Here is a 280000-nt window from a genome sequence, read left to right as displayed (position 1 = left end):
TAAATGACAGTAAAACACTTCCTGCTGTTTAAAGCCCAGCAGGGCCTCAGCGGACGTGTAACACCCTCCGGATTTAAAACACGTGCACGGTTACTGATGACATCAGCAGAAGCGCAGCAGGGCCCGAGCTGTGTGCAAACTGCAGGAGCAGAGACATGAAGGTGTGCTGGGTAATGACAGGCTGCAAGGCTGCCATTACTCTGTAATAACTGGCCTGTGAAGCTCCTCTAAGACCCCAGACTGAGATAATGTTAGGCCTGTGCAGTGCAGATGCTGTAATGAGGAATCCTCCTCCTCACTGCAGTCACCCCCTCTCCACTCCTGCCCACACCTCCCTCGCTCACTCTCGGTATTGTTCCCCCACGCAAGATTAAGACAGACGCAGATGTGAAGATATACAGATGTTAGAAAACCAGACATGAGACACAGAAAGAGGTGGAGCCAGGTCGATAAGGGAAACGGGCTCAGATTTGGGCCTAATGACCTTTAACACCACCCTGTCCAGACTGGAGCTTTGATTCTGATCATGTCCTCATTGGTTAAACCAGACCCAGGCTTCACCTTTGACCTTTGAGCCTGAAAATGAGCTGCTGTGCTGCCTCAGGCGGGGTTCAGTTTGCTCAGACCTCAAAGGCGTAGATCTGTGAGTCGGCGTCTAGGAGGCCGTTTCCTCTCCTACGCAGCGCTCTTGTGAAACAGATGTGCCACAGCCAGGCGGGTTCGCACATTTGATCATTAACTGTCAGACTCGATGGGCGTTCCGGCGGGCGGAGCGATGCTCCTGAAGCGTTTCCCTCTTTAGCCTCGGCTGTTTCCATGCAAACTGCCCACTAAAGCCAAACACTCACACAGGTTATGAGTCACATGGTGTGCATGTTCAACAGCTCACTGAGCTCAGCACGCGCTCGCCAGCACGCGCTCGCCAGCACGCCTCACACGACCAGCACCACCTGCACCAACCTCCTGGTTCGAAGGATCAATGCAAAGGTTTGGAGCAGGGTTTGGGTTAGGAAAGGGTTACACAACGCAGTGCCTTCTGAAGTGGTGTGTGTCCGTGTGTGTGTGTGTGCCTGTGTGTGCGTGCATGTGGTAATCTGCAGGTCAGAGCAGAGGGAGGTGAGGAGGGATTAGCCTGATCAGATGCGTCTGTCTGGTCAGGATTACGCCGTCTGTCTGCGGGTGTTTCTGTGCAGGACCGAGTCTCCGTGTGGACACTTTTCCAAAGGAGCCATGACAGGTTCAGAACTGAGACCGGTTTCATAAAGTCCAACTGAGCACAGACTCAGGCGGGCGTTTGAATTCACCTCGCTGAGGTCAGAGGTGTTCTCTGTCTGGCTGTAAGCCCGAGGGTTAGAGGGTTAGAGTGAAGCAAACAGCGTGGGCTGCATCATCAACAAACCACTGCTGTGATTTCTGCCTTACAACACGTACAGCTTTGTTTATGATCTAAGAGGGTTCAAATGATTTTAGCGTGGTGAGTGCAAACTAACAGCCTGGATCATTCGACTGCCTCTGCGGCAGTGAAATGTCATTTAAAGGAAAAGAATAAGAGCAAAAGGCAGGCTGAGAGGCAGCGAGGAGCTCATGGAGCTCAAGTGAAACTCGAGTGAAACTCCGAACGACTCGCCTCACTTCCTGCGCAGAAAACTAAAATGTGACGAGGACCAAACGACACGTTCATGCTGCACGATCTCTAATCCGGTTCTCCCAAACCTGCTGCATGGCAAATACATACAGCAGGTAAACCAGCAGGTGGCACTACAGCTATTATTCAATCCAAGACATTTTTCTCAATGAAAGCGGCTCCAGTGCACTGAGACACACCGAGGCACTGAGGGTCGCTGCGCTGTGGACATCCAGGCTGCAGTTCCTCTAACGTCCATCGGAGGCTCCAGCCTGTGAGTCAGTGAGGGACACAAGTTTGAGTTATCTGATAAATCCTGAGCTGAGGCCGACTAGTGAGGTCTTTGTCAGACACAATTCTTTTCTCAGGCTTAAAAATAATGAAGTGGGCGGAGCTCCGGGCCTACAGGTGATGACAGAGTGATTAATGAAAACTCCAAAGCTGACCAGCAAACAGGTGAAACAAAGAAAACCAATCGTATCGCCCGCTCTAACACTTTTAGGGTGTTTGGGTTTTTACCTGTAGACTAACTTCCTGTTAGCGATTAGTGGTAGCACAGGTTGGAGGTCATTTCCTCTCCCGGTGAGCGCCGAGGCTGATTTAGTGTAAAACTGGTTATGTAACAAAACGGCAGTCTGTCGCAGAGGCTTTACAGCCACACACAGACACACACACAGCGATATAATCACCTCTAATTCAGCAGGCTGGCTCGGTGCTGCCTGTGTGCAGGCTGACCGCGGCTGCACTGGGAGCACTGGGCAGAGTGGGGGTGCTGGGATAAAGCCGGGGGGTTGGGGTGGGGGGGGCATCGATTTGATTCGGTCTGTGAGCTCACGCCTTGTTTTCAGACTCGCAGCTCCTCATCAGCGAGCAAAAACAACCAAACCCAGGTTTTTTGGTCTCTGAGACTCTTTAAAAACGATTCACCAAATAAACAAAGACCACAATGAAGTTAAGAAACGAACGATGACGTAAATATAAAAACAATAAGACGTGATCAATATTTGGCTGTTTGAGGCTCATTTCAACTTATTAACCTAAAGTCATTTTAAATCTGCTTATACTTATTATGCCAAACATTACATACAATAATACATACAATACAGCTATGTTCTTGTCATTTGATATTTTAATGATTTTAATGCTCATTTTTAATATAAAGTACCATAAAAATAATTGACATGCAGTAACTAGTCGATTTATCATTAAGGCTGCCACAAACGATTATTTTGATAGTCGACTAATCAGATCATCATCCATTGGACGTATAATGAACAGCTTATTGCACCAGCAGCATCTGCTCTTATATAACTATCATTAGCTTACAGCTTTAAGTGTTTAAGGTCTGTGCTAACTAAAAATAAAGACAAGATGATCGTTTATTAAATTTAAATGAAATTTGCAGATTGTTTCGGTGAAGTTTAATAAACTTCTTGCTATCTAAAATATAACAGGACACCGGAGTAAATTCTCGAGCATCTCACACTTCTGATAATCAGCTGTCTGCTTGATGTTTATTCAGCTGTGTAAAAACTATAACTTTAATCTCAGCCAAACCGATTTACTCAGGAACAAATAAAATACTAAAAAAAGCCAAACAATAACATTTTCAAGTTATCTAAGTGACTCATATATCATGTTTAACCTGAGTAGCGGCGGTGGGTTTGAAAACGATTTGCCGGGAGTCCGGTGTTCTCACGGCTCTAGTGACCTAGCCCCCGGCTAGCTATCGAGCTAGTGGGTAACAGACGTCTCCGAAAACGCCGGAGCGCTTTTGAAAATATGTGGTGTCCTGATAAACTGAGCCGATATTTGAGGTTTACACAGCTACATTCTCGCCTGAAAATATGTTAAACGTTTATTTTGTGACCCAGAAAGAATAATAAGAGTAACATTAAAACTAACTAGCTGCCGCCATTGTTGGAAACTGAGCTGGGCTGCGCTATGAATTCTGGGACACAGCTGCTTCTTCTTCTTCTTCTTCTACTTCTTCTTCGGGTTTAACGGCAGCTGGCATCCTTGTACATGCAGTGCTGCCATCTTCTGTTTCAGTCCGTTATTACACTCTTAAATCCTGCTACTTATTCCTGCGTCTTTTGGGATCGTACAAAGTTTCAAACGACGCGTCGACTATTAAATCAGTCGTCGACGATTTTGATAGTCGACTAATCGTGGCAGCCCTATTTATCATAGTTGGAATTAAATAATAATAATGATAATAAATAAGCACTAAAAGTTTGTTCTTGAGCTTATTTGATTTTTTAAATGCGATTTATTTTGTCCGCTTCGGTGCTCTGTAGACGGCCTCAGACACAGGCTGTTCCCTTTGCTGTGCCTGGATCTTTGCCCACAGGATGAATCTAATAAACGCTCTGTGATGTTTTCCGGCAGCTGGAACAAATCGATTGAAGCTCGATTCATGTAAAGTGCAGATTCTCGGGTCCTGCGGGACTCCCTGGAGCCTCCGCTCAACATTTATTCATCAAATTAAAGTCAATACTTGTAAAAATGAAACGTGCCAGATGCAGAAAACACTCAATAATGAGGAGGTGACGGACGGCGGTGAGAAGAGGAGGAGGACGCGGTTTCTTTAAAGGCGTTTAACGGCAGCCGAGCTTAGATCTGTGCAGATCCCCGCTAAGACGCTCTCCGGGCAGACCCGGCGTCGCTGACCTGCTTGGCAGCTCGTCTGGAGGAAGATTTGGGGACTAATGACTAAAAAGGAGAGCTCATGAATATACAGCTGTCCTTCAGCGCCGCCACGGCCCCAAAATAACTCGGAGAATTTGGGAATGTGGAGCACTTCAATCACTTAATTCCACTCAGTGAAAGGAGGAATTAGCTTTTTGTCGTCTCCCCCGTGAGGCTCTCAGACGAGCCGAGGACGACGGCCTCAGCAGCTCTCAGAGTGGCTGCTTTTTAAACACCAGCAGCAGAAGAAAAGACGCCTGCTGTCACTCCCATGAATTCAAGTCATGTTTTATTCACAATCGGTCCAAAAAATGATGTTTACATGTTGTAATGTCTGCAGGTTTGGCAGCAGAGTGATGCAGACGATGATGTACATCAGCTGCATTAGTGAGTCAGTGCAGGCGTGTGGCTAACGTTAGCGGTGTTTCCTGATTTTAAAGTTGATTAAGAGTAATGCGTCGATGCAACTTGATGAAAACACAGATTATTGTCTATGATGAAAAGAATCCTGTTTCAGTCGAGGGAACCAGAGCGGCACCGATCCGGTGTCTCACAGATGTTTCAGCCAATCACAGGAAGTGAAACGCCAGCATTAACCTGTAACTGAACTACGCTGTGGACACGTGACTGCTCACTGCACCATCTTGTGGTGCAAAGTGGTATCACACCAAAGTACAGCACGGCCCTTTGTCCACACTTCGGCTGACATCACTGCGGCACAATGCAGACATTTTCCTTTCTGCTCACTTTGGAAGGTTTTTAACTATTTTTAAAGACACATATTTAAAATAAGCAGCCCTAACGACGCCAGCGTTCTCATTTAGCCTGTCATTAGCAACCTGCCAAACTTTGCTGAGACCTGTGAGAGCCTCAGAGGTCACGAGTGGGGTTCTCGCAGACGCACGCTTCCTGCTGGAGAATATTTACAGCTCGTCTCAGGCTTTGAGTTCATTTTAATGATTAAAATCACAGATTTATCATTTTCTTTCAGTTTGTTCATCATTTCCAGGAAGCGCGTCGTAACACTGGTATTGAAACGTGCGGTACAAATAGAGCTGGGCGATATGAGATTTTTTCATATCACGATATGTTTTTTTCATTTCAGGCGATAACAATATCTATCACGATATAAGCCAAATAACTATATTTGTAAGATTTAAATGTGCTGTTGCTCACAAGTAAAATGTGAAATAATCAGCAGCTTGTTTTTATTTAAATATTTATTTCCCATAATAAGTTCAACAGGGTAGATGTACTTAAGGAACATGAGACTTTTTCAGATAAATAAAGGCAAATATTGCAAACTACACAAAAGGCAGCCGCTAAAGCGTTTAAGTTTCAAAATAGAACAAACGAAACAGACTAAATTGTCAATTCCACTTAGAAACAAAATATTAATTCTAAAAATAAATCTTAGTTTGTTTTACAGAAGAACAGACAAAACTGACTAACTTTTGTCAGTATCAAATAAACTGAGAACTAAAAGGAAATTCTCAATCTCTCCTTGTTGTATAGCTGAGCTTTTCAAACAGTTTTAACAGTTACTTTAGTCTGACAAAAGCCGAATGACGAATTAGCGCTTCCAGTCAGAGACTGAGGCTACGTCCACACGTACACGGGTATTTTTGAAAACGGAGATTTTCCGTTTTCGTTTTAAAAAATAATCCCGTCCACACATAAAGGCAGAAATGAAGGAAAACGCTGCTATGAACATGCCAAAGCAGCAGGTGGCGCTAGATTCCTAACCGTGCAGAAATGTTGGCCAATCAGAAGTCTAGAAGCCTCAGTGGGAAAAAGTAAGCAAAGCTGGGGCATAGAAGCAGAACCGAGTCGTATGTGTGGAGGGACAGTAACTGTGTGTATATGTAAGCATTTAAACACTGCAGAGAGTAGAATTAACAGTATTGTAGAAATTCATTTCACCGAAACAATAACGTGGCGCACAGTGTGACGCATGCACCAGTTTATTGTATTTCCAGACTTGCTTTCGGCACAATTTACAGTGCACGCTACTCTGTTTTTTTGTCAGACTTGAAATAGCCGAAATACCTTCACACTACGGAGCTTCTCTGGCTCTTCCGTTCGACAATCTCTCCGGCATTGGAACCATCATCTGTTTTCTCTTCGGTCACGCTCGGTTGATTTCTCTAGTCGGCACACTCATTTCCTCCATTACGCGCTGGCTGCTTCCCAAACAAACACACGTGCGGCTTGGCACTTGTGCTGTACGTAACAAGTCACGCGACGTGACACTGCGGCTGTGATTGGTTCGGCTCTGCGCTACTTAATTTAGATTGGCTGACCTTTTTTTTTTTTTTTTTTAAGAGGACAAGAGTGGCGAGGTCTATCGCGATAGCTTAATTTCTCTATCGAGTAAAAGTTATATCGCGATACATATCGTTATCGTTCTATCGCCCAGCTCTAGGTACAAACAAACTTTATTATCACTGTTATTATCTGTTTGTGTCTGAGCTGGAAAATCGTTTTACTGCACGTCTGACGTGTTCTTCATTCCCTGATCAAAAATCTACAGATTTCAAGTCTGAATATTTTCCAACAACACTTTCCAACTTTAGAAGCTGTTACACAGATACGACAATAACAGCTCCACGGTTAATTATTCTCTCAGCTCTCACTCACGTGTCTTATCTGCAGTCCGGTGTTGGGATGTCAGCCTCAGATGTAACGATCAGTGATGATGATGATGATGCTGCTGCTCTGGTTTCACTTCAGAAACAGGACTTTAAAGCTTCTAACTCACAAACTTTTTCCCATCACACCCTCTTCTCTCAAAGTATTGTTCTAATTTTCACTCTCCACATTCCTCACAGCAGCAGCAGCTCCATCAGTTCAGTGAATCAACAGTAAATCATCCAGACTGGGAGGAGGTCTTCCTCCTCCTCCTCCTGTTCTTTCAGCACATTATTTTCCCATGAATACTGCTGAATAATGTTCTTTAATTTAAACCTCAGTGGCCGCCCCGGCACACTACATAACTCACATTTTCTGCAGGACAGTGAGAGCTGCTGCACCTCCTAAACTTCCCTGAGAGGTGGAGATGCTTCAGCCTGATGGAGCTGCAGTGAAACCAGACCTACAGGTTGTTTTACTCCGATTAAACCTGCTTCTGTTCACGATGATTCATTAAACCACAATCGGTGACCACCCATGTGTGGAACATGAGAGCAGCTAGTTTTGTAGTTTTTGGCTCTGAAATCTCATTTGTTACACGAAAATCTAAGAAACCACTCGTTCCATCGCATTTTGTCGCACCGCGCCAAACTCCTTTTAAAAATATGGCACTTTAATGTTTCTTTGCTTGCTAAGCACAGCACACAAGGTAAATAATATTAAAGAAATGCCGTTTTAGAAATCGGGAACAGCGCTTTAATTCGGCTGGTTCAGTTCCAGCCCACACTTACATTTCATAACCAAACAGATCTCTTTAAAAGTCCCAGCCTGTTGTTCCCGGTGATGAAGAGCAGCAAGGATCCACGGATGGAGTTGGGATCGATGACATAAAGATGAGGACCGGTGTGTACGCGGTGTGTGAGTGACCCCGACACACGGAGTCGGGATCAAACCCGAAACGTGCGCAGAAGCAGCGTAGCAGTGCGGCGGAAAACCCGCAGTTTTTAACCGGAGTCCGGCGCGCCGCCGGGGCTACATTACATCACTTCTAGCAAACTTCACGGGAGAACAATGAGGGCGAAGCAGCTTCGGCGGGCCGGGCTGACCCGGGCACAGCCTCCAGCTGCCAGCACGGACTCCGGCCGGACGGGGAGCCCGGCAGCGCCAGCGGGTCCCGGTTGTGCCCGGTACCGACAGCCTGGTGACACTGCTGCGTTTCGAGGCTCGAGCTGAACACGCAGGCGAGAAAGCGGAAACACGGAGGCATGAAAGGAGCTCACCTGTGGCCGGAGCAGCGAGGCAGAGCCCGGGGGAAGGCGGCCGGCGTGTCCGGGGAAGGAGCGGCGGCGGAGGTTATTGTGTTTGAAGCGGCAGGACGGAGGGGGAGGGGTTACTACCTGCAGCATGGGGCGCGAGCACCAGCGCGTGCGCCGGTGCGATGGTGTGTGAGCACGTGAGCGCGTGCGTGCGTATGAGACGGAGGCTTCCGAGGACTGCTGCTGCTCCTCAGGGTGATTCAAGTAAAAGTCAAGCAAAGGTCCTTTACTGAACCGGGAAAAACACCGGAACTAAGCTCCGTTGGTCACGCTCATGTGTGTTACACCTGCAGTAAAACACGTCACAAAGTGTGCACGCTCAGCCGCTGAGCCAGCATTACCTGTATATAAAAGATGGACATTTTTGCTGCCAAGACAGAAGAGCCCTGTTAGGACGAGAGGGTGGAGTTACAGACACTGATAGGTCTGTGGTACGGTGACCTCACAGCAGCCATGTTATTGGTCACACAGGCTGTATCCCAATTCAGGGTCTGCAGCCTTAAAGGCCGCATTTTAAGGCCGATTACGTCACCGCGACGCAACAAAGGCTGTCCCAATCCAAAGGCTGCTCGAAATGCGGCCCTCAAATGCGTCCTTCATCTCCCTGAATTTTAAGGACGTGGTGGTGTAGACTTCGTGGCCCAACATATCCCAGAATGCATAGCGCGGCGGTGGGTGTGGATAATTTTGCCGAAAAAAAACGGCGGATGAGGGGCGCCTGAAGAGTACACTTTAAGTACTGAATATGATGTCACTTATTGATGTGCAAATGTTTAATAACGAAGAACATTAAAACATTACTGTTGGTCACATGTCGGCAAAGTTATGTGACATTAGTGACGTTTGTACTAACTTGGTTTTAAAGCCTTTACTTTAAAATATACGTCGTTCAATAGCTGAGCTTCATCTTACAGAGAATGATCAAAGCTCATGTAGAAACAAACACATGAACAAAAGATTTTCTCCTTCATTTCTGTCAAACACAGCTGTATGACACGTTTCCAGCTGTTAGTATCATGGTTGCTAGGCAACCTGGGCAGTGCAACGGAGGCTAGACCGTCCCATTTCACAAGCCTCGCACTTCCGGCCTTAGCGGTCTTTAAGTACGCGGCCCTTGAGGATTGTTGAGGCTGCGTACTTTAAGGCTGCAGACCCTGAATTGGGATACAGCCATTATGTCATTAAAAAGGCTCCATCAGCACAAACACAAAGCTAGCAGCTACAGCTGTCTGTGTCACCATCCACTTGTCAGTCACAGAGGCCACGCCTCTAATAGTCATTTGTCTCTGCCTCCTGAAACGAACCCCTGATAAACTGTTAGTCTCCGTTCTCCACTATGTAAAACTGTGTCATCTGCATATAGAGGTACTCTCCTTCTCTACGTTCCTCTTCGACTTCCTCTTATCGCGTAACAAAACTTTAATATAGCTGTAATTAAGGTGGAAATGATCATTTGTGTATCAGGCTGTAAACATTTCTCATGTGAAGTTTTAACATGAGTCTATGGGGGCTGACTCATGCTGGAGCCTCTGCTGGACACTAGAGGAACTGCAGCTTTTGGGACTAGAGCACTGATGCTTTAAAGTTATCGTTTCGCCCCCCAAACGTCCTCGAGTGTGTATATCTAACATTTTTTCTCCCTCACTCTCACTAAGTAACATGCAAGCAGCTTGTATAATGACGTTTGTTCTGAAGTATGCTTTTACAGTAAATCTCTGGTACCACCCGTTTCTTTGATCCAACATGTAAGAGCGGCTAAGGGACATTTGTTGTGTTTTTAAAAAATGATGAATGTTTTTGTGCTAAATGTGTCCTAACACTGGACCCTTTAGGGTATATTTAAAGTAAACACATGGATTTACTGTGAGATTAGGTGAATTCAGTATGATCACATTTAAATAAAGTCATGAGCTTATCAGCACAGTTGTATCTGAAAACAAGTGACTAATCTGGGAGTGTGATGGTGAAAATAAAGACCTGCAAGCTGACTGTGCAGCACGCAGCAGTGCTGAAGTCATCAGTGTGTGTGTGTGTGTGTGTGTGTGTGTGTGTGTGTGTGTGTGTGTGTGTGTGTGTGTGAGGCTCTATCGACGAGGTTATTGATCACATTCGGAGCACAGGAGGACACTTTGGGCTCAGCTCTGACTGCAGGAGCTGCACAGGGCTCATGATGCGCACGTTTAAACCATCATTCATGGTTTTAATAAGTAAAAGTCCTTTCTGTTCCTTGAGTCGGCACACACACTGACATGGACAGATGAAGAAAACGTGGGGCCCGGGCACAGCCATAGCAACCCCCCCACACATACACACACCCCACCTATCTGTGAGAATACAGAGTTAAGACCTTCACTGGAAAGGGCATAAAACAACTTGTTCTTATTTTTGTCCATTTTTAGTGAAGTTAAAAATCTTCGGTTTCTAATGAATTTGGAGAAACGGAAAAAAGAAAGACCCAGAAAACACATTAAAATGCTGCCCCCTGGTGGTGAAAAAGCAGAGGGTTCTTACCAAACTGCAGCTGGAGATGATTTTAATGACACATTTACTGCTGTAGCTTTGTCTATAACAATCCAGCATCATAGATATTCAGTGATGTCAAACATAAGGCCCGGGGCCCAGAACTGGTCCTGCACAGACCCCTATGTGGCCCACTGGGCAGTTTTGGAAAATATGAAGCATGGCACAGATTTTGGGCTTGTAACTGAGAGCTCCACCGTGGCTGTTCACACTTCATGACCAAAGTAATGAAGGAGCAGAAAAATCAGTCAAATAAATGAGAGAAAAATCCTGTTTTTGATTTTCGACTGTGCGTTGCTCACCGTGGCCCACATCTCAACAGATTTAGATTTTTTTATTTGCTAAATATGATAACACAGCAAATAGATTAAAACTGGATTTTCCACAGTTTGTGATATTTTCAGCCTGACTTTTATACTGAAAGGGTCACTCCCAGACCTCATACAGCTGCTCACATGGAAACAAATGAAACCGCAGCAAAACAAAATTAATTTATGGTTTTTATGTCACAGAGAAAATTGAAGCTGAGTGACTTTATGAGTGGAAACAGCTGCAGTCCAGAAACAACAGCAGCAGCACTCGATGAACCCCAGGGAACACCGGCCCAGAGAAACGATGCTCATAGAACACAGTCATTAAAGAATCGTTTAATATCAGAACGTAAAGACTTGTTTCTCCTTGCAGAGGATCTGCTGCAGCCACGGTAAAAACAGGAGGAGGGCCGAGCAGTAAGTCCACGCTGTTTAATGAAATAACAGGAGCAGCTCGGCTCATGTTTGGGTGGAGAACACGTCTGAACCGCAGTGCAGCCTCAAACATTCCTCTGCTGGGAGGAATCCGCCTGGCTCTCGTTAAACTGGGCTGAACCGGAGCGCAGCAGCAGACGCTTCACGCTCACTCGCTCGTTTGTTTGCTTCTGACTTTTTAATTAAAAGCAGACGATGTCAGTGTGAACGTGCCAAAAGACTCTCCGCTGCCTCTCTTTCTTTCTTCTGCAGTTTCTATTCTTTAAAGTATTAAAGAGACTCTCGGGAAAGTGGAAGCACCTTAAAGCTGCAGTCTTTTTGATGGCCAGCAGGGGGCGATCTCTGAGCTCGCTCAACTCTTTAATCTCGATTCACGTCTGACTGAATCAAGTTAGGAGGAGGGTGGTTTTCCACCCAGAGGGAGGCAGAGTGAGCGGTACAGAGGTCAAAGGTCACAGCACACAGACAACAGTGGTTAGAGGGAGTGTGTGGTTAAAGTGGACAGACGCCATGTTTTTACTGTCAAATGTGAGAGCTGGGCCTTTAAACCGCGAACATGTAAAATCTGTGAATCTTCTAACGCAGCTGTTCACAGGAGTAATTAACAGCTCTCACCAATCAGATCGCTGCATTCAGCAACAAGAGTGCTCAGAATGCATCCTGGTACTTAATCACTGGCACTTTTCTGAACCAGCCTTTCTGACAAACAACCTCAACATAAACCGACTAAATCAGATCAGACACAGGCTGTGTCAGCCGATGTTTTACTTCAGAGGTGCAAAGCATGACGACTGTGAGCTCAGGACTCACAGTTTAAATCACAGCGTGGGGGAACAGCCAGGCTGATCTCAGATCTGAGTCTAACTGCACTGACGGGATATTTCCACTGGTGGAAACTGTCCAGCCTGTTTCTGAAGCTCCTGCTGAGATGTTCCACTGCTGAGTGACGCTTATCGCCACCAGCTGTGTTTATCCACGCCAAAAAAAGGCACAGTGTCCTCCGAGGGCTGCCACATCAGTCTAAAGTTATCTTCTCGTTCCTGTGTTTCACTGTCCTGCTACAGGCGGTAACAAGTGTCAGTGACCAGGTTTCAGCTCATTTACACACAGCGTGTTCATCAGAGAGCGCTGGCACAGATTTATACTGTTTCTGTTTGAGCCTGAGAGCTTCAGCAACAACGTCAAAGAAAAGATGAGAACAAAGGATGGAAATCTGAAAACAGAGCACACACGATGGGGTCCAACATGGGACAGGGCTGTAAAGTTTTATTGGTTTAACAGCCTGAAGTGTGTGCCTACAGGGCTGGAAAAGCTGCAGTTCCTCTAACATCCAGCAGAGGCAGCAGTGAGCCAGTGGTCATAGACTCCCATGTTAAAACTTTCCAGCAGAAATAAACATGTTTACAGCCTGATACACAAACTGTTTGATCCCTGTAGATACTTTCACCTGTATTTTATTTTACTCAAGTTTTTAAATTGGATTAAGGCTTAAAGTTTGCAATGTTATGGGGCGTGGCCACTATGACTGACAGGTAGATGGTGACACAAGCTGTATCCAAATTCAGAGGCTGCGTCCTCCTCAGGACCCGGCCTTCGCGTTCTACGTGGGCCGGGTCCTTTGAAGACTGAGAAGGCCGGAAGCGTGAGGCTGTGAAATGGGACAGTCTAGCCTTCAGATCTGCGTCAGCGCTGTCTCTGTGGAGTTTAATAAACTCGGCCGTCTGCTCCGTGCTATCTAAAATATAACAGGACACTGGAGTAAACTCTCGACCGTCTCACACTTCTGATGATCAATCAGCTGTCTGTTTGACGTTTATTCAGCTGTGTGAAAACTAGAACTTTAATCTCAGCCAAACCGATTTACTCAGGAACAAATCAAACACTGAAAAGTTATCCAAGTGACTTATATATCATGGTGTCTGACAACGATGTGCCGGGAGTTCGCTGTTCTCGCCCCGGTCAGCTATTGAGCTGGTGGGTAACAGACGTCTCTGAAAACGTCGGAGCGCTTTTGCAAATATGTGATGTCTTGACAAACCGAGCAGATATTTGAGGTTTACACAGCTACATTCTCGCCTGAAAATGTCTTAAAACTTTATTTTGTGACCCAGAAAGAATAATAAGAGTAATATTAAAACTAAGTAGCTGCCGCCATTGTTGGAAACAGGAATTGAGTTGCGCTATGAATTCTGGGATATGGTGGGCCACGAGGAATACAACCGACCCATCCTTCAAGTCTGGGGAAAAGGAGGACACATTTGTCGGCTGCATGTGGAGGCGTCTATGAATTTGAACAGCCTTCGCCGCGTTGCTGTGATGTAATCGGCCTACAAATGTGGCCTCAGGAGGACGCAGCCTTTAAAAACACACACACAGACCTATCAGAGGTTTGTTCCTATGCAGTTTGGGTGTTTTGACCTTCACTTGGCTTTTCCTCGAATGACCCTGACGAGAAGCCAGCTACACAAACTGTTTCGGCCTCTACAGATAATTTCTTGCTTCACGGGAGGACACAGGAAGGAGCCATTCTGCTTTTGACGTTTTACAGTGTCTCAGCTTTTTGGGAAAACGCAGTTGTGAGTTCAGCCACCTGTTCACTCATTTCAGAGTTTAATATTCATGCAAACACCACTTTATATTCACCAGAAAATAAGCTCATTTTTTCATGCATCACTGCTGCAAAAATCTCCACTGCCTGCAGAATGAGACGTCTAATGTGACGTTCTGCAGTTCACAAACAAGCCAGTTTGTTTATTTCCTGTGGTTTCCTCATGCCGGCGTGCTACTGTTGGACCGCGGGCGCCATCCAACGTGTTTTCAAACACTGTGAGTCACTTCCATCGCCTCACACACTGCAATCTGACAACAACCATCCCTCCCCGAATCTGAGATGATGAACAAAGCGCTCGCTGAAGTGAGAAAGATTCCAGCATAAAGAGTCTGCGCACGCACACAGACACACACACACACACACGCACACACACACACACACGCACACACACACAGCAGCTGCTTGTGTTTACTGGGCCACAGAACAGCTTCAGCAATCACAGTCACTCCAACACTTGTCTCTGCAGGAGAAGTCAGGACTGCTCTTTGCTAGCAAACTTCTGCAGCGTAGCTGGGGTTGGTACGGTGGCCCTGAGAGGTCAAATACACTACAGCCTAACAACACAACACAATGCAAATAGAAAAGAAGCCCACAGAAGTTTTAAAAAGTCAGGAAACAAAACAGAAACAAAGGAAGTGTTTTTGGGAGGCAGAAAAGTGACAGAACAGCTAACAGTGAACAGTATATAAGTTATGATATGAAAACACACATTACTGCATCCTTTCCTCCCTCACAGCACCAGTGAAAGCCACTGGTTCATCACAGACACACTTAAAGGAAGCATGGGATGCTTCTTTTAAGTGTCTCCTGGGTTCAAATCCCAGCAGTGCCTTACCTCCCTACCAATGCCATTACATTTCATTAATGAGTGCTGATGGCGGGAAGCATTGGGCGTTATGCTTTCTCTCCTTCGTTTCCAAGAAGAGGACACAATGAAGATTTAGACATGCCCAAGACATCAATATTGGGTGAACAACCCTCAGAAGCTCCACTAGCGGTTTAATGCCTGGGACCCTCCAGCATTTGTTCTAGAACTGAAGAAGCTTCTCGGATCGGGTGCAAAGAAGTTTTTAAAGCTCTCAAGAGTACCGTGAGGTGGATAACTGAGGACATACAAAGACTTTCCTAACTGCATGATGGATGCAGATGTGACACCACGCTGCTATCACCTTGTTGCAGATGCATCCATCATGCAGTTGATGCAGATGGTTTCAAATGGAGAGCCCAAAGGCACTGCTTGGACTTGAACCCAGAGCTCCTGTTGACCAGCTCAGCCACAGCGCCTCCTTGAGGCTTCAGGGCTCCTTCTGAAGGTGGGTGGAGGTGCTGTGGTTCTGTCGGTGGCTATCAGGGTCAGCATTGAATCACAGTCTGAACCACTGCTAGAACTTTTCACAGACTTTATGGAAACCTCCAGCTTCACCCAGGTGCTGCACGATGATGGAACATGTCTGAAAGCCAACCACAGCAGGAGGCGCTGTGGCTTAGCTGGTCAAAGCACCTGTCTAGTAAACAGGAGATCCTGGGTTCAAGTCCCAGCAGTGCCTTGCAATTCTTGGTACCATTACATTAAAGTTTGCTGAAGGTGCTGTGGTTCAAGTTTTTCCTGTTTCATTTGTAAGAAGAGGAGAGGTTAGACATCAGTGCAAAGGCACTGCTGGGATTTGAACCCTAGCAGGTGTTTTAACCAGCTAAGCAAAACTCTCTAAATATAAAGAAGAGGAGAGGGGGAAGGCAGTGAGAGAAAAGGAGAGGCGAGAGTCGGGATTCGTTTCCTTCTCTTAGCTGATCTGAAAATGCTTTCATAACATTCATAAATGCTGCAATACAACAACAGGCATGACTGAAACTGAACACGAGCTGGTCCCGTTAACCAAGCTCATAAGGCATCATCTGGATTAAAAGCAGATGTTCTTCCAGATTATGTTATGGAGCAGCAAACACACTGCTGACAAACTTTTAGATGATGTCGGTCACACTTCCTCTGCTAAAGAAGGTAATAAAGGAAGCACTGAAGCGCCTTTCCTTAGAATTTGGGGAGTTCAAACAGCTGCAGATGCTTCAGGATCAAGTCACTCACTCAGGAACTTTGCTAAGAAAAACTCGCCTACACTCTGTAAGCAGACATCATCCCACGAGGAGTTCGGAGTGATGGCTACAGCTCCCTCAGGTGTCGCCACCGTCGTATCGTAAAACACACGGGATAAGTTTCCAACTTTGGAAGTTCTCACAACCTCACCTGGAAAACTACACCCATGTATTTTCTGCCACCTTCACTGCACCTTTTATTGTCCTTTTATTTCAATTTGATTATTTTTAAATGACTTTCTCACTTTATTAGAAAGTGGTGAAGAGTTAAAACTATACTCGCTGAAGCTGTAGAAGAACAATAATCCATGATCAGTAAACTGCAGTTTGATTCATTATTGCACGATACACACAGGTGAGTCAATAAAGTTTCACATAAAAACAGCACCAGTCAAACCTGCTAAACATTAACCTGCCTGTCATGTGACACCACGCTGCTATCACCTTGTTTTCATTTCACTATGACTACTTCCTGCATGACCTCAGCCTCCACTGCTCTGCATCGCTACTGTTTACTCTCACAATCATACGATGGTGACACGCACACACAGCCAGGGGCAACTGTGGTCATCGAGTACTTTGTGTTGACAGACTGTTAGTCGCCTGTTTGCTCTCAGGTGTTTCTGCCACACACTGACACCTGTAGCAGCGATCTCTCACAGTTAGACAGCGGTGAGCCGACCTGCAGCAGGAAGCTGAAGCCAAAGTGATGATTGAACCGACGAAAAGTTGCAGAAATTTGAAGGCCAGAAGCATGCCATTAATATGAACTGCATGATTAAAGCAGTGCGATTCTTAGAAATGATGCACTTGGACCCAACATATATTCAGAATTTGCTGCTAGAGAATTTGTTCTTACGAACCAATCATCATCAGGCTAGTTCTCAGGGAAGGAAAGACCGAAGTGATTTGGATATCCATAAAGTCGTCTCACGTTTCAAATGGATTCTTCTATAAATATATTGTTCCTCAAAGTGGTTAAAACAGTGATGCAAAATAATACTAAAGTGATGGACGACACTCCTGCAAATTCATAAAAGAAACGGGTATTTAACCTGTGGTGGGGTTCTCAGCTTGGGGATGGTCCCGAGAGTCACTGCTCAACCCTGTCATGTGAGCTGTTAAGACTGATTCTTTTGAAGAGCTGAAATGTCTTTGAGACCCTAACAATGCAGTGAGATGATCCTTTGTGCCAGACGGATTACCGTAAAGGCTCCATTCAGTTTAAAAAACGTGCAGCTGATTATTACATTTTCAGCAACACAAACTAGTCGAACACCATTTGGAGGAACTTTGCTGCTCCTCTCAGTGCTGAGAGGATTATCAGTAACGAGCCACAATGTTGGACAAACTGTGTAATTACACCATTTCTAAATGATCCCAGGCGTACTCTTCTCACCATGACACTCTGATTACACCTGATGGTCTGTCACCCTGTAAACCGAAGAACTACAGCTACATAAACCTGACTGTAGTTTGGCTGTAAACCCTGTTCAGAGTTTTTGCGGTGGTTAGGGGGCGTGGGGGGGACAGATGTGTTAGCAGATAGTGAGCCAAAGCATGCAAAACACCAAAGGAGCTCAGGACTAAGCTGGAGTTCCACAGTGAAGCTTTAAAGTAAAATCAGGTGAAATTTGAATGGAGTTTGGTGTGATCAGGGTGTCTCATTCAGTCTCTCACCTTAACACAGCAGCATTCAGATGCTCTCCTCCTGCTTCTCGGCTGGGTCTCCTTCCTCGCACCTCCTCAGGGAGACAAACAGGAGCGATGGTCGCAGCTCTTCACCTCCTCCTTTGTCTCCCTCCACGCTCAGCAGCCGTCTCCCAGGTGACTCAGCCAGAGAATGACATCATCCCTGTCAGCACACACACCTGTTTCCTCAAAAGCACCACCTCCCTCTGCCTCCACACACCTCCTCCCCCTGCACCCATGCACTTCCTGGATCTCTTAAAGGGACAGCATCCCTCTGGAGCAACAGGTGAGCCTCCCTGCTGCAGTAACATCCGGCTGCGCTGGAGTCATCAGTCACACATATTGATCTGTGATATTGATATTCTGTGTCTGCTGAAGGCCTCCTCTCCTCTGTGTTTGCTCTGATGCAGCGCTGATGTCAGAGGACGACCGCAGAAGAAGAAACTCAAGCTACTTTTAAATCATGATTAGACAAGGTGTGCCACCTGCTGGTGCAGAAGTCTGGGGACTTGAATCAGATTTCAAACAACTCTGGATTAAAACATGACTTTAAAAACATCATTTTAAGATTGGTAGCTCATTTCCACTCTGTAACAACAGCTGGAAAATCTGTCAGATGATGGTGAGAGTCATTAGCCACACAAGGAGAAATCCTGGAACAGTGTGACTCATCCAGGAGGTCACAGAAGAACCAGGAACAGTATCTAAAGCCCCGCAGGCCTCACTCGGCTCAGTTCAGGTCAGAGGTCATGAGTCAACAATAAGCAAGAGGCGGGGCAAAAATGGCCTCTGTGGGAAAGTCCGAGGAAAAAAACCACTGCTGACCAACTAAACCACAAAGGCTCGTCTCACAAACATCTGGATGATCCCCGAGAGTTCTGGGAAATATTCTGAGGACTGATGAGACAGAAGCTGAACTTTCTGGAAGGTTTGAGTCACATCTGCGTCAGACTAACAGCGTTTCAAGATCCCAGCAGCAGGCAGACGCGGTGGTGGAGGTGTGATGGTCTGGGCTGCTCTGCTGTGACTGAGGGAGCCACGAGTTCTGCTCTCTACCAGAAAACCCTGAAGGAGGATGTCCGCCTATCCCTTGGAGTTCTGAAGCTCAAGAGCACTCAGGCAGCAGGACAATGATGCAAACACAGCAGCAAGTCCACCTCTGATTGGCTCAGGAAGAGTAAACTAAGGTTTTGGAGCGTCGAGTCAAAGTCTGTTCTTAAATCGCTGAGGTGCTTCAGCGTGACCTCAAACAGCCGTTCGTGCTGGAAAACCCTCCAATGTGTCTGAATCCAAACAGTCCTGTGAACAAGGGCGGAGCTAAACTTCCTCCACAGCACTGTTAGAGAAAAGTGGCCATCGTGGCCATATCTGTAACACGCCGCTGTGCCTTGTGCAGCAATAGTGGAGATGAGCTTTGAACAGGTCTTGGTGATCTCCAGTGAGGGAGGAACTCTGGTACTGGTCCTGAACTGGTCTGAGAGTCGGAGGGCAAAGTTTCCAGTTTCTGTCGAATCAACAACTACAGGGAGTAAATTTAGAAACCAGTCAACGTTCTTCATTTACCAGTGTGTGTGTGTGTGTTTCACTGCTGTTTGTCTCGTCTCTGACGTGCAGATGCTGTTGGCTTATCCTCGTCTTCCTCTTGCTGCGCCCACGGGTGGTGACGTCAACATTTGAGAAGAAGAATAAAAATGGATGTGATGAAAAGATGAAGTGGCTCAGCCTGCTGTGGTGAGGTGTTTCTGCTGAGCGTTGCAGATGTCACAGCTAATCCTGGAGCATCAGGACAGCTGTCAGGATGCTCTCGCTGAAGTGTGGCTGCGCAGACGGCAGCTCCTCTAAACCACACTGAGAGTAAGGCTACGTTCACACTGCAGGCCAAAGCGCATCAAATCTGACTTCTTTGACCCTCTGTGACCCATATCCGATCATGATATGACAGTTTCAACAGCACAAATCCGATCTGGGTCACTTTCGTATGTGGTCCTGAATCCGATACATATCCGATGTTTTAGAAAGCGACTGCTGTTTGATGGTCATGTCGCATTAAATCCGTCTTTTACGTCACTGACACAAGACGGACGGCAATTATCAGCGCCAGAGAATACAAATGAGAAAGCATGGCGGCGGAAACTGGAGACGGAGCGAGTCAATGGACAGAAACTGAGGTCAGATTTTATTTGTAGTGTGAACAACCAGACAAAAAAAATCGGCATTAAGACCTGCAGTGAGAGGAAACCAAGGAGCAATAACAAAGCAAAGCAAACCTGTTTCAGTTTTACACCATCAGAGCAATGACACCTGGACATGTGTACAGTTTTAGAGTTAATGTTAGGAGGAGATGGAGGCAGATGATTCGCTGGAGACCCCTAAAGGAAGCACCCAAAGTGTGCCAACCCTGACCCAGCAGCCAAACTACAAAAACACCAACATCACAAGAACCAGGACCAGGACGGATCAGATAGACGGACATACAGAGGTTAAATATCAGAGAGAAACCTTTCGTTGTTTCGTGTCTTTCACATAGAAAAAACTGCAACTGAACCAAAATGTGTCGCCATAAACCATGTGACAGCATTCAGTCTGCTCATTGGTCAGATATGTGTAAGGGTGGGGGTAACAAAAGTAATTACAGGAAGAAGGTGCTGCACTCTGGCCCAGTGGATAACACAGAGAGTTTACGTTCATCTTACAGCTAGCTGCTAGCTACCCAGCTAGGTAACCTGCTGCATCCCAGAATGCAACACATACCTGGCTTTGTGGAGGTGTTTAGCTCAAACCTGGCACCTGCCAGCCTGCTCAGCTCTGTGGGGTTCATGAGGACTGAGACCGGTATCACCTGAGTGTGATTCCACCAGACTAAACAGGTGAGAAAGCGTCCTCTGGCTTTCAGTCTCAGGTGGAATTGTTGGGCTGGCTCTGCCGTGGGCGGAGTCTTCTATCTCTGAATGGAGTAAACAAGTTCCTGGCATTTTAAGGCAGGATGGATTTCAGATCGTCCTCGCCAATAGGGTGGTAATCAGGTCCTCTTTGTTACCTGTGGTCCTGTACCCCAGTTTGTCTTTCATCTCTTGTTAATTGGAGAGTGTCCCTGACAGTTGGTGTGGCAGCCCATCATCGCAGTGTTGGCTGTTCGAGTTGGACCAATGCATCCAAAGCAGCCAAATATCCTGGATTCCCCACAGCTTTTTTTGACTTTCCATAATTAATCTATCAAATCTGGCCATTTTTGTCTGAGTCTTTCCAAACCCCGATCATTTCTGAACCTTTTTTTATCATATTGGTCTGCTGATTCTACTCGTGTAGGTTTTACATCCCGGTGACCACGGAAAATACCAAAGATCTGCTGTTCTTTCTCTCTGTCTCTCACATGGGAAGAAGAAACCAATTACTGAAATATGCAAATGTAGGAAGCAGGTAATTATGATTTTCTCGCTAATTTTATATTTGTGATCAAACACTGGCAAGAAGCAAGAAACACAGACGTGAAACCTGATCACATGACCCATCTAACACACCCCCTTTAACCAGATCGCATCACTGTGAGTCAAAAGTGAGAAATCTGGGATATAAACCAGAAAGATGCACAATAACAAAAACAACCCCAAAGAGACGAGGAAGCTGAGTGTGTGCCACTCCTCCTCCTCCTCCTCCTCCCAGCAGGCTTCTCTGTGATGAGACTCTACAGCAGGAACTAAAACCAGCAGAAAAACAATTACATCATAGTGTAATGATGTAACACACACACACACACACACACACACACACACACACACACACACACACACACACACACACACACACACACTCATCTAACAACAGCTTATTTCTGCCCCGTCTCCCATAGCGACCAGACTGCTTTCTGTCGCCACGGTGATAGAGCTGTAGCTCAGGACCACGGCTGATGGAAACCAGGGGCGGAGCGGGGGGGTGGCTTACGGGGCTTAAGCCCGGGTTGTTTTGTCAGAAGCCCGGGGTATTTTGGAGTGTAATTTTTTCATAGTTAGATGCCTGGCTGACAACTGTATAAAACAAAAAGTACACACAATATTCGAAGCACATAGTGCACACTGTGGGAATTTACGACTGTGCGTGAATCCCCCCCTGATATTGGTATGATCCAAGCTCAGGCACTAAGCGACTGAGCGAGGGGGCGGGGCAGCTGCTACCCGTCAGTGCGCTGTTGGAGAGACGGAGCTAGCCATACTAAGGAGAGCTTAAGTTTGACCAGGTACCAAAGCAAATCATTCGTACTGTACAAATAATGTAAATATGACGGTGCATCACGAAAGATTGATATCAAACTGATCACTTGACCAATATTATTTTACTTGCTCTTCAAGTGAATCAACAAATGGCAAAATGAAAAGCCGAACAAATGCTATTTTTTTTAGAGATTCTTAGCTTACGTGTGTTTATTTCATATTTTCAGTTCTTACCCTCCCCGACTAAATCGGTTTCAGTTATGTACTGAAACATAAGAATGGACATTCGAGGCTTCTTTCAAAGAAAAAAACTCAGGTAAATGTTATTTTATATATTATGCTTTGTATGTTGTTCAGTATATTTCTATGCAAAACAAGAGGGATTTCAGTACACAGCAGGATATTCACATTTGTAACCAGATATTTACACTTTAGGGAGAAAACATAAAACATTTTTACTGTACAACATCAATTTAGAGTAAATTTTTGTTTTAGATAAATATTGAAATATATTTTGAATTAGTTAAATGTCAGAATAAAGAGAGACAGAGCTGTCTATTTTTTATCACTTTCATCAAATTTAGGAGTACATGTACACTAAGTTTATTGTTAATTAATAAGAAAACTCCAGACGATTCCATTCTGAGCTGAAGAAGCTTCTGATAGGTTAGTAGAGTCCATGTGAGTAAATTGGTGGCACAGCTGTGGATGCATATAAGGCAAAACACAGAGCCTGTTTCTGTGACATGGGAAAATCCAGAGATGTCAACCAAAACACCAGGAAAAGAACTGTGGAGCTCCATAAATGTGGCTCAAGTTTGAATACAATTTGGTGCCATTTGCAATTAAGAAATACAGATAGTTTCTCTCTTTACTCTTAAAGTTAACAAATATGTTTTTATATTTATCAATCTAAAAAAATAAACATTTAGTCTGATTTGATGTTACAATTAAAAAAGTGTTTTTATCTGAAGAGTAAATATCTGGTTTCAACTGTATATTTGATGATTGTCAGCACAAAGAGGGAGAGAGAGGAGAACGAGGACAGAACAGATGAACAAGAGCAGGTGAGACACACATGTTAGTCAAATGGTTGTTTACCAAAAGTATCATCGTATCATAGGTCCTCATGTATCTCGTACCTAGTGTTTCTTTTTAGGTTTGTTATTTTTCAAATTCTGTATTTATTAAGTTCTGCAGGCTTGTTTGCACAACAAGGATAAATAATTATATAAACTTTTCTCAATCTAAATAGTGGACTTTGGTAGAATTAAAAAATAAGTGTAGTGCAGGTCTATGATGATTTTTAGTGCTGCTATCATCTAGTTCTGATTCTGGTTCTGTCTTGGTTAAGTCCCAAGTAGTCCTGATTTTGAACTGTTGTAGTCCTGTTTTAATTCTGGATCAGTTCTGGGTCTGGTTGAATTGGGGTTTAGTCCTCGTGTCTTGATACAGCCCTGACCTTGTTCTGCCTTGCTGCTTAATTAAAAAACTAGTTTAAGGTGTCCTGCACATGTGATATATATTTTTCCCTATATGAAGTCATTCTTTTTTGAACAGAGCCTATTAATCTTTCAGTCATTTCTACACCACCCCCCCCCCCCAAAAAAAAAAAAAAAAATCCCACATGCATACTACTCTTTGGGCTAAGCCCCGGGTGTTTCAAATGTCTGGCTCCGCCTCTGATGGAAACAAGAGATTGTGGAGACTACATATACAGAGAGGCTACCGACAGAAACACCATCACCTTCAGGAGGTCAGAGGTCACACAGAAGTTACAGAATGAGCCCATTTTGAAATTATATTTCTAAAAACACAGGTAACAGATGTGATGCTGTTTCTGAAACGTCAACGAGCTGACATCAGCTAAAACTGACCGATAACGTGACACTTAGTCTAGAGCAGCTTTGTAACTAATAATGCTATAACAACACACACACACGCACGCACGCACGCACGCACGCACGCACGCGCGCGCACGCGCGCGCGCACACTCCACCACCACTAACGGTAACAGAGGTTGACAGCAGCTAACAGCTGATAAGAGAAGCTAATAGAGACTAACAGAGAAAAAATGTCACGGTCGATAGCAGGGCCTCAAACACAGTTTATTTACAACACCAGCGCAGAATATATACAGTGAGGGGAAAATCCAGGGTTCCAAAGGTCCAAGAGGAAGCTCTCTCACACTCGTTCTCGTCTTCACGCCCAAACTCACACACGTTCGCACAGCAGGAAGGTCCCGAAGGAAAACTATCACACAGGAGAGGGAAATTACTCACAAGTCACAAAACAGTCTAAGGAGCTCTAAGGAGCTTGGAAAGAAAAGCATCTGGACTTCTTTAAAGAAGTCCAGATGCTTTTCTTTCCAAGCTCCTTAGCCTACAGTGACCTGGATGACTGAGAACCTTCACAGACAAGTCACAAAACACTTAAGCAAAGATTCACAGGAGCTGAGAGGATCACTAACGTGTCTCACACAATCATCCATCCAGCGACGAGAGGATCTGCATCCCAGCCTCAAATAGCAAATAGGGGACAGGTAATGACAGCTAATCATGAGTGGGAGTGTGGGCCAAGAGGAGCGTGTCGGCTGGGCAGACACGGGGACCACGATACAAAATCAGCAGCACTAAAGACAGCATATCCTCAACGGCTCACCTCAGCTCAACAATTTCTTTTATCTGTACTGCATCCTGTCTCCTAAATGGCATATAACCGCTCTGGGATTTTCGATTACTATTATTGTCATTTTATATTATTGTTTTGTTTACTTTTATCCTGTTGCTAAACTAATAAAGAATTTGAATTGAATTGAATCAGTATGCCTGTCATCGATCATAAGTGAGCTGACTCACTGACTTGTATCAGACTCCTTTCACAGAGTTTTACAGCTGAGGTAAACAGAGGCCTGACATATTTCCACATTTAGAGTAAAACTCTGGGGGTGAGGTGGGAATCCAGATCTGTCTTGGCTGACTAAAACGTACTTGTCCTATAGCACCTGAGGATTGTGCTCCTGATCTGGAAGGGGTAAGAAAACTTGACTGCAATCTCCAATGTACTGACATCTAGTGGTGAAATTTTACACACTGTAACCTTAAATACACAGCACAGATGAAGGTGGTGAGTTGCAAAAAAGGACAGCTCCGCCCCCTTTGGAGGAAGCAAAGGTAGTCTGGACACGTCTCCATCAAAGAGGAAAGAAAAAAAATGAAGAGAGAGTAAAAGAAAAAAGGTGAAGAAACCCCAAGCCTGCCATGTCCAAACAGGTAGAACAGAAAGCCTAGAAAAATTCAATTTTGGATAGAAATTGATTTCATGGATAACATGATATGTTATACATGTGTCATAGCGCCTCAGTTTTTACTAATTCCACACTGTCTTCTACTCTTCAATCTGGCTATAGAGCCACTCATTCTGGTATGATGGCGCCTGTGTTCGGCCTTGCCGCTGCTGGCTGCAGTTTCCCTCGCTCTGCTACACTGCTGTTTCTGACTGCCCTGCTCTCCTTTTTCATCTCTGATGTATTGCCTGCCTTAGTCTGTGATCGTCTGACACTACTCTCTATTCGCTCCTCTATGGTGGACCTGGATATCTCTTCTTCCCACAATGGCTTCATCCCCCCCTCTGTTGCCAGTGTCTGGATTTTTGACAGCACCCTTTTGGATCCACGCAAATCACAGAGGAGGAGAGGTGAAAGAGCAGGTGTCCAGCTGAAATTTAGACTGCTCTTCAGACGAGGATTAGCGGGTAAGCGACGTCGAGGATTTCTGGTCACCTGTGCTCAGACTGCTTGTTCGGAGGAGAATTTGTCTTCCCTGTCCCTGCTGGATTTTGCAAGGCCTGGACTTACGAGATCGTGTTACCTTAGGAGTGGTCATCCAGGCTTTCCGGTTATATACTATGATCGTCACGGATCGAACTCGCAGATTCTACGTCCCCTAAAACGGGTCAGTGTCAGTATTTGTTTGACTTATTCCAGGTTGAGCATGGTGCTTCTCAATGCCTGATCTATGACAAATAAAAGGTTCTTGTTGGACGACTTTCCGTGTCATGGCACAGTGAGTTGACGCGTTTGGTGGCTGCTCCCCACAATCTGGATAGAAAAACACCGAAACTCGCTAACAGACAATTCAGCTGAGCAAGGCGAATGCAGTTGGTGAGGAATAAGGCAAAGGGAACTCAAAATGCCAAGGGGACAGGACAAAGCCACTTCCTCCCCAAAAACAAATGCTAACAACGCAACAGGACAAGCTAACATGAGCTCCGATATCATAGCTAGTGACTCGGCTGGTGAGCTACTAAAAGCTATCGAATCATTGAAATCAGAAATGAAACAAGATAACGAAAGGCTGACAAAAGACATCAATCCAACATGAATATAAACTAAAATGGAACTCAAATAAGATCAAATATTTAGGTGTCTATCTAACCAGTGAATTAAGCACATTATACGAGGCAAATTATGTAAAGAGTAGCAATGCAATTCAAAAACATTTGAGTAAATGGGCTCCACTTGTCATGGACCTCAGCTCAAGAATAGAGGTAATAAAAATGAATGTGCTTCCCCGACTACTGTACCTATTCACTTAATTGCCAGCAGTGTTGGGACTAACGCATTATTAAGTAACGCGTTACAGTAACTACGTTATTATTGTGGTAACGAGCACAGTAACTAGTTATTATGCCAAAACCGGGAACGCGTTACTCGCTACTGGGATTTAGATAGGCTCGTTATTCGTTACTTCGTGTGGTGGCTATCACGGAGCTTCCACAGATTCAGTAACATTAGCAAGTGGTGGAGGCCAGCAGGTGGATGAAGGAAAAGGGAGGCAAGAGGAGAGCCCCGAAGCAGCCGCCAGTCCGAGTGTCAGGTGAACTGAACTTCAGGTAAGAAGTTATGACCTGCAGTCCATCTGGGTCAGATATAAACCAAGTTTAGGTGGAGTTTATTTTCGTTATGCTGACTTTTTCGTACTGCGTGCTAGCTAGCATGACGGAGTTTCTATACAGCTGGGTGGTGCTATGAAGTTACTGATGTTGAACTTTATTTTGTTCATAAGGTTAATTATTAGAGTTGCCAACTGTCCTGTAAAAAAATGGAATCGTCTCGTATTCAGAGAAAATATTGCGCGTTTCGTGTTGAGGTGAAAAGGAACAGTTTGTCCCGGACTTCAGCTACAATGAAAAAGACACAAAGCTGGAGTTACTCTGTGTTTACGCTGCACAGCTGCCTCTTCTTCTCTCATTCTCCCCCCTCCCTCTCCTGTTTCTACTTCAATCATGAAACTGATCAATGATCAGCTGATCGGCTTTTCTCTCTTGTTTATTTATCGTCCACTTTGCGCCGAAAGAGGAAACCAGCGGATGTCGCGCTAAACAACAGCAGCACGTTTAAGCTTGATCAGCTGTTGTTAGAATTGATTTAATATTAATTTCTAGTATCAGCTGATGTTTGCTGGAGCCACAGCTGTAAAGCTGCTGGTCATGATGTCGGTTTGGATATGTGGTGAGAGGGAAACATGAAGATGAAACCAGGAGACGTCCTTACTGAATCATCAGAGCTGTGATGGAGAAACAGGTTTACCTTTTAGGTCACATGGATGAGTTGAAGTTATGAACTGTTTCTGAGAGACAAATAACACCAGGATCCTTTTCTAAGCAGCTGACAGCTGGTAACTGTGCAGGGGCGGGTCTAGCAAAGTTTTGCCAGGGGTCCATGTAGGGCATTAACGAGGAGAGCACAAAGAAATACTTTCTTATTCTCATTTAAAATGTCTCGCTTTTAAAAAAATAATTATCTGAATCTTAAAACAAACGATTGATAGATTGATACATATATACCATCAGAACAGTGTACATCACTGTCACAACAGTGTTTGTTTTCATTCAAAGGCTTTATGATTTTTCCTATAATGGCGGGCCGGTCTCTAGTCAAAATGCCCGGGCTGATTTTCTGTCCCAGTCCAGCCCTGTATGCAGCTCATCTGCAGTCTGGTGTTACCTACATCTTCCTATTCAGAAGGCAGAATTTGCGAGTTCTGAGTACAATCGAAAGCACCACGACTGCAGTTTTTGTGTTGGATGTAAAAAGCAGGCTAGGATAGAATCAGGCGTGGGATTTCTCTCGTGGAAATGTGCACATTATCTTTTCCTTTCTATTGGTAGGTGGCACAGTGCACCTGTGGCAAGTAAGCAAGCTAGAAGACTGGCAAAGTTATGGAAGCAACACATTCACAAGAGAATTCTGAGTAAAACCAAAGTTACTTTCCCTAGTAACTAGTTACTCTGAAAGTAACGAGTAACTTGAAGTAACTGAGTTACTTTTGATAGAAGTAACTAGTAATGTAACTAAGTTACTAATTTAAAGTAACTTACCCAACACTGATTGCCAGTCCATAGACCAGATGTACAATTTGGCAGATGGGATAAATTAGTTAGTAGATTTATTTGGAAAGGGACAAAGCCAAGAGTAAGATTTAAAATACTCCAACTAAGAAAAGAAAGAGGAGGACTCGCCCTCCCGAACTTCAAGGAATACTTCTATGCAGCCCAGCTGAGATATATTGTTTACTGGTGCTCACCGGACTGCACCTCAAAATGGAGGCATATGGAGATAAATTACTGTTCATCATATCATCCACAAGCAAGATTGGGAGAAGAAACTATACAGTCTACGCACGCAAATCCTATTATTGAATTCACTTTTAAACTCTGGTGGATTATAGCGACGAAATATAGAATCATAGAAGACTGTAAACTGCTGATTCGGCCTGTATATTCACAAAAAAGGGTACTCCTTCTTCAGTCGGCCGCAGACCTTTGGTCATGGAGGAGGTCTGGCTGTGGTGCACTGAAATTGGTTTCACTGTTATTCATTAATGGTTGAAAATTTTTCATCATTTGAACTACAGCTGGTTAAAATTGGAATCAAAGATCTGTGTTACTGTGCTGTAGTGTATCGTCCTCCTGGACCCAACAGTCCATTTTTAAAGGAGTTCAGTGACTTTTTATCTTCCATCTTGAAGCTGTGCAGATTATTAATAATTGGGGATTTTTACATACACATTGATGATGACTCTGACCTCTTTGCCAGAGGTTTTCTTAGTATCATGGACTCTTTTCATTTCACACAGCATGTGTCTTTCTCTGTGTCTTCCTCTAAGTTCAGATCCTTCGTCACCTCTCTCACCTATGGGGTGCCACAGGGCTCTGTCTTGGGACTGTTACTGTTTCTGTTGTGCGTACTCCCTCTTCTGCAACTTCTTAGCTCTTTTACAGATATTTTGTATTATTGTTACGCAGATAATATTCAGCTATATATCTCTTTTAGGCCACCTGATGTTTCTAAGCTTCAGATCTTGCAGTCCTGCTTAGATTCTGTTAGGGATTGGCTGGCTGATAATTATCTTCAACTAAATGCTGATAAAACGGAAGTCATTGTCTTTGCTCCTGAGAAATTTGCTCCACTCGTGGTTAAAAATCTAGGCCCTCTTGCTTCTTATATTAAACCCTCCATTAGGATCCTTGGTTTTACATTTGACCCAGCTCTGACGCTGGACACACACGTTACATCTTTGGTTCGCTCTTGTTTTTACCATTTAAGAAATATTGCTAAGCTGAGTCCCATTATGTCATGCGCCGAATTGGAAATGATTATTCATGCTTTTGTTTCATCTCGCTTAGACTATTGTACAGTGAGTGCAGAATTATTAGGCAAATGAGTATTTTGTCCACATCATCCTCTTCATGCATGTTGTCTTACTCCAAGCTGTATAGGCTCGAAAGCCTACTACCAATTAAGCATATTAGGTGATGTGCATCTCTGTAATGAGAAGGGGTGTGGTCTAATGACATCAACACCCTATATCAGGTGTGCATAATTATTAGGCAACGTCCTTTCCTTTGGCAAAATGGGTCAAAAGAAGGACTTGACAGGCTCAGAAAAGTAAAAAATAGTGAGATATCTTGCAGAGGGATGCAGCAGTCTCAAAATTGCAAAGCTTCTGAAGCGTGATCATCGAACAATCAAGCGTTTCATTCAAGATAGCCAACAGGGTCACAAGAAGCGTGTGGAAAAACCAAGGCGCAAAATAACTGCCCATGAACTGAGAAAAGTCAAGCGTGCAGCTGCCAAGATGCCACTTGCCACCAGTTTGGCCATATTTCAGAGCTGCAACATCACTGGAGTGCCCAAAAGCACAAGGTGTGCAATACTCAGAGACATGGCCAAGGTAAGAAAGGCTGAAAGACGACCACCACTGAACAAGACACACAAGCTGAAACGTCAAGACTGGGCCAAGAAATATCTCAAGACTGGTTTTTCTAAGGTTTTATGGACTGATGAAATGAGAGTGAGTCTTGATGGGCCAGATGGATGGGCCCGTGGCTGGATTGGTAAAGGGCAGAGAGCTCCAGTCCCACTCAGACGCCAGCAAGGTGGAGGTGGAGTACTGGTTTGGGCTGGTATCATCAAAGATGAGCTTGTGGGGCCTTTTCGGGTTGAGGATGGAGTCAAGCTCAACTCCCAGTCCTACTGCCAGTTTCTGGAAGACACCTTCTTCAAGCAGTGGTACAGGAAGAAGTCTGCATTCTTCAAGAAAAACAGGATTTTCATGCAGGACAATGCTCCATCACACGCGTCCAAGTACTCCACAGCGTGGCTGGCAAGAAAGGGTATAAAAGAAGAAAAACTAATGACATGGCCTCCTTGTTCACCTGATCTGAACCCCATTGAGAACCTGTGGTCCATCATCAAATGTGAGATTTACAAGGAGGGAAAACAGTACACCTCTCTGAACAGTGTCTGGGAGGCTGTGGTTGCTGCTGCACGCAATGTTGATGGTGAACAGATCAAAACACTGACAGAATCCATGGATGGCAGGCTTTTGAGTGTCCTTGCAAAGAAAGGTGGCTATATTGGTCGCTGATTTGTTGTTGTTTTGTTTTTGAATGTCAGAAATGTATATTTGTGAATGTGGAGATGTTATATTGGTTTCACTGGTAAAAATAAATAATTGAAATGGGTATATATTTGTTTTTTGTTAAGTTGCCTAATAATTATGCACAGTAATAGTCACCTGCACACACAGATATCCCCCTAAAATAGCTAAAACTAAAAACAAACTAAAAACTACTTCCAAAAACATTCAGCTTTGATATTAATGAGTGTTTTGGGTTCATTGAGAACATGGTTGTTGTTCAATAATAACATTATTCCTCAAAAATACAACTTGCCTAATAATTCTGCACTCCCTGTAATTCCTTGTTTACTTGCTTAAGTAATGCCTCCCTGGAACGACTGCAGGGTGTTCAGAATGCTGCTGCTAGGCTTCTGACAAAGCATCACAAATACTCCCATGTCACGCCCCTGCTGATTCAGCTGCATTGGCTCCCTGTCAAGTTCAGGGTCCATTTTAAGATTATAATCATGACTTATAGGGCCCTCACTAAATCGGCTCCAAGCGGTTCAAAATGCTGCAGCAAGGCTTTTAACCCACAGCAATAAATTTTCCCATATCACTCCTATACTAAAATCCTTGCATTGGCTTCCGATTGGGTATAGATATAAGTTTAAAATCCTCACCTTTACGTTTATGTCTCTACAAGGTGAGGCCCCCATCTATATCTCGGAGCTTCTCAAACCCTATTCTCCAAAGCGAACTCTTAGATCCACTGATAGTGGTCGTCTATCTATTCCACGGACTCGTCTGAAAACAAAGAGGGATCACGCTTTTCAAACCCTGGCTCCAATACTGTGGAACGGTTTACCCTCCTCACTACGCACCATCGACACGGTGGCCTCTTTTAAAAAACAGCTTAAAACTCATCTGTTTAGACAGGCATTTGGGTAATATGTTGTCTTATTTTATATTTATATTGTACTATTGCTTGTTTGATATGCTTTTATATTTCCTCTAATATTGTTCGTTTGACATGTCTTTATGTGAAGCACTTTGTAACAGCGTTTTTGTCTTAAAAAGTGCTATATAAATAAATTTTACTTACTTACTACTTACCCTGCACGGTGTAGCTCCAACTTAAATCAGTGATCTTCTTCCTTATCGCCCCAGCAGGTCCCTGAGGTCTTGTGACCAGGGCTTGCTGGTTGTCCAGCATACCAGGTTAAAAACAAAAGGTGACAGAGCGTCAGCGGCTCCCAGACTCTGGAACTCACTCCCTTTGAGTTTGAGATCTGTGGACTCAGTCATGTCTTTTAAAAAGCAGTTAAAAACGTATCTAGTAAAGCGCTATACAAATGCAGGCCATTTACCATTTACAGGCCATCTGTTTAAACTTGCTTTTGGTTGATTTTGTTTTTTAGAGGTTGTATGTCCGTTTCTGCTTCTGTGAAGCACTTTGTGATTTTTATCTTGAAAGGTGCTATATAAATAAAATTTTACTTACTTACTTGCCATCGCACTCCGCAGCTGCGGGGAGATACTGGGATGTGGAGGAAAGCTATATATAGTTATTGTAGCTGACAGAGTGACATTACCTGCAGGGTCACAGCTCCTCACACCTGAGAAGGACAGATGTTCATGAGGATCTCCATCAACATCTGATTTAACATATTTTTCCCTTTTTTAAATTCTTGACTCGATTGGGAATATTTTGTTTTATTTTGCTGTAGTCGATAAAAGATCAACTCAAACACCTGTTATATTATTGATACATTATGATAATTAAGAACTCTGTTTATGTCCTAAATGTATCCAGATATATAAGAAAACCAAATCTGAGCCAACAGTTTAGAGCTATTTCCCACAGTGACACACACACACACACACACACACACACACACACACACACACACACACACACACACACACACACACACACACACACAGAGCGTGTGAAAACATTCCTGGGAACGGAGCGTCTGTACGTAACCTTTATTCAGTTGCTAATTTTACACAACAATGCAACAATACTCACACACCCATTAGTGATGCAGAGAGGTTCACACTCTCAGAGCTGTTTCTGCTCAGCAGCTGCTCAGACTTCTGGTGTCGTCACGTTCACACACTTTAACCTGCTGAAAATGAACTCTGAGCAGAGAAGACTGACAAAACTGGATCAAAGTTGCAGGCTAGCATTAATATTCATTGAAAAAAAATCTTCCTCCAAATATAACAAGGAATCTTTTCTTATGGACTCAAACAAGTTTTGCTGAAAAACTGAATATGGAACAAGCAAAGCTTAATACTAAACAATATATATAATTTATATAAACGTATATATAACTTAATATTGCACACATGCAAAATCAAAATTCCAATTAAATAACACATCAGTGGAATTCATTTCTTAAATAAAAATATATATTTGCAGCCTTCTGAATTAAATTTTATCATTTTATCATTTATCAAATTTTCATCATATTCTCCCACCTGTCCAGAAAGCTCCTGTTTTCTGCCTTTCTTTTTGCCATTTTGGGATAGGTAGCATGGCAGTATTTGCATGGTTGCTATGACTATGGTCAACAGAGGAGAGGGTGCTAATGGGTCCTGTCATGACTGACGTGCCAAAACACCAATAGAGCATTCTGGGAATTGTAGTATTAGCAGTACATTCACTGTATAATACTGGCAGGCCAGCTCTAATAGTAATTTTGTATGACTTCGCGGGCCAAATGTAATTAGGCTGCGGGCCAAATTTGGCCCGCGGGCCAGAGTTTGACACCTATGATATAGGAGATGATGGTCTTCTTAGTCACAGAGAAGTAGGAACCAGGAAACATGAAGAAGCAGAGCATGCAGGAAGAGGAAACCTTTTGTGATTGGTGAGTCTCCACTGTGTGAGCACAGGGTCGCTCAGACTAAGTCAGATCCTAAATGCTCAGCCCGAGTCTTTAGATGTAGTGAAATGGTTCCAGTCCCTCAGTTCACTTCATTATTCCCATCTGTTACTGGGTTGAGCTTTACTTTGACACATGTACCACAGCTCATCTTTGACATTCTGATTTAATATTCTTGTTTTTGCCATTATTTTTTTCATGATATTTTTTATATGTATTGAGTAGAGCTACTAGGGTGTCCTTTGCTGTGTAGACACACCCATCCAGCAGGAGGCGCTTTGACTTAATTTACAAACAGGAGATCCTTGAATCAAATCCCAGATTTGGATATAATGAAGATTTAGACATGACCAAGACATCAATATTGGGTGAACAACCCTCAGAAGCTCCACTAGCGGTTTAATGCCTGGGACCCTCCAGCATTTGTTCTAGAACTGAAGAAGCTTCTCGGATCGGGTGCAAAGAAGTTTTTAAAGCTCTCAAGAGTACCGTGAGGTGGATAACTGAGGACATACAAAGACTTTGAAAGATTTCCCAACTCCAAGATTAAGAATGCAATTAACACTGTGAAGAAGATGGTTTCAAATGGTAACAGGAAGGCACTGCTGGGATTTGAACCCAGGATCTCCTGTTTACTAGACAGGCGCTTTGACCAGCTGAGCCACAGCGCCTCCTGCTGACAGGCAAACCGGTAATACCTGGTATTACCTGGTACTGCAGAAGGAGACGAGTTCAACTTTTTTTTACTTTTGTGCACTATAAATGTAAGATATGGTCAAATAGTCCAACAAGTAACTTCCTGTTCCTCACTTCGTCAATGACCTCAGTGGAAACATCATAAGGTGAAGGAGAAGCTTTTGAGACTGATTCAACAGGGTGAGTCTGAACACTGTGAAGAAGATGGTTTCAAATAGTAACAGGAAGGCACTACTGGGATTTGAACCCAGGATCTCCTGTTTACTAGACAGGCACTTTGACCAGCTAAGCCACAGCGCCTCCTGCTGTCAGGCAATCCGGTAATACCTGGTATTACCTGGTACTGCAGAAGGAGACGAGTTCACTTTTTTAACTTTTGTGCACTATCAATGTAGGATATGGTCAAATAGTCCAACAAGTAACTTCCTGTCCCTCACTTCTTCAATGACCTCGGTGGAAACATCATAAGGTGAAGGAGAAGCTTTTGAGACTGATTCAACAGGGTGAGTCTGAACAAGTCCTCAAAACAACTCTATTTCCCTTGGCAAGGGTGGATTCCCGCACTTTACTGTCAAAGCTTTGTTTGTTTCGTAAAGCACTCTTTTGAATGTGCTCAATGGCTAACTGGTAGCTTTCTGCAAGACTCTCTCAGCTCTCCAGATCTAATTTCTGTTCACGTAGCCAATCGGAAAGAGACATCTGCAGCAGGGGGCATGGCCCAGCTACATCAGTTTGACAGAAATCTGCTGGTATTGCAGAGGCTCCAATAGCCAAACATTGTACTCGTGCAGACGATGGTACTGCTGCCTCCTCCTCCTCAAGAGTTGAGGAATACTCATGTCTCTTGCATACTGCCTTTACTGCCTCGGTTGGAAAATCTGGCTCTTTGTTGCGGCGCAAGAGCTGTGCAGTAAAGCCTTCAATGGCATTTTCCTCATCATTAGAACTCTGATCAGATATATCACAGGCATGCAGATACGGACGTCTCAACAGCCCATCTGCATCTTGGTTGTCCTTCCCAGCACTATACTCAATGTCAAAATCAAAACTGGAAAGTACGGCCAACCAGCAATGCCCTACTGCGTCCAACTTTGCAGATGTTAAAACGTATGTGAGTGGATTATTGTCTGTCATCACTGTACATTTTACTCCATAGATACAGCGGAAAACGTTCTGGGTGACAGCCCACTTCACAGACAGGAAGTCAAGCTTGTGTGCAGGGTACCTTTGCTCGGACTTGGAGAGACCCCTACTGGCACAGGCAATGACTTGCTCTCCTGTTCTTGATATAGGGCTGCACCGAGAACATGGACGCTTGCATCGGTGTGCACAATATAATGTTCTTTGGATCTGCAAACCCAAGAACAGGAGCTGTTGTGAGCTTGAGAATCAATGTCTTAAAAGTATCTTCAGCGGTTGGGGTCCATTTTTCGTGAAAAAGGCTTTTTGAGATCCGCACTGGTAGAAACCTTGTGGTTTCTGCCAGACAGACTGGATTTTCTCTTCAGTGGGAGGCAACCAGCACTTAAGTGATTAAGGGGTATTGCAAGCTTGGAATAGTCTTTTATAAACCTCCTGTAATATCCAGTGAACCCAAGGAAAGACTTAAGCTACTTGATGTTATCTGGTCTTGGCCAGGTAGTGAGGGCAGCTGGATCTGTTTTGAGCCCTTCTGATGATACAACATGGCTGAGATATTGGACAGATGTCCTGAAGAACTGACATTTCTCTGGCGACAGCTTTAAAGTAAATTCTTTCATCCTATGGAGGACCTTCAGCGATCATTCCTCATGGTTCTCAAGTGTAGCTGAGAAAGGAGTGACATCATCAAGAAAAACCGAGACCTGACTCAAATTCCTGCTGCCTATACACTTTTCCATAACATAAGAGGAAAGTAGAACACCTCCTTATGCTGTTTTTAATAGAGAACTCTTCGGCATTTATTTTAACACAACACCTAACAGTCTTACCTTCTCTTATCAGTAACTCGAATGATTTGCAGAATCTTGACAGTACTTTTGGGACGAAAGCTCAATATAACCCTGCCTCACCCAGTTTCTATACTGGTCCATTTATGTCTGTTGTCACAGTTGCGCAGTTTCATGTTTTAGTAGACTTTCAGTTTTGATGTTTTTCATCTGCATGTGGTGCACAGCTGCTGGGGTGTCCTTTGCTAAATCTTTAGTGCCTCCAAACTTCAGATTCAACAGATTACTTCCTTTTATTTTGACATTGAGGAAAAGTTGCCTACACAGAATTTCTTATTTTGAAATAGCTCAACAGGCACTGCTGGGATTTGAACCCAGGATCTCCTGTTTACAAGACAGGTGCTTTGACCGGCTAAGCTACAGTGCCTCCTTCAGGGAAGGGAAAAACCAAGTAACCTCTGCAGACACAGTTTTGAATCGGTTTGTCACATTTTTCCCCACCAGCTGTTGGACAGTAGCCAGAGGCACACAGCTCAAGGCGCTGTGGCTTAGCTGGCCAAAGCGCCTGTCTCGTAAACAGGAGATCCTGGGTTCAAATCCCAGCAGTGCCTTACCTCCCTACCAATGCCATTACATTTCATTAATGAGTGCTGATGGCGGGAAGCATTGGGCGTTATGCTTTCTCTCCTTCGTTTCCAAGAAGAGGACACAATGAAGATTTAGACATGCCCAAGACATCAATATTGGGTGAACAACCCTCAGAAGCTCCACTAGCGGTTTAATGCCTGGGACCCTCCAGCATTTGTTCTAGAACTGAAGAAGCTTCTCGGATCGGGTGCAAAGAAGTTTTTAAAGCTCTCAAGAGTACCGTGAGGTGGATAACTGAGGACATACAAAGACTTTGAAAGATTTCCCAACTCCAAGATTAAGAATGCAATTAACACTGTGAAGAAGATGGTTTCAAATGGTAACAGGAAGGTACTGCTGGGATTTGAACCCAGGATCTCCTGTTTACTAGACAGGCGCTTTGACCAGCTGAGCCACAGCGCCTCCTGCTGACAGGCAAACCGGTAATACCTGGTATTACCTGGTACTGCAGAAGGAGACGAGTTCAACTTTTTTTTACTTTTGTGCACTATAAATGTAAGATATGGTCAAATAGTCCAACAAGTAACTTCCTGTTCCTCACTTCGTCAATGACCTCAGTGGAAACATCATAAGGTGAAGGAGAAGCTTTTGAGACTGATTCAACAGGGTGAGTCTGAACACTGTGAAGAAGATGGTTTCAAATGGTAACAGGAAGGTACTGCTGGGATTTGAACCCAGGATCTCCTGTTTACTAGACAGGCGCTTTGACCAGCTGAGCCACAGCGCCTCCTGCTGACAGGCAAACCGGTAATACCTGGTATTACCTGGTACTGCAGAAGGAGACGAGTTCAACTTTTTTTTACTTTTGTGCACTATAAATGTAAGATATGGTCAAATAGTCCAACAAGTAACTTCCTGTCCCTCGCTTCTTCAATGACCTCGGTGGAAACATCATAAGGTGAAGGAGAAGCTTTTGAGACTGATTCAACAGGGTGAGTCTGAACAAGTCCTCAAAACAACTCTATTTCCCTTGGCAAGGGTGGATTCCCGCACTTTACTGTCAAAGCTTTGTTTGTTTCGTAAAGCACTCTTTTGAATGTGCTCAATGGCTAACTGGTAGCTTTCTGCAAGACTCTCTCAGCTCTCCAGATCTAATTTCTGTTCACGTAGCCAATCGGAAAGAGACATCTGCAGCAGGGGGCATGGCCCAGCTACATCAGTTTGACAGAAATCTGCTGGTATTGCAGAGGCTCCAATAGCCAAACATTGTACTCGTGCAGACGATGGTACTGCTGCCTCCTCCTCCTCAAGAGTTGAGGAATACTCATGTCTCTTGCATACTGCCTTTACTGCCTCGGTTGGAAAATCTGGCTCTTTGTTGCGGCGCAAGAGCTGTGCAGTAAAGCCTTCAATGGCATTTTCCTCATCATTAGAACTCTGATCAGATATATCACAGGCATGCAGATACGGACGTCTCAACAGCCCATCTGCATCTTGGTTGTCCTTCCCAGCACTATACTCAATGTCAAAATCAAAACTGGAAAGTACGGCCAACCAGCAATGCCCTACTGCGTCCAACTTTGCAGATGTTAAAACGTATGTGAGTGGATTATTGTCTGTCATCACTGTACATTTTACTCCATAGATACAGCGGAAAACGTTCTGGGTGACAGCCCACTTCACAGACAGGAAGTCAAGCTTGTGTGCAGGGTACCTTTGCTCGGACTTGGAGAGACCCCTACTGGCACAGGCAATGACTTGCTCTCCTGTTCTTGATATAGGGCTGCACCGAGAACATGGACGCTTGCATCGGTGTGCACAATATAATGTTCTTTGGATCTGCAAACCCAAGAACAGGAGCTGTTGTGAGCTTGAGAATCAATGTCTTAAAAGTATCTTCAGCGGTTGGGGTCCATTTTTCGTGAAAAAGGCTTTTTGAGATCCGCACTGGTAGAAACCTTGTGGTTTCTGCCAGACAGACTGGATTTTCTCTTCAGTGGGAGGCAACCAGCACTTAAGTGATTAAGGGGTATTGCAAGCTTGGAATAGTCTTTTATAAACCTCCTGTAATATCCAGTGAACCCAAGGAAAGACTTAAGCTACTTGATGTTATCTGGTCTTGGCCAGGTAGTGAGGGCAGCTGGATCTGTTTTGAGCCCTTCTGATGATACAACATGGCTGAGATATTGGACAGATGTCCTGAAGAACTGACATTTCTCTGGCGACAGCTTTAAAGTAAATTCTTTCATCCTATGGAGGACCTTCAGCGATCATTCCTCATGGTTCTCAAGTGTAGCTGAGAAAGGAGTGACATCATCAAGAAAAACCGAGACCTGACTCAAATTCCTGCTGCCTATACACTTTTCCATAACATAAAAGGAAAGTAGAACACCTCCTTATGCTGTTTTTAATAGAGAACTCTTCGGCATTTATTTTAACACAACACCTAACAGTCTTACCTTCTCTTATCAGTAACTCGAATGATTTGCAGAATCTTGACAGTACTTTTGGGACGAAAGCTCAATATAACCCTGCCTCACCCAGTTTCTATACTGGTCCATTTATGTCTGTTGTCACAGTTGCGCAGTTTCATGTTTTAGTAGACTTTCAGTTTTGATGTTTTTCATCTGCATGTGGTGCACAGCTGCTGGGGTGTCCTTTGCTAAATCTTTAGTGCCTCCAAACTTCAGATTCAACAGATTACTTCCTTTTATTTTGACATTGAGGAAAAGTTGCCTACACAGAATTTCTTATTTTGAAATAGCTCAACAGGCACTGCTGGGATTTGAACCCAGGATCTCCTGTTTACAAGACAGGTGCTTTGACCGGCTAAGCTACAGTGCCTCCTTCAGGGAAGGGAAAAACCAAGTAACCTCTGCAGACACAGTTTTGAATCGGTTTGTCACATTTTTCCCCACCAGCTGTTGGACAGTAGCCAGAGGCACACAGCTCAAGGCGCTGTGGCTTAGCTGGCCAAAGCGCCTGTCTCGTAAACAGGAGATCCTGGGTTCAAATCCCAGCAGTGCCTTACCTCCCTACCAATGCCATTACATTTCATTAATGAGTGCTGATGGCGGGAAGCATTGGGCGTTATGCTTTCTCGCCTTCGTTTCCAAGAAGAGGACACAATGAAGATTTAGACATGCCCAAGACATCAATATTGGGTGAACAACCCTCAGAAGCTCCACTAGCGGTTTAATGCCTGGGACCCTCCAGCATTTGTTCTAGAACTGAAGAAGCTTCTCGGATCGGGTGCAAAGAAGTTTTTAAAGCTCTCAAGAGTACCGTGAGGTGGATAACTGAGGACATACAAAGACTTTGAAAGATTTCCCAACTCCAAGATTAAGAATGCAATTAACACTGTGAAGAAGATGGTTTCAAATGGTAACAGGAAGGCACTGCTGGGATTTGAACCCAGGATCTCCTGTTTACTAGACAGGCGCTTTGACCAGCTGAGCCACAGCGCCTCCTGCTGACAGGCAAACCGGTAATACCTGGTATTACCTGGTACTGCAGAAGGAGACGAGTTCAACTTTTTTTTACTTTTGTGCACTATAAATGTAAGATATGGTCAAATAGTCCAACAAGTAACTTCCTGTTCCTCACTTCGTCAATGACCTCAGTGGAAACATCACAAGGTGAAGGAGAAGCTTTTGAGACTGATTCAACAGGGTGAGTCTGAACACTGTGAAGAAGATGGTTTCAAATAGTAACAGGAAGGCACTACTGGGATTTGAACCCAGGATCTCCTGTTTACTAGACAGGCACTTTGACCAGCTAAGCCACAGCGCCTCCTGCTGTCAGGCAATCCGGTAATACCTGGTATTACCTGGTACTGCAGAAGGAGACGAGTTCACTTTTTTAACTTTTGTGCACTATCAATGTAGGATATGGTCAAATAGTCCAACAAGTAACTTCCTGTCCCTCACTTCTTCAATGACCTCGGTGGAAACATCATAAGGTGAAGGAGAAGCTTTTGAGACTGATTCAACAGGGTGAGTCTGAACAAGTCCTCAAAACAACTCTATTTCCCTTGGCAAGGGTGGATTCCCGCACTTTACTGTCAAAGCTTTGTTTGTTTCGTAAAGCACTCTTTTGAATGTGCTCAATGGCTAACTGGTAGCTTTCTGCAAGACTCTCTCAGCTCTCCAGATCTAATTTCTGTTCACGTAGCCAATCGGAAAGAGACATCTGCAGCAGGGGGCATGGCCCAGCTACATCAGTTTGACAGAAATCTGCTGGTATTGCAGAGGCTCCAATAGCCAAACATTGTACTCGTGCAGACGATGGTACTGCTGCCTCCTCCTCCTCAAGAGTTGAGGAATACTCATGTCTCTTGCATACTGCCTTTACTGCCTCGGTTGGAAAATCTGGCTCTTTGTTGCGGCGCAAGAGCTGTGCAGTAAAGCCTTCAATGGCATTTTCCTCATCATTAGAACTCTGATCAGATATATCACAGGCATGCAGATACGGACGTCTCAACAGCCCATCTGCATCTTGGTTGTCCTTCCCAGCACTATACTCAATGTCAAAATCAAAACTGGAAAGTACGGCCAACCAGCAATGCCCTACTGCGTCCAACTTTGCAGATGTTAAAACGTATGTGAGTGGATTATTGTCTGTCATCACTGTACATTTTACTCCATAGATACAGCGGAAAATGTTCTGGGTGACAGCCCACTTCACAGACAGGAAGTCAAGCTTGTGTGCAGGGTACCTTTGCTCGGACTTGGAGAGACCCCTACTGGCACAGGCAATGACTTGCTCTCCTGTTCTTGATATAGGGCTGCACCGAGAACATGGACGCTTGCATCGGTGTGCACAATATAATGTTCTTTGGATCTGCAAACCCAAGAACAGGAGCTGTTGTGAGCTTGAGAATCAATGTCTTAAAAGTATCTTCAGCGGTTGGGGTCCATTTTTCGTGAAAAAGGCTTTTTGAGATCCGCACTGGTAGAAACCTTGTGGTTTCTGCCAGACAGACTGGATTTTCTCTTCAGTGGGAGGCAACCAGCACTTAAGTGATTAAGGGGTATTGCAAGCTTGGAATAGTCTTTTATAAACCTCCTGTAATATCCAGTGAACCCAAGGAAAGACTTAAGCTACTTGATGTTATCTGGTCTTGGCCAGGTAGTGAGGGCAGCTGGATCTGTTTTGAGCCCTTCTGATGATACAACATGGCTGAGATATTGGACAGATGTCCTGAAGAACTGACATTTCTCTGGCGACAGCTTTAAAGTAAATTCTTTCATCCTATGGAGGACCTTCAGCGATCATTCCTCATGGTTCTCAAGTGTAGCTGAGAAAGGAGTGACATCATCAAGAAAAACCGAGACCTGACTCAAATTCCTGCTGCCTATACACTTTTCCATAACATAAGAGGAAAGTAGAACACCTCCTTATGCTGTTTTTAATAGAGAACTCTTCGGCATTTATTTTAACACAACACCTAACAGTCTTACCTTCTCTTATCAGTAACTCGAATGATTTGCAGAATCTTGACAGTACTTTTGGGACGAAAGCTCAATATAACCCTGCCTCACCCAGTTTCTATACTGGTCCATTTATGTCTGTTGTCACAGTTGCGCAGTTTCATGTTTTAGTAGACTTTCAGTTTTGATGTTTTTCATCTGCATGTGGTGCACAGCTGCTGGGGTGTCCTTTGCTAAATCTTTAGTGCCTCCAAACTTCAGATTCAACAGATTACTTCCTTTTATTTTGACATTGAGGAAAAGTTGCCTACACAGAATTTCTTATTTTGAAATAGCTCAACAGGCACTGCTGGGATTTGAACCCAGGATCTCCTGTTTACAAGACAGGTGCTTTGACCGGCTAAGCTACAGTGCCTCCTTCAGGGAAGGGAAAAACCAAGTAACCTCTGCAGACACAGTTTTGAATCGGTTTGTCACATTTTCCCCCACCAGCTGTTGGACAGTAGCCAGAGGCACACAGCTCAAGGCGCTGTGGCTTAGCTGGCCAAAGCGCCTGTCTCGTAAACAGGAGATCCTGGGTTCAAATCCCAGCAGTGCCTTACCTCCCTACCAATGCCATTACATTTCATTAATGAGTGCTGATGGTGGGAAGCATTGGGCGTTATGCTTTCTCTCCTTCGTTTCCAAGAAGAGGACACAATGAAGATTTAGACATGCCCAAGACATCAATATTGGGTGAACAACCCTCAGAAGCTCCACTAGCGGTTTAATGCCTGGGACCCTCCAGCATTTGTTCTAGAACTGAAGAAGCTTCTCGGATCGGGTGCAAAGAAGTTTTTAAAGCTCTCAAGAGTACCGTGAGGTGGATAACTGAGGACATACAAAGACTTTGAAAGATTTCCCAACTCCAAGATTAAGAATGCAATTAACACTGTGAAGAAGATGGTTTCAAATGGTAACAGGAAGGTACTGCTGGGATTTGAACCCAGGATCTCCTGTTTACTAGACAGGCGCTTTGACCAGCTGAGCCACAGCGCCTCCTGCTGACAGGCAAACCGGTAATACCTGGTATTACCTGGTACTGCAGAAGGAGACGAGTTCAACTTTTTTTTTACTTTTGTGCACTATAAATGTAAGATATGGTCAAATAGTCCAACAAGTAACTTCCTGTTCCTCACTTCGTCAATGACCTCAGTGGAAACATCATAAGGTGAAGGAGAAGCTTTTGAGACTGATTCAACAGGGTGAGTCTGAACACTGTGAAGAAGATGGTTTCAAATAGTAACAGGAAGGCACTACTGGGATTTGAAGCCAGGATCTCCTGTTTACTAGACAGGCACTTTGACCAGCTAAGCCACAGCGCCTCCTGCTGTCAGGCAATCCGGTAATACCTGGTATTACCTGGTACTGCAGAAGGAGACGAGTTCACTTTTTTAACTTTTGTGCACTATCAATGTAGGATATGGTCAAATAGTCCAACAAGTAACTTCCTGTCCCTCACTTCTTCAATGACCTCGGTGGAAACATCATAAGGTGAAGGAGAAGCTTTTGAGACTGATTCAACAGGGTGAGTCTGAACAAGTCCTCAAAACAACTCTATTTCCCTTGGCAAGGGTGGATTCCCGCACTTTACTGTCAAAGCTTTGTTTGTTTCGTAAAGCACTCTTTTGAATGTGCTCAATGGCTAACTGGTAGCTTTCTGCAAGACTCTCTCAGCTCTCCAGATCTAATTTCTGTTCACGTAGCCAATCGGAAAGAGACATCTGCAGCAGGGGGCATGGCCCAGCTACATCAGTTTGACAGAAATCTGCTGGTATTGCAGAGGCTCCAATAGCCAAACATTGTACTCGTGCAGACGATGGTACTGCTGCCTCCTCCTCCTCAAGAGTTGAGGAATACTCATGTCTCTTGCATACTGCCTTTACTGCCTCGGTTGGAAAATCTGGCTCTTTGTTGCGGCGCAAGAGCTGTGCAGTAAAGCCTTCAATGGCATTTTCCTCATCATTAGAACTCTGATCAGATATATCACAGGCATGCAGATACGGACGTCTCAACAGCCCATCTGCATCTTGGTTGTCCTTCCCAGCACTATACTCAATGTCAAAATCAAAACTGGAAAGTACGGCCAACCAGCAATGCCCTACTGCGTCCAACTTTGCAGATGTTAAAACGTATGTGAGTGGATTATTGTCTGTCATCACTGTACATTTTACTCCATAGATACAGCGGAAAACGTTCTGGGTGACAGCCCACTTCACAGACAGGAAGTCAAGCTTGTGTGCAGGGTACCTTTGCTCGGACTTGGAGAGACCCCTACTGGCACAGGCAATGACTTGCTCTCCTGTTCTTGATATAGGGCTGCACCGAGAACATGGACGCTTGCATCGGTGTGCACAATATAATGTTCTTTGGATCTGCAAACCCAAGAACAGGAGCTGTTGTGAGCTTGAGAATCAATGTCTTAAAAGTATCTTCAGCGGTTGGGGTCCATTTTTCGTGAAAAAGGCTTTTTGAGATCCGCACTGGTAGAAACCTTGTGGTTTCTGCCAGACAGACTGGATTTTCTCTTCAGTGGGAGGCAACCAGCACTTAAGTGATTAAGGGGTATTGCAAGCTTGGAATAGTCTTTTATAAACCTCCTGTAATATCCAGTGAACCCAAGGAAAGACTTAAGCTACTTGACGTTATCTGGTCTTGGCCAGGTAGTGAGGGCAGCTGGATCTGTTTTGAGCCCTTCTGATGATACAACATGGCTGAGATATTGGACAGATGTCCTGAAGAACTGACATTTCTCTGGCGACAGCTTTAAAGTAAATTCTTTCATCCTATGGAGGACCTTCAGCGATCATTCCTCATGGTTCTCAAGTGTAGCTGAGAAAGGAGTGACATCATCAAGAAAAACCGAGACCTGACTCAAATTCCTGCTGCCTATACACTTTTCCATAACATAAAAGGAAAGTAGAACACCTCCTTATGCTGTTTTTAATAGAGAACTCTTCGGCATTTATTTTAACACAACACCTAACAGTCTTACCTTCTCTTATCAGTAACTCGAATGATTTGCAGAATCTTGACAGTACTTTTGGGACGAAAGCTCAATATAACCCTGCCTCACCCAGTTTCTATACTGGTCCATTTATGTCTGTTGTCACAGTTGCGCAGTTTCATGTTTTAGTAGACTTTCAGTTTTGATGTTTTTCATCTGCATGTGGTGCACAGCTGCTGGGGTGTCCTTTGCTAAATCTTTAGTGCCTCCAAACTTCAGATTCAACAGATTACTTCCTTTTATTTTGACATTGAGGAAAAGTTGCCTACACAGAATTTCTTATTTTGAAATAGCTCAACAGGCACTGCTGGGATTTGAACCCAGGATCTCCTGTTTACAAGACAGGTGCTTTGACCGGCTAAGCTACAGTGCCTCCTTCAGGGAAGGGAAAAACCAAGTAACCTCTGCAGACACAGTTTTGAATCGGTTTGTCACATTTTTCCCCACCAGCTGTTGGACAGTAGCCAGAGGCACACAGCTCAAGGCGCTGTGGCTTAGCTGGCCAAAGCGCCTGTCTCGTAAACAGGAGATCCTGGGTTCAAATCCCAGCAGTGCCTTACCTCCCTACCAATGCCATTACATTTCATTAATGAGTGCTGATGGCGGGAAGCATTGGGCGTTATGCTTTCTCGCCTTCGTTTCCAAGAAGAGGACACAATGAAGATTTAGACATGCCCAAGACATCAATATTGGGTGAACAACCCTCAGAAGCTCCACTAGCGGTTTAATGCCTGGGACCCTCCAGCATTTGTTCTAGAACTGAAGAAGCTTCTCGGATCGGGTGCAAAGAAGTTTTTAAAGCTCTCAAGAGTACCGTGAGGTGGATAACTGAGGACATACAAAGACTTTGAAAGATTTCCCAACTCCAAGATTAAGAATGCAATTAACACTGTGAAGAAGATGGTTTCAAATGGTAACAGGAAGGCACTGCTGGGATTTGAACCCAGGATCTCCTGTTTACTAGACAGGCGCTTTGACCAGCTGAGCCACAGCGCCTCCTGCTGACAGGCAAACCGGTAATACCTGGTATTACCTGGTACTGCAGAAGGAGACGAGTTCAACTTTTTTTTACTTTTGTGCACTATAAATGTAAGATATGGTCAAATAGTCCAACAAGTAACTTCCTGTTCCTCACTTCGTCAATGACCTCAGTGGAAACATCATAAGGTGAAGGAGAAGCTTTTGAGACTGATTCAACAGGGTGAGTCTGAACACTGTGAAGAAGATGGTTTCAAATGGTAACAGGAAGGCACTGCTGGGATTTGAACCCAGGATCTCCTGTTTACTAGACAGGCGCTTTGACCAGCTGAGCCACAGCGCCTCCTGCTGACAGGCAAACCGGTAATACCTGGTATTACCTGGTACTGCAGAAGGAGACGAGTTCAACTTTTTTTTACTTTTGTGCACTATAAATGTAAGATATGGTCAAATAGTCCAACAAGTAACTTCCTGTTCCTCACTTCGTCAATGACCTCAGTGGAAACATCATAAGGTGAAGGAGAAGCTTTTGAGACTGATTCAACAGGGTGAGTCTGAACACTGTGAAGAAGATGGTTTCAAATGGTAACAGGAAGGCACTGCTGGGATTTGAACCCAGGATCTCCTGTTTACTAGACAGGCGCTTTGACCAGCTAAGCCACAGCGCCTCCTGCTGACAGGCAAACCGGTAATACCTGGTATTACCTGGTACTGCAGAAGGAGACGAGTTCAACTTTTTTTTACTTTTGTGCACTATAAATGTAAGATATGGTCAAATAGTCCAACAAGTAACTTCCTGTTCCTCACTTCGTCAATGACCTCAGTGGAAACATCATAAGGTGAAGGAGAAGCTTTTGAGACTGATTCAACAGGGTGAGTCTGAACAAGTCCTCAAAACAACTCTATTTCCCTTGGCAAGGGTGGATTCCCGCACTTTACTGTCAAAGCTTTGTTTGTTTCGTAAAGCACTCTTTTGAATGTGCTCAATGGCTAACTGGTAGCTTTCTGCAAGACTCTCTCAGCTCTCCAGATCTAATTTCTGTTCACGTAGCCAATCGGAAAGAGACATCTGCAGCAGGGGGCATGGCCCAGCTACATCAGTTTGACAGAAATCTGCTGGTATTGCAGAGGCTCCAATAGCCAAACATTGTACTCGTGCAGACGATGGTACTGCTGCCTCCTCCTCCTCAAGAGTTGAGGAATACTCATGTCTCTTGCATACTGCCTTTACTGCCTCGGTTGGAAAATCTGGCTCTTTGTTGCGGCGCAAGAGCTGTGCAGTAAAGCCTTCAATGGCATTTTCCTCATCATTAGAACTCTGATCAGATATATCACAGGCATGCAGATACGGACGTCTCAACAGCCCATCTGCATCTTGGTTGTCCTTCCCAGCACTATACTCAATGTCAAAATCAAAACTGGAAAGTACGGCCAACCAGCAATGCCCTACTGCGTCCAACTTTGCAGATGTTAAAACGTATGTGAGTGGATTATTGTCTGTCATCACTGTACATTTTACTCCATAGATACAGCGGAAAACGTTCTGGGTGACAGCCCACTTCACAGACAGGAAGTCAAGCTTGTGTGCAGGGTACCTTTGCTCGGACTTGGAGAGACCCCTACTGGCACAGGCAATGACTTGCTCTCCTGTTCTTGATATAGGGCTGCACCGAGAACATGGACGCTTGCATCGGTGTGCACAATATAATGTTCTTTGGATCTGCAAACCCAAGAACAGGAGCTGTTGTGAGCTTGAGAATCAATGTCTTAAAAGTATCTTCAGCGGTTGGGGTCCATTTTTCGTGAAAAAGGCTTTTTGAGATCCGCACTGGTAGAAACCTTGTGGTTTCTGCCAGACAGACTGGATTTTCTCTTCAGTGGGAGGCAACCAGCACTTAAGTGATTAAGGGGTATTGCAAGCTTGGAATAGTCTTTTATAAACCTCCTGTAATATCCAGTGAACCCAAGGAAAGACTTAAGCTACTTGATGTTATCTGGTCTTGGCCAGGTAGTGAGGGCAGCTGGATCTGTTTTGAGCCCTTCTGATGATACAACATGGCTGAGATATTGGACAGATGTCCTGAAGAACTGACATTTCTCTGGCGACAGCTTTAAAGTAAATTCTTTCATCCTATGGAGGACCTTCAGCGATCATTCCTCATGGTTCTCAAGTGTAGCTGAGAAAGGAGTGACATCATCAAGAAAAACCGAGACCTGACTCAAATTCCTGCTGCCTATACACTTTTCCATAACATAAAAGGAAAGTAGAACACCTCCTTATGCTGTTTTTAATAGAGAACTCTTCGGCATTTATTTTAACACAACACCTAACAGTCTTACCTTCTCTTATCAGTAACTCGAATGATTTGCAGAATCTTGACAGTACTTTTGGGACGAAAGCTCAATATAACCCTGCCTCACCCAGTTTCTATACTGGTCCATTTATGTCTGTTGTCACAGTTGCGCAGTTTCATGTTTTAGTAGACTTTCAGTTTTGATGTTTTTCATCTGCATGTGGTGCACAGCTGCTGGGGTGTCCTTTGCTAAATCTTTAGTGCCTCCAAACTTCAGATTCAACAGATTACTTCCTTTTATTTTGACATTGAGGAAAAGTTGCCTACACAGAATTTCTTATTTTGAAATAGCTCAACAGGCACTGCTGGGATTTGAACCCAGGATCTCCTGTTTACAAGACAGGTGCTTTGACCGGCTAAGCTACAGTGCCTCCTTCAGGGAAGGGAAAAACCAAGTAACCTCTGCAGACACAGTTTTGAATCGGTTTGTCACATTTTTCCCCACCAGCTGTTGGACAGTAGCCAGAGGCACACAGCTCAAGGCGCTGTGGCTTAGCTGGCCAAAGCGCCTGTCTCGTAAACAGGAGATCCTGGGTTCAAATCCCAGCAGTGCCTTACCTCCCTACCAATGCCATTACATTTCATTAATGAGTGCTGATGGCGGGAAGCATTGGGCGTTATGCTTTCTCGCCTTCGTTTCCAAGAAGAGGACACAATGAAGATTTAGACATGCCCAAGACATCAATATTGGGTGAACAACCCTCAGAAGCTCCACTAGCGGTTTAATGCCTGGGACCCTCCAGCATTTGTTCTAGAACTGAAGAAGCTTCTCGGATCGGGTGCAAAGAAGTTTTTAAAGCTCTCAAGAGTACCGTGAGGTGGATAACTGAGGACATACAAAGACTTTGAAAGATTTCCCAACTCCAAGATTAAGAATGCAATTAACACTGTGAAGAAGATGGTTTCAAATGGTAACAGGAAGGCACTGCTGGGATTTGAACCCAGGATCTCCTGTTTACTAGACAGGCGCTTTGACCAGCTGAGCCACAGCGCCTCCTGCTGACAGGCAAACCGGTAATACCTGGTATTACCTGGTACTGCAGAAGGAGACGAGTTCAACTTTTTTTTACTTTTGTGCACTATAAATGTAAGATATGGTCAAATAGTCCAACAAGTAACTTCCTGTTCCTCACTTCGTCAATGACCTCAGTGGAAACATCATAAGGTGAAGGAGAAGCTTTTGAGACTGATTCAACAGGGTGAGTCTGAACAAGTCCTCAAAACAACTCTATTTCCCTTGGCAAGGGTGGATTCCCGCACTTTACTGTCAAAGCTTTGTTTGTTTCGTAAAGCACTCTTTTGAATGTGCTCAATGGCTAACTGGTAGCTTTCTGCAAGACTCTCTCAGCTCTCCAGATCTAATTTCTGTTCACGTAGCCAATCGGAAAGAGACATCTGCAGCAGGGGGCATGGCCCAGCTACATCAGTTTGACAGAAATCTGCTGGTATTGCAGAGGCTCCAATAGCCAAACATTGTACTCGTGCAGACGATGGTACTGCTGCCTCCTCCTCCTCAAGAGTTGAGGAATACTCATGTCTCTTGCATACTGCCTTTACTGCCTCGGTTGGAAAATCTGGCTCTTTGTTGCGGCGCAAGAGCTGTGCAGTAAAGCCTTCAATGGCATTTTCCTCATCATTAGAACTCTGATCAGATATATCACAGGCATGCAGATACGGACGTCTCAACAGCCCATCTGCATCTTGGTTGTCCTTCCCAGCACTATACTCAATGTCAAAATCAAAACTGGAAAGTACGGCCAACCAGCAATGCCCTACTGCGTCCAACTTTGCAGATGTTAAAACGTATGTGAGTGGATTATTGTCTGTCATCACTGTACATTTTACTCCATAGATACAGCGGAAAACGTTCTGGGTGACAGCCCACTTCACAGACAGGAAGTCAAGCTTGTGTGCAGGGTACCTTTGCTCGGACTTGGAGAGACCCCTACTGGCACAGGCAATGACTTGCTCTCCTGTTCTTGATATAGGGCTGCACCGAGAACATGGACGCTTGCATCGGTGTGCACAATATAATGTTCTTTGGATCTGCAAACCCAAGAACAGGAGCTGTTGTGAGCTTGAGAATCAATGTCTTAAAAGTATCTTCAGCGGTTGGGGTCCATTTTTCGTGAAAAAGGCTTTTTGAGATCCGCACTGGTAGAAACCTTGTGGTTTCTGCCAGACAGACTGGATTTTCTCTTCAGTGGGAGGCAACCAGCACTTAAGTGATTAAGGGGTATTGCAAGCTTGGAATAGTCTTTTATAAACCTCCTGTAATATCCAGTGAACCCAAGGAAAGACTTAAGCTACTTGATGTTAGCTGGTCTTGGCCAGGTAGTGAGGGCAGCTGGATCTGTTTTGAGCCCTTCTGATGATACAACATGGCTGAGATATTGGACAGATGTCCTGAAGAACTGACATTTCTCTGGCGACAGCTTTAAAGTAAATTCTTTCATCCTATGGAGGACCTTCAGCGATCATTCCTCATGGTTCTCAAGTGTAGCTGAGAAAGGAGTGACATCATCAAGAAAAACCGAGACCTGACTCAAATTCCTGCTGCCTATACACTTTTCCATAACATAAGAGGAAAGTAGAACACCTCCTTATGCTGTTTTTAATAGAGAACTCTTCGGCATTTATTTTAACACAACACCTAACAGTCTTACCTTCTCTTATCAGTAACTCGAATGATTTGCAGAATCTTGACAGTACTTTTGGGACGAAAGCTCAATATAACCCTGCCTCACCCAGTTTCTATACTGGTCCATTTATGTCTGTTGTCACAGTTGCGCAGTTTCATGTTTTAGTAGACTTTCAGTTTTGATGTTTTTCATCTGCATGTGGTGCACAGCTGCTGGGGTGTCCTTTGCTAAATCTTTAGTGCCTCCAAACTTCAGATTCAACAGATTACTTCCTTTTATTTTGACATTGAGGAAAAGTTGCCTACACAGAATTTCTTATTTTGAAATAGCTCAACAGGCACTGCTGGGATTTGAACCCAGGATCTCCTGTTTACAAGACAGGTGCTTTGACCGGCTAAGCTACAGTGCCTCCTTCAGGGAAGGGAAAAACCAAGTAACCTCTGCAGACACAGTTTTGAATCGGTTTGTCACATTTTTCCCCACCAGCTGTTGGACAGTAGCCAGAGGCACACAGCTCAAGGCGCTGTGGCTTAGCTGGCCAAAGCGCCTGTCTCGTAAACAGGAGATCCTGGGTTCAAATCCCAGCAGTGCCTTACCTCCCTACCAATGCCATTACATTTCATTAATGAGTGCTGATGGCGGGAAGCATTGGGCGTTATGCTTTCTCGCCTTCGTTTCCAAGAAGAGGACACAATGAAGATTTAGACATGCCCAAGACATCAATATTGGGTGAACAACCCTCAGAAGCTCCACTAGCGGTTTAATGCCTGGGACCCTCCAGCATTTGTTCTAGAACTGAAGAAGCTTCTCGGATCGGGTGCAAAGAAGTTTTTAAAGCTCTCAAGAGTACCGTGAGGTGGATAACTGAGGACATACAAAGACTTTGAAAGATTTCCCAACTCCAAGATTAAGAATGCAATTAACACTGTGAAGAAGATGGTTTCAAATGGTAACAGGAAGGCACTGCTGGGATTTGAACCCAGGATCTCCTGTTTACTAGACAGGCACTTTGACCAGCTAAGCCACAGCGCCTCCTGCTGTCAGGCAATCCGGTAATACCTGGTATTACCTGGTACTGCAGAAGGAGACGAGTTCACTTTTTTAACTTTTGTGCACTATCAATGTAGGATATGGTCAAATAGTCCAACAAGTAACTTCCTGTCCCTCACTTCTTCAATGACCTCGGTGGAAACATCATAAGGTGAAGGAGAAGCTTTTGAGACTGATTCAACAGGGTGAGTCTGAACAAGTCCTCAAAACAACTCTATTTCCCTTGGCAAGGGTGGATTCCCGCACTTTACTGTCAAAGCTTTGTTTGTTTCGTAAAGCACTCTTTTGAATGTGCTCAATGGCTAACTGGTAGCTTTCTGCAAGACTCTCTCAGCTCTCCAGATCTAATTTCTGTTCACGTAGCCAATCGGAAAGAGACATCTGCAGCAGGGGGCATGGCCCAGCTACATCAGTTTGACAGAAATCTGCTGGTATTGCAGAGGCTCCAATAGCCAAACATTGTACTCGTGCAGACGATGGTACTGCTGCCTCCTCCTCCTCAAGAGTTGAGGAATACTCATGTCTCTTGCATACTGCCTTTACTGCCTCGGTTGGAAAATCTGGCTCTTTGTTGCGGCGCAAGAGCTGTGCAGTAAAGCCTTCAATGGCATTTTCCTCATCATTAGAACTCTGATCAGATATATCACAGGCATGCAGATACGGACGTCTCAACAGCCCATCTGCATCTTGGTTGTCCTTCCCAGCACTATACTCAATGTCAAAATCAAAACTGGAAAGTACGGCCAACCAGCAATGCCCTACTGCGTCCAACTTTGCAGATGTTAAAACGTATGTGAGTGGATTATTGTCTGTCATCACTGTACATTTTACTCCATAGATACAGCGGAAAATGTTCTGGGTGACAGCCCACTTCACAGACAGGAAGTCAAGCTTGTGTGCAGGGTACCTTTGCTCGGACTTGGAGAGACCCCTACTGGCACAGGCAATGACTTGCTCTCCTGTTCTTGATATAGGGCTGCACCGAGAACATGGACGCTTGCATCGGTGTGCACAATATAATGTTCTTTGGATCTGCAAACCCAAGAACAGGAGCTGTTGTGAGCTTGAGAATCAATGTCTTAAAAGTATCTTCAGCGGTTGGGGTCCATTTTTCGTGAAAAAGGCTTTTTGAGATCCGCACTGGTAGAAACCTTGTGGTTTCTGCCAGACAGACTGGATTTTCTCTTCAGTGGGAGGCAACCAGCACTTAAGTGATTAAGGGGTATTGCAAGCTTGGAATAGTCTTTTATAAACCTCCTGTAATATCCAGTGAACCCAAGGAAAGACTTAAGCTACTTGATGTTATCTGGTCTTGGCCAGGTAGTGAGGGCAGCTGGATCTGTTTTGAGCCCTTCTGATGATACAACATGGCTGAGATATTGGACAGATGTCCTGAAGAACTGACATTTCTCTGGCGACAGCTTTAAAGTAAATTCTTTCATCCTATGGAGGACCTTCAGCGATCATTCCTCATGGTTCTCAAGTGTAGCTGAGAAAGGAGTGACATCATCAAGAAAAACCGAGACCTGACTCAAATTCCTGCTGCCTATACACTTTTCCATAACATAAGAGGAAAGTAGAACACCTCCTTATGCTGTTTTTAATAGAGAACTCTTCGGCATTTATTTTAACACAACACCTAACAGTCTTACCTTCTCTTATCAGTAACTCGAATGATTTGCAGAATCTTGACAGTACTTTTGGGACGAAAGCTCAATATAACCCTGCCTCACCCAGTTTCTATACTGGTCCATTTATGTCTGTTGTCACAGTTGCGCAGTTTCATGTTTTAGTAGACTTTCAGTTTTGATGTTTTTCATCTGCATGTGGTGCACAGCTGCTGGGGTGTCCTTTGCTAAATCTTTAGTGCCTCCAAACTTCAGATTCAACAGATTACTTCCTTTTATTTTGACATTGAGGAAAAGTTGCCTACACAGAATTTCTTATTTTGAAATAGCTCAACAGGCACTGCTGGGATTTGAACCCAGGATCTCCTGTTTACAAGACAGGTGCTTTGACCGGCTAAGCTACAGTGCCTCCTTCAGGGAAGGGAAAAACCAAGTAACCTCTGCAGACACAGTTTTGAATCGGTTTGTCACATTTTCCCCCACCAGCTGTTGGACAGTAGCCAGAGGCACACAGCTCAAGGCGCTGTGGCTTAGCTGGCCAAAGCGCCTGTCTCGTAAACAGGAGATCCTGGGTTCAAATCCCAGCAGTGCCTTACCTCCCTACCAATGCCATTACATTTCATTAATGAGTGCTGATGGTGGGAAGCATTGGGCGTTATGCTTTCTCTCCTTCGTTTCCAAGAAGAGGACACAATGAAGATTTAGACATGCCCAAGACATCAATATTGGGTGAACAACCCTCAGAAGCTCCACTAGCGGTTTAATGCCTGGGACCCTCCAGCATTTGTTCTAGAACTGAAGAAGCTTCTCGGATCGGGTGCAAAGAAGTTTTTAAAGCTCTCAAGAGTACCGTGAGGTGGATAACTGAGGACATACAAAGACTTTGAAAGATTTCCCAACTCCAAGATTAAGAATGCAATTAACACTGTGAAGAAGATGGTTTCAAATGGTAACAGGAAGGTACTGCTGGGATTTGAACCCAGGATCTCCTGTTTACTAGACAGGCACTTTGACCAGCTAAGCCACAGCGCCTCCTGCTGTCAGGCAATCCGGTAATACCTGGTATTACCTGGTACTGCAGAAGGAGACGAGTTCACTTTTTTAACTTTTGTGCACTATCAATGTAGGATATGGTCAAATAGTCCAACAAGTAACTTCCTGTCCCTCACTTCTTCAATGACCTCGGTGGAAACATCATAAGGTGAAGGAGAAGCTTTTGAGACTGATTCAACAGGGTGAGTCTGAACAAGTCCTCAAAACAACTCTATTTCCCTTGGCAAGGGTGGATTCCCGCACTTTACTGTCAAAGCTTTGTTTGTTTCGTAAAGCACTCTTTTGAATGTGCTCAATGGCTAACTGGTAGCTTTCTGCAAGACTCTCTCAGCTCTCCAGATCTAATTTCTGTTCACGTAGCCAATCGGAAAGAGACATCTGCAGCAGGGGGCATGGCCCAGCTACATCAGTTTGACAGAAATCTGCTGGTATTGCAGAGGCTCCAATAGCCAAACATTGTACTCGTGCAGACGATGGTACTGCTGCCTCCTCCTCCTCAAGAGTTGAGGAATACTCATGTCTCTTGCATACTGCCTTTACTGCCTCGGTTGGAAAATCTGGCTCTTTGTTGCGGCGCAAGAGCTGTGCAGTAAAGCCTTCAATGGCATTTTCCTCATCATTAGAACTCTGATCAGATATATCACAGGCATGCAGATACGGACGTCTCAACAGCCCATCTGCATCTTGGTTGTCCTTCCCAGCACTATACTCAATGTCAAAATCAAAACTGGAAAGTACGGCCAACCAGCAATGCCCTACTGCGTCCAACTTTGCAGATGTTAAAACGTATGTGAGTGGATTATTGTCTGTCATCACTGTACATTTTACTCCATAGATACAGCGGAAAATGTTCTGGGTGACAGCCCACTTCACAGACAGGAAGTCAAGCTTGTGTGCAGGGTACCTTTGCTCGGACTTGGAGAGACCCCTACTGGCACAGGCAATGACTTGCTCTCCTGTTCTTGATATAGGGCTGCACCGAGAACATGGACGCTTGCATCGGTGTGCACAATATAATGTTCTTTGGATCTGCAAACCCAAGAACAGGAGCTGTTGTGAGCTTGAGAATCAATGTCTTAAAAGTATCTTCAGCGGTTGGGGTCCATTTTTCGTGAAAAAGGCTTTTTGAGATCCGCACTGGTAGAAACCTTGTGGTTTCTGCCAGACAGACTGGATTTTCTCTTCAGTGGGAGGCAACCAGCACTTAAGTGATTAAGGGGTATTGCAAGCTTGGAATAGTCTTTTATAAACCTCCTGTAATATCCAGTGAACCCAAGGAAAGACTTAAGCTACTTGATGTTATCTGGTCTTGGCCAGGTAGTGAGGGCAGCTGGATCTGTTTTGAGCCCTTCTGATGATACAACATGGCTGAGATATTGGACAGATGTCCTGAAGAACTGACATTTCTCTGGCGACAGCTTTAAAGTAAATTCTTTCATCCTATGGAGGACCTTCAGCGATCATTCCTCATGGTTCTCAAGTGTAGCTGAGAAAGGAGTGACATCATCAAGAAAAACCGAGACCTGACTCAAATTCCTGCTGCCTATACACTTTTCCATAACATAAGAGGAAAGTAGAACACCTCCTTATGCTGTTTTTAATAGAGAACTCTTCGGCATTTATTTTAACACAACACCTAACAGTCTTACCTTCTCTTATCAGTAACTCGAATGATTTGCAGAATCTTGACAGTACTTTTGGGACGAAAGCTCAATATAACCCTGCCTCACCCAGTTTCTATACTGGTCCATTTATGTCTGTTGTCACAGTTGCGCAGTTTCATGTTTTAGTAGACTTTCAGTTTTGATGTTTTTCATCTGCATGTGGTGCACAGCTGCTGGGGTGTCCTTTGCTAAATCTTTAGTGCCTCCAAACTTCAGATTCAACAGATTACTTCCTTTTATTTTGACATTGAGGAAAAGTTGCCTACACAGAATTTCTTATTTTGAAATAGCTCAACAGGCACTGCTGGGATTTGAACCCAGGATCTCCTGTTTACAAGACAGGTGCTTTGACCGGCTAAGCTACAGTGCCTCCTTCAGGGAAGGGAAAAACCAAGTAACCTCTGCAGACACAGTTTTGAATCGGTTTGTCACATTTTCCCCCACCAGCTGTTGGACAGTAGCCAGAGGCACACAGCTCAAGGCGCTGTGGCTTAGCTGGCCAAAGCGCCTGTCTCGTAAACAGGAGATCCTGGGTTCAAATCCCAGCAGTGCCTTACCTCCCTACCAATGCCATTACATTTCATTAATGAGTGCTGATGGTGGGAAGCATTGGGCGTTATGCTTTCTCTCCTTCGTTTCCAAGAAGAGGACACAATGAAGATTTAGACATGCCCAAGACATCAATATTGGGTGAACAACCCTCAGAAGCTCCACTAGCGGTTTAATGCCTGGGACCCTCCAGCATTTGTTCTAGAACTGAAGAAGCTTCTCGGATCGGGTGCAAAGAAGTTTTTAAAGCTCTCAAGAGTACCGTGAGGTGGATAACTGAGGACATACAAAGACTTTGAAAGATTTCCCAACTCCAAGATTAAGAATGCAATTAACACTGTGAAGAAGATGGTTTCAAATGGTAACAGGAAGGCACTGCTGGGATTTGAACCCAGGATCTCCTGTTTACTAGACAGGCACTTTGACCAGCTAAGCCACAGCGCCTCCTGCTGTCAGGCAATCCGGTAATACCTGGTATTACCTGGTACTGCAGAAGGAGACGAGTTCACTTTTTTAACTTTTGTGCACTATCAATGTAGGATATGGTCAAATAGTCCAACAAGTAACTTCCTGTCCCTCACTTCTTCAATGACCTCGGTGGAAACATCATAAGGTGAAGGAGAAGCTTTTGAGACTGATTCAACAGGGTGAGTCTGAACAAGTCCTCAAAACAACTCTATTTCCCTTGGCAAGGGTGGATTCCCGCACTTTACTGTCAAAGCTTTGTTTGTTTCGTAAAGCACTCTTTTGAATGTGCTCAATGGCTAACTGGTAGCTTTCTGCAAGACTCTCTCAGCTCTCCAGATCTAATTTCTGTTCACGTAGCCAATCGGAAAGAGACATCTGCAGCAGGGGGCATGGCCCAGCTACATCAGTTTGACAGAAATCTGCTGGTATTGCAGAGGCTCCAATAGCCAAACATTGTACTCGTGCAGACGATGGTACTGCTGCCTCCTCCTCCTCAAGAGTTGAGGAATACTCATGTCTCTTGCATACTGCCTTTACTGCCTCGGTTGGAAAATCTGGCTCTTTGTTGCGGCGCAAGAGCTGTGCAGTAAAGCCTTCAATGGCATTTTCCTCATCATTAGAACTCTGATCAGATATATCACAGGCATGCAGATACGGACGTCTCAACAGCCCATCTGCATCTTGGTTGTCCTTCCCAGCACTATACTCAATGTCAAAATCAAAACTGGAAAGTACGGCCAACCAGCAATGCCCTACTGCGTCCAACTTTGCAGATGTTAAAACGTATGTGAGTGGATTATTGTCTGTCATCACTGTACATTTTACTCCATAGATACAGCGGAAAATGTTCTGGGTGACAGCCCACTTCACAGACAGGAAGTCAAGCTTGTGTGCAGGGTACCTTTGCTCGGACTTGGAGAGACCCCTACTGGCACAGGCAATGACTTGCTCTCCTGTTCTTGATATAGGGCTGCACCGAGAACATGGGCGCTTGCATCGGTGTGCACAATATAATGTTCTTTGGATCTGCAAACCCAAGAACAGGAGCTGTTGTGAGCTTGAGAATCAATGTCTTAAAAGTATCTTCAGCGGTTGGGGTCCATTTTTCGTGAAAAAGGCTTTTTGAGATCCGCACTGGTAGAAACCTTGTGGTTTCTGCCAGACAGACTGGATTTTCTCTTCAGTGGGAGGCAACCAGCACTTAAGTGATTAAGGGGTATTGCAAGCTTGGAATAGTCTTTTATAAACCTCCTGTAATATCCAGTGAACCCAAGGAAAGACTTAAGCTACTTGATGTTATCTGGTCTTGGCCAGGTAGTGAGGGCAGCTGGATCTGTTTTGAGCCCTTCTGATGATACAACATGGCTGAGATATTGGACAGATGTCCTGAAGAACTGACATTTCTCTGGCGACAGCTTTAAAGTAAATTCTTTCATCCTATGGAGGACCTTCAGCGATCATTCCTCATGGTTCTCAAGTGTAGCTGAGAAAGGAGTGACATCATCAAGAAAAACCGAGACCTGACTCAAATTCCTGCTGCCTATACACTTTTCCATAACATAAAAGGAAAGTAGAACACCTCCTTATGCTGTTTTTAATAGAGAACTCTTCGGCATTTATTTTAACACAACACCTAACAGTCTTACCTTCTCTTATCAGTAACTCGAATGATTTGCAGAATCTTGACAGTACTTTTGGGACGAAAGCTCAATATAACCCTGCCTCACCCAGTTTCTATACTGGTCCATTTATGTCTGTTGTCACAGTTGCGCAGTTTCATGTTTTAGTAGACTTTCAGTTTTGATGTTTTTCATCTGCATGTGGTGCACAGCTGCTGGGGTGTCCTTTGCTAAATCTTTAGTGCCTCCAAACTTCAGATTCAACAGATTACTTCCTTTTATTTTGACATTGAGGAAAAGTTGCCTACACAGAATTTCTTATTTTGAAATAGCTCAACAGGCACTGCTGGGATTTGAACCCAGGATCTCCTGTTTACAAGACAGGTGCTTTGACCGGCTAAGCTACAGTGCCTCCTTCAGGGAAGGGAAAAACCAAGTAACCTCTGCAGACACAGTTTTGAATCGGTTTGTCACATTTTTCCCCACCAGCTGTTGGACAGTAGCCAGAGGCACACAGCTCAAGGCGCTGTGGCTTAGCTGGCCAAAGCGCCTGTCTCGTAAACAGGAGATCCTGGGTTCAAATCCCAGCAGTGCCTTACCTCCCTACCAATGCCATTACATTTCATTAATGAGTGCTGATGGCGGGAAGCATTGGGCGTTATGCTTTCTCGCCTTCGTTTCCAAGAAGAGGACACAATGAAGATTTAGACATGACCAAGACATCAATATTGGGTGAACAACCCTCAGAAGCTCCACTAGCGGTTTAATGCCTGGGACCCTCCAGCATTTGTTCTAGAACTGAAGAAGCTTCTCGGATCGGGTGCAAAGAAGTTTTTAAAGCTCTCAAGAGTACCGTGAGGTGGATAACTGAGGACATACAAAGACTTTGAAAGATTTCCCAACTCCAAGATTAAGAATGCAATTAACACTGTGAAGAAGATGGTTTCAAATGGTAACAGGAAGGCACTGCTGGGATTTGAACCCAGGATCTCCTGTTTACTAGACAGGCGCTTTGACCAGCTGAGCCACAGCGCCTCCTGCTGACAGGCAAACCGGTAATACCTGGTATTACCTGGTACTGCAGAAGGAGACGAGTTCAACTTTTTTTTTACTTTTGTGCACTATAAATGTAAGATATGGTCAAATAGTCCAACAAGTAACTTCCTGTTCCTCACTTCGTCAATGACCTCAGTGGAAACATCATAAGGTGAAGGAGAAGCTTTTGAGACTGATTCAACAGGGTGAGTCTGAACACTGTGAAGAAGATGGTTTCAAATAGTAACAGGAAGGCACTACTGGGATTTGAACCCAGGATCTCCTGTTTACTAGACAGGCACTTTGACCAGCTAAGCCACAGCGCCTCCTGCTGTCAGGCAATCCGGTAATACCTGGTATTACCTGGTACTGCAGAAGGAGACGAGTTCACTTTTTTAACTTTTGTGCACTATCAATGTAGGATATGGTCAAATAGTCCAACAAGTAACTTCCTGTCCCTCACTTCTTCAATGACCTCGGTGGAAACATCATAAGGTGAAGGAGAAGCTTTTGAGACTGATTCAACAGGGTGAGTCTGAACAAGTCCTCAAAACAACTCTATTTCCCTTGGCAAGGGTGGATTCCCGCACTTTACTGTCAAAGCTTTGTTTGTTTCGTAAAGCACTCTTTTGAATGTGCTCAATGGCTAACTGGTAGCTTTCTGCAAGACTCTCTCAGCTCTCCAGATCTAATTTCTGTTCACGTAGCCAATCGGAAAGAGACATCTGCAGCAGGGGGCATGGCCCAGCTACATCAGTTTGACAGAAATCTGCTGGTATTGCAGAGGCTCCAATAGCCAAACATTGTACTCGTGCAGACGATGGTACTGCTGCCTCCTCCTCCTCAAGAGTTGAGGAATACTCATGTCTCTTGCATACTGCCTTTACTGCCTCGGTTGGAAAATCTGGCTCTTTGTTGCGGCGCAAGAGCTGTGCAGTAAAGCCTTCAATGGCATTTTCCTCATCATTAGAACTCTGATCAGATATATCACAGGCATGCAGATACGGACGTCTCAACAGCCCATCTGCATCTTGGTTGTCCTTCCCAGCACTATACTCAATGTCAAAATCAAAACTGGAAAGTACGGCCAACCAGCAATGCCCTACTGCGTCCAACTTTGCAGATGTTAAAACGTATGTGAGTGGATTATTGTCTGTCATCACTGTACATTTTACTCCATAGATACAGCGGAAAACGTTCTGGGTGACAGCCCACTTCACAGACAGGAAGTCAAGCTTGTGTGCAGGGTACCTTTGCTCGGACTTGGAGAGACCCCTACTGGCACAGGCAATGACTTGCTCTCCTGTTCTTGATATAGGGCTGCACCGAGAACATGGACGCTTGCATCGGTGTGCACAATATAATGTTCTTTGGATCTGCAAACCCAAGAACAGGAGCTGTTGTGAGCTTGAGAATCAATGTCTTAAAAGTATCTTCAGCGGTTGGGGTCCATTTTTCGTGAAAAAGGCTTTTTGAGATCCGCACTGGTAGAAACCTTGTGGTTTCTGCCAGACAGACTGGATTTTCTCTTCAGTGGGAGGCAACCAGCACTTAAGTGATTAAGGGGTATTGCAAGCTTGGAATAGTCTTTTATAAACCTCCTGTAATATCCAGTGAACCCAAGGAAAGACTTAAGCTACTTGATGTTATCTGGTCTTGGCCAGGTAGTGAGGGCAGCTGGATCTGTTTTGAGCCCTTCTGATGATACAACATGGCTGAGATATTGGACAGATGTCCTGAAGAACTGACATTTCTCTGGCGACAGCTTTAAAGTAAATTCTTTCATCCTATGGAGGACCTTCAGCGATCATTCCTCATGGTTCTCAAGTGTAGCTGAGAAAGGAGTGACATCATCAAGAAAAACCGAGACCTGACTCAAATTCCTGCTGCCTATACACTTTTCCATAACATAAGAGGAAAGTAGAACACCTCCTTATGCTGTTTTTAATAGAGAACTCTTCGGCATTTATTTTAACACAACACCTAACAGTCTTACCTTCTCTTATCAGTAACTCGAATGATTTGCAGAATCTTGACAGTACTTTTGGGACGAAAGCTCAATATAACCCTGCCTCACCCAGTTTCTATACTGGTCCATTTATGTCTGTTGTCACAGTTGCGCAGTTTCATGTTTTAGTAGACTTTCAGTTTTGATGTTTTTCATCTGCATGTGGTGCACAGCTGCTGGGGTGTCCTTTGCTAAATCTTTAGTGCCTCCAAACTTCAGATTCAACAGATTACTTCCTTTTATTTTGACATTGAGGAAAAGTTGCCTACACAGAATTTCTTATTTTGAAATAGCTCAACAGGCACTGCTGGGATTTGAACCCAGGATCTCCTGTTTACAAGACAGGTGCTTTGACCGGCTAAGCTACAGTGCCTCCTTCAGGGAAGGGAAAAACCAAGTAACCTCTGCAGACACAGTTTTGAATCGGTTTGTCACATTTTTCCCCACCAGCTGTTGGACAGTAGCCAGAGGCACACAGCTCAAGGCGCTGTGGCTTAGCTGGCCAAAGCGCCTGTCTCGTAAACAGGAGATCCTGGGTTCAAATCCCAGCAGTGCCTTACCTCCCTACCAATGCCGTTACATTTCATTAATGAGTGCTGATGGTGGGAAGCATTGGGCGTTATGCTTTCTCGCCTTCGTTTCCAAGAAGAGGACACAATGAAGATTTAGACATGCCCAAGACATCAATATTGGGTGAACAACCCTCAGAAGCTCCACTAGCGGTTTAATGCCTGGGACCCTCCAGCATTTGTTCTAGAACTGAAGAAGCTTCTCGGATCGGGTGCAAAGAAGTTTTTAAAGCTCTCAAGAGTACCGTGAGGTGGATAACTGAGGACATACAAAGACTTTGAAAGATTTCCCAACTCCAAGATTAAGAATGCAATTAACAATGTGAAGAAGATGGTTTCAAATGGTAACAGGAAGGTACTGCTGGGATTTGAACCCAGGATCTCCTGTTTACTAGACAGGCGCTTTGACCAGCTGAGCCACAGCGCCTCCGGCTGACAGGCAAACCGGTAATACCTGGTATTACCTGGTACTGCAGAAGGAGACGAGTTCAACTTTTTTTTTACTTTTGTGCACTATAAATGTAAGATATGGTCAAATAGTCCAACAAGTAACTTCCTGTCCCTCACTTCGTCAATGACCTCAGTGGAAACATCATAAGGTGAAGGAGAAGCTTTTGAGACTGATTCAACAGGGTGAGTCTGAACAAGTCCTCAAAACAACTCTATTTCCCTTGGCAAGGGTGGATTCCCGCACTTTACTGTCAAAGCTTTGTTTGTTTCGTAAAGCACTCTTTTGAATGTGCTCAATGGCTAACTGGTAGCTTTCTGCAAGACTCTCTCAGCTCTCCAGATCTAATTTCTGTTCACGTAGCCAATCGGAAAGAGACATCTGCAGCAGGGGGCATGGCCCAGCTACATCAGTTTGACAGAAATCTGCTGGTATTGCAGAGGCTCCAATAGCCAAACATTGTACTCGTGCAGACGATGGTACTGCTGCCTCCTCCTCCTCAAGAGTTGAGGAATACTCATGTCTCTTGCATACTGCCTTTACTGCCTCGGTTGGAAAATCTGGCTCTTTGTTGCGGCGCAAGAGCTGTGCAGTAAAGCCTTCAATGGCATTTTCCTCATCATTAGAACTCTGATCAGATATATCACAGGCATGCAGATACGGACGTCTCAACAGCCCATCTGCATCTTGGTTGTCCTTCCCAGCACTATACTCAATGTCAAAATCAAAACTGGAAAGTACGGCCAACCAGCAATGCCCTACTGCGTCCAACTTTGCAGATGTTAAAACGTATGTGAGTGGATTATTGTCTGTCATCACTGTACATTTTACTCCATAGATACAGCGGAAAACGTTCTGGGTGACAGCCCACTTCACAGACAGGAAGTCAAGCTTGTGTGCAGGGTACCTTTGCTCGGACTTGGAGAGACCCCTACTGGCACAGGCAATGACTTGCTCTCCTGTTCTTGATATAGGGCTGCACCGAGAACATGGACGCTTGCATCGGTGTGCACAATATAATGTTCTTTGGATCTGCAAACCCAAGAACAGGAGCTGTTGTGAGCTTGAGAATCAATGTCTTAAAAGTATCTTCAGCGGTTGGGGTCCATTTTTCGTGAAAAAGGCTTTTTGAGATCCGCACTGGTAGAAACCTTGTGGTTTCTGCCAGACAGACTGGATTTTCTCTTCAGTGGGAGGCAACCAGCACTTAAGTGATTAAGGGGTATTGCAAGCTTGGAATAGTCTTTTATAAACCTCCTGTAATATCCAGTGAACCCAAGGAAAGACTTAAGCTACTTGATGTTATCTGGTCTTGGCCAGGTAGTGAGGGCAGCTGGATCTGTTTTGAGCCCTTCTGATGATACAACATGGCTGAGATATTGGACAGATGTCCTGAAGAACTGACATTTCTCTGGCGACAGCTTTAAAGTAAATTCTTTCATCCTATGGAGGACCTTCAGCGATCATTCCTCATGGTTCTCAAGTGTAGCTGAGAAAGGAGTGACATCATCAAGAAAAACCGAGACCTGACTCAAATTCCTGCTGCCTATACACTTTTCCATAACATAAAAGGAAAGTAGAACACCTCCTTATGCTGTTTTTAATAGAGAACTCTTCGGCATTTATTTTAACACAACACCTAACAGTCTTACCTTCTCTTATCAGTAACTCGAATGATTTGCAGAATCTTGACAGTACTTTTGGGACGAAAGCTCAATATAACCCTGCCTCACCCAGTTTCTATACTGGTCCATTTATGTCTGTTGTCACAGTTGCGCAGTTTCATGTTTTAGTAGACTTTCAGTTTTGATGTTTTTCATCTGCATGTGGTGCACAGCTGCTGGGGTGTCCTTTGCTAAATCTTTAGTGCCTCCAAACTTCAGATTCAACAGATTACTTCCTTTTATTTTGACATTGAGGAAAAGTTGCCTACACAGAATTTCTTATTTTGAAATAGCTCAACAGGCACTGCTGGGATTTGAACCCAGGATCTCCTGTTTACAAGACAGGTGCTTTGACCGGCTAAGCTACAGTGCCTCCTTCAGGGAAGGGAAAAACCAAGTAACCTCTGCAGACACAGTTTTGAATCGGTTTGTCACATTTTTCCCCACCAGCTGTTGGACAGTAGCCAGAGGCACACAGCTCAAGGCGCTGTGGCTTAGCTGGCCAAAGCGCCTGTCTCGTAAACAGGAGATCCTGGGTTCAAATCCCAGCAGTGCCTTACCTCCCTACCAATGCCATTACATTTCATTAATGAGTGCTGATGGCGGGAAGCATTGGGCGTTATGCTTTCTCTCCTTCGTTTCCAAGAAGAGGACACAATGAAGATTTAGACATGCCCAAGACGTCAATATTGGGTGAACAACCCTCAGAAGCTCCACTAGCGGTTTAATGCCTGGGACCCTCCAGCATTTGTTCTAGAACTGAAGAAGCTTCTCGGATCGGGTGCAAAGAAGTTTTTAAAGCTCTCAAGAGTACTGTGAGGTGGATAACTGAGGACATACAAAGACTTTGAAAGATTTCCCAACTCCAAGATTAAGAATGCAATTAACACTGTGAAGAAGATGGTTTCAAATGGTAACAGGAAGGTACTGCTGGGATTTGAACCCAGGATCTCCTGTTTACTAGACAGGCGCTTTGACCAGCTGAGCCACAGCGCCTCCTGCTGACAGGCAAACCGGTAATACCTGGTATTACCTGGTACTGCAGAAGGAGACGAGTTCAACTTTTTTTTACTTTTGTGCACTATAAATGTAAGATATGGTCAAATAGTCCAACAAGTAACTTCCTGTTCCTCACTTCGTCAATGACCTCAGTGGAAACATCATAAGGTGAAGGAGAAGCTTTTGAGACTGATTCAACAGGGTGAGTCTGAACACTGTGAAGAAGATGGTTTCAAATAGTAACAGGAAGGCACTACTGGGATTTGAACCCAGGATCTCCTGTTTACTAGACAGGCACTTTGACCAGCTAAGCCACAGCGCCTCCTGCTGTCAGGCAATCCGGTAATACCTGGTATTACCTGGTACTGCAGAAGGAGACGAGTTCACTTTTTTAACTTTTGTGCACTATCAATGTAGGATATGGTCAAATAGTCCAACAAGTAACTTCCTGTCCCTCACTTCTTCAATGACCTCGGTGGAAACATCATAAGGTGAAGGAGAAGCTTTTGAGACTGATTCAACAGGGTGAGTCTGAACAAGTCCTCAAAACAACTCTATTTCCCTTGGCAAGGGTGGATTCCCGCACTTTACTGTCAAAGCTTTGTTTGTTTCGTAAAGCACTCTTTTGAATGTGCTCAATGGCTAACTGGTAGCTTTCTGCAAGACTCTCTCAGCTCTCCAGATCTAATTTCTGTTCACGTAGCCAATCGGAAAGAGACATCTGCAGCAGGGGGCATGGCCCAGCTACATCAGTTTGACAGAAATCTGCTGGTATTGCAGAGGCTCCAATAGCCAAACATTGTACTCGTGCAGACGATGGTACTGCTGCCTCCTCCTCCTCAAGAGTTGAGGAATACTCATGTCTCTTGCATACTGCCTTTACTGCCTCGGTTGGAAAATCTGGCTCTTTGTTGCGGCGCAAGAGCTGTGCAGTAAAGCCTTCAATGGCATTTTCCTCATCATTAGAACTCTGATCAGATATATCACAGGCATGCAGATACGGACGTCTCAACAGCCCATCTGCATCTTGGTTGTCCTTCCCAGCACTATACTCAATGTCAAAATCAAAACTGGAAAGTACGGCCAACCAGCAATGCCCTACTGCGTCCAACTTTGCAGATGTTAAAACGTATGTGAGTGGATTATTGTCTGTCATCACTGTACATTTTACTCCATAGATACGGCGGAAAACGTTCTGGGTGACAGCCCACTTCACAGACAGGAAGTCAAGCTTGTGTGCAGGGTACCTTTGCTCGGACTTGGAGAGACCCCTACTGGCACAGGCAATGACTTGCTCTCCTGTTCTTGATATAGGGCTGCACCGAGAACATGGACGCTTGCATCGGTGTGCACAATATAATGTTCTTTGGATCTGCAAACCCAAGAACAGGAGCTGTTGTGAGCTTGAGAATCAATGTCTTAAAAGTATCTTCAGCGGTTGGGGTCCATTTTTCGTGAAAAAGGCTTTTTGAGATCCGCACTGGTAGAAACCTTGTGGTTTCTGCCAGACAGACTGGATTTTCTCTTCAGTGGGAGGCAACCAGCACTTAAGTGATTAAGGGGTATTGCAAGCTTGGAATAGTCTTTTATAAACCTCCTGTAATATCCAGTGAACCCAAGGAAAGACTTAAGCTACTTGATGTTATCTGGTCTTGGCCAGGTAGTGAGGGCAGCTGGATCTGTTTTGAGCCCTTCTGATGATACAACATGGCTGAGATATTGGACAGATGTCCTGAAGAACTGACATTTCTCTGGCGACAGCTTTAAAGTAAATTCTTTCATCCTATGGAGGACCTTCAGCGATCATTCCTCATGGTTCTCAAGTGTAGCTGAGAAAGGAGTGACATCATCAAGAAAAACCGAGACCTGACTCAAATTCCTGCTGCCTATACACTTTTCCATAACATAAAAGGAAAGTAGAACACCTCCTTATGCTGTTTTTAATAGAGAACTCTTCGGCATTTATTTTAACACAACACCTAACAGTCTTACCTTCTCTTATCAGTAACTCGAATGATTTGCAGAATCTTGACAGTACTTTTGGGACGAAAGCTCAATATAACCCTGCCTCACCCAGTTTCTATACTGGTCCATTTATGTCTGTTGTCACAGTTGCGCAGTTTCATGTTTTAGTAGACTTTCAGTTTTGATGTTTTTCATCTGCATGTGGTGCACAGCTGCTGGGGTGTCCTTTGCTAAATCTTTAGTGCCTCCAAACTTCAGATTCAACAGATTACTTCCTTTTATTTTGACATTGAGGAAAAGTTGCCTACACAGAATTTCTTATTTTGAAATAGCTCAACAGGCACTGCTGGGATTTGAACCCAGGATCTCCTGTTTACTAGACAGGCACTTTGACCAGCTAAGCCACAGCGCCTCCTGCTGTCAGGCAATCCGGTAATACCTGGTATTACCTGGTACTGCAGAAGGAGACGAGTTCACTTTTTTAACTTTTGTGCACTATCAATGTAGGATATGGTCAAATAGTCCAACAAGTAACTTCCTGTCCCTCACTTCTTCAATGACCTCGGTGGAAACATCATAAGGTGAAGGAGAAGCTTTTGAGACTGATTCAACAGGGTGAGTCTGAACAAGTCCTCAAAACAACTCTATTTCCCTTGGCAAGGGTGGATTCCCGCACTTTACTGTCAAAGCTTTGTTTGTTTCGTAAAGCACTCTTTTGAATGTGCTCAATGGCTAACTGGTAGCTTTCTGCAAGACTCTCTCAGCTCTCCAGATCTAATTTCTGTTCACGTAGCCAATCGGAAAGAGACATCTGCAGCAGGGGGCATGGCCCAGCTACATCAGTTTGACAGAAATCTGCTGGTATTGCAGAGGCTCCAATAGCCAAACATTGTACTCGTGCAGACGATGGTACTGCTGCCTCCTCCTCCTCAAGAGTTGAGGAATACTCATGTCTCTTGCATACTGCCTTTACTGCCTCGGTTGGAAAATCTGGCTCTTTGTTGCGGCGCAAGAGCTGTGCAGTAAAGCCTTCAATGGCATTTTCCTCATCATTAGAACTCTGATCAGATATATCACAGGCATGCAGATACGGACGTCTCAACAGCCCATCTGCATCTTGGTTGTCCTTCCCAGCACTATACTCAATGTCAAAATCAAAACTGGAAAGTACGGCCAACCAGCAATGCCCTACTGCGTCCAACTTTGCAGATGTTAAAACGTATGTGAGTGGATTATTGTCTGTCATCACTGTACATTTTACTCCATAGATACAGCGGAAAACGTTCTGGGTGACAGCCCACTTCACAGACAGGAAGTCAAGCTTGTGTGCAGGGTACCTTTGCTCGGACTTGGAGAGACCCCTACTGGCACAGGCAATGACTTGCTCTCCTGTTCTTGATATAGGGCTGCACCGAGAACATGGACGCTTGCATCGGTGTGCACAATATAATGTTCTTTGGATCTGCAAACCCAAGAACAGGAGCTGTTGTGAGCTTGAGAATCAATGTCTTAAAAGTATCTTCAGCGGTTGGGGTCCATTTTTCGTGAAAAAGGCTTTTTGAGATCCGCACTGGTAGAAACCTTGTGGTTTCTGCCAGACAGACTGGATTTTCTCTTCAGTGGGAGGCAACCAGCACTTAAGTGATTAAGGGGTATTGCAAGCTTGGAACAGTCTTTTATAAACCTCCTGTAATATCCAGTGAACCCAAGGAAAGACTTAAGCTACTTGATGTTAGCTGGTCTTGGCCAGGTAGTGAGGGCAGCTGGATCTGTTTTGAGCCCTTCTGATGATACAACATGGCTGAGATATTGGACAGATGTCCTGAAGAACTGACATTTCTCTGGCGACAGCTTTAAAGTAAATTCTTTCATCCTATGGAGGACCTTCAGCGATCATTCCTCATGGTTCTCAAGTGTAGCTGAGAAAGGAGTGACATCATCAAGAAAAACCGAGACCTGACTCAAATTCCTGCTGCCTATACACTTTTCCATAACATAAAAGGAAAGTAGAACACCTCCTTATGCTGTTTTTAATAGAGAACTCTTCGGCATTTATTTTAACACAACACCTAACAGTCTTACCTTCTCTTATCAGTAACTCGAATGATTTGCAGAATCTTGACAGTACTTTTGGGACGAAAGCTCAATATAACCCTGCCTCACCCAGTTTCTATACTGGTCCATTTATGTCTGTTGTCACAGTTGCGCAGTTTCATGTTTTAGTAGACTTTCAGTTTTGATGTTTTTCATCTGCATGTGGTGCACAGCTGCTGGGGTGTCCTTTGCTAAATCTTTAGTGCCTCCAAACTTCAGATTCAACAGATTACTTCCTTTTATTTTGACATTGAGGAAAAGTTGCCTACACAGAATTTCTTATTTTGAAATAGCTCAACAGGCACTGCTGGGATTTGAACCCAGGATCTCCTGTTTACTAGACAGGCACTTTGACCAGCTAAGCCACAGCGCCTCCTGCTGTCAGGCAATCCGGTAATACCTGGTATTACCTGGTACTGCAGAAGGAGACGAGTTCACTTTTTTAACTTTTGTGCACTATCAATGTAGGATATGGTCAAATAGTCCAACAAGTAACTTCCTGTCCCTCACTTCTTCAATGACCTCGGTGGAAACATCATAAGGTGAAGGAGAAGCTTTTGAGACTGATTCAACAGGGTGAGTCTGAACAAGTCCTCAAAACAACTCTATTTCCCTTGGCAAGGGTGGATTCCCGCACTTTACTGTCAAAGCTTTGTTTGTTTCGTAAAGCACTCTTTTGAATGTGCTCAATGGCTAACTGGTAGCTTTCTGCAAGACTCTCTCAGCTCTCCAGATCTAATTTCTGTTCACGTAGCCAATCGGAAAGAGACATCTGCAGCAGGGGGCATGGCCCAGCTACATCAGTTTGACAGAAATCTGCTGGTATTGCAGAGGCTCCAATAGCCAAACATTGTACTCGTGCAGACGATGGTACTGCTGCCTCCTCCTCCTCAAGAGTTGAGGAATACTCATGTCTCTTGCATACTGCCTTTACTGCCTCGGTTGGAAAATCTGGCTCTTTGTTGCGGCGCAAGAGCTGTGCAGTAAAGCCTTCAATGGCATTTTCCTCATCATTAGAACTCTGATCAGATATATCACAGGCATGCAGATACGGACGTCTCAACAGCCCATCTGCATCTTGGTTGTCCTTCCCAGCACTATACTCAATGTCAAAATCAAAACTGGAAAGTACGGCCAACCAGCAATGCCCTACTGCGTCCAACTTTGCAGATGTTAAAACGTATGTGAGTGGATTATTGTCTGTCATCACTGTACATTTTACTCCATAGATACAGCGGAAAACGTTCTGGGTGACAGCCCACTTCACAGACAGGAAGTCAAGCTTGTGTGCAGGGTACCTTTGCTCGGACTTGGAGAGACCCCTACTGGCACATGCAATGACTTGCTCTCCTGTTCTTGATATAGGGCTGCACCGAGAACATGGGCGCTTGCATCGGTGTGCACAATATAATGTTCTTTGGATCTGCAAACCCAAGAACAGGAGCTGTTGTGAGCTTGAGAATCAATGTCTTAAAAGTATCTTCAGCGGTTGGGGTCCATTTTTCGTGAAAAAGGCTTTTTGAGATCCGCACTGGTAGAAACCTTGTGGTTTCTGCCAGACAGACTGGATTTTCTCTTCAGTGGGAGGCAACCAGCACTTAAGTGATTAAGGGGTATTGCAAGCTTGGAATAGTCTTTTATAAACCTCCTGTAATATCCAGTGAACCCAAGGAAAGACTTAAGCTACTTGATGTTAGCTGGTCTTGGCCAGGTAGTGAGGGCAGCTGGATCTGTTTTGAGCCCTTCTGATGATACAACATGGCTGAGATATTGGACAGATGTCCTGAAGAACTGACATTTCTCTGGCGACAGCTTTAAAGTAAATTCTTTCATCCTATGGAGGACCTTCAGCGATCATTCCTCATGGTTCTCAAGTGTAGCTGAGAAAGGAGTGACATCATCAAGAAAAACCGAGACCTGACTCAAATTCCTGCTGCCTATACACTTTTCCATAACATAAGAGGAAAGTAGAACACCTCCTTATGCTGTTTTTAATAGAGAACTCTTCGGCATTTATTTTAACACAACACCTAACAGTCTTACCTTCTCTTATCAGTAACTCGAATGATTTGCAGAATCTTGACAGTACTTTTGGGACGAAAGCTCAATATAACCCTGCCTCACCCAGTTTCTATACTGGTCCATTTATGTCTGTTGTCACAGTTGCGCAGTTTCATGTTTTAGTAGACTTTCAGTTTTGATGTTTTTCATCTGCATGTGGTGCACAGCTGCTGGGGTGTCCTTTGCTAAATCTTTAGTGCCTCCAAACTTCAGATTCAACAGATTACTTCCTTTTATTTTGACATTGAGGAAAAGTTGCCTACACAGAATTTCTTATTTTGAAATAGCTCAACAGGCACTGCTGGGATTTGAACCCAGGATCTCCTGTTTACAAGACAGGTGCTTTGACCGGCTAAGCTACAGTGCCTCCTTCAGGGAAGGGAAAAACCAAGTAACCTCTGCAGACACAGTTTTGAATCGGTTTGTCACATTTTTCCCCACCAGCTGTTGGACAGTAGCCAGAGGCACACAGCTCAAGGCGCTGTGGCTTAGCTGGCCAAAGCGCCTGTCTCGTAAACAGGAGATCCTGGGTTCAAATCCCAGCAGTGCCTTACCTCCCTACCAATGCCATTACATTTCATTAATGAGTGCTGATGGCGGGAAGCATTGGGCGTTATGCTTTCTCGCCTTCGTTTCCAAGAAGAGGACACAATGAAGATTTAGACATGCCCAAGACATCAATATTGGGTGAACAACCCTCAGAAGCTCCACTAGCGGTTTAATGCCTGGGACCCTCCAGCATTTGTTCTAGAACTGAAGAAGCTTCTCGGATCGGGTGCAAAGAAGTTTTTAAAGCTCTCAAGAGTACCGTGAGGTGGATAACTGAGGACATACAAAGACTTTGAAAGATTTCCCAACTCCAAGATTAAGAATGCAATTAACACTGTGAAGAAGATGGTTTCAAATGGTAACAGGAAGGCACTGCTGGGATTTGAACCCAGGATCTCCTGTTTACTAGACAGGCACTTTGACCAGCTAAGCCACAGCGCCTCCTGCTGTCAGGCAATCCGGTAATACCTGGTATTACCTGGTACTGCAGAAGGAGACGAGTTCACTTTTTTAACTTTTGTGCACTATCAATGTAGGATATGGTCAAATAGTCCAACAAGTAACTTCCTGTCCCTCACTTCTTCAATGACCTCGGTGGAAACATCATAAGGTGAAGGAGAAGCTTTTGAGACTGATTCAACAGGGTGAGTCTGAACAAGTCCTCAAAACAACTCTATTTCCCTTGGCAAGGGTGGATTCCCGCACTTTACTGTCAAAGCTTTGTTTGTTTCGTAAAGCACTCTTTTGAATGTGCTCAATGGCTAACTGGTAGCTTTCTGCAAGACTCTCTCAGCTCTCCAGATCTAATTTCTGTTCACGTAGCCAATCGGAAAGAGACATCTGCAGCAGGGGGCATGGCCCAGCTACATCAGTTTGACAGAAATCTGCTGGTATTGCAGAGGCTCCAATAGCCAAACATTGTACTCGTGCAGACGATGGTACTGCTGCCTCCTCCTCCTCAAGAGTTGAGGAATACTCATGTCTCTTGCATACTGCCTTTACTGCCTCGGTTGGAAAATCTGGCTCTTTGTTGCGGCGCAAGAGCTGTGCAGTAAAGCCTTCAATGGCATTTTCCTCATCATTAGAACTCTGATCAGATATATCACAGGCATGCAGATACGGACGTCTCAACAGCCCATCTGCATCTTGGTTGTCCTTCCCAGCACTATACTCAATGTCAAAATCAAAACTGGAAAGTACGGCCAACCAGCAATGCCCTACTGCGTCCAACTTTGCAGATGTTAAAACGTATGTGAGTGGATTATTGTCTGTCATCACTGTACATTTTACTCCATAGATACAGCGGAAAATGTTCTGGGTGACAGCCCACTTCACAGACAGGAAGTCAAGCTTGTGTGCAGGGTACCTTTGCTCGGACTTGGAGAGACCCCTACTGGCACAGGCAATGACTTGCTCTCCTGTTCTTGATATAGGGCTGCACCGAGAACATGGACGCTTGCATCGGTGTGCACAATATAATGTTCTTTGGATCTGCAAACCCAAGAACAGGAGCTGTTGTGAGCTTGAGAATCAATGTCTTAAAAGTATCTTCAGCGGTTGGGGTCCATTTTTCGTGAAAAAGGCTTTTTGAGATCCGCACTGGTAGAAACCTTGTGGTTTCTGCCAGACAGACTGGATTTTCTCTTCAGTGGGAGGCAACCAGCACTTAAGTGATTAAGGGGTATTGCAAGCTTGGAATAGTCTTTTATAAACCTCCTGTAATATCCAGTGAACCCAAGGAAAGACTTAAGCTACTTGATGTTATCTGGTCTTGGCCAGGTAGTGAGGGCAGCTGGATCTGTTTTGAGCCCTTCTGATGATACAACATGGCTGAGATATTGGACAGATGTCCTGAAGAACTGACATTTCTCTGGCGACAGCTTTAAAGTAAATTCTTTCATCCTATGGAGGACCTTCAGCGATCATTCCTCATGGTTCTCAAGTGTAGCTGAGAAAGGAGTGACATCATCAAGAAAAACCGAGACCTGACTCAAATTCCTGCTGCCTATACACTTTTCCATAACATAAGAGGAAAGTAGAACACCTCCTTATGCTGTTTTTAATAGAGAACTCTTCGGCATTTATTTTAACACAACACCTAACAGTCTTACCTTCTCTTATCAGTAACTCGAATGATTTGCAGAATCTTGACAGTACTTTTGGGACGAAAGCTCAATATAACCCTGCCTCACCCAGTTTCTATACTGGTCCATTTATGTCTGTTGTCACAGTTGCGCAGTTTCATGTTTTAGTAGACTTTCAGTTTTGATGTTTTTCATCTGCATGTGGTGCACAGCTGCTGGGGTGTCCTTTGCTAAATCTTTAGTGCCTCCAAACTTCAGATTCAACAGATTACTTCCTTTTATTTTGACATTGAGGAAAAGTTGCCTACACAGAATTTCTTATTTTGAAATAGCTCAACAGGCACTGCTGGGATTTGAACCCAGGATCTCCTGTTTACAAGACAGGTGCTTTGACCGGCTAAGCTACAGTGCCTCCTTCAGGGAAGGGAAAAACCAAGTAACCTCTGCAGACACAGTTTTGAATCGGTTTGTCACATTTTCCCCCACCAGCTGTTGGACAGTAGCCAGAGGCACACAGCTCAAGGCGCTGTGGCTTAGCTGGCCAAAGCGCCTGTCTCGTAAACAGGAGATCCTGGGTTCAAATCCCAGCAGTGCCTTACCTCCCTACCAATGCCATTACATTTCATTAATGAGTGCTGATGGTGGGAAGCATTGGGCGTTATGCTTTCTCTCCTTCGTTTCCAAGAAGAGGACACAATGAAGATTTAGACATGCCCAAGACATCAATATTGGGTGAACAACCCTCAGAAGCTCCACTAGCGGTTTAATGCCTGGGACCCTCCAGCATTTGTTCTAGAACTGAAGAAGCTTCTCGGATCGGGTGCAAAGAAGTTTTTAAAGCTCTCAAGAGTACCGTGAGGTGGATAACTGAGGACATACAAAGACTTTGAAAGATTTCCCAACTCCAAGATTAAGAATGCAATTAACACTGTGAAGAAGATGGTTTCAAATGGTAACAGGAAGGTACTGCTGGGATTTGAACCCAGGATCTCCTGTTTACTAGACAGGCACTTTGACCAGCTAAGCCACAGCGCCTCCTGCTGTCAGGCAATCCGGTAATACCTGGTATTACCTGGTACTGCAGAAGGAGACGAGTTCACTTTTTTAACTTTTGTGCACTATCAATGTAGGATATGGTCAAATAGTCCAACAAGTAACTTCCTGTCCCTCACTTCTTCAATGACCTCGGTGGAAACATCATAAGGTGAAGGAGAAGCTTTTGAGACTGATTCAACAGGGTGAGTCTGAACAAGTCCTCAAAACAACTCTATTTCCCTTGGCAAGGGTGGATTCCCGCACTTTACTGTCAAAGCTTTGTTTGTTTCGTAAAGCACTCTTTTGAATGTGCTCAATGGCTAACTGGTAGCTTTCTGCAAGACTCTCTCAGCTCTCCAGATCTAATTTCTGTTCACGTAGCCAATCGGAAAGAGACATCTGCAGCAGGGGGCATGGCCCAGCTACATCAGTTTGACAGAAATCTGCTGGTATTGCAGAGGCTCCAATAGCCAAACATTGTACTCGTGCAGACGATGGTACTGCTGCCTCCTCCTCCTCAAGAGTTGAGGAATACTCATGTCTCTTGCATACTGCCTTTACTGCCTCGGTTGGAAAATCTGGCTCTTTGTTGCGGCGCAAGAGCTGTGCAGTAAAGCCTTCAATGGCATTTTCCTCATCATTAGAACTCTGATCAGATATATCACAGGCATGCAGATACGGACGTCTCAACAGCCCATCTGCATCTTGGTTGTCCTTCCCAGCACTATACTCAATGTCAAAATCAAAACTGGAAAGTACGGCCAACCAGCAATGCCCTACTGCGTCCAACTTTGCAGATGTTAAAACGTATGTGAGTGGATTATTGTCTGTCATCACTGTACATTTTACTCCATAGATACAGCGGAAAATGTTCTGGGTGACAGCCCACTTCACAGACAGGAAGTCAAGCTTGTGTGCAGGGTACCTTTGCTCGGACTTGGAGAGACCCCTACTGGCACAGGCAATGACTTGCTCTCCTGTTCTTGATATAGGGCTGCACCGAGAACATGGACGCTTGCATCGGTGTGCACAATATAATGTTCTTTGGATCTGCAAACCCAAGAACAGGAGCTGTTGTGAGCTTGAGAATCAATGTCTTAAAAGTATCTTCAGCGGTTGGGGTCCATTTTTCGTGAAAAAGGCTTTTTGAGATCCGCACTGGTAGAAACCTTGTGGTTTCTGCCAGACAGACTGGATTTTCTCTTCAGTGGGAGGCAACCAGCACTTAAGTGATTAAGGGGTATTGCAAGCTTGGAATAGTCTTTTATAAACCTCCTGTAATATCCAGTGAACCCAAGGAAAGACTTAAGCTACTTGATGTTATCTGGTCTTGGCCAGGTAGTGAGGGCAGCTGGATCTGTTTTGAGCCCTTCTGATGATACAACATGGCTGAGATATTGGACAGATGTCCTGAAGAACTGACATTTCTCTGGCGACAGCTTTAAAGTAAATTCTTTCATCCTATGGAGGACCTTCAGCGATCATTCCTCATGGTTCTCAAGTGTAGCTGAGAAAGGAGTGACATCATCAAGAAAAACCGAGACCTGACTCAAATTCCTGCTGCCTATACACTTTTCCATAACATAAGAGGAAAGTAGAACACCTCCTTATGCTGTTTTTAATAGAGAACTCTTCGGCATTTATTTTAACACAACACCTAACAGTCTTACCTTCTCTTATCAGTAACTCGAATGATTTGCAGAATCTTGACAGTACTTTTGGGACGAAAGCTCAATATAACCCTGCCTCACCCAGTTTCTATACTGGTCCATTTATGTCTGTTGTCACAGTTGCGCAGTTTCATGTTTTAGTAGACTTTCAGTTTTGATGTTTTTCATCTGCATGTGGTGCACAGCTGCTGGGGTGTCCTTTGCTAAATCTTTAGTGCCTCCAAACTTCAGATTCAACAGATTACTTCCTTTTATTTTGACATTGAGGAAAAGTTGCCTACACAGAATTTCTTATTTTGAAATAGCTCAACAGGCACTGCTGGGATTTGAACCCAGGATCTCCTGTTTACAAGACAGGTGCTTTGACCGGCTAAGCTACAGTGCCTCCTTCAGGGAAGGGAAAAACCAAGTAACCTCTGCAGACACAGTTTTGAATCGGTTTGTCACATTTTCCCCCACCAGCTGTTGGACAGTAGCCAGAGGCACACAGCTCAAGGCGCTGTGGCTTAGCTGGCCAAAGCGCCTGTCTCGTAAACAGGAGATCCTGGGTTCAAATCCCAGCAGTGCCTTACCTCCCTACCAATGCCATTACATTTCATTAATGAGTGCTGATGGTGGGAAGCATTGGGCGTTATGCTTTCTCTCCTTCGTTTCCAAGAAGAGGACACAATGAAGATTTAGACATGCCCAAGACATCAATATTGGGTGAACAACCCTCAGAAGCTCCACTAGCGGTTTAATGCCTGGGACCCTCCAGCATTTGTTCTAGAACTGAAGAAGCTTCTCGGATCGGGTGCAAAGAAGTTTTTAAAGCTCTCAAGAGTACCGTGAGGTGGATAACTGAGGACATACAAAGACTTTGAAAGATTTCCCAACTCCAAGATTAAGAATGCAATTAACACTGTGAAGAAGATGGTTTCAAATGGTAACAGGAAGGCACTGCTGGGATTTGAACCCAGGATCTCCTGTTTACTAGACAGGCACTTTGACCAGCTAAGCCACAGCGCCTCCTGCTGTCAGGCAATCCGGTAATACCTGGTATTACCTGGTACTGCAGAAGGAGACGAGTTCACTTTTTTAACTTTTGTGCACTATCAATGTAGGATATGGTCAAATAGTCCAACAAGTAACTTCCTGTCCCTCACTTCTTCAATGACCTCGGTGGAAACATCATAAGGTGAAGGAGAAGCTTTTGAGACTGATTCAACAGGGTGAGTCTGAACAAGTCCTCAAAACAACTCTATTTCCCTTGGCAAGGGTGGATTCCCGCACTTTACTGTCAAAGCTTTGTTTGTTTCGTAAAGCACTCTTTTGAATGTGCTCAATGGCTAACTGGTAGCTTTCTGCAAGACTCTCTCAGCTCTCCAGATCTAATTTCTGTTCACGTAGCCAATCGGAAAGAGACATCTGCAGCAGGGGGCATGGCCCAGCTACATCAGTTTGACAGAAATCTGCTGGTATTGCAGAGGCTCCAATAGCCAAACATTGTACTCGTGCAGACGATGGTACTGCTGCCTCCTCCTCCTCAAGAGTTGAGGAATACTCATGTCTCTTGCATACTGCCTTTACTGCCTCGGTTGGAAAATCTGGCTCTTTGTTGCGGCGCAAGAGCTGTGCAGTAAAGCCTTCAATGGCATTTTCCTCATCATTAGAACTCTGATCAGATATATCACAGGCATGCAGATACGGACGTCTCAACAGCCCATCTGCATCTTGGTTGTCCTTCCCAGCACTATACTCAATGTCAAAATCAAAACTGGAAAGTACGGCCAACCAGCAATGCCCTACTGCGTCCAACTTTGCAGATGTTAAAACGTATGTGAGTGGATTATTGTCTGTCATCACTGTACATTTTACTCCATAGATACAGCGGAAAATGTTCTGGGTGACAGCCCACTTCACAGACAGGAAGTCAAGCTTGTGTGCAGGGTACCTTTGCTCGGACTTGGAGAGACCCCTACTGGCACAGGCAATGACTTGCTCTCCTGTTCTTGATATAGGGCTGCACCGAGAACATGGGCGCTTGCATCGGTGTGCACAATATAATGTTCTTTGGATCTGCAAACCCAAGAACAGGAGCTGTTGTGAGCTTGAGAATCAATGTCTTAAAAGTATCTTCAGCGGTTGGGGTCCATTTTTCGTGAAAAAGGCTTTTTGAGATCCGCACTGGTAGAAACCTTGTGGTTTCTGCCAGACAGACTGGATTTTCTCTTCAGTGGGAGGCAACCAGCACTTAAGTGATTAAGGGGTATTGCAAGCTTGGAATAGTCTTTTATAAACCTCCTGTAATATCCAGTGAACCCAAGGAAAGACTTAAGCTACTTGATGTTATCTGGTCTTGGCCAGGTAGTGAGGGCAGCTGGATCTGTTTTGAGCCCTTCTGATGATACAACATGGCTGAGATATTGGACAGATGTCCTGAAGAACTGACATTTCTCTGGCGACAGCTTTAAAGTAAATTCTTTCATCCTATGGAGGACCTTCAGCGATCATTCCTCATGGTTCTCAAGTGTAGCTGAGAAAGGAGTGACATCATCAAGAAAAACCGAGACCTGACTCAAATTCCTGCTGCCTATACACTTTTCCATAACATAAAAGGAAAGTAGAACACCTCCTTATGCTGTTTTTAATAGAGAACTCTTCGGCATTTATTTTAACACAACACCTAACAGTCTTACCTTCTCTTATCAGTAACTCGAATGATTTGCAGAATCTTGACAGTACTTTTGGGACGAAAGCTCAATATAACCCTGCCTCACCCAGTTTCTATACTGGTCCATTTATGTCTGTTGTCACAGTTGCGCAGTTTCATGTTTTAGTAGACTTTCAGTTTTGATGTTTTTCATCTGCATGTGGTGCACAGCTGCTGGGGTGTCCTTTGCTAAATCTTTAGTGCCTCCAAACTTCAGATTCAACAGATTACTTCCTTTTATTTTGACATTGAGGAAAAGTTGCCTACACAGAATTTCTTATTTTGAAATAGCTCAACAGGCACTGCTGGGATTTGAACCCAGGATCTCCTGTTTACAAGACAGGTGCTTTGACCGGCTAAGCTACAGTGCCTCCTTCAGGGAAGGGAAAAACCAAGTAACCTCTGCAGACACAGTTTTGAATCGGTTTGTCACATTTTTCCCCACCAGCTGTTGGACAGTAGCCAGAGGCACACAGCTCAAGGCGCTGTGGCTTAGCTGGCCAAAGCGCCTGTCTCGTAAACAGGAGATCCTGGGTTCAAATCCCAGCAGTGCCTTACCTCCCTACCAATGCCGTTACATTTCATTAATGAGTGCTGATGGTGGGAAGCATTGGGCGTTATGCTTTCTCGCCTTCGTTTCCAAGAAGAGGACACAATGAAGATTTAGACATGCCCAAGACATCAATATTGGGTGAACAACCCTCAGAAGCTCCACTAGCGGTTTAATGCCTGGGACCCTCCAGCATTTGTTCTAGAACTGAAGAAGCTTCTCGGATCGGGTGCAAAGAAGTTTTTAAAGCTCTCAAGAGTACCGTGAGGTGGATAACTGAGGACATACAAAGACTTTGAAAGATTTCCCAACTCCAAGATTAAGAATGCAATTAACAATGTGAAGAAGATGGTTTCAAATGGTAACAGGAAGGTACTGCTGGGATTTGAACCCAGGATCTCCTGTTTACTAGACAGGCGCTTTGACCAGCTGAGCCACAGCGCCTCCGGCTGACAGGCAAACCGGTAATACCTGGTATTACCTGGTACTGCAGAAGGAGACGAGTTCAACTTTTTTTTTACTTTTGTGCACTATAAATGTAAGATATGGTCAAATAGTCCAACAAGTAACTTCCTGTCCCTCACTTCGTCAATGACCTCAGTGGAAACATCATAAGGTGAAGGAGAAGCTTTTGAGACTGATTCAACAGGGTGAGTCTGAACAAGTCCTCAAAACAACTCTATTTCCCTTGGCAAGGGTGGATTCCCGCACTTTACTGTCAAAGCTTTGTTTGTTTCGTAAAGCACTCTTTTGAATGTGCTCAATGGCTAACTGGTAGCTTTCTGCAAGACTCTCTCAGCTCTCCAGATCTAATTTCTGTTCACGTAGCCAATCGGAAAGAGACATCTGCAGCAGGGGGCATGGCCCAGCTACATCAGTTTGACAGAAATCTGCTGGTATTGCAGAGGCTCCAATAGCCAAACATTGTACTCGTGCAGACGATGGTACTGCTGCCTCCTCCTCCTCAAGAGTTGAGGAATACTCATGTCTCTTGCATACTGCCTTTACTGCCTCGGTTGGAAAATCTGGCTCTTTGTTGCGGCGCAAGAGCTGTGCAGTAAAGCCTTCAATGGCATTTTCCTCATCATTAGAACTCTGATCAGATATATCACAGGCATGCAGATACGGACGTCTCAACAGCCCATCTGCATCTTGGTTGTCCTTCCCAGCACTATACTCAATGTCAAAATCAAAACTGGAAAGTACGGCCAACCAGCAATGCCCTACTGCGTCCAACTTTGCAGATGTTAAAACGTATGTGAGTGGATTATTGTCTGTCATCACTGTACATTTTACTCCATAGATACAGCGGAAAACGTTCTGGGTGACAGCCCACTTCACAGACAGGAAGTCAAGCTTGTGTGCAGGGTACCTTTGCTCGGACTTGGAGAGACCCCTACTGGCACAGGCAATGACTTGCTCTCCTGTTCTTGATATAGGGCTGCACCGAGAACATGGACGCTTGCATCGGTGTGCACAATATAATGTTCTTTGGATCTGCAAACCCAAGAACAGGAGCTGTTGTGAGCTTGAGAATCAATGTCTTAAAAGTATCTTCAGCGGTTGGGGTCCATTTTTCGTGAAAAAGGCTTTTTGAGATCCGCACTGGTAGAAACCTTGTGGTTTCTGCCAGACAGACTGGATTTTCTCTTCAGTGGGAGGCAACCAGCACTTAAGTGATTAAGGGGTATTGCAAGCTTGGAATAGTCTTTTATAAACCTCCTGTAATATCCAGTGAACCCAAGGAAAGACTTAAGCTACTTGATGTTATCTGGTCTTGGCCAGGTAGTGAGGGCAGCTGGATCTGTTTTGAGCCCTTCTGATGATACAACATGGCTGAGATATTGGACAGATGTCCTGAAGAACTGACATTTCTCTGGCGACAGCTTTAAAGTAAATTCTTTCATCCTATGGAGGACCTTCAGCGATCATTCCTCATGGTTCTCAAGTGTAGCTGAGAAAGGAGTGACATCATCAAGAAAAACCGAGACCTGACTCAAATTCCTGCTGCCTATACACTTTTCCATAACATAAAAGGAAAGTAGAACACCTCCTTATGCTGTTTTTAATAGAGAACTCTTCGGCATTTATTTTAACACAACACCTAACAGTCTTACCTTCTCTTATCAGTAACTCGAATGATTTGCAGAATCTTGACAGTACTTTTGGGACGAAAGCTCAATATAACCCTGCCTCACCCAGTTTCTATACTGGTCCATTTATGTCTGTTGTCACAGTTGCGCAGTTTCATGTTTTAGTAGACTTTCAGTTTTGATGTTTTTCATCTGCATGTGGTGCACAGCTGCTGGGGTGTCCTTTGCTAAATCTTTAGTGCCTCCAAACTTCAGATTCAACAGATTACTTCCTTTTATTTTGACATTGAGGAAAAGTTGCCTACACAGAATTTCTTATTTTGAAATAGCTCAACAGGCACTGCTGGGATTTGAACCCAGGATCTCCTGTTTACAAGACAGGTGCTTTGACCGGCTAAGCTACAGTGCCTCCTTCAGGGAAGGGAAAAACCAAGTAACCTCTGCAGACACAGTTTTGAATCGGTTTGTCACATTTTTCCCCACCAGCTGTTGGACAGTAGCCAGAGGCACACAGCTCAAGGCGCTGTGGCTTAGCTGGCCAAAGCGCCTGTCTCGTAAACAGGAGATCCTGGGTTCAAATCCCAGCAGTGCCTTACCTCCCTACCAATGCCATTACATTTCATTAATGAGTGCTGATGGCGGGAAGCATTGGGCGTTATGCTTTCTCTCCTTCGTTTCCAAGAAGAGGACACAATGAAGATTTAGACATGCCCAAGACGTCAATATTGGGTGAACAACCCTCAGAAGCTCCACTAGCGGTTTAATGCCTGGGACCCTCCAGCATTTGTTCTAGAACTGAAGAAGCTTCTCGGATCGGGTGCAAAGAAGTTTTTAAAGCTCTCAAGAGTACCGTGAGGTGGATAACTGAGGACATACAAAGACTTTGAAAGATTTCCCAACTCCAAGATTAAGAATGCAATTAACACTGTGAAGAAGATGGTTTCAAATGGTAACAGGAAGGTACTGCTGGGATTTGAACCCAGGATCTCCTGTTTACTAGACAGGCGCTTTGACCAGCTGAGCCACAGCGCCTCCTGCTGACAGGCAAACCGGTAATACCTGGTATTACCTGGTACTGCAGAAGGAGACGAGTTCAACTTTTTTTTACTTTTGTGCACTATAAATGTAAGATATGGTCAAATAGTCCAACAAGTAACTTCCTGTTCCTCACTTCGTCAATGACCTCAGTGGAAACATCATAAGGTGAAGGAGAAGCTTTTGAGACTGATTCAACAGGGTGAGTCTGAACACTGTGAAGAAGATGGTTTCAAATAGTAACAGGAAGGCACTACTGGGATTTGAACCCAGGATCTCCTGTTTACTAGACAGGCACTTTGACCAGCTAAGCCACAGCGCCTCCTGCTGTCAGGCAATCCGGTAATACCTGGTATTACCTGGTACTGCAGAAGGAGACGAGTTCACTTTTTTAACTTTTGTGCACTATCAATGTAGGATATGGTCAAATAGTCCAACAAGTAACTTCCTGTCCCTCACTTCTTCAATGACCTCGGTGGAAACATCATAAGGTGAAGGAGAAGCTTTTGAGACTGATTCAACAGGGTGAGTCTGAACAAGTCCTCAAAACAACTCTATTTCCCTTGGCAAGGGTGGATTCCCGCACTTTACTGTCAAAGCTTTGTTTGTTTCGTAAAGCACTCTTTTGAATGTGCTCAATGGCTAACTGGTAGCTTTCTGCAAGACTCTCTCAGCTCTCCAGATCTAATTTCTGTTCACGTAGCCAATCGGAAAGAGACATCTGCAGCAGGGGGCATGGCCCAGCTACATCAGTTTGACAGAAATCTGCTGGTATTGCAGAGGCTCCAATAGCCAAACATTGTACTCGTGCAGACGATGGTACTGCTGCCTCCTCCTCCTCAAGAGTTGAGGAATACTCATGTCTCTTGCATACTGCCTTTACTGCCTCGGTTGGAAAATCTGGCTCTTTGTTGCGGCGCAAGAGCTGTGCAGTAAAGCCTTCAATGGCATTTTCCTCATCATTAGAACTCTGATCAGATATATCACAGGCATGCAGATACGGACGTCTCAACAGCCCATCTGCATCTTGGTTGTCCTTCCCAGCACTATACTCAATGTCAAAATCAAAACTGGAAAGTACGGCCAACCAGCAATGCCCTACTGCGTCCAACTTTGCAGATGTTAAAACGTATGTGAGTGGATTATTGTCTGTCATCACTGTACATTTTACTCCATAGATACGGCGGAAAACGTTCTGGGTGACAGCCCACTTCACAGACAGGAAGTCAAGCTTGTGTGCAGGGTACCTTTGCTCGGACTTGGAGAGACCCCTACTGGCACAGGCAATGACTTGCTCTCCTGTTCTTGATATAGGGCTGCACCGAGAACATGGACGCTTGCATCGGTGTGCACAATATAATGTTCTTTGGATCTGCAAACCCAAGAACAGGAGCTGTTGTGAGCTTGAGAATCAATGTCTTAAAAGTATCTTCAGCGGTTGGGGTCCATTTTTCGTGAAAAAGGCTTTTTGAGATCCGCACTGGTAGAAACCTTGTGGTTTCTGCCAGACAGACTGGATTTTCTCTTCAGTGGGAGGCAACCAGCACTTAAGTGATTAAGGGGTATTGCAAGCTTGGAATAGTCTTTTATAAACCTCCTGTAATATCCAGTGAACCCAAGGAAAGACTTAAGCTACTTGATGTTATCTGGTCTTGGCCAGGTAGTGAGGGCAGCTGGATCTGTTTTGAGCCCTTCTGATGATACAACATGGCTGAGATATTGGACAGATGTCCTGAAGAACTGACATTTCTCTGGCGACAGCTTTAAAGTAAATTCTTTCATCCTATGGAGGACCTTCAGCGATCATTCCTCATGGTTCTCAAGTGTAGCTGAGAAAGGAGTGACATCATCAAGAAAAACCGAGACCTGACTCAAATTCCTGCTGCCTATACACTTTTCCATAACATAAAAGGAAAGTAGAACACCTCCTTATGCTGTTTTTAATAGAGAACTCTTCGGCATTTATTTTAACACAACACCTAACAGTCTTACCTTCTCTTATCAGTAACTCGAATGATTTGCAGAATCTTGACAGTACTTTTGGGACGAAAGCTCAATATAACCCTGCCTCACCCAGTTTCTATACTGGTCCATTTATGTCTGTTGTCACAGTTGCGCAGTTTCATGTTTTAGTAGACTTTCAGTTTTGATGTTTTTCATCTGCATGTGGTGCACAGCTGCTGGGGTGTCCTTTGCTAAATCTTTAGTGCCTCCAAACTTCAGATTCAACAGATTACTTCCTTTTATTTTGACATTGAGGAAAAGTTGCCTACACAGAATTTCTTATTTTGAAATAGCTCAACAGGCACTGCTGGGATTTGAACCCAGGATCTCCTGTTTACTAGACAGGCACTTTGACCAGCTAAGCCACAGCGCCTCCTGCTGTCAGGCAATCCGGTAATACCTGGTATTACCTGGTACTGCAGAAGGAGACGAGTTCACTTTTTTAACTTTTGTGCACTATCAATGTAGGATATGGTCAAATAGTCCAACAAGTAACTTCCTGTCCCTCACTTCTTCAATGACCTCGGTGGAAACATCATAAGGTGAAGGAGAAGCTTTTGAGACTGATTCAACAGGGTGAGTCTGAACAAGTCCTCAAAACAACTCTATTTCCCTTGGCAAGGGTGGATTCCCGCACTTTACTGTCAAAGCTTTGTTTGTTTCGTAAAGCACTCTTTTGAATGTGCTCAATGGCTAACTGGTAGCTTTCTGCAAGACTCTCTCAGCTCTCCAGATCTAATTTCTGTTCACGTAGCCAATCGGAAAGAGACATCTGCAGCAGGGGGCATGGCCCAGCTACATCAGTTTGACAGAAATCTGCTGGTATTGCAGAGGCTCCAATAGCCAAACATTGTACTCGTGCAGACGATGGTACTGCTGCCTCCTCCTCCTCAAGAGTTGAGGAATACTCATGTCTCTTGCATACTGCCTTTACTGCCTCGGTTGGAAAATCTGGCTCTTTGTTGCGGCGCAAGAGCTGTGCAGTAAAGCCTTCAATGGCATTTTCCTCATCATTAGAACTCTGATCAGATATATCACAGGCATGCAGATACGGACGTCTCAACAGCCCATCTGCATCTTGGTTGTCCTTCCCAGCACTATACTCAATGTCAAAATCAAAACTGGAAAGTACGGCCAACCAGCAATGCCCTACTGCGTCCAACTTTGCAGATGTTAAAACGTATGTGAGTGGATTATTGTCTGTCATCACTGTACATTTTACTCCATAGATACAGCGGAAAACGTTCTGGGTGACAGCCCACTTCACAGACAGGAAGTCAAGCTTGTGTGCAGGGTACCTTTGCTCGGACTTGGAGAGACCCCTACTGGCACAGGCAATGACTTGCTCTCCTGTTCTTGATATAGGGCTGCACCGAGAACATGGACGCTTGCATCGGTGTGCACAATATAATGTTCTTTGGATCTGCAAACCCAAGAACAGGAGCTGTTGTGAGCTTGAGAATCAATGTCTTAAAAGTATCTTCAGCGGTTGGGGTCCATTTTTCGTGAAAAAGGCTTTTTGAGATCCGCACTGGTAGAAACCTTGTGGTTTCTGCCAGACAGACTGGATTTTCTCTTCAGTGGGAGGCAACCAGCACTTAAGTGATTAAGGGGTATTGCAAGCTTGGAACAGTCTTTTATAAACCTCCTGTAATATCCAGTGAACCCAAGGAAAGACTTAAGCTACTTGATGTTAGCTGGTCTTGGCCAGGTAGTGAGGGCAGCTGGATCTGTTTTGAGCCCTTCTGATGATACAACATGGCTGAGATATTGGACAGATGTCCTGAAGAACTGACATTTCTCTGGCGACAGCTTTAAAGTAAATTCTTTCATCCTATGGAGGACCTTCAGCGATCATTCCTCATGGTTCTCAAGTGTAGCTGAGAAAGGAGTGACATCATCAAGAAAAACCGAGACCTGACTCAAATTCCTGCTGCCTATACACTTTTCCATAACATAAAAGGAAAGTAGAACACCTCCTTATGCTGTTTTTAATAGAGAACTCTTCGGCATTTATTTTAACACAACACCTAACAGTCTTACCTTCTCTTATCAGTAACTCGAATGATTTGCAGAATCTTGACAGTACTTTTGGGACGAAAGCTCAATATAACCCTGCCTCACCCAGTTTCTATACTGGTCCATTTATGTCTGTTGTCACAGTTGCGCAGTTTCATGTTTTAGTAGACTTTCAGTTTTGATGTTTTTCATCTGCATGTGGTGCACAGCTGCTGGGGTGTCCTTTGCTAAATCTTTAGTGCCTCCAAACTTCAGATTCAACAGATTACTTCCTTTTATTTTGACATTGAGGAAAAGTTGCCTACACAGAATTTCTTATTTTGAAATAGCTCAACAGGCACTGCTGGGATTTGAACCCAGGATCTCCTGTTTACTAGACAGGCACTTTGACCAGCTAAGCCACAGCGCCTCCTGCTGTCAGGCAATCCGGTAATACCTGGTATTACCTGGTACTGCAGAAGGAGACGAGTTCACTTTTTTAACTTTTGTGCACTATCAATGTAGGATATGGTCAAATAGTCCAACAAGTAACTTCCTGTCCCTCACTTCTTCAATGACCTCGGTGGAAACATCATAAGGTGAAGGAGAAGCTTTTGAGACTGATTCAACAGGGTGAGTCTGAACAAGTCCTCAAAACAACTCTATTTCCCTTGGCAAGGGTGGATTCCCGCACTTTACTGTCAAAGCTTTGTTTGTTTCGTAAAGCACTCTTTTGAATGTGCTCAATGGCTAACTGGTAGCTTTCTGCAAGACTCTCTCAGCTCTCCAGATCTAATTTCTGTTCACGTAGCCAATCGGAAAGAGACATCTGCAGCAGGGGGCATGGCCCAGCTACATCAGTTTGACAGAAATCTGCTGGTATTGCAGAGGCTCCAATAGCCAAACATTGTACTCGTGCAGACGATGGTACTGCTGCCTCCTCCTCCTCAAGAGTTGAGGAATACTCATGTCTCTTGCATACTGCCTTTACTGCCTCGGTTGGAAAATCTGGCTCTTTGTTGCGGCGCAAGAGCTGTGCAGTAAAGCCTTCAATGGCATTTTCCTCATCATTAGAACTCTGATCAGATATATCACAGGCATGCAGATACGGACGTCTCAACAGCCCATCTGCATCTTGGTTGTCCTTCCCAGCACTATACTCAATGTCAAAATCAAAACTGGAAAGTACGGCCAACCAGCAATGCCCTACTGCGTCCAACTTTGCAGATGTTAAAACGTATGTGAGTGGATTATTGTCTGTCATCACTGTACATTTTACTCCATAGATACAGCGGAAAACGTTCTGGGTGACAGCCCACTTCACAGACAGGAAGTCAAGCTTGTGTGCAGGGTACCTTTGCTCGGACTTGGAGAGACCCCTACTGGCACATGCAATGACTTGCTCTCCTGTTCTTGATATAGGGCTGCACCGAGAACATGGGCGCTTGCATCGGTGTGCACAATATAATGTTCTTTGGATCTGCAAACCCAAGAACAGGAGCTGTTGTGAGCTTGAGAATCAATGTCTTAAAAGTATCTTCAGCGGTTGGGGTCCATTTTTCGTGAAAAAGGCTTTTTGAGATCCGCACTGGTAGAAACCTTGTGGTTTCTGCCAGACAGACTGGATTTTCTCTTCAGTGGGAGGCAACCAGCACTTAAGTGATTAAGGGGTATTGCAAGCTTGGAATAGTCTTTTATAAACCTCCTGTAATATCCAGTGAACCCAAGGAAAGACTTAAGCTACTTGATGTTAGCTGGTCTTGGCCAGGTAGTGAGGGCAGCTGGATCTGTTTTGAGCCCTTCTGATGATACAACATGGCTGAGATATTGGACAGATGTCCTGAAGAACTGACATTTCTCTGGCGACAGCTTTAAAGTAAATTCTTTCATCCTATGGAGGACCTTCAGCGATCATTCCTCATGGTTCTCAAGTGTAGCTGAGAAAGGAGTGACATCATCAAGAAAAACCGAGACCTGACTCAAATTCCTGCTGCCTATACACTTTTCCATAACATAAGAGGAAAGTAGAACACCTCCTTATGCTGTTTTTAATAGAGAACTCTTCGGCATTTATTTTAACACAACACCTAACAGTCTTACCTTCTCTTATCAGTAACTCGAATGATTTGCAGAATCTTGACAGTACTTTTGGGACGAAAGCTCAATATAACCCTGCCTCACCCAGTTTCTATACTGGTCCATTTATGTCTGTTGTCACAGTTGCGCAGTTTCATGTTTTAGTAGACTTTCAGTTTTGATGTTTTTCATCTGCATGTGGTGCACAGCTGCTGGGGTGTCCTTTGCTAAATCTTTAGTGCCTCCAAACTTCAGATTCAACAGATTACTTCCTTTTATTTTGACATTGAGGAAAAGTTGCCTACACAGAATTTCTTATTTTGAAATAGCTCAACAGGCACTGCTGGGATTTGAACCCAGGATCTCCTGTTTACAAGACAGGTGCTTTGACCGGCTAAGCTACAGTGCCTCCTTCAGGGAAGGGAAAAACCAAGTAACCTCTGCAGACACAGTTTTGAATCGGTTTGTCACATTTTTCCCCACCAGCTGTTGGACAGTAGCCAGAGGCACACAGCTCAAGGCGCTGTGGCTTAGCTGGCCAAAGCGCCTGTCTCGTAAACAGGAGATCCTGGGTTCAAATCCCAGCAGTGCCTTACCTCCCTACCAATGCCATTACATTTCATTAATGAGTGCTGATGGCGGGAAGCATTGGGCGTTATGCTTTCTCGCCTTTGTTTCCAAGAAGAGGACACAATGAAGATTTAGACATGCCCAAGACATCAATATTGGGTGAACAACCCTCAGAAGCTCCACTAGCGGTTTAATGCCTGGGACCCTCCAGCATTTGTTCTAGAACTGAAGAAGCTTCTCGGATCGGGTGCAAAGAAGTTTTTAAAGCTCTCAAGAGTACCGTGAGGTGGATAACTGAGGACATACAAAGACTTTGAAAGATTTCCCAACTCCAAGATTAAGAATGCAATTAACACTGTGAAGAAGATGGTTTCAAATGGTAACAGGAAGGCACTGCTGGGATTTGAACCCAGGATCTCCTGTTTACTAGACAGGCACTTTGACCAGCTGAGCCACAGCGCCTCCTGCTGACAGGAGGCGCGGTAATACCTGGTATTACCTGGTACTGCAGAAGGAGACGAGTTCACTTTTTTAACTTTTGTGCACTATCAATGTAGGATATGGTCAAATAGTCCAACAAGTAACTTCCTGTCCCTCACTTCTTCAATGACCTCGGTGGAAACATCATAAGGTGAAGGAGAAGCTTTTGAGACTGATTCAACAGGGTGAGTCTGAACAAGTCCTCAAAACAACTCTATTTCCCTTGGCAAGGGTGGATTCCCGCACTTTACTGTCAAAGCTTTGTTTGTTTCGTAAAGCACTCTTTTGAATGTGCTCAATGGCTAACTGGTAGCTTTCTGCAAGACTCTCTCAGCTCTCCAGATCTAATTTCTGTTCACGTAGCCAATCGGAAAGAGACATCTGCAGCAGGGGGCATGGCCCAGCTACATCAGTTTGACAGAAATCTGCTGGTATTGCAGAGGCTCCAATAGCCAAACATTGTACTCGTGCAGACGATGGTACTGCTGCCTCCTCCTCCTCAAGAGTTGAGGAATACTCATGTCTCTTGCATACTGCCTTTACTGCCTCGGTTGGAAAATCTGGCTCTTTGTTGCGGCGCAAGAGCTGTGCAGTAAAGCCTTCAATGGCATTTTCCTCATCATTAGAACTCTGATCAGATATATCACAGGCATGCAGATACGGACGTCTCAACAGCCCATCTGCATCTTGGTTGTCCTTCCCAGCACTATACTCAATGTCAAAATCAAAACTGGAAAGTACGGCCAACCAGCAATGCCCTACTGCGTCCAACTTTGCAGATGTTAAAACGTATGTGAGTGGATTATTGTCTGTCATCACTGTACATTTTACTCCATAGATACAGCGGAAAACGTTCTGGGTGACAGCCCACTTCACAGACAGGAAGTCAAGCTTGTGTGCAGGGTACCTTTGCTCGGACTTGGAGAGACCCCTACTGGCACAGGCAATGACTTGCTCTCCTGTTCTTGATATAGGGCTGCACCGAGAACATGGACGCTTGCATCGGTGTGCACAATATAATGTTCTTTGGATCTGCAAACCCAAGAACAGGAGCTGTTGTGAGCTTGAGAATCAATGTCTTAAAAGTATCTTCAGCGGTTGGGGTCCATTTTTCGTGAAAAAGGCTTTTTGAGATCCGCACTGGTAGAAACCTTGTGGTTTCTGCCAGACAGACTGGATTTTCTCTTCAGTGGGAGGCAACCAGCACTTAAGTGATTAAGGGGTATTGCAAGCTTGGAATAGTCTTTTATAAACCTCCTGTAATATCCAGTGAACCCAAGGAAAGACTTAAGCTACTTGACGTTAGCTGGTCTTGGCCAGGTAGTGAGGGCAGCTGGATCTGTTTTGAGCCCTTCTGATGATACAACATGGCTGAGATATTGGACAGATGTCCTGAAGAACTGACATTTCTCTGGCGACAGCTTTAAAGTAAATTCTTTCATCCTATGGAGGACCTTCAGCGATCATTCCTCATGGTTCTCAAGTGTAGCTGAGAAAGGAGTGACATCATCAAGAAAAACCGAGACCTGACTCAAATTCCTGCTGCCTATACACTTTTCCATAACATAAAAGGAAAGTAGAACACCTCCTTATGCTGTTTTTAATAGAGAACTCTTCGGCATTTATTTTAACACAACACCTAACAGTCTTACCTTCTCTTATCAGTAACTCGAATGATTTGCAGAATCTTGACAGTACTTTTGGGACGAAAGCTCAATATAACCCTGCCTCACCCAGTTTCTATACTGGTCCATTTATGTCTGTTGTCACAGTTGCGCAGTTTCATGTTTTAGTAGACTTTCAGTTTTGATGTTTTTCATCTGCATGTGGTGCACAGCTGCTGGGGTGTCCTTTGCTAAATCTTTAGTGCCTCCAAACTTCAGATTCAACAGATTACTTCCTTTTATTTTGACATTGAGGAAAAGTTGCCTACACAGAATTTCTTATTTTGAAATAGCTCAACAGGCACTGCTGGGATTTGAACCCAGGATCTCCTGTTTACTAGACAGGCACTTTGACCAGCTAAGCCACAGCGCCTCCTGCTGTCAGGCAATCCGGTAATACCTGGTATTACCTGGTACTGCAGAAGGAGACGAGTTCACTTTTTTAACTTTTGTGCACTATCAATGTAGGATATGGTCAAATAGTCCAACAAGTAACTTCCTGTCCCTCACTTCTTCAATGACCTCGGTGGAAACATCATAAGGTGAAGGAGAAGCTTTTGAGACTGATTCAACAGGGTGAGTCTGAACAAGTCCTCAAAACAACTCTATTTCCCTTGGCAAGGGTGGATTCCCGCACTTTACTGTCAAAGCTTTGTTTGTTTCGTAAAGCACTCTTTTGAATGTGCTCAATGGCTAACTGGTAGCTTTCTGCAAGACTCTCTCAGCTCTCCAGATCTAATTTCTGTTCACGTAGCCAATCGGAAAGAGACATCTGCAGCAGGGGGCATGGCCCAGCTACATCAGTTTGACAGAAATCTGCTGGTATTGCAGAGGCTCCAATAGCCAAACATTGTACTCGTGCAGACGATGGTACTGCTGCCTCCTCCTCCTCAAGAGTTGAGGAATACTCATGTCTCTTGCATACTGCCTTTACTGCCTCGGTTGGAAAATCTGGCTCTTTGTTGCGGCGCAAGAGCTGTGCAGTAAAGCCTTCAATGGCATTTTCCTCATCATTAGAACTCTGATCAGATATATCACAGGCATGCAGATACGGACGTCTCAACAGCCCATCTGCATCTTGGTTGTCCTTCCCAGCACTATACTCAATGTCAAAATCAAAACTGGAAAGTACGGCCAACCAGCAATGCCCTACTGCGTCCAACTTTGCAGATGTTAAAACGTATGTGAGTGGATTATTGTCTGTCATCACTGTACATTTTACTCCATAGATACAGCGGAAAACGTTCTGGGTGACAGCCCACTTCACAGACAGGAAGTCAAGCTTGTGTGCAGGGTACCTTTGCTCGGACTTGGAGAGACCCCTACTGGCACAGGCAATGACTTGCTCTCCTGTTCTTGATATAGGGCTGCACCGAGAACATGGACGCTTGCATCGGTGTGCACAATATAATGTTCTTTGGATCTGCAAACCCAAGAACAGGAGCTGTTGTGAGCTTGAGAATCAATGTCTTAAAAGTATCTTCAGCGGTTGGGGTCCATTTTTCGTGAAAAAGGCTTTTTGAGATCCGCACTGGTAGAAACCTTGTGGTTTCTGCCAGACAGACTGGATTTTCTCTTCAGTGGGAGGCAACCAGCACTTAAGTGATTAAGGGGTATTGCAAGCTTGGAATAGTCTTTTATAAACCTCCTGTAATATCCAGTGAACCCAAGGAAAGACTTAAGCTACTTGATGTTATCTGGTCTTGGCCAGGTAGTGAGGGCAGCTGGATCTGTTTTGAGCCCTTCTGATGATACAACATGGCTGAGATATTGGACAGATGTCCTGAAGAACTGACATTTCTCTGGCGACAGCTTTAAAGTAAATTCTTTCATCCTATGGAGGACCTTCAGCGATCATTCCTCATGGTTCTCAAGTGTAGCTGAGAAAGGAGTGACATCATCAAGAAAAACCGAGACCTGACTCAAATTCCTGCTGCCTATACACTTTTCCATAACATAAGAGGAAAGTAGAACACCTCCTTATGCTGTTTTTAATAGAGAACTCTTCGGCATTTATTTTAACACAACACCTAACAGTCTTACCTTCTCTTATCAGTAACTCGAATGATTTGCAGAATCTTGACAGTACTTTTGGGACGAAAGCTCAATATAACCCTGCCTCACCCAGTTTCTATACTGGTCCATTTATGTCTGTTGTCACAGTTGCGCAGTTTCATGTTTTAGTAGACTTTCAGTTTTGATGTTTTTCATCTGCATGTGGTGCACAGCTGCTGGGGTGTCCTTTGCTAAATCTTTAGTGCCTCCAAACTTCAGATTCAACAGATTACTTCCTTTTATTTTGACATTGAGGAAAAGTTGCCTACACAGAATTTCTTATTTTGAAATAGCTCAACAGGCACTGCTGGGATTTGAACCCAGGATCTCCTGTTTACAAGACAGGTGCTTTGACCGGCTAAGCTACAGTGCCTCCTTCAGGGAAGGGAAAAACCAAGTAACCTCTGCAGACACAGTTTTGAATCGGTTTGTCACATTTTTCCCCACCAGCTGTTGGACAGTAGCCAGAGGCACACAGCTCAAGGCGCTGTGGCTTAGCTGGCCAAAGCGCCTGTCTCGTAAACAGGAGATCCTGGGTTCAAATCCCAGCAGTGCCTTACCTCCCTACCAATGCCATTACATTTCATTAATGAGTGCTGATGGCGGGAAGCATTGGGCGTTATGCTTTCTCGCCTTCGTTTCCAAGAAGAGGACACAATGAAGATTTAGACATGCCCAAGACATCAATATTGGGTGAACAACCCTCAGAAGCTCCACTAGCGGTTTAATGCCTGGGACCCTCCAGCATTTGTTCTAGAACTGAAGAAGCTTCTCGGATCGGGTGCAAAGAAGCTTTTAAAGCTCTCAAGAGTACCGTGAGGTGGATAACTGAGGACATACAAAGACTTTGAAAGATTTCCCAACTCCAAGATTAAGAATGCAATTAACACTGTGAAGAAGCTGGTTTCAAATGGTAACAGGAAGGCACTGCTGGGATTTGAACCCAGGATCTCCTGTTTACTAGACAGGCGCTTTGACCAGCTGAGCCACAGCGCCTCCTGCTGACAGGCAAACCGGTAATACCTGGTATTACCTGGTACTGCAGAAGGAGACGAGTTCAACTTTTTTTTACTTTTGTGCACTATAAATGTAAGATATGGTCAAATAGTCCAACAAGTAACTTCCTGTTCCTCACTTCGTCAATGACCTCAGTGGAAACATCATAAGGTGAAGGAGAAGCTTTTGAGACTGATTCAACAGGGTGAGTCTGAACACTGTGAAGAAGATGGTTTCAAATGGTAACAGGAAGGCACTGCTGGGATTTGAACCCAGGATCTCCTGTTTACTAGACAGGCGCTTTGACCAGCTGAGCCACAGCGCCTCCTGCTGACAGGCAAACCGGTAATACCTGGTATTACCTGGTACTGCAGAAGGAGACGAGTTCACTTTTTTAACTTTTGTGCACTATCAATGTAGGATATGGTCAAATAGTCCAACAAGTAACTTCCTGTTCCTCACTTCTTCAATGACCTCGGTGGAAACATCATAAGGTGAAGGAGAAGCTTTTGAGACTGATTCAACAGGGTGAGTCTGAACAAGTCCTCAAAACAACTCTATTTCCCTTGGCAAGGGTGGATTCCCGCACTTTACTGTCAAAGCTTTGTTTGTTTCGTAAAGCACTCTTTTGAATGTGCTCAATGGCTAACTGGTAGCTTTCTGCAAGACTCTCTCAGCTCTCCAGATCTAATTTCTGTTCACGTAGCCAATCGGAAAGAGACATCTGCAGCAGGGGGCATGGCCCAGCTACATCAGTTTGACAGAAATCTGCTGGTATTGCAGAGGCTCCAATAGCCAAACATTGTACTCGTGCAGACGATGGTACTGCTGCCTCCTCCTCCTCAAGAGTTGAGGAATACTCATGTCTCTTGCATACTGCCTTTACTGCCTCGGTTGGAAAATCTGGCTCTTTGTTGCGGCGCAAGAGCTGTGCAGTAAAGCCTTCAATGGCATTTTCCTCATCATTAGAACTCTGATCAGATATATCACAGGCATGCAGATACGGACGTCTCAACAGCCCATCTGCATCTTGGTTGTCCTTCCCAGCACTATACTCAATGTCAAAATCAAAACTGGAAAGTACGGCCAACCAGCAATGCCCTACTGCGTCCAACTTTGCAGATGTTAAAACGTATGTGAGTGGATTATTGTCTGTCATCACTGTACATTTTACTCCATAGATACAGCGGAAAACGTTCTGGGTGACAGCCCACTTCACAGACAGGAAGTCAAGCTTGTGTGCAGGGTACCTTTGCTCGGACTTGGAGAGACCCCTACTGGCACAGGCAATGACTCTTAACTTGCTCTCCTGTTCTTGATATAGGGCTGCACCGAGAACATGGACGCTTGCATCGGTGTGCACAATATAATGTTCTTTGGATCTGCAAACCCAAGAACAGGAGCTGTTGTGAGCTTGAGAATCAATGTCTTAAAAGTATCTTCAGCGGTTGGGGTCCATTTTTCGTGAAAAAGGCTTTTTGAGATCCGCACTGGTAGAAACCTTGTGGTTTCTGCCAGACTGGATTTTCTCTTCAGTGGGAGGCAACCAGCACTTAAGTGATTAAGGGGTATTGCAAGCTTGGAATAGTCTTTTATAAACCTCCTGTAATATCCAGTGAACCCAAGGAAAGACTTAAGCTACTTGATGTTATCTGGTCTTGGCCAGGTAGTGAGGGCAGCTGGATCTGTTTTGAGCCCTTCTGATGATACAACATGGCTGAGATATTGGACAGATGTCCTGAAGAACTGACATTTCTCTGGCGACAGCTTTAAAGTAAATTCTTTCATCCTATGGAGGACCTTCAGCGATCATTCCTCATGGTTCTCAAGTGTAGCTGAGAAAGGAGTGACATCATCAAGAAAAACCGAGACCTGACTCAAATTCCTGCTGCCTATACACTTTTCCATAACATAAGAGGAAAGTAGAACACCTCCTTATGCTGTTTTTAATAGAGAACTCTTCGGCATTTATTTTAACACAACACCTAACAGTCTTACCTTCTCTTATCAGTAACTCGAATGATTTGCAGAATCTTGACAGTACTTTTGGGACGAAAGCTCAATATAACCCTGCCTCACCCAGTTTCTATACTGGTCCATTTATGTCTGTTGTCACAGTTGCGCAGTTTCATGTTTTAGTAGACTTTCAGTTTTGATGTTTTTCATCTGCATGTGGTGCACAGCTGCTGGGGTGTCCTTTGCTAAATCTTTAGTGCCTCCAAACTTCAGATTCAACAGATTACTTCCTTTTATTTTGACATTGAGGAAAAGTTGCCTACACAGAATTTCTTATTTTGAAATAGCTCAACAGGCACTGCTGGGATTTGAACCCAGGATCTCCTGTTTACAAGACAGGTGCTTTGACCGGCTAAGCTACAGTGCCTCCTTCAGGGAAGGGAAAAACCAAGTAACCTCTGCAGACACAGTTTTGAATCGGTTTGTCACATTTTTCCCCACCAGCTGTTGGACAGTAGCCAGAGGCACACAGCTCAAGGCGCTGTGGCTTAGCTGGCCAAAGCGCCTGTCTCGTAAACAGGAGATCCTGGGTTCAAATCCCAGCAGTGCCTTACCTCCCTACCAATGCCATTACATTTCATTAATGAGTGCTGATGGCGGGAAGCATTGGGCGTTATGCTTTCTCGCCTTCGTTTCCAAGAAGAGGACACAATGAAGATTTAGACATGCCCAAGACATCAATATTGGGTGAACAACCCTCAGAAGCTCCACTAGCGGTTTAATGCCTGGGACCCTCCAGCATTTGTTCTAGAACTGAAGAAGCTTCTCGGATCGGGTGCAAAGAAGCTTTTAAAGCTCTCAAGAGTACCGTGAGGTGGATAACTGAGGACATACAAAGACTTTGAAAGATTTCCCAACTCCAAGATTAAGAATGCAATTAACACTGTGAAGAAGATGGTTTCAAATGGTAACAGGAAGGCACTGCTGGGATTTGAACCCAGGATCTCCTGTTTACTAGACAGGCGCTTTGACCAGCTGAGCCACAGCGCCTCCTGCTGACAGGCAAACCGGTAATACCTGGTATTACCTGGTACTGCAGAAGGAGACGAGTTCAACTTTTTTTTACTTTTGTGCACTATAAATGTAAGATATGGTCAAATAGTCCAACAAGTAACTTCCTGTTCCTCACTTCGTCAATGACCTCAGTGGAAACATCATAAGGTGAAGGAGAAGCTTTTGAGACTGATTCAACAGGGTGAGTCTGAACACTGTGAAGAAGATGGTTTCAAATGGTAACAGGAAGGCACTGCTGGGATTTGAACCCAGGATCTCCTGTTTACTAGACAGGCGCTTTGACCAGCTGAGCCACAGCGCCTCCTGCTGACAGGCAAACCGGTAATACCTGGTATTACCTGGTACTGCAGAAGGAGACGAGTTCACTTTTTTAACTTTTGTGCACTATCAATGTAGGATATGGTCAAATAGTCCAACAAGTAACTTCCTGTTCCTCACTTCTTCAATGACCTCGGTGGAAACATCATAAGGTGAAGGAGAAGCTTTTGAGACTGATTCAACAGGGTGAGTCTGAACAAGTCCTCAAAACAACTCTATTTCCCTTGGCAAGGGTGGATTCCCGCACTTTACTGTCAAAGCTTTGTTTGTTTCGTAAAGCACTCTTTTGAATGTGCTCAATGGCTAACTGGTAGCTTTCTGCAAGACTCTCTCAGCTCTCCAGATCTAATTTCTGTTCACGTAGCCAATCGGAAAGAGACATCTGCAGCAGGGGGCATGGCCCAGCTACATCAGTTTGACAGAAATCTGCTGGTATTGCAGAGGCTCCAATAGCCAAACATTGTACTCGTGCAGACGATGGTACTGCTGCCTCCTCCTCCTCAAGAGTTGAGGAATACTCATGTCTCTTGCATACTGCCTTTACTGCCTCGGTTGGAAAATCTGGCTCTTTGTTGCGGCGCAAGAGCTGTGCAGTAAAGCCTTCAATGGCATTTTCCTCATCATTAGAACTCTGATCAGATATATCACAGGCATGCAGATACGGACGTCTCAACAGCCCATCTGCATCTTGGTTGTCCTTCCCAGCACTATACTCAATGTCAAAATCAAAACTGGAAAGTACGGCCAACCAGCAATGCCCTACTGCGTCCAACTTTGCAGATGTTAAAACGTATGTGAGTGGATTATTGTCTGTCATCACTGTACATTTTACTCCATAGATACAGCGGAAAACGTTCTGGGTGACAGCCCACTTCACAGACAGGAAGTCAAGCTTGTGTGCAGGGTACCTTTGCTCGGACTTGGAGAGACCCCTACTGGCACAGGCAATGACTCTTAACTTGCTCTCCTGTTCTTGATATAGGGCTGCACCGAGAACATGGACGCTTGCATCGGTGTGCACAATATAATGTTCTTTGGATCTGCAAACCCAAGAACAGGAGCTGTTGTGAGCTTGAGAATCAATGTCTTAAAAGTATCTTCAGCGGTTGGGGTCCATTTTTCGTGAAAAAGGCTTTTTGAGATCCGCACTGGTAGAAACCTTGTGGTTTCTGCCAGACTGGATTTTCTCTTCAGTGGGAGGCAACCAGCACTTAAGTGATTAAGGGGTATTGCAAGCTTGGAATAGTCTTTTATAAACCTCCTGTAATATCCAGTGAACCCAAGGAAAGACTTAAGCTACTTGATGTTATCTGGTCTTGGCCAGGTAGTGAGGGCAGCTGGATCTGTTTTGAGCCCTTCTGATGATACAACATGGCTGAGATATTGGACAGATGTCCTGAAGAACTGACATTTCTCTGGCGACAGCTTTAAAGTAAATTCTTTCATCCTATGGAGGACCTTCAGCGATCATTCCTCATGGTTCTCAAGTGTAGCTGAGAAAGGAGTGACATCATCAAGAAAAACCGAGACCTGACTCAAATTCCTGCTGCCTATACACTTTTCCATAACATAAGAGGAAAGTAGAACACCTCCTTATGCTGTTTTTAATAGAGAACTCTTCGGCATTTATTTTAACACAACACCTAACAGTCTTACCTTCTCTTATCAGTAACTCGAATGATTTGCAGAATCTTGACAGTACTTTTGGGACGAAAGCTCAATATAACCCTGCCTCACCCAGTTTCTATACTGGTCCATTTATGTCTGTTGTCACAGTTGCGCAGTTTCATGTTTTAGTAGACTTTCAGTTTTGATGTTTTTCATCTGCATGTGGTGCACAGCTGCTGGGGTGTCCTTTGCTAAATCTTTAGTGCCTCCAAACTTCAGATTCAACAGATTACTTCCTTTTATTTTGACATTGAGGAAAAGTTGCCTACACAGAATTTCTTATTTTGAAATAGCTCAACAGGCACTGCTGGGATTTGAACCCAGGATCTCCTGTTTACAAGACAGGTGCTTTGACCGGCTAAGCTACAGTGCCTCCTTCAGGGAAGGGAAAAACCAAGTAACCTCTGCAGACACAGTTTTGAATCGGTTTGTCACATTTTTCCCCACCAGCTGTTGGACAGTAGCCAGAGGCACACAGCTCAAGGCGCTGTGGCTTAGCTGGCCAAAGCGCCTGTCTCGTAAACAGGAGATCCTGGGTTCAAATCCCAGCAGTGCCTTACCTCCCTACCAATGCCATTACATTTCATTAATGAGTGCTGATGGCGGGAAGCATTGGGCGTTATGCTTTCTCTCCTTCGTTTCCAAGAAGAGGACACAATGAAGATTTAGACATGCCCAAGACATCAATATTGGGTGAACAACCCTCAGAAGCTCCACTAGCGGTTTAATGCCTGGGACCCTCCAGCATTTGTTCTAGAACTGAAGAAGCTTCTCGGATCGGGTGCAAAGAAGTTTTTAAAGCTCTCAAGAGTACCGTGAGGTGGATAACTGAGGACATACAAAGACTTTGAAAGATTTCCCAACTCCAAGATTAAGAATGCAATTAACACTGTGAAGAAGATGGTTTCAAATGGTAACAGGAAGGCACTGCTGGGATTTGAACCCAGGATCTCCTGTTTACTAGACAGGCGCTTTGACCAGCTGAGCCACAGCGCCTCCTGCTGACAGGCAAACCGGTAATACCTGGTATTACCTGGTACTGCAGAAGGAGACGAGTTAAATTTTTTTTTACTTTTGTGCACTATAAATGTAAGATATGGTCAAATAGTCCAACAAGTAACTTCCTGTTCCTCACTTCGTCAATGACCTCAGTGGAAACATCATAAGGTGAAGGAGAAGCTTTTGAGACTGATTCAACAGGGTGAGTCTGAACACTGTGAAGAAGATGGTTTCAAATGGTAACAGGAAGGCACTGCTGGGATTTGAACCCAGGATCTCCTGTTTACTAGACAGGCGCTTTGACCAGCTGAGCCACAGCGCCTCCTGCTGACAGGCAAACCGGTAATACCTGGTATTACCTGGTACTGCAGAAGGAGACGAGTTCACTTTTTTAACTTTTGTGCACTATCAATGTAGGATATGGTCAAATAGTCCAACAAGTAACTTCCTGTTCCTCACTTCTTCAATGACCTCGGTGGAAACATCATAAGGTGAAGGAGAAGCTTTTGAGACTGATTCAACAGGGTGAGTCTGAACAAGTCCTCAAAACAACTCTATTTCCCTTGGCAAGGGTGGATTCCCGCACTTTACTGTCAAAGCTTTGTTTGTTTCGTAAAGCACTCTTTTGAATGTGCTCAATGGCTAACTGGTAGCTTTCTGCAAGACTCTCTCAGCTCTCCAGATCTAATTTCTGTTCACGTAGCCAATCGGAAAGAGACATCTGCAGCAGGGGGCATGGCCCAGCTACATCAGTTTGACAGAAATCTGCTGGTATTGCAGAGGCTCCAATAGCCAAACATTGTACTCGTGCAGACGATGGTACTGCTGCCTCCTCCTCCTCAAGAGTTGAGGAATACTCATGTCTCTTGCATACTGCCTTTACTGCCTCGGTTGGAAAATCTGGCTCTTTGTTGCGGCGCAAGAGCTGTGCAGTAAAGCCTTCAATGGCATTTTCCTCATCATTAGAACTCTGATCAGATATATCACAGGCATGCAGATACGGACGTCTCAACAGCCCATCTGCATCTTGGTTGTCCTTCCCAGCACTATACTCAATGTCAAAATCAAAACTGGAAAGTACGGCCAACCAGCAATGCCCTACTGCGTCCAACTTTGCAGATGTTAAAACGTATGTGAGTGGATTATTGTCTGTCATCACTGTACATTTTACTCCATAGATACAGCGGAAAACGTTCTGGGTGACAGCCCACTTCACAGACAGGAAGTCAAGCTTGTGTGCAGGGTACCTTTGCTCGGACTTGGAGAGACCCCTACTGGCACAGGCAATGACTCTTAACTTGCTCTCCTGTTCTTGATATAGGGCTGCACCGAGAACATGGACGCTTGCATCGGTGTGCACAATATAATGTTCTTTGGATCTGCAAACCCAAGAACAGGAGCTGTTGTGAGCTTGAGAATCAATGTCTTAAAAGTATCTTCAGCGGTTGGGGTCCATTTTTCGTGAAAAAGGCTTTTTGAGATCCGCACTGGTAGAAACCTTGTGGTTTCTGCCAGACTGGATTTTCTCTTCAGTGGGAGGCAACCAGCACTTAAGTGATTAAGGGGTATTGCAAGCTTGGAATAGTCTTTTATAAACCTCCTGTAATATCCAGTGAACCCAAGGAAAGACTTAAGCTACTTGATGTTATCTGGTCTTGGCCAGGTAGTGAGGGCAGCTGGATCTGTTTTGAGCCCTTCTGATGATACAACATGGCTGAGATATTGGACAGATGTCCTGAAGAACTGACATTTCTCTGGCGACAGCTTTAAAGTAAATTCTTTCATCCTATGGAGGACCTTCAGCGATCATTCCTCATGGTTCTCAAGTGTAGCTGAGAAAGGAGTGACATCATCAAGAAAAACCGAGACCTGACTCAAATTCCTGCTGCCTATACACTTTTCCATAACATAAGAGGAAAGTAGAACACCTCCTTATGCTGTTTTTAATAGAGAACTCTTCGGCATTTATTTTAACACAACACCTAACAGTCTTACCTTCTCTTATCAGTAACTCGAATGATTTGCAGAATCTTGACAGTACTTTTGGGACGAAAGCTCAATATAACCCTGCCTCACCCAGTTTCTATACTGGTCCATTTATGTCTGTTGTCACAGTTGCGCAGTTTCATGTTTTAGTAGACTTTCAGTTTTGATGTTTTTCATCTGCATGTGGTGCACAGCTGCTGGGGTGTCCTTTGCTAAATCTTTAGTGCCTCCAAACTTCAGATTCAACAGATTACTTCCTTTTATTTTGACATTGAGGAAAAGTTGCCTACACAGAATTTCTTATTTTGAAATAGCTCAACAGGCACTGCTGGGATTTGAACCCAGGATCTCCTGTTTACAAGACAGGTGCTTTGACCGGCTAAGCTACAGTGCCTCCTTCAGGGAAGGGAAAAACCAAGTAACCTCTGCAGACACAGTTTTGAATCGGTTTGTCACATTTTTCCCCACCAGCTGTTGGACAGTAGCCAGAGGCACACAGCTCAAGGCGCTGTGGCTTAGCTGGCCAAAGCGCCTGTCTCGTAAACAGGAGATCCTGGGTTCAAATCCCAGCAGTGCCTTACCTCCCTACCAATGCCATTACATTTCATTAATGAGTGCTGATGGCGGGAAGCATTGGGCGTTATGCTTTCTCTCCTTCGTTTCCAAGAAGAGGACACAATGAAGATTTAGACATGCCCAAGACATCAATATTGGGTGAACAACCCTCAGAAGCTCCACTAGCGGTTTAATGCCTGGGACCCTCCAGCATTTGTTCTAGAACTGAAGAAGCTTCTCGGATCGGGTGCAAAGAAGTTTTTAAAGCTCTCAAGAGTACCGTGAGGTGGATAACTGAGGACATACAAAGACTTTGAAAGATTTCCCAACTCCAAGATTAAGAATGCAATTAACACTGTGAAGAAGATGGTTTCAAATGGTAACAGGAAGGCACTGCTGGGATTTGAACCCAGGATCTCCTGTTTACTAGACAGGCGCTTTGACCAGCTGAGCCACAGCGCCTCCTGCTGACAGGCAAACCGGTAATACCTGGTATTACCTGGTACTGCAGAAGGAGACGAGTTAAATTTTTGGGCACTATGAATGTTGGCATTCAGAAAATATTGCTTGAAAATTAATGCGGATTCTTAGCTTACCTTCTGGTTTCTCACCAAACCCTTTAAATACTGTCAGAACCATGTAACTTGATTCTTATTTGTGTAATTATTAAAATAAGTAACTGTGACCCTCGTGTTTTACCTTCTTACAGGCTGTTTCATCTTTCTGATAAACTCTTAATTTAAAGCCAAACAGAGATGACAAAGCTTTTTATTCTCTCGCTTTACATTTGCAGGATAATAAATAACATCCAGGGTCAAATTTCAGTGAATAAATCTTAATTTTGGGGACTTTGCTAAACATGACAGTTTGTTCAGGTTGCAGATTCTCATCGCTGCACACAAACACGTTTTTAAAAGGTTCCTTTTTACACTTAGAGCCTAGCATGAAGCTTCTCAAGATCCTCGGCGGCAGACGGCCGTATCCTGCTCTCAGCCCGACCAGGACCGCTCTCGCGTCGCTTTTAAACCAGGTGTCCGTTTTACTCGAAGCACTCCAGGATTGGCTCGTGTCCCGTTTCCTTGAGGAAGCGCAGCAGGTCGTCCGGTCTGAGCCCCATGGTGGCAGCGTTGGTCATCGGGTGGAAGTAGACCATCTCGTGGCCTCCTTCCACCAGGTCCCGGTCCAAGACGAACTTCACGCTGCGATCCTGATCGAAGAGCAGAGCAAGAGCCGTCGCACATCCCTGACCCACCTGAAGGAGAGGAGAGGAGGAGTCTAAAGCTGTGACCTGTGAATCCAGCTCAATAATTGGCCCTCCCAGTTTTGATCCTTCCTACCTTCAGCTTTTCCAACATGGCTGCCTCATCTGCGAAGCGCAGATTTCCACTCCCGACACCAAGCTTCTTGGCGAGGTCATTAAGGTTCACCTGCAGATGGAACGAGAGGAAGTGAGGTGTTAGTCTTTAGTTTTTAAGTCAGAGGTCATGTGGAGGAGCTGACCTGGCGGTCATGGCGGGCCGACACCAGCCAAAGCCCCTTCTTCTTCTTGTCTTTCAAGAACAGGTTCTTGGTGACGGCGCCATTCACGCCCTGCAGGTGAGGCATCATCTCCTCCACCGTGAACACCTGCAGGAGGAGGAGAGTGGGTGAGAGCGGGCTCTTTGTGGAAGCTTTGTGGAAGCTGTATTACTAACATCAAAGCCTCTTGCAACTCTTCCTGGTTTCCTACATTAATAAAGCTGTCTGACTGTAATGCCATCCATGCCTGCAGGACTAAACCAAACTCTGTGGTCTGGCGCCCTCTGCAGGTCACAGCAGGTCCTGCAGCACAAACGTGTCAGAGCAGTTTATGAAAGCTGCAGCAGACAGGAAGTACATAAATATATGCACATAAGTCAGGCATTCAAAGTCATATCTGCTTTTTCACGGCGCGCTCGATTCTGAGCGGAGCTCTAAAGCGCCCGTCCCAACGGATCCCGTTCAAAAACACTGCGCATTTCAGGATAAACAGATTCTGCGCAAACACAGCTGACTGCGCCTAAACTTCATCACGTAATTTTAACGTGAATTCGTGTGCTCGTGAATTCAGCACACACACGGCAAGCAAAGCGGCTCTTCTTTACTTCAGCTGACAACTTTGTTACTCCCCCACGTGTCAGTGAAACTGAAAGAGCGAGAAACTGAGGAGGAAACGCGCACTTCCACAACCGTGAGCGCGCATCAGGAGCCTATCATGGTCACGCGTGGCGCCGAATAAAAGTGCGAGTCTCTCCGATTGTGGAAATGTCTCCGAGCATATTTTCACGTATTTATATGATCTAGAGTCAGACGGGGATGTTGAAAATGCCAGAAGCGCTAATGGGATTCGGTGTAGTCGGGCTGTCCGGTTTACCGGCGGGTGCTCCACGCATCTCGTCTGGATGTGTAAAGTCTGCAGATGTTTCTCCAGCTGTGCGCGCAGGTCCTCCGACATCTTCACGTGAGACAGCAGCTCAAACGGACACAGGTGGACCCGGCAGGTAGCCGCTGAGGAGCAGCTCTTCTTCTTCTGCAGCTAATTTCCTGCAGCTGGCCGCTCGCTTCCTGTCACAGTGCCACCGTGTGACTGAGGAACAGAGCCAGCTACTCAAACTGAGCACGGGGTGCCCGCTCATAGTGCAGGTTGTAATGGGGAAGGATCTGCGTGCAGCTCGAACTCTTTTAGAAAATGAAAATTATAAAACTGTTCGATTTGGGTCAAAGTAGCACCGACGGGTCAGAGAGACAATCACAGCGCCTCCGAGCGTCAACACAATTCCATTTAACCCGAAAATCTGAGTGCTGAGATTAAAATCCTACATGCACAAATACGCACACAGACTCACACACAGATGCACACAGTTTCAGAGGTGATGAAGTACAAATACTTTGTTACATGAGTACTTAAGCGGACTTTTCAGTAGCCGTACTTTGTTTTTTACTCCTCACATTTTAAGTTCCGCGTCTCGACTTTATCATCCTTTCAGTTTAAGTCAGACTCGTTACTTCAGCTTTTTGCATAAGAAACATCCACATCAGGGATGGATGTGAATGATACAGAGGTATCAGAGGCCAAGGACGTAAGCTCGGCGAGCTCAATCGGTGGAGCATGAGATTCTTAATCTCAAGGGCGTGGGTTTGAGCCCCACGTTGGGCGTTGACCTTTATTTACGAAATTTCCCACATGTGGGATTATGAGGAGTTTAAAATAAAAAACATGCAGGGAGCAGGAGCACATGACGTTTCAGAGGGCAGGACAATGAACACGAGACCCTGATGGTCAGAGGTGACCACACATCTGAACTTCCAGCAGCTCTGAGGGGTCCAGCTTTAGTGTTCCTGACTTTGAACCCTGAACGCTTCACCTGTGTCTCCTCCGTTAGCTTCTCCGTCAGCTCCTCCTGCTGTTTCCTGCGTCAGCAGCTGCTGGAGCAGAAGTCCTGATCTCCACATCACTTCCACCAGATGTTTCTTTACACACCGATGAAATATGTGACACACACACTCACGCTGCTCATCCACCCATCAGTGCAAAGTGTGTTTATGTTCACAGGAGGCGCACGACAGGAGGCGCACGCTTCATCATTCAGCTTACGGTGACGTGTTTCCAAGGTTCATTCATCAACTCACAGTTCAAATCAAACATAAATGTGACCACACATGAGGAGAAGGAGGACCATGGAGCGGCCCCACCTGAAATCCTCGCCTTTCACCTGAGCTGCAGATCCACGGTTTATGTTTAACTTGACTGAAGGCCTGTAGGAGGCGCCGTGGCTTAGCTGGATAAAGCGTCCCAGCAGCGTCCCCTCTGACGTGGTCGTGTTCTTCCAACTCCAGCCTCTGCATGTCCTCCTTCACACATTCATGAACCTCCTGTGAGGCCGTCCAGGTGTTTAAACTGTCCCACCTGGATGTGAGCATGCTGCTGCACAGCTGCTGCACAGCTGCTGCACAGCTGCTGCACAGCTGCTGCACAGCTGCTGCACAGCTTCATGAGCTCTGTTCATTAAGAATGAAAGGCAGTTTGTGTGTTTTGTGTGAGGCGTCATAAGGGGACGCACACTCGGAGGCTCACTTCCTAGAATCACTGCTCAGGTGTGAGCTTGACTCTTATTATTACGTATTGATGAGGCTTTTCCTGATGATGTCGACAGGTGTTTGATCCCCTCACTGTTTCCCCCTCTCCCTCCCTCTGTCTCGTCTTCCTTTTCCTGCTCAGTGTTAGTCCACATGTTTGCTCCTGGACTCTAACATCCACCCTACTGAGAGTGCGCACTCAGTGTCCTACATTCATCTCAGCTTCCATCAGTTTAACTGTTGATTAAATGGATGCACACACACACACACACACACACACACACACACACACACACACACACACACACACACACACACACACACACACACACACACACAGAGTTGATTGAAATCATTCTTCCATGGGTCGATGCTGCTCAGTGTGTCAAACCACGAAAACATAAAACCTAAAACATCTCGCTCTGATTTTTTCTACAAAGCAGCTTTTAGTGACACAAACACACACACACACACACACACACACACACACACACACACACACACACACACACACACACACACACACACGCACGCACAGACAGACTGAAAGCCTGTTGCACAATAACATGATTAATGACCAAGTCTAACTCACGACACGTAAACACTGAAGAGTCCACGTTGCTGGCCTGACAGCGCTGCATGTGCTGCTGCTGTTTCTGGGGAAGAAACTAAAAAGTGCAACGCCAACAGAGTGCGCTCGGAGCTGCAAAGGAAGACGAGACAGGGGGAGGCAAGAGGGGGAAACGGTGGGAACTGGGAAGAAAGGCCAGCAGATCAAACACCCGTCGACATCATCTGACCTCTACAGCAGCCTCACAGCATACAGCACAGGCTACCTGACCTGGTGAGCTGAGCTAGCAGCCCATCATTAGAAGTCTTCTTATTCAATGCAAAGCTGCTCTTCAAAGGTGCAAACACCACCAGCTGCTCCATCACCCTGGACGGGTGGAGCTGCTTCAGCTGCAGTGCTGCGGCTGGTTAAACAGCAGAGGCTGTGTTTGAATCTCAGCAGGGCCTGCTTCAGGAGAAACTCCACAGGGTTAAAGTGCAGTTTTTACACTTGTTTCAGTTTCAGTCAGAAATTAATTAACTACAGCGCTGAAAATCAGAAGGTAAATGTCTTTATGACTGTAAATGTGCTGAGTATGAGCTGATGTAAACCTTTACATCAGCTCATACTCACAGTTCTTATGAAGGAGGAAATTATCTACGGAGACCAAACAGTGTCTGTACACATGGGACTGACTCACCGCTGCCTCTGCTGGACAGTAGTGGAACTGTACATTTCACAGTAATGTACGTTACTGTGAGCTGATGCTGTCTGAGGTCATTTTCTGTCCTTTTATAGACGTTTCACAGCCGTATGTCGCACATTGCATCCCTTTGAAGTCGTTCTGTTCCTTTGTAATAGTTCATTATATCTTTGTGCTCATCTATCTGCACTTCAGGGTGGTTTTGCATCCTTGTGCAGGAATTTCACACTCCTATAGAGTCATGCTGCATCCTTTTTGTCATTTTAAGTCTCTTTGCAGCCCTTTTCTAATCCTTCTGCACCTCTTTGATGTTGTTGTCCATCCCTTTGTACTCATAAAGAAACCTTTTTAGTCATTTTGAGCCCCTCTGTAGGCATTAAGCATCACTTGGTGGATATTTTGCACCTTTTTAAAAAGCTTTCTGCTTGAGTCATTTCTCATTGCTTTGCAGTCATCTTCACTCCCACCACACACTGTGCTTTTCTTTTAGCCATTTAGTGTCCCTGTGGTTTGTGAGATTTGTCATCATTTAGCCCCACTTTGTGTCTTTGTGTTTTTTAATAATCGTGCTGTGATTTGACACCTTCTCTTTCGGTTCTTGATTGTAACTCAGTGCCAGTCAAAGTGAAAGTAAGGACGAGGTCATGACCCTGAACTCATGTGCTGTCATCTGTCTTGCACTTTTGTGTTCTTTGGGCCAGAAATGTGCTCTAATGTGCCGCTTGGTCTTAAACACCAACATCCTGCACTCATGTTTGTTAGTTTGAGGTGTGAAACTTGTCTTCAGGAGACGTATCGAAGCTCCGGCTGAGAAACATCTGCTCCTTTCCGCAGTTCATCCTGCAGCACGTGCCGTCCTTTCAAGAACCTCCAACAGTCGCTCACGTCTTCGCTGACCTCACTGAGGAAGCAGTCAGCGCTCATTCACAGCCAAACCTCGCGGCTGCTGCCAGCGGTTCCAGCTGTGAACCTCTGCCCTCTTCCTGGTTTTCTAGTGTTTTGCATATTTGTCACACTTACATGTTCAGATCATTAAACTAAATTTAATATTGGACAAAACTCCCTTTTAACAGGTTTTGATGCAACCATTTACAAAATCTGTGGCTGCGTGGAAGCAGGAAGTTGGAAGTGCAGGACTCTGGAGACGGATTATTGTTGGACAACACAAACTCAGAAGGCGATGCAAAACAAAGGCACAGCCAGAAGTTTGAAGCAGGACGCAAAAGACACAGAGAACACGGCGTGAGGAGGATACGGCAACAACACGACAACGACCAAAGGAAAAGTTCAATACCTGTGTGAGGTGAACGAACCAAACCGAGGCGGACGAACAAGTGAATAAACGTGGAGACGAGACAGGTAACAGACAGAGGTGGGACAGGCACAGGCAGGGATCACACAAGAAAACTCAATAATGCAAAAGCCCAAAGATACCTGAAATATAAACAGACTGCAGAGAAAACTGTCGTAGGAAACCAGGGACCAGGTTCATGTTCAGCAGTGAGGCAGGAAACATAAAGGGAAACAATATCAGCAACAGCTGAGACCACCACTCAGAACAAAACTTTAAATGTTAGACACAAATAGAAAAAACAGGAAACACTGGGATTTAAAGCCAGCCATCAGGGTCAAAGGTTACAGTTTATTTACAAAAGGGTGAACCACAGTGCAGTATATGTGTACAGAGAGAAGGGGTCCGGGGGGAAGAGGTAATCCACACACTCTCCTCTTTAGCCACTCTCGTCCTGATCTCCATTCACGCAGCCACACACAGGAATCACAGGGAAGGGTCCGTCAACAGGTCCGGGAAACTCTATGCACAGAACACAGGTTAGTCTAACAGGCGAAGACAGCTGAGAGCACGAACACGGGAGGGTCAGCGTTCCAGAGACGATAACCAGCTCCGCCCAGGGAGAGAGGAGAAAGGAGGAGAGAGAAACATAAAGAAAACCTTTAGCCATCACGAGCCAGCCGGAGAGGACGGGGACCATGACAGTGTTTTAGTTGTTTCACAGAGCGCACGGAGCAGGAAGTGACACAGGAAGTGATCAGCTGATTTCTCACTAACACTCCTCCTGACTCTGTTTGCACGTGCTCCAAATTTTAGAAACAGCTGACTGAGAACAACCGTTTATTCTGCCACGCGTTGGATGTCTTGTGAAAACTTGCTAACACTTTATAACACAACTGAGAGCTGTAATTACGTTCAGTTTCATCTACATACAGGAAAAAACAATAATGTGAGGAGAGCTGGAGAAGGTTCGTGTCCTGCAGGGTTAAATAAGACACGCCGTCTTATTTAACCCTGCAGGCGGAGGACACCGGAAACAGGACAGGGGGAAGCTTCACCTCCAATACTGAGCAGGAAGCAGCAACTGATCGTTCCTGCACGACCGAGCCTGAGTCTTTATGCTTCCATTACTATGTGAAAATGGACCAAACCAGCTGTTATCCACAGACACTCCACTTTCATCTTTAGATTGAAAAAAGACACCTGAACCGTTCCTTTGGATGGATTTAAGCGCCGTCCGCTTCCAGAGAACGGAGACAGAGTAATATTCAGACAAAAATACAACAAGAAGGAAGAACAAGCTGCAGCCTGGGCTCAGACACAGGTGAACCTGACGAGGACATCCACAGAAAAGGAGACGCTCAGAAGCAGGAAGTAAAACCATGACCAGACAAATGGAAAAGGAAGTTTGACAGGAAGTGGATAAAACACAAATGAGTAAACAGAAAGACAGAAGAAAATAAGAGTAAAATCTGACGGTGACAGGAAATCTCTCCACTCTGATGAAACCAGCCTGACCTCTGCTGTCCTCTCATTGTGTCTCCAGTCCTCGCTAAGCTGCAGCAGGCCAGCAGATAATCAGCGTAATGACTTTTCATCAGAGCGCTGACCTGAAGACCCACATTTCCCCCCGCGGGGGAGGCATTCCTCCCTCGTTATAAGTACGAGTACCTGCGATCAGCCTCGTCTGCAGATCGTCAGCTGGTTCTGAGCGTCTCCCTGACACGATGTGAACGTCTGTGGAGCTTTCTGTGTTGGCAGCTGCCTGGAGAAACGTGGAAGTGCGTGGACGCTGAAGCAGAAGATCTCCTCTCGGCTCTGGGCGTTCGAAGCTTAGAGCTCAGCTCGTCCAGCTTCTTCGTGCTTCCAGGTACAGAGAGGTCAGTCTCAGGTGTTCTGCATGTTCACAGCGCACATGGACATTTTTCTGCTTGTTTGGCACTTGTGTGCTGGCTTTGTGCATCTTTGTTTGACACTGTCAGAAACAAAAGCAGAGAAAACTGAAGTGATTCAATGATCACTGTTAAGTTCGTCCAGCTGACGTTCTCGTCCACCTGATCCTGCTGTGAGGTTAACACTGAACACGGGAACGAGGACAGATTTGTTTCCATGTTGCAAAAGGTCATTTCTGATGTTTCTAATTGTTTTAGCTGTTTTATCTTTGTTTGTATTGAAAGACTGTAGTGATTTACAAACAGGTTATAGAGAAATCAAAGACATTACCTTCCTGTGAGTATCTTGTGTTATCGCACCTACATTATAAAACCATCTATAGAACCATTATCTTACATTTGTTGCCATATATACTGTTCTGATACATTATTGGCCAGCTCAGTCTCAAAGCAGACGTTGTTAATGTCAGTGACACTTTTAGAATAAAGGATTGTAAAAGCCACTTAACCAGAAACTGACCGTAGCTTCTACGTTGTGACAGGATGTTTGTGGCTCAGGATGACTTGATGAGAGATGCATTTGACAAACGTCCATAAAACACTGAATAATTACAGGAAGGATGTTTTTATAGGTTTAACTCACTCAAATGCAACATTTGAATGAACAGTTGAAAACAGCTGGAAACTGAGTTTTAGGTGCTTTGTAAAAATAATTCAAATATAATGAATTGTTCAGGTTTTGCTGACATTTAGCTTCGAAGTGTCTGTGCACGAAAAACGAGTAATGTGAAAGTCTGCAGAGCCTTTAAAGGTGTGATGAGTTTGGAGGAAGATAAAACCTTTAAATGTTTCCAGTAAGCTGTGTTGGAGCTGCTTTGGTGGTCTGTGTGAGGTCAGACGCTCTCAGGTTGACTTTCGCCTCCCACACAGTTTCTTTTCATTCTTCTCTTCACGGTCTGAGGTTAGAGTCCAGCCTCTGATTAACACTAATGTGCTGCTCCAGAGGAAGAAAGCCTTTCACCTCTCAGACCGTTTCTTTGAATATGCATTACATTTCATTTCAAATGTTTTTCTCCACGCGTCCTTATCACCTTGGTTACTGTTGCTATACGACTGCCAAGCTTCCCATCGTCAGACATGCTCACTGTGATGTGTTGGTGTCAGTGTTGAACAACGTGGACATTAAAGCTGACAGCCCAGAGTGTGACGCCGTGTTTCACATACACTGGATATACTGACACCAGTGACACCAGTAACACAGGAGCGAAGGCTGGGGTTTTACAGACCTACAGACTGCACATTATCTTTGGACCTCTGTGTTTCCCACAGTGACCGAATATAAGTAACGAAGGTCCAGATGTCTTTGTTGGTGTGCAGCAGCATCGTCCTGCATGGCGTCCTGTCCGCGGGCGCAGAACCAGACTGTCTGTTTTCTGTCAGTTGTTAACGCTTCATTTTATTCTGATATAACTGACGAACGGATCAAAAGTCCACCGACATCATCACAAACCTCATTCTGATGAAAACTGAAGATCAGACTTGGAAACTTGTGGCTGAGCAGCGACAGCAGCAGGTCCGTGGTTTGATCCCGGCTCCTCAGGTCTGCACACTGAACCCTAAAAACAGAGCAGCCATGCTGTCCTTAAACAGCTCGAGCTAGCAGAGAGAGGCCACGCCCCTAATATTTAAAATATGAACACAGTAGCTGTGTCCCTTTGGAGGACCCGGCCTTTGCGGTCTACGTGGGCCGGGTTTCTTCGAAGACCGAGAAGGCCGGAAGTGTGAGGTTGTGAAATGTGACGGTCTGGCTTTCAGATTAGCGTCGCTGTCTCGGTGGAGTTTAATAAACTCGGCCGTCTGCTCCTTGCTATCTAAAATATAACAGGACACTGGAGTAAACTCTTGACCGTCTCACACTTCTGTTTAATCAGTTTTCTGTTTGATGTTTATTCAGCTGTGTGAAAATCCCGGAGGAACCCACCCGATGGATTAATAAAGTTTTATTTAATCTAATAATCTAATAATTTTGATCTCAGCCAAACCGATTTACTCCGGAACAAATAAAACACTGAAAAAAGCCAAACAACAACATTTTTAAGTTATCCGAGTGACTTATATATCATGTTTAAGCCGAGTAGCGACAGACAGCGGGGGTCTGAAAACGATGAAGCCGGGAGTCCGCTGCTCTCACGGGCTCTAGTGACCATTGAACCCCCGGGTCAGCTATCGAGCTGGTGGGTAACAGACGTCACCGAAAACGTCAAAGCCCTTTTGCAAATATGTGATGTCTTGATAAACCAAGCAGATATTTGAAGTTTACACAGCTACATTCTCGCCTGGAAATATGTTAAAAGTTTATTTTGTGACCTAGAAAGAATAATAAGAGTAATATTAAAACTAAGCAGCGGCCACCATTGTTGGAAGCTGAAACCGGCTCGGCCGCGCTATGAATTCTGGGACATGGTGGGCCACGAAGGACACACCGACCCATCCTTCAAATCCGGGGAAATGAAGGATGCATTTGAAGGAGTCGACAAATTGGGACAGCCTTCGTCGCCTGGCTGTGACGTAATTGGCCTACAAATGCGTCCTCCGAAGGATGCAGCCGACGTTTTGGCGGCACAGCTAGTGTAAACAGGTGAGTGATGGAATCCAGGTGTTAGGAAGTAGGCGTGATCTCTGAGCCCAGACTCACTGCTGCCTCTGGCGGATGTTAGAGGAACTGCGGCTTTTTTTCTCACAGAGAGAATAAAACGAAACCATATAATGCTGATCACGTGTTGCTGTTTGTGGCTCCTCTCTCTCCCACCTGTCACACCTGCAGTCAGACCTCCATGAACTAACCCCCCCCCCCCCCCTCCCCTCTCTCCCCTTGTGCTTGCAGTCCGCGAGCGGAGCAGAGAGCAGTTCAGAGCATGCGCTCGGCGCGGCAGAGCATCATCTCCTGCAGCGACCGTGAGGCGAACTGTACGGCCGCGCGCCACCCGGACACCCTGGAGCTGTCAGGATCCTCCGCGTGGAGCTCCAACGACTCGGCCGTTGACGCGCTCCAGCTCAAGGAGCTCCAACTGCCGGCTGCGGCCGCTACGACCGTAAGTCTCCCTCTAAATCCTCTGATTTCTTTGATTCCTCTGATCGCAGGATCCAAACACACCTGAGCAGCTTCCACCTGCCAGAGCGCGTTTTGATCCACTCGGCGGTTCTTCGGTGGTTTTACGCACGGCGCTTGCGGCGCGGGAGAGCGGAGAGCTTTGTTTAAACACAAAGAAAATTCTGTGAAGTGTGACAAACCGAGCAGTGAGTCAGACAGAGTCGGTACCGGTACCTGCGGTTTAAATCTAGTGCTAAAAACTCAAATCTCACATTCATAGTTTGAGGTTCGCTTCGTCGGTGTCCTCGGGGCTTTAAAGTGCAGCTGATCATTAATCTGACAACTAACTGATCAGCCTCATATCATGAGCTCATTAAAGTATTAATTAAATTATTGATCGGGAAAAGTGACGTTAATTCAGAGTGACAGCAGCAGAAATCAGAGAGCGGCGGTCTGAGTGCATCCAGGTTTACTGCAGGCTCTGTGTGTCTGTATGAACCCAACAGCGCTTAGCAAAGCACATCTGTACAGCTGTGAGCCCAGCATGCTTTCTAGTTAAACTGAAGTTAAACACATGCTGACACACACACACACACTGAGGCTGCGGAACACGCTGCGGGTGGCTCAGGTGATTGGTGGCGTGCTGAGAACAGCGTGTGAGGCTGCTGTGTGTCCACACACTGATTTCAGGCTGATGTGAGGTGTGGCGCTCTCAGAGCTGCTGTTGTCAGTGGCGGAGTCGGCGTTCTTCTTTCTGATGTTCTGCTGGCAGGTTGGTGTTTACTGCAGGTTGTGGTTCACATGCTGTCTTCCCTCGCAGCGGTTCAGTTGCTTCAGACCAGCTGGGTGACGGGAGGTGGAGGCGGTTTTTCTCTGCTTCAGTGCATAGTCAGTGTCATGGGACCTAATCATAGTGGTGGGTTTCCAGCAGCTGACTCTGGCCTTCTCTCGTCCTTTTCCTTCCCCCCTCTGCTCCAGGTTTTCTTCCTGGCTGGACATGAATCACCTGAACCTGAGAGCTCTCCACAGCAGATCACCTGCCTCCACCTCCTCCTATCCCAGCATGCTCCTCTGTCACCTCTCCTTCACTGTACCCATGAACCACCTCTGAGCTCTTCCTCTTCTCCTCCTGCCTGCAGCTCCATCTTCACCCTCCACCCTCCCTCCTTTGCACATGCTCAGACCTTCTCAGCCTTTGTGACTCTGATTTGTCAGTCTGATGGACTCATCTCCATCTTGCTCACTGAACATCTGAACACCTCAGCTCCAAAGCCAAAGAAAAAAGCCAAGAAAAAATGGTCAAGTCCTTCATGAGCCAGCAGATCTCCACACGAACCTTTCAGGGCTGGAAAGATGTAAGAAAAAGGTCTGCTGATAGGCGGTCGTTTCCACATGTATACAGCGAGCTGCAGTTACTGCAGAGAATGAGAGGCGTGGATGACACATGCAGTTATTTTATGAGGTTTTTGCTTTGATCTTTTCTAGCTGGCATATCGTTGTCAGGTGATGCTTGAAACTGAGACGCTGATCCAGGATGAAGCTTTGGATAATGCTGCAGGTCAGTCAGGTGATCCAGGAACTGCTCAGACAAAAGCAACAGTCCTAAAAGTGAAAGTGTGATCATAGTGGACTGTGTCACAGTCCACACTACACTACACACTCAGTACAGCACCTCACTGTACCGTGCAGGGGTACTTTGGTATTGTGTCCTTTGCAAGAGGTGCTTGGAGTTGTGCTGCTGTGGTTTACAGTCTCCAACCTCTGGTGGCAGGACGCCGACCGTCAGGGGCAGATTCCAACCCGAAGCCTTCAGAGGAGAGTTAACACTCCTGCAGCTGTGAAGCCTTTAGTTAGTTTACCCTTTTTGGCCCTCCATAAAGTTTACATGGTTGCTTTGGGCCAGTATGAGCCGTCGGGGGAGCGCTGGGGGGCGTGCTGGGGCACGCTCGTGTAGATCGAATCTGTGCCTCGCCTGCTAACAGTCTGTGTTCAGTGACTTGGGATGGCGGCATTTAGACGACACTTGTTTTTAAAGTCAGAACATTTTGTCCTTCCTGCTCTGGCTGTCATTGGTTGAGTCTGGGCGTGATGTTCGAGGAAGTCTGTATCACTGCAGGAAACCTCAGTCCAGTAAACGGTTCTGTGAGAGCCCCGCATTTATAAACGACGGCGCTGCAGGAGGTCAGCTGACGCGCGCAGGAGGCTGGGAGCACTTCCCGTGACCAGCAGGCACACAAATGTAGGTTAATGTGACACGTTCACACTGCTCTTGTTTGCAATTTGGCATTTTGATGACATTTACATGTGATCTTTAACGGTTTTATCACACAGCAGCATCTCCCAGAAACAATGTTGTTATAAACACAGACTGTAGATAGAAAATGGCCACACAGTGCTGTAAGTTCAGCGTTTTGTTGCCACGATGTCGTTTTATTATGAGGTAAAAACATCTGGACGAGAGTCAGCCTTGTTTTCAGTCACAGCTGCAGACAGATGCTGGACCCCAGACTTCACCTGAAGGCTCTGATTGGGGGCGGAGCCCTGCAGGCGTTACGGCGGGAGGCACACGCCAGCGCCTCAAGCTGCTCCTCTGTCTTGTGTTTTCATTTGGGACCAGCGTGCAGACACATTGCTGGCTGATAACCTTTGGTGATATTTAAGGGGGCGCTTCGGGCCACGTGTGAGTCAGAGCACGGCTTAGAGCAACCAAGCAAAGGTCAAAGGTCGGTGCTACTGCTGCTGCTGCCGGTGCAGCTGATCAGAAATAAGCAGAGCTGAATCTGTGCCGGCTTGGTCCGAGTCTGCTGAGCTCGGTGATTGGTGCATTTCTAAGCTGATGGTGATTGATGAGTAAACAAGGTTAACGTCAATTTTTTTAGTTCTTCGAGGAAAATCCTTTCCGTGGAAATCAATCCACAAAGAGCTGAAAATGCAACATAGTGTGCGTCTAATCTGCCGTTCACCATCACAGGGTTATCTGCTGATCCTCCCGGGGATTAACCTCCTGAGGCGCGAGGTGCTGACCCTCAAAACACGTCAGTGTCCTATTTTCCTCGATTACCCACAAACCAGCCCAAGTTCCACCGAGTGAGTCATCCATTTTAGGAGAGGAGTCTGGAAATGTTTTCGAGGATCATTCTCCTTCCACGCAGCCCCGACTTTCACTTTGTTTTAAACTTCATGTAAATATTTGCTGGTGTCACTGACTCATTAATTATCAATGAAATCAGACTCTTTAATGTCCATGGTTTGAACGTCGTCTCCCACAGAGCATCACATTTCTGAGCTCTGAGAAGCAAACGATTAAAGTGAAAATCAGACATTTGTATAAAATCACGAGTACATTTAAGGATGCGGCTAGTTGAGACGGTTTCCTTTGAAACCACAGAGGTCATGAGATATGCTCAAAGCTCAGTTTTAAAGCTCTTCTCTTCTGGCTGAAAGTCTTACGTCTCACATGCCAGAGGATCTTGGTGTCATAATCAAAATCCAGGTGAGGAAGTGGTTCCTTACCTGTGGAGTATTAAATCCCGTTCTTTTATATTCTTTACGGCCAAAAAAGACACGGCTCAAAGTGGTCTTTTACTTAAAAAATGATCTTTAATTTTACATGTCCCGGAATATGGAGACCTGAACACATGAACACACAAGGTCTCAAGCAAATAAAAGGAAGCCAGGTTATTTATGTACTTCTCGACGTCACACCACACTTTAAGTTTCGATCAAACAGCCTAGTTGGTTTCACTTTCTGGCTGCAGTTACCATGCTTCTGCAAAAGCGGAGGGTCTCAGAGTGGAGCCGCTGCTCCATAACTGAAAGGCACCTATAAAGATACCAGTATACACTGCGTCACCGACCACCGAGCCTCTTTATCCTCCTGACTTCGGCTCTTCTGTCTGATTTTGTAGCTTTGAAGGACCAAATGAACCGGATTAGCATAAGCAGCAGCAGAGCCGAGATCAGAGAGTTGATCTTGGACCTTTGAAGCGATTCTCCAGGCATTAAACACTACCATCCTCCTTCTGGGCTCTGCTCTGAAGCTGAAGGAAAAGGTCTCAGCTCACTTCTTAGATTTCTGAGAGCTCCGCAGCTGGACGGAGAGGATCTGAAGCTGGATGCTTGTGTGCTTTGTGGCTGGTGTAGCAGCACTAACGTGGCTGCAGACGTTAGATGTTGTTTGGCAGGTAGACAAAGCAAATGAAGAGTTTTTGTGGCCCAGAGGGTTCGTTTTGCAAAGCTCCATCAGAAGCTGAAGTCATGTGGAGCTGAAGCCTGCCATCGGATCTGTGCCTCTGTGTGACGTCTGTCTGCACTGTCGTCATATATTTTCATCCTTTGTGTGCACAGTAGACTTATAGTCAAGACCGCCTAAACCAAGACCAAGACAGCACCAAGACAGGCCGAATCAAGACCAAGACAAAGTCGAGACAAGACCGAGACAAGAAAGTCTTTAAACTGCAGGTTTACGGGTGTCGAGCATATTTATGTGTATTTGCGATGCACTCGCACAGCCCTCCTCACCGCTGTCTACTGTCTCACTCACTTACTGAGAGGACAGACGTACGCTCTCATGCTCTCTGTTTTTCACATAATGATATTATCCTATATCCTCGCATGTCATTGGCCACAATGTGGAGGGATTGGAGCATAGCTGAGCCACTGTGTGAGAGCCGCTCGGCTCTCACACAGTGGGAGTCGACTCTTCTGATTCACTGCAAAGCACTCTGTAAGCACGGCTCTCAGAGCTGATGCTTCTGCGCACGACACATTATCGAACGTTACGTTGTGTGTCATGGATACTGTTGACTCTAAATCTCCCGACCTCTATGTCGATCTGAGACAGCGAGACCGAGACAAGACCAAAGTCCGTCGAGACCGAGACCGGTCTTGAGACATCTCTAGTGCACAGTTTAATTCTTCTACCATCTCCAAGGAAACAGGAGACGTCCGATGAACCGTTATCTTCAGAGTCTATTTGCTGTGAGAAAAAAAAAAGCAACATCTCTACTAATTGAAATGTTCGATGCTTCTCATACCAAAACACACCTCTGGCTTTCTTTTAATAAATATTCTGATGGTTGAAGTTTGTCTGATTTTCAGTATTTGTTCTCTTCCTGAATTCTTATTGTTTAGCAAATGTTTCAGATAAACACATAACCTGGATAAACGCCTAATTCACCATCCAAACCTACCTGTGTGAAACAGTAACTGCCCCCTAACCCTCGTGACTGGTTGCTCCACCCTCAGCAGCAGAGATAACGTCAGTGAGTCTTCAAACTTCAGTCATATCGCTGTGGAGGAAGTTTAGCTCCGCCCTTGTTCACAGGACTGTTTGGATTCAGACACATTGGAGGGTTTTCCAGCACGAACGGCTGTTTGAATATTTTGTTAATGAGGGTCAGCCAATCAGAAGTTATCTCAAAGGGGGAGGAGCTACAACAGCTTGTTTCAGACAGGGTGAAATGAGGTTCTGCACCGAGGCCCAGGATCAGACAAAGAAGGATTATTCTGAACTGTGAGTCATGCAAAGCTGCTCTAGGAGAGGAGAGTAGGTCAGGTATCTGAAGTACGTCTATGATTATGATAATAATTTATTTAAAATCAGCACAGACACGTTCGCCTCCTGTTTGAGCCCCTCAGAGCTTCATAACATTATTTCTGTGTCAGCATGACTGGAATCTCTTCTGTAACGACTGTTGTGTAAGAGACCCTGAACACACACACACACACACAAACACACACACACTGAGTGCTGAAAGCTTTCATGTGATACAGCAGTTCAGTCAGCTGTTGCGTGGGAAGTTTTCAAGGTTGACTGATAAAAAGAGGACTCACACACTCACACACACACACACACACACACACTCACACACACACACTCAGGTTTGTTTAGCATCTTAGTGAGGACTCTCACGGACGTAAACCCGTTCTGGACTGATGTGCAGGCTGCCATAGACTCAGATACTAAAGGGCACAGCTGTGTTATTTAAAGTCATTTCATTTCTCTGTGCTGTTTTTGTTGTTGTTGTTTTTGTTGTCGTGATTTTAGACACGATGAAGATGCTTGTTTTAGTTCTGGGTGTTCTTGTGGTTTTGGGTCTCTTTCAAGCATCTTTGTGGTTCTAATGATGAATGTAATGATTACTGTCACACTTCATGTTTTTTTATTCATCATTTGTGTGTGTGTGTGTGTGTGTGCGTGCGCGTGCGCGCGTGCGTGTGCGTGCGTGTGTGCGCGTGTGCGTGCGTGCGTGTGTGTGTGTGTGTTTGTTATGATGATTTCTGATATGAGGTTCAGTTCTACGGTGGTGATCGCAGGGTGTGCACAGGTCAAGTGCCACTATGACCCTCCAGAAATTAACGAGGACAGGGGATGATCGTTCAGCTCTTTAATGGCAGATTTAGCGTGGGTGTGGGTATGTGTGTGTGTGTGGTTCTACAAACAGAATGGAAAATAGAACACAAATTACAATCAAATTATAGACAACAATAATCACCATATAACATATTACAGCCACATACTTGTCTTATAGGCCCTAATACTAAGCTGGCGGCTTTTACTTATAGTCTGAACCATATTTGACAACAAAGAAAATAAACATCTTCCCATCACTTAACTCTTGTGCCCCACTCACTTATGATGCCAACTAAAGAAGGCAAATACACATAACAAATCCCCAACTCAAACTGAACTCAGTTTGGCCTAGGCGAACTTAGCTTAGCTTAGCCCGCTTAGCTTAGCGATAACTTAGCTTATAGAAAATGTACAAACAGAGGACGTCCAGAGCAAGAAAACATACAGGCTATCCTTCTTACACAAGAAATATCCTGTAACTCACCAGTCTTATGGACGCACACTCTCATTGAACCCACATAAACTGCTCCCGAGCATAACTTGTGATTCACACTGCCTTCATGAACACCATTTTCCATCCCAGTCAAACATTACTCACAAAACGGCCGCGCCCTCTAGTGGCGAGGCAGAAAACTGCATCACAGTCCTGCCTTCAGAACAGCCACCCCCAAACTTGCCCTCGCAAGTTTGCAGAATGTCATTTACTGTCCATTTTGTTCTGGTACTGCAGGTAGTCGAATAAGGCGGCTCACTGGGCGTACGTAGGTACGGTCCTTTACGTCCACTTCTGCAGATCGGATCAAACCATCAGCTCCGGGGAATACCCTGTTGATCTTCCCAACAGGCCATGATGCTCTGGGAAGATGGGGATCCACTATCATCACCACAGTGCCCAACTGGATCGGAGCAGTGTCTTTCTGCCACTTTGACCGTGTCTGCAGTGTAGGCAGGTAGTGGCGTATGAACTGTGTCCAGAAGCGATCGGATAACACCTGACAGGTCCTCCATGATCGTCGTCCAATGAGCTCTGAGTCGTGGTATATCACTTGGGGTAGGGAAGGGTCTAGCCGCCCCATCAGCAACAAATTTGGGGTAATGGGGTCTGGGTCAGCCACGTCTGATGACACGTACCCCAAAGGTTTCGAGTTGAGTATTCCCTCGATCTCGATCAACACTGTTTGGAGTATTTCCTCTTTTACAACCTGTGAGCCCAATGTGGAGGCCAGAGCTGCCTTTATGGACCTGATCTCTCGCTCCCAGGATCCTCCAAAGTGGGGAGAACTGGGAGGGTTAAATCGAAACTTGATCTGCTGCTCTGCTAACTTGCCTTGTAAAGAGGGATGCAGGGCTTTGAAAGTTTCCTGGAGCTCCCGATCCCCACCTCGGAAATTTGTTCCCTGGTCACACAGTATCTCAGCTGGTTTCCCACGACGAGAGACAAATCTTCTTAATGCCATTAGAAATGAGTCGGTGTTGATACTAGACAACACCTCAATATGAATGGCACGAGTCGTCAAGCATTTGAAGAGCAGGCCCCAGCGTTTTTCATTTCTCCGACCAACTTTCACCTGCACTGGCCCAAAGCAGTCGATGCCTGTTGAGAAGAAGGCTGGCTGATGTAATCGTAGGCGTGCAAGGGGAAGGTCAGCCATCTTTGGGTTGGCAGGTTGGGCTCTCCATTTTTGGCACTCAGGGCAGGAGCGCTGTTCGCTTCTTACGGCTTCACGGCCGCGAAGAATCCAGTATTTCCTTCTCAACTCTGCAAACAATCTCTCTGCTCCTGGGTGTTTCAAATCACTGTCAGCCTGTCGGATGAGTAGTCTGGTGACTGGATGTTTAGGGTCCAATACTACTGGATGTATCACAGCAGCTTCCAAATCATGGCATCGTCTGAGACGACCACCTACTCTTATGAGTTGAAGCGACTTATCAAATTCCGGGTCTAGGCAAAACAGACGGCTGGATGAGAGAACTGGTTTCCCAGTGGTCAGGCACTGGATCTCATCAGGGAAACTGTCTTTCTGAGCAGCTCTCAGCAGAATAAGCTCAGCCTCCTTGTAGTTCTCTGATGTGAGATTGTCACCAGCCGCCCCGTGAAGGCACCTGGCTGTTTCTTCCAAAAGCTTGCTAAAACTGGTAAACTGCTGTGCATCAGGCAGGGAGATAGAGTCAGTAGACACAGCTAAGCAAGTTATTGGTTTACGCTGCTCCTCAGCAAAGTCTGTACATGGTGTGGCTGGGTGCTCTGGCCACTGGTCTCGATGTAGCTGCAGAAACGGGGGCCCACATGCCCACCGGGACTGGACTGTGAGGTCTTGTAGCCTTTTACCCCTAGTTAGATCATCTGCCGGATTGTCATATGTTGTCACATAACGCCAAGACTGGCTGTCTGTCAGTTCCTGGATTTCAGCTATCCGAGTTCCCACGAACACCTTGAAATGACAGGACTCTGACTAGATCCATGTTAGGACAGTGGTGGAGTCTGTCCATAACACCACTCTGCATAGTGGTAGGGTGAGCTCTTTGGTCAGCAGGCTAGCAAGTTGAGCTCCAGTCAAGGCTGCACATAGTTCCAGACGTGGCATGGACATCTGCCGTTTAGGGGCCACCCTAGAGCGGGCAGTCAGGAAAGCAACTTCCACCTTTCCAGCAGCATCTTCCGTCCGTAGGTAGGCAACGCTTCCATATGCCTGTTGAGATGCATCGCAGAAGATGTGCAACTCACGCCTACTGTCAGATTTGTCCAGCTCTGGGCTTACATAACAACGTTGTAGACTAATGTCGTCCAGATGTTGCAGCTCACCCTCCCATTCGTTCCATGCCGAGAGCAGGTCACTTGGTAACAGGGGGTCATCCCACTCACGCTTTTTGTCCCACAGCTGCTGGACTAGTACCTTCGCCCTCGTTGTGAAGGGGACGAGAAACCCTAGTGGGTCATACTGACTCGCCAGAACCCGGTAGATGTTTCTCATGGTAGGAAGATTCCTCTCCAACTGCATGGACTTGTAGTGCAGAGTGTCAGAGCAGCACATCCAGCGCAAACCTAGAGCAGGTTCTTGAGGGTCCATATCAGTTTGATTCAGCCACTGTACGCTGCTCTCCGATCTTATTTCCTTTGGTAGATGGCTGATGAGATCTGGGGTGCTGCTGGCCCACTGTCTGAGCTCAAATCCTCCCTCCGATAATAGTGACCGTAGTTTGTCCACAACCTCTGTGGCCACATCTGGAGAAGAGAAGCTCTGTAACCAGTTGTCAACATAAAAATTCTTCTCAATGGAGTCACGCACGTCATCTCCCTGGTCACTGTGGTCATGGACGTGTCGCTAGAGTGCATAAATTGCACAGCACGGTGAGCATGTTGTCCCAAAGGGGAGCACCTGCCATTCATACACCTTGGGATGGGTGTCTCGTTGCAGATCGCGCCAGAGGAAACGTAGTAGTGGCCGGTCCTCAGGCAGTAGTCTCACCTGGTGGAACATCCCCTTGATATCACTGCTAACTGCGATGGAGCGTTCTCTGAAGCGTAGCAGCACACCAAGAAGAGAGGCCCCCAGGTTCGGGCCTGGTAAAAGCAGCTCGTTGAGGTTCTGATCCCTATAGGTGAATGAGCAATTAAACACCACACAGTTCTTTCCGTTGTGTGTCACCATGTGGTGGGGGATGAACCATGATTCTGTGGAGGCCCTCATTTCCTCCTCACTGATTTCTCTGACATAGCCTGCTGCTATCAACTTTGCCATCTCCGCTTGATAAGCTTTAGCCTTCTCTGGGTCTCGACTGAGGCGCTTCTCCGTGCCACGTAGATTGGGGAGTACTGCTTCAGGTGGCACCCGGAGTGTAGGCATATCACTGACACGCAGAAGGGGAGTTGAACATCTGTTTACTCCCTCGACATTCAGTCTTGTCGTCTTTGCCTCCAAAAGCCTCATAGCTTGCTCTTCCCTCCGAGACCGTGTCACTAGTTTCTCACTTCGATATGGGAGAGTGTCAAGTTGCCAAAGCCTCTCTACTTGACTATGAAGCTCTGATTGAGGAGAGGCAGTTGAGAGGAAGAGGCACTGTTGTGGTTGAGCAGAGTGCTTAAGGGAGGGGATTGGTCCCTGTAGTACCCAACCAAGTCTAGTCTTGACTGCAGCTGGTCCTCCAGGTAAGCCTAGGCGCACAGGTTTGATGGGCATTACTAGGTGAGGACAGTCAGAGCCGATCAGAAGGAGTGGCTGGGCATTTGTGAAGGGCTGCAAGGGAAGCCTTCTCAAGTGTCTATATTTCTGTTGAAGTGCCTTCACAGGGTAGGAATGTTCAGCCAAGCCTAGGTCATCTGCTGTGAAGGCTCTCTCAATGGTGAATGTTCTGGATGGTTGGCTGGCAGGGGAGACTTTGACTGTCACTGATGCGCCATGCAAGGTTCTCAATCCTTGTCTCACCGTACGTAGAGTAAGACTCTCTGCCGTGCCCTGTAACTGCAGTCTTTGAGTGGCCTCAGGGAGAAGGATCGTCCTCTCAGATCCATCATCCAATATGGCGAATGTCTCCAGGGTGTGCTCACCGTTCTGCAGCAGCACTTTGGTTATCTTCAGAAGTACTTGGCTATAGCCAGCACGCCGGTCTAGATAAAGTACCTCAGTAGATGGTTTACTCCCCAGCTCAGCGACGTGTTCCATTGGTGGATTGGGTGCAGCAGGTCTGAGATTCACTTCATGCAGGGCCTCTAGGTGTTTTCCCCTGCATGTCTTACACTGCACTTTAAGTCGACACTGAGCGGCCTGGTGGTGCCGCCCACAACGCCAGCAGCGATTGTTGGACTTAATCCAAGTTGATTTCTGCTCCTTAGTCAGCATCTTGAAGTTGACACATTGATCTAGGAAGTGCAGAGTGTTATTACAATATGGACAATAAGCTGTGTGCTTGTCTTGGACCTCAGAAGTGGAAGGGGTTGTGGCTGAGGACCTTTGGGGGGCAGTGTTGTGTGTTGCACCATGCAGCACGGTGGTAGTCCTTTTGGTGGCTCGTTTATCTCTTTTCATGCTGCTCCTGTCTCTCGAGCTCTCCTCTACCTTCTCTGTGTGATCTCCGCCCTCTTGAATGACCAGCTCATACTCCAGCCACTCTGCAAAGTCTCTCAATGATGGTATTCCATCTTTCTGTGGGTAAAGGTAGCGGCGGAAAGCAGCACGTAGGTCTTGGGGTAGCTTTCGTGTCAGTCTAGCAACATGAGACCCGCATTGCAGCTCTATGTGTCCATCTTCCCCAAGTTGCTCTAACATGCCGACCAGAGCACGGACTCTCAGTGCAAACCTTCTGAATCCAGTTGTGTCACCTGGGCGGATGCTGGGCTCATCCATAAGCTCTGCTATCCTCTGCAGTGACAGCTGGTGCGGCTGACCGTAATGTTTAATGAGCGAGGCCATCGTGTCAGAGTAGGGGTGAGGTGAGTTACTGTAGGAGTCAGCAATTAAAAGAGCTTCCTCAAATTTAAGGTGGTCACATAAGACCTGATATTTGAACCTCTCCGTTGCATCAAAGGGGAGAATATTGTCTAGGGCAAGCCTTAATCTAGCAAACTGCCTGGGATCACCCTGCGTGAACTCTGGGATGGAGGGCGATGGTCCTCTGTAGGTCTTCTCCTTTACACCTATGGCTGTAGTGGGAGCCAGCACTTGTTCTGGGGGGAGCATGTTCGCGTCGAAACTAGGTCCAGCTAGTGATTGAGATAAGGGGGTGGACTGTGGCGCACGAGGCTGAAACTCAGGAGCTTCAGTGGCTGAGGGTTGCTGTAACTGTAGCTCTTGTAAGCGTTGGCTAAGCTCTTGTGCAATGGCTGGTAGCGGTGGAGGTGGAACAGACTGTACCTCTGGTAGATCAGGATGATCTCTTGGGAGAAAAACTGGAGGTGGTGGTACTGGCCATTCTTCAGCTGCATCCTGTGTGTAGGATATATTGTGCTGCTCTGGTCTCAGGGGAAAAGGCTGTGTAGTTAGAGGTGTGGAGACCCAAGTGTTATCAGCCGAAATGTAGCCCCCTGGTTGCTGGGCAGAACGTAAGCGGGTGGATTCCAACGTGCTGACATTACGATCCATCTGCCTCCTCATGTCTCCTACCATCATCTGAAGTTGCCTGTTGTCCTCCTGCAGTTGCTGCACAATGTTCATGAACTCCTGAGGGATGCTGGATGACACTGGAGTCTGTCCTGCAGCTCCAATAGAACCAGGAGTCTGGGTGAGGGGCGTCATCTTGGCGTATCCCTCTCTAGTCTGCTGTTGCTCCAATGTAGCAGTGGGTGGCAGTGTGTAGCCTTCATACTGAGTCATCCATCCTGGTGGTCGCACAGCCCTCCGTGGACGTGCACCTGCTCTCTGGGGGTCATAATCCATCTTCACTCTGTAATCACCTATCCGGCTCGAAGGACCAATTTTGTTATGATGATTTCTGATATGAGGTTCAGTTCTACGGTGGTGATCGCAGGGTGTGCACAGGTCAAGTGCCACTATGACCCTCCAGAAATTAACGAGGACAGGGGATGATCGTTCAGCTCTTTAATGGCAGATTTAGCGTGGGTGTGGGTATGTGTGTGTGTGTGGTTCTACAAACAGAATGGAAAATAGAACACAAATTACAATCAAATTATAGACAACAATAATCGCCATATAACATATTACAGCCACATACTTGTCTTATAGGCCCTACTACTAAGCTGGCGGCTTTTACTTATAGTCTGAACCATATTTGACAACAAAGAAAATAAACATCTTCCCATCACTTAACTCTTGTGCCCCACTCACTTATGATGCCAACTAAAGAAGGCAAATACACATAACAAATCCCCAACTCAAACTGAACTCAGTTTGGCCTAGGCGAACTTAGCTTAGCTTAGCCCGCTTAGCTTAGCGATAACTTAGCTTATAGAAAATGTACAAACAGAGGACGTCCAGAGCAAGAAAACATACAGGCTATCCTTCTTACACAAGAAATATCCTGTAACTCACCAGTCTTATGGACGCACACTCTCATTGAACCCACATAAACTGCTCCCGAGCATAACTTGTGATTCACACTGCCTTCATGAACACCATTTTCCATCCCAGTCAAACATTACTCACAAAACGGCCGCGCCCTCTAGTGGCGAGGCAGAAAACTGCATCACAGTCCTGCCTTCAGAACAGTGTTTGTGCGCTCAGAAATATCCAGCGTGAGGCCCTAGCGCTGTGAACCATCTGATCTCTTTTTTTCAAATTAAAAGCATGTGCCTTTTTCCTCGCTCTGTTTAACCTCGTTACGTGAAAGTCACCGATGCAGCTAATGATTATTTTTTCCAGAAACATATTGATCAGTTGTTCCAATATTTGTCGATTAAAATCTGAGAGATGGGTCGTGTCTGGTGGTGAAACACAGCTGCAGAAATACAAAGTCGGTTCTGATTGTTGTTGATTTTCAGCTCATTTTCAAGTTTCCACTTTTATATTTCTTTGGAATTTTTCTGTCTCATTGTTCAAACACTGAAACCTGTTCCAGTTCGGTCAGTGTGAAGACAGATGTGCTTCCAGGGAGACGTTTAGGCTATTTTATTGATGTTTCTCTGCAGACTCAGGTTCTGTTTGATAGATTTATTTGTGTTTTATGTTTTTAGAACAAACTAAGATTTTTTTTTTGTTGCATTAAAAAATCAGCTGTAACGTAATTATTGATCTTGATGACAGACAGGACTGTGGAAGCTTCCTCTAATCATCTTACCAAAGCAAACCATCAGATTCCACTTTCAGATAATCTGCAGCATGAAGAATAAATGTCCACTGTATTACTGGTGTTTTCGCATTAGTGTATTAGCCGCAGGGTAAATCATGTGTCGGAATGAGGAAAGCTGTGGTCTCATCATCGTCTCCTCTCTGGAAGATTCGAGCCACATGAAGCCTGCGATGTGGATTTTCTGCACTGCTCTTCCTCACAGTCTGACTTCGTCTGATCCTGTTATAAGACGTGGACGGCGTGCTCAGATGGAACATTTCGGCATCATTTGTGTGTTTGTTTATGTGTGTTTTGTGTTGGGATTATGCAGCAGTGGAAGGCTGCCAGTGAGCACGTGCAACGCTCTCTTATATTGTGCACTTGCTCCACTGCATTTTTCCTTCTTTATGTCCACACAGATTGTTTTGGTCGTTATCGTTTGTTCACGCTGTGAATGAAGCGAGTTTTGCAGATTCATTTAAACACCTGCTGTTCACTTTGAAACCTGCAGTTCCTCTAGTTACCACCACACTAGAGGCAGGCTTCCATTAGCTAATCTACATAGACTGTATATAAAAAATGAACCACAGCGACATCACTCGTTGGTTTTGGTGTTTTCACCCTTTGGACGAGAGCGTGAAGTTATCAGCTAACGTTAGCTTGCTTGCTGTGTGGAAGCGTCACACAGACACAGAGACCAGATAAATTATTCTAATTAATACAGATGATGTCATTAAAAATGCTCCAACAGAACAAACACGGTCCGGAGGTCCAGTTCAGGTGAAGCTAGCAGCTACAGCCGCCTGTGCCACCATCATTAACCTGTCGGTCAAAGAGGCCACGCCCCCAATGATGCAAGCTTTAAATTATCTATAAACACTAGAATAGTTTGTGTATCAGGTGGTAAATGTGTTTATTTTTGCGATACAGGTTTAACACGGGAGTCTATGGGGCTGACTCACTGCTGCCTCTGCTGGATGCCCGAGGAACTGCAAGTTTCAGGGAAGGACGTTATTGAGCACTAATTAGCGGGTATCTGTGGTGTGTCATACAGTCTGTGGCTGCAGTGGGGATAACGTCTGGCTTTAAAAGAAACCCACACGTGAAACTGGAGAACAGACACCAGTAGATGATGTCGCTCTATCTAGTGCCTGCAGTTTTCTGTCATACGAGCAGCACAGCGCTCCTGCAGAGAGAAGCAGCAGGACCTTCAGCCTGCTGTGAAGCGTCCAGCAGACTCACGAGGTGCAGAAAACCAAACCAGCTGGAGATGTTTGACCCAAGACGTAGAGGGAACAGAAAGGACAGGAACTTTAACCTTTCAGGTCAGCTGATCTCAGCTTTTACAGCCTCTGTCATCCAGGAAGAACAGCTCCTTTCTTTCTTTGAGTCTACAGCAGCAGAAACAAAGACGCTCTGTGATCAGCTGACCCACCGATAAGTCTCCTCCTGTCCAAACTTCAGCCCGCGAGCCTCGACTTTCAGATGACTTCTAACAGACAGCGTGAGATCTCTGAGGACGGGAAAAATGTCCCTGCAGAGCAGACGAGGGACGATAATGAGCACGCATGAAGCTGCAAAGCATTAATTCCACGCAGAGCGATCCGAGCACGACTGTAATTACAGCGAGACTAAAAACACTGATTGTGTTTCATTATTAAGCCGCTGTACGCCCGCACTGATCCGCTCATTCGTATCGTCCTGCACTTAGAGGAGGCTAACCTTCATTCATGCGCTCCATCATCGCTGCTGTCATTTCAGACCACGTGTGCTGAAAACTCTGCACACGTGTTTTAGGGGCACCTTCATGTCAGCTATATATATTTATATCTGTATTATACTGGAGTCTCTACAATTAGATCTACATCTACAAATATGATCTAAATATGACTTATATTTGATAATATTTTGTTTCCTAATGTAGTGATTATCGTATCATTTATTTGACTTTAGTGTTTCCTGTGGGAATAATAACAAAAGTTATTATTACAAATGCTTATTACTGAAATACTGCTTCATGTGTCATGATAGTTTTTTATATTCAGGAGTTTATTCCAGCACAGCATGTGATTCATTATTACTGAAACAATCAGACTGAATATTTTGGTGATATTTATGATTTCTCTGTAATTCAAATTCAAGTGTATTTTACTTAAATAATTGACTTTAGCTGCAAATACAGTGGAATGAGGAGGTAACAGGAAATAAGCTTTTGTAAATATAAGTGTTATTGAAAAATGACCCAAACATGAAGATGCTAGCATGTTTGCTCTCAGCAGTGATCAGTAGTACTAATGAAAACCACGCTGAGCTGCTGAATTTAGACGTGATTACAGGTGAAGCAGCATCTTCAATGATGATCACTGATAACAGACTTCTGTGACTGCACATGTGGGCAGATGAGCAGTAGATGCACGCATCAGCGTCTCAGTGAGTGCAGGGGAGGATTTCTGCTGTTGCAGCGATCCTCGCTCGGGTGTCGTGGTGAAACTCTGAATCCTCTGTGACGGGCGCGCTCCGCTCCACGGAGTTCATCAGCAGGGAGGATATGTGGCCTCGCGGCGAAACGGAAACGGCCGACGAGACGGAAAACATTTTCATAATAACGACTCTGAGACTGCAGCAGCATGTAGATTCAAACGTCCCCGTGTGACTTTGCATTTTAACCTTATCTCTCATTTCAGTAATCCTCCACAGTTTACTGCACTACTTTTGTCTCTGCGGGAACGGATTCAGCTTCGGATTTTTTGATCGGTAAAGACGACGATGTCACGTCCCAGTGGAAGTCGCCGGAGGAGGAGCTTCCACACGAGCGCCGAAGGAAACGCAGCGCTCCGGGTGTTCAGACCTCCCAGAAGGAGACTCAAAGCACCGAAACAACAGAGTCTCTAGAGAGTACCAACATACAACGGCTGATTTTACACCATGTCCCAGCACTAGTTTAACTAACTAGTACTGATGGTGAAAACCAGCCGGGACACAAACTTTAATGTTAGTCCCTCACGTCCATGTGCTCGGAACTGTCCAGATCATCAGTATGTACAATCTATTCAATCTCTGAAGACGTAAAAATAAATAACAGTCAGGCTGTGACGGTTTCCACGCCTGACCTCGTCAGTCTTCTTCGTTGACCTTTATTCTCCTCGTTGTCGAGGTTTCCTGCTTTTCCCGGCTCGTTTGCTCTTGCGTTCCACCTCACCGGTTGATCCTTGCTGCTACACGGTGTGCTTCAGAGCTGCTTTAGCTCCTCATGGATCAGGTTTAGCAAGCTGCAGGAAACACCCCTCAGAGGTTTTGAATGATGTTGACATGACATCATCATGACATCATTGGTCAGACCCTCCTGTTCCTCCACATCTCAAAGCTGCTCTGTTAAACTGAGATCTGTGACGGTGGAGCCGTCTGAGTGAACTATGACATCAGAGGATGGTTGAGTGAGGTCAGAAAGGGATGGGCGTGGTCAGCAGCAACACTCAGACAGGCCGTGGCCCTCACCACAGCAGCAGGCTGAGCACTGATACAGGCAGGATGGAGCCACGCTTTAAACTGACTCACAGACCAGGAAACGTTTCTCCATCTTCTGCTGTCCAGGTTGCTGTTCCTGCTACAGGACTGTGCTCTTCTGTCCATCTGCGTCAAGGTTCACAGACGCTTTTCTGCAGATGCTGGTTTTAATGAGTGCTTATTTGAGTTCCCGTTGCCTCACCATCAGCTCGAAGCAGCCTGGCCTTTCTGCTCTGACCAACCGCGGCTCATTTCTCCCTTTATTCACTTTTCTTCATCATCCTGAGGCTCCGTTTGAACTTCAGCAGCTCTTCTTCAATTATGTCCAACGAGCTGCTGGCGTGCTAAGGAGCAGCAGAACAGGTGTACCTAATGAAGTGGCTGGTGAGTGATGGAGGCGTTGCTTTGTGTCATGTTTTGTCATTTTTCCGAGTCTCTGTGTGAGGCAGGCCGTCCGTCCTGAGCTGAACGTTTCCCTTCCTGTCCCAACCTGTCAGACGCCATCATCATCGAAGGCGGGGCTCTGAGAACAGCTGATGGTGGATGCGACTGCATTCATGGGTCACGGCAGGAGACAGGAACCATCGGCGTCACACACGCCAACGCTGACCTGTGTGTGTCCGTGTCCAAACTGCTTCACGGCTGAAAACAAGCCAAGAATCATTTATACGTTGTTCTGTTCTGCACAATCCATAATCCAAGTTATTCCACTGGATACTCGGGGCCAGAAGTTTGTGGACAGCTCACACCACTGCTGTGTGTGTCCCCCATCCAAGCCTGTGATTCTGCTAAACACAGGACCTGAATGCATCATGCTGAGTTTACTCTGCAGTGTTTTGTGTGCAGCACACTCAGCATTTATCCCCACAGTGGATGTTTCATCACTGCAGCACAGACTTGTGTCGCGTTTCATCCCATTTCTGTGGAGAATGCAGCGATGCCGGCTGTGACGCATCAGCTGCAGTTTACCATGTTGCCGGTTTTTGCCACGTCAGCACGGATCCACCCGTCCTCCAGAATCAGACGCGTGTGGACGCGACCGCTAAACGACTCTTCTTCCACGTCTGACAGACGTGTGGCTCGTTTCAGTCGGAGACAGAATCTGTTTGCTGCATCTGTCAATCACGGATGACGGTCTTGTGGTAGCCCCACCCACAGATGCTGATGTCACAGGTTCCACCTTTGTACTCATCGGCATGTTAAATGGCAGTCTGGCGGCAGGAAGTGGTCTCAAACACAGCTTTAATGCTGAACTTTTATTTTGGAAACAAACTGTTCTGATAAAGAAACAAACATCCAAAAAACCCGACCTCTCAGGAAACACGATAACAGAGACACGGAGCCTCACACAGCTCATCTGCACGTGCACGCATATTACATCACGACATCTTCAGTGTTTCTATTCGTTACAGGACACGCTCACATCTGACGTTTGGGTTGTTCTTCACCACGTGCTCGTACAGGTCCTGAAACAACCTGAAGATAACTCAACAGAGTCCAAACACAAAACTCAACATCTGCAGCCCTCCCCACACTGTCCTCATAACGCCTCTGTGTGGGTTTCTGATTCGCTGCCATCCACAAACACAAACTGAGGCTGTGACACACAAAGATCATCGATTCAGGATCTCTGGTGTTTCATTCGATTGATTAGGTTTGATTCGTTTCATTAGACTGTCCCTCCGCGGAAAAGGCTCAGTTTGTACACCAAGATGATTTCAGTTCATTCTCGGCTCTGCTTTAAGTTTTCTCCTGCAGAAATGATCGAGGAGCGTCCGTCTCCCTGCCAGAGTCCATCAGGGTTTTAAACCGCTTTATTAAAAGTCCAATAATTCGAGTCGCTCCTCGGGCCAACCTCCAACTCTGATTAGCTGTTCCTGATGTTTCTGCTGGCACTGATCTGAGGCCTGACAGGGAGGAGGCTCGGAGGAGGTTCATTAGAAACAGCGATGGACAGACCTGTGAAGACGCCGCCTGTCAGGAAGGATTTAGGTCGCCGGTTAGTGATTAGTGAAGTCTGTGAGGGTGAAGGCTTTCCTCCGAGTGGAATAACAACATCATCGACAGGAAGGAGTTTCTGGCCTCGCGTTCTCTTCTAGTCTTTAGAAACGATCAGTCCTCCAGCTGCAGGTTTAAATCTGTATTTGTGTTTTAAGATCAATCTGAAGAGGACTTTTAGTTGAACAGGAAACAGGAAATGCTTCGTCGTTTTTGGGGTGTGTTTGTGAGGCTCTTTTGTTTCACACAGGTGCTTTAGACCTCCCAACAAGAAAAACTGGGACATTAAACAACGACGGCCTGTCTCTAAATACGACCATCATATCTCAGCCCTGCATCTCTGTGTCATGGTTCTGTCGTATGTACTTTTTACTGCATTTTCATTTCATTAAACAAAGCTCTTACACTAACTGACATGCAGGGAAGCATTCCACCTTAAAAGCTTCCAGAAGCTGCTGTTCACACGTCTTTCTTTTCAGATAGTGACCCCCTGAAGGAAGCAGCTGAAAGTTTCGCAATTGCTTTTGCAGAGGTGTCACGTTCTCTTGTCATTCTGCGTTCGGTCCTGCAGGTGGCGATGGTGCCCGAGGCGCCACGCCCATTCCCCACCGTGGATGTGCCCGACCACGCCCACTACACCATTGGCTCCGTGATTCTCACCATCGGCATCACGGGCATGATTGGGAACTTCCTGGTCATCTACGCCTTCAGCAGGTACGCTCATCACCGTGCTGCTTTCAGGTGAAAATGCAGCCTTAGGCCCCAAAAACAGTTACTGTTCATTTTATTTTAATCTAAACTTGACTAAAACTCTCACTCATGTATTTATTTGTAACCGCGGTGCTGCACAGTGTGAAGTCTTATTGCTTTGTGATAACTGTAGTAACTTCATGTGTGCATTGTAATATATATATAAGAAGCTTCTACACTGATCAAATGATAACACAGGGTGTCACATGTTAAATCTCAGGTAATCTTCAGATTTGGGTTAATTAGCCGTAGAATAATAGTTGCACAACACAGCATGAAAGCTGAAACAGTTTTTATATGTTTCACAGTCTGAAATTTCTCATCTCTGCCCTCAAACGTCTCCTGTTCAAATGAAATCATATTAGACACGACCGACACTTCTAAAAACTCTCACTTCTACTCTTGGACCTGCCGTCCAGGATCAGATAAAGAAGGATTATTCTGAACTCTGAGTAATGGAAAGCTGCCTCAGGAGAGTCCAGAATAAATATTTGGAACCTGAAACGACTAAACAGATTTAGCTTTACTTGTTAACAGAGGCTCAACTCAAACTCATCTCATCCAGGATTTCTTTATCTGCTCATTGGCTACAGACAGGCTCACAGGCTTACAGAAGTCGCCCAGTAAGAAGAAAGTAGGCTTAATGGATGGTCTGAGGGAAAGTATAAGATGGATAAGGAGCAGAGAGTCCAAGAGGAAAAGGATGGAGCTGGAAATGAACGGTCTTTAAAAAGAACGCTGGTATAGTGTTTGAGGATGAAGCGCATGAGCAGCTGCAGAAGCACCGGAGAGAAAGGACGGCCCGTAAGGCTTTAATAGGAGGTTCCTCATGCTGGGATAAGTAGGAAATCAGGACCTCTGTCTGGAACAAGCTGCCGCTCATTTATCGAGCAGCTCTTTTCTTCTTCCATGTCTGCAGAGAAACAATGAGCACAATGATTTCAGGAGTTCCTTTAAGAAGCTTTTCCACCTAAGAAAAATTCGATGTGCGCATCGATCTGCCTGTTCCTTGGATGGGCATCGATCCTTCTTCTGCTACAATCAGCTGTGGTTTAAGGCGAATGCGTCATTGATTAAACGTTCATGTTCAAGCTGAAGGAGCCCTGAGTGCTCTCCTTCAGACAGACTCAGTCATTACTGAAAAACATCAAACTGTTCAGATTTGGATCATCTGCTCAAAATTCAGTTTTATTTTCTGTAAAAGACAGAATTTCACTAATGTAACAATATCACTTAGTTAAAGTTAGCAGTTTGTGGGAGGTTCGAGTATTTTTCAGCAGTTTTTCTGTAATTAACAAATTAATTCTGTTTAAAATGTCTTTGCAGGAGTCGCAGCCTGCGCACGCCGCCCAACATGTTCATCATTAATTTGGCCATCACTGACCTCCTGATGTGCATCACCCAGTCACCCATCTTCTTCACCACCAGCATGCACAAGAGGTGGATCTTTGGAGAGAAAGGTACCAACTGCATGGCTGATATTACAGATGATCTCATTACAAATGCTCCAACAGCACAAACACGGACCAGTTCAGGTGAAGCTAACAGACAGCTAGCAGCTACAGCCACCTGTCAGTCAGGCCACGCCCCCTTTTTTCTTTTTTTGTATTTCTTTCTCGGACACAATACAAAGTTGATTGTAACTGTTACATTTTTTTGCTTTTAAGAGTGTGATCATGATAAAAGTGTTTGTAATGTTGTGATGTTTTCACTGTAAGGAAAGGGGCTGGTTGACCTTGGATGACCCCTAAAAACCTTTAGCGGCACCAGTGAAAATGTTAGCATCACAAACGTAGCGAAGGTGGGGGGGCCCACTTCACTCAGGGTCTGTCTATAAACGCGTACACTGCCTTCTGCTGGATGTAAGTGAAACGACAGAGGCTGGTAACACACATGTTTGTCTTATGGCCTTATTGTTGCGTAGAAACCTCTTGACCAATCTCTGCCTTCCTAAAGATGTTCTTGCCTCTTCACAGGTGTTTTCCTTCACCGTGTCCGACGTGTGACTGAATTTGAGCTTCAGGGCTTAAAATGACTGATTGTTTTATTTTCTATCTGCAGCTTCTTTTCCATTCTTCTCCACCACGATGTGAACCAGTAACTTTCAGCTCAGAGAGAAGAGCGCTGTGTTTGAGTCGCTCAGAGAGACGCTGAGCGAAGGAGGTTTATTTGTCACAGGAAAGAAGAGAAGTTTAAAGCGACTCTAATCCCTCTCTGTTGCCTGCAGGCTGCGAGCTGTATGCTTTCTGTGGCGCTCTGTTTGGGATCTGCTCCATGATCACGATGACGGTGATCGCTATCGACCGTTACTTCGTCATCACGAGGCCTCTCACATCCATTGGAGTGCTGTCTCGGAAGCGGGCCCTCCTCATCCTCGTGGCGGCCTGGGCCTACTCGCTGGGCTGGAGCCTGCCGCCGTTCTTTGGCTGGAGTGAGGACACGCGACACAGCACATTTAGAATACTGTATACGACAGCACGTGACAGTAACAGCGTTTATCAGACTGAATAACACTTTAATGTCAGGTAGACTTCCGACAAAGATCCAGATAAAAACGGCGGTCCAAAGAACAACCTCTCTCTGTGTTAACGTTTCAGGCGCCTACGTCCCTGAGGGCCTGATGACCTCCTGTACGTGGGACTACATGACCTTCACGCCGTCTGTGAGAGCCTACACCATGCTGCTCTTCATCTTCGTTTTCTTCCTGCCTCTCTTCATCATCATCTACTGCTACATCTTCATCTTCCGCGCCATCCGCACCACCAACCAGTCAGTTTGAATCTCAGATGTCTTTCGTTCAGCTGTGCCTGACTTCAGTGACTGACTGAAGCTCGTGTGCGTTTCAGGGCAGTGGGGAAGATTAACGGCAGTGTTCACAGTCACGGCAGCACTCGTGATTCCATGAAGAGTTTCCATCGGCTGCAGAACGAGTGGAAGATGGCGAAGATCGCGCTCATCGTCATCCTGCTCTACGTCATCTCCTGGTCGCCGTACTCCACCGTGGCCCTCACCGCCTTCGCCGGGTAAAACACTCAAACCTCCACACCTATGAAAACGTGTGTGTCATCTGAGTCGAACTACAACAAAACTCTGAGCTTTGTGTCGCTGGACTTCCTCTGATGGCCACTAGGTGCCGCTCTCCGTCTCTTAGAGAAATGTGGCTCGTTTATTTCAGCTCATTTACATTTTTGTCCACTGCGGCTTTAAAGTTTGAAAGATCTTTGTTAAAAAGTGTTTTCTCATCCAAGCTCATCGCCGAGGCTGGTGAGAAAGAAAGAGTGGCTGACGCTGTAAACGAATTCAGAAAACAAAAAGCTGAAGTCCTAAATGACAAAACATTTTTAAAAAGTAATAATAATATTTAAAAAGCTCCTATTTTGTCAGGTCCTCTTGTTTTGCTTCATATTTTTAAAAATTAGGATACAAAAAGTGACTTTACTGTAACTGAAATGGTAAAAACAATTTGGAGAATGATCTTAAATACCAGGAGCTGGACAATCAAAGTTTAAGAGGCCTCAAAGAGAAAAGGAGCTGAAGCGAGTTGTTTCAGACTGGGGGGTAGGGGGGTGGAGCCATTAAGAGATGGCTGAGGTTCAAATTCGACCCGTGAGTCACGCAGAGCTGCTTAGTCCCAGGATACAAACCGAGTGTGAAAGGAGCAGCAGGGCTCGACTGTCTGAACCGATGCTCGTTTAACCCGGCGAGCCCCACATTAACCGGTGTGTTCTGGTTCACAGGTACGCAGACATGTTGACACCCTACATGAACTCTGTCCCCGCCATCATCGCCAAGGCCTCGGCCATCCACAACCCCATCATCTACGCCATCACACACCCAAAATACAGGTAAACCCCATTTCACAGGTAAAAGACTGACTGCAGCCCCAGTTCTAAATAAATGTACAGAGTGTAATCTACATTTATTCATAATAAAACATAGAAAACATATCAGATGTTTAAACTAAGAAAATGTTCAATTTTCAGAAAAATGTGACCTTCGATTTAGTGACACCTGATAAAACATGTAGCAGCTGATCAGGTTATTTGGCAGCAGGTCCATCACATGATCAGTTTCTAAAACAGGAAGGAGAGAGTTTCTCAGAAGTAAACCTACAAGCTGTGACTCAGTTTCACTGTGAACATCTCATCATCAGCATACTCAGAGAATCAGACGAGGCTGATAACTGTGACCTTCGGGTGCTTTAAAAATCAGTGCACGGGCTGTGAGCAGTTCAAAATAAAACAGGAAGTGAGCTGAAAAGGAGACTAAATATCACAAATGACTGGACACTGCATTAGCTGCATGAGCCACTGAAGTACTGATCGGTATAGACTCCACACTGACCTTTGACCTCTCTTTGCAGGATAGCGTTGGCCAAGTACATCCCATGTCTTGGCGTGCTGCTCTGCGTCCGTCCTCGTGACATCCGCTCGACCAGCAGCAGCTTCGTGTCGACGCGCCGCTCTACTGTGACCAGCCAGACCTCTGACATCAGCAGCCAGTTCAGGCGGCAGAGCACTTTCAAGTCCCGCCTCTCCTCTGCCTCTGACAGCGAATCGGTAAGCTTGAAACGGTTTAATCAGGAAGTTTAAAAAACGGTCAATGTTCAGGAGCGTCCGTTTAACCTCTGCAGGGTCTGACAGACACCGAGGCTGACCTGTCCAGTCTGGGATCCAGACCGGCCAGCCGTCAGGTCTCCTGTGACATCAGCAGAGACACCGCCGAGCTGCCCGACTTCAAACCCTCATCCAGCTTCAAGTCCAAGCTGAAGAGCCACGACTCGGGCATCTTTGAAAAGGTAAACTCAGAGAACGGAAGATGTAAAATAGTGGATAAACTGTGAAAGTGTCACAGAGAGGATCGAACCGCTGACGCCATCAGGACGAAACAAAAAGAAAATCCATTCGTTTATTCAAAACTGAGCGCTGTAAATGCTGCAAACACAAAGAGCCGCAGGCTCAAAACAACAAGTCTGAAATCCACAAATAAAACCAGGACAACTCAAGAGCGCCCCCTATGGAACAGGAAGTGAATTCACACAGACAGACAATACAATCCAACCCGGAGGCCTAATATAATGATGACGATGTGAGAACGTGTTTCACAATCACAGCTGCGATAACACGACAGAATAAATATCATTACTGAGGACATACCAGTGTTAGTATGATTCATCTGTAAAATATTAACCACATAATACTACACGTGTTTTACTATCTTTAGCAATCGATTTTTAGTCTTTATTTTAAACTTTATTTTATTTAATTGTTTATTATCTTGTGTTTATTATGTTTTAACTTTTTATTACCATTGTATTTTTTTATTTTTGCTTTTTAGAATAGAATAGAACAGAGCTGCTGATACTGGCTGCCAGCTCAGAGCGGCACCGGAAGTTAAATACTTTTTTAAATGTATTGAGCTTTTTTAATCTACAGAGACTACAGACTTTATTTAATTTATGTTTAATGTTTTGGCCTCTGTGTTAATTTGCCAAGACTCAGGATTAATAGATCTTCTCTCATAGTAACAGCCATAATTGTTAAGTGACGGCTGTGTGCAGACAGGAATAGGACCCAAGATGCAGACTCCAGAGACAAACGTAAACTGAAATAGCTTTAATGCTGAACTCAAACATAACATAACTGGAAAAAACCAAAATAAACTCAAACCAGAGGACTGACAGAACACACAGCTAAATAAACGGTAGATCGCAACACAGACACTGTCACGGTCCGGGGCAGCGGCCGTGTGGAGAGCGGAAGGAGGACTCAAAACGCAGCACTTATTCAGGTGTGAGGGTGATTTATTGATAATATCCAATATAAAGTGGGGATGGTAAAACAGAACTAAGGATGAACTAACTGGGAGAAACTACACAAAGAAATAGCAAACCTGAGCATGAAGGGAGAACAGCAGGGAGAGCACGCAGGGGATTACACCAGGTATGAACACAGACGACGCGACGAGGAGCAGAGGAAATCACACACTATAAGTACACAAAGAGACACTGGGAAATCACACACAGGTGGGGGAAACAGCTGGACCTGATTAACCTGACGAGACAGGGGAACACTAACACCAGGGACCAACAGAGGGAGCACAAACCCAGAACCCAGTGTCTAAAATCCCAAACACAAACCATCCCAAAACAGCCATGAATAATAATGAAAGTAATAACAATAAAGAACATAAACATAAAGTCACTGAGTCATGGTCGCAGGACCATGACAGACACAGAGAAACACAGGGCTTAAATACACAGAGGGAGCAATCAGGGAATGGGTAACGGGAGGGAAACACAGCTGGGGCAAATCAGAACTGACGAGACAAGGAAGCGTCACCTGAACACACTGAGATAAGACAGAGACCTTCAAAGTAAAACAGGAAACACAAAACACAGACTGAACAAAGACACAGACTCACATGCAGGCACTACAGAGGGAACAGAGACGTGGGACCAGGACAGACACAGACACTGACTGGACACGGGGATATAGGAACTAAGGATACACAGAGACGCGAACTAGACAAGGGGATACAGCTGACAGGGGAGACAGAGCAACTAGAGAAGACAGAGACATAAACCAAAAGACAGAACTCTAACAAAGGAACCAAAGACTAGAAATTATAAATAATAATAATAATAAACTCAAAAACCCTGGGTCAACGACCCAGGCATCCTAACAATAATAACATATACGTAACAACGGCTGATCTACAATTTTTTAACTTTTCTCAGAGATAGAAAACTTTGCACATATATTTTAAGATTTTAGGATTAAATAGGTGATTTGTACCATTTTCCTTGTGTCTTCATTGTCGTTCATGGTTCATGATGTTGAACTGTTGGTGTTGAGCAGCATGAGTCACAGTATGAGTCCATGTGTTTCTCTTCTAGACGTCCTGTGACACTAAGCTTCCCACGGCAGGAGCAGGTGAACGCAGCAGCAGTTCAAATGTGAGTTTCACAAACAGCTTTTACAGTCACATCTGTTGGTGGAGGTGCAGTAAATGATGTGAAGGTGAAAGCAGGACCCTTTCATTTAATTTATGCTTTTTTTATTTATGTTGTTTTGTAAGCGATTATCTGTATTTAGATGAAACGATTTTATTCTGATCCAAAGATTTATACAGATCTGAAAATGTGACACCAGTGTTGTAATACAAATATTTTATATGTTATTAAATGATCTGAATATTGATGAATTAACAAACCATCTGTGCAAATCTGTACGAGAGCACCACGCACGTCCTGCACAGGATTCATCGTTTGGTGGTTTCATTTTGTTTCTATGAAACAAAAAATCATCCACAGAGACAAACAGTTTGTGTATCAGGCTGGAAACATGTTTGTTTCTGTTGTAACATGAGAGTCTTCGGGGACGGACTCACTGCTGCCTCCACTGGACACTAGAGGAACTGCAGGTTTTGTTTTTAGCACTCCCGCTTTGGCTTCAGTTGTTGGTTCGGAGGATTGACTCTCATGAATCAGGGATCCAGTGACCTCTGGATCCCTGTTAAACAGCTGTTAAATGATTACCTACAAATTTGCTTTGTGCCGACGATGGCGCTAAAAACCCAGCGGTGGTCATTTAGCGCTATCATTGATCCGTGATTGGTTTACGATGGCATGCCTGCCCTCTCAGATTTAGGCATCAGTCACATTTGTTTTAAATAACCGTCTTTGTCTCTTTCACAGAACGGTGATTTTACAGATGGTGCAAGAGGCGCACTCTGTCGAATCCCGAGTATCGTCATCACCTCCGAGTCCAGCCCTTTCCTTTCCACGGGACGAAGTGGTTCCCGCACATCTCGATCGAAGGCGACCAACAGCAGCGGCGGTGGAGGTGCAGGGGCGGGTTCGGCGTAGAGCTCCACCCCCCTCTCCTGTTTAAACACCTGCAGCCATGTGACCACCTAAGGTCCAGGCAGATATTTGGGACTGTGCAGTTCAGAAAAAGCCATCAGAACTCATCAGATTGTAAATCTGCAGGTCGTTTATAGATTTTACCCGATTTGTACCGATATGGATGGAGACAAATTCCAAACCCAACCTGGAGCTGTTTTACCAACGAACAAAACAGTTTACTTAAAGAGCAGCTTACCTGAAACAAGGTGTATCCTCTCACTCTGTTTGGTTGTTTTGAGTGAAGGGAAAGCAGCTGCTGTGAGTTGAAATGTTACAGAATTCATATTTTGCATTGAGTTGCTCTTTAAAGAGCTCCTGAAAGCTGAGAGCAGGTCTGATCTTTGATTACACTGCAGCCACACGGACTCTGAGGGTGGAAATGTTCAGTCAGACTGATGAAAATGCCTCTTTAGCCAAGGTCTCCTGTGACAGGTGAGGGTCCCTTTAGAGGTTTTCTGGTGTCTGAGAGGACTTTGAGCTGAGGGAGGAGATTCTTCATTCTGTGATTCCTCAGTAAACCGTGTGCTTTCCTGCCCTTGGTCTTCTTATGTTTCTGCTTTGCATGTGGATTTCCAGCTCAGACCTCAATGTGATGCCACCGGAGCAAATCATAAAGGTTAAATCATGAAGATGGTTATGTGCATCCCATCTAACCAAAACTAACTATAAATTCAAGAAATCACTGACTCAGTGCCAATAAGAACATCTCAGGACATCGATCTTATACCCACAGTGATTACCGATCGCTGTGGATGTGGCTCTGCACCAAGCAGTTTTTCTGCTCATTTCCAACTTTAAAGTATTTTTTAAATCTTTTTTGTCATTATGAACAGTTTAGAAAAACAAAACCTTTGTATCGGCCTTTAAAGCTGCCCCTCTGTTCATCTTCTATCTGAAATGAGCCATTTTAGCTCCTGTCTCTTTAAGAACACCCCCACCCCCATAAACCCACTGTTTCCTGATTGGTCAGCTTCCAGAAACCTAATAAGGGGCAGTAAAAAGAACAGCCATCCAAACCTTCTTTAAGAATAAAAAACATAAAGCTGCTTTTCTTGCCCACAACGTTTTTGGCCTGCATAGTTGTGACTTCTTGAACCACAGCAGTAGGAGAGCTGAAACGATGCTCATTTATTTGTTGTGTAACCAACACTGATATGTTCTAAACTGAGGGGTGTAACTACGAAGAAGATTATTGGGTTAGTGAACTGTGTAGAGCTTAAAGTCATAATTTTCCATGTCACCAATGTGGCCCTTATTTTACAAGCTAAATCACCATGGCAACTGATGCTGAACACATCACCTGGCCAGGAGCAGGTTATGTTTGAATTTTCAGTTTAAAATTGTCTGGAAGCGCCAAGTTGTCAACGATTCTTTTATTTCTGGCATGTTTTCAGTGTGATATAGATTCTATATCTACTTACAAAGAGCGCTGAATGAAGCAAAAAGTAATGTTGCTGTAATGTTGTGCTTAGAAGTAAACAGCAGCATTGAGCGCGCTCAGACACAAAATCTTTCACTGCAATTCAAATCTCTGTGACACAAATCACCAGATTAATCAGTTTCTCCAATAATCTTCAGATTATTTAGCTGTTATATTTTATGTTCTTTGTAAACATTTAATTTCTTTTTAATAATATTTTACTTACTATTTTATCATCCTCACTTTATAACATCTCTAAATGGAGCGGGTGGCGCTCACGGGGATCATTTTGTGAAGAAAAAAAAAGAGTCACATGATGCACGAATCGTCTTTCTTCAGTTGATAACCTGTCATCTCTGTTATCTCTGGGGCTTTGCTGATCCAGCTAAGACAAAGAAAGCCTGGATATGTAGCTTTCCTTCGTAGTACACCCTTCAGGGTTAGTTCACGTTCAACAACCATATCTAAACCAGGAATAACAAACCAAAAAGTCAACTGCTGTGTTTTAGCTGTAAATTCTAGTTTTAGTTAAACTCTTCCTGTAAAAAGCTGAAAATCAGATTTTCCGGGAAGCCCGATGCCCGACTTGGGGAAAACATGCTGGGACGTCCTTTGCAGTCTCTGTGTTGAGCTCATTGTGGCCTGTACATAGAGTTTATTTCCAGTCAGATTCTTTCGGTGTAATCTCCGCGAGTCCTGAGAGGCCTGCAAAAACGCTTTTGTTCTGAAGATATTTTCAGTGTTTTGTGTTTTAAAGTGTTGTTCAGATCATTTCGTACTGTTTCTGCGGCTTCCTTTCCTTTATTTAACTAAAGGCGTACTTTGCTGAAGCGCAGTGTCGTGGAATGTGACTGTGATATTTTTATAGTGTTTAAAAGAGAAAATCATGTCGATAATAGCGCAGCTCTTGGTCATCTGACATGTCTGTTTGAGCTCCTCAGCTGTTCCCTAAACTTTACCTGAATGTTTCTTTAAAAAGATAAAGCTCATGGTGCTTTTCCTGTTGGGACGGAAGCTTGAAGCAAACCATCAAACTCACTGGTTAAAACGGGTTTAACAAAACAAGATCGGACTGATAAAGCTGAAGCAGTGTGTTTTAGCAAGTATAGCAGTTAAATGCTGCTAACACACATGAGCTGTTAGCTTGTGCTGTACTACTAATCTTCTGTACATGCTAACTGTTAGCATCTACAGCTTCAGAGGTGACTAAACTCCAACATTAACCTGAATCAGTTTCATAAAAGTTGCAGGTTAAAGCCGTTTGTTACATCAGCAAGTGTGAGCACGTCTATAAAAGCAGACGGTTTGGCAGTTTGCAGATATGGGCTGCAGAGAAACTGCAAAAATCACAAGATACAGGCCTCGATAGCAGGTGAAAGGTTAAAGTTCATGACAGCTCAGTTAGCTACACACTGAACGGGTGCGGCTCGCTTGGAAGGGTTAGAGAGTTCAGAGAGCTGAGCATGAATGAGATGAAGCGACGCTGTAAAGACGAGTGGGACAAAACTGCTCCACAGTGACGTGACAGACGCATGGAGTCACACAGAAACATCACCGCAACTCAGAAGGAGGCGCTACACGCCGCTGAATCAGGGGGCGGAGTTAGACTTTCACACTGCAGTTAGTTTAGTTTATCTTTAATAGATACTAACATGATGTAACGTGCCACATGCTTTTGTTCACCGGAGGCTGAATCTAATTATTTTAAGACCTGATCAGGACCAGATGATTTCTCATGTCCTGATATATGAAAATCCTAAAAAACATTTCTGCATCCAAATGTCACAAAAAAGCCAATAAACTGAAAGAGATGTACAAAAACATGGAGCACGGTTATAACTCTGAATATTGGAAAAAGTAAATACCACCATCATAGTGGACATGATGCAAAAACAGCAGTCACACGGGAAACTGTGGATTCCCTGTGACTGGTTGGAGTCTGGTTGCTGGTTGGTGGAGGTGAAATCAGTCATAAAGACGATGCCACACCAAACACCTCCCGTGATTGCTTTGAACATTAGCAGGTTGCCACTGTCACCTGTAGCTTGTGTGGAGGACGCTGACTTGTCTACAACTACACAAACAGGAAATGAGGAAGTGGTACTCTATCCCGTCTCTAAGTGATGAAGGATGGACCCTGCTTCCAAACTACTCTGTGTTTATTAAGGCTGTTGTATTTTTAACATGTTTTGTATTTTGTTCCATTCAATCTGAACAAAAACAGTCAGTGCTCACTGTCGGCCTCTCTCGGGTTTTATTACCACTCTTCATTTTAAAGCTCAGTTTACGATGTAACTGCAGCCCAGCAGCAGTATATTAATGACTAACCTCGTATTGTGAATAACTTCTAACTCCGTTAAATGTAATAAATCCTGTTTTCATGGATGTTAAACGTCATTGTTACACCTGGTAAAGCAGCAACACTGATCATTTTATAAAAGATGAAAGAATTTCAACAGTTTGTGACTCTCAGTGATGCCGCAGCGTTCGTTTGACTTTGACCTGAAGCGGAGTTTGGATCTGGAAACGGCGAATGACGTCAGACTTAAAGACGGGATAGTTTCACTTAGAGAGGCGACTGCTTGAGGACATCGGCATCTGTCAGTGATCAAAGCAGTCGGGGTTTTTCACCAGCTCGTCGGGGTCGCACATTTTTCTGAGCGTCTAGTTTCCAGGGGTCACACACACCTCTGTAGGCCTGTGACATGACCCCGCAGTGTCAGTGCCCAAAATGGCAGAGGGTCATGTGGTGAGCAGTCACATGACTACAGAAACAGAATAGGAGGCTATTTTCTGTCAAAGTGTGTGGAAGAGCTTTCACTTCTCTAACTGATGCTTCAGCTGGTACAGATTTAGTCAGCAACACTGTTTTCTAGCTGCTGGGGGTCTTTGCTGCCCCCCCCCCCCCCCCACACACACACACACACAGATGTTTGATTTGTTGTGTTAAACTTCCTGTTCGGATGAAGCGATGTTGGAGAGCGGGCAGAGCAGTTACTGTGGATCATTTATTTCAGTGTTGCTTTATTTTTCTAAATAAAATCTGTCATTCACCGTGATGCTCCGCCTCCTTTGTACCCCCATCACCATAGAGACACGTCACACAGCCAGGCCAGAGCTGTCAGTTTTCATATCAGCCATTTAATTTAATCAGTTTAATTAAACAGTTTTTCTTTAAATTTACAACTTTAATCTAAGAGTAAATGATCGTTATCACCATCACATGCAGTCCCTTATATTCTCAGGTCCTAAAATACCTTCATACTTTAATACAGCTTTTAAAATTTAACTTAATTTAATTTAAATGAATTTTTCAACTTGTTATTATCGTGTAAAAAAAGTGATTTCTGGTATTTGATAATAAATGTAAGCTATTATAAATGACGTGTTTCCATAATGCCACAAACATATCACTCATGAGCAGAGATGGGCAGTAACGCGTTACACGTTACTGTAATCCGATTACTGTTTTCAAGTAACGAGTAAAGTAAGGGATTACTATTGCAAAAAGGTAATTAGATTACCGTTACTTTCCCGTAAGCACGCGACGTTACTGCGTTACTAAAACCGTGAGAGGACTTTGAGTGTCTCATGACAGTGACGTAAGCGAGTGCGACGTTCGTGGCAACAGCTGTGTGCAGATCAACAATGGATCATATATCGAGTGCAGAGAGAGTATGAGCGTGCAGCGTTTAAAGCGTGGAAGCACTGACCTTACTTTGAGTTTGATTCCATAAAAAGTGACAAAAACATTAGTGTCCGCTGTGCGTGGGAAGAAAACTTCTTTTTACAGCAAAAAAACCCCTAAACTTCCAACAAGCACCGAGTAGCTACGACGTAATGGGAAACTCACAGAGAAACTCGCGGATTCTTCCACTGACCGCGGCACACCTGCACCAGGGTAAACCTCCGCCTACCCTACTCCTGCTTTACAGGTGGAAATAGAGCAACAGGACCGCTGAGTCTTTGACTTTATTTATTTTCTGCTGTGTTTTACTTGCATCTATTTGAAAGACTGAGTGTAAACACAAAAAATATTTTATTTTATGTGCTGGAATGTGCAGAAAATAGGTTTAAATGTTAAACTAATTTCTTCCAGTCAGAGAATGTTGCATATAATTAAATTTTTGCTTGATGCATAAAGTTAAAAGATTAAAACTAATAAAACAAGTTTTAAAAAGAGACTTTTCCATTTGATGACATTTTGTATGATGGATTATGTAGAAAAAGTAGAATTGGGCTGAAAGATCTATCGCTTTATCACCTATTCAGGCTGTTACTTTAAAAAGTAACTAAGTAACTAATTACTTTTGAAAATAAGTAATCAGTAATTAGTTACTGATTGTTTTTTTCAGGTAACGTGACCAACACTGCTCATGAGTGATATAAAACATGCCCGTCACAGAGTCATCTCTGTTATACAGCCTGTGTTTAACGCTGCACACATTAAACATGTATTTACCACAGAAATGTGATGAATACACTTCACAGGCCTATAAAAACTAGACTGATTATAATGAAGGTTTAATAATACAAAACAGGTCATTTCTTTCATTTCTTTAATCCTTTCATAATCCCGTTCAGTGTATTTGCTCGTTTCTTTACGGATATAATTAAATAGATGAACATGAACGCAGAGTGACGCGTTTGGCTCCGGATGCTCCTGTTTTCTGTGTTTACCTGGAGCTCTGCGCGGTTTCAGGTGCCTCCTGCCTCTTTAAATAAAATCCTGCTAATGAAAATCCGCTGTTAACACCCCTGCTGCCCTCCTCCTGCCCCCGGCCTCCCTGCTGCTCTGTGCCCGAGGAGCGGAGCAGGATCCCGTGATCGCGGCAGGCCACTCCGCTCGGTGTGTCGGAGCTGCACAGCGACGGCAGGTACCCGCCTCTCAGACCCTTTCCTCCCGTCTCCACCCTCTGCTTTCTACTGTTTAATCCTCCTTCTCCACCTCCTGCATCACCACCACAACCGGCAACAAGTCGCACCGCCCGCCGGCTCGCAGCTGCTGCGGCCGGTCACACCGACAGCTTCTCCCGGCTCACCGGGTCGGTGGGTGGGGTCAGCTCTCAGGTATGACAGAAGAGGAGCCTGAAGCCTCACCTGGTGGGTTTTACTTATTCTGAGGGTGTGCGTTAGGTTCTGTGCGCCGAGCTGGGCGGAGCAGAGAGCAGGTGGGCGGTGTCAGTCTGCAGACCACCTGAGAGCAGAAACCGGAAGCGTCGAGTTTAGGAAGAGTAATAACGACTTTGTGACGTCTGAGGCTTTTATTGGACTCAGATTTTAGAGCTTCATTATCTTGTTACGTTTGTTTGTGAGTTTGTCTTCACAAACAGGATGTAGCTGATGTTTACAGACACAGCAGGCTGTAACTCACCAGCTGACCTTTCATGCAAAGAGGCAGCTCCATTAAGAAGCTGTTTAAAATGACAAACTATTCACACATGCTCAGAGGTCAGCTGTGGCTCTATGCTGGGGGGGATCAGTATCACTGCTGTGGCTGTGGATGGTTTCCCCTCCGCTCTCATGCCTTCAGGTTGACTCAGTTTGTGTTTTAAACTCCTCGCTGAGGGTCAGCAGGGTTCGCTTTACACGTCCCTGCAGTGCTGATCCACAAAGCTTCATTTTAGTTCTGAGTAACAGAAGCCAGGCCTGCACATTAAACCCACAGCTCCTTATTTCTGGCTTAACCACAGACTGTATATAAAAGATGGTCACAGTAATTCGTTTCTGAACTCTAACTTTGAAGCAGCCACAAAATGATCCACAGAGACCAAACAGTTTGTGTATCAGGCTGTAAAAAATGTTTGTTTGTGCTGGAAAGTTTTAACATGGGAGTCTATGGAGACTGACTCACTGCTGCCTCTGCTGGACGCCACAGGAACTGCAGCTTTTGGTGTTTCTCAGTGTTGGTTAAACATTTACACTCCTAACTTAGACCCTGAAAAACCATTGAGCATGCGTTCCTTTTATGGATAAATAAGCGATCTTTTCTGACGCGTTTACGTGGATAACACTCATTGCAGTTTGTCAGTGAGATTTTAGTGATGATTGTTATGAGTCAGGACCAATGTTCCCTCTAATTTTCCATGTGTCTGAGCGAACACACAAACTCCCTCAGCGTCCCGTGGACCACTGTGAGCGACAGCAGACGTGTGCACTGTGGTCACGTCGGCATCTAATCCATCCAAGTTACATGTTTATTAAAATTATCAAATTACAGCATTTATGTTAGACGACTCTTAATTAACTGCTTTAGCCCACTTACAATGAAAATGTAAACAAATCTTGTTTGTGACCTGTGCAGCATGTTAACACTATTGGAAGGAAAAAAAAACTTCAACTCCAATTTTGAAAACACAACTTTCTTATTATTTTTTTTATAAAGCTCTGACTTGTATGATGAGTCTGAGTCTGGGAGAGAGTCTGTAACTCTCTGTCTGCAAAATACAGTAAATAATGACCAATGCTGGGAAATTAACTATATAGTTACTTCTTCAAAAAAGTAACAAAGTGTTTTGCAGCTGTTTACCTAAAAATGCAGCCAAAGCGTTTTTTAAACAAACATTTCAAACTATTTACAGAACAATCAGCTGTTCTGCATCAAATCTGATGCCACACAAATTATTTGTGCCGCTGCAAAAAATAATTTCTGTCCACTATGAGATGAAGGAGAACAACAGCCTGATACCTGCAGGCCTGACAGCAGCAGATGTGTCACTGCTGTAACACCTGTAACACTCAGCAGGCGCCTCATTGTTCTAACACACAACAAAACTATTGACTACACTACACACTAACTACACACTAACTACACACTAACTACACACTAACTACACACTAACTACACAAGATTTGTGCTAAACGTAGCAAATCTCTCACATCTCAAACACACCGTCACTCCTAAAACTTCCCCCTCCCTAAACAACTAAATGCCATGTTGCCATATCATGTTTTGATTGGTCCACATGGTACATTTTTCCACCAATAGGAAAGGCTGGAGGGGGGCTGTTTTTTCTCACAGGATTTCGAGCGTTTTCCTTATAAAACGCCGTTTTTACCGTTTCTTCCTGCAGTAAATATAAACAACGACAGTATTCAGGAAGAAAACCAAACACTGCAGATATTTTATCATAACTCTGGTTTTACGTGGCCGATCAACACAGTTTAAAAACTGGTATAAAGTCCACACTGTTTCCGTCAGTTGTTCCGTCTGTCCTGCTCACATCTCCAATGGTTGTACACGTTGTCATTAACGTGGCTTCCCTCCACATCAGCCGCTTTGCTAAAACACCGGTGTCGGCACATAAGGACGCTGTCATAGCCTGTCAACCACGTGGATTAGCTGCACGTGCGCAGCTTAGAGGGAACATTGGTAAGGACTGTTATAGATGGATGGTTTAAATAAAAGTTTCTAAAACCTTAAACAGCTCCGTCCCAGTCCACTCTGCCTCTCAGAGTCTAAACTTAGCCGGTGATATAACAGGCTCAGCGCTGCTCTGGGATCAGCCTGTCAGTCGGTGCAGAGGGCCGATCGCCCCCAGCCTATGTGAGCAGTGAGGGCTCTGCACCTCTGGTGGTTTTTGACTCACTGTTGCTTGGAGAGAAGAGCTGCTTTTTCATCTTCCTGTTAATAAGCAGGCGGTGCTGGAATTCAAACCCACAATCTCCTGTTTAGCTGGCTAGCGCTTTAACCACAGTGCCTCACTCCATCTGACACGCACCTGTTAGAGGGGCGTCCACAGGTGTGCTCGGGGCGTCCACAGGTGTGCTCGGGGCGTCCACAGGTGTGCTCGGGGTACCTGGGCTGTTTAAAGTCCTGCAGCCTCCTCAGGTGTTTGGAAAGTTCACAGACTTTATCATATTTAATGAAGACCACATACAACACATGGAGCACCACCTGAATTAAAAACGTGAGATTTATAGGTGTGACTCTGCCCCCCAAATTACACCTACAAACAGCATTTCTGGTTCCCAGTGTGCGCACTGACACCACCCTGCCCACCATCAGGCAGAAGGTGGTGTTACCCCGATAACATCTGACCCGTATGCTCTCGTGGGCTTCGTGTGTCGCCTTTAAAAACACTGAATGTGCTGATTCAGACTCACTTTGTTGGGCTTCTCATTTTGTCCTGTCAGGTTCCCTCGTGTGTGTTTGCTTGTCTCTGTGATTGTTTCTGCAGTTTTTGGCTCTTTCTTGCCTCTCTCTAGTTTTTGTGCTAATATTTGTGGATTGTTGTCTTTTGAGGGTCTGTTTGTGTGTCTTTGTAGCGGTTTTTGTCCCGTTTTGTCATTTTCCACCTAATTTGAGGCTTTTTTGTCTCTTCGTTATCATTTTGTGTCTTGCGTCTCTCTAAGCTGTCGTCCTCTCGAGGTCTATTTGTGGCAGCTGAGTCCTGTTGTGGTCATCGTGCTTCTCTTTGTCGGACATTAATCGTTTACTTTTGAATCTTCGTAAAGATAAATTTCATCTGGTGTTGAGAGGTTTAATCTCTGTGTGATTACTTTGCCGTTCTTTGAGGTTATCGGCTCTGTGTTTGGCTGCACTGGCTCTCTGTGGCGGTCATGTTTGTAGTTTTCTGTAGGTGTTGGAGTCCTTTAGGTTGGGTAAACCTGAGGACAGTCCTGACAGGTGGACACTTTTCTTCTGAGTCCACGAGGCTCAGAGCGTTCCCCTGACGGGTGAAGTCGGGCTCGGGCCTCGCTGACGCCTTCGGCAGCGACCCGTGGAGGGATTTGAACCTGCTGACCTTTAAGCTATCAGTGCCACTCCACTCGTGGCCTTTCTGTTTGGGCTTTATCGCCACCGAGATAATGAGACGTTTCCTGACGCTGCCCCTGATTGGATGCGTGGGAGACCCTGGGCGCTGCATGATTGAGGGGGGCAGTGAGGAGGGTCTAGAAGAATCTGCTGGTCTATATTAGCCGCTGTGAATCACGGCGAGCCTGGCATACCGGGTGTCCCCTTTCACGCCATATAAGTCCACCCCCCCTCCTTTCCCTGCAGACCCCCCTGCCCTGCCTCACCCCGCCTCACCCCACCGCCCCCCCACAATGCCACACCACTGTCTGAGGCTATTCTTAGGCTGTCACTTCAGCCCGTCCAAGCAGGCAGGTCCTCCTCTTTCTCCTCTCAGCTGCTGCGACTCGTTCTCTTCCTCTTCGGTTGGTGCATTTCACTCATTTTTCTTTCCTCCGTGATTGCTTCACCTGCTTCACGCCCTCTCTCTCTCTATCGCCTCTCTGCTTTCAGAGCCGTCCCGTGTCTCCTGCAGCTGCCGGTGGGTTTTGTTCCAGAAACTCTGCTCTGACTTTGAAAGATCTTTGTAGTTGTGTGGAAGAAGAATGAGCACCTACACCGTGTCGCTGCCCGGCCCCGGGCCCTGGGGCTTCAGGCTGCAGGGGGGCAAGGACTTCAACATGCCGCTGACCATCTCCAGGGTAGGAAATCGGACAGGAAACGCACTTTTTCACCTGCAGCTTCGCCCAATTTCTGTGTTTGGCTGACAGATGTGAGTCTCTGATATCTGTGTCCCAGTCTGAGTCCTTAGTGGTGTTACAAAAGGGAATGAATCTAGAAAGACGAAGCTGGGACGGTTTAAGATGCAAACCATTGTTGCATGTCCTGCCTTATTTCCTGTCATCTGTATTCTTTCAAAATAAAGCTCAAAATTCCCCTCAGCATTGTTACTGAAACTTTAATGATTAATATTTAAAATCCGAGCTGGTGTGAGCCTCGGGTCTGTTCGACGTGCTCATGAGTCATTAAACTCAACCTGCTGTAGACTAATTCCATTTCAAGTCCAGCTGAGGAGACGTGGCTGCTTTGGGACATAATCTCTGATGTGTGGCTGATTTCTTTTTGAATCAGTGAAGCCCGTCGACCCCCCCCCCGGTCAGGTAGGGAGGCCGAAGCAGAGGTGGAGGCCTGAAACTGGAGCTGGTGTTGCTTTCGGAGCCTCGCCTCTCTGGACAGATGGAGAGACGAAGTTCCTGCAGCTCCACTGTAATCTGCTGGTGGGATGTTGATGACCTTTGACCTCTGTGTCGGGTTCTGTTTGGTGATTTTGGATGTGATGCCTGATGTGTTGGGACAAAAGCTGTGGCTGCAGCTTTGTGTAGCCTCTTGTTGGCAGTTTTGCATTTTTCAGGTCACGTTGCATCAGTGCTGATTGTTTTTGTCCTCTTGCTGTTATTTGGTGTCTCTGTGGGTTGTTTGGGTTTGCAGTGCAGCTAGTCTGCATGGTTTTGGAGATACTGAACAACTTATTTCTGTAGTTTTGCATCTAATTTTAGTTTCTTTTCCTTTTACGGTCATTAAATGTCTCTCTCTCTGGTATTTCTGCCTTTTGGTGCAGTTGTTGTGTAGTTAAATTCTTTGGGTTTCTTTTCTTTTTAGTGATTTTGAGACTTTTTGTGGTTGTTAAATTCGGGGGTTTGTTTGTGTTTTGGGTCTTTTTAACGTTTTTTTAATTGTTCAGTTGTTTTTTGCGTCTGTCCTGGTTCGTGCAGGTAATTCTGTGTCTTTTGTCAGGTTGTAAGTCGTCTTTTTGCAGCTCAGTTTGGCAGTTTTGTGTCTTTCTTGTAGTTCAAGCCTCTGACCCTTTCGGGTTGTTGTGTTTCTGTTAGTTTTCTTGTGCGTCTCTTTGTGATGGGCTCGGGTTCATTTTATGTTTCTTTCTGATTTGCAGTTATTGTCCAGCCGACTTTGGTGGTTTTGGACCCTGAGCTGTGTTTACTGGGGTTCATATATGTTGCTGTACTTTTATTCAAACTGTTTAACTTGGCAGGATGTTCCAGATGTTCATGTGAGCCTCTGTTCCACACATTTAGCCTACAGATGTTTTGTGTTGTGTTTGGGTGCTGCTGCTCTTCCATTGTTATTCACTGCATCTGTAATCCAAGTCTCTGCTGGCGGCTCCACAGTTTCCATCATTGCATTCACCTTAAACCGAGTCCTCCCACAGGAGAGACAGACGCAGGTCCCCACAACATGACTGTGAACAGATTTAGGACCCTACAACAGCAGCAGTGATAAAAACGCACACACACAGACACACACAGACACACACACACACGCTGTGAGGACTCATTCATTCGGGGACGGCCGACCTTCAGCGCTCCCCCTGCTCAGCTGTTACACTCATCAGCCTCTGTGAGCGCGCTGTTTGTTAACAGCTCCACGCGCTTTACGCAGCTCCTCCGTCAGGCTGAGAAAGATGGAGGTCCTCTTTGAGATACTAAATCATGTTTAGTCGTCCAGAACAGTCACAGGGCTGAAACAAAGCCTCACGATTCAGAACCTTTTTAGTTTTTTATTCTTAAATTGTTTCACTTGATGATTGAAGTGAGACCTTATGTCTGTGTCAGGGCAGCACTCGTACAGGAACAGTAAATCTTGTGTTCCTGGTTCGAGGAACTGTTTTTGGCCCCGGGTTTTGCCTCTCAGGTTGCACCTCGCTGACGGAGTTGGTGGGAGGTGTTTCCACGTTGCCGGAGACGAGCCAAAAATAAGACTCGAGCAGAACCTCTGTCTGTGTGAGAGTCAGCGACTGGTTTAACCCCGGAGAGGCTGGCAGGACCTCTGCTCCTCGCTCTGGGATGTGACAGTCATGTTACACCAACCATACAACCACACAAAAAGTTCTGAATGAACTGTGGATTCACGAGTATTAACAGACTTCTGCTACATGGACCTCGTTTCACCTCTAGTGCCGATGATGCTCTACGTGAAGAACTGAGAACGAGGACCTTCCTTTTCCATCCGACCCTCCAGTTTCTGCCTGATTGTCGGCTCGGATCCAAGTTCACGTCCCTGTCAACGTTTTCCGTCCTGAGTCGGTTTGTAACGACCCTGCTGCAGCCTGCTGCTGCTCCATCAGGACAGGAAGTCAGATGGAGCTTCTTCCTGTTCCTTCCTTTCACAATAAAAGCCCTTCACAGTGACTCCTGCACATGAACGTGTGACGCCAATTGATAACCGATTCTGAGGTTAAAATGAAATGCATCTTTACTTTTGCTGGCGGATCATGTAAAGCAGCTCCGTCGGCCAACGCTGCCATGATTTAGACATGTCTGCTTTCCCTTCTCACTGCTGCTGTAGGCCAGACACACTTGCATCCTGTCAAATGCTCAACAGACTTAAACTAATACCAGTGAGGAAGGAAATTCAGCAGTGTTCATATTCCCATCATCCCTCTCTGCTCGCTGGTTCATTGTTCAGAGCATGAGGTTCAGGGAGCGGCGGTGAAGAGGTGGGATTTACAGGCAGACGAGGCTGAGTTAGATCCAATCTGCTGCTCAGCGCTCAAAGAGAATATCAGCAGGGTCACAGGATTCTCCCCATCCAAGCTTTCCTTCAAAGCCCGACATCTCTCCGTCAATGTTTTGAGCTGCAGAGCTCCAGAAGGAATGAAATGCATGTCGCTGCACCGGCACAGATGTGGATTAATCTGCTGCTCAAAATAGTCCCCAACAGATGCACCCTTTCCCCTGAACATGAGTGAAGTGTGGGTCAAACAGGTCCAGTGTGACTCTCACTTGGATTATTTAAATAGTAACGACTTCTTACTTTTTAACTGGATCACAGACCAGCTCATGTAGCAGATAACTGCCATACAGTGTGTACCACAGTGTGTACCACTGAGTGATGTCACAGTGCTGGACAGTCTGCATGTTTCATCCCTGATTGGTTGAGAAGCTGCAGGAGCTTCACTTTAAGCTTTGCTGCTTTAAGTTAAAAGGATTTGTAATGAATCTTCTCCATCTCAGTGTTCCTCTGCGCTCTGTCAGCGCCTTGTTTGAATATATTTAGAGCCAAATGACTTCAGTCCTTCCTTCGGGCCGGCAGCGGCGATTGTTCTGAAGTCGTGTCTGGGAGTTTGGGACGATTCGAGGCTGAAAAAGTGACAGCTGGTGGCCTCTAAAGGACCAGCAGCAGTGAGGAAGTGTTCACACGGAGCAGGATTCGTGCCGCTTTAATCCATGGAAACGTCTCTGCGCAGTTTGCACACCCTCTAAAAGTTTCCAGTTTTGTTTTACAGCCAACATCTCCAGGTCATTTCCACTGTTTTTATCCTTTGAACGGTTTTTTAGTATTTTACAAACAGCATCTCTGATTTAGGTTAATTGGAGTGAAGGATTTATGTATGCAATAGGTGACAGATGGCGTTTAAGAAGCCCAAATGTTCTGCAGATTTTAGCCAATATTTCTAATGTCATCCTGTCCAGATGACAGTCTAGTAACAGCAGGATATGCACGGACACACTGCAGGAGCTTTTTTCAGTGTCAGGCCAACGCTGTCTACATCATCCAGAATCTAGAACATGATGGGTTTCATTTGTGCAGCCCAGAGATAAAAGCTCATTCAGCCTGTTTACCAGGTCTGTTGTAAAGCATGCTCTACTGGGATCTGAACCCAGGCTCTCCTGTTTACGAGACAGACGCTTCAACCAGCTAAGCTGCACGCCTCCTGAGGGCGCTGCAGCTTCTTACAGCTGAGTCCTCCTGGCTGTGAGGTTGATTTAGAGTTGATTTTAAAATGCCGTCAAGATTTCTGCTTTGCTTCTTTGACTTGAAAACAGTGTCACCACCTCGAGGGTCTTTCTGTCCAAACCTTTGCACAGCAGCTCTTTGTACTGTTTACTATTAGCACAGAATCATCAGCACAACCACATCAAAGGAGATCAGATCAAATATGAAGAATACGAAATCTCAGTGTACACAGATGATGTTTTGGTATACGTAGCAGAACCACACTCGTCAATAAGAAAGTTAAAGAGTCTGATCTGTGGATTTGGTTACTCAGACCAAACTGAGGAAAGGTTCATAAACAAGAACATTTGTCTCTTTGCTTTCATGCAAACACAAAAGAATTTTGTAGCTATAGCTACAAAATCTATTAAAAAAACTTTTTTGTTGTGATATATTTTTCACACATGTGAGTTTGTTTGAAAGGCAGAACTAGAGATCTCCTGTTTACGTCATCGACTCCGAGTCCGTTTGTGGGATTGTCCCCAAATGTTGGGAAGATGAGTTAGAAACACATCTTTAAATGTCTCTCTGAGCAGCTAGAGGTGTGTTTGTGTGAAAGCAAAGACTTTCTTCTTGTTTTGAGGCATTTCTGTTCTCAGCTAAAGAAATCAAAGATGAAAAAGTAAATACCAGAAAGTCTGCAGTTGCTGAAGGACACATCAGTCTTTCTCTGTGGCTGTTTTTTCAGACATAAATGACCTTTGTTCCCACGCAGCAGAGATTCCTGTGCTTTTACTTCATGTCTGTGTTTAATTAGTGATTTTCTTACAAAGCTTCACGGGGCTCTGAGCGTTCCTGCTGCTCCTCTCACAGCTCAAAGCTCGCTCGAGTTTTACAGTCGGGGCGAAAGCCGAGCCGGCGGTAATTCGATGCCCGCTGTAACAAACACACGGAGCTGACTCAGCACTCGGCGAGCTCCCCGCTGACCCCGCTGCTTCCTGCCACAGCTGCACATGCTGCTGATGGTCAGGGGATCCCAAATGGCTTCAGGAAACCCCAAATAAGACGTGTGAACTAAGACTGGACTCGGTTTAGTAGGTCAGCGGGGAGTTGAATACAAGTTTCAGCTGTGAGATCGACACAAATAGACCAAGCAGCTTTAGTCAGACTGCACAGAGGTGCGTTTCTTTAGACTAAGCAGGAGGGTCAAAACAACTGTGGCCTTCTTCAGTCATGCTGGACCCACAACAGATTCAAAACAACTGTGAGGAGGCGCAGAGTTAGCAAAAAGAGACAACGTGCACATACCAGATATACAACCGCTGAAAAAGATCAAAATATGCCTGCAAAATGCATAAAAATGGAGGGAAAAGGACCAAAAACAAACTTCATACAGATGAAAAGCTGCTACAAAAGGATGTGCACTCACAGAAGAGGACACACAAAATGAACTCAAAAGATGAAATGATAATTTAAGGATGCAAAATATGAAATGCTAAAAGAGATGTACAATAATCACTCGTGCAAATTGAAGCCCAGGGGATGCAAAATGTCTGAAAAGGGATGCAAACAGAGTGCAGCAAGCAACAAAAAGCACCAACACAGAAATGGAAAACAACCATACGCACAAAAAGACACAAAGAGGATGTAAAACAGAAAAACAAAGAAAATGAAATCAACTGTGAGGAGGCCAAAAGAATCAGAGAAAGTGCAAAATAAAGGATACAAATAATAAATAACAATAATAATAACTTCATTTATAAAGCGTACAGCTATTTGAAACTAAAAAGATAAATAAATAAAAGCAATACAAGTAAAAAACAGTAAGAATTTAAAAACTAGAAGGCATAGAATTGAATCCCTACACACAAACACACACATGCAAGGACACACAAAGGTGACACAAATGGTTATTTGAGGATGGAAGATGATCAAAAAGAGACAGAAAGAAGCAACAAACATTCAGACTGAAGGATGAAGCAAAACCACTGTGAGGACGACGGGAAGGAGTGGCCGTCACAGATCCACTCAGCCCACAGCTGTGGGACAAAATGTTACACAGGCATGCAAAAAAAATCTGACGCAAACAGATAAAAGTTAACTTTATGAATCGATGTGAGAAATAATCAGCTGCAGTTTATCTCTGCAGCGAGGCGGCGAGCAGCTGCTGACAGGCAGCGGGCTGTTTTTAGCCTCTGAAGGACACACACCCACGCACGGACACACACACACGCCGACACACACACACACGTCTTATCTCTGCTTTCTCAGCTCATCTACTGTTACTGTCGCTGCTGTCAGAGAAAGTCCAGAGCTCAGTTCTAACTCTTTCTTGTCCAGAGAGGAGACGAGCGACCATAAAGAGAAGGAGACCCGCCTCCTCTGATGTCATCTCACTTCGGACACCCCTAACGTGTATCTGTGTGTGTGTCCGTGCGTGTGTGTGTGTATGTAGGTCAGCTCCCAGTGAAACTAGGCCACTCTGCCGCCTGGACAGGCCTCACATTGTTGCAGCTCGGCCGTGACGAGAAAAGCTGAAAGCAGCAAACAAACGTTTGGATGAGAGAGGCCGACAGCTCCTACAGCCAGATCATCAGGGTGATGTCGCAGTGAAATATGTAGAAAAAGCTCCTTCAGGCACTGCTGGGACTTGAACCCAGCAGGTCAGAGCACCTGTTTACATGCAGGTGCTCTGACCTGCGGACCTACAGCACCTCCTCCTTCCTGCTTTTGCTGAAGATTTCCTTCTGTTCCTTCTTACAGCTGCTTCCCTCAGGTCTCTGTAGAGCACATCATCTCCTAACCCAGCATCCTCCTCCATCACTACATCCATTAACCTCCTCCAGGTTCATGGATGTTCATCTCTAATTTTCTTAAGCTCAATGAGGATAAAACTGAAATCCTTTTTATTGGCACTAAATCCAACCTAGTGAAGGCAAACCATTTCTCACTAACTCCACAGTTTTCCCCTCACCTCAGAGCCTTGATGTCATCACAGTTCACTCTCCCATCAGTAATCTCAGCTGTTCTGCCTGTTTCCATCTACGCAACATTAACACATCCTTGTCTTTCCACCCAGTCTGCGTCCATTCTTGTCCACGGTCTCGTTACCTCCCGCCTTGACTGTTGTAATTCTCTCTTGCATGGTCTCCCCCAAAAATCCCTCCATCAGCTTCAACTGGTTCAAAACTCTGCTGGCCCCATTATTACCAGAACCCCTCCTACCAGCACAGACCACCCGAAAGCTCTGCTCCCAGGCTGTGGAACTTTCCACCCCCACATGTAAGAAACACTGGTTCTCTCCCCCAGATTAAATCTCACCTCATGTTGAGAGCAGCCCTTCCATCAGCCTCTTTTATTAAAGTCTGATAATGAAGAGCATCTAAGTATAAATGAATGATTCCAGCTTTGGTGAGAAAACTGAACAGCCATTGATGACCTGTGATGGATGTTGAACCATATGATCACCTAGTTATAATAACATTGTTTAACCTGGTTAAAGAAGCAGCAAATATGTTAGCTTTAGCTTCTCATAGCAGGTGCTGTAGCTTAACAGGTTAATGTGCTTGCCTTGTAAACAGGAGATCCTGGATTCAAATCACAGCCGTGCATCCATGTGGTTCATGCCATTTAACTCCATCTGTGGTTTTCCTTTGACTCAGAGCAGCAAACCAGCCAAGTTTGGCATCGTATTCCTGAATCACCGAGGACTAAACAGCTGACAGTCGTCCTGCTGCTTGTGTTTATTGACCCATCTTCCATTTCTCTGTCCCACCTTGATTGTCTGAACCGATTAAATCAGCAGGTTCAGTGAAGTCAGATAAGTTAAACTTTAATTTATATGAAAACACTGCTGGGATTTGAACCCAGGATCTCCTATTTACAAGGCAGATGCTTTGACCGGCTAAGCTACAGCACCTCAGCCAGACCCCCGATTATCCCCTGATTGGGCCGCTGGTCTTTTTAAACAAGGTTCCTCCCTTGAATCAGTCAAGATGGTGTGTGTGTGAAAACACTGAGATTAGACTAGTCTGAGCTTCTGCAGGCTTCTGAGGTTCGGGAGGACAGAGCGAGCCGTAACGATGTCGAGCTTGTCATCTTCCCAGGACTCTGCCGTCCCAGCCCTGCACTGCTCAGAGACAAAGCAGTGAAGCTCGTCTGAGGGTAGATGTGCTCTCAGTAATGGTACACTGCATGGAGAGAAGATAATGATGGTAACCATGTATTTGTGCACCAACCACGCCATCCTTTTGGACAAAGATTGGATCAGAGCTGCAGGATGAAGCAGGGTGCTGGGTCACATCCAACAAGCTGATGGAGGATCCTCCAGCCAACTCTCACACTTCATATTCCTCCATTGATTTTTCCATCCTCCTGCTCTGTATTTGATTAATAAACTCCGGTGATACCACAGCGAGCTCAGTCCCTGTGCTCAGTAACTACTGGAGGCTCTCACCTCATCACCAGTAAGAGGTTTAAAGGGGAGCTGGAACATAAATCCTGCCATGTGGGTATAGCTGCAAGGTTGCAAAATGCCCCTGATCCGCTCCACCCTGATGTTTGACAAACAGGCGTAGCGTCTCGGTGAGACGCCCTGGGTGACGGACCATTTTGGGACCATCTCATATTCTCTCTCTTACTCAAATAATATCATATAGAAATAATTAATAATATCAGTAGCATCATTTCAGCACCATGGACAGCAACAGCAGCCAGAGGTCATCCATGCTGGTCTGGAGAGCCTGAACCGACAGCAGCTGGACTTCTTCTGTCCGTGAGATGTTCACATTTAGAAACTCTTCACTTCTAAAACAGGTGAAAACCCCCCAGAGGGGGCCGTCCCCAGAGGGGGCCGTCCCCCTTGGAGGCGCTCCTGAAGATCGTTGAGCCACTGTTGATGATGTGAGACATCACATGATCAGGGCACCATCGTGAGCTCCTCTTCAACCAGGCATGGAGCACAGACAAGAGGCCCGATTGGACAGTGTTGGATTGTAGTGTTATTTTATGCCATGTTATATCCCTAATTAAAGATTGTGAATTATTATGTAGTTTAGTTTGCATTATTCTCCTGAATTAGAAGAAGCTGATAACTATTGCATTAGTTAAACTGATTTGCATTACATTAAACTGCTGACTTGTTGTGAATGAATGACATTGCTTTATGATGCATTATACTGCTGAGTTATAAGAAATACTGTTCACAGAGAGTTATTGTCTTATTTGTCTGATTAGAAGAGAACAGAATATGCTGGAGTTTTCTGCCCCATCTCAGCAGGAGCAGATAAGCAGGGAGCCAAGGTCGTAGCTTAGACGCCGTGTGAGAGAAAACATGTAAATGTTTAGGCTTTTTATGATAAGGTGGAGGCACCAGACGCTATAAAAGTTTGAGCAATGCTCCACCATTTTGAGATCAGAGGCTGTCTGCATACAGTGTCCATCTCCCACGCGTGTGATCATTAAAATCATCGTTTGACTCAACCCGGCCGGACCAGTGTTGTTATTGTGGTTTTTTTTCTTGTTTCCATCCCCAATTTTGAACTCGTAACAACAGCTTCCACATATCACAGTGTGAGATACAGGAAATGATCACATGCAGGAGGCGCTGTGGCTCAGCTGGTTAAAGCACCTGTCTAGTAAGCAGGAGATCCTGGGTTCAAATCCCAGCAGTGCCTGTTTGGCGTCTCACACAGCAGCTGTGTTTTTGTAGCGTTTCCTTTCAGCAGGAATCCAAAGTCTCACTTTCAAATAAATTATGATTTTACACTTGGTCTCGACTTGCAGGTCAGCATTTTATAAACACGCTCAGAATGCTAGCTTATCGTACACATCTATCAAAAAATGGTAAAAGGCTGTTGTTTTGTAGGAACCTTCCTCTGAATGCGTGCATCCCTGCAGTCACCAGGAGGACCACATACAGCCTCCCGCATGATGTCAATTGTTAGGGTCACATGAAGTCCAATGGATCTTAGGCCTGATTAAAGGGGGAAGTAATAAAGGTGTACTAAAAGGCACTGCTGGGATTTGAACCCAGGATCTCCTGTTTACGAAACAGGCGCTTTGACCAGCTAAGCCACAGAGCCTTGGGACTGAGGTTTGGGGTTTCTCTGTATTATTGCTAACTTACAATCTAAAGCACCTCGAGGTAACTGCTGCTGTGATTTGGAGATAAAAATAAAATTGAATTGAAATGTATTAAAGATCCAGAACCCCAAAGTGTCCAGGAACAGTGTCACTGTTAGCGTCTTCTTCTGTTCCCAGACTGAATTTAAAGTCAAGCCTAAACCGCCCCCACCAAATAAAGCCATGCTGATGCAGCGTTAACAACAGGAGGGCACTTTCTGTTGGTGTGTAGAGCAACCTGAAACTTCTCTGGGATGAAATTTCAACACAAAAATACAAAAATGCGACTTGGTGTCCTCAATGGTGGCTGTCCCACAGTGTGGTTCCAAGCAGATGCCAAAGTGCTCTTACATAAAGAACTGATGACGTCACTGCGGGGCTTCATGTGGATGGTTCAAAATGCCAAATCCTGGTGATGAGGAGTGATTTGCTTCTGTCTTTAAAACCTCACAGCTAACTCATGAGAGCAGGAACGTCTGTTTTTCTGTCTAACATCGAAACGTCTTCCAGCTCTGTGAAAAGCTCCTCTCGTGTTTTCCTCTGAGAAACTGAAGCGTGAAAGTTGAGGCCTCACCGTGCTGACGCGCTGTTTCTGTAACGTGTCCAGATTAGGTTGTGCAGACGTTTTAAAGCTGATTAAATCTTTTCCCATTTCATGGATTGTTTCGTGGAAAACCATTTCAGGATGAACGAGTGCGCGCTGACCTGTGAAAGGTGACTCACACGTGGTCGTCTCTGTGTTTGGACAGATCTCTCCAGGCAGCAAGGCGGCGCAGGGCAACCTGATGCAGGGTGATGTCATCGTCGCCATCGATGGCGTCAGCACCGAGGGGATGACTCACCTGGAGGCCCAGAACAAAATCAAGATGGCAAACTACAACCTGGCACTCACCATGTCCAAGTAAGAACCGACTCCTCCCTGCTCACACTTCCTGTCTGTAACAGCTTCCTGTTTGTCCTCCTGCTGTCTGGAGCTCAGATGTTGATGTGAAAACGTAAACCTTTTAGGCCCCACACAGGTGACAGTTACACCTGCCAGTCTCTGAGGTCACATTGATTGGTAATAACTCGTCTGGGGCGTCAGAAGATCTGAAGGTGTCTGACGGTTTTTATGATTCTGTGTTTTTTGCATTTGTTATTCGCTCTGCAGAAAAACTGGTCAGATATCATAACTAAAAAGTCCTGTTGGGTTTAAAGTGGACAGGTTCTGCTCATCTGCACCTCCATATTTTATCCTCACAATCTCCTGCAACAGCTTTGCATGATTCACAGTTCAAAATAATCCTTCTTTGTGTGATATTAAGCCTCCGTGCACCGCCTCAGCTCATCCTCTGTCTGAAATGTAGTTTGTGAAGTTTCTTTTCTTTCTTTTAGTTCTTCGGTTTTCCGGGTTAGATGTTTTGATCCTGTTGTCCTGTGTGCGATGTTGGATTGAAGCGCACGGCCACTGCCTGGAATGAAGGTTGTGGATTTTGGGATTTCCCTCAGTCTGCTGCATCCTTTGCGCTCGGATCAATTCCTCCTTTCAGCCATTACGTTTACGTCTCTTTGTGCCATGAAGACGTCTGACAGCTGAGAGGGGAAATGAATGTTGGTCCACAAAGTGCTTCCTGCGGTCTCTCATAACCACGGAGCCTCGGGTGATGAAGATAAGACGCTCAGCTCAGGATGAAGAGACGCCGTTTTTCTTTCCTATTGTTGTTTTAAATGTTTTGCTGGTGTGAATTCAAGCTTGTGATGAAGCGGTGGAAACAGGCCAGGAAGTCATTGTTAACCCCCGCTCACCCTCGAGCTGTATTGACCAATGAGGCGGACCGCTCACAATAAACTGACTTCACTCAAGTTTTCATATCGGGGTCATTTTCCTTTTCCCACCAGAACAAAACGACCGTAACAAACCTGTGAAGAGACAGAGGGTGAGATAAAAACCTCAGAAGACCGTACACTGAAGATAACCACAACCTTATCGTCATCATAACATCCTGTTTGATTCTCTTTTATTCTAATGGGACCGAAAACATCATTTTGCTTCTTTTCTCGACCACAGGAGTCGCCCCCTGCTGCTTTCAGATGGCCCCGCCCCTCCCTGAGCCTGGTTATGGTATCTTCTGTTTAGAAGACAGATGCGTTACTAGCTGGGTAACTCCAACAGCACAGACATGGTGCAGAGGTCCAGTTCAAGGACTCCTGTTAGCTAAGGCAAAGCCTAGCAGGCAGCTAGCAGCTAAAGCTGCCAACATGTAGGACAGGGGTGGGGAACTCCAGGCCTCGAGGGCCGGTGTCCTGCAGGTTTTAGATCTCACCCTGGGTCAGCACACCTGAATCACATGACTAGTTCATTACCAGGCCTCTGGAGAACTTCAAGACAGGTTGAGGGGGTCTCACACCAGCCTTCGAGGCCTGGAGTTCCCCACCCCTGATGACTTTTTTTCACCTCCTGGTGTTCCTATAGTGATCCACTGTCAGGTGAAGTCTCTGAATCTTGAATATGAACTGAGAGCTGCTGAACAGGCGACAGTGCTGAGTGGAGTAAAAGAAATTTCCCCTGACGTCGGGTCAGGCTGGAAACAGTGAGGCTGTGGTTGGCCCTGTGGCCTGCAGCAGGAAGCTTCATTACTCTTCAGAGCAGACGTTCTCTTTGTGTTCATTCTCATCGCAGCTCTCAGACCTTGTCTTTCATTTCTTGAGGCGAGCATTTGGAGCCGACTTTTTTTGGTTTTGTGCCCTTACTTTCACCTTTTCTTCCATTTGCTGCAATTTTATCCGACTTAAATTTTGCTGTTTTCTGTCGTCAGTCTGCTTTAACATCTGACCTCCTTTTATTATTTTCTCTGGAGAAATTGAAGCTTTTCCTGCTGCTGATGTTTTTTCTATAATAGCCACAAGTAAAGTGATTTGTAAAAGTCCTGCTTAGACGTTTCATCACACGGTGGTTTCAGTTTGTTTTTGATTATTAAACCTGCTGGATGGACGCTGTCACGCTGCCGCTCTGACAGACTACACTGTTAATCTGTCAGAATGCAGATGATTGATGAAAACCAGACTTTATGGTCGTTTCTACGAGGCACAAATATTCAGAGGAGCGCACGAGAATTAAAACCTTCACGTTTCATTTTCATCTTCTCTCTCTTAGATAAGCTGCCCTCCTTTCATTTCACGATGCGAGCGTAAATGCCTCTCTTTCTTTTCTCCGTGCAGGTCGAAGCGTCCGATTCCGATGGCGGCACCGAGAATGGACGCCACGATTCCCGTCGTCCCTCACCAGCAGGTAAATGAACCCATAATGCATCAAAATCATTATTTTATTCTTCAACAGGATGAATTTACTTCACCTTTGTTTTGTTGGCATATCTGGCAGCGTACAATGATTACAGAGAAGTAACAACACTGTAATGCACGCATACAGGTTTCCTCATAGTGAAGTAACTTATTCATATGCATTGGATCATTTTATTCTGTAGTCACATTTATGTTTTTAATCATTGTCCTGTATTTGTGCAGCACTGGTTATTTTTGTCTACAGTGAAACAACCCCCCCCCCCCCCCCACACACACACACACACACCAGTTAAAGGTATTTTGGAGAAATGTATATGGCTGCTGCCCCCTGGTGGCTGCAGGAAAAAAATGCAAGAAAGGCCAAACTTAGCACCTCAAAAATGTTTTGTGCAAAAACAAAAATGCAGGAAAACAGAAACAGGAGCAGTCATGATGAATTTCATTTCCTGTTTAAGTTAAGAGATTTCCAGCAGTGATGATAATTGATCCAACAGATTAACTTAAAATGAAAGGAATGTATTTGGTCAGTTTATTTATTTTCACAATAATTATTTATTTTTTCTTTTTGATGATTTTCTCAGTCACTTTATGCTTTCAGGCTTTTATACTGAAAGGATCCCATGGTTAGAATAACAGCACCTTGATTAAAAAAAATATATCGTCTTTTAAGCGTGTGCTCTGCTCCCTCTCCTTCCTGTCTCCTCCCCTTCCTGACGCCTCCATCGGTGCAGGTAAACGGCCGCAGTACCTCCTCCGGGCCTGCAGAGGCAGACTCTCCCGGGGGGCGTGCGGCGGCGGTCAGCCCCGCTCAGAGGAGGCAGTATAACTCCCCCATCGGCCTGTACTCAGAGGAAACTCTTAGGGAGATGGCCGCGATGCAGGCGGGTCGGCCTGCGGGGTAGGTGGAGGCGTTAGAAGCCCGGCGACATGTTTGATGAGAGGTCAAGAAGCAGAAACAGATTCAAAGATGGTTCAAAGAGGAAGAAAAATACGTTTCCTGTTTGGTGCGGTACCAGTAACTGCTGTCTCCGGTGTCTCGGTTCATACAAAATAATTCACGTGGACCCATTCTGCTCATTTCTACATTTATAGGTCCTGGATTCTCGTTCAGCAGCTCTGCATGATTCACAGTTTGAAATAATCCTTCTTTATCTGATACTGGGCTTCTGCTCAGCCTATAGGTCAAGCTGTTTTAGCTCCGCCCCCTTCAAGAGGACTTTTTATACTATAGGTTCATGTTAACCTTGCAGTAATCTCAGTAACCTTTGACCTTTGACTCCAAAGAGGAGAAACATGAGTGCATCTGAACCTTCAGTGTCATAAAAGTGAAACCAAATCAGTGATGCTGTCACGTGTCCTAAAAAAAACACGTTAAACTGCAGCTCCACCCATACACACACCACACTTACTCTAAAACTTACTAATGTTCTCAATGCGGACTTGATGTTTTCATACCCTGAAGGAGCTCCACCTCTCAGATTGTACTTGGCAAGTGTTTGCAGACAAGCTGGCGTCTCCCATGCAAACTGCAGGCCACTGCAACAATGTGCATTTGCAAATATGAACAGCTGACCTGGACGCGATGGAGCTCAGATACGTGCTGTGCAGCTAAGTTACAGCTAGCTGGCTAACCTTAGATTGCTGTGTAATGTTGTCTCTATGTAAATCATGAGTTAGGCCACCTCAGCGTTAGCCTTTGACCTTATGTGGAGTTTGTGTTGTGCTGCGATGTCAGTGACTGTTTCCAAGCTGGGAGCAGAAGAGCGTCACGTCACACGTTACTTTACAGAAAAAGGTGCAATGAGCCGACCGATCCAAACACTTCTGCATCAGCTGCAGCTGCAGTGGAGGTGTGTGTTTACAGTCACGAACACGTATACAGTGACACACACACACACACGCGCGCCATTAATAATGTGATTCAGTTACTCCGTCACCGAAGAGCCCAAACACCTGTTAGTTTGTTTGGCTGCTTTTAAAGGTCAGGGGACCCTCTGGACACACACACACACACACACACACACACACACACACACACACACACACACACACACACACACACATAATAATAATGATCCTGCTGTAATTATCATACCATATGCACATATGTCGCTGACTCTTCTTAGATGAAACTCACAAAGATTATCACCATTTATGTGTTTTTTCCGCACATGTTATATTAATCATGTACAGTAGCTCGTCTCAAAGTTAACGTTGATACGTTCCTGCACTTCCATAAATAGGTTTACACTTAAGTATGCACACCCCTGGTTATTATTTCTACTAATATTACTGATAACAATAATAATAATATCACCACTGCTGTTAATGAGAAGAGGAGCAATAAGAAGAAAAATACATCCTAATCCAAAGAATTAGAATCGTAAATTAAGAAAAGGTAAACAGATAAATAACATTATGCATAATTATGTATCTGTGATGACAAGACAGAATAAGAGAAGACCAAAACAAAGAAACTTTAAAAAATGTCCAGAAGACACGTGACCCCAGCAAAGTCTGCCTCAGGCTCCATCCCCTGAAGCTGGGATCTGTGGGATCTGTGGGATCTGTGAACAGGCTGTGATTAAATCTTCCTCTTCACTCGCAGAGCGGACGTCACAGCAGCCAACAGAGGATGTGACCTCTGACCTCTGATGGACAGTGAATGATGCTGAATATGTTTTCTAACATCATATTCTCCTCTGTCTTCCCTCCTTTGTCCTTCCACGTGTTCGTCCTCTCTTCTGTCCCTGCTGTTGGTCAAGCAAGGTTTTCCCCCCCGCCGCTCCACCGTTAGTATCCTCTGCAGCTGAATGCATCTTGGATGTGTGTTTGTTTAAGGCATGGTGTGGGGTGATGGCGAGTGCGGTCCTGCAGGTTTACAGACTCTATTTCAAAATTATCCATGCAAACTGAAATTGCGGAACAGCTGGCTGCATGATGCATTTTGCTTTCTGTGGTTTTTTCATTATTTGGTGTTTTTCTGAGGCAACTCTACAGGAAAGTTTTCAGAATAAAAGCCTGCTAGAGCGTGAGAAGCTTCAGCCTTCAGGTTGTTTTTGTGCAGCAGTGAAGTGGACTAAATGTCAGCTGTGTTCCTGCTCTGATACGTTTGTGTTCTGGGATTAAAGGTCATGGTTTGACGCACTGCTTAAATGAGCTGCTGTGACGTTTTGCGGTGGACGCATGCGAATGTTTCAAGCATGAAATTTAAAGCATCGTCAGTCGTTTCTAACCAATGTGCAGAAACCAGTTTGGGTTTTGTTGAAGTGGAAATAAGACTTTTCCTTTTTCTCTGCAGCTGTAAAGACCATCGCTCATGTTGTATTTATTACCCACAAAAAAATGACCTAATTTTATAGAAGTGGTTTCAGCTTGTGTCCAGTGAGTCCTTTGGAAGTCCAATATTTGCAGAAAAAAGGGTTAAATTTAGTATTTTTATCAGCGTTTTGCAGCAACAAGCTTTGAGGTAGATTCATCTAATGGTTCAGCATCTGCACTGTGGCACGAATTTATTAGACGGTCACCAGAGTTCATGTGACAGCTGCTTAATCCACCTGTATGCACGAGCTCTGTTATCAGTTAGATTAACTATATAATTATGTTTGTTATCTGTGGATTTTAAATGTACTCAAAAAACAGAAAAAAATTATAGTTTTCTGCTTAAGATACAAAATTAGTCATTTACTCATTACTATTATTATTATTATCATTATTATTATTATGATGATTATTAATAATCATCATCATCATAATAATAATGATAATCTGCATGTCTGAACATGCAGATTATCATTATTATTATTATTATTATCATTATTATGATTATGATTATTATTATGATGATTATGATTATGATTATGATTATTATTATTATTAATAATAATAATAATAATAATATGCATGTCTGAACATGCAGATTATCATGATTATGATTATGATTATGATTATTATGATTAATAATAATCATAATAATAATCTGCATGTCTGAACATGCAGATTATTATTATCATGATTATGATTATTATTATTATTAATAATAATAATAATAATAATAATCTGCATGTCTGAACATGCAGATTATTATTATCATGATTATGATTATGATTATTATTATTATTAATAATAATAATAATAATAATAATCATAATCTGCATGTCTGAACATGCAGATTATTATTATCATGATTATGATTATGATTATTATGATTATTATGATTATTATTATTATTATTATTATTAATAATAATAATAATAATCTGCATGTCTGAACATGCAGATTATTATTATCATGATTATGATTATTATTATTATTATTATTATTATTATTATTATTGTTAATAATAATAATAATAATAATCTGCATGTCTGAACATGCAGATTATTATTATGATGATTATGATTATGATTATTATGATTATTATGATTATTATTATTATTATTATTATTATTATTATTAATAATAATAATAATAATAATAATAATAATAATCTGCATGTCTGAACATGCAGATTGTAAAAACTTGGTTTGAATTTTGGTTTGATTATTATTGAAAGTTGTACCTTCACAAATTTGGCTATAAAATATTCACTTTTTTGTTTTCCCCAAAAACTATTGATCTGATATTTTTGTTATTGACAGATTTATAGACAATATTTGTGTTTTCTTGATTCATGAGAGGTGATTTAATAAACACGTTATAGTTGTACTTTACAGTCATGTGGAGAATTTATTATTATTATTATTATTATTATTATTAGCCTTAAAAAACATATACATAAAAAACAGATATATTCCTGATATTTGTTGTTATTATCTAGAGCATAATGCACTAAAAACAAAAGATTCTTCACCCTCATGAATGTGAAGCAGACTGAAGCAGATGAAATCTATTAAATCAAAGGTTCTTTTGTTCAAATTAAGTAAGGAAGACCTGCTTGGTATTAACAGTTAATCCTGTGAACCTCAATCACACAAATCTAATTTATATTTAATGGAATCTGTTTTACAACATACATTTTTTACATGTAATCAAATGAATCAAAGTCAGCATAATTTTTGAGTCTGAGTGGGCGGAGAACGGATCGCTGTGGGACGCCACTCAGAGTTTTCTGTAGTCTGTCGTGATGCTGTGGGTGGGGTTTCCACCTTAAATGGAGATTCTGTTGGAAACATTCAGCTTTAGCCTGAAAACTTTAGCCTCACTAGTCCGTCTGCTGTGAGCATGACAAACCCATCACCTTCACCCACACGCCTCACCTCCGTCCCTCCATCGCCTCCTTTATCTCCACCTTTTCCCCTCCTCTTCCCCACCCGACAGTGCCGGCTTCAATCCCAGCGTGCTGATGGACTCCGCCCTCTCCACCAGCAAGCCCATTGAAGTAAAAGGCCCCGGCGGTAAGGCCACCATCATCCACGCCCAGTACAACACGCCCATCAGTATGTATTCACAGGACTCCATCATGGACGCCATCGCGGGACAAACACAGACCAAGGGCCACGACGCTGGGTATGAACACCACCTCCTCCTCCCTCTCCATGTCCTCCTTCCCTCTTTCTACGTTGACTTATCTCTAATTCTTCCTCCTGACATCCTCATCTTCCTCTTCTGTACCCACGTGCACCCCTCAACCCTGCCACCAGTTTTTTACACTCAGTATCAAAAACATCAAAAGCCACAACACCACCTGGGTAATGACTAACACAGTTACTATCAGTCCTGCTGAGGGCTGATCATCCATATTTGTAGTTTTCTAACACGTGGATGTGTTACAGGCAGCAGCGTTCAGTTTACAGGCTGATGCTTCGAGTACTCAACCCACAGATATTTCTTGATGAGAAATTACTTTTCATTTGTTGTTTTTGTCTTTTTCCCTTCGTTGCCTCTTCCTCCCTTTTCTTCTCTTTACTCTATTTAAGTGTCCTCCACCTGTCCTCTCCTTTCTGTCCGTCCTCTTTGGTCTCAGCCCGCTTCACGTCCGGCTCATCGCTGACACTGGTGGTGATGATTTTGGTGCTGCAATATTGTGCTGCCTGTTTGTGCACATGTGGGGAGAGGGGGACTTCTTCTGTGGTGGCTTCGAGGAACTGCTAAGGTTTCCGTGATATCAGAAAGCAGAATTTTTGGTTCGGGCTGCTCTGGGATCCTGTTTTTTTGTGCGTCGTGTGTTGTGTGGCTGAAGCCTCGGGTGTGCTGTGGGAGTCGGTCCGTATGAGGTGGACCAGTCCGAGTCAAATGTCCCCCAGAGAGACGTTCCCTCTGTCTGAGCAGGTCATCCCAATTTCTTCGCTCGTGATCACGTTTGACCCTGTTACCTATCGTCTTGTTGCCGAATGCATTTCCAGTCGCACTGATTTGTCAGAAACTGCTGATAAAGTCATGTTACTGCTGTGTTTTTGGTGGTGTCTTCCTCGCCTGCTCTTCCTCTGAGATGTAGCGCTGTCGCTGTGTACTGTCCCCCTCCAAAGGTCTCCATGCCCATTCTTTATTTCAGCCTCTCTAATTTTAGACCCCGATAAAGCCGCTCTTATTGAAATATAAGCCTGAATAAAACTACTCATCTGTACAGGAGGGGGCATCTCTGGAAAACCAATTACAGTCCAGTATGATATCCTCCTCCTCCCTCACCGTGCGTCCTTCACTGAGAGCCAGTAAAAGCTTTGGTTCCCCTGAGTTGTGTTAAAGCTTTGAAAGATCAAACATCAAACACAAGACAGAAACATGACACGTGTCACCAGAATCAGCTGACAGGCTGCAGTCCTGCAGGGCGGAGCCAAATACAGGTGCACTGCAGGTAGAGGGGCCTTAAAGAACAACAAAAGATTTCAAACTACTAAAAAAAACCTCAGAAAGATGGAAAACAACACAATGGTGTCATTAATAGTTTTTAATGTTAGCATCTGTAACCACAAAGAGACCCGAACATCCACACAAAGATTAAAAGACTGAAAACAGCCTGAAAGAGAAGAAACTGACTTCACAGCACAAACTGGTGGATGTTCAGAAAAATGACCAAAGCTGCAAAAACCCTGCCGAGGTTTCCGTTTATAAGAGAGAGCCAATCAGAAGCAAGCAGGCAGAACAGCTGGTTTCAAACAGGGTGAGCTGCTGCGAGGTGCAGGACAAGACAAAGAACATAAATAAGGAAGTAGAAATGAGCAGAAAGGTTCAGGTCTGCCTGGGCTGGACAAAAAAAAGAGACAGAAAAACAGATGGAATAAAGTCACAAAGATGCACAAATTAAACACGTGAGATACACAAAGAGACTCAAAGCTGAATGTTCTGAGCCTCTTTCTGTGTTTTATCTCCGTTTGTTCCTTTTTCTAACAAACCGTCCTCAGACATGCGAGTCCGGCTTCCTCTTTGCTCCATCACCTTCAGTAACGTTTTGTTCGTGTGACCTTTGAAATATCAGATATTTAATTCCAGGGTTAGAAGGACGTCAAAACTTTGGGCAGGGAAAACTTGTTTCCGTTCACTGCTGGGCCCACAGCTCGTGCTTCACTGTCTCTTTATTTTTCACTCGCTTTGGTCGTGGGCGACGTGGCGCCCCCTGTCTGTGGTCCCAGTTCTGTCCCAGTCATGGACCGCCTCGTGGACAGCGCCTCGCTGGTCTATCAGGCCGTCCAGAGCACAGAGAAGGACCCGGAGCTGAGCGAATGGAGCCGCCGCAGCACCAACGTGCAGTCCAAGTCCTTCCAGGTCCTGGCCCACATGACCGGCACCGAGTCCTGTAAGTGTCCTCTTCCTCCTCTTCCTCTTCCCCGTATTGTCCTCAATTATTTAAAAGAGCAAATAAAAGCAAGAACAGACTCATGTATGTTTCCATACAAACAAAGGTGTGTAATTAGAGTAAACGATTACCTGTAGGAATGATTTTAAAGTTAAATCTGATCATCAGGTGCTCAGTGTCGCCCCCTCTCCTCTGTTTCTGTTACAGCGCTCACTGAAGAGGAGGCGGCGGCTGTGAAGAGGAGCAGGTAGGCAGCAGAGCTCCAGTAGTCAGCTGCTGACCCCCTCACCTGTAGTCTCGACCTCATCTGCCCCGGACATGAGAACACCTGCACAGGTGGTCTCTGTTTGAGGCTCTGATATATACGTAAACGCGATGTGATTGGTTGGTGTCTGAAGCCTTTTGAATCTGCTCACGTGTAATGAGCTCATGTGACCAGCAGGAGGGGACACCGGACTGTGTGTGTGTGTGTGTGTGTACCTGTTTCGACGTCCTTGTGGGGACAGTGTTCGTCCTCACGGGTTTGAAGGCATTTTTGAGGCTCATAGTGTGGGTTTAGTCTCAGGGTTACAGTTAGGTTATGGCTGGGGTTCATTTTTGGTTGAGGTGAGTAGCTAGGGATTCTGTCAAATAGATGTCCTCACTGAGATATCAAAACGAGAATGTGTGTGTGTGTATTTGCTCAGAGGAAACATCATTTAAAAAATTGGTGGGGCACCACGAGGGACTCCCCGCCTCTTTGGTCCTTTCTTTATTGATTACTGGTAACTGGTGTTGATTGGTTAAAGAGAGAAAACCAGTGTGCAGAGGAGAGTCATCCTCCAGCTCTTTATTGTCACGTTTAGCCGAGGCAGGAAAAATTGAAAGTCAAGCAAAAACCGCAAACGTGACAAAGCAGACTTTTTACTCTCAGCCTGTGTGACGTCATACAGTCAAACTAAAGTATGCAGCCTGCAGGTACTCGACACTCTGCAGGACTCTGCAGACATCAGGTTATCAACAGGCGGTGAAGCTCACAGCTCGCAGTTAAAATCTCCACATTTCACCTGCAGAAACATGAACAGCTGAGACTGTCAGGTTTGGAGCATGCCCAGTTTAAACAGGCTGCTGTGAGTTAGCATGTGCAAATAAGTGTCTGTGTTTAAGAGTTTTGGGTCTAATGCTGGTTTCAGGGATCAGGTGCCTCAGACGGCAGACACATGGCTACTTATATCTCAGTTACACCACCTTAAACCTTGCGTGGCTCAGAAGTCCTAAACAGGGCTTTATGTGGCCGAGGACAGTCTAAGAGTCCGCGCTGTCAGACAAGCCAGGTGTGGTGAGCTGCAGGTGAGGGCTGGGCCGAACGTCCGCTGACGACCTCTGAAGGTGTCACTGCCCTCAGTCTGTTTTCCATGACTTCCTGTTTCCCCAGCGGCTCGTCTGAAATCTCATCACAGCCGAGTCTCCGAGAGGACGAGCAAACCTTTCAACCCCGCCCCACCCGTACAGCCCGTCCCAGCTCTGATGGATGGAGCTTTCTATTCTCCGTGCACTTATTTAATCAACCCTCCATTATGCACCATCGATCTCTGCCCCCCCCCCCCCCCCCTAATTTGGACTGAAATACAACCTCCTCCCCCTCAAAGCTCCGGCTCCCCTCTGTCCTTCGTCAGAGTCCATACGCCGTCCAATGACTCACCGTGAATCAATAGGAGCAGAGGTCAAGCTTTTATCCGCCAATAAAGAGACTGTGTGCTTTTTTTCTCTTTAGCTGTAAGTCATCAAGGAGGAAGCAGCTGGATTAGACTCACAGGGCTGAGCTGGAAGCCTCAAAGCAGAGAAGCAAAGACACAGAAAGAAAATTTTCACTGCAAAATCCAGCTTCATGATCCCGATCATGCTGGGAAATGGAAAAATCTATCAGTTAAAGGTGGTTTATTCTGCTTATCTCAGGATCTGTGTTCTTATTCTGGCACAAGTTTTAATTATTTCTTATTTATCTGAATGGCTTTGTGCAGCAAAGTCCTCAGCCTGAAACAAGGAGCTGGTGTCCGTACACCTCTAATGTAGAATGACTAGTGCTGACTGGCTTATCTCTGACTAACAAACACATGTTGGTTGGCTAAATATAAAATCCTTTGTCTTATTCCTCTGTCCATGGAAAGAAAAACTGAGTAGAAGCAAATAAATTAGGTTTTTAAAAGCCTTTCTGAAGTAGCTTTGCATGTTTCACAAATCAAAATAATCTATCGTGTGCAGGAAAACACTCTCAGAATAAAAGTTTATGTCCTACGATGTCTCTCTGTTCCTTTAAAGCAGAGCTAATCTGTTAAATAGAAGCTCTGCAGCTTTGCATGAGTCACAGTTCATCCTGCGTCTGAAACAAGCTGTTTTAGCTCCTCCTCCTGCATTTAGGCCAAGTTTGGTGGGTGTGGCTTTGGCGTCTGCGATGACTATATTAGGAATATCCACCCTCTATGACACCATCCAGATCCAAGAGGAAAAAACTGAGATAATCAGAGTGTTTAAATCCACCTGGGCTTACGCTGACTTCTTTTCATGCAGGTCTGTGCAGCTTAAACAGCTTCATCGATGATTATAAGAGACACAGTGACAAGGTTGCAAAGAGTGCAAGGAAGAAGAAAATCAAGGGGTTAAGAGCTGAGATCAGCCATGACATCAGCACACGACGGGACACGGGGAATAAAACAGAGTTCAGTAAAATAAAATAAAAACCTGGACAAATGGTCTATTTGCTCAGCAGGAAATAATAATCACCTCTTGGCTCTCCAAAGCTTTGGTGTGGTGATGTGATTTTTTTAAGGATATATGCTCCCAGACTTTCAGTGTTGCATTCACGTGCTGAAGGGAGAGTCTGACATGTGGGTTTCATCTGCTTGTTTTTCGGCTTTTTGTTGTTTCTTCATTTGCTGGAGTTACACTGAACTAAATCCACATAGTTGTCACGCTTCAGAGCCATTACTGTCTTTCAGGAACCACATCTGAGTGATCGTGTCAGAGTTTCCTCTGGTTTGATCTCTGTGCTTTGTACAAATGTTTTTGCAGAATAGAAAAAAACCTTTTTGACATTTGATCCAATGTTTCTGAGACCAAAGCAGCGAGGTGACGTCATCCTGTCGGCTGTCTTTAAGCTGTCTGGCAGTTTCCTGAAGGATCTTCTGTCTGTGGCGTTGTTGGTCTGGTGAAGGCGATGAAGTTTCTTATTTTTGGGTCTTTGGGTCCTGATTTGATTATTGATTATTTGTTAGACAGAAAGAAAAAGGTTGATGGTCAATCCGAGTCGCACCTGAGTAACATCATGGGGGAGAGAGCGGGGGTCAGGATGGGGACGTAGCGTCTCAGTTTGGATGACCTCTGCTGCTGTTGTCTCTATGCCCGCAGCCTGAAGAGACAGCCTGCCGCTGGTTTCGGCCTCCAGTACAGAGCTGCAGTCTCCAGGTATAAACCCCTGCGGGCAGGTGCGCTCGCGGCCGTGGGCTTCACAGCACTCAGTAACACAGCAGCTGCTTTTAAACGGAGGCTTCTTCAGCTAAAACTCCTGGCGGCACACAAGTGGATTGTTAGGGTTTTGTGCACGGGTGGTGTTTGAACCCATAACTCTGGCAGTTCTGTCAGGATCATGTAACACCTGAGTAACAGTCAGTAACCTCACCATCATTTCATCAGCTGAATAACAGGCTGAGTCTCTGCTAACGCCCTCTGAAGGAAGGACCTTAAAGCTTTTGTTGCTGTTTGTTAATGAAGCTGAATTCAGTTTTGGTTTGAAGCCCTCTACCCTAACACTAACCTTGTTTACATCAGGTAAGTCTGATACAGCTAAGCTGCTGCTAAACACCCAGACCTGAGACTGATACCCCCAGAAAGAAAAACTGCAGGTTTACACCCCAAAACCTGTCAACACTTCTTGAAAGAGGACCCTTTGTGCTTCTGTCCTGCTCAACATTTTATTCTTTCTTTCAAACAAGCTGTTGATGCTAGTTTCTATATGCTTGTTGTCTGTGACAATATTATATTGACACATCCAGAGAGTGTAAAAACATCATAAACATTCAAATCACTCCAAAGCCCAACTTTTGGCTCACAAATTACATTTTTGATTCATAAAACAGTGCAGCAGCCTGGCTGTAATCACTGTTTACTGCAACTTATCTATATTCAGATGACGATTCACAGTTAGAACCAGTTTAAGAGCATTTTTGACTCAGTCCAGGATGCAAACCAAACCTGAATGTGGTCTGTAGAGGTTTCTGTTTAAAAACAGTGAGTATCTGCACCTCAGGGGATGCTTGGAAGCCTAGACTAACCCTAACCGCCATATTCACAAAAATTAGAAGAAAGGTTAGTTAAACAGTTTAGAGAGAAATTTAAAACCAGCAGAAACAGTTACCTAAACCCGAAAAGCACATGGTTAACACTAAAATCAGCAAAACTGCTGAAAGAGTTCAACGTTATGGGTCATTTTTTAGCTGAAAATTCATAAATATATAGAAAAAGTGAAAATAGTTAAATGTGCTCTAGAAAAGCTAGCTAGAAATTAAATTGATTGTTGAAATGTAGTTCAAATTAATAGCTCCACTGATGGAGCTATTAATTTTTAAAAAGTTTTTAAAAGCGTTTCTGATCCACTCTAATCACATGGATAAATGACTACATAATATAAATACTACATGTATATAGTATTTGTTTGACTCTAAGCTCTGCAGAAGATTTCCTATGTACCCAGCTCTACTATGTGTGTAACAACAGCAAAACTTTATCTTTATCTTAAATATCTGATATAGCTAATGAAATGCACGAACATGTAAGCATGTCAAAGGCATCAATAATATCAGCTAAAACTTCATTCAATGTTGGAATATTTATCAAAGTAAATCTAGTGAATTCCACATATATTAGATGGAAACTGCTAGAAGAAAGCATTAAATTCTTAATAACACAGTGTTACAGCCTAAAAGTCAGACACAACAATGAAAAACGCATCTTTCAGGATCTTTACACCCATTGATGAGATTACAATTTGAGTCAGTGTTGATGACTAACTTAGCTTGTGGTTCGAAACATGCTTAGCTTAGTTAAAGTTTTTTTTGAGTACAACCTGAAGTAGTTAATACCATAACTACCACTGAGGCTAACTACTTGAGGCTCACTATGACTAAAAATCCCGGACGAGCCCCCAAGTACAAAACTGAACCTGATGACAGAACCATTTGGAAATCATTCTAAATAGGTAATAATGACATTTCTTTCCCTCTCCAGCCAGTACGGTGCACATCCTACCATGCAGCCGGCGCCACAAGTTCCACACCCACAGCAGTACCAGCCAATACCACAGCAATACCAACATGCACCTATGCAGCAAGCTCCACAAGCTCGGCCCCCACAGCAGTATCAACCAATGCCACAGCAGTACCAACAACCACCCACACAGCAGGCTCCACCCACTCAACAGAGCTCAATTCAGATCCCTGTTGGCTCCGCCCCCCCTAAGGTAGTCAGTACTGCCTGCATCTACCCTTCACAGCCAGGTGAGTTTCTGTTTTGTTTATATTAACTTGCACATATAATATTTATATACACATATTTATACTTCTTCCACCCACAGCACCACCTATGGCTCCAGCTGCAGTGCCACCGCAGCACCGCCCTCCAGCCGCCGCCCCGGCCCCGCTTCTGGCTGCTCCAGCATCCTCCAACAGACCCCCGTGGGTGACCGACTCAAACTTCGCTGATAAGTTCGACCCCGGCAAGACCACCTCCAGCACCATCAAGGTGCAACCACTGCCCCAGGCCGCCCCTCCCCCACCAGCGTACATCCCTAACCCCTCCCCTGCTGGGCATGCAGCTCCCAGCCCCGCCCCCATCACCCCCAGCCCTGGACCCATGACCTCTAGCCCCGCCCCCTTTCCACCTGTGGCCAGAGGCGTGGCCCAAAGAGCGGAGAGGTTTGCAGCCAGCAGTCGCACGCCTCTATGCGGGGCCTGCAACAGCGTCATCAGGTAACGCACTGACACACTTCTGGAGCCTCAAGTGGAGATCAGAGGAACTGCAGCTGTTGGTGCTTTATTATTTTGCTCCTGAGGTTCCTCCTTTGGGTTAAAACGAGTGACGTTAATGAAACGATGTCACTTTAAGGGCAAATTAAAATCAAATTACTTAAAATGCTGCTGCTGTTGTTGCAGGGGTCCATTCCTGGTGGCCCTCGGCCGGTCCTGGCACCCCGAGGAGTTTAACTGTCACTACTGCCACATGTCTCTGGCTGACGTCAGCTTCGTGGAGGAACAGAACAACGTGTACTGTGAGAACTGCTACGAAGAGTTTTTCGCCCCGACCTGCGCTCGCTGCAACACCAAGATCATGGGGGTGAGAAATTTTCAGACACCATTTCTGATTTTATTTTCCTTTATTTAATGTTATAAAACCATAAGTTTTGCACTGAAATGCCACCCATATGTGACACTAGAGGCTGATTAGACCTTATTAAATCTTGTCACGCTGTATGTCGCAGGAAGTGATGCACGCCCTACGGCAGACATGGCACACCACCTGCTTTGTGTGCGCTGCCTGTGGGAAAGCCTTTGGAAACAGCCTCTTCCACATGGAGGACGGAGAGCCGTACTGCGAGAAAGGTATGCCGACACCACGCCTTCATCACAGCTGCGAGAAAAGCTGCACAGACATCAGGCAGACACAAAAAACTGTCACATGCATCACGCTCAGAGAAGGAACTGCTAATCAGAGTCTCAGTGCAGCCCCTCAATTTTAACTCCTCTTTCTTTTGATTGGCCCTGCCCCCACAAACAACAAGTGTGTGGAGCTTCTGTGTGCCCTGTGTGACATCAAAAAGATCCAAGAGTAGAACAAAGTGTGTGAAACAGATTAACAGGGATTACGTACTTCATGATTCACTGTTTTTGGACTCACAGCTGCCATCTTCAACACTTCCTATCTCTGTGTCGCTCAGATTACATCGCGCTGTTCAGCACTAAGTGTCATGGGTGCGACTTCCCAGTGGAAGCTGGCGATAAGTTCATCGAGGCTCTGGGTCACACCTGGCACGATACCTGCTTTGTTTGTGCGGTAAGGACCACAAGCAGCTGGGTCTGAGGGGGTCCGGTTGTTTAAATCTTCGATGCAGGGGAGCAGAGGTCAGTTTGAAGTTTTTCACCCCGGTTTTCTCGTCTGCAGGTCTGCCACGTGAACCTCGAGGGTCAGCCCTTCTACTCAAAGAAAGATAAACCTCTGTGCAAGAAGCACGCTCACGCCATCAACGTGTAAACCCGCCGGATCACGCCTCATCACGCCACCAACATGTGTGGAAACGCTGGGTTTTTTTCTTTTTTTTGTGCAAATTTCAAATTTCTGCTGCCTGATGATTCTGCTTCAGATCCATCCGACCCGTCGCATCACGGACTGTGGTTTATTTTTCTACCCGAAAAAGTGTGTGTGTGTGTGAGAGACTGCTGAGCTGCAGAAATACAGGTGACTGTAGGGAGTCTGCAAGGTGCCAAATTAAATATTATATTTTTTAGTGTTTAATAATAATAATCAAACTTATAACAACAAAAATATTAAACTGGCTAAGCTATGCAATAAGGATTAAATAGATATTTAAGTAAGTCTAAATAATAATATTATAATATGAGGAAGAAATTCTTTCTAATAAATATCAATAACAGAGTGTATGAAGTATGTTTATTTTTCTCTTAAACACGGGGTTAAAGTAGTGGGATATTTAGGGTTAAGAGGGTTAAGAGAGTTTTTTTTAATTATTTTGATAAAGTTATTATTTTCATGAAAAAAATGTCAGAAATAAAAATTATAAAGTTTTATTAGTACTTTTTTTTGGCTTGGTTTGTAGTGTTTAAAATTTCAAGTTAACTTGTGAATTATTTCATATGAATGAAATTACAAATTTATTATAATTAAACTTTGTAGAGTGGCACTCTCTGGACTCCGTATAGCGGATATTGTTCTCACCATTTTTGGACTATTTTTGGTAATGTGCCTCTGTTGACTGTTTGAATGCGACTTTAATATTTTTATTTCCCTTTTAGACTAAAATAAAATTATATGAAAGTTTTTATGAGGCAATACGAAGTGAAACAACAGACTGCAGAGAAGCTGAAAAATCTATAAACAGCAGCAAATTGGAGATAAAAAAGACTGAAAAGTGTTTCTGACGTTGCAACCTGTCGTCACTACTCCGACTCTGGGGGCATGAACACACGACAGGTGACACGTTTCTGTGGCCCCGCCTGAGCAGGTGAACCTCCAGATGTTTTAAATGTGAAAACCGCATCTAAACGCACAGAGATACTGTGTGAGTGACGGAGTCTAGATAAACTGGAAACGTTAAACTGACCACAGAAGCTGTTGGGCTCCAAGTGCAGGTGTGCTTCTGCTCTCACGCCGCACTAAGGTGCATTTGGACTTGTTTGTTCAGGTGAACCTGCTCAGGTGAGACAGCTCTTCGACTTCACGTGCTTCGGGGGGAGAAATAACCTTGAATTTCATATTTATTCGACAGTGTGATCTTTATTGAGACGCTAGTATATCGTCACTGCTGCGTGCAAATGATTAGTTATTTGATTCATGTTTGTTTCAGAGCGTTTGGCATCACGTGGTTAAGTTTAAGTACTGATTTCATGATGATTTATGTGTGTGTGTGTTTTAACTACACTGTAAATGTGATAACCTTAGTCTGACTGTTAACAACACAATGGCTCCGCCCACACTGCAGACCGTGAATCCTCCCAAATCTGAAAAAGATTAGACTTTGTATTTTCTTTATTTTTTTTGTGGCATCAAACATGTGGCTGCTCTCATGGTTGTAAAACACAGAATAATCTTATATGTACTTAGATCATTACAGTTGGGGAAACGGACTTCAGTGAAGGTTTTTAAAAGCGTTTCTCTGTTAATTTTCATACGTTTTTAATACAAAGACAGTTTTTAGGAGCCTCTCTTGGCCATTAAAGGAACATCAGCAAACCACAACTTAATTCAGATCTTTCATTTGACTTGTTCTCTGCTAAGACTTAATCATTAAGCACATAAAGACTTTTTTACATTTTAAAAACTACGCCATGGTTCATGTTCTAATAACCAGTCACCCTATTTTAGCGTCCTCATGTGGCCACTAGAAGAAGTGCAGCTAAGCAAACAGAAACTCTTGGTGTATTAAAAAATTCTGTAAACAGAAGAAGCATTGTGTTTCTGAAAGCTGGATTTTCCTTTAAAAAAATCTACGTTTTTGTTTTTTTACTTTGTTCCGCTTTTGTCATTAAAGGCAGCATGTTTTAGCACCACCTAGTGGCCAACAACAGAGCAAACCACAATGTAATTCAATTCCAGTCCTTTGTTGAGTTAAACTCCGTTGTAATGTTGGGTTGTGTTCAGTGGTTGAGAGGAGGCGGTCGAAACCTTAGCAGGATAGCAGGAAGAATACACGATCACACTGGTACTGGGAATTCCACAGCATATCCGTTAATGCACCTCCTCTTCATCAACCATACAAGGCCCGGTTGAACGGCTGCTACTTATCAAACATGACACACAGTGTTCATACAGCCCGTAACGTTGCAAAGGTTTCTGGAGAGCAAGCACTTTGTTCCCATAAATCAGAGAGGGCAGTGGTGCACACTAATGACCTCATAACCCCTTGACTTATGTTACATTAAAGAGACACCACACCACTGTGACTGTTACAAACTGAATAATAGAGTATATAAAATAATTAAAATCATCTGACTTTGTTTACTTCCCAAACTGATTTAACACTGCTGTGGTGTTTTAGTGGCCTCTGGTGGTGATTAGAGGAAGTGCAATTGCGCAAATGGAACTTTCATTATATTAAATCATTCTATAAACAGAAAAGACTTTGTGATAAGTTTCTAAGAGATGAATTTAAAAAATGACTATAATGGGGGGTTTTGTTGTAATTTTTTCAAATGTAATTTTATTTTTGCATTTCACTACAAATCATTTTGGGAACATCTAGAGGCCATGAGAGGAACCCCAACTAACCCCCATAACAATATAATATGATTCTTTTTTTGAAAAATAAAATAAAACTCACATAAAAGAATGAAAAGCATCTGAACACACTTCGTATGTTATAGCAGCCTCAGGTGGCCACTAGAGGAACTGCAACTAAGCAAACAGAAACTTTCGGAATTGTGAAACGTTTGGTAAAAGAACAAGAGGAGCTTGGAACTAATTTTTATTTTATTTTTTTAAAGTACTACACTGTTTTCTGGAGAAAAATTTGATTTTTTCATCTTTAATTTGCTAGTACAGGCGAGGTGTTTTAGTTACACCTAGTGACCAGTAGAGGAACTGCAAATAAGTAAGCTTTTGGGTTGAGCACAGCTTATAAACTTTGGTTGTTGAGTAGTGTGAACGGAGCCTCTGATTCTTTGATTTAAACTTTAGTTTTATTCTGTGATTTAAATGAAAGCGTTTGTCTCCCTGCAGAGAACCGTGCCTTTGCTGAAATCCACCTCTGCTCGGTCTGACTGGCACACTGACCAGTTTGTGTGCCGGTGTACAGTTTTTACTCTGAATTGTACTTTTATACAGTTTGTGTGTTTTTCTGAGGATGAATGTGTGCATGCGGCATGTCAGGATCAGTTTGTGAAAAAAAGACAAGCTAACGCGTCTGTTCACTGTTATTTTTGAGTGTTTGTAAGTAATGATGTCATACTGTGAGTGAAGAACTCTGCTTTACTTTTTGTTTAACAGGTTTTGAACATTTGAAGAGTTTTTGTGTTGCAGGTTGAATAAACTGAGCACTTCAAACACCTGGAAGCATCTTCTGGAAACATCTAATTGATTCATTTTTCTGATATGAAGATTTGTTTAAGAAGCAAGAAAATAAAAATATATTCAGCTCCTGAATGTGCAATCACAAATCAACAATTTTAAGCTAAAACTGAAATAATAAACTAAAACATATGAAATCTGGCAGGTGTTACAAAATGTTTCTACATTAAATTCAATTCAGTTTTATTTATACAGCGCCAAATCACAACAACAGTCGCCTCAAGTATGGAACGCCAGGACTGCCATAATGAATTAATTAAATACACCATTAAATAATTAATTAAATGTGGCAATAATTAATTAAAATTGGAATTAATTAATTAAATAAATAGTTATGACACATGTAATTAATTAATTATTGACACATTTAATTAATTATTTATGTATTTCATATTTTAATTAATTATTGACACATGTAATTAATTAATTATTGACACATTTAATTAATTATTTATGTATTTCACATTTTAATTAATTATTGACACATTTAATTAATTATTGACACATTTAATTAATTATTTAATGATATATTTATTTATTTCATTTTGGCAGTCCTGACGCCTGGCTCTCGTCATGAAATAATTTTATCTGTCAGCCTCACCCATCAAACTCAGGGGGCGGGGTTAACGCTGCCCATGCAGCTTCTCTAACATTTGATTGGTTGCCGTGCAAAGTAAGTCAAAACAGGTCGATCCTAGAAAATCGATTGCTTGTGTAGACTTGGGGCAGCCAGTTATCCCAGAATGCAGATCAAATCACAAGCAGCAATGGTGGTGGTGTAGTTTTAAAATACCCCGTTTTTCTGTCACCAGCTACACTTTTAACAGTGTTTTAGCCGCGAATGTCGCGCCGTATGTCTGGTCAGGTTGTCAACATAGAACATGTTTGCAAAAGTGCTCAGATGTTTTCAGAGATTTCACTAGCTCTGCTAACAATTAGCATGCAGAGTGCACCGAGGGGGTTACGTTAACCGGTTTGTTTACATATTCCACTCTCCGTGTTCCACATGTTGCATTCGCAGATTCTCATTTTCACCGAACGATCGTCTCTTTCCGCCTGGTCTTGTGTCTCTGTGCTTCTGTAACATAAAGAACGAGCTGACATTTTTCTCACGAAACCAGCGATCAGCTCAACAGACCCTCAGTTTACCTGCATGCATCCTCCTCCTCATCTGTCAGCTGTTTAACACCTGCTGCTAATTCAAGAAACACGCCTAGTTACCTGGTGATAGTCACAGTTTAACTGGGCAGCCGGTGCTCAATATAAAGCAATGTCAGCGCATTTTTCTGCACAAGATAAGTAAATATAGTGTTTTCCCCGAGCGCAGAGCTGCTGGAGCTTGTTTCCTTACAGAGCACTTTATAGGCGAGCCAGCTTCATCAGCGGCTGATGTCCAATCACCGGCACACAGCTTTCAAACCTCAGCTGAGTTTTAGCTCTCAGTGGTTAAACGCTGGACTTCATTCACTCAGGTTCTGTCTGTCGGGTCACGTTTACTTCGCTGTTTTATTTACAACTGAGCAAATCGGTTTGGCTGAGGTTAAAGTTACGTTTCATAACTGCATAGTTTCACAGACGTTTAATGGTTCACTGGCACATGTGTTAGACTGAACTATCATCTAAATATCATCTGTTTTTTAATAGTTATTCAACTGTATTCTAAGCACCAGCTGTCTGTTAGAATGTGATTTTTTTTCTCTCTCTGTTGGCAGAGGTATAAAAATGCGCAGGAAAATCTGACATGCATGGCGAACTTCACCGACGATATTTAGGGAGGAATAAACACACATCAAACATAAATGAACCATTTGTCTGTCTCCATAATTGAGAGAATTTTCTCTTCTTATGTCAACACTCTCTCTCTTTTTTTTTCTTTTTTTTTTTGCTTTTTCGGTCATGTTATGTTTACCTGTCAAAGGCTTGTTACAAACTATGAAACACATTGTGCAGACTTCTGGATGTTAGAAGAAAACTAATACTGCTCATGAATGAGACTAGGCAGGAAGGTGTCCTTTAAAACTAAACATGTTAATAGGACCTCCCTATTTATATCATAGTTTATGATATAGCACGTGTATTTCAGTAATAGCCTGCTGAGGCCACTATACGTGCTGGCCTCATATCAAATGTGAAGGCAGACTGAGTCTATGTTTGACGTTTGTTTATATCTAATCTTCCTTTTCAAACATTTAAACAGCAGCGAGTCTGCAGCTGAGGGAATACAAACTCAAATTGTCGGAACAGGTTTGCTCGTTTCTTGGATTCATTTGGTGATTTATTAAATGTATAACTGTTATTTTAATCTGCTGCCGAGTCTCTTACACTTTTCTTTATGCTGTATATTTTCACGTCTCTGGAATAGTTGGCAGTTAGATAGTCAGCTGGGAAACTTTGTGTTAACTCATGGAGCTGAGGATATCGTGGATATGCTGACCTCGCTGCGTGGTGTACAGAGCGAGGTCAGCATGATTAATATTCACAATAAAAATATTAGCCGAACATCATGAAGTCTGTATGTGTTTCATAGTGTCGAACAACCTTTGTACAGTTAAAGCCAGCAGTTACTACATGACGGAAACACCAACGTTATCTCTTTTATGTGTTTATACACAGGTCACGCTGATTACTGAACAAAAACCCAAAGATCAGATGTTAAACAGATTTATTTGCTCTCTCTCCTCCTTAAACATGTTTTTAATGTTAGTTATAATTCAGAATTGGCGACTGAAACACGTAGGACACATAAGAACATCAGGAAATAAAACACCGATAAATATAACCTCAGTAAAAGAAGTCAGCGGGGGTTACTACAGCTGTGTACCGGGGCCTGCGCTTTGTCGGTGGGATTGCTTGCGAGGCGAGCGGGTCTATCCCACGCTTTGCCGTGAGACTGGGCAGACATCTCCGAAATCATCGAAACACTTTTGCAAAGAGGCTGTATCTTGACAAACCGACCAGACACATGAAGATTAAACCACTACATTCTCGGCTAAAAAAATATTAAAACGGTATTTGGTAACACACAAACAGGGTTTTTCAAAGCTCAGTTCTGTTAGCTTCCACATGCCGGTTGTTGTGTGCTAGAAACAATGGCCACCAGGCCAAAGCAATGGTTTTGACTCGATCAGCGTTAACCCCGCCCCCTGAGTTTGATGGGTGAGGCTGACAGATAAAATTATTTCATGATGAGAGCCAGGCGTCAGGACTGCCAAAATGAAATAAATAAATATATCATTAAATAATTAATTAAATGTGTCAATAATTAATGAAATGTGTCAATAATTAATTAAAATGTGAAATACATAAATAATTAATTAAATGTGTCAATAATTAATTAAAATCTGAAATACATAAATAATTAATTAAATGTGTCAATAATTAATTAATTACATGTGTCATAACTATTTATTTAATTAATTAATTCCAATTTTAATTAATTATTGCCACATTTAATTAATTATTTAATGGTGTATTTAATTAATTCATTATGGCAGTCCTGGCGTTCCATACTATGAGCAAGCACTTTGGCGACAGTGGGAAGGAAAAACTCCCTTTTAACAGGAAGAAACCTCCAGCAGAACCAGGCTCAGGGAGGGGCGGGGCCATCTGCTGTGATTGGTTGGGGAGAGAGAAGGAAGACAGGATAAAGACATGCTGTGGAAGAGAGACAGAGGTTAATAACAGATATGATTCAATGCAGAGAGGTCTGTTAATACATAGTGAGTGAAGAAGAAAAACTCAGTGCATCATGGGAATCCCTGGCAGCCTACGTCTATTGCAGCATAACTAAGGGAGGGTTCAGGGTCACCTGGTCCAGCCCTAACTATATGCTTTAGCAAAAAGGAAAGTTTGAAGCCTAATCTTGAAAGTAGAGATAGTGTCTGTCTCCTGAATCCAAACTGGAAGCTGGTTCCACAGAAGAGGAGCCTGAAAACTGAAGGCTCTGCCTCCCATTCTACTTTTAAATACTCTAGGAACAACAAGTAGGCCTGCAGAGCGAGAGCGAAGTGCTCTAATAGGGTGATATGGTACTACAAGGTCATTAACAGTGATGGGCACGCGTTACTGTAATCTGATTACTTTTTTCAAGTAACGAGTAAAGTAAGGGATTACTATTGCAAAAACGGTAATTAGATCCCCGTTACTTTCCCGTAGGAACGCTGCGTTACTGCGTTACTAAAACCGTTATTTTTCTGCAAGAGTATCTCATGACAGTGACGTAAGCGAGTGCGACGTTCATGACAACAGCTGTGTGCAGATCAACAATGGATCATATATGAGTGCAGAGAGAGTATGAGCGTGCAGCGTTTAAAGCGTGGAAGTACTGACCTTACTTTGAGTTTGATTCCATAAAAAGTGACAAAAACATTAGTGTCCGCTGTGCGTGGGAAGAAAACTTCTCTTTACAGCGAAAAAACCCCTAAACTTCCGAGCAAGCACCGAGTAGCTACGACGTAATGGATTCTTCCACTGACCGCGGCACACCTGCACCAGGGTAAACCTCCGCCTACCCCGCTCCTGCTTTACAGGTAAAAATAGAGCAACAGGACCGCTGAGGTTTTGACTTTATTTATTTTCTGCTGTGTTTTACTTGCATCTATTTGAAAGACTGAGTGTAAACACACAAAATATTTTATTTTATGTGCTGGAATGTGCAGAAAATAGGTTTAAATGTTAAACTAATTTCTTCCAGTCAGAGAATGTTGCAGATAATTAAATTTTTGCTTGATGCATAAAGTTAAAAGATTAAAACTGATAAAACAAGTTTAAAAAAAAGATACTTTTCCATTTGATTACATTTTGTATGATGGATTATGCAGAAAAAGTAGAATTGGGCTGAAAGATCTATCGCTCTATCACCTCTTCAGGTTCTAAATCGTGTTTTTAAAGAGTAACTAAGTAACTAAGTAATTAATTACTTTTGAAAATAAGTAATCAGTAAAGTAACGGGATTACTTTTTGGGGGAAGTAATCAGTAATTAGTTACTGATTACTTTTTTCAAGTAACTTCACCAACACTGGTCATTAAGACAAGATGGGGCCTGATTATTTAAGACCTTGTATGTGAGGAGCAGGATTTTGAATTCTGGATTTAACAGGAAGCCAAAATAGGAGAAATCTGCTCTCTCTTTCTAGTCCCTGTCAGGACTCTTGCTGCAGCATTTTGGATCAGCTGAAGGCTTTTCAGGGAGTTTTTAGGACTTCCTGATAATAATGAATTACAGTCGTCCAGCCTGGAAGTAATAAATGCATGAACTAGTTTTTCAGCGTCACTCTGAGACAGGATATTTCTAACTTTAGAGATGTTGCACAAATGGAAGAAAGCAGTCTTACATATTTGTTTAATATGTGCGTTGAAGGACATGTCCTGGTCAAAATGACTCCAAGGTTCCTCACAGCGTTACTGGAGGCCAAGGTGATGCCATCCAGAGTAAGAATCTGGTTAGATACCATATTTCTAAGCTTTTCAGGGCCGAGTACAATAACCTCAGTTTGATCTGAATTAAGAAGCAGAAAGTTAGCGGCCATCCAGGTCTTTATGTCTTTAAGACATTCCTGCAGTTTAACTCATTGGTGTGTGTCATCTGGCTTCATGGACAGATAGAGCTGGGTGTCATCTGCATAGCAGTGAAAATGTATGCTATGTCTTCTAATGATGCTGCCTAAGGGAAGCATGTATAATGTAAACAGAATTGGTCCTAGCACTGAACCCTGTGGAACTCCATAATTAACCTCAGTGTGTGAAGAGGACTCCCCATTTACATGCACAAACTGGAGTCTATTAGATAGATATGATACAAACCACTGCAGTGCAGTACCTGTAATACCTACAGCATGTTCTAATCGCTCTAATAGGATATTATGGTCGACAGTATCGAACGCTGCACTGAGGTCTAGCAGGACAAGCACAGAGATGAGTCCACTGTCAGAGGCCATAAGAAGATCATTTGTAACCTTCACTAAAGCTGTTTCTGTGCTGTGATGAGCTCTGAAACCTGACTGAAACTCTTCAAATAAACCTCTGCAGATGATCTGTTAGCTGTTTGACAACTACTCTTTCAAGGATGTTTGATATAAAGGAAGGTTGGAGATTGGCCTATAATTAGCTAAGACTGCTGGGTCTAGAGATGCTTTTTGAGTAAAGGTTTAACTACAGCCAGCTTGAAGGCCTGTGGTACATAGCTGATTATTAGAGATAGGTTGATCATATTTAAGATCGAAGCATTAATTAATGGCAGGACTTCTTTGAGCAGTTTTGTAGGAATGGGGTCTAAAAGACACGTTGATGGTTTGGAGGCAGCAAATATTCAGAGAAACAAATCTCTTTCATTTTTATCTGTCATCAGTTTTCTGTAACTCCAAACGAAACACATGACTGTCACACCCACACATCATACTCATCATCATCCTCATCGTCTGACCATCGTCATCATGATAACGATCGTCGTTCTTGTTGAGCGATGATAATGCTGTTCGTTTTGGAGCCACCAGATGGAGCTAGTACCCTCTCCTGATTGCATTTCAAAATAAAAGCCTGCGGGTTTTTGAGCAGCAGAGATTGGACTCAGAGAGGAGTGAAGAAGGGAAGAGATCTCACTCTGCCACCAAAAACAGCTCTTAGACTACATCACTGACTTTCTAGGCAGTTATTTTTGTTAAAGCCCCAGATTGCCAGTGGCTAAAAATATAAAGTAAGTTTATAAATTATTTTTAAATCAACTTTCCAGATGTATAAAAAAACCTCAGATACGATGCTGACTCGGAGGATTGTGTATTTATGTGTTTTTGTAAAGATAGAAAAAGAAAATATGTCGCTCAGCTTTTAGAACCGACAGGAAGCCCAAACATACATTTGTATCATCAAATACCATGTTTTGAATTAATAACATTTTATTTATTGTTTTAAATTAGCATTTGAATCAGTATTACATATACCTCATATAATAGTATTATTATTATTATTTGCAATGGTGAAGCTCAGCATTTATACTTTCTTTATTTTTTATTTTGCTGAATCATTGAGACTGAAATAATTAGAATGAGATTTTACAACATGTGTTTCCTTTGCCCCCGAAAATACCAAAAGAAGACAGTTCTTTATAGTCATAACGAACGTGATGATTTATGTCATAGTTCATTAACATAAGCCAAATCACAACCACTGAGGCACTCATTTATTTGTCCATATACTTTTATTTATTTATTATCTCACTCCTTTTGCCTCTTCTTATTGTCCTTGTCTTCAGCGTTGTGCTGCTCTGTTGTTGGTTAATTGGCCCCTTGGGGATAAATAAAGTCTTCTGATTCTGATGATCAGGACCAGGTAATTCTATTTCTAGATTGAAGGTTTTTATTTGCAATTTGCGCACAGGACCAACAGTCCATGCACACTGGAATTATTGTGCAGAGCCCTCCAGGTCAAGTTACACTTTTTACAAGATATAGACAAAGCAAATAAAAAAAGGAAAATAGAAATAAAGGAAGGAATGTAGCAATCATAGTGAGGGTGGTAATACACTTCCTAGTACTGGATTAGATTGGATTGGATAAAACTTTATTAATCCATCGGGTGGGTTCCTCCAGCAAATTCAGTTCAATTGCACGCGTAACATTGCACTTATTAATGAATCCTTCATACTACACACATGTTCTAACTTGCAGGTCATTCAGGTACACAGGATGCAAATAATGCTGGACAAAGAGAAAAAGGAAGAAAATAGAGAAATAATTGTTTGGGTTTTTTTAAGGAGTGAAAATAGGAGAACGCGAGAGCCTCACACCTGGGCCACTCAAAACCTCAGGTCCTCTGAAGTTACCTGAGAGGTGAAACAGTGAGCGCGTGCAAATTTTCCACACACCCCTCGTTCCGACCGGAAGTTCGGCTGGGTGTTTTGTGCTGCACAGTGAGTCATCGCGAATATCAGGAGACGATCTCTGCCTGGTATTCGCTTTTCTGTCCAACAGCAGCGCAAACCCGCAGAGGCGAGCGGAGCGCACGGAGCGGGGGACGCCAACGAAAAACGTCTGGAAATATAGATTTCTGTGCGGGATAACGGAAGCTGGCGCGAGCTCGAACCGGACTTACAGGATGAAGTAACGCGGGGGAAAAAGGTTCGAACATCCAGGAGACAGTAAAGACACAGGAAGAAAGGTGAGTCAAACGATCCCAAACTTCAGTCCAGACGGCGGATCTGAGCCCGACTTCTGAGCGTCGTCTATTTACTGGAGCACACGCACTCCCTTAGGATTTTTATTTTTCAGTGAAGCAGCTTTAAGTAGACCCGTGTGTGTGTGGGTGTAAAATAATTTTAGTGTGTTTAACTGTGGATGTAAGTTAAAAAATGAGAATTAAATTTTATCCGTGTACAGATTTTATTTCTGTGCCAGCAGATAGACGCATCCCCTCCTTCTCTAACTGCTGTCGTGGAAAAAAAAAGTTGGCTGTAGTTTTGCTGCAGCAGAAATTTGGCTCGTTTTTGATTTAAAAAGTGACAGATTATCGCTTTAAACTCACAGGGGCTTTATTTAAACCCTAGATTCGGACTATTTTGGGGTGTAGGGGTGTTTTCGGGGGCGTTTGGTGAAGTTTGTTTCGGGAGAATTTGTTTCCAGCTCGGTTAGCCGCATTCCTGTTAGCGCTGCTAGCTCCGAGTTAGCTCTGAGCGGGTTTAAGGTGCTGAAACGAAGAAGAAAAACTGGTTAAAGTTTGTTGTCAAAGTTTTTTTACGGCGCTTTTCGTTGCTGACCTTCAGTGTTGTTAACCTGGTTAGCATCGTGGGCTGGGCAGCCGTGTTTCTGTATGTTTACCTGCTTTAAACTCTGATTTTTGACCCACCTGAGCAGTCAGGTAAAGCCACCTGTGAGCTCCAGGTTTCCAGGCTGCTTCGGCGTGTTTTAAGGTGGTTTTGATCTTAGTTCTGTCTCTTGTTTATTCCGCCATGTTTCTCGCTTTTAATCGTTCACGTGTCTGCAGCTCATAATCAATACAGTTCACTGATCGACTAATCGATTAACTATCGCGGCTTTTATGTCTTTGCAATCTGAGAGGTTTTATAAGGCAGCATGAAAGAGTCACTTTTATTTTCTTGTACCTCCTTAAAAAAATCTTAAAGTACTTGTTTAAAATACTTTAAATTTAAACTAAGGCCATTTCCTATTTTTAAAATGCGCGGACATGGGAGTAATCTTTCCAATAATCTGTTTATCAGACATCACAGATTTTAAATCAGCTTAAAAAAGTGCTGCTGTAGTGCAACAGCAGGATGAAAGAGTTCCCGGAGAGGCAGCTGATTCCTGAGCACCTTTAATGTGATGTCATTCACACCTTTCTCTAATAAAAAACTAAACACCTGCACATCCACCTGCCCAGCACTGTGTGAAACAGTGAAGCCGTCCTCTAATCCAGGTGTGTCAAACTCATTTTACATTTGGGGGGGGGGGGGCTTGATTTTTAACTCACGGTTTCTGTTAAACTGCAGGATCTAACATTCAACCACATCTGGCAGCTCATACTGGGAACAGTTTAATCACCTGTATATAAAACCATTACTGGAACAGCCCAATCATGAGGCACATTCATCTGTGGCCTTGATTCAGTAGACGTCCTCCAGGTTTCGTTGCAGCACAGACTCTCAGGGTGTTTGCTCATATGAAAATCTCAAACACGAGGCCGACACTGTAGGAGAAGTATGTGGGTAAAAGCGAGCACAGTTACCTGGACCAGTTTGTTTTATTCAGTAAAAACGGTGTGTGAGCTCTTTAACGATGCTCTGTCATGTTCAGCTCATATGTGCGTTTACTCACCCCTGTCGTGTTTGATCATTGATGACCAATGCAGAAATAATAAAGAGGAGATTTAACGTCACAACAATAATAATTTAATCCAAGTGGTCTTTAGAGTCCTTAGAATTCTCTTAAGATGAAATGTGATGTGAGGTTTTCAGAGTCGTTGTGTCAGACGTTAGTGTGAAATGTAAAAATAACTGTTGAAGCGTTTTTGGCTCTGGAGGCAGAGCGAGTCCAGATGTGCAGGGAAAACACTGAAGCCCGAACTGCCCGCCTTGTGTGGGTGAATGACATGAAATTGCCAAACATTAGTTTAATTTACAGCAGGAGTGGGCGATATGAGTTATGTCCCAATATTTCTAGAACATTTGGGATCATCCTACCAGTGATGCTTGCATCTCTGCAGCAGCGTCTGTAAATGTAAAAGCAGCGACTTTACAGACAGTGACGAGGCGTTAGCACTGGAGTTTACATGTGTTTACATGTGATTTGCAGCATCTGCTCGATGGTGTGTGCTGGGTGTTGAAGTAGCTCCTGCTTTAGGTACTAAATCATCATCATCACAGGCTGCTCTCGCTCTCAGACATGTCTGGCCTTGTCTTGCTGTTGCACACATTAGGGAACTTAAACATGACAACATGACGCTATAATATCAGTCCAAGTTTTATACCAGCGTTGGTGCCGATGATATGATTATAGAGGCACATGGTCGAACATCGCCTGAAGAGTTTGTGGCATGAGAACTGCAGCGTGTTGGGATGGTTGCAGTAAAATCCTGCATGAAGCGATCCTCGTACATGCTAACGACCGTCTGTTTGATTATTAGACCACAACCTTTAGATATACAAAATACACGAGTATTTGGGTGTTTAGTGCTGATTTCCTGGTTGTTTGCATGTTTGCTTACTGAATATGGATGCAGGGATAATAACACACATATTATTTTCACTGTAAGCCGACTGCTGATGCCTCGAATGGGCCTCAGATAAACATTTTTGACCCGCATCGCTTTAGGTGGCGTCTTTTAATGGCTGCTGAGGAGAGGAGGAAAACCTGTTTGGCTGCCCCTGTGAGACCTGGCTGCTGGCATTTATCTGCCTCCTGCATATGGGTCATTAAAAGGTCTTCAGTGACAATCAGGAAGAAGAAGCTTTAGAAATGTTGCCGAAAGTAGATGCCAACCCTCTGGGTCGTCTTCTTTGTTTTGTCTTTTGCTGCGTCTTTAACTCTGTTAATGGTACAGAATCTTTTAATATTGTTTAATGCCTGTTTGAGTATTTTTAAAAGCCTGTAGAATCTGTAAAGGTGTATATAGCCTTGTAGGGGTTTTTAACATGTTTAGAAGCTTTAACTGTGTCTGAGTTCTGTTTAGTGCATCCAAAGTCTTTAAAGAGTGTTGTGTTTAAAGTCTAAGGGTGTCTAAGCTGGATGTCCGTCTGTGGTCTGTTGAGTAGTTAGCTTTGAGATGCTAACAAACAGAAACCAGACAGTCTGTGCACGCATCCAAACCTCCACAGTGTAAACGGCTGAAACCACCAAATGATGTCTTCAGGTTCCTTTTTCCTGCCTGCAGCCTCACGTACTCTGTTATAATAAATATAAAGCATCATTTAAGTTTCCTGTATTTTAAAAAGGTCTACAGAAAGCATCGATGTCGTTGTTGCTCTCACAGCCTCTACCTTTGCAGGCCGCCTCCTCTTCCTCCTCCCTGATAGGGAGCAGAGGCACACGGCAGGGCAGAGAGGGGGTGTTAGAAATTAAAATCTAGTATTATCCGTATGTCAGGCAGCTGTACATTCCTCAGCCAAGCCCAGATCGCTGTAACCGAAATAACACTGACAGCAGGCGAGTGAGCGAGGCCACAACAAGAGAAACAGAGAGAGAGAGAGAAGGGGGGGGGGGGTCTGAAAAAGATAAGACTGGCAGTCGCCGCCTCCTCCACCACCTCCTCCTCTTTGTGTCATAAAACCACTGAATCTTTATTTTTTGAGTCATGTTTATAGTTTAAAACAAAAAGAAACATAAAAAACTCTTTAAAGTTTCAAGTGAAAGTTGTTTTTGTTTTGTTTTTTAATTCTTTTTGTCTTCTTGAAACCTAAAGACGTTCCCAGGGATTTGTGATTTCTTCTGTTATCCCATAATTAAATGATCTATACTTATAAAATGACACCAGTCCTCTGCACTGGGACCAGACCAGTGTACAGAAAAACACCAGTTAATGCTAATGGAGTCTTGCAGGGTAGCTGAACCCTGTGTCCTTGTGCAGCCACAGATTACATTTTCTTAGCCAAGTGTGCAAAGGTGTGTTTGTCATCTTCAAACAGTCGTCCGTTTAATCACGGACAAGCCTCACGCTCTTATTTTGAAAGTTTGACTTTTTATCTAAACAAAAGGGGAGGGGGCATTAGTGAGCTCTTTTGTGAATGGGGTCCAGGTCACACAACCTTCCCAACCTCCAAGCAGTCTGAGATGGCCTCCCCTTCCTGAGCCTGAGGCTACGTCCACACTAATGCGTCTTTGTTTGAAAACACACTGTTTTCTCTCCGTTTTGGCCGCCCGTCCACACTGAGACGGCGTTTTCCCCGAAGGAAAAAACAGCGTTTTGAAAACGCTCTCGAAAACGAATACATTTGAAGGTGCTTATGTGTCGCAGTGTGGACAGAGAAAACGGAGACTTCATATCAGTCTGCTCCAGAGCTTTTCTTCCTTTTTCTAATTCTCACTCGCTTTTGCAACTTTGTACTTTTGTGTTACTCGCAGCAACAACTCCACCTCATTGTGAGTCCATTTAACAAACTCGGTGCTTTTCCTCAACATTCTGCTGCCACGTTTCAAAGAGACGGAAGTAAATAAGCGGCAGACAGAAATGAGGCAGGGCAAATCTTCTTGCGCTTCACACATGTGCAGCACTGGAACGTAAGCGTTTTCGGCCATTTCAGTGTGGACGCACAACTCTGTGAAAACAACTGAACACGCTAGTGTGGGCGCGGAGCGTTTTCAGACGAAAACGCCATTTTCAAATCTATCTGGGCCAGTGTGGACGCAGCCTGAGGGAGGTCTTCCTTCCCACTGTTACCAAGTGTTTGCTCACAGGAGGTCGTCTGATTGTTGGGCTGTCAGTATTTACAGTATAAAACACCTTAAATGTGACTGTTTCTTGTAAGTTGGTCCTTTGCAAATAAAACTGACTTTAGCTGAACTTAAAACATTGAATAATTCTGAAGTGCACACTCAGGCCTGTGAGTCCCGTTCAGCCATGGCTCATCTCTGCCATTCAAACACACTTCGTATACTGAACTGTACATTTATTGTCTTTCAAGAAGTCATTTTTATTCAGTGTTTTCATAAAAGCCTCATTTTTATGCATTTCTGCTACTATGGAGAACACGTGAGTTGAAGGACCAGTTGGAAACCTTTATCCAGCTGCTGATGTTGTCATTGCTCAGCTCTGCAGTCTGAGTATCACTGAAATGCAGCCACGTGCTCGTTTGACGTTTTCAATCATTTCCTCTCTTTCCCCCACGAGCTTGCTCCCGTCTCTGTTCCCGGCCTGCACCACTACACTTGAGCCCCGTTCCCATTCGTACCTGCTCGGATCGACTCCCCGCGGTTTTCAGGGTTTTCCATTAGGTCATAGTACCTGCTCGCCAGGGGTCCCAAAGCGATTCGTACAGATATTAAAATGTGACGTTGTCAGGCTGCATGCCATCGATTGGCTGGTCAGTGGCGTCACTCGATGAGTCACGAGCGCGTCTAAATCACGAAAATCAAAACCACCATTTTTGAAACTGCTCAACGTGGGAAACGGCTACTCGTGGTCCCCGGGTCTGACAAAAAGCCACGGACCGAGCAGCAGGTATATCGTCGTGACCGCAACGTGAGTCACCGCGCCCTCGGTTATGTCTTCTCAGGCGCTCAGAAAGAAAACCAGAGGAGGTGAATCACCCTGGAGACGGGCCGTAGCTGTGATGGTGGTTGATGTGGTATGGCTAAAAAATCCCAGTTTGAGTCTGTGATACAGGAAAATGCCATCCCTGCACACACGTCAGACTGTGTTTGTGGGAATTTTGTGTTCAAACTATAAAGAAAAGAAGATGATGGAGATAAATCTGACTTTTGAAGTTTGTTGTCCCACAGATAAGCCCTGTCCTTGTATTTGAATTTTAAAACTCAGACTCGCCGTGTGGCTCGGGTGGAAGAACGCGTTACTTTGCTGGTTTGTCTGTTATTAACCCTTGTGTGGTGTTCATATTTTTGTTACTCAGCCAGTGTTCATGGGTCTGGTGGACCCGCTAGAGTTTTGGCTTTCCAAATTAACACTATCAAACAATTTTATGTTAAATTACTCAACAGATGTTTACTTCATCCCAATTACAAACCATATGAACAGCAAAGATGGTTCATTTTTTTCCCTTTACCTTTGTTAGATCACATTTATGAATTAATGTGCTTCTCGTTTTTTTTTTTTTTTTTTTTATAAAATGTTATAAAAAAATAAATCCGTTATAATCAAGTGGAGTGAGTGTAAAGACACAACACATTTACACGTGAAGCAATATGTTTCACAACTAAATGGCATCAGCTGCTCATCAATGGTGACATTAGGCCCAGGGATGTAAAACAGGGGGAGGTGGTGCACACACTTATCCCACACTGTCCTGATGGCAGCTAGCTTGTCTCTCTGCCGTCGAGCTGGTCTGTCGTCTCTGTTATCAAAACGGATAATCCTGGAAATTTTGTGGAAGTTTTCCAGAGACACTGATGCACGGATAGGTTCTTGCCGGTTTCTTCATCCCACAGGGATTCTGTCGATTCCCCTTTGGACCTTAAAACTCCTGCAAGGATAAAAACCCCAAAGTAGGCCTTTGGGGTTCTTAGATGAATTTGGTCCATCTCCTTCCACCTCTCTCCAAAAACACACCTTCCTTCTAGATTACTGCAATCCAGAATAATTTTCTGGATGGAATCTGGGATGAAAAGCTCAAATGAAGACTTGATGTCCTGCACATGAGTAACTGCCAGCCGTGTTGGCCCTGGCTTATCACAGTAACAGCTCTGCAGGGTGGCTCATTTCTTGGGCAAGAAGACCATTCAATTTCACCAGTTATTGACATCCATATTTCTTCACTTGCTGTCTGGTGGGCTTGTTCTGGTCCTGGAGCTGGCTGCAGATGGGGTACTCGTCTTCGTTTTGTTACTAAATGATGCTCAACCTCCTCTTCTTCAAAGTCACTGTCAGACTCTGAATTTTCAGAAATGTGAAATATTCTGAAACCTCTTTGTCAACATCATCATCCGAAGCTCCTCTCTCTTCCAAAATCAATCAGATGGCCCTCGCAGCAGATAATCTTTTGCCATCTTGATCAGTTGTGATAAAGAACCACACTGGCAAAGTCTTATTTATAGTATTATGCCCCTAATTTGCAGGTGGGACAGGGTATGAGAAAATAAAATTTGGATCCCTCAAGAAAGAGGGTAAAATGTGCGGGAATGTCAGAGCAGACAGTGTTGATAGTTGAATTTTCAACAATGCTGCAACTTTGTGCGGAGCAGGAGGGGAAGAAAACACTATCAGCAGCACCAGAAAGGAGGAAGACAGAGTGTGGGAACACAGGACCTGCACTTTCAACACTTTTATTAGACCTGGGTCCAGTGGACCCGAATACCTTGTATGTAATGTAAATGCGTGGGGGGAGGTACAGTATGAGGTCATTGAAAATTAGTTCAGATTTATGTTCTTCAGAGAAAATAAGCCAAAGCCAATGAATTTCAGGTTGAAAAAATAATTAATTGTTTAATTTTTCTTTTGAGAAAAACTGAAAACGGGTCTCACAGACCCGAACACCATACAAGGGTTAAATAGGATTAGATAATGGATGAAAAAAAAAATGAACAGCAGAAACTTTTCTCTTCATCTGAAACACGTCTGTGAGGCTTTTTAAGATGTCGTAAACAGCTCTTGGTAAATGGCCTGTATTTGTATAGCTTTACTAGTCCCTAAAGACCCCAAAGCGCTTTACACATCCAGTCATCCACACATTCACACACTGGTGATGGCAGCTACAGTGTAGCCACAGCCACCCTGGGGCGCACTGACAGAGGCCGGGCCCTCTGACCACCACCAGTAGACAACAGTCTCATCACATGTTTGCCAGCTTCAATGTTCAAAAGTCAAACCATTATTTTTAGCAGCAGTGTGTGGACTAACAGGCAGCTCTGGCCTGTCTGATTGTTTTTGTGGATAAAACTGGAATAACAGAAGATCCGGGACTCTGAGCGGTGTGAGCCACGAGGTGGTCAGAGGAAACGCTGGCGACGTGTGTGTCGCTGTTTCACATCCGTGCAGTCGCCCAACAGAAGAAAGTATAAACGAGAACACAAAATTATTAATATCAGGCGCAGGCGGCTGCAGAAACTGTAGGCGATTTGTTAGTGATTCATTATTTGTGAATCATCGTGACACGGCAGCTAGCCGCTGGTTTTACAACGTCAGGTGACGTGGTCGGTGGTGGGTGGGGCCTTAAAACTCACGGCCCAGCTCGCTGCTGGAATCAGATGTTCTGTTAAAGTTGGCGTGCTGCTGTGCGACACGCTCGCGGTGTCTGATTTAGGGTTTTCATGCTCAGTTTGTGTCGTTTTGATGCTCGGGGTGTTTGTCTGGTGCTGGCGTTATTTCTCCACGATAACCTTAAACACTGAGGCAGGCTGATGGTGAGCAGCGAGCACACAGGAGAGCTGAAAGCAGTCTTCTGGTTGTTCAGGCTCCTTTTCGGGCCCAGCTCTGTTATTAAAAGCTGCTTTACAAACTCACTGAGCTTCCCCCCCCCCCATCTGTTTCTCCTCCTTCCCAGCGCTCCGTCTCAGTTTTCCCTCTCCTGGGAGACTTTCCACCCTCGGAGGTTGAGCTCGGGGATCTCTCCCTTTTCCTCTGCTCTATTTCCACCTCTCCTTTTCCTCCTCCTTCCCTCCCTCCATCCTTTTCTCGGAGTGGGTTTCCAGTCTGGCAGGCTGGGGATCAGATTACTCGGAGTCTCGGAGGCTCTCTGGCGAGGTGGCATTGCTGGAGGAGGAGGGATGAAGGTAGGAAGGAGGAAAGGAGATCGGGTTTCACATCTCCAGCGCTCCCTTCTGTCTGCCTCGCCTCCCTCCTCCTCCTCTCCCCCCAGCAGCCTGGAGACAGAGTGGCTGAGCCAGGGAGGAAAACATGCAATCCACCCTCCTCCTCCTCCCCCCCTCCCCCTCCATGCGGCCAGCCTCTGTGCAGATAAATAAAGGCAGTAAATGGGAGCTGAGCGCACAGAGGGACGATTCTTCACCTCCGTCCCTGCAGAGAGATTTCATGTCCTCCTCCTGAGCGTTTTTCCTTCTCCTGGATTTGTGGCAGAGGTCACTCGGGTGTAGATGAATCAGTTTGTGTCCATGCGTTACTTTTTCTAACATGGTGACCCAAAGTGTGGGCCGAGGACCCCTGATGGGCTGCTTGGATACCGAGGAGGGCTCGGGCTGATTTATAATGAATACTGTTTAAGGAATATATATAATAAAAGTTTGGTTGGAGATTTTTCTAGGTGAAATCTTTGATGGTGATTCAGATGATTTTTCTTTCTCACTCAGGTTTTGTAATTTAGTGAAAAATGTCTTTGAAATATTTATATTTTAACACAAAGCTGAACTAATGAAACATTTTTTTTTACAAGTAATGTTTAATGTTCTTCCTCTTCTGGCCTGTTTTTGATCCAGAACTTGTTTTGTGTCTTATTAGTGGAAAAACCTTAATCTGGAAAATAACGATGTATGATGTAAATCACCCTGAAGGAGACGCCTCAGCTTCAGCTTGTGATGCTGAGAGTTGTGTTAAAGGTTTGTGTTGTCAGAACATAGTTTGAACTGGCCTGCAGCAGTCTGTGTGAACGACTGAGCTGCCCACCCGCTGCTTCTGTAAGCATGTAAGCCTGCAGCTTGTTGGATGTTGGAACGTAGTGTAAAATGCTCCCTATGAATTCCCAAACTGATGAATGCAAATAGCTGAATTTATCGACATCAGCTGAAGGTCGAAACCTCCTCTATGCTTCGACCTCGTCCTTCCTCCAGCGGCTCCAGCAGACCTTCAGTGGTATCGATCTCAGCTTTAAATACACACCACCCATCCCAGTAAATAATTCAGCAGACCCCCCCCCCCCCATGAAGACAGATGAATACCCTCTCTGCTTCACGTCAAACCGGCTCTTTTAAATGTGATTACTCGTGCGGTCATGTGACTGCAACGAACAGGGCTGAATTCCTCGACTTCAGATATCTGAAGTCTCACCAAACCACAGCAGAGGAATCGGAGCTTTCTGTCCCCTCATCACAAAACCTCGTTACAAAACAAGACTTTACAGTGTTTGAAGCAGAGTTGGTGTCACCAACTGGCTCCAGTCAAGTTTGTCTCACTCTGGTATTATTGTGGGGTCTTTACTTTAAGTGATTTGGTGCTGTGTAAAGAAAATTGAAGTGAAATTTCAAGCATGAAGTAAAGATGATGTATTGGAGCATCTGCAGACCAAACACACATTTCCTGGACATTTATAGACAGAAATGATTTCTTTAGTTCTGTTTGACCACAGCTCTCTACATAAGTATGACTTCATTCTGTCAGTTTGTTTTTAGCAGAAGTTAACTAGTTGAAGTGAGTCTCCTTTAGGAAATCTGTTGTTGTTTAAAGGAAGTCTGAGGTTGTCTGACTGATTCATAGGAAGAACTGTCAGACGTCTGTTTCAGTTCCTCCTTCATTCTTCAGGCAGATTTGTTTTTCCTAATCCTCCTAGCTGGTGGGGGCAGTGGTGATGGCCCCTGACCTCCATCCTGACCCCTCCCCTCCGTGTCCAGCTCGTTAACGGAGCCGTCTCCTCCCCACCTCGATCGTGGACTCAGGATTCAGGTGACGGTGGATCTCTGCCTCGGTCCTCCAGCCTTCATGCTGTTTGCAGTAATCAGTTTTGCACGAAGTTTAATGTGTGCACTGGGTTGTTCTCAGAAACGGCTGAATCTTATAGACCTACACAGCGAATAAATGCCTGAGCAGCCCAGGCTACCAACACACAGACAGTCAGCAGGTAACCGTACAATCTGTTTTTGTGTTTCGGGGGAAATAATTGTTACAGCATCACGAGCATCCAGCAATCACACGTTCATTTAAACTCAGATCTTTTTTCCTCATAAATTCAACTTTTTTTATTTGTTTTTTGTGAAGGGTGTGTTTGAGTTTGGGCTCAAGTTTTTTGAGTTTCAGAAGACCGAAAGCTTCTACGGCACTTTCTCTATGTGAGAACGACAGTTCATCGTTAATCAGCTTCATTGAAATTGTTGTAATCTGCTCTGAGTGCAGGTGGAGGCGTCTGCTGGACTGAGCTACAAACGTCGTCGGGTTAGTTTAGACACAAGTATCAAGCACATTGTCGTACGTATTAGTAAAGGTTGGATTTCTTTGTCGTCTTTTTAATGTCAAAGCAGAAAATCTTATGCGTGAGTGTCACATTGGCGCTCCCTCTTCATTTACTACCCTGTTCCCACTCTTTCTTTTGCCAGTTCTTAAGTGGTGAAAATAAGCAGAGTCTGGTTTTTAAGTGCTTTAGAAGTTTGAAAATAAATCTGAAGCTGAACTATGCAAACTGTTTGAGGACCGAGCCGTTACAGCCGAGTGTTTACGGTCCTTTTCTGTCTCAGTCGGTTTGTCTTGTACGACCGGCACCCCTCAGTTTTCCCACTCCGCCCGGGGTCTGTGAACACAGCGCCGCTCCCTCCTGGTTTCTGCTCGTTAATTTCAATTAGCTCTGGCTGCCGGCTGCTGTTCGCTTTGATGCCATTAGTGTCTCATCCCTGCGCTCGTCTTCCTCTGTTGGTTTTGTGAAAGCTGGGATCTGAGACGTGGGACATCTGAACGCTTTGCTTCCACTTCCTTGCAGCGCCGTCCAGCCCTGCGGTGCACGCTGAAGACTCCGACGCTGTGGAAAATGTAGGTGAACAGCTCAGTACACCTGTCACCGCTGCAGGTGAGACAGTTGGAGCAGTTTCCACATGTTAATTGTAATCTGCCCGAGCATCACTAAGAGCATCCGACAGGAAGACGAGTCACATCATCAAAGTGCAGAATTGAGGTCAGGAGGGTTGGGTCAGGTTAAAACGTCATTGATGCTCTTAGCTCCTCCCCCTTTAAGGAAGCTGTCTTCTGATTGACCGCCCCTCGTAAGCACCGTGACCAAAGGCAGTGTTTGCATTTGTAGTATTCCACACGCACGGCTGATTGTCGGGCTGCAGCGCCTCGTTCAGGGTCGATCCTCTGATGTTTGTTGTGTTCGGGGGTGGTGATGTAAAACGGCGAGTTTGGTGGCCAGCGGCACTGGCGGTTTCTTTGGGAATCAGGTTGACGCAGTGTGGCCTGAGGCGAAGCAGACGCACAAGCGCTATAGCGAGGCTTCAGCGGCGTTTAAATGCTGGACTTTGTTTTCTCTCCCCGCTGCAGACAGACCTCCTCCTGAGCTCGTCTCCTCTCTGGTCCTGCCATGTGTTTGTTTATGTGCCGGCACAGCTCGGGCGCTTTGCCCGTCTGCTTTCACACAAGGACGACTGGTTTCACTGCTTTCCTGTTAGACTGTGGTTTCACAGCATCTCACACGTCACTCAAACGCTGGAATTTGCGTGTAAACATCAGCTGCCCCGGAGCACTCTAAGCCCAGTTTAAAGCAGAGCTGACGGTGGCGGCTGATTATTAAAAATGAGTCTTCAGGTGGGCCATAAGGCAGGTTTTTAAACTGCTAGTACATCTACACGTCAGGTGATCACAATACTGTGAACTGTCTCGTTCAGTTTGTTTTGGACAGGAGGAACGACGTCAAGGCCAAAGCTGTGAGAGGTGTGCATGAGGTACACTATCAGAACTACAGCTCCAGCTAAAGGCAGGTGGACCGGACGTCCAGATCTGTTTATTGTCCTTATCTGACCAATAGCGTGGCTGCTGATGTTCACTGACAGGCTGTGCAGGCAGGTTCTTCTGTTTTGAGTAACTTACCTGTTTGAATTTAGTTAAATGTCCAAAATAACCTCTTCAAGAATGAATTTCAGCTCCCATCTGAATCCATGTTTATATTCTAAGAATAATTCGGAGAGGTGTGTGTGTGTGTGTGTGTGTGTGTTAATAACATGCAGTCAGCATGAACTGAGCAGCTTGCTGTTTCTCCCTCCCTCTCTCTGGCTGTCGGGCTTCCTTTAAATAGCTGGTTGGTGTAAACAGCTCGCCGTGACGGTAAATCATCACGGGCATCATGAGCACTCACCCAGAGCTCACTGTCACCTGACTGGATGGATGGCGGGCTGCTTCTCATTCACTTCTTAAAGGAAACAGCCTCCACCTTATGACCATAAACATCCACGCTGTTGCGTCTCCACAGACCTGTAAACACTGCCACATTTGTCTTACTGCCATAGGATCTCTGTTTGTTTTTAAATAAAGTTTGGAGTTTTATTTTGAAAGGCCGAGCAGAAATGCAGCTGAGGAATGCTTTGACATGTGACTGATGTCCACGCCAGGATCAAACTGGCTGTGTGAGGCGTTTATTTAACCGCCCTTCTGACTGAAGAGGATCAGAACAGATGATCTCACTTAGAGTAACACAAACATCGCCACGAGGACTTTCTGGCTCTGAGTCGTTGAGACCTTCAGTTCAGCTCATCTGGTCGAAACGATTGATTTCAGCTCGAGTCCGGTTATCAGAGTGGAAGCGGTTTGTAAGTTTCACGCAGTCATGGTAAAGCGTTCAAGCAAGCGTGTTGTTTCCCTCACGGCTTTTCCAATGTGCACTTTTTTTTTTTTTAAACTAGGTCTTTTTATTAAGAGGTTTTCCTTTTATACATATAAACATATATATTATACATCTAAACAGGAAGAAAAAAGGATTACAGATCTGTACATTCGGGTTAACTAGTACATTTAGGCTGTAAAGTGGGTTCAGAAATGTATCTTCAGCTGTCAAATAAAAGGAGAAAAAAAGAAAGAAAAAGGGAAATATAAACAGATGTATGATATTTCCCAAAGTAACACAATCCCTGCAAAATAATCCCATTCATTCCCACCCAGGTCACTGCCCGACACCTGAACACTGATTTCCACACCTGACATAAGAGAGTTTGCTGAAAAATTCTTATCGATTTTGAAATTTCCCAGTAGAGTTCTGGAGTGAGTGCCTTATTTGACGCCATGAGGTCATATAACCACAGTTTGTGAGTGGGGGGGGAGCGTCCTGCCACCTCAGTAGGATTGCCCTCCTGGCTAACAGGGAACAGAAAGATGTCGTCTGTTTTTTTAGAGGCGTAGAAGCACCTCATTCCCACTGATGCCAAACAGAGCAAGAAGGGGGCCAGCGTCACACTGAGAATCCTGGACAGGTATGAAAAACATCTGTCCAGAACTGAACGAGACTGGGACAAGACCAGTACATGTGGACCAGTGAGGCTTCAGCAGTTTTGCATCTGTCACAATGTGGAGTGATTTCAGGATGGATACGGGACAGTCTGGATGTTGAGAAATGGGCTCTATGCACCGTGTGAACTGGATTAAACAGTGGCGGGCGCATAATGATGTTGTGTTGACATGTTTGAGTATGGAGGCCCATGTTTCGTCAGAGAAGGTTACGTCTAGGTCTTCTTCCTACAGTGTCTTGAGCTTGGATAAAGAGGTATGTCTCAATATGTCTGTGAAGGTTCTCAGTCATCCAGGTCATCGTAGTCAAAGGAGCTTGCAAAGAAAAGCGTCTGGACTTCTTTAAGTTACTTGAAGACGTTTCACCTCTCATCCTCTTCTCGGATGAGAGGTGAAACGTCTTCAAGCAACTTAAAGAAGTCCAGACGCTTTTCTTTGCAAGCTCCTTTGACAGGTATGTCTCAAATTTAACATTTTATTCTAAAGCAGGGAAATCAGCCCTCTGTTGGTTGGATTGAGTCGTAGGATAGTTTCTAATAGTGGAGGCTTGAGCCTGGAGTCTGGGAACAAATAAAGTGCCTGGCTTGCAAGTATCTGAAAAAGTGTGACGGTGGAAGAATATATTTGTTAGCAAGTTGTTCAAATGATGCTGGTTTGTTGGCTATGAATAGGTCCTTAAAGCAAGTAATTCCACTTCTGTGCCGCTCCACAAACCCACCGTCCTGGGTCGAAGGTTTAAAGAGATGGTTAGATGGGGCTGAGAAGAGTTTAAAGTATGTCCTAAACTGGCCCCATATTTTTAATGAGTGTACCAGTACGGGGTTGGGGATGGAGTTGAACGACGAGGATGAGAGTGGAGAACAAAGTGCAGCTGGTAAGGATATACTGTTGTCACTATGCAATTCCATAGTCAGCCAGTCAGTCGGGACGGGTATTAACATCTTCATGGGGACCAAAAATTGGTAGTTTTACTATACTTGTGGGGACATACAGCCCTCGTGGGGACCAGGATTTTGGTCCCCTTAGGTTTGAAGGCATTTTTGAGGCTCAAAATGTGGTTTTAGTGTCAGGGTTACAATTAGGTTATGGTTAGGTATTTAGAGTAAGGGTCAGGGTTAGGCATTCATTTTTGATGGTTAGGGAAAGCATTATGTCAATGAGATGTCCCCACAAGGGTGGGTGGGTGGGTGTGTGTGTGTGTGTGTGTGTGTGTGTGTGTGTTCGTGTTCGTGTTCCTGTCGGCCAAGCTTGTGACCGCTCTCGTCCTCGGACATCTATTTTCTCCCCTTCTCTTCTATAATAACTCACCGCTGACGGGGTTTTCTGCCACACACACACGCGCGCGCGTCTGGTTTGCTATCTTCGTGGGGACATCCCACTGACATAATGCTTTTCCTACCATAGTAAGAGCCCGAACCTCTAGCTGAGTATTAGTTTTGGCAGCTGCACGTAGGTGTAGTGTGAGGAGGAGGGACTGCTCACTTAGGGCCCTTTGACCTTTGACCTTTACAGCAGTTTGTTCAGATTTGTGTGATTAGTAATTTGCTCTGTAGCATTTTGGACTACTTTCACAGTTTGAATGTGATTTTTATTTTTTTACATATATATTTTATATACGTGTGTGTGTGAGTGATTTTACTGGATTTTAAGCTCCATTAAAGCTCAGACTCACTCGCTGTTTAACTCAACTCGAGCCGAAGAAAAAAAGGCAACAGGTAGCTGTTGTTGTTATTGTTTTTTATTGTTGTTGTTGTTGTTGTTGTTGTTACTTCTACAACAATTATTATTTCTGGTTTCTGGACTTGGACCTGACTCTTATTTTGTTAGACTGGCTGTGGTGTGAGCAGCTTCCTGTCAGTCCTCGGTGTTGGACTCTCCTCCTCTCGGCTCTCTGGGTGTGAATATTAATTTGCTCTGAGGACATGGGCCTCCTCGGCTGCATAAAGCCTCCTTTGAGGAGGCCTCTGCGCTCAGATAAAAAGGCTTCTGTGCCCGAGGAGGAGGCTCCCCGTCTGTCAGCCACGCTGTTCCACTTATCTGACATCAACACTGAGCTAATGATGAGCTGCGTTCATGCCCGGAGAGCTTAAGGAGGATTTTTTTTTTTTTTTTAAAGGTGGTCCTTCAGAGGGTGCACAGTCTTGGAAGGTGGCGTTTGGTCCTCGAGGCTCCTGGGAACACTTTCATCAGTCAGTGAGGACGATGATCCGGACTGATTTGAACCCGTGCTTTCCTGACCTCTGTTTGGGTTTTCAGCCAGGCAGAAAACGCTGCCGCCTTAATGATGATTGATGATGTTAATCAGGTACACGTGCTGCAGGTATGATCATCACTGAGTTATAACCACGTCGTTGTTTTCCTCTCTCTCAGCTGCCGCCGTGATGTTGGCTTGATCTGACTTCTACACTACGTTTCCCATGGAGCCGTGTACCGAGAGGCACATTATTCCACCATGGACTCAACAGTCAGGTACACACACACACACACACACACACACACACACACACACACTACACTACACTGATGTGTCACATCTGCAGAAAATACAAACAAACTTTATATTTTGTGGACGGCTGCGGTGATTACTCTGATTGCCTGGGCCTGTCTTGCGCTTCAAGGAGATTAACCTTTGACCCTAGGGTTGTTTAAGAAAAGGCTGGCCAATCAGGAGGCTTCCTGGCTTTTAATTGCAGGCTCTGATTGGGTCATTGGAGCTGTCATGTGGTTTGATTAACAGCAGAGCAGGAAGAGCACTGATTACAGCAAGCCGATGGGTGTGTGTGTGTGTGTTGTAGGGGAAGTGTTTAAGAAAAGCTCTGGAATGTGTGTAAAAGGTTAAATCTCCCTCAATGACAGTTTTTTTTTGTGTTCTCCGGTTTGATCGTCTCTGTGCTGTTGATCTTTTAAAGGTCAAAAATGTTGACAGTCAGGTTGGAAAGGAGGATCCTGTCAGCTCGGCGCTTCTGTCTGATATTTTTGGGCTGAATCGTGACACACACACCTTAGTACAGCCTAATCAGAGTGGGCGGGGACGCATGCTTACTTTGCTGCCGTTGCGTCCGGCTGGCCTCGGTCAGTTAGTGCTGGTGTCACTGGGTGTTTGAAAGGATTAGACGAACACGTTAAAATGGAAAAAACAGTTTTCTGTGATGGGGGCGGGGCTACAGGAGTTGGAGAGGCATTATGTAATGTCACACCAAATTAGGGCTCTAACTAATATCGAAATACTGCTCAGGTCTCAGCAGGGGAATGAGTTACTGTGAAGATGATGATGATGATGATGATGATGAAGGTGGCCTCGCTGCTCTTTGGGCTCTGTAATCATAATCGGGTCGACAGTAATGCAGGTAACGTGCTGCGAGGACTGCCGGACGGTGTTCAGCATGAAGACGTTTTCATTTCTTTTCCTCTTTTGTTAAAAGTGAAAAAACTTGAAGCTCCTGTTTGTTTGTAATCTCTGTGTTTGGCTCGTGTTGCCTTCAGGGTTAACTTTGATGCGACGCAGTGTTACAGCTGCAGACGGTCTGATTCTTTGGCTTCCTTCAGTCGGTTATTCACTGATGTTTCTGAAAAACAGCAAAGCCAGCTCGTTGTTAGTGTTTTATTATCAGCGTAGCTATCTGTGACAGGACGGCCATTAGCAGTCAGCCTGAGAGAACACTTTATCAGACGCTCACGTAATCGGCTGCGTCTGACATTCGTTTGCTATTTTTGGAGATTGTTGACATGTTCTTTGTCACTCGGTTAAAGCTGGAATCCTGACTGCAGTTGAACCCTGTCAGGTTTGCCCTGCGCGCCGCCGCATGTGAATGAAGCGTGGAGGTGGGGGGGGCAGAGCTCCTCGGGGACATATGGGAGCGATTTGGTGCTGCAGACTGGCCGGCTCTGTTTGAAGGTCTGTCAGCGAGCTCAAACTCAGACGCCTGAGTCACCGCGCGCTGAAACAAAGGCAGCAGTCGGCCTGGTTTCAGCACGCAGTCACATACTTCGAGGAAAGTCACGAGTGGCGACGAATGCTCGGGGAAAACTGAGTTCATCACAGCTCGTGGATGGATCTGAGATAAACAAACGTGGAGAGATGAAAGCAGCAGCAGTAACAACAGATTAAAAGTGTATATTTCACCTGTTTTGAAATAATTTAAGGCCTCACATCGTTCCTGCTCTCAGGAGTCGACAGAAGGAAGCTGTGAAAATGTTAATTAAACTAATGACTGATGTCATTACTGTACAGCCACCTCAGTGGACGTGCTGACGATGAGCACTGACCTGGTTGGCTGATTAACCATCATTAACTGCAGTGAAGCCATGAGTGAGATGTCCCAGCTGTTAGTCTAACGTCCAGGCGTCCATGCAAAGAAGATTTATGAGCTTTAGCTGAAACTCACGATCAGTGATTTCTAAACTACATCTCAGTGACGTTTTGTACCTCAGGCCTAATTGCTCGATCGTGATTGGACCAGTAAATACACCCTACTATATGATGATGGACCAGTGTGCTTGAACCAGGCCAGTGCTGGTTAGTGTGAACACTGATCTGTCATTGAGTGATACACTGATGAGTGCAGGGCATCATTAACAGTGTCACATGGCTCTTTAACAAACACTGGCAAAAAACACACTTTTTTGGCTCCGTTTATTTTTATATCCATATTTGCAGTTTACACACACACACACACACACACACACACACACACACACACACACACACACAGGACCACCTGTATCGTGTCGTTTGTGGCCTGGCTGCATTTTCAGCGTGACACGGTGAATGAAACCATCCAGCCTCTCTGCACAGTCCAGTCTGACCAGACCACCCACACACACACCCACATACACATGGACACACACACCCACACACACATGGACACACACACACAAAGTTACCGTCATATTTTAGTTGTATTGTGTGTGGGAAAACTTGTTGGCGCTCAGGTCTCTGTAGTTTCCCCTCCTTCATACTGGGATGAGACGGTTTTAGCTCCACCAGAAACAAGCTGCACATCCTTCAGTGCACTTTGGTGCAGAGCTGTGCAGCCAGTCTGAACTTCTGTTAATCCCACCAAACAGAAACAGACGGTCGTCAGTGAACAGAGCCCACCTGCTTCTGTCTAACATGGTGAACATCTCCAGAAGCTCCATAGAGCCTCGTTTTCTCTGGATGAGCTTGAGCGTGACCCCCCCTACTGGAAGAGGATGTCCAGAGAGTGAGAGTGTTTCTGTTTGTAGCATGGCTTCACTATAACTGTAGAGAGGAGCCCAGGGCGGATGGATGGGCCAAAGATCTGTGATAACTGTGGCAGGATGTGATAAACGCTCTGTTTAAAGAAGGAAAGTGTGGAAGCTGAGGTTGTTTGATCCAGCATGAGGGGAGAGTAACGTAAAGCACAGTCCCATTTAACCCCGTTTACATTCAGCAATGATAGAAGTGTTTCAGTACGAGCTGAACTGGTTGACTTCCTAACGTTTGTCGTGTTCTCCTTTGTGATTCTTTATATTTTTCACAGGTTTTTCTGTGTTTCAAATATGTGCTAAAATTCTGGACCTCTCCTCTGCTGCGTGGTGAAATGCCAGCAGGACGCTGGTTTCCTGGCCCGGAGAGCTGCAGGGTGGGGGTCGGTGTTTTCCATTACCTGCTCCCCACATTCCAGCAACATTTGGAGGAGGAATGGGGGGAGGGCGGAGTGAAAAGCGAGTCTGAGGGGGAGGTGAAGGAGGAGGCTGTTAATCGAAATGCAGCAGAGATCAGCTGACTGTGGCTACAAACAGAAATCCTACTCTCGCTCAGAAACAGATTATTTAATTTGCTGGCTATAAAAGTGATAAAGCAAGGCTGTGATTGGGCAGACAGACTTTGCTCCACGTGCCCCTGCAGGGTGCATCACACAAGACAGTTAAAAGGGAGTTTTTCCTTCCCACTGTTGCCAAGAGTGTCGGGTTTCCTCTGTGTGGTTGTAGGTCTTTACCTCACGCTGACTGATTTGGTGCTATATATGAAGCCCATGTGAATTGAGCTTTGGATGGGGTTTATGGGCGGGGCTTTTGTGGACAGATGGGGCGGGGCTCAGAAAGTTGAAAATTACTGAGAGGAGAGCTGCAGGTAATCATGCCTGCCTCAACACGGCTTGGCTGCTGTAATGCTGTTTTCTGGAGTCGGCCAACGATCTCTTGCTCGTCTTCAGCTATGAACATGTAACACCTGTCCTGTCTTCTCTTCATTGGCTTCCTGTTCATCACAGAATTAATTTAAGCCCTAACACTGGTTTATAAATGCCTTAATGGTCTTGCTCCTTCATACCTTTCCGAGTTACTTCAGCCTTATATTCCTTCACGGACCCTCAGATCAGCTGCTGTTGTTGTCCCAAAATCGAGGCTTAAACGTAGAGAACGAGCCCAAAACTTTGGAATACGCTGCCTTTAAATATTAGACGGGCATCTTCGTTTCCTGTTTTTAAAATGCTTTTGGAAACGCAGCTTTTTTCGATAGTGTTCAGACTGGCTTGAGTTGATATGGTTTTATGTGAGTGTCCGTGGTTGTATCTTGTGCTTCTGTTCAGCACTTTGGGCAAACGTTGTTTTTAAACGTGCTATAGAAATAAACTGGGTTTGGATAATGCAGTTTGCTTTATTTACCTTCAGACTGAAATATTAAATATATGATTTCATTATGCATCTGATTTGAGGTGTGTGTGCGCGCGTGCGTGTGTGCGCGCGTGCGTGTGTGCGCGCGTGTGTGCGTGCGTGTGTGCGCGCGTGCGTGTGCGCGATGAGCCGTTGTCTCTGAGAAGTTTTACTTTTAGTGCTGTTGTGTGTTTGTTTGCTGTGCCTCTGATTGGATTTATGACCTTGGGGGAGGATGGGGGGGTAAATCTGGATGTTGGGGGGTACCTCGTGATGGCTGGGGTCGGCATGTTTAGTACCTCCCATGAAGCCACTTTGGTGGAGGTAACTGGTTTAACTGGGAGGGCTGCCTGAGCGTCCTCTCCCCTCAGGCGTGCGATTCAGGATCATAATGTTGTTTTTATGATCCGAGTGTGTTTGTTTTATGACTCAGCCGTGGCACACAGCACTGGGAGTGATGGATGGACTTGTTTCTATGGCGATTAGCATGATTAAAAACGCTTAGGGATCCTGAACTAAGCGGATCTGCTGTATTATCATATAACTGGGACCCGTGTTAGCCTCTGTCTCCAGCTTTGATCGTAATCAATAAACGGATCGTACTGATAAAAAAAATAAAAATAAAATAAAGATCCCGTAAACCTGCGCTGCCCCTGTGGATTGTGGGTAATCTGTGCTGCAGTAACACGATGATGAAGAGTTGAAGTAAATGTTCCTCCTCCGGTTTGGTGCTGCAGCCGCTCTGCAGATCCTCTGTCGGCCTCTAATGAAATTAAGCCTCGCTGCTGCCCGCTCTGCCTCGCACACACACACACACACACACACACACACACACACACACGGTGAGGGCGTGTGCCACTGAAGTGAGGCTCAGGCACTCTGTGCTTCAATTCCCCCAAATCATTCAGTTTAAACCAAAAGCATCGTTTTCTTCTGCGAGCGCACCAACGGGTCAGACTCGGACACTAAAATCAGCTCTTTGTGATGTCATCGACAAATTGAAAGATGCTTTCAGAATAAAAGCTCTGGCAGTCTGTGTCTGTGCTGGCAGCCCTCTCATGATAAATCTTACTTAATAAGAGTCTGGAAGACATCTGAGTTGCTCTTGGCCTTGACGTCATGTTACATCTGCATGTAGGGTCACCTGATGGCAGCTTAAAGTTCATCCTGTTAATAAAGTGCTAATAAACCCAACGGAAGAAGAAGAAAAGGTGCGTTTGAGTTAATTTCTGGGATTAGATGGAGGATAAGGATTAGGGCTGGGCGATATGACCCAAAATTCATATCTCGATATTTTTTAGCTGGATGGCGATATAAGATATATATCTCGATTTTTTTTTTTTTTTTAAGCCATAAAGTAAGAACAAAAAGAGAGTTCTTAGTCAAAGCTGTGTCCCAGATGTCACACAGGCACTTTTATTAACATACAGCACAGATGTACATGAAAAATTACTCAAAATTAAATTATGAGCATTCATTAAATAATAATGCTCCATAAATAAAAGAAAACAAGGTTGTTTTTGTGCTAAACAAAGAGCTCACAATTGTGCAGTCAAAATGTAAACTAAAAGACGCTGAGCGTAATAACAAAGACAGACAGATTTCACAGCTGCTCTGTTCCCAAGTTTTACTGTGTGACTGATAGCCTGGAGTTTGAAATCCGCTTCATAACCACGTCTCTTACAGGTGCCATTTATGGTCCTTATACACACACAATACGGTAATATTACGTTGAAGCACAGTACGTATCACTCCGCGAAGCTCTTCGGTAGCCGTAATGCGCCGACAATCTATCAAGCGGTGCAGCTCCGTAACTTACCAAAGTCGTACTAAAACATTTTTTGACAGATTGCTGAGCGCCGTGTACCACATAAAATCAGTTCGCGGCCATCAAGCACAACCAGAATTCATACATAAGGCGCGCTATCAACTTTTGAGAGAATGAAAGGATTTTAGGGTTAGCGCGGTTAGCTCGTTAGCATGTTTAGCTCGTTAGCACGTTGACGCCGTCCAGCCCCACGCATGGGGCGATGCGCAGTAACTCGTTAACGGAGATTTGCCGTGTCCGTCTTGTCGCTGCCTGCACGTGAAGCGATGGGGTAGGAGGGGGAGTTGTCTTCAGTGAAGGCGAGGCGGAGTAACGTTGCGTAGAGACAAAAGTGGACGAAAGAGAGGCAAACTTGCGGCTCCACAACTATAATTATAACGTAACATAGACTATATCGATATAAAGGATATTGTCACATCTTATATCTCGTATAAAAATATATCGATATGTTTTAAAAACTCGATATATCGCCCAGCTCTAATAAGGATGGAGAAGAATAGGATTAGGAGAAGGAAGATGCAGGGGGGAAGAGGCCCGCAGCACTGCTCACCGGGGCTCGGGGTATTCTGGGTATTCTTATGCTAATCCATCGCCAGGGAAGAGGCACAGAGCAGCCAGGCAAACAATGGCAGTGGAGCCAGAAAGTCTGGCCTGCAGTCTCCCAGGCCCTGAAAGGCATGTCAGGCAGGGCGCCGACACCAACAGGAGGCTGCTGCAGCACCCAGAGGCCCGCCTGCAAGGAGGGGGCCCCTGGAGGGGCCGGGGAACGGGGCCAAGATGGAGGCAGAGAGAGATGAGGCGAGAAAGAGAAACCTGATGGAAAGCTGGAAGGATGGGAGAGAGGAGGGGGAGAAGGGAAGGCAGCAAATGGAGCATGCTAGGAGAAGAGGGAGTAAGATGAGGAGCAAAGGAGAGCAAGGAGGAAAGAACGAGAGGGAGAGATGGGATAAAGGGTTAGGGTAGCTGGTCAGTTTGGCCCATTCAGGCTCCCATGCTCAGACGAGGCTTTATGGTGCCAGTAGAGCCTTCGCTGCCGCTGCAGTGTTCTCCTAAACGATAGACATCACCACTCAGACAGTAGCATGTCACACGTGCTGATGAAGAGAAGTCAAAACCAAAAGACCAGAAACTGTTTTTACAAAATTCTTTTGACAAAAAAGTTTTCAAACAGTTCCAACATCCGTGTGTCTCTGAGCTTCTGTGCAGCATTGTCATTAAACGTGCCAAAAACAGGCATGACTGTGCTCACACGATGCACTGCAAAGATGGCCTCACGATGTGAGGATGGTCACGTGACACCCGAGACTCTCGCAACGCAGCGAGCATAAGGACGGCCTTAGCCCCAAACCAAACGCCAGAGCAGCTCAAACTGCAGTTCCTCTAGTGTCCACCGGAGGCTCCAGCAGTCAGTCCCCATCGACTCAGAATCAGAAAGGGTTTTATTGCCAAATGTTGAGCAGGTTTACAACATTAGGAAATTGCTGCGGTGCTTAGTGCAAACATACTGTCATATAACGCTTAAATAGACATAAAAATAAGAATTAAAAGTGCTAAGTAGATAGATATATACATGAGTGCAGGTGGTGATGAGTGCCAAACATGGAATGATGCAGTGAACACAGACTCCCATGTTAAATACGTTTAGGGCCTGATACAGGAGAGGAGAGGTTTGAATTGAGTTGGGTCTGTGGGACACACATGTGGGTGGTTTCTTGGTGTCGCTCACTCGAGGAGGACACAGCTGTACTGCTGCAGCTAACGGACGGACCTCCTGAAATCGGCTCAGGAAGCCTCGTAACTGAGAACAGGCAGCCTTGATGCTCTCGCTGTCACAGACGTGCTTCGATACAAACTTGGGCTAAAAGGACAGAACGACGGGGCTCATGTTTTTACCTCAGAGCTTTTGACAAACAGCCCGAGCTGGTGTCGGGTAAGAAATAAATGATAATTGTAAGTATTTAACACATTAGAGTCCACTGTCCTTATTCAGATGGTTTTATTTTCATTTTTTTAACATGAAATGAGTAACTTGAATGTTTTAGCATCTTTTTCCTTCAGCAGATTCTTGAAACGTTGAGTTTGCATGTGTGAAATTAAATCCACTTTGTTTTTCATCCTGATTTTCACGACGGCTCAGATTTTATCAGCTCGTTCAGGCCGAGTGGAAAGTTTGATGGAGTGGAGCTCAGACTGAGAGGTTAGAAAAATGTCCGTTTGATTTCGCAGAAATATTCTTTCAGCCTGTCCAGGTTCTGATTTGATTTTGATGGAACTCAGCAGAAGGAAAAAGCACCTCCGTCCATCCCTCCACCCCAGTCCCACTAATATTCTCCTGCACCACCGCCCCTGATGCCCATCTCTCTCATTACTGCATTTATTTATTGAGCGCAGGAGCTGCTGGCTCCTCCAATCAGCTCTCAGTAGTGTTTATTTAGTCTGTCGCCGCCGCTCCTCCAGCACAGGAAGTGGAGGCGCATTAAAGCTTGATTATTGATGTCTGGCCCCTCACCCTGCAGTCCATCGAGAGGGGGGCAGTATTGGGGCTGGATTATTAATGCCTTCACCCCACCTCTCCCTCCCTGCCAGCGTCCAGTGTCGTTTTACAGCGTTTTTACAGCTCTCGGAGGAGCTGGAAGGTCTGTAAATCAGAGTGGAGCTGCCCGGGAGTTTCTCTCCTCAGCGAGCTGGTAGCATTAAAACTGACTGAAACATTTAGGCCACGTGACTGAACAACACATGTTCGGCTTTTGTTTTTCCTGTAACAGGAAGTGGGGGAAGTGCTGAAAGCTGCCATCAAATACTTAAAAAATAAAAAAAGATTTACCTGCTGACTCACAGGCCGGTCTGCTTCTGGTTGCACTGGGACAGGCCAAACTCAAACGTACAGATCCGAGCTGAAAATCCTTCTGTGGATCCACAAGGATGCCTGTGAGTGCTTTTTTAGAACACTAAGACGACTCACAGGTTTTGTGATTCCAGCTTGATGTGTATTTGTGAAGATCTCTCCACAAACGTCCAGCGATCTGCATCGATACCAGGAGCTACAACCACAGGATCGGGTTTCCTGCCTTTAACTGGGCAGCGTGGCTGTGACTGCACATGTAGGCACAGCTGTTAACGAATCTTTGTTGTTTGAAGAAACGCCTTTTATATTTGGGTAAATGAAACCCTGACCACAGAACGGCAAAAACAAATCATTAATCAGCCCCATTTATGGTCATTCTGACATCATCATCGTGGAGCTGAAACAAGTACAAAAGCAGCTTGAGCTCTGAAACGCTGACGTTCACGAGAGCATCCAGAACAAGCTGTCAGACAGGAAGCTACGCCAGCAATAATAAAAGTAATCAGAGTAAAACTGTGTATCCTGAGCCTCCAGCACAGATATCATTTTACTTCATAGTTTTATGGCCGAATGAAAAGTTGTTATACCCGAAGCCGCCCTGTTCCATAAAAGCCTTTTAAAGGACTGTTTCTCCACAAGTCTTAACCCGCTGCTTGGGTTTCATCCCACCAAATTTCCCAGCATCCCCGGAGCAGCGTGACCTCAAATTCCTTCCCCTGGGGGGGCAGCTATGGCTCAGTGGTTCCCTATAAGGGCGGTTTATTCTGTACAGGTGGGACCGCCAACAATACCTCCTTTCATTCCCACCATCACGGTGAATGTTCCTCCTCCAGGACGCCGGCGTGACGTCCAGCTCGCCAGAGCAGCTACGCTACATTAACCTCTGTTAGCTGAGGAGACGAGAGAGGGAGGGGTTAGGGTGTGGGTTTGAATCCCACTGCAGGCAGCACCTTCATTTATGGAAGACCTGTTTTTGAATTTAGACGTTCTGTTTTACGGGTCTGGGGAAATCCAGAGTGAATAAATCTGCAAACATCACCTTTAACTTTGTTTTCTGGCCTTTCAAAGCTGATGAATAACAGCTGATGAGTCATAAAATGACGTGCCCACGCGAAGGTCTCTGCTCTTATCTCACCCCGTGCTTTCATTCGGTTATTCTCCTGCTTCAGATTTGAATGCTTCTCTTCCTTTGAACACATCCAGTGTTTCGTTACTTGTGTAAAGAAAGAGATTTAATCTGGCAGCTGGTTCCCAAAGTAGGGTTGGAGGGCCCCTCCAGGGTCGCAGGTCACAGAGAATAGAAGTACACAGGAGTAGTACCTGCTCAGTTTACATGTGTGCAGCTCGGTGTGCAGATTATGTACCAGCACTCACTGATGAGTTTACGTTTGAATTTTAATAATGGGCAAAAAGCATCTGTGGACGTCGGAGAGCACCTGTGCAGCTACGCAGGTGACGCAGGGATTTGAAGCCCTGAAGGCTCAAATGCAGAATTTCAGGTGAGCTGTTGAGTTTTTTCTTTCTCTGCTCTACGTGAAGCGGTTCTTCTTAAACCGTGTGTGAATGGCTGAATGTAGTGTAAAGCGCTTTGGAGTCCTTAGGGACTGAGTAAAAGCGCTATACAAATGCAGGCCATTTACCATTTTAAACACTGGTTTTACCTGCGCACACTTCCTGTCATGTGATTAAGACCTCTGTGCTGATTGGTGCTTGGAGCTCAGCTGCTCTTTTCACAGATGGTTGTTACTGTTTCTTCTCGTGTTAGCATCGATGAATATTCATGCTCAGAGTCGTGGGAGTGCTGTGAGGACGTCCTAATGTGGCAGTAGCCCAGAGTTCCTGTGTGTGGATTGGTTACCTGAGTGGTTGGTTCTTCTGAACCATGTGCTGCTCAAAGGCGTCGCTGTGCAGACGAACCTGAGTGGACAGACTGTTTGTAGCCAGCGGCTGCTGGAGGGTTTTGTGCTGTAAGTTCAGCCTGTTTACTGTAAACAGCTGCGGAGGATGAGGAGGCCGCCGCAGCCCGAGTCTGAGCAGATTATCTCGGCCTGCAGTGGGTTGGAAGTTTGATATCTGCTGGTATGAGCGCCATGCTGAAGAAAGGCGTTTGTTGTTGACTGCAGCAGAGCGAGAAGTTGGAGACGAGTCTGAACACGATGAGGAAGAGGAGGAGGAGTGAAAGTTCACCCGCAGCGTTTGTGAACTGCGTCTGAGGATCTTCCTGCGAGGTGACAGATTCAGTCGTTTGTCTCTCTGGCGTCTTGGTCTCCACGGCGACTTTGTGTGTTTTTGTGCGTTTCAGTTGTGATAACAGCCGTGGGTGTTTTCAAAGGGAAGTGGACGCGTCAGGCGATTACCGGCTGGGGGAGGCGTGCTTCCTGTGCCGAGGGGGTCGCAGCAGATGGTCTGTCCCGAGCCTGCCTCGACTTGCCCGCCCCGTCTGACGGCGTTATCGCCGCACGCCGTCGGCTTTAAATGGAGCGAAGAGCCGCAAACAAACTGGAGGTTTTGTTGTGACGAAGAGGTGAAGAATTTTTCACTCTGTGATATAGACTCAGAGACGCCCACACACACACACACCTTTAGTAAATCCTGAGTGTGAATGTTCGGGCAGGGCGGGACTGGAGGGTAAAAAGATGTCGTCTCTCTAACACGCCGTCCAGTTTTGTTTTCGTTCGTGTCCAGAACATCGTGGATCAGCTTTAGGTGGAACTAACTTGCTAACTTCCTGCTAAACGTTGTAATTCTGTTAAAGTGGAATTAGCACATAGTTTACCTCCGTTGCCTCGCAGCATAAAACCTAATAACAGATTGACCAATCACAGCACAGCTCCTGTGTCCCACCAACACAGAGGTTTATTGGATGGATTCAGCTTGTTTTCAGTTTTAAAGATTTGTTTATGACTTTATTGCAGTTATGAAAATGGGTGTACTTCAGACTGTGTCGTGGGGTTGACTTGGGTGGGTGGCTGTGGGAGTGTGAGGAGCCAAAACCCCCCAAATCAATAATTCAGTGATGATAAATAATGTTAAGCATTATTTAATTAAATGGGTCATGAGTCACATTGGCAGCTTCAGCCTTCCATACATGATGACACATTCTGCTGTTTGTGTAGACAAACAGCAGAATGTGTCTAAATGTGCTTTCTTGCATTAATGTTTAGTAAATATTAATAAACCGTTCAGCGATGCCTGTCCTCGGATTTGAAGCCGTGTTTGTCGTGTACGCTCGACCCGCCCTGGGCGCCGTCCCGTGTGTGCGTCTTTGTTCTCCGTCTCTCTGGAGATGTGTGAAAAGTGGGTCACAGGTCGGACCCGTTTGAGGCCCGAGGGCAAATAAAAAGTGACAGACACCGGCCACGCATCGCCACTAATTCCCTCGCACACCCCTCTGGCCCTCTCTCGGCGCCCACTAATTGCGACGTTACGTTATTAGAGCTGCGCAGGACCCGAGCGTCGGTAATTGCAGAACATCCCTGGACAAATGGTCGGGTAGTTAGTCGGGCCCTGGAGGCCAGCGCCGGGCGGCCAGGGTCACTAGGTCACGGCACGCTGAGGAGCATGCTCTCATCATCATCATCATCGCTCTCATGTGAGCAGGTGATTCTAATGTTTTGGCCCAAACTGTGTGTGTGTGTGTGTGTGTGTGTGGGGAAGTGTTTTGGAAACGCACCTTTTTTTTGAAAGAAGTGTTATTAAAGTTAATAACTACAACGCTGCAGAAACAGAAAGCTGCTGAAGCCGCTCGTTTCGTACAGGATCAACTGAGGGGCTGCGTCGAGGCCCAGGATCAGATAAAGGAGGATTATTTTCACCGGAGAATCATGCAAAGCTGCCGTAGGAGAGCAGGGAGGAAAGCTCTGGAGCTGGAAGAGCGCAGAAATGTTTCCTCTGAGAATCGTGAGCAGCTACAGTGTTCGAACACCAGAGAGATGAATAATGAAACTAATTATAATAAAAGAGGGTTGTCTGTAGTGCTCTCTCGCCCTGTGACAGCGGGGATGGATCTGAGGCTTTCCTGATCAGCTGATGTTGAAGTCTTACTGAAGCCCCTATCTCTCTCTCTCTCTCTCTCTCTTCTTCAGGGTTTTGGACCCACAGAGCCTGTGAGACCCAGGAGGACCTGTTTTTGTGATATTGCCCTTCACCCCATTACCTCCACCCTCCCCTTGCCTCTATCTGGAGCTCCTCCCTGCTCCTCAGACTCCTGCCGTAGAACAATAACACTATCTTCTCCACGCCCAGACCGGCACATCAGAAGGTCTTGTTGACGGTGTGGGACCCAGTCGGGTCGGTCCGGGCCTGCTGCAGGATGCCAGGTCTACCGGTCTGCGTGGCGGTGACGGCCGTCGCTCTGCTGCTGTCCCTCAGAACTGACGGTAAGATGTTTAAAAGCTGGTTGGAGTGAGCAGCTGTGCCAGTGTTTGTTTTTCAGTGTCACAGAAACACAACGGACAGAGATGATGGTGACCGTCATCAGAACCAGCACCAGGCAGCGTGTTTCTCACAGGGTCAGACTTAGAAACAGGAAGTGAAAGGCCACATGTTTAAGGCTTCATATGTCAGCTACATGATCCAGTTATTAGTGGACAAACCTGTGCTTTTATTCTGAAAGTTTAGCTGCTGTTAATCACTGAGCTTGGGCTCTTCCTGCTTCACGTTTTGTTGCCAGTGACCTCATCAGGCTGCGGTTTGGTGACAGCTTCCTGTCTCCCAGTCACATGGACTCCACCTGAGCTCCATCTTTTTTTTTTTTTTTATTAATCGTTTCTCGTGTCTTTTGTGTGATTGCGATGGTCCCAGTTAGTGTCGCTGGGCTCAGACGTGTCCTCTCTGACCCACGAGCTGCTCGGTTACTCATTAACCCTTCAGTTTGTCCTCGGCAGATAAGCGCTACTTCAGGCGACGTTAGCATACAGAGTCGCCGTGGGGCTCGTCTGTAAGCGGCGCCCCCCTCCCTGTGCACACAGCAGCCTTTTGTTTAAGCTGTTTTTAAGTGTCTGCCGACCGATAAGGACAGAAACAGAAATGTCACGCCGCTCCTCCTGCTTCCGATAAAATATTCCCAGCAGCTTCTTCCCGCACATTGAATTCGGCATCTGTGGGTTATTCACAGGAGAGACTTTTCCAGATCGATGGCAGCCGACGTCTGCTCGATGTTTGCAGGTGGAGACGAGCTTCACTGAAGCTGCTGTTTGGATCCTTTTAAATGTATTATAATCATAAACATGCATTTAAACCGCTTTAACCTGACAGCTGATGAAGACACATGTAGTCCCTGAGATGTGCCGTCTGCACGCTGCTTTGGGCTGAGGAAGTAAGAAAACGTACAGAAAATATCGATCGCTGTGTGGAAGTAACTTTACTGTAAACTGTGGGGGAAAAGAAACAGACAGGCGTTAATAAAAAGGCTGTAAAACCGATGAAAATGCCGTAAAAGTTCCGACTTTATGGCCGGGTTCTTTGGCATTTCCACATTTTCCTTCCTGTGGCCCACATTGGACCCTTTGTAAGGCCGGTTGTGGCCCGTGGGCCTTATGTTTGAGTCCTTTGTTCTGTAACTTTGTCTCAGGGCGGAGGAGGCGTTCCAGCTTGGCGTGGATCTGAGTTAGAGGATGTGAGAGAGGTCGTCCCCTCCCTCGCCACTCTCTGACCTCCAAACACCCAGAGTCCGCTGATAAGAGCCGGCTGTAATCTCAGGAAGGGAGCGACTCTCCGCCGTCTTATCAAACTGTTTTTCCATCCACCTTCTCGCCTGCTGACTCCGCCTTCACTCCGTCAGGAAGCCACTTGTGTCTGTGACGTTTACAAAGTGACGGCGAGGTGGAGCTGACGTGTTAACGTCACTGCTCTGACTCAGACGGAGGCTCGTCAGCCAATGAGCAGCTCTCTGAGTGTCTGTAAATTTACCAAAAACGCCGTCTTCAGTCTGAGCCCATAAACCATCAGGAAAGTGAAATGTGTCATAGATGCTCTGCTGTCCCGAGCTCGTGTCCCCGTGTCCGTGACGATTCGCTGTGACATCATCATACCTGAGTTAGCTGCTCACACACACCTGTGAAGCGGATCTATTTTCTTCACAGCGAGGGCTGGAGCGGCGCTCTGAGCCCCTCCCCTCCCTGCAGGAAGCTGTTGAACTGATTGTTGCCGCTCTCACTTCCTCTCTGCACATTAACCGTTTCCTGTACGAGCTGTTGGCGGCGCTGCACTCTCCAAACAGCCATTGTTCTCCGGAAATATCCGTCAATCCCTCCGGATACTTATTCACCCTTGGAAGCGGTGTTTGTTTCCTCTCTGCGGACCCTGCCGTGGCGGCGGCGGCACACTTCGTATTTTATTTTGGAGGGCAGAGTCAGTTGAATGTTGGGGGCGGGGCTTCTCTCTAAAGCAGCATAAACACAGGTAATCACAGCACATTCTCCCACCTGCTGTCAGGCTGTGGCTCAGTCATTCGTTCATCTGATCTTTGAGTTATGATAAAGGTCACTGCCGTCTGTTGGCCATCTTTATCCCGAGGATGTTGAAGAAACCAAAGATGAGCCTGTGGATGGGCGGGTCAAGTCCATGGTTGTCTTTCATTGGCCAGCAGATTTCCTGATGAGACGGAGAGCTGCAGGGTCCAAACCAGCTGCTCCCCCGGGGCTGACGGGCCATCACACTCGCCGTTGTCCTCGGAGACGTGCCGTGTGCACTGCGTGCTGCTGCGGAGAGACTTTGTTTGCTTCTAGTTTTGACTTCCTCTCCTCCGTCAGCGCTGTCAGTCAGGCGAGGCCCCGCCCTCTCAGCAGTGGTTGACTTGGTACAGAGCTGTGGTGACATCACAGTGAATCCACAAACCTCCTGCAGCACGACGCCGCGGCTGTTGGGAGCAGCTCCTCGCGCTCTTCCTGCTGCGTCCGTGTTTCCGTGTTAACTCCTCCTCAGACTCCTCGTGTCCTCTCCACGGCGCTGCTCGTTGTAGGGTTATAACGAGGTTGTTAATTAGCTCGCTGGGAAGCTTTTCAGCTGCTCTCTGTCACCTTGGCAACACGAATGCATAAACATCCCCGGCAGGAAGTTGGTGAGGAGGAGGAAGGGAGGGAGGCGGTGCTCGACGGGCTCGCGTTGTAAAAGTGGAGACAAACAAAGGAGGAGCCGAGTGAGAGGATCCACATGGTTTAGATCAAAGGGTTATATTCCCGTTTCTATGGTTTCACGGGAATATTTTCCTTACAGGAGACAAACTGTCACCACTGAGAATGAAGGAAAGATGGAGGCCTCCACCTTCAGACAGCACTCAGGTCACAGTGATGCCCACAGGAGGCAGCCGGGACACAGGAAACCATGTTTCATGACGAGTCCACAGTGGGAATAAGGACGAAGAGATTATAAATAAAATAACACGTGGAGTTAGAGCATAAATGAGGAGTCGTGTGTTTCTGCTCAATATTCAAACGGTCACAGCTGATGTTTAAAACAAGTGTGAGATTAAAATCAATCAAACCTTAAAGCTGTTTATTGTAAATAAGTTAAGAGCTGATGTTGGCGTGACGGCGAGCAGAGCGGGATTAGGACATAATGTGGGAGCTCAGGTGTGTGGTGGGCAGGTAACTGTGACTCAGCACAGGCAGTAATTAAAGACTCGTGTGTTTGATTACAGACTGCAGACGGTTCAGTGTGTGAATTATAAAGCTGAGCTTTTTCACCCAGAAGGTTAAAAATAATTTAAGTTAAAAATCTAAAAGCTGGAAATCATCTGACAGGAGAAATCAGTGAGCAGACTGATGTGACTGCAGCTCATCTCAGCTTTCAAACAACCGTCTCCATCATTTAAAGTCTTTTTTTTTTTTTTTTTTTTTTCTGCTGAAAAAAAATCGGCGAGCAGTGATGTCATCATTGTCTAGACCTGAAGGCCCTCATGAACCGCCCCCTCGGGCCTCTGATTGGGTGAAAGGCAGTGACGGGTGGAGCCTCTGCTCTGCCTATGTCCACATGTGTGCTTAATAATTGTGCCGGCCGCCGGAGTGGAGACTGAGGTCTGGCAGAGAGGACGCTGGGTAATCTGACTCCCCCTGCGTGCTCTTAAAGTGGCAGTGCGGCTTGAGGGCGGAGCACGGTTGGAGCAGCCGGTGTGGTCCGAACAGAAACAGCGACATTAGGCCGCCTCGACGGCGAGCCTTGCAGGAGGAGGAACGTCCAAACATGTGAGAGCGAGAGGCGTTCCCCAAAGAAAACGAACAGGAAGCAAGTGATGACGTGCTGCGAGGCGTCGCAGACGCACGCTTTCACAACTTCAGATAATAAAAACAGGAAACAGACGATAACTGAAGAGCTGAGAGAGACGATCCAGCTGTTCTGCATCCAGGTGTTTGTTTTACCCCGTCACATGATCGCATGATCAGTTTCTTTGAGGTGATTTTGCTCAGGATGAACTTTTGTGTTGCTCTCGGAGGGAAACGGAAACGATCAGCACATGAAAGCTGTGATTCGGTAACAGCGACTCTCGGGGAGGGGCAGGGGGAGGGCGGGACTGGAGGTGAGCTACCAGCAGGTAGTTCATGTCCAGGCATGACGGCGTGCACGTCCACATGCCGTCTTTACTCTGAGGAAGGAAGGAAGGTGACGAGGTGTTTGAAAGTGATCTGAAAGACAAATACAGGAGGAGGAGTAACGTGAAGGAGAGCGGTGGCGTCAGCGCAGAAGGAGGCGCGGGGATTAGAGGAGGACTGAGATAAAGAGCAGACAGCTGATAAGAACCATCGTCTCTGCCTTTGATCCTCTCTCTGAAGGCGAGCCGCCACTCATACCGTCACTGTCATTATATTAATGCTGTATCCTGTATATATCGTACATACTATTGTTTGAGTACTTACGATTGTTTTTTTGTACTTTTTATATTTTACATATATATTTATTATTGAAACTTGCACCAAGGGAGTGGCACTCCAATTTCGTTGTACTCTGTACAATGACAATAAAGGCTATTCTATTCTATTCTATTCTATTCTTCTATTCACTCGCGCCCATAAAAACCGTCAAACTTTATTTCTGCTCGGCGATCTCCGACCCGCCGTCTTGTTTGCTGTGGTCCTTATACGGAGCCGTCCTGCTCCTGCTGTCGTCAGCTGATGGAGGAGAATGTTTCACCTCCTGCAGGAGTCACTCCGAGCTGCTCTCAGCCGTCACCAAAGACTAAAAAATGTTTTAACTTCTGTTTGTTTCGTGTCCAGCCGCAGGTCAGAACCCGGACCACGTCCTGCAGGGGACGGGGGTGAAACCCGAGGCCCGGCGCCCTGGCGACAGCCCCACCATCGCACCTGAGGACCTCCCTCGATCCCTCAGCTGCTACTGCTCGGGTCACTGCCCGGACGACGCCATCAACTACACCTGCCAGTGAGTAGAAGCAGCGCAGTAGAGTCTGTCACTGCTGAGTAGAGTCCTCGTTGCTCCATCATGATGATGATGATGTCTGTCTTCAGGACGAACGGTCAGTGTTTCGCTATCATCGAGCAGGACGAGCACGGAGATGTGCAGCTCACCTCCGGCTGCATGAAGTATGAAGGCTCTCACTTCCAGTGCAAGGTGAGCCGGTCTGTGTGGGCGTGTCTGTCACTTTTCTCGCCTCTGTGTCTCCTCCCTCCTGACCTGCTGTTGTGATTGGCTCCGTTTGCTCGGCAGGACTCCCCCAACGCTCAGACCAGGAGGACCATCGAGTGCTGCAACACAGACCTGTGCAACAGAGACCTGCAGCCCACGCTGCCCCCGCTGGCCCCCACCGGTAACGTGGAACACAGATGCAGGTGTGAAGCAGGTGAGCTCGTGAAGCCGCACAGGCGACTAATGTGTGTGTGTGTGTGTGTGTGTGTGTGCGTGTGTGTGCGCGCGCGCAGAACGAAGCCCCCACTGGCTGGCCTTCCTGATCTCCATGACGGTCTGCTGCTGCACGCTGATCTGCATCACCGTGGTTTACTACTACAGGTAAGAGCTCACCTGGCAGCGACCGGCACACCTTCGAGTCAGCAGAGACTGTTGGACCTGCTGCTGTCGGCGGGGAGAGGCGGCGATGCAGACTTCAGTTTAGTTGGAACGCAGACATGTCTGTAGCTCATTGGCTTTCACTTCCTGTTGATGTCTGATAGGACGATAGCCGTACATAAATCACCTGACGTGGGCTGGTGTAGTGAATTCTTACTGCTCGTAATGATCAGTCACTAAATGGTTCAACCAGCACACAACACACACTAACACATCCAAGGCAATAATGAAGTAACTAACAGCAACATCAGGAAATCACATGTGAAATGAATACGAGTAAAATCAAAATAATGTGACTGAAAGTGAGCAGAAAGCAAAACTGCAAATATTTCATGTCAAATTTGAGCCTAAAAAAAAGACGTCAAGTTAAAGAGAAAGTGCTCCTTAGCTCAGGCTTTTATTTTGGAGTCATTCTCAGAGTAAAACTGACAGCTTCCTGTTTACATTTTCTTCACTTTTACCTGTAGTAAACACACACAGACATTTTTATTATGCTCACTTTGGACCCTTTTGTAAAACTGTTGATGAATCAAACTGAGATGCGTGTGTGTGTCTGTCTGTCTGTCTGTCTGTGTGCAGGTATAAGTTTAAGAGCGACCGGCAGCGGTATCATAAGAACCATAAGGACCAGGAGCACGATGTCTTCATCCGGGAGGGCGAGTCGCTCAGAGACCTCATTCATCAGTCTCAGAGCTCAGGCAGCGGCTCAGGGCTCCCCCTGCTGGTAGGAGCTACAAACACACCTGCTCTGATTTAAAGAACAGTCAGCACCAGCAGTGACTTTACTTTGTTCTCTATTAGAATTTATTTTTGTTTCTTTGAGTTTTATTTTATCTGGTAGTTTCAGTTTGATTACAAGTGAAGGTTGTTTCACCTGTGATGTCATCGCTGTCATTGATTAAAAACGGCGACGCTGGCTGCGGCGGAGGACGCTCGAGGGTCAAAGAAGAGGCTCACACACTAATACAGAGCTTTGTTTTTAAAACGGGTCAAAGGTCACAGACCACGTTAACGACCAGGAAACTCGGAGCGCCCTTCTGAAACTTCCTTTCTGCGTCCTCAGGTGCAGCGGACCATCGCCAAGCAGATCCAGATGGTACGTCAGATAGGAAAGGGGCGGTACGGCGAGGTGTGGCTGGGCCGCTGGAGGGGAGAGAAGGTCGCCGTAAAAGTCTTCTTCACCCGAGAGGAAGCCAGCTGGTTCAGGGAGACGGAGATCTACCAGACGGTCCTGATGAGGCACGAGAACATCCTCGGTAGGCTCGTGCGCCAAACACGCCCGCGTTCTCACGAAGTTACGGTGCAGGTCATGTGACCCGCGGTAAGCGAGTCGTGGGTTCTGAGCAGCTTTATGATGCCGTCCGAGCCCGAGGACTCAGAGCGTTCAACACGCCAATTTTGATTATGCACGGCGCCGCTGCCCAGCAGAAACAGCTGAACGATTATTTCAGCTTCATGAAAGTTCAGAGTGTCGGAGGAGAGAGACCGCGTTAACCACGGGCCAATAAGAAATGGTCTCCGGGTGCCTGAGGCGAATATAAAGTAAATAATGTCAGGTGGATGTTTTTACCTTCCTCCTCTGCAGGCTTCATCGCGGCGGACATTAAGGGCACGGGCGCCTTCACGCAGCTCTTCCTCATCACAGACTACCACGAGAATGGCTCGCTGTACGACTTCCTGAAGCTGACCACGCTGGACACGCAGGCGCTGCTGCGGCTCGCCTACTCGGCCGCCTGCGGCCTCTGCCACCTGCACACGGAGATCTACGGCACGCAGGGCAAGCCGGCCATCGCCCACCGCGACCTGAAGAGCAAGAACATCCTGATCAAGAAGAACGGCACCTGCTGCATCGCCGACCTCGGCCTCGCCGTCAAGTTCAACAGGTTCGCGTTTGCTCCGTGGTGCATTCTCAGGCTGTTCTGGCCTCAGCTGACCTAACCTCTCGTTGTGTTGCCATAGTGACACGAACGAAGTGGACATCCCCCTGAGCACCCGGGTGGGGACGAGACGCTACATGGCCCCCGAGGTCCTCGACGAGAGCCTCAACAAGAACCACTTCCAGGCCTACATCATGGCCGACATGTACAGCTTCGGACTCATCGTCTGGGAGATGACCCGACGCTGCGTCACCGGGGGTACGCACAAACAAACGCACACTCACACACACCAGAAGAAGAACGTCAGCCGCTGTTGGGCGCGTCAGCCGCTCTGACGTTAATACAGGTGTTGTTTCCTGTGCAGGTATCGTGGAGGACTACCAGCTGCCGTACTACGACACGGTGCCCTCTGACCCCTCGTATGAGGACATGCTGGAGGTGGTGTGTGTTAAGGGCCTGCGGCCGACGGTGTCTAACCGCTGGAACAGCGACGAGGTGAGGCTCTGACTACTTCCTGTCTGCTTTGTCTCTCTCCCGACTGTCGAGGATGTTTGTTTTATTCCAGCCTGATGGGAAAGTTCGAGCTTTTGATTCAAAACAGCAGCCAATACCAGGACTACTTCCTATCTGACCTAACCACCAAACGTATTCCTCCGCTGACCTGTCGCCGGTCTCTTTCTGCCATCCTCATGTCTGAACTGTGTGTGCGGATAAATACGTTGGCGATGCGGTCAGACAGGAAGTGTTCCCGTGCCGGCGGCAGAGAGTTGGGTGTCACAATGATGGTGTCAGAGCGGCTGTGTTCTCGTGACTTCCTGTTCGTCCTTTAACGGCGTGTTTGTGTCCGCAGTGCCTCCGGGCCATGCTGAAGCTGATGTCAGAGTGCTGGGCTCATAACCCCGCCTCCCGCCTCACCATCCTCAGAGTGAAGAAGACGCTCGCCAAGATGGTGGAGTCCCAGGACATCAAGATCTGACCCCACCCTCCTCCAGACTCACCTCAACCTCCGCCCCAGACCGCCTCTTCATCAGGGGGATGAAGGGGAGGAGCTAAAAGAGCAAAGGACCCATCTCAGGGCTGAACTGTGTCTCCTCCTCTTCCTCCTCCTCTCTCTGCGCCGAGTGACGCTTTCTGTGAAAGCCAAACAAAAGATACAGATGACTTCCTGTGGAGGGGCGAGGAGGGGGGGCGGAGCTTTCATTCCTCATGAATGAACTGAGATTTTTTTTATTTTTTTTTATTTGAGGACCCACCTCGCCGAGCTTCCTCCACCTCCGCCTGTTTGAAAATGTTTTCTTTGTTTCTCTTCAGGACTGAGTTCTCCTGCCATATTAAGATATCATCTCCACGCTTAGTTGAATATAAGCAGAATAAGGTACTATAATAACATGTGAATTTAAATGTGTAAATAAACGTTATCTTTAGATGCCGTGCCTGCTCGTGAGAGGAGTTCAAACCAGAACACTATGCTGCAGTGGTGTTGACGTCCGGCCGACTCCTCGGAGACGCCGGCGGGAGGTCGCGGGGTCAGCACGGAGACGTCTGCCGTCCTGTTCGTCTGTCTGTCTGATGAAATTTAAAAAAACAAAACAAAGTGGCGCCAAACCCGAAGAAGACCTTCACGAAAATCTCAGCGACGTAACCGCTTTGAAAGGGGACTTATTCTGCTCAGAGTGGCTTAGTATGATTAACCCTTTGAAATAGTACTCTTTTGTCTCGCACAGCTCACTGTCTTCTGATTGGCCACCTTCTGGAAGCCAGCAGAGGGGCAGTACCTTATGTTCGAGAGTTCCTCCACCTCTTGCTGGCGTAGATGAACTGTAAATCTGGCTTATTTTATTTTTAAAGTAATCCGGTTTTATGGGATATTTGCCCTTTTTAAGGCCCACCTCCCAAAGCCTGACTTTATTCTGATTAGCCAGGTTCTGGAAGACTGCCGAGGGGTCGCTTTATCACTCCTTTTTAAAGCAGTGTAATAAATTTGACTGCAGCTCGTCTGCAGGGCAATTGTGAGCCATCGGGGTTGAATTATATTTAAGACTTTGATTTCATTGACTCTGGACCAACCCTAGCGCGGCCCCTGTGGATGAGGAAGTCCACAGAGGGGGGCGTTGTTGAGGTTTGGACTCAACAAGACATGGATTATTTTTACATAAGTTTATGTCATCATATGAAACTGCATACAGTCAAGTTGGTCGTTATGTGAGTCAGAAAGTAAGAAAGCAGAACAGGTCCCCTTCGAGCTGATTGGCTTATTGCTGGTGAGTTTTCTTTAATCATTAGGAATATTTGGGAAACTGGTTCCGGATGTTTTTAGCCTAGCTTAGCACAAAGACTGGAACCTCGCCTCATCAACTCTGGATGTGTTTATAGGGTTTCTCGGACACGTAGAAATTAAACTGTAAGAATTGCTGTTTTAGCAGCGGTGCCACTAAGCTAACAGTTTGTGCTAAGCTAGGCTACGGTCGCTGTTAGCGGTTTCGTGTCGGCGGCAGTGGGTTCGCATGTTGGCTGCTCGTGAATGAGGCTAACGTTCGTACAGCAGCTATTTAAGCAGTAACCTTAGTGTGTCTGTAATTAAAGCTCAGTATAGAAATAATCTTGAATATGTAAAAGTCTTTTTGTTTCCTGCTGTTGGTGTTTTGTACAGCATCTGGTATGGTGCCTTATGAGTTTACCAACGAAATGAAAACTCTATATACAGTCTGTCCAATGTACCGATTTTTAAATAAATACTCTTATTTTAGTACACAAAGCCACAGCGTCGCTCTGCTTCTTTCACACCCGAGCTTTTACTTTGAAAATCCTGCATTTAATCCCTTTTTTGTTTCTACCAGCAAAAGAAATTTGGGATTGACTTTTCTCATTTTACTTCTCATGTTGTCAGAGAGATTTAGTCAAAATTAAAATAGTAACTTATTACATTTCAACTTTTACCAACTCAAACTTTGTAACTTCCCATTTGAAGTTATTCATTTTAATTTATAAAAACTATTGGAGAAAATATTTTATTTCTAATGGAAAACAAAGGTTAACTAATAAATATCACTAATAAAATTTTCAGGTAATTCAGATTTATTTAAAAACATACCTTAAAATCCTATAAAAATCTAGTCAAGATTTTAAATGTTCATTTCCAATAAAGAGATCAACTTTACTACAGGATTCATGTGATCCAAGTTTTAAATTTTGGCATTGACATGGATACTTCAACATTTTAAAAGTTTTAACTTTAAAAATGTTTTTGATCCCATGTCAGTGACAAAATGATCCTGGGACTGAAACTTAAATTTCCATTTAAGTTTTGAACTTTGATTCTGAAACTTGTTGCATTAGAATTAATATTTAACTTAAGTTTATAATTTTGACTAAAGAATTACTCAAGTTTTTTGTAGTTTCAACCTTAAATCGTACTAATACAGATTAACCCTGATTTTACAGTCAGTTTTGGTTTCATCTAAACTTTGTCGTGAGCTTCCAAATGTTCTGTTTGTTGATTCTGCAGGAATCTCCAGGTGATCACTCGCTGAGCAGCCTGGTCATGTGACAACTACAGGTGGTGAACAGCTGTGGTGCGTTTCCAGCTGTGAGCAGTTAAAGCAGTGTCAGTGACGTTGGTATCAAAGTGCCACCATATCCACGTGACTCAAGCACTCCTGACTCTTTGCATGACGAGGTTTTAACAAGTCAAACTGCAGTGCAGCACGGCCTTTCCACTACTTTAGTTTTGATGACCTGCGAGTAATAAACACCTGAAACTCTGGAGAACGGGCTGACATCAGTAAATCTGGCTGTTCACATGAACTGCACGTGTCCGAGGCCTCTCACGTCACAGAAAATACGACTTAAAGCTCAAATCTGAAATTAGCGACGACCCGTTTAAACTACTTTAACAGAAACACAGTCACCATTTTTAGTCAAACATTTCTTTATTTATCATCCTGTCTACTTGTCCTCGGGTTTGTTGAAGCAGTAGGTGAGGCAGCACTTCCCGCAGTAGTGACGGTCAAAGTGGCTCGCCATGAACACGCCGGCGCCGCACTCGTCAGCGGGGCACTCGCGCCTCAGCCGGTGGATTTTACCGTTCTCGTCCACCTGAAGGAGGAAAAGTGTTGGTTTTAATGAAACCGAAAATGCACAAAACTCAAACTCCAGCGCATCTCCGGTGGCGTTTTTACCTTGTAGTATTTGAGCACGGCGAGCTTGACCTTCTTCCTCTTGTGCTTGTTCTTCTTGGGGGTGGTGTAGGACTTCTTCTTCCTCTTTTTGGCACCACCGCGCAGCCTCAGCACCAAGTGCAGAGTTGACTCCTGAAAACACCAAGAAACAGGCGTGAGAGGGACGCCAGACGACACAAACGCGTAAAAACACGCTCGAGTTTGAGACTTGAATTTAACGCCGCCCCTTAGATGGGTCAGGGTGACAGGAAACCAGGGAGAACCTGGCAGACACAGCTGATGTTGCTGCATCTAATTCATGCCTTCAAACAAAAGTCACAAAACAACAAACTTTATTTATACAGCACATTTAAAAGCCAGTGGTGTACCAAAGTGCTTAACATGCAAGAGAATAGGATGAAGTAACCGGGAAGGATGACTGCTATGGCAAGGTACCAAAACATGCTGGCAGGCTGAATGGCATTAAAACAAAAGCAGAAGAAAACTAAGTGTAAAGGATAAAACAGTCAAATGATTAAGAATAAGCCGAAGATAAGAAGCATTAAGCTAACAACAAGCGTTAACTGGTAGAAAAGGCGAGAATAAATAAGTGGGTTGAAGGAATGGATGGAATCAGACTCGCGTATAGCGATGGAGGTTATTCCATAAATCGGGTGCAGCCAAGGCAAAATTCCTTGGCTGCACCCGAGCACAGTCCTGAAGGTGGAAACCGCTGAAGGCAGCACAGCCTGTGTGGGATCCACTGAGGATTCAGACTGGAGGTTTAAGCCTGCAGGACTCATTTAAGCCACCGGGGGGCGACAGACTCCAAAGCTGACCCAGTTACCAATTCCAGACCTGGATTTTCCCCCAAAAGTCAAATGAAAACCGGATTCCTGTCATCTGGACCTCCTGCTGTGAGCCAACGCTGCCTCACGTCACGAATCTGTTTCTAGTTCCAACTGTTTGAATCTGAGGCCTCAGTAACGACACGTCCCACTGCAGAGCCAGTTATTACAGCTCAGACTCAGAACCACAGAGCTTTGGTCTGAATTTATGAACCAACTGCTCCAAAGAGGTTCTGATCCAGATGTTTTTATTCCAACATCTGTCCAAATGCAGCTAGAATTGATCTAAACCCTGCTCTGGGAACTCGATTAAACCCAAAATAGAGGTAAAATTAAAAAACACAGCAACAGCTCATCAGATGACCTTTGAATGACGCTGGCTCTAAATCTCAAACTGAACTCTGAGTCCACATTTACAGAAAAGCCTTCATTTCTCTGGGGCGGCGTTCCCGGCTCACCTTCTGGATGTTGTAGTCGGAGAGCGTGCGGCCATCTTCCAGCTGCTTCCCGGCGAAGATCAGCCTCTGCTGATCGGGAGGGATTCCTGCAGAGAGCAAACACCAGCTGATCAGGATCATCACTGAACCCCAGTAATCAATCAGCACTTGAACTTCCTGTGCTTTGCTGCATACATTTGGTTTCTGGACTCCAGAAAAACACACACACACACACACACACACACACACACACACACACACACACCTCAGAAACGCAGTATGGTTGAAGCTCCGCCTCCCTGTGACAGCACGTTTTAAATCACTGTCCCGCTTGTTGAACATATCTGTGACTGTAAATGATTTTGACAGTGACGCTCGTGTGTCAGCTTCATGGTGCTGATGGCTGATGATGGCGAACACATTTCACCTATTTAAATACGGCGGCCCGAACGCTTCAAACACTGACACGATTATTTTAATCACCAACCACCCTGCTGTCTCTACACAGCTGCACTTCTGTTCGTCCCACAGGAAGTTTCACTCACATTTAAACATCAGTTTGTCCTGGTTATTTGACACTTATGCTCCTGTAAGTGTGCCCCGTACACCCCCGTAATGATGCTTTCCAAGCCCTCAGTATGCATCTGTAAGACCGACCATCTCCCTCACGGACTCCTGCTGCGGTCTGTGATCTATAAACAGTCTGAACTACGACCCCTGACAGCTCACACGTGATTTCTGAAGAGTTCTTATTTCGAGCAGTCTGTGTTTCTCTACAAACACGAAGCTCATCACGTGTTTTCAGGTAAACACAGGAAGCTTCGTTGCAGCTCAGCCTCCCACATTCACCTGTTTTAGGATAAAAACGCCTCCTGGCCTGATGATGCACAAAGTAATAGAGTAAAAGTAATCAGCCAGGCTCACTCACCCTCCTTGTCCTGGATCTTGGCCTTGACATTCTCGATGGTGTCTGAAGGCTCAACCTGTGGAAGCAGAGAGGACAGGTGAGCCGGGACAGCACGCGCTTCCGGTCAAAGCTCTACTCACATGCAGATTACAACTCTTTAAACACGAATGACACATTCACTTTTATTAACTAACTACAACTAATCAGGGGTTTACGAGCACGGCACTAAGCTGCTGCGCCCGCTCCACGTGTTTACACTGCCCTGGATAGCTTAGCCGTTAGCCTTGGGTACAGCGTCACTCTCCGGCCTGATACCGCCTCCAAACACACGGCTGCAGTTAACACACAGCACCTATCAGTTACGTGTACAAACGGCCGCTCTAATCTAGTTCCACAATAAGTAAAACTCGGGTTAACGGCAGCCCGTGAACGCCGCTGCCCTCCATCACAGCCCGTCACCCACCTCGAGGGTTATAGTCTTCCCCGTAAGGGTTTTCACGAAAATCTGCATCCTGGCGTTCAATCCACCTGCACGGGAAGACACACAGGACACTTTAGTCTCTGCTGGAGCCCAAACGTCAGTTTAAAAGTGCCGATTTTTAACAAAAACCCGTCAAAAAACAGAGCGCGAGCTTACCACCGGTCTGCTCCTAATGGCGGATCATGAGAAGAGGGCTTTCCTCTCCAGACACGGGGTTTTCTGCACGCGTTCGCAGGGGTTAGGGTCGCCGTTCCGGTGCCTGATCAAAAATACAACGCAAACACTATATTTAGTCATTTTCTGGCGTCTTTTTTTCTCCCACGTATATTTTTTAGTGCTAATGTCGATTTTCTTTACACTTTAATGATCATTTGGATGATTATTTAAAGAAAAAGTCGACTCATCTACTAAAAACAACATTTCCCAGGTGCACTTTCGCGGTAACCACGGCGACGCGAGGATTCCCTTGAAATTGTGGGAAGAAGGGAAACTAAACGGAAAGTTAGCCTAAAAATATCATCGTAAAGAACAACGTCCGATGCACAAATGTCCCGCAGTTCACGTTTCACAGCCGACATCCTGACGACTGACAGCGACCGGAGCTTCATCCGGTCTTTAAACGAGTTCATGGAGCACGAGAAGAAGTGCCTGCAATGTCCCGGGGAGGGTCCCGACGAGCTCCGATACACCGTCCACCGCTCCGTATTCAGCAAGGTGTTACAGTTAAAAAAAAAAAAAAACCCGGTAAAACTTAAAAGGAAAACTGGACAGGTTTACTTCTTCAAAAATGCAACTTTACGAGGAAAGCAGAAAATCTGAAAAACTCTGTAAAAGGAGAAGACCCTGGTACTCGTATAAACCCCCACTGCCGTTTTTAAGGGAAAACCCGGGGTGACAGATTTACCTGATAATAAAACATGCAAACTGAATTTGCAAAAAATGTAAAGTTATTAGAAAAAACTCGACAATTTACAAAAGAGAAAAAAACAAATTAATGAGAAAAATTAAACCAAAAAAGAAAATGAACTTTTCCTGTGTCCTTCTTGGTTCTGTCAGGTGATTGGACGAGCAACAGCCTATAAAAGGCTTCTGTTGGCCGTAAAGTCGGAGTATGACAGCACCATCAGGGAGCTGCAGAGGAGGGAGGAGGAAGCCAGGGCGGCACGGCTAACCATGGCAGCCTCCGAGTCACGCCGGAAATCACTGCTTACCTGTGAGCGCCAAGCCGCCCACCTGAGGGAGCGGTGAGTGACGGCTGTCTGTGTAAATAAGACTCACTGTATGTAGACTACATTAACTTTCCTCCAGGGATTTATGTGTAAATAAAAGTCACCATTGTCAGAGATGAAGGTGAGAAAAACACTGTCTGAAAAAAACAACAATTATTAGTCGATATTTTTCCATTTCCTTTGTTTTGATGCTTTTTGTCTCTTTGCAGGATCTCCACCCTTCAGAGGGAAACAGCAGAACTTCAGGAGGAGCTCGAGAGAGAGAAAACTTCTAAAGAGCAGAGCACATGGATGCCCGGTACACCCTCAGATAGATGAGTTAACGCAGGGTCCTCAAAGCCTGTGAGGGGAAAATACAAAGCAGACATGTTAGCATGTCACATCTCCACAGACACAAATACGAAGGACATGATTAAAGTGAAGCAAAAATACACAACTGCAACAAAATGTTAAAAGAATATAAAATACTAGAACAAAATGATAAAAACCTTCAAATAAAAAAAGATTCAAATGAATAAATATAATAATAGCTGAGCTTTAGTGTCCTGGAAGTAAAATATGAAGTTAATTGATGTGTATTATGTTACAGAGTGAAGGAATATTATGGATTAGCAGTACAGACGTTTTGCTGTTGTCTCGGCTTTTTGGTCATTGTTTACATATGAGGGGTGTGGACATGGACATGCTGTCACCTTTAACTGAGGTTATTGGATAATTGAAGTTTCTGCAAACTCTGCTGTCAGGCTCTCCACCTGTGTTGTAACAGAACGAGGCTGCCAGGATACTTCCAGTGAGGTCCAGCTGAGAGCTGATGAAGACGTGGACCTTTAGAGACCAAACAGACTTTTACCTTACAACGTTTCAGTTGGTGAAAGCTTTTCTTCACTGATCTGATTAAAGTAAAAGTCAAAGAACTTTACACAAAAACTCAAATGCTCAGCTACATTTCAAAGATTTGGGTTGAACATGTAGTTCGGGTATTTGTAGAGCTCGGTGGTTCAGGTAAAGTTTTCTCATTCAGGATTTCATCCACACAGTCAAAGAGTTCCTGATATGCGTGGCAGGTGGCTAGAACCCACTACTATAACACTGACACTGTTCCTGAAAGACGGAGCTGCTGACCTGTTTAATGAAAACGGGAAAGGACCTGTAATGGATCCTTGGGGGATACCACATGTAACCCTCTCAGGCTCAAATTAAACGTTTTGTTGCTAATGCACAACCAAGTCCTGCAGTGGTGCTTCTGAGTAAAAAAACCTCATAAAATATGCATGTGGGGTAATCAGGTTGTTAGTTTTTAACTGTTGCAAATCGGCAACGCCTGCTTGGAGCTGGGATGAAGAGCAGTTCCCTGTTTCAGGAGCGGTTCACAGTGTTTATAATGTGATCGTTCACAGTGGTTTGTCCTGTCTCAGTAAGCTCAAAGTGCAGCGTACACAACATATTAGCTGGGCCTTAATCGTACATGCTGAATGAGCTCAGGCCCAGCGGCAGTGTTTCTGGATCCATGTGTGGATGCAGAGATGATCTGTGTTCGATGCCAGGGGTTTTCAGATGTGTGCCTCAGCCCGTGCAGTGGTTTCCACCTCAGGATCAGATCTGCTTTTAAAGCAGTGCTGCCCGAGGGTCTCAGCACCTCCAAAAACACAACACACCCCTCTGTGGTAGTGTTTGTAGATCTCACAGATCTGTCATTCATAGCTGCTAAATATTCTGTCAGGTCCTCCAGGGTTGATCTCCACACTGGTGTCATCTCGCAGGTTTGACAGTGGCTGAGTCTGAGGATCCCAAGGCTCTGGACGGGTACCTGAAGGACATGGAGGCGCAGAGAGACGCTCTGCTGGACAGAAAGAGTCACTGTGTTCCTCTGGAGGTCAAAACTAAGTTGGACGCCGAGCTGCAGGCCGCCAAATGCCGCAGAGACGAGCTGAGTGCCGAGAACAACCACCTGACAGTCCTGTAAGAGCAGAAACTCACAGGAAGTCATACAGTTCTGTACATATGCAGGTCATCAGTAAGACTTCATGCTGGACGAGTGCAGAATATTTTAGAATTTTTACTTAAAGGATTAAGGACCCTTCACCTGAAGTCAGTAACACAACGATGTAGTCATGCAGTAAAGCTCCTCCTTCACCAGATGCCTAAAAGGAAAAAAAACATCATCTCAGTTTGATTAAAAAGGTGCCTTTTATTTTGAAAGGTTGGGGAATCTCTTCCTCCTGAGCACCTCTGCAGACTCCTGCAGGAGCAGATGAGGAAATATGTTTGACACCAACAGGAAACAGATTATTGAAAATAATGAAAGCAGGAAACAAAGCTTTTAGACAGAAAGTCAGCATGCAATCAGATTTAATAAAAACAAACCTGACTTTGGGCTCCGGCTCTGTTTTAATGCTGATCTCACAGAACAACATCCTGAACATCGTCTGCACCAAAGAACAGTTTGACAGAAGCAAAGTATCCAGAGTCAGAACGAGTCCTTACAAACTGAACACAACCTGGAGAAAGAACGACCTCAGAATCAGACCAGAGGGAGTCGGGGTCAGAGGTCAGCCTGATAACCAATGAACCCTTGCATATGTTCTAACATCCTTCCCACAGGCTGATATCAGCCTTTAAAGTTTACCCAGAATGCACTTTTGTAACTTTGCTCCAGTGAATTCTGAGAATCAGATCCAACATCAGGTACGAGCGCCACGTGTCGCAGTTTATTCAGACTGGATCTCATCACACTGACGCTCACAGAAACAAACGCATCCGAATTATAAGCAGTCAGACGAGGAGCGGAAATATTAGGTAACAAAAGTTGCAGGGAAGTAAAAGAGAGATGATCAGAGCATCTTAATATTTAAGGTGAACCAACCAAAACTGACAAAACGAGCGACCTGATGTGAACCTGCAGATTATAAATGACACGAGGATGAATCTCATTCTCATGAACTGTATCTGCACAGTATTTCAGTACTCCACTGTTTCCACATGCAAAACCTGCGTCTGACCCCTGATGATGCTCCTAACAGCTGATACAGAGCACCACAAAGTTAAAGGTGATGTGTCTGCTGCCCCCAAGTGGACCAAAGCAGTCACTGCAGGTTTGAGTTTACCAAGTGTGGTTTGGATTTGAGGCTCAGCCGCTGAAGACCACGATCACCTCTCTGTCTCTAGATACAAACGTCTGAGGAGCGTGTGGGACTGTCTGAGCAGCTGGGAGGAGGAGGGTCAGCCGGCGCCTCTGGGGGAACTCGTGGGTTCCACTCTGGAGAACATCAGGGAGGCAGACGGTGAGACGCTGCTGCAGTCAGCAGAGTTTTGGGTTCAGTGTCAGTGATCACTGCGTACCTCCAGAACGAATGCGGTAAAACATCAATTAATGATTTCTCTGTGCTGCTTCACGTCACCACACACTTCCACAATGGTGAGATATTTAGCTCAATATTAAAAAAAGGATATAGATTTTTATTAAAACATATTTTACGTCTTTTCTTACTTGTATAATTGTTTTTTCCAGTTTATTTTAAGTAGATCCTAAAAATGTTGAATTTTTTGCTGAGGAACATAGTTTTATATTTTCTAATTAGGGTTTATTTTCCTGGTAAAGACAACGTTCCTCTGTCACCTCTAAGGGTTTACATATCAGGACATGTGTTGGGTTTAAGTCAACCCTGCTGGTAAACAGAACCTGTTACTGAAAGCAACCACACAGACACTAGTGGACTTTTCACGTGCAAGGGGAGCGTTGGAGAGCAGTGTTGTGACTCGCCTGTCCAAGCAACTCCAACTGATTCCCTCGCTACAGCCCTTTTTATTGTCAGCTAGCAATCATTCATGAATATGCAATTACAAGTGTGTGTGTGTGTGTGTGTGTCTGTCCAGCTATACTATACATAGACATTCGACCTTTCAGTGAACTTAAACTGTGTGTATGAGGCATGCAAGTAAAGCAGAAAAGCAGAAATAAGCGTTTTGCTAAACTATAAAAACAGGAACTTGTAATAAGTCATATCTCGGACGAACATTTAAAGGTGTGAAGTCTTGGACTTTAAAAGAAACAGAACATGTTGCTTTCCAAATGTGTAACACATCTCTGGACTAAGCTGCACTCTGAATAAAGAAAGCACATTTTGTCAGCACAGACACAGATAAAGGAAATGTTAGAAGATAAATCCTCTGACTGTCTGGCTTTTTCTTCATAACGGTAGCCATATATGGACACATAAAGGCAATGATCTATATATTTTAGCACAAATGACAATATAAGAAATATCAATTCCAACAACGTGTAAAGATCAAAATCATCAGGTCTTAAAATTTGATGAATGCAGCCTCAGAAGAACAAAATCATGTGACATATGACATCACGTCAGTATGTATTTGACAGAAGCTAAAGCAAACCGACTCCGCCCCCTGATCCAGCAGCTTGTAGCTCCTCCTCCAGAAGCAATCCAGTGATGGTTTCTATGTGACATCATCAGTCTCATCACTGTGAAGCAGTTTTCGCTCTTCTCTACAGCGTCGCTTCAGCTCCATGCAGACGTGCTGTTGCAGACTTGCAGCTGTGCTCAGATCTTTGTCCTGCTGATGTGTTCGCACGCCTGAGCGATGCAGACCTGCAAACTGCCAAAACATCTACTTTTACAGAGGCGTGTCACTCGCTGACGGTCAGGCAGCACCTGAGCCGCTCCCCTGTGGAAGCAGATAATGACACGCTGTCACATGCTATTGTTCATCTGAGGCTGCGTTTAAATTATTTTAAGAGGTTGAGAGGACCAGGTGACTTTTACCTGTCCTGACACATGAGTGTGGACAGACTGTGACTGTAAAGATGGCGTTTCTGTCCTGCAGGGACGGACGAGGACATCTGCAGCATCAAGCAGCTGTTTGAGGACCAGGAGCCGGCCGGAGCTGATGCATCTGAACTTGTGTCAGATTACCTGGACAGGTGCTGCTTCCACAAAAACCTTCTGATGAGTTTTTGTGTGTGTGTGTGTGACGAGTGCCCGTCTCCTGCTTCTCCTTTGTCCTCAGGTTTCTCGAGCTGTTTGAGTTGGCTCAGTACGAGGACGCCGCTCTAATCGCCGCCAGAGCTCCTCGAGGAGTCCTGAGGAACATCGACACCATGGAGATGTTCAAAGGTGGGAACAGCACCTGCACAGTTATCAGGGCTCTGATTATGTTGATTTCAAGCAAAGATGAAATTAGTCTGACCCAAAGCACTGAAACAATCCCAGAGACCCTGTGAGTGCAGCTGAGGTGGGAAGTCATCGTCTTATAAACCTGTCAGGTAAATGGGTTGGTCTACGGACACCCACCCACTGCTGGAGCTTCTGGTGGACGTTAGAGGAACTGCAGCTGGTGGTGCTTCATGAAGGTACTGCTGTGTGTGACGACCTCTGTCTTATTTCAGGTGTGGAGGTCCTCCCGGGCTCGCTCTCCCCATCGTTTCTCTTCTTCTGGGCGCTGCTGTTCACTGCTGGAGCCGATGGCGAGCTGTCGGCTCCGCTCTCCCTCCAGGGCGTCTCCTGTGCCCTCCAGAGCGGCGCCCTGCAGCTCGTCAGCTACGCCGTCACCCATAAGAAGTCAGTTTCATGTCAGTTTCATCACTTTCCCTGCTTCTCCTTCTTTACACTCTCTCTGCTCTCAGGCTGACCTTCACTGAGGAGCTGGGCGACATCCTGACTGAGCATGCTCAGGAGAACCCCGGCGTGGCTGACCTGTGTCTGACGTTGGCCACTATTATCTATGAGGCCTGCAGGCTGCACAGGAAGGCCGCACTGAGCATGTGCAGGAGAGGGCTGATCCACAGTGCTGCCGAGTTCCTGAAGCACTGCGAGGACCTCACAGCAGGTCTGTGTGTGTGGAAGTGTCTCTGTGAGGACCAGTTTTGGTGTTAAACCAGTGTAGTGAGGACATTTCTGCTCCAGGCTAACGTTAGCGTCTCGTCTTGGGTCATTTTTATTAATAAGATGAAAGATCTGTGGGGGAGGAGAGGGTGACACAGAGTGCGAGAGCTCGTCTCTGTCATTGTCTCCAGGGCTGGGCCAAAGAGACCCTTGGTCGCGGGTCATAGGCTGCATCTATGACCTCCGTCATAGACCCATTACACGCCCACACCCTAGGACAGCTCCCCTGGAGGGGGATTTCATGGCTGGCTTTGGGGACCCCGAGTCCAGCTGACGAGTGCCTGATATACCGACAGCAGTGTGTCTGCATCCAGAGAGCACACTGACTGTGCAGCATATTTGTACACCCTTAAAATAGATGCAGTGAGGCGATCTATCTCACTGGGCAAAGAAATGCAGGAGGAAGCTGATCGCCCTTCGGTTAGGGTGAAGGTGATGAAGCACTGAAGGCTCCACAGCCGGGGGTTCGGGCAGCCCCAGCTCACCCATCCCTTGCACCTCGAGCTTAGAGCAGCGCTTGGTTGGATGCTTGCTTGTAAAGGGCTTGACCAACAGCAGGTCATTACTGTCATGCAGAAGCTGCTTTGGTGAGCAGGCTGGTGGGAGCCTCCTGCCATCAAACAGGTCACGTTCTGCATCCTGGGCAGCTGGCCATGAGGTACCCAGCTTTGTAGCAGCCCGTTTGCAGACCTCGTACAGGCACTCGGCGGCCTACACTGCTGGGCAGGGAAGGTGGAGTCATCCTCCTCCTCATCCATGTCCTAAAGGTCGAGGAGGTGGGAGTTGGCATCAGCCTCCCTTCCTTACTTAAGTAACAAAGTACCAGCTCTGCAGGAAGCTGTTTGTACACAAAGCTAACTGAGCCTTGTGTTATATTAGTGTAATAAAATAATATTAGAAGATGGAAAAAAAAGAACTTTATTTCAGTCTATTTTGAGTCTAACAAATGTACTCAAATCAGTTAGGTAAATGTGACGTTAAGTACAGTAACAGTAACTAAGTATTTGTACTCGGTGACTTCCCACCTCTGTCCGAACACACACAGAAAGTGTGAAAAGGTGGAAGGAGCAACGTCACAAAATAATTATGGTTTGATCATAATAAACTGTAAAGCATCAGAGAGCATCAGAGAGCTTCAGTCTCACTGAGCACGTGCAGTTCGAGGGTTTCTGCATTAGTCCTACATGTAAGGCAGCTTCAGCTCTCATCCACACCGAGCCCCACCGGCTGTGTTCACGGCGCCCTGAGAGTTATAACTCTCTCTCTCTCTCTCTCTCTCTCTCTCTCTCTCGCTCTCTCGCTCTCTCTCTCTCTCTCTCTCTCTCTCTCTCTCTCAGAGGACAGCATGTGGGTCCTGTGTCGCTCGCCCAGCCTCTCTCTCCTCCAGCTGCTGACGGAGCCTCTGCAGGACAGTGCTGCCATCTTGTCTGTGGGCGGGGCTTGTGCCACTCTGCTGGCGGACCCTCAGCGGCGGCCCGTAGCGCTTCAGCTCCTGGACAGCTTCGTGAGCCGAGGGCGAGGTGGGTGGAGCAGACGGCGTCGGGTCACTTCCTTATAGAAGTGTTGCAACGAAGTCATCCACGAGTGTTAGATTCACACGTGAGCGGTGACACACACGTGCTAAAACTGGGACATCTGGACTCTGGACTCGTCTCTACTACAGAACAGTTCTAACAAGTAAAGACAGCAGCCTGTGAAACATTAAAGTGTTATTGCACGTTACCTCCTGTATTATGTTTATTCAAAATGTACGCAGGCTGTATGATCACTGCAGAGGATAATCCACAGTGACGTACACAGATGCTGTTCCCTCTGCAGCTGTGCAGGCTAACGCAGTGTCTATAATCTCCTGGTAGAGGAACGATGAGCTGTTCTGTTTATTTATAAAAAGAAAAGTCAGGAATCCAGAGACAGACCAGAGCTGATCTGTGCTTTCAGGCGATTCGTCCACATGTCACTGGGTGAGATGCTGTGCCCACACAGCCCCACACATCACCCAAAGCTGCCCACTGTTGTGGCTCGGATGGTCATTATTTCAGATGTGTAAACTCATCATATGTGGCTTTTGTTTCTGAGGGGGGGGCGTGGCCTCATGCCACCTACTACAGGTAACACAGTGACTGCCCCAAACTGAGAACTGTTTGGGTTTTTGCATTTTATTTTAAAGTTGAGAAAGAAAGATGAGGAATGGTTTTACTGAGTCCCCTGACAGATAAATAGTTGCTGTTAAAAACAGCCAATGAAATAAGACTTGTTAGCAGTCTGTTTGGATAAAAGCACCTGTGACGTGATGCTTGGACAGAAGATTCTGGGACACATACATGTGCTGCTGGTCTTCTCAGGGGCTTTAGAGGAAGTGATCGTGGGGGATGTCGGCTCTTCGGTGGACGTGTGGACCCACGTGGTGTCTCTGTGCTCCGAGCTGGAGCGGGACGACCTGAGCCGGGCCATCCTGTCTGTCCTGCTGAGTCAGAGCGGGACCAGAATTGTGACCCCGGACCCGGAGGGAGCCCGGCTCATGGAGCACGTTTACCTGTGAAGACTGGACTTGAAGGTAGATTTTCTCCTTCTCATGAAACAACAGACAGGTTCTGGTAGTTTAGACTTTAACTCCATGTTAGCACCTTGTGTCCAATCAGGATGGCTTTCACTAAAATGTCTAATCTGGCACAAAGATATAACTGCACAATAAACAAAACAAAACGTCTGAAGTCTGCAAAGAGTCGTCTGACTTTTTTTTGGTTGTTTTTGGTCTGAATCTTGTTATTCACGTATTTATTCACCCTTAGGATCACACCTGAGCTCCTCTCTGCAGTCTCTGAGCTTCAGCTGAAAACACTCAGGTGTGAAGCATAAAACAGTAACAGGAGATTCTGAAACTATAAGAAACAACCGCAGTCACACCTGCACCTGCTGAAAGGTATCAAAGAGTGCAGCAGCGAGCTTTGGGACGACCTCGCCTCTCTGAAGGCGCCGGCTGTGCTTTATGCTGCTCATGGAAGTCTCCACGTGTCTTCATTCTTTGCTTCTGATTTGTTTTGTGATATTAGAACAATATATATTTAAAATCATGCACAAAGTGATGGATAGATTGGAATAGAATAGAAAAAAAGAGAATTCAACTTTATTATCATTGCACATGTCACAAGTACAAGGCAACGAAATGCAGTTTCCATCCATCCAGAAGTGTTTTAGCCATAATATAGATAGAATAGATGCATATTCTGTAATATAGGTATGTTATAATGTGAACGGTATGAAGGTATGTTATGAATATACTATAACTATAAGTATGTACAGGCTATGAAAGGTTATACATATGGTTAAAAATATGAAAACTATACAGATTGTAGATGTACAATTGTGAGTATTATTAAACAGTTGTAAAAACTATAATTATTGTATTCAATTGAATTTTATTTATATAGCGCCAAATCACAACAACAGTCACCTCAAGTCGCTTTATATCGTACAGTAGACCCTACAATAATACAGAGGAAACCCCAGCAATCATATGACCCCCTATGAGCAAGCACTTTGGCGACAGTGAGAAGGAAAAACTCCCTTTTAACAGGAAGAAACCTCCGGCAGAACCAGGCTCAGGGAGGGGCGGGGCCATCTGCTGTGATTGGTTGGGGTGAGAGAAGGAAGACAGGATAAAGACATGCTGTGGAAGAGAGACAGAGATTAATAACAAGTGTTATTCAATGCAGAGAGGTCTGTTAATACATAGTGAGCGAGAAAGGTGACTGGAAAGGAAAAATGCAATGCATCATGGGAATCCCCAGCAGCCTACGTCTATTGCAGCATAACTAAGGAAGGATCCAGGGTCACCTGATCCAGCCCTAACTATATGCTTTAGCAAAAAGGAAAGTTTGAAGCCTAATCTTGAAAGTAGAGATAGTGTCTGTCTCCTGAATCCAAACTGGAAGCTGGTTCCACAGAAGAGGGGCCTGAAAACTGAACGCTCTGCCTCCCATTCTACTTTTAAGTAAAGGTTTAACTACAGCCAGCTTGAAGGCCTGTGGTACATAGCTGATTATTAGAGATAAGTTGATCATATTTAAGATTGAAGCATTAATTAATGGCAGGACTTCTTTGAGCAGTTTTGTAGGAATGGGGTCTAAAAGACACGTTGATGGTTTGGAGGAAGTAATTATTGAAGTTATTTTCTTCAATCAGTGATGAATAGTAAGATGTTCTGGCTTTGCGGAGGGCTTTCTTATAAAGCAGCAAACTATTTCTCCAGGCTAAATGATGATCTTCTAAATTTGTGACACGCCATTTCCTCTCCAGCTTACGAGTCATCTGCTTTAGGCTACGTGTTTGAGAATTATACCACGGAGTCAGGTACTTCTGATTTGAGACCTTAGTTTTCACAGGAGCTACAGTATCCAGAGTCGTACGTAGTGAGGAGGTGAAATTATTAACAAGATGATCGACCTCTGTTGGGGTAGCGTTCAGATAGCTGCTCTGCTCTGTGTTGGTACAGGGCATTGAAGATGATAACAGTAGGTGGATTATATTCTTAAACTTAGTTACAGCGCTTTCAGAAAGACATCTACTGTGATAAAGTCTACTCTTCTCTGCTGTGTAATCAATTATTGTAAATGTAAATGTTATCAGGAAATGATCAGACAGGAGAGGGTTTTCAGGAAACACTGTTAAATGTTCAGTTTCTATGCCATATGTTAAAACAAGATCTAGAGTGTGATTAAAGTGGTGGGTGGGTTCTTTTACATTTTGAGAGAAACCAATTGAGTCTAATAACAGATTAAATGCCATGTTGAGGCTGTCATTCTTAGCATCTACATGGATGTTAAAATCACCCACAATAATTATTTTATCTGAGCTCAGAACTAAATTAGATATAAAGTCTGAGAAATCAGACAGAAACTCTGTGTAAGGCCCAGGTGGACGATAGATGATAACAAGTAAGACTGGTTTCTGAGTTTTACAACTGGGGAGGACGAGGCTAAGCATCAGGCTTTCAAATGAATTAAGTCTGTCTTGGTCTTTGGTTGATTAACAGGCTGGTGTGAAAAATTGCTGCCACACCTCCCCCTCGGCCTGTGCTTCGAGGTTTCTTGTAGTTAGAATGACTCGGGGGTGTTGATTCATTTAAACTAACATAATCATCCTGCTGCAACCAGGTTTCTGTAAGGCAGAGTAAATCAATTTGTTGATCAATTATTAAGTCATGTACTAACAGAGACTTGGAGGAGAGAGACCTAATATTTAATAATCCACATTTCACTGTTTTACTCTTTGGTTCAGATGTGGATACTGTATTGTTCTTTCTTTGTGATTTTTTATGTTTAAGTTGTTTGTTGCTGGTTTTTAGTTTGTTTTTTGTCTTTTTGGAAGCTGACACAGTCTCTATGGAGATGGTTTTTGGGGGGGGTAGCAGGAGGAGAGAAGCTGCAGAGAGGCGTGTAAGACTGCAACTCTGCTTCCTGGTCCCAACTCTGGATACTCATATTTTGGGGGGTTTAATAAATTTGTCCATATTTCTAGAAATGAGAGCTGCTCCATCCAAAGTGGGATGGATGCCGTCTCTCCTAACAAGACCAGGTTTCCTCCAGAAGGTTTGCCAATTATCTATGAAGCCCACATCGTTTCTGGGACACCACTCAGACAGCCAGCAATTTAGGAGAACATGCAGCTAAACATGTCACTCCTGGTCTGATTGGGGAGGGGACCAGAGAAAACTACAGAGTCCCACATTGTTTTGGCAAAGTTACACACGATTCAATATTGATTTTAGTGACCTCCGATTGGCGTAACCGGGTGTCATTACTGCCGACGTGAATTATGATCTTACTGAATTTACGTTTACCCTTAGCCAGCAGTTTTAAATTTCCTTCAATGTCGCCTGCTCTGGCCCCTTGAAGACAATTGACTATGGTTGCCGGTGTCTCTAGCTTCACATGTCTGAGAACAGAATCACCAATTACCAGAGTTTGACCCCCGGCGGGTGTGTCGCCGAGTGGGGAAGAACGGTTAGACACATGAACGGGTTGCTGGTGTACCTGGGGCTTCTGTTTAGGACTATGCTTCCTCCTCACCGTCACCCAGCCGCCCTCTTTCCCCAGCTGCTTGGGGTCTGCCGGGGAACAGCTAGCGGGGCCTACGCTATCTTCGGCTGCACCAGCTACAGGGGCCTGGCTAGCTACGGGTGAATGAAGGGTGCGAAGCCGAGTCTCCAATTCAGTAATCCTGGCCTCCAGAGCTGCAAATATGCTACATTTGTTACAGATATCATTACTGCTAAAGGAGGCCGAGGAGTAACTAAACATCTGACACAATGAGCAAGAAAGTGCAGGAGGGACAGGTGAAGTAGCCATGGTGCTAACAAGTCGGCTACGAGCTAAGCTGAGCTAGCGAAACCATAAAGACACAGGGAATGAATACTTTGGCTATATGTTAGGGAGTGAGGATGTCATCCAGGGAAGGACAGATTTTGTTTTGAAGTTGTTTTGCTTTGCATGTTTGCTGTGTTTTAAATGTGGAGTGTTTTTATTTATTTTTTGTAGTGCGTGTTTTGGTTATATCTGTTAATTTGTCCTGAAGAGACTCTGCCCTTCCCTGTTTACTAATTTGATACACCTGAGAGGTGACAGCAGGTGGTGATTTGAAGAGAGGGCTCGGAGACGCAGGAGCCCACCGTTGGTGCGGGTTGGTCGACCAGTACGTGGCGAGGACATACAACGGCGGGTGCGTGGAGAGGCAGTGAGAGCTGTGCTGCTGCTGGAATAGCTTGAGGTCAGAGGAGGCCTTCCGGTCCGAGGCGGAGCAGTTCCCATATGTGGTGGGGCGTGGTCTGCGGTGCCGTGCAGGGAGGGCGGACACACCTGCATGGCATCCTTAATCACACCCGCCAAGTTAAAAACACGGGGGGACTCAGGGGTTGGGGTGTGTTGTGTTGTGATCTAAATAAAATGGCTCAAAACACTGATCCCTGGACCCACCATATCTCATTCACGCCACACCGTACCAGACTGTTGTACAGTTGGTCAGGATGCTCTCGATGGTGCAGCGATAGAAGTTCACCAGGATGTCTGAGGACAGGTGGTTCTTCCTCAGAGTCCTCAAGAAGAAGAGGCGCTGGCGAGCCTTCTTGACCAGCTTGGAGCAGTTGGTCGTCCAGATGAGATCCTCGGAGATGTGGACTCCCAGGAACTTGAAGCTGCTCACACGCTCCACAGCCGTCCCCTTAATGTGGATGGGTGGATGTGGGTCAGCATTCCTCCTGTAGTCCACGATGAGCTCCTTGGTCTTCTCGGTGTTGAGCAGCAGGTTGTTTGTGTCGCACCACTCAGCCAGACGATCCACCTCCTCCCTGTAGGCGGCCTCATCATTGTCACTGATGAGGCCAATCACCGTGGTGTCATCTGCAAACTTAAAGATGGTGTTGGAACCATCGGCAGGTCTGCAGTCGTGGGTGAAGAGGGAGTAGAGGAAAGGGCTCATCACACAGCCTTGTAGTACACCGATGTTCACTGTGATTGTAGATGAGCAGTGGTTATCCAGCCGGACATGTTGGGGCTGATTGGTCAGGAAGTCCAGTAACCATTTGCAGATGAGGGAACTGATGCCCAGGTCTGTCAGTTTCCTGATGAGTTGTGAGGGGAGGATTGTATTGAACGCTGAACTGAAGTCTATAAACAGCATTCTGGCGTAGGTGTGTATTTATATGTTTATGTGCACCTGCTCAGTAACAGCGTTGTGTGTTATTTAAAGTTGTTGCATCCATGAGAACTCTGGTGCAGATTTAAATGTCCAACAAAATGAGCACCAGCTGGAAGGGACCAGCACAATGTACAACGAACCTTCTCCAAGAAGAAGTGCGACTGAAGGTGAAAAAAGCCAAAGGAAAAGTTCACGTTTGACTCAAAGTGGGAGGAGACGAGGAGCACAAGCAGATCATGAGCCTCGTGCTCAGCATGTTCAGCACATCTCTGCTAAACTGCCAAAAGAAAAACATGAAGAACCCAAAGCATGGTGACGCCGTTTTACTTCTTAAAGCACAATTATTACTAAATCAGTAAAAATAGTAATGATAACAAAATAAAAAATAAGCATTTTGCTGAGTCTGTGTGTGATATTGTTGCTCCTTAGACAGAACTGGAACATCAGGATTATTTATTAAGGCTTTGAAACTAGCGACTGTGTTTACTAAGCTCAGAGATCACAAACATCTTTCTGCATTCAGAGGAGTCGCCCCCTGCTGGACAGTCATTAGAAATAATGCAAATTATAGGCACCCCTGCATCCTCTCACCTGTGCTGTAAGGATTTAACCAGACCAAAGCAGACTGAGGCAAAGAGTGAAAGAAGAATTTTCTGTGGCATGATTGTCTTAAAATATGTTGTATTTACCAAGACTAAGAACAGTAGGATGTGTGTACGATTTAATGATTGTGTTTGCATTTTGTTTGGTGTCCGTTATTTCCAGAACATGATTTATGAATGAGGATGTGTGAGATGACTTCTCAGGATGAGGACAAATCTACTTCTGTGTGTGTTCACGGACGGCCAGCATTGTTTTCTACAATGATGCCTTTGCCATATGTTGGTTGTGCCATAGATAAGTACAGAAACAGTTATCCAACAACATAATAAAGTGTTGTTTTATTTTTTTAAATGAAGTATACTGGTTTTAGGCTGAAGCCTTCTCACTCTGACCGCAGAGTCAGGACCAGGTGTGAAGGACTTTTTGTACAAGGCGCTGCTGATAAGATGCATGTGAGTGAAACTGAAGTTTAAAGGAGCGACCAATGAGAGCAAAGATAACTTTCATCGACTTATAATAGCCTGGTAAAGATATCAAGGTGTTACTAAGGCAACTGAGTTTACCATCAGCCGTAAAGTGTCAGTCAAGTTACTTGAAAATAGTAATTAGTTACTGGTTATTTATGGTTTGTAGAAACAGGAAGTCAGTGTGTCTAAATGCAGATACAGCTGTGGTCAGGTAGCATCCCCCATCGTGGGCTCTTTGCTCTTCACATGTGGAGTGATAAAGGACCTAATGTCACGTTCTGTCCACCGCAGAGAGTTTGAGCAGGTCTGTAGTGAACCGCAGGCTTGATACCGTTCTTCTTCTGTGACAGTGACATCAAGTTCTTGTTCACATTTTGCTTTTACATAAAGTGATGCAGCCCTCAGACTGCGGTATAGTTTAGAGATCATCTTAGTGTTCCTTTGGTGACAAGCTCCACATATTGTTTCAACTATTGGTTTCAGTTCTGCACCGTCTACATCTTTATGTCTTAACTGGAGATTTCTAAACAGGTCATGATTTTAAGGCCAAATGTGTCTTTCAGGTCCTGAAAACTCCCCATCATATTGTTTCTATTCACACAAAAGGCTGTCGAACCCTTTCTCATCCAGGCCTGAAATACAGAGTCACGTGTCCCTGGTCGGAGCCCATCGCCCAGGCCAATCCACCTTAGTAACTTTTAAGAGTTTTCCAGTTTAAGTTGTTTAGCAAGAAAGAGCCATGTTTCTAAAGAGGGTTAACCCTAACCCCAGTGACAGGGTCTAGTTTACTCTTAAGTGAGGAGTTCAAATTCCCCTTCCCCAATATTGCTTGAATTTTATAGCCAGAGCCGCAGGTCTCTACATCTTTCCACCGTACATAAGCATTATCACACCAGCTGCACAGGGGCGTAAGTGGTGCAGCTCGGAAGTGCAGTTTTAAGTTTGTGTGTCACGGTCCTGAGTCGGTGACCCAGTGCTTTGAGTTTGTGTCTCTGAGTTTTTGTATTATGATCTTAGTTCTCTTTGTTGCCCCAGTTTATTCTTTAGTCTGGTGTCTTAGTTTGGGTCTCTTGTATTCTCTTTAGTTCTCTGAGTATTTCGTAGCCGCCCTCCGTGTCTCCCTGTTGTTGTTCTCTGTGTTTCTTAGTTGCTCTGTCTCCCCTAGTCACGTCTGCGTCTATGTTACATTTCCTGTTTTACTTTGAAGGTCTGTGTCCTACGTGAATGTATTGAGTTTTGCTTCCCTTGGGTCTCGTTATGTCTGATTTCTCCCAGCTGTGTCTCATTCCCTTCGTTATTTCCCAGTGTATTTAAGCCCAGTGTTTCTGTGTCAGCGTTGTGATCTCCCTCATGCTGTGTGTGATTCTCCCTGTGTCTCCTGGAGTTTGTCTGTCCTGAATAAACCTGCACTGATCTTCATCAGTTAAAACTGTTACAAATGTTTCTGGTCCTTTTGCAGTAATTGAGATGTAAAACTTCTAATCAATGTTCAAATAGATATTGGACTATATGCCACAGTCTGCTGTGTTTTTGGTTTAAGGTTTATTCTTTGATTGTTGTGTTGTTTTGAGAGTTTCTGGTTTCCTGTTTCTGAGCCTCCCCTGTGTTCCAGGTGTCGTGTCTCTAGGGAAGCTTTTGTTCTGTGATCTTGTTTTCCTTTCATCTCCGTGTGTTGTATGCTTGTCTTGGTTCTCTGTCACTACGTCTTCCCTGTGTCTGGTTACTTTTGTCTCTGTGCTTCATGTTTCCACGTCTCAGTGTCTCGTCTGCATCTTTATGAATGTCGTGCTTCCTGTTTTACTTTGATAGTCCCTGTCCTGCAGTGTGTCTCATTATGTCTGATTAGTTTCCACAGGCATCTGACAAGGATGCCTCCTGGGTGAGATGTTCCGGGCATGTCCCACCGGGAGGAGGCCCCGGGGCAGACCCAGGGCACGCTGGAGAGATTATATCTCTCGGCTGGCCTGGGAACGCCTTGGAGTTCCCCCGGATAAGCTGGAGGAGGTGGCTGGGGAGAGGGAGGTCTGGGCCTCTCTGCTTAGGCTGCTGCCCCCGCGACCCGGCCCCGGATAAAGCGGATGAAGATGGATGGATAGTTTCCATGTGTTCCCCATCCTCTTGTTACCTGCTTGTGTATTTTGGTCCTCAGTCTTTGCCTGCTTGTTGTCGTGTTGTTAATCCTCTTTGCTGTGTGTTTTTCCTCCGGGCTGCTCGTAGTTTTCTAGCTCTCTGTTTCCGGGTTTTGGTTTGATTTCATATTTCTAGTTCCTCGCTTTTGGTTCTGTTTCCTGTATTTGTGAAGAAATATTTGCAGCAATGAAGCTGCTCTTTTCAGTTAAAATTCCCGCGTTTGGGTAATCATCCTGCCTGCCACAGCACAGCCATGACACTGTAGTTTGTAGCACAGCTCAGATCATTGTTTTCATGTCTCTGATGCACAAACATTAAATACGAGCTCAAATGAAGAGGCAAAGAAAACTCAGTGTGATCAGACCTCAGATCCTGAAGCCGCTCGCGCACACGTTTGACAGCTTCCTCTTTGTTTTGCTGAGTGACGCGTTGCCATGGTGATGTGTCATCCAGCTGGTTGAGTGTTGCGGTGTTGAATCCAGCACGATCCCGAGGCTCGTCCACCTCGAACCCGGTGCTGCAGCTCACGGACGGCCTCACCTGGGGTGTTGTAAGTCTGAGTGGACCCACAGCTTTGTATAGGGAGACGGAACCGATGCCTTTGGTTTTCAATGCGCTCCTCACATCTTTGTTGCACCACCGCTTCTGTGTAGTCATGGTCACAGGACAGGAGCTTATTCTGTGCTGAGAGCTTCGACACCATGCTTCCTTCAGGACTGTCTCTTTCATCTTGACTGAAGAAAGTTGACAACGATGGATCGGGGCAGAGGGAGTGATACACAAGTGTCCGACCAAGGTGCAGCTCGCTAAAGCACATTTAACCAAATATTAGTGCATGTGTATCTGAGCAGAGAAAACCTGAAATCAAACGTGTGGCTCTTGTTTTTAGTTATTAGAGATGTGTGCTGTACAGTCGACCCTGGAAGAAGAGCCGTTCTAAAAGCACAACATCACCATGACATTCACGGGAGGATTTGAACGTGTGGCCACAGCTGTAGCTGCATTTAGAGACACCGACTTCCTGTTTCTACAAACCATAAATGATCAGCATCTGTCTTTGTCTCATTGTTTCATGTGTTACAGGTGACCTGTATCTGACACATGAATAAAATGTTTTTGTACCTAAACATAACTTGATAAATGAGCTGATAAATACATGAATTAAAGATATTACCCCTGCAGTATGTTGGACAGACTGTCCGCGGTAACACTCTGAGGTTTGGGTCTGAAATATCTGCAGGTTCCTCTTTGTTTCTCTGCTTCTTTCCGTCAGTTTGGTGGTTTTACTGAGACAAGCAGTTTGTTTTCCTGTGAACTCCCAGTAATAATCTTTGATTGAACAGAAACATCACAACACCTCAAAATGTAACATTATACATATTAAATATTAAAGAATGGGAGAAGTGGGGGCAAAGCAACCACGTGTGAAGCATCATTTCACTGTTAGATACATCGTATGACGGGGAAAGCAAACGCTGGATGAAAGTTACTGATGCAGTTATACATCGTTGAGCCAAGTGTATGACGTCAACTCAAACGGGGGGAACAGCAGAGCTTTAAGAAACGTTTTCAAAACGCCAACAACAGTTACAGGAAGAAAATATTTTTCAGTTTGATTACGAGACGATGCTGTGAAGCTTCTGAGGAGTTTAAAGGTGAAGTTAGTTTAGTATGTTCACTTCTTTGACATCTCATGATATAATTTTGAGGGTGTGTCTCCCAGCCCTACCAGTCAGACTTCTTTTTATTCCATATATGGCATTAAATATGACAGGTTCATGAACACCATGATGTATGTTTTTCATTGGTAACATATAAGAAAGCAGGAAGTGTCTTAAAGCCACAGTGCTCAGGCTTATCTGCAGCTTTCTGCCACTGACGGCTCATTTCACTCTTGTGTGTCTCAGCCATGTGGACACAGCAGACAAACTTCTTCTTTTTGGCCACAGGTGAGATGCATTTGACATCACTGAGTAGTTTTCTTATCTCAGCATGTTTCACTTTACAGTCCAGAGAATAATCAGCCTTATTTCTCTTTTCTACAGTCTCTTGTGTGTCAGCTGCTGCAGGTCAGTCGTGTTTGACAAAATGAGTCTAAATGATAAAGTTTGGTGTAAATAACATGACATAAATGCTGTGCACGCTCTTCTCTCTTCTGTTAGAGCCTCAGATCAGATTAGCTGGGTCTGGGTCGACTCGCTGCTCTGGAAGAGTTTAAATCTATCACAGTGGCTCCTGGGGAACAATCTGTGATTACCAGAGATGGGCAGTAACGCGTTACTGTAATCTGATTACTTTTTTCAAGTAACGAGTAAAGTAAGGGATTACTATTGCAAAAACAGTAATTAGATTACCGTTACTTTCCCGTAGGAACGCTGCGTTACTGCGTTACTAAAACCGTGATTTTTTGCGAGAATGTCTCACGACAGGGACGTAAGCGAGTGCGACGTTTGTGACAACAGCTGTGTGCAGATCAACAATGGATCACATATCGATTGTGGGAGAGAGTATGAGCGTGCAGCGTTTAAAGCGTGGAAGCACTGACCTTACTTTGAGTTTGATTCCATAAAAAGTGACAAAAACATTAGTGTCCGCTGTGCGTGGGAAGAAAACTTCTTTTTACAGCGAAAAAACCCCTAAACTTCCAACAAGCACCGAGTAGCTACGACGTAATGGATTCTTCCACTGACCGCGGCACACCTGCACCAGGGTAAACCTCCGCCTACCCCACTCCTGCTTTACAGGTGAAAATAGAGCAACAGGACCGCTGAGTCTTTGACTTTATTTATTTTCTGCTGTGTTTTACTTGCATCTATTTGAAAGACTGAGTGTAAACACACAAAATATTTTATTTTATGTGCTGGAATGTGCAGAAAATAGCTTTAAATGTTAAACTAATTTATTCAACTCAGAGAATGTTGCAGATAATTAAATTTTTGCTTGATGCATAAAGTTAAAAGATTAAAACTAATAAAACAAGTTTTAAAAGGAGACTTTTCCATCTGATTACATTTTGTATGATGGATTATGCAGAAAAAGTAGAATTGGGCTGAAAGATCTATCGCTCTATCACCTCTTCAGGTTGTAAATCGTGTTTTTAAAAAATAACTAAGTAACTAAGTAATTAATTACTTTTGAAAATAAGTAATCAGTAAAGTAACGGGATTACTTTTTTGGTGAAGTAATCAGTAAATAGTTACTGATGACTTTTTTCAAGTAACTTGACCAACACTGGTGATTACTACTGGGACTTAACTGATGCTGAGGTGGTCTGCAGACAGTTAGACTGTGGAACAGCACTGAGAGCCACTACAAAAGCTCACTTTGGTGAAGGAACCGGGCCGATCTGGCTGAGCCGTGTGAACTGTTCAGGACATGAAAGGTCTCTAAGTGAGTGTGATCTCAACAGATATCAGCCCTACTGTAGACATCATGAGGACGCTGGGGTCCTCTGTTCAGGTGAGAGATGTTTGGTTGTGATGGTGTGTCAGATACTGTGAATGATGGAGAACAGTCTGAGATGATGCTCTGGTTGTCTATAATGAGCTGCACTACAACACCAGTTTCTACAAACACCATAAATATGCTGGTTTGTCTCTTCACACAGACTCACATTGTACAGTTATGGCCATGAATGTGCTCGCACACTCACTCCTGGAGCCCTAAGTTGAGATGCTGTCTAAAATAATCCATCTTTTATTAACATTAGAACACAGAAAGTGAATGAAACATTTAAACTGAGACATTTTAATATTTAGGCATCAAACGAGGAAGCTTCCTGTGAGCTGTTTCAGGAAACTCTACCTGAGAGGAGACCCTCCTGCTGAGTCTCTGTGATCTGGATCAGCGTCTGAAGATGGATGAATAACTGAAATGTATATAATGCATGTAAAACCTGGAACATATCAGCTGATCATAAGCTGTGCTGAGAGGGAGGGGTTAGTTTTTGATGATGATGGTGAAGGTGATGGTTTAAAATTCTGTAATGCAGTGAGAAAGTCAGAGGAAGACGTGAATAAACGTGAAATGTTTAACGTCCACACTGGCAAACTGGTGCAGACGGTTTCAGGTCTTCATTTTGTTCTGTTTTACTACAGAGTCACTGCAGCGGCCCAGAATCCACCTGAGATATGATGGAGGACACGTGCAGGGACACGGAAGTGCAGAGATCACAGGAGGCTCCAGCTTTGAGTTTACCTGCTCCATTAACTCCAACTATACTGCAGGGAGTTTCAGGCTCTTCTTCTCTGGATCAAACCAAAAGCGCACACAGCCTGCTGTCACAAACTCAGCCAGCTTTAGTTTCCCTGCAGCTGAGTATGAACACCGGGGCGACTACAGCTGTGTGTATGAGATAAATGTGTCATCAAGGACATTCACTTCTCCTGAGTCAGCACCAATTCATCTCATCATCACATGTGAGTAGAAACATCAGTCACAACATGAATCCATGAGGTTAAACTTTACAGTGAGTGCTTGTGCTTGTAACTCCCTGTACGATTGTCTGAGAGAGGTTAAAGATTGGCTGTCAGAAAATTCTCTCGTTTTAAATGAGAAAAAAACTGAAGTTATGGGTTCGACAGCCATATTCCTCGAGACCAGCTTGTTGCCCTGCGGGGCCCTTTGCTAACTCTCTCTCTGATTCTATGCGTAACCTGGGTGTCTGTTTGGACAGCTCCTTTAAGCTCGATAAGCAAGTATCATCTGTAGTTAAATCTGTTTTTTTTCAACTGCGCCAGATTTCTAAAGCTAAGCATTATATACCACACAGGGACCTGGAAAAACTTATCCGCGCTTTTGTGACCTCCAGGTTACATTATTGTAATTCTTTCTACTGTGGTCTCCAAGCCTTCTCTCTTCGAAGGCTGCAACTTGTTCAGAATGCTGCGGCTCGCCTTCTTACTGACACTAGAAAATCTGACCCCATTACTCCGGCTCTTGTTGATCTGCACTGGTTACCAATCAAATATCGCATTGAGTTTAAAATCTTGCTACTCACTTTTAAAATCCTGAATAACGTTGCGCCCAGCTACCTCACTGACCTCCTCAATCTGTACACTCCTTGTCGTGCATTAAGATCAACAGGTCAATTACTCCTGGCCCAACCTAAGTTTAGACTGAAGACCAGAGGCGACCCTTTGCTTCAGCTGCATCCAACCTTTGGAACAGCCTCCCTGCTTCTATTCGAGCCTCGGACTCTATCCAGTCCTTTAAATCAAGATTAAAAGCATATCTATTTGACTTGGCTTTCCTGACCAGTTAATACCCTTTTAAATCTTTTAAATTTTAAACTTTTAAATCTTTTATTAGATTTTATTAATTTTACTGCTGTTTTTGTCTTCTTAGCAGATTTTATATTTATCTAACTCTCCTGGTCTGTTAGTGCCTCTATCCTGTCTGTGCTTGTGCCCGATTTGTACCCTGTTATTGACTTATGTTGACTCTCCATATTACTGTGAAGCACTTTGGTGTGCCTTCGGGTTTTTACATGTGCTATATAAATAAAATTGTATTGTATTGTAGTTATAGAAGTGTTCTTTACTTTAATGATGAAATGAAACATGTATGTGAGCAAAAAGTACAGATAACAACTTACATAAGTAAACTTGCAAATGTAGCATAAATGTTGTTACGGATGTAGTTACAGATGTTGTTACAGATGTTACAGATGTTACAGATGTAGTTACAGATTTTGTTACAGATGTAGTTACAGATGTTGTTACAGACGTTGCTTTGCATTAGTAAGGACAGTGTGTGCATTTCCAGAGTGGTACAGCTGTGGCTGACTGAATGTATCACTGATATGAACTCAGAATATGAGCTGTGTGGTGTGTCTGGCTTTCTGAGAGGTGGCACTTTTTATTGATCACAACAACAAAACAGTCTGTGATCATGGCTTAAATGTTGCTGAGAGTCGGAACCTGAACAGGACGAGTTTGATGAAGATCAGAATGAATAAAAGTGTTCAAACACTGATGTTCAGTCTTCTGTGTTGTTTCTTTTGTACCCAGATCCTCTGCAGCAGCCCAGCATCTCCCTGACGTCTTCTAATGGAGGACTGGTCTGGGAACCTGCAGTTACAGAAGTCACAGGAGGCTCCAGCTTTGAGTTCACCTGCTCCATTAACTCCAGATATACTCCAGGACGTTTCAGGCTCTTCTTCTCTGGATCAAACCAAAAGCGCACACAGCCTGCTGTCACAAACTCAGCCAGCTTTAGTTTCCCTGCAGCTGAGTATGAACACCGGGGCGACTACAGCTGTGTGTATGAGTTACTGCTGCCATCAAGGACATTCACTTCTCCTGAGTCAGCACCAATTCATCTCATCATCACATGTGAATAGAAACATCAGTCACAACATGAATCCATGAGGTTAAACTTTACAATGAGTGTTTGTACTTGTAGTTATAGAAGTGTTCTTTACTTTAATGATGAAATTAAATGTAGCATAAATGTTGTTACAGATGTAGTTACAGATGTAGTTACAGATGTAGCTACAGATGTAGTTACAGATGTTGTTACAGATGTTGTTACAGATGTAGTTACAGATGTAGTTACAGATGTAGTTACAGATGTAGCTACAGATGTAGTTACAGATGTTGTTACAGATGTAGTTACAGATGTAGTTACAGATGTAGCTACAGATGTAGTTACAGATGTAGTTACAGATGTAGTTACAGATGTAGTTACAGATGTTGTTACAGATGTAGTTACAGATGTAGTTACAGATGTAGCTACAGATGTAGTTACAGATGTAGTTACAGATGTTGTTACAGATGTAGTTACAGATGTAGCTACAGATGTAGTTACAGATGTAGTTACAGATGTTGTTACAGATGTAGCTACAGATGTAGATGACGTTTCAGGCTCTTCTTCTCTGGCGTGAACCTCACAGAGCCTGCAGTCAACCACTCAGCCAGCTTTAGTTTCCCTGCAGCTGAGTATGAACACCAGGGCAACTACAGCTGTGTGTATGAGTTACTGCTGCCATCAAGGACATTCACTTCTCCTGAGTCGGCACCAATTCATCTCATCATCACATGTGAGTAGAGCACAGGACTCAAATCCAGATTGAACATACATGTTGTTTCAACAGCTCTACATATAAATACAAAGATGTATGTATAGATACTTGTGACTACAGGGTTACTCTGCTGTCCACTGTGAGGACTGCTCCTCTTCTACGACCCTGTTTAGATCTGAAAATTGATGGAAAGACGTTTTAAACCATTCAACATGTGAACATATGAAGTTTTCAACAACCTGACACGAAGCACCTTCAAATTTTCTAAAGAGCTTGGAAAGAAAGTGAAAGACTTTTCACCTCTCATCCATGAGGCGTCTTCACTTCTAAGTCCTTAGAGAAACAGGACGTCATCCTCCGTTATGTGGCAGGTTTATCAGAGGAACTCAGGAGAGTCTCCTCCAAGCACGACGTCCCAGTTTAGACTCAGCCACACACTCAGACACAAACTGCTTCATCACAAACACAAACTCAACAATGTAGCTGCAGTGAGGAGCGCTCAGACCTCTACGCTGGAGACACCAAACACTTCATAAACACACAACATAGAAGAGCCACCTCGACAGGACAAGACTCAGCTGTACGTCTGCATCTAAAGGTCAAAGGTCACTCTTTGAGGATATTTTGGACAGAGAAGACAGGCGGTTTGAAAGAGGAGTCCACTGTGATCCTTGAACAGAGGGCGGGGCTTGGACACCTGGCACCTATAATCCAGTTTTCAGATGCTCCCCAGACGCCTTTTTTCTCACCTTGGCTCATGTGATGAGTCACATGATTGACCGCCATTACCTGGATGAATGACAACCTACACAGACATAACTGCTCATACAGCATCACTTTTCATGTTGCAGATTTCCCAGAAACATGTTGTAATCGTTTTCTCTCGTAGTTCCTTGGTGGCTGCTGGTGGCGTCAGCAGTTCCTGGTGCTCCTGCTGGTGGTCTGTCTGGTCCTCTGGAGAAGACGACGAGCCAGGCGGTTTGATCCCACATCCCGATCCAAAGTCTGTGCTCATGAGAACAAACAGTATACAGTGGAAATAAGTATCTGACACTCTGTTGAATTCACCATTTTAACCTTTTAGAAATAAATGATCAGTGTATAATTTCATAATTGATCATTTTATAGCAGGTTTATTTTAACAGTGGAAGACATTCTGTCCCAGTTACAAATAAATGTGCATTTTAGTGGGAAATGGTCATTTGTATAGCGCTTTACTAGTCCCTAAGGACCCCAAAGTGCTTTACACATCCAGTCATCCACACATTCACACACTGGTGATGGCAGCTACATTGTAGCCACAGCCACCCTGGGGCGCACTGACAGAGGCGAGGCTGCCGGACACTGGCGCCACCGGGCCCTCTGACCACCACCAGTAGGCAACGGGTGAAGTGTCTTGCCCAAGGACACAACGACAGAGACTGTCAGAGGTGGGGCTCAAACCAGCAACCTTCCGATTACAAGACGAACACCCAACTTTTGAGCCACGATCGCCCCGTAAGGAACGAAGTGTTTGATCCTCTTGGACTAACTGTTGTTGACAAGCTCAGCTGTGAGATGTTTCCTGTAGCTGGTCACCAGATTTGTGGACGTCTCAGCTGATTTTAAACTTCTCATCCGTGCAGAGGATCCTTAAGGTTTCTAGAAAAACTTGAGCTCGCTGGAGGTTTTCTATTGGATTAAAGTCAGAGACTGACCAGGCTGCTCCATGGCTGTAATGTGTTTCTTCATGACTCACTTCTTGATAGCCTCAGTCGTATGTTTTGGGTCAAAACTCGTCCATGAGGCTTTTCCCTGCCTAAGATTTCCTGTCTTTCCCTCAGTGCGATGCAGTAATTCGTTCTTTTCCATTCAAACAGCTCAGATTGGTCTCATCAGAATCGTTCATGTGTTCATTGACAAACTTCACATGGACGTGAGCTCTTCAGCAGGAGTACCTGTGTGTGCTGCAGGGTAATGTCCCAGCTGCTTGGAGATCCTTCAAGAGATCTTCCAGTGTAGTTCTGGAGTTACCCCTCACTGTTCCATCCGTTTGAGAATAATCTCACACACAGGTCTCATCTTGTCTTCAAGCTGCTCGCTGATGTTCCTGCAGCCCACTCCAGCTACAGCAGAGGTCAGCAGTCTGTCCCCGACATCCTCACACAGGCTTTTGTGCTTCCCACAGTGGTGAGGCTGAAGTCAGGCTGGGGCTTCGGGTGTAGTTAATGCTGGCTTGGTAACCGTTAATCAGTAAAATGCACATGAATTTGCAGCTGTTTGTCTTTCATAATGAAACCGGACACATACTGCTCATTATGAATTCAACAAGGAATCAAATATTTGTTTGTTTCATGACGAAAACCATTTTCTGTGTTTTTCTGTTCATATTTACTGACTCAGTTCTGCTGCTTGTGTTTCAGTCGCTGCCACAAACAGATATGAGGAGGATGATGACGAGGAGGAGGAGGAGGAAGAGAGGGATTACGTGAATGTTGAGCCGGTGAAGATAAAAAGGAAATGTGCAGAGCAAGCAGGCGTGTCAGACGAGGAATCTGACGATCACAATTATGTCAACATAGAGGATGAATTTGAAAGCACTGATGAGGAAAATGATTATGTGAATGTAACAGATGGAAGCTGAACAAACTGGACATCTTTGCAGGAGAGCAGATTTACCATCATCACTGGACCTGCTCATTTATATTCTCTGATTTAGTATTTTTCATGTTCTTTGGCCCCTCTGTGGCCCCTCCCCTATGCAAATGGCGAACAATCAGCCATTATAATTTCTCATACATTGAGAATAGCAGACAAATCAACACAGCAAGAAATAGAAAATACATCGGTGCAAATTATAAGTCTCTATCATGATGTGCTCTGTTTTTGTGTTTGTTGTAGAGCTGTAAATGTTAACACGTTAGCGCCGTAATCACAATTAACGCGATTAAAAAATTTTAACGCAATCGACCCATCTGGAGTGCAGAATGGTCAGACTTTGAACAAACTGCCCAGAATGCATTGTGTTAAATCCTCCCAATTCTTTTGATCTTTGGGCTGAAGGAAGGACAACACTCGGTGTAAATGCTCAGTCAACAATCATTTTATTCCAACACTTCTGAGCATAAACCATCCGGAGGGGAGATGAGCGCGGGAGGGTGTCCGCCTGATCTCGAAGTGTCTGAGCGTTTCTCACATACTTCTAGCTTCAGCCCCCCTCTGCCTAGTCATGGGGCAGAAAACCTCTCCGGTCTCTGTTCTCTTCTAATCAGACAAATAAGGTCCTGACTCTCTGATTTCTTATAGCTCAGCTGTATCGTGCATCATAAACAACATCATTCATTCACAATGAATCAGCAGTCTGATGTAATACAAATCAGTTTAATAAGTGTAATAGTTATCACCTCTTCAGGAGAATAATGCAAACTAAACTACATAACAATTTCACAATCTTTAATTAGGGGTCTAACGTGGCATAAGATAATATAATAATCTCACAATTCCCCCTTTGATCTCTTTTTAAAGAGATCACTTACACCTCATAATCCAGTGTTGCCCTGAGGCCCTCTGTCCCCCTTTAACGGGTGGAGCATATGTGTGATGACCTCTGTGTTTGCGCAGTTCAGATGTAAGAAAAACTATGATTACAACAGCAACAGTACGTACAGATGACACTCCCATCACTCCCCAGTTCTCCCACAGCTTTATTTTGCACTCCAGTTTCCCACCCCCATCTTGGTGCCACCTTGTACCTTTCAAACGTACTCAGACTAGAACCTCTGTCCAAGGAGCTTTTAACCTTCACTTTATTGCTGCAGCTACCAGTGTCTTCCAGTGGGGTGATTCTCTGCTCTTCTTTCTTCGACCTCCGGGGTTAGACCACCCTTCGGTCGTTGCACAGATCAGGGGATTTTTCTGCCCTGATTTCAAACAGTGATCTGTGTATTCAGGGGTCACAGCCGTGTCCCCCTTTTTACCAAGAGCCTCTCGAGCCTCGTTGGTCTGCTGTTCCTGGTTTTTCACCAACCCCTTCGTGTTTATTGCTGTGTTTATGGGATCCATCCTCTCGAGGTGACTAGCCGGAGCCCAAACGCCATGACACTTGACCCCAGTTGCTGTCTCGGCCATCTCTGTGTCTGTGTCTGCTGCGAAGGATCCTCGTATCTCCGTGACCTCGTCTGGTGTCTGTTCCTTCCTCTGTAAGAGACAGAAAACCAAAACACCTCTCTGCCTAGCCTTGATAATCTAATGTTGTTATCCATTGTTCTTCTAGTGATGCAAATTTGGTTTAGAATATCATGTTCAGGACTCTCTGACCCAGAGACTTATTCTACTCATAATCCATGTGTGTGTAAGCGTGTTTGCATCCTCTGCACTCAAAGTCAATGTCTACAATATATCTCGCCGAACGAAGATGATCAAGATGATCCAATGTTGTCAGTGTTTGTTTTATGTGTGACTCCTCCCACCAGAGGATGGCTGTGGGTTTTTCCCCCTTTCTCTTTTAGGAGTCGGACACCTGGGCGTGCCTGCTGAGTAGCTGGGTGGAGTCTCTTCCTGTCCTTGGATTGGATAATTGGCTAATCACCTCCAGTATTTAACTACCAGATGACAGCTGCTTGGCCCCCTCTGTCTACTCGCCGCCATCATCCAACAAATAGCATGTGTTTTTGAGTCGTTGTTTCATAGTGTCTTTGAATGAATGAATGAATGAATGAATGAATGAAGGCTTTATTGGCCACATGCAGGTTGCCCTGCAGTGGAATAGAACCCCCCACACACACAACAATAACATCACATGGGAATACAGGTCGGAGATCGGCAGCGTTTGCCTATTGATTTGCAAGTATAGCCGTGTGTGTGACTGGTGTTAGTATCTTAGTTTTGTAAATAGATTTGTAAAATAGCAATTGTGTATTTTGTTCACCTTGTATATATTGTTCACTGCAGCAGCCTAGTAGGCGTGAGAAGAATTACGTTTTCTCCTGTTTTTTGTTAGAAAGTTAGGTAAGTGAATTGTATTTTGGTTGGTTTTCATTTGTGTAGGAAAGCGTAGGGGCCATCAGGGTGTTATGTTTGTTATTTTTGGCACTGCTCACTGCTGAAGCAAATAAATGGCTGCTTAGCACTTTAAAAGATTCGACTGTTTGTGTTCTTTCTTGGGTGGTGCTGAGTGGGGCCAATTTCTTGTTGCGGTCAATACACGCTTAGACTAAGGCTACGTCCACACGTACCCGGGTATTTTTGAAAACGCAGATTTTTCTATGTGTTTGCACCTTTTGTCCACACGTAAACGGCGTTTTTGGTCACTGAAAACGAAGATTTTTGAAAACTCCGTTTTTGCATTTACGTGTGGACAAGAAAAACGGAGAAAACGCAGCGTCAAAGGTGTGCGCAGTTTTTGACGTCACACTGTGCGCCACGTTATTGTTTCGGTGAAATGAATTTCTACAAGACTGTTACTGTTAGTTCTACTCTCTGCAGTGTTTAAATGCTTACATATACACACAGTTACTGTCCCTCCACACATACGACTCGGTTCTGCTTCTATGCCCCAGCTTTGTTTACTTTTTCCCACCGAGGCTTCTAGACTTCTGATTGGCCAACATTTCTGCACGGTTAGGAATCTAGCGCCACCTGTTGCTTTGGCATGTTCATAGCAGCGTTTTCCTTCATTTCTGCCTTTATGTGTGGACGGGATTATTTTTTAAAACGAAAACGGAAAATCTCCGTTTTCAAAAATACCCGTGTACGTGTGGACGTAGCCTAAGAACGTAACAGCGGGCCTTAGGTTTGGCGCTCTCCGTCTCCGCTGCATGAGATCCTTTTCCTGCTGCACTGTTGACATTTTCAGGTTGTTGTTGTGGGTCCAGCTGCTGCAGCGTTTGGTCAGGGTCACGTCAAAGATGGTAGAGGGGAGAGCAGAAGTCCAGGTCAGCCTCGGCTTCCAGGGCCGGCAAAGCAGCCTGTAATTAAACATACAGAGAAAAAACAAAAAACAAAACAAAAACAGACGAACAGGAAAATGATGTTGTGTTGGCTGTGTCACAAAGAGAGGGGAGAGACACCGGGCCAGGCCGTGTCAGCCTTCTCTCCCCTTTTTTTGTTTTTTTTCCTCACGATATAATCAACTCATAGCCCACCAAGCTGACAGGACAACGCAGGTACATGTTTAAATTCTTAAGATCATGTTTAAAAGCACAAAAGAGAATTTTCCTTCCGTCAGTAACTCACTTGTGTTGTTCAATCAGCAGGAAACATCTCACAATTTGACTCTTAACCACTGAATTTGTTGTCTCATCACTGGTTGGTCATACCAGTCTCTTTCTTTTCTTTTTCTTTGAAGTTAAGTTGTTGTCCTGCAACCCAGAGGGTTTATTTGTTAGTAGTGGATAAACTTCATCATTTAACAACAGGTGTAGGTTAAGTTTCCCTGCTTTAACCTTGCCGGTGTTTCCTTAAAAGGAGCTTTTCTCTCACGTTTCTCTGCTTGTGTGTTTTTGTTTCACCTTTTGTTGCGATGCTCCGGACGCTTTCCCAACCTCCACAAGTCCGTTGGCCCCAAATTTCAACCCGATTTTATGAGTTACAGCTTCTCTTAGTTTCTCCTCTACTTCTCTCCTGGTGCTGATTCTTGCTGGGTGTGGTTCCCATCACTATCATTTTGCTCTGGTCGCTGTGGTGGGCGGTTGGTCCAGGTCCGTAGCCTCCTGTATTAACACACTAAGAGATTTATTTAATATCATTTTCATCACTGTTAAATAGACAAGCAGGCAACACGCCCAGCTTTACAGCACAAATGCCCGTCTCACAACACAGTCCTCTCTCTGCTTGGTAAATGGTAAATGGCCTGCATTTGTATAGCGCTTTTCTAGTCCATAGGACCCCAAAGCGCTTCACACTACATTCAGTCATTCACCCATTCACACACACATTCACACACTGGCGATGGCAGCTACATTGTAGCCACAGCTGCCCTGGGGCGCACCTACAGAGGCAAGGCTGCCGGACACAGGCGCCACCGGGCCCTCTGACCACCACCAGTGGAGGATTATGCTTCTCCATAATCCTCCACTCTCCCTTTATTTATTATTTATTTATTACGGGCGACCGTGGCTCAGGGGGTTGGGAATTGCATCCATAACCGGAAGGTCGCCGGTTCGATCCCTGGGCTCTCTGTCCTGGTCGTTGTGTCCTTGGGCAAGACACTTTACCCTACTTCCCTACTGGTGTTGGCCAGAGGGGCCGATGGCGCGATATGGCAGCCTGGCTTCTGTCAGTCTGCCCCAGAGCAGCTGTGGCTACAACTGTAGCTGCCTCCACCAGTGTGTGAATGTGAGAGTGAATGAATAGTATGGAGTGGCAAAGGCATCTGCCTCTTCGTTTTATAAGCTGGAATGTTAAAGGTAGAAATAATCCGGTTAAACGCACAAGGGTTTTTACTCATTTAAAATCATTGAGATCCGATGTTGTATATCTGCAGGAAACACACCTCCGATCAAGTGAACAAATTCAACTAATTAAACTGTTTCTCTGCTTGTCTGCATTGCCACAAATTGTTCTATTTGGTGATGTATCATAGAACTGTACTATATAGTGTATGTACGTTTCTGTGTTTGCTAGTAACTACCATCAACCTAAGGTCTCAGCTAATTTATCTTTGCAGAGATGTTCATTTGATTGTAACAGCAGTAGGAAAGAGCAGTAACAAGAGTAGGACAGCTAAGCTAATTATGGCTAAACATTTGGAATTTAATGAAAGCAAAAATTGACCTTGCAAAGATGGATAGGTTTATTTAGAAAGTCAGCTATTTACATTTAGTGTTCGTCCCAAGTAGGAGATTTTGAATTGAGTCTAAATTGACCGCAAATTTACTTAACTTGTTAAAATCAACCAGGCTGTTACTGAAGCAGTCGAGGAATTACCTTTGAGGTCTCAGTCATAGGTAGTAATGCAAAATCTAACATTACACTAACCTTATATTTTTGTAAAAGGCAAAATGGACTTTTTTCCAGGGTGGGGGAGTGTTTCATGTCTGTAAGTTAAAATTGTTATTTTTGTTGTTTCCTGATTTCTAAGAATTGGGAGAACAATTACATGCTAACAAAATGATGCATTTTGGTTGCCCATGTTTGGTGTTGCTTTGGGCTTAGGGTAATCACTGACGATGACTTACACCTAAAAGAGCTCAAAATCAGAAAACGTTGCTCTAAAACATGTTGACATGGTAAATGAAAATGAACAATAATCCAAATTGATCATGCAAACTGAAAGACTACTTACTATGTTTCTCTTGTTACTTCATTAGCCTCAGTGTTCTCAGATCATTCTTTACATAAAAGCACCCAGTTGTCTTGCAAAGAATGTGTAGGATTAGTGAAATCACACACATTCGAAGATACTGGTAGTTATTGTTTCAAATGCCTATTTCATGACAACCAGGCTAAATTCATCTAAGGGAGTATGAAAGAGATTATCTGGATGCTGAAATGATTGGTAAAATACATTAGGCCAATAATAGTAGACCTGTGCTACATTTGTCCAGCTAGGCAACACATATTTCTGCATAAGAGATACATGAGACACCCTTTAAATAAGCAAATTTCATGTTTAAAACATGGAAATGCAGCCAAAATGGACCATACAATGGCCTCAGTGAACACATCAGCACATAAGTAGAGATGAGGAAACTCAATCACATTAGACATTAATATGACTATGAGTAAATTATATATATTATATATTCTGTTACATGGTTTAAAGAATACAATGTGATAATCACACATGAGAACGCTGTTTCCAGTTATACAAATATATTTTATTTCACTATTAAAGAAACCAATTATGTGAATAAAAGCTCACCACAAGAACATCTCCCAACCCAGTCTTACAAAGTTGCAGTTACAATAAAAAACTGTTGGTGAGCTAAAAAACAATCCTGGTGCTGATGCTTGTCATTGAACGTTTTGGACAGAGCTCTTGATTGAAATGCCTACCGTTGTGTGTAGGCATTTCGGTCCAGATGTTATGGAGTTCAGTTCAGCTAAGATGTATTTCTAAAGCACCGGATCGCAAAAATAGCCGCTTCTCGGCTGTTTATATTGTAAGGTAAAGACCATACAATATAAGAGAGAAAACCCCCCAACAATCAGATGATCCCCTGTGAGCAAACCCTTGATGACAGTGTCTGTGAAGGTTATCAGTCATCGAGGCCATTGGTGACGGTGGGAAAGAAAAACTCCCTTTTAACAGGAAGAAACTTTCGGCAGAACCAGGCTCAGTGAGGGGCGGCCATCTGCCTCGACCGGTTGGGGGGGGGCACAGCTGTTATAACCCCTGACGCAGCATAGCTTCTAATTCTGAAAGATACGTAGATACCTTAAACCTGCACTCTATGCAGGACACCAAGCGATGACACAACTTGCAGTACTATAGGAGTCTATGCAGAAACAGTTTTCTCTCTTGAATCTCTGTAATTCTTTTGCTACTGAGTGTCTGGGTGCAGTCACTCATTTTGGGCCAATTAAATCAAATGAACTTCCATTGTCTAAGTTATAGCCCTATTGAACCTGCGTTAACCAGGTTTAATAGGGAGGGCCAAAGTCCTAGTTGTGCTAAATTTCCTCGAATTCTCCTCGGAGATTTTCGAGTAGCTTCCTTTGTTCTTGAAAGTTCTTTTCCATTTGTCTCATCGCTTCCCGTCCATTCCACATCTTTTTGGTAAGGTCACTAACCTTATTTTCTAAGGCCTTATTTTGTTGTTTGAGTATGTCAACTTGGACATCGTAGTTGTTTATCAGATCGTTATGTGCTTCCTGTGAAACTTTGGGAGTCTGAGCTTGGGTTTGCAACGCCATGTCTTCTGTTGTCAAGGCTTCCTGTACATCACACAGATTTTTCTTGACCTCTTCAAGCTCTCTTTTCTTTTCCTCAAATTCATGGCACAACAACTCCTTTTCTCTGTTGGTCACGTTAAAATCATGTTGGGAGTCTTTCTCAGTGGCTTTGAAGATCTGGGATTCTCCTTTCGCACCCTCATCGTGTGGTTTCAGTTCTTTTTGAGAATCACCACTCCTTTTGGAAAGCTCCTGGAGGTCCTGTTCAAGAAGTTCGTTATGCCGCCTCAATATGTCAATTTCATGTGCAAAGCATTGGAGTTCCAGGGTCTGTCTGAGCTGTTCACTGTCCGTTGTTTTGTTTTCCTCATTCATGATCCTTTTTCTTTCTTCACTCTCTTGTAACTCTTTAAAGGCTGTGTTTGCCTGATGGAGCTCAGTTTTAACAGCCTGTATTTCCTGTTGCATGTCATCTTTTTCCTTTTCAAAGTCCCTTTTCAGCTCACACATGCGTTTTACCGTCACATCATTTTCCTCTCTTAAAGACTGGTTGTCCTTTTCCATGTCTCCCACTTTTATAACCAAGCCTGTCTTGCTGCTTTGCAACTCTCTGATTTCTGCCTCCATTTCCTGCATCACCTCTTTCTGTTGCTGGATCTCTTTGGTTTTGGAGCTGTTTAAATCCTTTAGAATTTGGTTCCAATATTCCAGCTCTTGAATTTTGAAGTGAATTGTTTCATTCTCTAGTTGCAGGTCTCTTTTCCTCTTGTTTTTAGAGAACCCACTTCGTTTGAAGAGAACTTCAATGTTTTTTTGGAGAATCTTGTTCTCATTTATGAGCTCTCTTTTTTGCTCCTTAAGGTCGGCGTTCTCGACTTTAAGGTCACGTATGGTAGAGTTTTGTTGTTTGAGAGTTTTATTCTCATTTTTCAGCTCTTTGATTTGCTGTTGAAGTTTTTCGTTCTCGGCTCTCATGTTGCATACAACAGGATTTGACAGACTCATATTTCAAATTGAAGTTGATGCTAAATCTCTGTACTAACTAAAAGATTTTTTAAAAATACCGTCAACTGTGTCAGAAACGGAAGTTTCGAGTAGTTTAAGTGTTTTCCTGCCTAGTGAATTCTTCCACTCTCTTTGAAAGACTGACAAGAGTGAGAACCTCTCCCCTATTTATAGGTTTTCGGGTGCTGATGTCATAAAGAAGATCAGAGATCAAAGGGATTCTGGTGAAACGTCACTGTGTCTGGTCTGGGCAGTTCTGAATTGAATAATAACAAAATGACGGGGGGCGTGTCTGGTAGCCATGTGAAGACGTGTTGTACAGGGCTCCTCAATGGACTAACTTGTTTCATAATTCCATTGCTCCAAAACTAACGAACTTTTAACAACAGTACGATAACACGCCCGTGTGCTGCTCTGAGGCACTTTTTACATCTTCAAGGCTACGGTGTACGAAATATGAGCAAATGTGCATGACACGAATTCAAACGTGGTGCAGATGTGTCACAGGTTGATCTGGCTGTAGGCTGTGGCACTTGGCCAGAGGTGGCGCTGGTTGACTCGAGTCCATGTTAGTGCACAAAGTAAACTGCACGCTGTAGTTGTGAAGCAAAAACGCTGAATTCGGAGAAATAAACCGTGCGAGGGGAACGATGACGACGACAAGAGTCTCCCGATCGTTTACTCTTGCTGTCCTGTGAACAACATCGGCGTGGTGTTACTTGTTTGCTGTTTTCGCGATCGCGTCGCGCATGAGGATATCACCAGGTAAACTCGCCACATTTTTAAACATTTTGTCGTTCAACAGCATCAAGACTGACGGAGTGTGTTTGAGACAACCTCACAAGTGTCACAGATGGCACATTTGGCGTTTTTTTTGCTGGTTTGTCGGTAGGAGCTACTGAAACGCAAGACTGCCGCACATCTGTCCGACCAACGCCAGTTGATCTAAACGCCAGTAGATCTGGAACACCGGAAGGTAGAATGATTTTGATTTAATGCCGTATATGGAAGAAAACACACGTGTGTATAATCTTCAACTGTCAAACTTCATAATTTCATTAAGAACATCCCATTTATTTACTTTATTTGCTTTTACAGTTTGCTTTGGCTCATACTCCACCTGCTCTGTCCGATCAGTTTTGCAGCTTTTGCGTGACTCTGAGCGGAGAGCAAAGGTCACACGTCACAGTTCATCCTGCTGCTTCGATTAGCAGTCACAACATCAATAAACCGTGACCCACTTCCACCGCAGCCGTACAGGCCCGAGCCATAACATTACCTCCACCATGTTTGACGTGTGATGTGGTATGCTTCAGACCACCAGCTGTTTCTCTCCTCTATACTCACGCAGCCATGAAACTGTTTTTCAGTAAACTGTTCAATTACTGTGATAATGGAGGCCTGTATGAAAGTGTCACTGTCTAAATGAACCTGTCTGTAGATGGAAATATTAACAGCAGGTGTGTAAACATCCACTCTAGTCTAAGACACTCATCCTTTGCTGACCTGTAGATGTAAAACCAAAAGTTTCCAATGAGGAGTCATGATGGGAGAGCTCTGAGTTAATGGCATTAAAATGCAGAACATGAAGGAACATGTTTATTAAAAACGCCAGCCTCGTGTACCAACTTCACAGGAAAAAACATCAGCTGGTGTTCTCATTTATACTGCAGTAAAACCACAAAACTCCCACCAGAAGTCACACTGACAGAAAGGAGCAGAGAAACTGTAGCGGTATCACACCTACCATCTCTCTGCTACGTGGCACAGATGTCCTGTTTGAACATGTTAATCACTTTACTGGTTGGATTTAAAAAACCTTTCAACATTTCTGTTCATTCGTGTGCCACACAGACAGTAACAGAGTACATGTGCCGCCGTTACGTATTTAAAATACTAAATATGAGTAACTGCATTCTGTTACAGTTACCGTTTAAAAAGGTGGTATTCAGAATACAGTTACTTTGTTGAAATAAAGGGATTACATGGCGGTACTTTCCTGTTTCATATGTTCGGCTATGCCCTCTCTGTTTTTGGTAATTCCACACTGGTGGAAACCCAAACAAAACACGCATTAAGAGGCTCTAATGTCTGTGTCTCAGTCTCACTGCTCATGTCACCCCTACTTGCAGCAGCATAATGATGTAAAGAAATATTTTTAATAATCAGTGCTCAAAAAATGATTTAATATGAAGGCAACAGGCAGTGTTACAGGCATAGCGCTAAAGAATTGAGCCTGATGGGCGGTGTAGTCCAGCTGTAAGTAAGCTGTTAAGACTCGACTATACGCTGTGTTCGTGTTTCCTCTGAAACAATAAGTTTGGTTGCAGCAGCCTTTCAACGCCTCTCTCTGTCTCCCGCTAGCAAAGTGACCCAGACAACAAAGTAAAGCTAGTTTTCAGCTGCGAGCCCGACACGAACCCGACGTATTAGCCAGAGGTCCCTTTACTACGGCTCGGAGCCGCGGACCTGTTTTATATACGTGCCGAATAGTTTCTATACGAGATCGCTGCAAAAAGTGCAGCCTTACCTAATGTGCACCTACTGTTACTCATTTATATTAAGATTTAAACATCTAGCTGGTGTTGGTGTGGAGAGTAGCCTTCAGTAATAGTAATAAATCACACAGCAATAGGACATTCATGTAGCTGTAAACAGCATGATAATATATTAAGTAATCCAAAGAATTCAGAATATGTTACAAAATACATTTTGGGGCATGTAATCTGTAATCTGTAGTGGGATACATTTTAAAAGTAACCTTCCCAACACTGCACACAGGTGAGAAATATAACTGTAAATGGTCAAAGGAGCTTGCAAAGAAAAGCGTCTGGACTTCTTTCAGTTGCTTGAAGACGTTTCACCTTCATCCGAGAAGCTTCTTCAGTTCTAAGGTCAAATGGTGGAGAGTCCCAGATATAAACCTAGTGGGAGTTTCCCCCACAGAGGGACAAAAGGACCCCCTGATGATCCTCTAATCACATGAGCCAAGGTGTGAAAGCGGGTGTGGGTCCCAATCAGCCAGAGTTTTGGGTGAGCTCATTGTGAAACCTGGCCCCACCTTATCATGCGAATTCCTGAGGTCAGAGGCAGCCTGAGAGGAGTCTGAGTACTGATGACTGAACTGAAGTCGAAGCAGGGCCTGGCTGTTCTTTGGTGCAATACTGATTTCTACCACAAGATGGTGCAGTGACTGAATCTAACCCGTGACAGCTGAGGAGCTGTGATGTCACTGGTTAAAGTGTCAGCCTTACAGCAGAGATGAACCTTTGGACCCTTCCTCATCTGTAACAGCTTTACAGACTGTGGCGCTGTGGGTCCCAGCAGTGCCTTGCAGCTGTTGTGCAGACGCAGAGTTTCAGGGTTCAAGTTCCAGCTGTGCATAAAGCCTGAAAGCTGTCGTTGCCTTGCCTTGGTGGGTACCAGAGGACGGGGGTGCCTACTGGGGTCAGCGGGGGAGCTGGCCCTAGGGAGGGGCATCCTCCCCTCCCTCCTTTTCCTCCCCATCCCCGGCTACCTCCCTCTTCCCGCTCCACCACACTCACCCACACAGGTAGGGCCTTGGGGTGCGGGTGTGTCACCAGGGTGCAGGGGAGACATCCCCCCCCCCCCTCTGTCCTCTTCTGGCCACCCGTGCCTCAATTTTATCTCACAACTTAGACATCCACATTACTTACACTCTCATGACACACACATGTATATAGGGCCTTGAGGGTGGGCACGTTAACGGCGTCCAGTGGACGGTCTGTGTACTCAAACCTACCTCTGGCGCTGGTGCTGGTCGATCAAATGGACCAATACGGCAATGCCACGATGATCCATTTGGCAAAGTAAATCCATTGGGTCTCCTTGTTGGTCTTCAGACAACAATTCTGATGGCTAAAGAACCAAATGGGACAGGCGAAAAAAAAAAAAGAAAGCTGTCGTTAACTGTGGCTCTGCAAACGTGGCTCAGCAGGTAGTTTCTCTCAGGAAGTGCTGTTTGTGTAGAGGCTGGTTTTCTGTGACCTGCACAGTGACACAATCACTGATGATGTCACTGTTAATACGTCCAGAATCACAGTCGTGACATCGGCGTCTTATTGGTCAGAAGGTTTTTCCTCCTAAGGAAAGCCGCTGTCGTAACGAACACTTTGATGTCATGTTTCTGCGCATTTTCAACGTGTCCAACTTTACAGATGACTCCTGACTGATGACCAGCTGTCAGGTCAGCTGACTGCAGCGCTGTGGCTGAGCAGGTGAAAGCACCTGTCTTATAAACAGGAGGTCCTGGGTTCAAATCCCAGCAGTTCCGCTGTCAGAGTGTGGTCCCCTTAAAACTGTACAGGTGTCCTTTACTGGTTTGATTGCTGGTTTTACCCCAGTTTAAATCGTGGATGCCTCACAACCTCCCACACTAACACAGAGATCAGAGTGTTGGTGTGTTTAGGTGGACCCCATCTGACACAAGTCACCATAAAGCATCTGCACGTCTAAGGAAAGTGCTTCCTTTATTAGCTCCTTAGCAGAAGAGACAGGCCCTGCCAAGTAGTCACCGGGAGTGAGCTGGTACATACCTGAGCGCCCAGCCCCGGACACCAAGAACCACCAACGCACCGACC

At 44.9% G+C, this 280000-nt stretch overlaps 7 protein-coding genes and 2 long non-coding RNA genes across 24 annotated transcripts in view; 6 read left to right on the top strand and 3 right to left on the bottom strand.

Annotated features, from left to right (window-relative positions):
* usp54a (ubiquitin specific peptidase 54a) overlaps positions 1-18121 on the bottom strand; it is a 45156-nt gene extending 27035 nt beyond the window's left edge. For 2 of the 8 annotated variants that reach the window (XM_080869644.1, XM_080869646.1), the window contains exon 1: positions 17908-18121. The gene's annotated coding sequence lies outside the window, so the exon portion shown is untranslated. The other 6 variants (XM_080869647.1, XM_080869642.1, XM_080869643.1 and 3 more) reach the window with 4 other exon arrangements.
* Positions 18122-21712: 3591 nt separating this feature from the next.
* On the top strand, positions 21713-24377 carry LOC308388755. The gene is made up of 3 exons (XR_013970170.1): positions 21713-22150; positions 22352-22440; positions 23140-24377. It is a non-coding gene; the product is annotated as an uncharacterized lncRNA (long non-coding RNA).
* Positions 24378-105324: 80947 nt separating this feature from the next.
* On the bottom strand, positions 105325-107139 carry prorsd1 (prolyl-tRNA synthetase domain containing 1). The gene is made up of 4 exons (XM_080869045.1): positions 106965-107139; positions 106073-106198; positions 105910-105999; positions 105325-105824 (listed from the first exon to the last, which is right to left on the bottom strand). Exons 1-4 carry the CDS (start codon positions 107043-107045, stop codon positions 105612-105614), a joined length of 510 nt encoding a protein of 169 aa, XP_080725171.1. The 5' UTR covers positions 107046-107139; the 3' UTR covers positions 105325-105611.
* A 4993-nt stretch (positions 107140-112132) lies between these two features.
* opn4a (opsin 4a (melanopsin)) lies at positions 112133-148886 on the top strand. The gene is made up of 12 exons (XM_080869635.1): positions 112133-113091; positions 115988-116195; positions 136342-136484; positions 137847-137980; positions 138748-138951; positions 139118-139289; positions 139367-139543; positions 140258-140365; positions 140884-141079; positions 141154-141318; positions 143419-143478; positions 144220-148886. The coding sequence occupies exons 2-12, from the start codon at positions 116019-116021 to the stop codon at positions 144388-144390; spliced, it is 1707 nt and encodes a 568-aa protein (XP_080725761.1). The 5' UTR covers positions 112133-113091; positions 115988-116018; the 3' UTR covers positions 144391-148886.
* Positions 148887-154863: 5977 nt separating this feature from the next.
* LOC308388745 (LIM domain-binding protein 3-like) lies at positions 154864-185782 on the top strand. 4 transcript variants are annotated; one of them, XM_080869629.1, is made up of 14 exons: positions 154864-155011; positions 155100-155287; positions 166193-166344; positions 168642-168711; positions 171492-171514; positions 174042-174230; positions 176291-176454; positions 176662-176701; positions 181714-181982; positions 182060-182453; positions 182637-182817; positions 182963-183083; positions 183419-183534; positions 183643-185782. In XM_080869629.1, exons 2-14 carry the CDS (start codon positions 155192-155194, stop codon positions 183730-183732), a joined length of 1905 nt encoding a protein of 634 aa, XP_080725755.1. In that variant the 5' UTR covers positions 154864-155011; positions 155100-155191; the 3' UTR covers positions 183733-185782. The 4 variants fall into 4 exon arrangements, with proteins under 4 accessions (XP_080725755.1, XP_080725757.1, XP_080725758.1 ...); XM_080869631.1 differs by lacking the exons at positions 171492-171514; positions 174042-174230 and adding an exon at positions 169454-169620; XM_080869630.1 differs by lacking the exon at positions 154864-155011 and having other exon boundaries at positions 155032-155287.
* A 9450-nt stretch (positions 185783-195232) lies between these two features.
* Positions 195233-235458, top strand: bmpr1aa (bone morphogenetic protein receptor, type IAa). The gene is made up of 13 exons (XM_080869636.1): positions 195233-195433; positions 211892-211990; positions 224898-225191; positions 230022-230184; positions 230271-230373; positions 230470-230569; positions 230682-230769; positions 231406-231550; positions 231890-232082; positions 232412-232709; positions 232786-232961; positions 233068-233198; positions 233554-235458. Exons 3-13 carry the CDS (start codon positions 225125-225127, stop codon positions 233677-233679), a joined length of 1590 nt encoding a protein of 529 aa, XP_080725762.1. The 5' UTR covers positions 195233-195433; positions 211892-211990; positions 224898-225124; the 3' UTR covers positions 233680-235458.
* A 1155-nt stretch (positions 235459-236613) lies between these two features.
* Positions 236614-239751, bottom strand: rps27a (ribosomal protein S27a). Its single transcript, XM_080869638.1, has 6 exons — positions 239690-239751; positions 239516-239580; positions 239074-239128; positions 238167-238252; positions 236882-237013; positions 236614-236798 (listed from the first exon to the last, which is right to left on the bottom strand). The coding sequence occupies exons 2-6, from the start codon at positions 239561-239563 to the stop codon at positions 236649-236651; spliced, it is 471 nt and encodes a 156-aa protein (XP_080725764.1). The 5' UTR covers positions 239564-239580; positions 239690-239751; the 3' UTR covers positions 236614-236648.
* A 152-nt stretch (positions 239752-239903) lies between these two features.
* LOC308388746 (clathrin heavy chain linker domain-containing protein 1-like) lies at positions 239904-249973 on the top strand. 2 transcript variants are annotated; one of them, XM_080869633.1, is made up of 12 exons: positions 239904-240247; positions 240590-240777; positions 240972-241060; positions 242523-242721; positions 243928-244043; positions 245605-245701; positions 245788-245894; positions 246167-246338; positions 246404-246606; positions 248000-248182; positions 249005-249216; positions 249452-249973. In XM_080869633.1, the coding sequence occupies exons 1-11, from the start codon at positions 240080-240082 to the stop codon at positions 249199-249201; spliced, it is 1719 nt and encodes a 572-aa protein (XP_080725759.1). In that variant the 5' UTR covers positions 239904-240079; the 3' UTR covers positions 249202-249216; positions 249452-249973. The 2 variants fall into 2 exon arrangements, with proteins under 2 accessions (XP_080725759.1, XP_080725760.1); XM_080869634.1 differs by lacking the exon at positions 248000-248182.
* A 25934-nt stretch (positions 249974-275907) lies between these two features.
* The window catches only part of LOC308388752, a 6660-nt gene continuing 2567 nt past the window's right edge, over positions 275908-280000 (top strand). For all 5 annotated transcript variants that reach the window (XR_013970165.1, XR_013970166.1, XR_013970167.1 and 2 more), the window contains exons 1-3: positions 275908-276164; positions 276292-276375; positions 276498-280000. The exon at positions 276498-280000 is cut by the window's right edge and continues 472 nt beyond it. This is a non-coding gene — a long non-coding RNA (uncharacterized lncRNA). The remainder of the gene's footprint in view (positions 276165-276291; positions 276376-276497) is intronic.

Source organism: Rhamphochromis sp. 'chilingali' (assembly GCF_963969265.1).
Source record: "Rhamphochromis sp. 'chilingali' genome assembly, chromosome: 20".
Taxonomy (NCBI): domain Eukaryota; kingdom Metazoa; phylum Chordata; class Actinopteri; order Cichliformes; family Cichlidae; genus Rhamphochromis; species Rhamphochromis sp. 'chilingali'.
Note: the sequence above shows the minus strand (reverse complement) of the source record. Positions and strands in the feature narration are given on the sequence as shown.

Bases quoted from the DNA above. Each gene is read 5' to 3' on its own strand.
- opn4a (XM_080869635.1), top strand. From the start codon at position 116,019: ATGCGCTCGGCGCGGCAGAGCATCATCTCCTGCAGCGACCGTGAGGCG. The intron at 141,080-141,153 runs GTAAGCTTGAAA...TAACCTCTGCAG, and splicing joins CTGCCTCTGACAGCGAATCG to GGTCTGACAGACACCGAGGC. The intron at 141,319-143,418 runs GTAAACTCAGAG...TTTCTCTTCTAG, and splicing joins ACTCGGGCATCTTTGAAAAG to ACGTCCTGTGACACTAAGCT.
- LOC308388746 (XM_080869633.1), top strand. From the start codon at position 240,080: ATGTCCCGCAGTTCACGTTTCACAGCCGACATCCTGACGACTGACAGC. The intron at 241,061-242,522 runs GTACACCCTCAG...GTCATCTCGCAG, and splicing joins GCAGAGCACATGGATGCCCG to GTTTGACAGTGGCTGAGTCT. The intron at 245,895-246,166 runs GTGGGAACAGCA...GTCTTATTTCAG, and splicing joins CACCATGGAGATGTTCAAAG to GTGTGGAGGTCCTCCCGGGC.
- bmpr1aa (XM_080869636.1), top strand. From the start codon at position 225,125: ATGCCAGGTCTACCGGTCTGCGTGGCGGTGACGGCCGTCGCTCTGCTG. The intron at 231,551-231,889 runs GTAGGAGCTACA...CTGCGTCCTCAG, and splicing joins GCTCAGGGCTCCCCCTGCTG to GTGCAGCGGACCATCGCCAA. The intron at 232,962-233,067 runs GTACGCACAAAC...TTTCCTGTGCAG, and splicing joins CCGACGCTGCGTCACCGGGG to GTATCGTGGAGGACTACCAG.
- prorsd1 (XM_080869045.1), bottom strand. From the start codon at position 107,045: ATGTCGGAGGACCTGCGCGCACAGCTGGAGAAACATCTGCAGACTTTA. The intron at 106,199-106,964 runs GTAAACCGGACA...CTCCTCCTGCAG, and splicing joins GATGCGTGGAGCACCCGCCG to GTGTTCACGGTGGAGGAGAT. The intron at 105,825-105,909 runs GTAGGAAGGATC...CCTCTCCTTCAG, and splicing joins CCATGTTGGAAAAGCTGAAG to GTGGGTCAGGGATGTGCGAC.
- LOC308388745 (XM_080869629.1), top strand. From the start codon at position 155,192: ATGAGCACCTACACCGTGTCGCTGCCCGGCCCCGGGCCCTGGGGCTTC. The intron at 155,288-166,192 runs GTAGGAAATCGG...GTGTTTGGACAG, and splicing joins TGCCGCTGACCATCTCCAGG to ATCTCTCCAGGCAGCAAGGC. The intron at 182,454-182,636 runs GTAACGCACTGA...CTGTTGTTGCAG, and splicing joins GCCTGCAACAGCGTCATCAG to GGGTCCATTCCTGGTGGCCC.
- rps27a (XM_080869638.1), bottom strand. From the start codon at position 239,563: ATGCAGATTTTCGTGAAAACCCTTACGGGGAAGACTATAACCCTCGAG. The intron at 237,014-238,166 runs GTGAGCCGGGAA...TGGTGTTTTCAG, and splicing joins CCGACTACAACATCCAGAAG to GAGTCAACTCTGCACTTGGT. The intron at 236,799-236,881 runs GTAAAAACGCCA...TTCCTCCTTCAG, and splicing joins CCGTGCTCAAATACTACAAG to GTGGACGAGAACGGTAAAAT.